Source organism: Struthio camelus, chromosome 15, assembly GCF_040807025.1.
Source record: "Struthio camelus isolate bStrCam1 chromosome 15, bStrCam1.hap1, whole genome shotgun sequence".
In the NCBI taxonomy this organism is placed as follows: domain Eukaryota; kingdom Metazoa; phylum Chordata; class Aves; order Struthioniformes; family Struthionidae; genus Struthio; species Struthio camelus.
In genome coordinates, this window is record NC_090956.1 from 1272542 (window position 1) to 1497409 (window position 224868).

At 53.9% G+C, this 224868-nt stretch overlaps 2 protein-coding genes across 4 annotated transcripts; both read right to left on the minus strand.

Annotated features, from left to right (window-relative positions):
* Nucleotides 1-37629: 37629 nt before the first annotated feature.
* Nucleotides 37630-65390, minus strand: CACNG3 (calcium voltage-gated channel auxiliary subunit gamma 3). Its single transcript, XM_068908749.1, has 4 exons — nt 65085-65390; nt 40880-40963; nt 39652-39792; nt 37630-38815 (listed from the first exon to the last, which is right to left on the minus strand). The coding sequence occupies exons 1-4, from the start codon at nt 65293-65295 to the stop codon at nt 38304-38306; spliced, it is 948 nt and encodes a 315-aa protein (XP_068764850.1). The 5' UTR covers nt 65296-65390; the 3' UTR covers nt 37630-38303.
* A 5838-nt stretch (nt 65391-71228) lies between these two features.
* PRKCB (protein kinase C beta) lies at nt 71229-220438 on the minus strand. Of its 3 annotated transcripts, none has more exons than XM_068908158.1 (17): nt 220225-220438; nt 219164-219195; nt 161907-161989; nt 142535-142646; nt 141227-141355; nt 125054-125210; nt 124563-124697; nt 122171-122267; nt 115023-115169; nt 108550-108723; nt 104197-104288; nt 103355-103417; nt 100512-100650; nt 96082-96162; nt 95668-95775; nt 89804-89944; nt 71229-75490 (listed from the first exon to the last, which is right to left on the minus strand). In XM_068908158.1, exons 1-17 carry the CDS (start codon nt 220392-220394, stop codon nt 75338-75340), a joined length of 2013 nt encoding a protein of 670 aa, XP_068764259.1. In that variant the 5' UTR covers nt 220395-220438; the 3' UTR covers nt 71229-75337. The 3 variants fall into 3 exon arrangements, with proteins under 3 accessions (XP_068764259.1, XP_068764258.1, XP_068764260.1); XM_068908157.1 differs by lacking the exon at nt 71229-75490 and adding an exon at nt 77597-79016 and having other exon boundaries at nt 220225-220437; XM_068908159.1 differs by lacking the exons at nt 71229-75490; nt 219164-219195; nt 220225-220438 and adding exons at nt 77597-79016; nt 202620-202644.
* Nucleotides 220439-224868: the final 4430 nt, after the last annotated feature.

The following is a 224868-nucleotide window of genomic DNA, read 5'->3' on the forward strand; positions in this document are numbered from 1 at the left end:
CATAATACGGGGCGCCCCCTAGGACTGGGGGGGGGGTCGGCGAGCGCCGCGCCCGCCGCCATCTCGCGTCTTCCGTGTCACCCTCGGCGGCCCGCCGCCATCCCGCGTCCCCAGTGTCACACCCTGACCGGCCTGCTGCCATCCCACGTCCCCAGTGTCAGCTCTCGACCAGCCTGCCGCTGCCCCGTGTCCCCAGTGTCACACCCTGACCGGCCTGCTGCCATCCCATGTCCCCAATGTCACACCCTGACTGGCCTGTCACCATCCTGCGTCCCCAATCTCACCCTCCGCAGGCCTGCTGTTGCCCCATGTCATCAGTGTCACCCCCCCGCCCAGGCCTGCTTCCATCTCATGTCCCTGGTGTCACCCCTTGGCAGGTCTATCACCACCCTGTGTCCCCAATGTCACCAGTTCCAGGCCTGCCAACACCTGGTGTCCCTCCTGTCACTAGCTCCAGGCCTGCCACCACCCAGTGTGCCTAACACCACCCCCCCCGTCACTACCCGGTGTGCCTCCTGTCACCCCCGCCGGGCCACTCACTGCTAGGTGTCCCCTCGTCACCCGCCCCTGGCTGAGGCCTGCCCTGCAGCTCTGCATCCCGCAACTGACGGGGACGCGGTCGGGGACGAGGCAGGTGCTGGGCTGGAGCCACCCGTGTCCCCAAGGGCTGTGCCCCGTTAGCTCGGGCAGGCACAGGCAGTCTGCAGGTGTCTTCGCCTTTTTTCCAAGGCAGGGTGACAACCCTGGCTCTAGCTCGGTCACGAACACAGCTCCGAGGGGGTGGCATTCCCCATTTCCCTCTGGCACCAGCTGCCCGGGGCTCCCAGACTACTTTCCACCAGGAAGCCCCAGCTGGCACCATGGGCAGAGCCCTTTGGAGAGGTGGGAGGTGTGGAGCTCCAGGATGGAGTGGCCTGACGGATGGAGCAGAGCTCCAGGACGGAGCAGGCTGGTTGATGGAGCAGAGCTCCAGGATGGAGTGGGCTGGTTGGTGGAGCAGAGCTCCAGGATGGAGCAGGCTGGCAGATAGAGCAGAGCTCCAGGATGGAGCAGGCTGGCAGATGGAGCAGGCTCTGGCCCTGCTGCCAGGCCAGGTGCCACCAGCACCGTGACTCCAGCTGTGGATTCACAGGTACTTCCAGCCAGTCCTGGTTTGACCAAACAGAAGGAGCCGGGTGGCACCAGCTCCTGCAGCACCTGGTGCCCTCCCAGCTCTCCAGGCATGGCAGCCTGCCCGAAACGAGGTAGATTTTGTAGTATTAGTGCTCAGCTGACCTCAGGGCCATGCCAGCGCCAGCCTCGCAGGTCAGCACGGCTGGACAGGAGACAACCCCACCTGGCACAGCGCAAGGTTCAAGTGCCTTTAGCTGCTCATGATCCTCCGATTTCCTCGGTAGGAAAACCAAAAACAATTTGTTTGCTCTAATTACAAGTCGGGGAGCTGAATAGGTGGCAGCGGTAGAAAACAGTTCAGAATCCCAGTGAGACGTTATTCGGAAATCTCATGACTCAGGCTTTTCCTAATATCTATACTGAATCCCCACAGACTTGAAACAGATGAGATTTGAGCAACAATTCCTACCCATTTCTATCGCTACTGCCTAAATGTTTCGGCTATTTTCTACATCAGTAAGCAAATGAAATAGTAGGTTATTAGATTTCCATTTCTGCTTAGAAGGGGCCACACCAAAGCAATAGTGTGCCAAGCAATAGTGACCAACGAATCTAATTACCGACTGTTAATGACCAGACCTGAAAAGTAATCCCTTACACAACCCAAGTCCCCTTCCTACAGATGTAACAAGATCTCTGAGATAGGAGAAGGTCTCAGTTATGCAGAGCAGATCTTGGAGTATGTTAGCACTCATGAAGTGGATACAAATGACTAAAGCTAGAGGAAAATAATATTATTTTATCTCTGCATCTCTGAATGTCTGTGAAAACATAAATGAATGAATTTCCAAAATAATCACTCTACTGACAGGAAACCAATCATCATCCAGTTATCATAGACATGTCTGACAGAATGACTGATAAAACAAATGAAAGCACATTTCAGATAGACTGGATATGTTCTCTTTTTTTCAAAGGAATGGATCATCAAAAGTGATGTTGGACTGGATTAAGAAATGAGAAAGAAAACAGTTAGAACAGGGAACAGAACTTGAAGAACAGGAATAAGGAAATTAAATGCGGTTGGTAACCAGGGAAAATAAAGTATTCAAGAGGACATAAAAATCATTTTCATATTTTAGTTTTCATTATGGAAGCAATGGCTGCAACTTGAAATATCTGCTAATGTTTCATTATGCAGATTATTGCTTTTTAGTAAGGGAGCTATTTGTTATTTCCACAGATGTATAATGCATATTTTAAATTCTTTTCAGGCATGTAAAAATGAAATAATTTATACTACGCAATTTCTATATGAATGTTCATTTTTCCTTTACCAGTTATTTGCCCACTAATATTCTGCAGAAAATTAAATTATGCAATTAATATTAGTCACATTCTTGTAGATGTCATATTTTTATTAGTCATGATTAAAAAACTTCAGCTGTTCAAAGTTATGTACTGGTTGCATGTTCAATCCATTTATCAGTCAACAGTTTCAAATTTACCAAGTAGAATCTTTTGCTTACATATTTAAAAGAAACCTTTTGAATATCAGCTGATGCAACACTATTGCAAACAAATCAATCTGAGGACGAGTACTTTTTTTAAGTAACAACAGTGAAGACTAATGGGCTTGGAGGAAAAAATCTTTTTCTCATTTAAGATATTAGGCTAGAAAACTTCTCATATCTGAACCCTAAAAGTACCATTTAGGGTTTTCATGCACTCTAGGGGAAAAAGGTTCTGCCTGTGCCTGGGGATCATAAGGTATATAAGGTCTGCCGGCTACATGGGTCCTATATAAAACAATTTATGTCTATTAGAGAGGGGCGAGTAGTCTGTCTTTATTTTAGTTTTCAATAACTCACTTTCTAGAGAATGTCGGCATATCCAGATTAATATTTTTCAAGTTAGCTTCCACCTAAGTACCAGATCTGCCTGCTACGCATCACCTGCTGTACGAATCTGTTGTGAATCCAGCACATGCACAGTCATATCGCTGTCGAATCAGGCAGCACACGTGACGCTGTTTCTGCTGGCCTGCGGCTTTTGGCCAGCTGCCGGGAGGCAGACGACACCCGATCCAGATAAGGTCTGCTGGGGCAAACGTTCCTCTTCCATAAACTTCAGAACAAATGGGAATCAGCAGTTTGCGCCAGGTCAGCACATTGCATCATGCAGTCCCAGCTCTTTTGATCTGGTGTTAGATGTCCTAAAATGAATGCGATGTCTCCTGAAACCCAGCCTTGGGGCTGCCCACACCACCAGAGATAGTGTCTGAGGTATGGTTTTCAGGGGAGCCAGTTTAGGTTCTGAAAGTCATTCAAATACCAGAGCAGCAGTAGGGCTTGCTGTTCTCTGTACACCTGTGGCACCAAGACTATTTTTGTAGCTTGAAGTTACTTCTCTAACCTTTAACCCTTTTGGTTTCTGATGCATTCAGCTGTGAATTGTCCTCTAGGTTCTACAAAGCAACCTAAATGTAAATTATCCAGGTTTTGTTGTCACTATTCTGTCTCATACAGATTAGTTAAAAAAAGAGGAATAAAGAGAAAGTGTTTGGTTTGGAATATCATTTCAGTGTTTTACCATCACAGATTTAGGAGCTGCATAGGAAACACCATCTCATTTCCCACTTTTTATTGACTTAGGAACAACTTATTTGTGTACATTGCTGCTAAGCTGTAGCAAGCATCTTCTCCTGAGTGTAGCTGTCCACGCTGCTTTAATTATGAAACAGCACACAAAGCATGGTACACTTGGAGTGACTGCTATCAGAGACAGGACTGCTCCTGCTTGTCTGGAAAGTACCTATAGCACAACTGTACTGTAAAAAAAAAACAAACCCAAACCAGAAAGGACAAACAGTATTACTAATAATTTTAGAGTTGCTATAGCAAGTGTGTTGGAAAAGGGCTTGCACATAAACAGGACAGCATTATGGAAAGGTATAGGTTTGCATTTCCTTCTCCAGTTTGCTTTGCTGGGAACAGAAACCTTTTTTTTTAACCTTAGCTGTGAGTTCAATGCAGGAGAAGAAGAAGTTGTGTTGCCGTGAGCGCTTGGGTTTGCCGTGATCTGGGAGCCCAAAGCACCAGTGGGAGAGCCTGCAGCCCTTTTGGCCCGTTTGGCTGGAATATCCACATAGCTCCATGGGTGACGTCACAGCTCTACTGCATGGTGTCATCAGCGCAGCTTCCGAGCAAGCATGGCTACTCTGAACAGGGCGTTGGTTAAGGTTAAGCCTTAATTAATAACAACAATGTAATTAATGCACTAAAAAAAAAAAAGAAACCCAGATTCTTATCTGCTCCTGCTCTCTTCCATCCAACTCCTCTGTGCTCCATACGCATACCAAGATACACCAAATGACCACATCACAGCAACCTCTTACTACCAGTGACTTATTACATTTTGAGCATCGTGATCAAAAGTGGGAGCCCAAAGGGTGGTAAATGAAGCCACCTGCTCAGACAAGAGGAGTCTCAAGCAAATGTCCCTGCACTTTTGCGTTGCTGACTCAAGTGAGAAAGCAGGTCTCAGAACCAGCATGCTAACACCTGGGCACACTCAGTAAGCACTTTGGGGATGGCAACATGTCACGTTCATGAAGTCCCTGTCTTAATCGTTATATCTACAAACCATTTATGTTTACTGCCATAAACCAATGTACTTCCCAAGTGCGGCATGTCCCTGGTTGCCTGACCACTGCCTCCTTTTACTCACATGTTCACAAACTTTGAAACAAGGAGAAAAATGTCCTCATTTAGTAAAATCTTCTGCATACTGCAAGAAAGCCCAGAGCAGTGGATTAACTGAACTTTTAGAGAAAAAATATCTAACTTTGATTTAAACAGCAAGCACAACCTAAGACAAATTATTCCAGTGGTTATTCTCCCTCATTAACTAGAAAAAAACAGGCACCTTATTTCTACTTTAAATTTGCCAGGCTTCATCTTCCAGCCCTTGGCTGTTTGATCTTTGCCAGACCCTATTCCCAGGTTTCTTGTTTTATTTTGCTGCTTAGTGTCCATAATCAACTCATTCCTCATTTAGAGACATCTTCCAAGCCTTTGGTCTAAAGTCTTTTTTCTACTTATTTGATCAGCCTTGTGGCTTTTCTCTGAACCTTCTCTGTGTTCACTTTGAGAAAGTGAAGCAGCAGTACTGGATCCAGTCTTCCAGCAGCAGCTGCTCCAGAGTGAAACACAAAGGCAATATAAGGCATACTGATGGAGGAGGAAGGAATGATGAAAAGGTTTCTACTGCGGCCTTCATTACCTCCCTAATTGACAGTGTTAGACATGATCTTGACCATTTTCCTCCAGCTCCAAGTCCGATCCCTTGTGCATGATGAGGAATCTTCAAAGTCTCCAAAAGGTTTTGATGCTATTCCCTTCTGACACCAAAGCCAGGGCTAGAATATGCCATTGCAGGCTTCTGTGAGGAGCTCTTCCCCTGAACTATGGCTGCAGCTGCTCTTTGCTGGTCCCAGTTCCGAGTGGTACCTGTGGGATTTGATTTCTGTACAATTCTATTGATTGTCCCTCTCACCACAAGCTTAAAACTGTGATCACTCTGGATCTAAGCCAGCATTGTGCAGCCAGGATATTCCTCAGGCAGCAGGAATCCCCAGCCGCCTGCGTAGCACACCTTCCTGGCTGCAAAGCACAAAAGCAGACAAGAGTTGGATCTTTCTGGTTTTGCATAGGATTTTTTAAAATAACTTTTGGAAGGGAGAAGCGGGGTGGGGGGTTGTCAAATATAAAGACAAAGGACCATTAACACTTTGTCAAGGTCTGCCAATGCAAACAGGAGGAGAGATTATGTGTTTGCAAAGGGAGGGAAGACCCCCCTCCCTCTGGGCGCCGCAGAGCCCTGAGCCCTTCGTTCCACTCGGGCACCTCTCGGGGTTGGAAAGGAGGCTGGGCTTCCCCAGGGGCATGTTTTAATCCCCAAGATATTTTCCAGGAGGAGTCACTGAAGCTTTAGAGTTTCCAGCGTCATGATTCGCACCGCTTCCCGGAGGGAAGGCCTTTGCAAGGGCATACAGCAGGAGGGGAGTCCCGAATGCCAGTGCAGCATGAAGGAGGGGTGCCCGGCTTACGAGAGCGCGCCGAGGCCACGCACTCCTCCAGGTTTCTTTCCTTAGACAACAGCGTCAGCTGAGAAAGAAATCCAGATTTCTCCTTCTTCTCTCTGCTGCTGTAAATAGAAGGAACTTTATCAGAAGCAGACCAAAGCTAATCAATCAGGACACATCCTCTTGTTTTTAATAAATATCCTGTTCCATTGTTCTGAGTGATGTTTTGGACACTGCCTGGTGAACGCACGTGAAATGCTCTGGAGTGACAGCCCAGCTGGGGAGCTGTGAATCCTCCAGTTATTCTCAGAACAATACAGAATAATTGTGGGATGAAGAAGCAGGATTTCTCAGTTTTTGCCCTGCCAACTTCCCTAATTAAATCACTGGCCTTTCTGTTGGGACAGCTAAGGAGGAGCCTGGCTACGGCATTTGTACCCATCCCTGGGAACTGGAGAAAGACCGCAAACTCATTTTACCCCCAAAGTCACAGTATGCCATGGCTGCCCAGTGGATTGCCTGGCTTGGCCATTACCTGCTCGTCCGAGTTGAGACCAGTTACCCAGAAGTGAAAGCTGGTGCTGCTAAAGCTCCTAGGAGCCTTCTTAACTACTAGTATCTGCCTGCCCTGCCATAAACCGTCTAGTTACTTTTTCATGGAGAAATCCACCGTAGTTCCAGGATAATCCTTTACGGATTAGGATCCATCTGACTTGTTGATGATGGTCAGGGCTGTGCCATCAGCCGGCCATCTATCATCGGCACGATAGCTCTTTATAGAGCCCCGCACTTGATCCTGGTGCGGGGGTGATGCATCAGCCTCGTAGATCATCGTACCACCAGTGCTCTGCTGATGTATGGCTTCGAGGCTGGCGCTGCCTGGGACAAATGGGCCCAGGGGACCAAGTAAGGTATTATTTATTATTTTAAATGCTAACACCTAGTATGAGTATCTGTGAAGAACCGTTCTGCAGTTTATGAAGTGAAAGGAAGAAGAAACAATTAACAGGCAAAGGAGAAGGACCTAGAGATCCTAAGACATTGAATAGCAGTTTGATTTCACAGAACCAGCTGTGGCCGTTCTGTCAATGCCACATTTATTTCCCCAGAGTAATGAGGGATTTAGCTCCCCCCGCGGATTTGGTGCTGTTCTCACCGTGGCACAGAACACCAAAAACACTCAGAGGTTTTGGGGTCACTTGTCGCAACAGATGTGCAATGTAGCCCATGAACAAAAAGCTCGGTGACTGCTAAGATCTGGCATCCCAGGCAGCAGGGAAGAAATTTGGGGTGGGTTTCATCCTGCCGCTGCGCAGAGGTACTCGGGGCAGATGCTCGTTCCTGCCCCGCTCGCTGGCCGCGCTGCTGCTGCAGGCGGTCGCTGCCTCTGTCCTGGCTCGGGAGCCCGGTGGGACAGAAACCAGCGTCCTGATGGGCGAACGCCACCGGAAAACACGCAGCAGAGCGTCACTACGGGCCAGGCATCTTCCTGACCGACCTGTTTTAGGGAGTGAGGCATGTTCGCGCTTTTCATCTGTAAATTGCTTCTCAAACATTAATTAAGCCTTGCAGCGTGCCAGACCGGAGGAGAGTCTGCCACTCGGGAAGCGCGGAGAGGTCAGGGCTCAGGTTGCGCCGGCAGCCGGCTTCGGGGGGCTCCCCGGCTCCCTCAGCCTGTAACGCGGGGCTCCCTGTTCGCCGGGCCCGGCTGCCTGGAAGCCAGGAGGTTTTAGGTCTCATCCAAGGAGCGTTTCACTGTGCCCCGGGCAGCGGGGCCGGGGGCCGAGCCAGCCGCGACGAACTCGGCCTGCCCGCCGCTGCCACCCGCCACGCGGCGCCGGAGCCTGGGGAACGGCCAGGCCCTCGCGCCTCCTCCTTGGCCGGGTGCAGCCACGTCGCCCGGGCCAGGCTGTCCCAGAACAAACCTCTTGCGACGGAGCCAGCGCCCCTCTCCTTACGGCCGCGGGGGGTGCGGGGACAGGCAGGGGACGGCAGGGCCCTGCGAGGGCGCCGTTGGCTCGCCAGCGCGGAGAGGCTTTGCCTCCCGTCCCCGCCGGACGCGCGGGGCACCGAGGGCGCGTTTGCAGGCCTGCGCGGCTCTGCCAGCCGAAACGAAGCCCGTATTTTTGTATTTTTGTCTCGGCGGTGCTCACAGCTGAAGGACTGGGTGAGCCCGCCGCCTGGTCTCCGTCTCCCGCCGGTGACAGATTGCCATCTAGGGGCTTGGAGACGTCTGTGTCCCACGGAAAACGAAGCCCCGGGGCCGGCGGAAAGGGACGTGGGGCCGTTAACGGCTGGCGGCCGCAGCGGCGCGGCTCTCGAGGCGACTGCTCCCGCTCCCGCTCCCTTCGGGACACCCTCCCCATCCCGGGCGTGCCGCTCCCAAAGCAGCGCCTTGGATTTGCTTGCTGCAACGGTTTTTTTGTTCACCTTGGTCGATGTCCTGCCCTGCCTGAAGGGGCCGGCGGGCTCTCCCGCGCTGCGTGAAGAGGTCTGGGCGCGGGGCCAGACCCAGGCTCCCCGGCGGCGCTGTCTGGCGGCGGGACCACCCTCGTGGGCTCGGGATCTGCCCGCAGGAGCGGGAGCCCGGGGCCTCTGCCGCCGTCGCGGGGTCCGGCCTCGCGCAGACCCCTCGAATGGCCCCTGTGGGACCCAGGGCTCATCCCGCCAGCAGGATGCGTTCAGGATAGCGCTGGGTAAAGCGCTTGCCTTTCTTTAATGAAAAGCACATTATTTTATCATGTTCTAAGTTAATAACAACGTCAGACCATTTAGTTGTGGCAGACGAGGGCAGACGTGTTACATCTCTTTGCAGAAAAGTCAACCAAACACCACAGAGTTCAGAGGTGCAAGAGGCAAAGAGCCGCTCAGCGGTGCAAACGCAAGACCGAGCTGGAGCGCAGCCCCGGCGCGGCGCGAGCGGCACCCGCCGGGCAGCCCACGCTCAGGAGCAGCTGGGCATCGCCCAGCCCGGCCTGCCCCGCTGAGCGGTCGCCTCTTCCTAGTTCTGGTCCTAAGATCTTGGCATCGTAATGAACTCACGTTTCACAAATCACTTCTGCACATCAGCACTACCAGGCGCCAACCCCAATGCCAAGGTGCTTGAACCCCAAATACCAAGAATTCAGGGAGGAAGCTGCTGCGCTCTGCCGGCTGAGTTACCCTTGCACCACCAGGAGGGAAGGCATATTTTTCAAGAGAAAAAAAGTCGTAGAATTAAATTGTAACACAACCCAAAACTGACCAGTGGTGGAAACCTGACCACAACAGAGTCACCCCTTCGGGGAGAACATCTCTGGGTGTGCAAGTGCCCTAGAAAATTGGGAAAATCTTTCAGAGCAAGTCTGGAAGCACTGGCACAGCTCTCCTGTTTTGTTTCCTAAGTAGTTTTTTGAAGTCTTTTCCCAATTTGCAGTCTTACTGCAAATGATGTTTGCTAGGTCCCTTAGCCTCAAGGGTCTCAGAATTGAGGGAAACTGCAGAAGTTCTGCTGAAACACCAAAAACAAATTCAGAAACCTGTTTTTATGTTGTAGGAAACAAATAAACAAGTAAAAAAGCAAAAACTCAGCCCGTAATTACCATAATTACCTGTAGCCTGCAGGTCGGGGAAGCCGGTCACTTCTGGCTCCACCTATGCTCTCAGACACACCACAAACGCTCCGTCCCCATTTACATGGGCAATCAGGTTTTCTTGACCCAATTCTTAGTGGAGCTCAGTCCCACTGAAACGGAGAGAAACGGCTGGTGCTCGACCCCTCCATGCGCTTGACACTGTCTCGGTCGCGTTGGCCAGGGCAGCGCCGCTCCCCTGCGCTCTGCCTGCTCCACAACGAGCCCTGGGAACCCACAGGAACACTGCGGCCACCTGGCCGGCGCGTTCACGGGAACAGGAACGCGGACGAGCCCTAGATGTGAACCATTCTGCATAGAAGTAAAACCGAGGGCCTCTTTGGTGCAGAGGTTAGCAATTTTCCTTCTGGACCCCTCATTATGAATTTACATGGATTTCTGCATTTATTACCCTTCATACTAAAGAGAAGAAAACTGATGCTATCCGTTAGTCAGAACAAAGATCAAAGCTCCTTCCTCAGCAGGACTGGCCTACGTCAGAAAACGCATCAGGAGACCTACAGCAGAACAAGCAATTCCTCCCCGCATGAACACTACTTTTTGTATAAAAATCAGGCCTTGTTCATCCAGTATGCCATAATAGCCATGTAAAGTATACTAATATAATGTTACTACTCTAACTCCTAGTAGACGCATAATCTGCATAAAATCGTTCCCAAGGATTGTCCTAGCTGAATTGTAGGGCAAGAACGCTATCAGCACATTTCTCCATAGCGAGCCTGTCCTTTGAACATTACTGCTTGTGCCTGAAAACATGCAAGACAAGCAGTCCGTTACTGTACGTGCTACACTGGAGCTCTCCCTCCCGGCAGCAGCTCTCTCCGTGGGCTGCAATTCCATATTTAAAATGAGATCTCCTCCACAGAGTTTTTTCTTTGATCATATCCCAAAAAGATGCCATGAGATGGGCCCCCATCTGGGTTTGCCTTTAGAGCACAGACCTCTTTGCTATCTGACCTTCAGATATAGAGCAGCCAGTAGAGGCCTCAATCTAAACATAATTATTTGTAGAAGAAAACAAGCAGCGTCAACATTTTTTCCCCGAGGCTGACAGGAAGCCCAGCAGGAATTCAGCTGTCCTGCTGGCTAGTTACACGCTGAATTGTGGGCATAAGGATGGCTCACGCTGCTGACCAGGACATCTTCTCTTCCCCGAGGGAATCCACGGGCTCCCAGAGGATGTCCTGGTCAGCCTGCCGTGCAGGCACTGACAGGGACGTTTCCTCTTCCCTGCAGGAACCCACGGGCTCCCGGAGGATGCCAGCTGGTCACCGCACAGGCACTGATGCTGCTCTGCACCACCTCCTGCTCTCATCGCTGCTCGCAGCCTGGAGAACGCCAAGGGTGACCTTGTGGCTTAATGAGTCTCAAGTCACTAATTGTTCTGCTCAGTGTCAGAAAAGACAACATTAACTCTCCGATACCAACCTGCGAGAGAGTTTGACCCATCTCGGGCATGTCAGCAGCACAGAACGGCTCCTGGGGCAGCTAACGGCCAACACGCATTCCCAGGGCTGTGGCCCAGGCCGGGGCAGCGAGATGACCTTCGCTTTGGGGCTGCCCCAGCTCCAGACAGCTTCAAGAGCAGGTGAACTTGCCCAGATCCTGCACAGGCCAGGCTTTGGCTTTCACTTTAGGGTTTTACCTATCTCCTCAGTGTGGGCTGCCAAGAGCCCCCGAGTTTCGCCCTGCAGCTGTGGGGATGACTCTGAATCCTCTATTGCAGTCTGATGCTCAAGGCTCGTAGGAAGCCAGGAATGGACAATGGCAAAGGTTTGTTCTTTCAGTATCATTCCCATGCACGCTGCCTTCCAAATTTGCTCCCAGTAAGGTGCTCCCCTGCCTCCCCAAGGGACCACCTCCACTTCAGTGTGAACCCAGCCCTCCTGCCCCGGGTTTCAGACTGCATTTGTATCCTGGGGGTGCTCTGAAGCTGCAGGCTGGATCAGTCCTGCTGTGCTGGGCATGGGCTCTCTTCGGAGAGCAGGATCAAAGGTGGTGAGCAGCACAGGGAGGATCAGAGAGAGTTTTGTAACATACAGATCAACACTATATGCAATCAGATCAATTAGCACAGCAGGAACTGCCCACTCACTGTCCCTCGGACAAATTTCTGGATGGTGCCGGGTGACGAGAGGGTGCTATCGGAGGGCCTGCGGAGGAGGGATGTGGATAGGCAGCCATGTGAGTACGTCTCAAGCAGCCATCCTTTGAAACTTTATGCATCCTGTTTTCCTCCTACCTCCTTTCTTTCACCAAGTCTGAAACTAAACCAGCTCTCCAGGCAGGGCCCATCCTGTTATGAGTAAAGCCATCACTACATCCTGGGTGGGAGAGCTGCACTGCGGTCTCAGGCAGCTCAGTAGCAATTGTGAGATAACACAAAAGATCCGTTAGCCCCTCGAGTGAGTGAACCTGCACTCATGAGCGGGGCATCTTGCCTCCAGCCTGCATGTACCATGTCATCTCTGAGCCCAGCTAAGAAGGGAGAGCGGAGGCACCAGAGGGAAGGATAGGAGCCATGCCTTCAACCACATGGCCCAGCAATGCCAGCTCTTGTGACGTTTGTGCCTGCGCTGTGGGCACATGGCTGCTCTTCCTTTCTCCTCCTCATTTAGGCTGGCATCACCTCTGGCCTGGGAGAAGGATTTTCACAACTGACCAAAACAAAGTTGGGAAAGTACCAACCAGGACCTGGAGGAGAACATGCCTGTCTGCCTCCTCCTCCAGCCATGCCCATCTGCTGGGAGCCAGCTGGCAAAGGGGAAGTAGTGCAGCACTAGCCAGAATGGGTTCATGCTGCTTGAACAGACAAATGTGTATGCTGAATGCTCCCCAGCAAAGTAACCAACAGCCAGCTGCTCACAGCACCATCAGTAGGCTTCAGAGTCACCATGGCACTAAGACAAACCAAGAGGCCCTACAGCTCATAGCGCTACTGTTTCCAACTGGTCCCAGAAATGGGACAGCTGGCACTGAGTGGAGCCACATCTGGAGAATTTCTACAGCAACCAGAAAGCAATGAAAAGGGAAAGTTTACGATTTTTTTTTCCCTTTCAGGGAAAAAAAAAAAAAAGAAAGAAACTGCAGGAAGTGGCAGAGGGCCCTGGGCCCCCACGCTGGGCACTTCCCCCCGGCAGCCGCAGCCCGGGCGGTGCGCAGCGGTGCGCAGCGGTGCGCAGCCCGGCGGCCGCGGGCGGTGCGGAGCGGTGCGGAGCCCGGCGCAGCGCAGCACGGCGCGGCGGGGCGCAGCGGGCGCCGCTTGCCGCTAGAGGTCATGTCAGCACCGGGATAGGAGGCCCCGGCTCCGCGCCCGCCGGGCTCCGCTCCGCGCCCGGCTCCGCGCCCGGCTCCGCGTGCAAGTTCGCTGCCGCGCGATTGGCAGCATTTCTGCTTGGTGAAGGTCCGCTTCCCTGAATCTTCTTGGAAGGCAGGGAGTATCGGGCCGGAGGCTAATGCGTCTGTAGTCACTTGTAGTTCATCCGAATTGCTGCTATAGCAGTTACTGCTTATAAAAACGCTGGTGCCTGTTTATGGGAAAAGGCGCTTGTGGTTGTTTCCATTAGGGAGGGCAGGAAACATCCTCTGCTTAACACATGGAGTCGCATTTAACAGTGAAATCAGTAAAGGGTTATGTGCAGCACAGCCTTGCACAGGCAGCCTTTTCCACCGGGTTAGGTGTGCACAGACAACTTTAAAATCCTGTTGGTACTGGGCATCCTTCTGCTTTGCTCTAGCATGACAGCACCATTGCACAGACAGCAGACACGGCTGTACCAGAGCCGACGTGGAGCTCAGCAAGGGCTGCGCCCCATTCCTGGGTGCCACTGCTCTCCTCCCGGGCCACTCCGCACAGCCAGGAGCCAAAGGAGGCCACTGCCAGCAGCGTTGTTTGTTGCCCAGACGGAGAGAATCCAAGAAACTCCCAAATGGGAGCATCAAAGTGTCTGTCCTAGTTGGTTCCTTATGAGCCCTTTCTGCTCCCAGGTCCTTGCCTCAAACCTTTCCCGTCTCCACTAATCTCTGCCCTCTGTGCAGCGTCCTAGCCGCATCCACCCCCACACATCAAAGCAACCCTCGCTTTCCTCCTAATTCTTTGCTTCATAATACACTTTAAATCAAAGTTAATTAGGGGATCAAAGGCCCCTTCTTTATATCCTCTGGAGCTCTCCTTTCCCAGCACCGACCAGGCCTTGTTGGCTATGCATGGCAGCTATCACAAGACACAGATGCCAAGTTCCAGGAGACGGAGTGCCAAAATGGAGCAATTCTCCTCTGCAAACGCCCTGTGCAGTTGCACTAATCACTCAGGAGACAGTGCTGAGTTTGTGAAATTGGCTGATGATGGGGCCTGTGTTGGTTGACTTTATCCCTCGGATACTGCCTTTGAGTCATCTTACTTCTGAGTCACCAGCACTTGTTAATCCCTTAGAGATAACGTCCTCATCCAGTTCTTTTTATGCAGGTACTTTTGCCTCTGTGCTTACACTTCAAAAACAGGAATAAATAGCTCCCCAAGACTGGCTCTTTGTCAGGGCACTCCAGGACGGGCTGTTGCAGGCCCTTGTCACGCCAGCATTTGCGTCACCTTGTAGAGCCAGCATTGGGCGGATGAGGGATCTCTGAGTACATTTGCTCAGTGGGCTCAACGGCTCCTGTCCACGCTGGAGGAACAGGACTGGCTTAGCACGAGGAACAACTCAACAGATAAACCGTTTCCAACCGCAACTGCTCATACTTGCTCTCACCTCCAAACGACATTGGTCTCCTCCCAGCACAGGTCTGCGCTGCCAAAAGTGGGGCTGGCTGTCTAAGGAGGCTCTTGAACAGCACTGACCCAGGAACGTCACCCTGTGATTACTACCCTACCGTCAGTAACAGCAATTGGAAACCAACCATTGTTTGTATCCTTGATTTTAAAGCCTTCTACACATTCTTTAGTAAATCGTTCCCAGATTAACTTCACCCCTTGTTAAAATGCATGCTTTATTTCTAGCTTGTCTCAGTTACACAACTTGTCATGCCATCCATTGCCAGAGGTTTCCATGCAGAGGTACTTGGAGACCACAACCAAGTTATCTTTTAACCTCCTCTTTGACAAGATACATAGATTGAGCCTCTTTACTCTCTCACTCTGTGGCAGACTCTCAGACCTTGAACAGCTCTTGTAGTTCCTTGCAGAACTCTCTCCAATTTCTTAACATCTTGCTGGAAGTGTGGACGCCAGCTCTGGATGCAGTATTTTAGTACAGGTCTCACTAATCCTTAGAGATTATATCCTCTCTATGGATATTATTTTGGTATTTCCCTGTTAGTACTCAGGAGTCACTTTAGCCACAGCATCACAGGCAGCTGATTACCTACCACAACTCCCAAGTCTCTTAGGATCACTGCTTTCCTAGACACGCTCCATCCGGGGAGGGCATAACCCAGCCTCTTCCCCGGATGCACGCTCCTGCTGGAGGCTGCGTGCTGACACCAGGAGCCCGACCTCCCGGCTGTCTGCATGCGCTCCTCGACCAGCCCACGTCACTCGCAGCTCTCCAGGCTGCGACGCTCTAGACAGCCCTGGTTGGCAGCTGGTTCCTCCCTGTCCGGCATGGCCCATGGAGCGCATGGCACAGCCCCAGCCCGGGCACCCTTGTCTCTCTGCTGTGCTGAACAGTTGCTGATAGCACAGCCCACAAGGCAGCTCCTGGCTCATGCTCAGTGCCACCAGCACAGGTAGTGCTGACCCCATGAAAAACTCACTCTTTGTTTCTCTTTTTTTTGTTCATGAAGTTATACATGAAGCATTTTGCCATCTCCAGAAGCATCCCCCTCAGTCTCATCCGAGACTCAGAAGATAAGACTATGTCTTCTAACGCACCAAGGAACATCAAGTGTTGAAGGCCATTGTATCCAATTCCAGCCTGTCCACGCTCCATGCACCGGGAATGGGCTCAGTGCCCCAGTGACACTGCTCCACAGGCCCTGAGCCTTTCCAGAGAGGCTGGAGCAGGCGGATCCTCCATCACTGGGGCAGCCCCACAAGAGGCTCCCTAGAGCTCAGCTCACTTGCATTGATCTCACCAATTTTAAATGGTTAGCCTGCTCCTAACTCATCCCCCTCTCTAATCCAGGGTGTCGGAAGCTGCATTTGTATTCAGAGTTTAAGAGCTACTGGGCAATTAAATTGAATTCTAATTATTGTATATCACATATTAGCAATTTCTACCATGCTAATATTAATTGCTAACAAGCCGATAAGACATATCAGCCAGTCATGATGGAGCATGCATTTGCTTGCTTGGAAGAGACGTGGAAGAGGAGTGTCGGTCAGATGCACAAACTGCTGCAGGTGTGGATATCCTCCAGCTGGAAGACGTTGCCTGGCCTGTGAGCACAGGTGTTTTATGCAAGTCCTCAACCTTCGTAGGCTGGAATTCAAAGCAGGATGAAATCAGCAGTTCTCAGGCACTAGTTTTATTTCTCAAGAAATAGGAACATCCCCAAGTTCGTATCGTATACAGCTATACATTGGTTACAGTGAATATATGCATGGGCTCTCCTCCCTGACTCATGTTTATCTCATCGCATTTAGGGAGAGTTTAACCAAAGAAGCCAAGGACTGGCTGGCTCCCGACATGCAGCTCCCTGCACCCTGTTAGGAGCAGCTCTCCCAGGCTGGCCCGGAGGTGTCCAGCACGCTCCCACGCCGCGACCGGAGGCAGCGGGGCGCCCAGGAGGGAGGGCGCTGAGCTCTTGTCCCAGCACTGTCCCGTCTGTCACCTTCGAGGCAGCCCCTTCAGCAGCCCTCACCTCTCTTAGCCCGGTCCCACGGTTAAAGGCAGCGCTGGCGGCTCAGGTGGGAGGCGGATGCCCAGCTCCGGGCGTGCGTTTGAACCGATGGCCCGTCCTCGGCCAGGACCTGCTCCGAGCTTGCCGCAGAGGCTCCGACAAGCTGCCCAAAGCTCCCTGCAGAAAGTCATCGCCGTAAGAGCCAACAGGCGGGCGCAGCCGGGAGAAGCCGGAGCCCGTATCACCAGGGAAGATCCAGCAGATTGGAGGCAAGGCAGCTGCAGAAGCCTCTGCGGATAACAGCACCGCTTTGGAGAGTTACTCAGCGACAGAAGGAGCCCAAACAGCTGCGAAATTAACCCAAACGGAAGTCCTGAAAGGGCCGGTGGGAACAGAAAGCTGTCAGAAATGCAAAGAAACGCTTCCCGGAGCCGAGGGCATCGCTGCCGCTGCAGAGCAAACCGGCCCGGCTTGAGTTTGTGCCTAGCGGGGGCGGCGGCTGTGGAAAAGCCTGTCCCCCGCTGCCGCGGCGGGAGCGCTGGGGCGCGGGTGCCGGAGGCCGCGCGGCGGGGGCCAGCCCCCGGGCAGGGCCGGGACACAACCCCGGCGCTGGGCTGAAGAGGGCCCCGGGGGCCCGGCGCCCTCCTGCAGCCTTCCCTGCCCGCGGGGGAGGCTGCGGACCCCCCGCAGGCTTCGGGCCGGCGGCAGTGGCCCCCGCGCTCCTCTGGGATTATAAGAATTGAATATCAGTTTCCTTTCAATGAGGTAATTTTGTCCCAGGGGTTATTTATCTGTCTATTGAAAAAAGCCCCTGTGTGAGTCAGACAGTCTGTACTACAAATGCAGTGATAAATTGCATTTGGACATATGCTAAATGACATTTACCAATAAATTTATGCAGATTTCTCCTGTAATCCTTCTCCTCCTTCAAAAGTAGTAATGCTTCCTCCGATGCAAATGCACTGCCAGAGCCTTGCCACATCAAACAGGAGCCGGGCTGGATTGTGGAGAATCTGAACGATAATCTTCGTCGTGCTCATGAATAACAACTTCGTGTGGATGATTGTTCAGCGATGCACTGGAAGAGTCTGACAACTCGCGCCCGGGCTTCCTTGGAGGCAGGGCTGCCGCAGCGCCCGGGTCCCCCCGCTCCGCCGAGCCTTGCAGCCCGATTTCACGCTCATTTCCCGTCTTGGTTCGTGCGTTAGTCGTCTAGCGTAAGATTTAATGGGTTCCGCTAACGAGCGCGGGGAGGGAGTCGAGCAGATTGTTCCACTTCACCGACAGTACTTCGGAATCAGCCTGGTCCTAGCGTGACCCCTCAGCGCAGCCGGCCTCGGCTCGCTGGGACCGGGTGCTGGATGCGGCACGGGGGTTCCGACTGGAAGGGCGCCACGCTGGCCCAAAGCGCAGCCCTAACGCACGTACACGTTTGTCCAAAACTTCTCATTTCTTCTGAAGGCCCTACAAAAATTTGCAGGCTGCTCCTTCTTCAGCTTCTCCTCCAGTCGCGCGTTCGGTGGCGGCGTCGGAGGGAAACGCTCACGCTCGCCGGTCCGGCAGGATGCCTGGGCCCAGTTTCACTTCCGCCGGAGCAGCACAGTCCTGCCAACACATGCAAAAGCCTCCGACGAGCCTGGGCCGACTCCGAGCACTTCAGCACCCCTCCGGAAAGAGCACTTCTGCTAGGGACACGGTTTTGCAGCGCTGCGCAGCGCTCCCAGGAGAGCCGGAGCTTGGAGACGCTCGTGGCCAAAGGCCGGCCGAGGCAGCAGCTCCTGAGCGGGCACCTTTCCCCCGGGGACCAGCGCCGCGGCGGTCGCAGCCCCCCGGAGCTGCCGTTTGCTGCGCCAGAAACCCGCTCGCGGGGCAGGTAGGGGCGCAGGCGTGATCCACGCTGTCTGGCAGGGCGAAGCCCGGAGCTGGCGTCCGAGCGCCGCCGCGGGGAGCAGCGATCCGCAAGGCCGGGGCTTTCCCAGGAAGGGAAGAGCCGCGGGGCCCTAGAGCTGCCGGCCGTCTGGAGCCCGGGCGGACCCCGAAAGCCACGGGCTGCTGCTGGGTGGCAGGCTGGCAGAGCAAAGCCCTTCACCGCTTTGGCTTTCACGCTTTTCATTGGTGAGGTTTATATTTTTAATCATTTTTAAAGATGATTACGTTTTAAGCAGCAATGATCTAAGCTAATGAGCAGCCTTTGCAGCTCGGCAGGAAAAGTCATGTCATTGGAGTTTCTTTTTTTTATCTTTCAGTCCAAAACATAGACGTTAGGGAAATAAATGATTTCTTTTCACAGTGGCTTGATATAATTTTCTCCGTGCTGGGTTGTACGAGATGATGCAGCTCATTAAAATAATGATCAGACCTAGGAGTAGGATGCAGGCGGTGAACAGCAGCTGCAGCAAGTCCCGTATTTGCCATGAATATTTTACAGAAAGGCTTTGGGTCTCTCTTGGTGCTCGGTAGTTCTGCTATCGAGGCAGTGCTGTCCTTGCGGAGCGGACTTTGCGCGGGCGCGGAGGGAAATGCCCCCGGGGCGCGCGCCGGAGCGGCCGGCCGGCACCCGGCTCCCGGGGGACGCCAGCCCGCTCGGCTCCCGCGCTGCACGCGCGCATCATCTCGCCTGCCTGGCCAGCGGTGCGATAGCCCCCAAAAGCGAGCAGTCGGTGCCTGGACCGGGTTGGAGGAGGCTTCGCGGGACGGCGACGACCCCTGCGCCTGACGGGCCGGCTGCGGGGGGCAGCCCCACCGCCAAGTCCTCTCCCGCGGCCCCGGCGGCAGCTCCCTGCCCCCCTGCAGGATGTGCGGTCCCCCCGCGGTTTTGGGGGAGGAAGATGACGCCTGTACCCCGAGCTCGGCTGTGCCGCCAAGGCTGCGTTTCCCCGTGAGCTTCAGCCCCCTCCAGGCGAGCAAGACGCGGAGCCAGCGACGAGCCAGGGAGCCCAACGCCGCCGACCGCCGAGCTCGCGGCTGTAAGAAACCTAAACGGCGCGAGAGAGAAACGCAGATTTGTTCCGGAAAGCCAAAGCGGCTCAGAGCAGGGCTGGCGGCGGGGAGCAGCGGGTGCCGCGCGCGCCTGGCCGGCCCCGGCGACGGGACGGGGAGCCCGGACCTCGAGCCTGTTCCCAGCCCCGTCACGCAGCCCCCATCAGTCCCCTCCCCGCCGCGGGTCCGTCGTCAGCACGCTTTCTGCTGAGGGCTTTAAGGGCCGACTTGCAAAAAGCTCGAGAGAAGAGCCAAGCGCTGGCTGCCATCGACCCGGGGAGCGCCGTGCACGGGGCGAAGGGGCTCGACCCGGGCCCCAGCCCACTACCCGCCGCTGCTGGGGATGCAGCGCCGCCGGCGCCGCTGCCGCCCGCACCCCGCCGGAGCGCCCCGCTCGCGGGGACCCCCGTGGGCGGCGCGGTGACGGCACGGAGCAGACGCACCAGCTGCCAGGCAGGACAGGCAGAAAGCGTCAGCTGCTCTCTCTCTTCAAGGCTGCTTAAAATTTTTTTTGGGGGGGGGGGGAGGGTTGATGCCTTCTACCTATCCAAGCTGAGCTCAGGGAAACACGGCAGCTCTTCAAGCCTCCCTTCTCCATTCATTTTCACAGCTGACTGCTCCTGCTGCTGCCAAGTCTCTCGCCGGGACGCGGGGCTGCTCCCTTAGAGATGCAGCAGCCCTCTCGAGCACAGCTCTTCCTCAGGCTGCACCGTCACGGGAGCGCTGAGCATTTATGGCTTTTATTGCATTTGTGGCCAGGGACCCACAGCAGGACGGAGACGCTGCTCACCCAGCGCTCTGCTGGTGTTTTGGAAAGCTCCGTGTTCCAGGCAGTGTCCGCATAACAGTGTTAGCTGTAAGTTAAGAGCGAATTGCTGGAGGAGGTTTATCGGATTTGTTAGAACTGACACATTTCTCAAGGACAGACCAACGAGACCTCTCACCAGGTCCAGGACGGTGCTCACGGCAGACCCTCCTTCACCTGTGCTGCAGCAATACCCACCGCCCAGGATGTGAGAAAAGCAGGTTCAGATCCTTGCCTGAGGCTGAGCTGCGTCGCCCAGGGAGCTTTCTCGTTGTATGACTGGGATCTGGGCCGTACTGACAGCTCCAGAAGCTCTTGGTTTTGTGTCAATGAAAAATGAAAACTTCTTTGAATCATGACTGAATCATTTAGACGGGCTGGAGACGCTGTTTTCTCAGCAGCTCCGGGCTGCACCTCCTGCAAGTGCTCTGCAGGACCCTGCGTGCACGGGCTGCAGGTCTGCAAGTGCTCGCGGCTGGCCCGGCTGCCTGCCCGCCCCACCGCTGCCTTCGCCCCGGCACTCATTCTGCGTGAGGCCAGCAGGGCGCAGCTTCCGCGCTGAGCCCACATCCCCTGGGGCTGGGAAACCGCTGCTGGAGGAAGCAGCAACAACTGTTTTGGGTGGAACCGGCACTTTGTTTCTGCAGAAACCAAAAGCTGAGGGTCTAGCAGGGCTTCTCTAGCAGCCAGGCAGGGTCACGCATTGCCTGTGCATCGCTTTCGCTCTCCACGGGACCAAACATGATCTCAGAACTGATGGACAAAAGCGGATGAAGAGGAGCAAGCAGTCACTGCGGTGAAGTCTGACATCAGGCAGTGGGTGACTTGGCTCTCCGAGAGTGGAAAAACAGCAGCAAACGGCTGATCTGTAATGCTGATGAGGGGAACCAGGACTCTCGTATTTCTTTGGTCTTCTCATCTTGTATCCCGGGGAAACTGTTCTCTGTGGGAGAGTTCAGGGAATAACAAGCAAGCAACATGCTGGACAGAGATTTGCTAATACCCTGTAAAAAAACTCTAACAGAGCGATTAGAATAAAAACACTGGAAATGTGCAGGCTGTAAAAGAGCAGTTAGAGGAATCCTACTTCAGGCAATAAACATTGATTGCCAGCCATAAAGATGCAGTTCATTATTACCCACAAAAGTTTGGGAGCCAATATCTGTTGCCAAAATGGCTTAAGCAGCACCACAGCGCGGGTGCTCCCAGGCGCCCGGGGCTGGGCAGCGGACCAGAGCCATGCCGGCACGCCAGGCACACGGCGAGCCTGCCGGCACCTTCCCAGCGGCACGGCTCCTCCGGGCCGGGAGCTGGGGAACGGAGGTGCTGAGCGTGGCAGGCGTGAGGAGCCCCCTCGTACATCCAACCACAGATCCCAGCTAGCTTCAGACCTGCTGCAATCTCTAATGCTATTGCCTGAACATGCACCAAATTTGCCAGCAACCTGCCTTCCAGCCCCCAAAACTGCCAGTCACATGTGGTTGAGGCATCCTCGAAGGCTCAGCCAAGTGCCTGGGATGCAGGAGGAGCTGGAGCTGGTGAGCTTTGAGGACAATTTAGCACGGAGCCATCTCATCCCCCTGGAGGAACTGCTGCTCCCTCAGAAGTGGCACAGAGGGCACTCAAGGGACTGATGTGACTACTGGTGATTAATGGCTTAGAAAAAGGCTTTTGGAAGTTCTTGGCACCATTTATAGTCAAGGAAAAGCAGATAAGCAAACCTGCTGTGCCCTGAAATTTGTGCAACAAACATACCAGGTGGAAAATTCTCCAAACTCCAAAAACCAAACTTTCCCTTGGGGAAAGGCTGGAAACATCTTTCATGCTACGGAGCTTGGTGCCTTTTCAAGGGCAGGAGGAAATTCCAGTCTTTTTCCCCCAAGTCACTGGCATTTTGGAAAGCTGATGGGTGACCTGTTCCCAAAGCATCAAGCCCTTACTCTGCCTGATGGAGATACCAGGCTGAACGGGCAGTGCCGCGGTCCCGTCGGCAAGGCGCGCGTTCCCGGGGCCTCACGGGCTGCGAGCGCCAGCACAAACCGGGCACATAGGGACTGCCGAGCCCCCGGGAACCGTGCAACGGCATCGCTCCTCCTGGGAGTTATTTGCAGCTTCTTGACCTCTGCCAGTGGTGTCTCAACACACGAAGACAAATTGCTCTGGTTGCAGAGGTTGTAACCACAATCAATACAGCCTCCCCATGCAGGAGGTTTTAATTGTTTTGAACCTGAGCATTTCAGCCAAATCCCTGAGTGCGTTTTCTGTGTGTGCCCTGGAAAGCAGCTGTCACGCACCTCGGATGCCTGCGCTACGCCTTCTCGGATTAAGCTGTGCCTTGAGTCAGAGGAAACGCAGATCTGCAGGTTGGGTGCAGAGCAGATCCGCAGCCGGCGCTGCGCAGAATGCCCAATTATCATCCGCCAGCAAGCGAGCCCGGGGAAACTCTGCCGCTTCTGACAAGCAGGTTTTCTCATCAGACAGCACAACAGTGAATCTTCCCAAATTTGCCCTTTCTCACTGAATAAACACGCTAAGTACACCCAGCCTGGGAAATCAATCTCTCGCTTCACAAGCAAGCGAGGGTAGGATTTGCAAACCGCGCTACCCCCCGTCCTGTTGCGAGCTCTGGCTCACGGCCACCCACGCCGGGACGGGCTCCCAGGGGCCGCCGGCGCTGGCGCCCACAACCCGCGGGACGGGGACCTCGCCCCGCCGCCGTCCTCGCTCGCTTAATGAAAAGAGGCAGCAGCAGAAGAGACTTCCCAAGCTTATTTTCTAGATAACTGCCACTGCGCAGCCTCTAACGGAGGAGATTAGGGAAAGGCAGCGAGAGGGAGAGGACCACGTAGCTTGCCATGGTAGGGTGGAGAATGCAGTTTGTTAAATCTTAGGCCATATTTCTGAAGGAAGGAGGTTAGCCCTCCACGCGCAGAGTGGTTCAAGCGTGACTGTGAAACCGGTGCCTGCGGCAGCGAACGCCACGGGCACCGCGGCTGGACAGCGGAGGAAGGATGCAACGGCTGTGGCCGTGCTTAACGGCAGTTCTTTCTTGCCTTCTCTTTCCTTTTTTAGGCTAAGAAAAACTTCTTGAAAGCCCCCTTTCCGTTTCCAGCAATACGGGACTCAGATCTGGCTTGCTGTTCAAAGTCGGCTCACCATTTGTAAGAGCGGTGGGACTGCTGATCTTCTTGCTGTCCAGGAAGATCACGCTTCCCGTGTATTTCATCGCGTCTGTTAGGATGTTTAACCATCTCTGAAGGAGATCCTGGATCTCCAGGAAACCTGCATTTAGGGCTTGTGGCTTGTTTTTTGGGCTGAGAGATACTCAAAGACCTCACAGCAGCAAGACAAAGAGCTCCTGCAGGGTTTCAATGATCTGAGAGGTTAAAAGGCTCTTGAACCCGTAGGTGAAAGCATCAGGGAGGCACTCAGAGTGATTTATAGCTTCTCCACCAGCTTACAAACAGCTTGCTTCCTTTTTTCTAGTTTTCATTTATTTTTCTAGTTACTATGAAATAAATATGAAGATAATTTAAAATTCAGATTTTCAGATTCAGAGGCTGCATGCTTGCAGCAGGCTGCCTTCCTGGCCCAGGGCAAGCCACAAAGCGTTTGCAGGTTTTAATGGCTCGTGCTTTTACAACGCCCAGCTCTCCAAATCAGGGGATATTTTCATGTTATCTGCTCCCTAAGGTAAGTTTCTACCTGCTGGCACAGGAGGAAAAGTACTGCAGTGTATTTGCAGGAGAGCATAGCTCGCACGAATCAAAGCAGTGCTTGAGGCACTTTGGCCAATCTCACCTCTCCTTGGACTTCAGCCAAGCCCCGCGTCCCCCGCCACGGGAGCTAGGAAGGAGTGCTGCACCCGATCAGGTCAGACAAGGAGATCTCCCACTGCAAATTTTCTGCTACTTACATGGAAAATGGTATCTCGCATCCCGAGAGCTCACAAGGACGTCGGTGGGGCGAATCGGCCACTCCGGCAGGGAGCCCTGCTGCTCCGAGCTGAGCAGGGCGGGTGTCTAGAGGGCGTGGAGGCACCTGCGGAGGCTTCTCCAGACCCACAGATGAAGGCCTGAGAGGCAGCAGGGCCGAGCCTGGGTGCACCTCGGGCTCACGGCGATGGATGATTTCTTCCTTCCCAAGCAGCCCTGGAGCCCAGGTCCGGAGCGCGGTGCAGCGGGACGGGCACAGCTGCCGTGCCGCGTCCCCTGCAGAGCAGGGCTGTCCTGTGTCCCCAGGACGCTGTGACGGGGCTGCACCCAAGAGCAGCTCAGCACCCACCGCCTGGTGACTGCCGGGCCCCCGACAGCCTGCAGAGCACAGGGAAAGCCATCGCGAGCATCTATCCAATGACAGTTTTACCCATGCAGCTGCTTTTTTTCAAAAAAGGAAGTTTTTAAAGATGCAATCCTGGCCTTTGTATTAACATTTTAATTACAAGTTTCTGGGACTTTTTTCTAAGATAAACACATTTTAATTGCAAATTGCTTCTGCTGTCTTTAACCATCCCCTAGTACTGTGAGCAGCTGTTGTTTTTAACATTTAATGAAATTGTGTTTAGGATGGGCTCCGATACTGCCTGCCAGAGCTCCGGGAAGCGAAGCTCCCTCGGACGCAGCGGAGAGTCGGGTCGCCGGCGACCCGGGCAGAGCAGCAGAGCCGCCTGCAGACGCCCTGCCTGAACCCAGGTGACGGTCCAGGACGCCGTGCCGGGCGCTTTCCCCGTGCCCCAGGCTTGCCCGGCTCTGTGCCGCAGGGATGCACGGCTCCTGCGCATCTCCAGGCAGCAGCTCGCAGCCGCCCGTGCCCCGGGGCGGAGGAAAGACGAGTCCCCAGGGCACAGGGCCCGCTTTCCGGTCGGGTTTCTGGCAGGCTCAGCTCCTTCTAGGCAATATCTCCACGGCAATAAAGCAGCCATGAGCAGCTCTGCGGGTGCTTCTGGTTCGTCCCTCGGGGCAGCCCACAGGTGCAGCGATGTGGGCAGTGCTCAGCGCGCTGCACACTCGCGGGCTGCCGCCGCAGACCAGGTCGCCCAGGGGCAGCTGCCCCAGGGGCACAAGGGCTGGGGACGACCCGGGGCAGCGGGAAGGTGATGTCTCCGCACTGCTGCCTGGGCTTGCAAACGTCCGACTGCAACATAGGGTAATTCCCCGCCCGCGTGTTGCTGACGAGGGGTAAGGGTAAGTAAGGGCAGATAAGTAAGGCTGGGCAGCAAGAGGAAATCACTGACCTGCTTTAGGCTCCAGGCTTCACAAGAGAAAAAGCTCCACGTTAAAATAATTTTTTTTTTTTTTTAAAGAAAAGAGAGCCTGCAGTTTTAAGTATTTGCTACTTACTTCACGGCTATAGAACATTTGTTAGCCTTTTCAATTATTTTTGCCAGTTTGCTGCTAGGTTAACTGGCTTGAAATTCACTGTGAAGATATATAACGTATTTAAAGACTCTCTGAAAAGCTCGCCCCTGCTCCCCGGGGCGCTGGGGAGAGTGCGCTATCCGCTCGCCCGGGCCTGCGAGAGCAGCGTTCGCTGCGCTTCCTCTTTCTCCCTTACTTTATGGGCTCGAACAGCAACGATTTACCTGCTGCCGGCTCCTCACTTTTCGGTTTCCCGCGAGGCTGAACAAGCGAAAGGGGCAGCGGGTGCGAGGGTGGAGCGCCCGCCGGCTCCGGCTGCACCGGGGGCAGACGCTCCCCCCAGGGAGCCCCCTCGCCCCGAGAGCTGCCCGCGCGCACTCGCTTTTCAGGCTGGTAATCAAAGCCGGCAGGCCGGTGCCCGCCGCTGGTGCAGAGCGTGGCCCCAGGAAGCCCCTCGGGCCGGTTTTCTCGTGCTCAGCGCTGTCCGCCCGCGCCGCCGGCCCTCGCCCGCCTGGGAAGGTGGCGGTGGCTGGCAGCTGCCGGGTCCCCGGCCCCTGGTGGAGATGCTGACCTCGCTACCTGTGCGCACGGGGGAGTTCACTGGGAGGAAGCGGGAGAGCTGTCGTTCTCAGCCGCAAAAAAACTCAGTTCCTTAAAAATAAAATTTAAGGAAAACTGATGAAACATACCATTACCAAAGCATGCATGGGATCTGGGGTTGGACAGCCGAGAAGCCAGACGGGGGAAGCTTTGCTGGCCTGCAAGGAGGCAGTTTGAGCACAGGTTTGGGAAATAAGAGCACACAAGTCTTCACCATGGCCCTGCACTGGCTCCCTGAGCATCCCCCGAACCCAGGGGCTCCCCAAGTCCCAGGCACACACCAGCCTCCCGGGGAGGTGGTGAGGCACAGGTAAGGCTTTAAAGTAGCATTGGAGTATTTACTATTGTTTTCAACTGGGGAAAATGGATAAGCCTAAATATAGGGCTCAGATGATATTTATTGTATGCCTACTAAGAACACAGGGATTGCTAAAAGTCACTGGGACAAAGCTAATGATTAAAGGATAATAACCACTTGCATGTTTGTAAATTATGTCCTTGATATGGAAGTAGAGTATTTTTAGGTTGGAGCTTGGTGCTCCACACTCCGGTGCAGGAACAGCTACAGTTTCCGTGAAAGCAGGATCCTGCGATAATTACCCCCTTGCCAAAGCACAAGAGAGGGCTGGAGACAGGATCCGTCCTAGGCAACCACCCACAGGGCGGCAGCAGCTCTGCCATCGCACTGGGCACCTTGCTTCACAGCAGCAAGGACACCTCTGGAGCCAGGTGTCCTGAGCACCTGCCAGCTCTTCTGGGCCACCAAGTGCCTGCAACCAGCATTAAATGCATAGAAGTCCACAACTTTCACTTTACCAAGGGTTTGCCCTCCTGATTGTGGAGGACTTAGCATTTTGCAGGTGTGAATGACTGAAGCCTCCTACCAGCCCCAAAGGGAAGATCCTTCAGCAAACCTCATAGGTCTCTTGTTTGCCCCCCAGATGGGGTAACATGTTTGAAGCTAACATTCACAGAGTGCTGTCAGCTGTTTCATGTGACACAGCCCAAGGCTGAAGCCAAAAAGCCCTTAAGTGCTCTGTACTTGGAGCATGTCCCTAAGTGGCTGAAATTTTGGGGAGTGACTTCTCCAGTCCAATGCCAGCTGAAGCACCCAGCTGAGCAGAGGCCGATCTGCAAGCAGCAGACACCGGAGACAAGGTTTCCTCCCGCCCAGGGGGCCTTGAGCCACAACAGGGCAGAGTGGGCTTTGGCTCAGACACAGCATCCTTAGCCAGATCCCCACAGCTTGCTCCGATTGCTTTTTTGGGAATCCGGGTTCTTTCTCTGGCTTATTTGCCTTTAAATCCAAAACTGCCAAACTCTTCAGGCTCTCGGATTTGGTTTAGGAAACTTCCCGAGTACTTGCAACTGCTTTGGTATGAAAGGGGTGGCAGCAGTCTGTCTTCTTCTTTGCACCCCCCCCCCCTTCCTTTGAAACCCAAACTTCCTGGAGTCTGAAATGGACAATCAGGCCGCAGCAGCAGCTGCAGCCCGAGAACTTCAGCTCTTGGCAGCAGCATCAGAACTACAAAACTATTTCTTTGAGGCAAATTATGCATTCATCTAGCTCATTTGAAACAAAATATGATTTGCAATTTAACTTTCCATAATGAGCTCCTGCTATTATACGGTTTCTATAATGGCTGGTTTCATTGGAACAGATTGTTGGTGCACATGGTTTACAAAACATTTTCAATGCAAGCCCCGTTTTTTCTTATTTTAAATAGCAACAGCTGCTAAGCATGATAATTATTGTATTTCATCAAAATAAACTTACCAAGTTGCTTCTTAATGCTACTCATTGCAGTTTCCAATGGACCTATGTGTTATTAAAGAAAATGGAAACTTTGGTTTTCTAAAGAGAGATCTGAAAAACAAAAACAGAAGTGAACTGTGTGTGACAGTTCAGGACTGACAGGCATAACATTGTCTGCTCTAATCCCAGGCTCCCATTCTCCCCCAGCCGCGGACGGGCTCCTGGCAGGCACTCAGCACCCTGCTCCATTCTCCAGGAACAGCAGGGCTCGTCCCTTCCGCTACACCGGAAACCCCAAAACAGTTTGCTCTCCTTTGTGTTTTCCAGCACCGTTAGCATCACTGCTCTGACGAGTCCTGCTTGACCCATGCTGGGATCCTGCCTTGGCACTGAGCCCTGCTGCCTTCCACAGCCCCCACCAAGGAAATGACTGCTCCTTCATCTTCCCCCTCTACTTTCTCAAAAAAGAGTTTTACCTGCTTTGTACATGCCATCCCTCACATTATCCCCTTGCAGAGGCAGAATTCCCATCCTTCCCCTCAAACCCCACCTCACCCCGGGCCAGGCAGCAGTGCTGTGTCAGGTCCTGTCCCAGCAAGGCACAGTGGTGCCACCTTGCACTTGGCCACTGGCTTGGTAGCACCAACTCCTGGCCACCACCCATGGCACAAACAGCTCAAGGGAACTGCTGGGGCAGGGGGGGGTGAAATTAAACCCTGCAGTTTTGTCTATTCTTAGCCCAGGATCCTGGCATGAAGAGGGATCTAGCTGCATGTGCATAGGTAACAAACCCAGTTCTCAGCTAACTCTGCCACTTCACTTAGTCCCATGGAGCAGCCACTGGCACCTTCCCCACAACAGCGGCCTGCACTAGCCCAGGCGTCTGCCACCCTGCTCAGGGCGGCCTGCGATGTGCTGCTCATCCCTTCGGGCAACTCACTCCAGGCTCATGCTGGGACTGCTTGCAGACGTGTCTGGTGCAGCCCAGCCAGACAGCCAAGCCAGTGCCCTGGGCTTGTCCTGCCCAAACTGTTCCCAGGTGACCTGGCCACAAGCCCATCCATGCACATGCTCCTGGGCCTGGGGAACGAGGTGCTCCTGCAGCAGCTCTCAACTGCTCTGGAGGCAACAGGAGCAGCTTTGTCACCAATGGAGAACTGAAGCTTCCCTTTGCTCCTCCTCTTCCAAATTGCTTCTGGTCTCCCTGGAGCACTACTGCCCTCCCCCTTGCTTCAGTTTGCTATCACAGGACAGAGATCCAGCAACTCAGCTCCCCACATGTAGACTGGTTCCTTGAACTCAGTGGAACACAAGGTCAATGCAATTATGAGATATCTGGGAGTCACCACCTCTGAGCACCACACTGCCCTCAACCCTGCCTGCATGAGGCCTCCGGGGGAATATGTAGAAGTGATGGAGTCATTTGCTGCGCCTGGTCACTGTTAGTGGAAGCAATGCATTTTGCACAACTAGAGAGTTAAGAGAAAAGAAGCCAGGAAAAAGCCACATGTGAATGGATGCCCTGTCCGCTCTGGAGCATGGCTAGCTCTGCCAGCAAGCAGAGACACTATCTCACACTGCCCCTCACTTGGCATGAGGAGTTTTCTCACTACAGGCTGGTTTTGCAGATGTGACGAGACACATCTACAAAAGGAGTAAGCTCAAGGGGTGCTGAAGGCCCCGGCATCTCCCAACAGGGCATATGAGATGTCTCCAAGGGGAAATTTGGAACGGCACACCTCCCTGTGTCCATCCTGCCTCTGCTAGGTCTTGCTGCAAGAAAAAATGACTGGCCAGAAGACAGATTTCTTCTGCTGAGCAAGAGCCTTCAGAAGACAAATTCTCCTCTTTTCTTTTCCTGCTCAGACCATGTTTATCAGGCAACATGCTTCAGCCCCAAACTGTCCCTGTGTGGTCCCTCCACTCACTGCCACGCATCTGCTTGGAGCAGCGACGGCTGCGTTCACGACCGCCTCGAGCGCTGCCTTCGTGACGCAGGCGCCGGAGCAATGCTGGGTTAAAGCGCTCCCGGAGTCATAGCTCTTCTTAAAGACGATATGGCTCTCAAATAGTTTTGCAGCAAGGAAGACACGAACATGCACACCCAGAACTCGGCACGTCGGTCTCCAAGGGCTAGGAAACACCGGGGTAACGGCAGGCCGCGTCTTTTGGGTCTGGCTCTTTTCTCACACAACTGTTGTCCCTGCCTGAGCTGCTAATGCCACAGGAGACAGCCAGTGCCGTGACAACGCTGGGAATACTAATGAGGCTGGAAGCAGCAAGAGTAACTAAGGAAACCAGAGGAGGGAGAGAAAGTTACTTAAGAGAGCAAAACATGCTGTAAATGGTCAAAAGCAGAGCAAAAAGGTACAGCTGGCTGGCCGTAGGGAAGAGGGACATGTGAGCGAGGACAGAGACTTTCACTCACTTCAGCTACTGGTAAATTTGATCCTTCATTAACTTAGATCCAAACTTTGCAAATCAGATAATCCGCGTGATGCGTAATGCTAACACTTGCCCTTCCTTGCACCCACACCCGTCTGCGATCGTCAGGCCGATGCCGCGGGCTAACACCGAGTCCGGCAGAAGGGGGCTACAGAGCTGACAAAGAAAGTCCAAAAATCTGTAATGGCAGAAGTGAAGGGAAGAGTCCAGGAGGCTCCTCAGGAGAAGGTGGTCTGCACAGTCCAGCATTACTCAGTGCAAGGGCTGCCCTGCACTGGGCAGGCTCAGAGCTGGCCAAGGCTGCGAGTTATTCCAGGTGAGCTCCTTTTGCTCAGCAGAAGGAACAGTTCATCAAGAAAGAGGGAAGACTGCCTGATTAAAGAAAACAAAACCCCAGAAGCCAGCTGCGTCTGTGCAAGGTGGCAGCTCAGACATGGGCACATACCAGCGATCACCAATTCCGTTCGGGACTCGTCATCGAGGGAGGACAACAGCAGCAGCTCTTGGGCACATTCACTGCTCTGCTGCATCACCCATTCCGGCTCTCAGCCAACACCACCAGGTCAGGCAGGTCCTGGGGCACCAACAGACACGAGCTCCTGGCCCTCAGAGCTGCCCTCTCCCCACATCCTTGTCCCTTTTCACTGTTTTTTTGGAAACCCATGGGGGTTTGGGGCAGTAACACTGACACCCTGCCACCCATGAGGGGCTGGCTCTTATTTAGGGCTGTTTCTTGAAAGAGTGAAACACCACTGGAGCCCCTTTCACCATTGGGTGCCCACTCAAGGCCGTGGCGCACCGAGCAGCAAGAGCTCCTGCAGGTCGCTGCGGCTGAGGACTCTCAGGTCTATAAGCCCATTAGCTCCCCTTCAACAAGCCCCCCAGGTCCACAGCAAGCACAGGAGCCAGCTAGGACAAGCAGTGCTAATTAACTAATTGCACTTACCTGCACAGTTGCTCCCTGGGGCTCTTCTGCAGGTGCTGGTGGGAAGTGCTGCACCAGGGTCCCCAGGCTGCCACATGGCACTGGGAAACACGACCCAGAACATCTATGAGCCCAGCACAACCCTGGCAAGAAACACCAGGGCGAAGGATCTCTGCTCACATGAGCTCACTTGGGGCAGGGAGGTTTTTTCTCTAGGGACTAAAGGGAGGTTAGCAACAGAGGGACAAGTTTTTCAGCAAATAAGACCTTACTTTGCAAGCAGGTGAAAGTTTTTGCTAATAATTTTCTGGGGAACTTTCAAGAGCAAGGTTTAGCAGCTGTGGTCAGCCAGAGATTTACAGGTCTGCAGGTGCTTGCAACAGCTGCAACGACACCCCAGATGAAAAGCTGCCCTTTAAAACATCCCAGTGTTTGGATTTAGATGACATACAGCAGTGGCACCGCAGAAGCCATTACTGTCCATCAAGTAAATAATAAACATGCTTTATAAATTGCTATGACTTACCTAGGCTTTCATGAGCTATTTCAAACAGTAAAAACCAACAAATCAAAGCCAGAAAAAAAACAAAGGACAGTGTCAAGAAAAGAATACCCTGGAGAGCTGGCCGCTTTGAAGGCGTACTGACACCCTGCAGGGGAGTTTTCCTTTACAGAAAGCCACAGGGAGGTTTGTGTGTTTATCCTGATGCAGCTGCAGATTTGGGCTTGGAAAAAGGGTCAGGAGAACAACTGTTTGCTGTGGACCAACTCTGCAGACATCTTCCCTTCCTGTTTCCTTGTGTTTGTCCCAACAAACAAGGTTTTCTTGGGTTTTCTGTCTATTACAACATGAACACAGCAATTAAAAAACAAATTCCTCCAAGATGGAAATGAGCATGCAAGCCCACAACATTCAGCAAATCTCACCGATGATGGAAAAGCCTTCTTCAGTCCCTCCCGGGATCACTGGGAGCAAGGGAGCTGAGGCTCATCCTGGTGGGGCGCTGCAGACCTGCGGGCATCGCAGATGGACCCACGACCCTGGGGCTGCCACCGTGTGCCCACACGCTCCTCACCCACTATGCAGATTGCTAGTTTATACATGATGAGATGGAAGTAACCCATGGCAACAGCCACTATTATATCTGACATTGAAATAATAGGCTCCGACCTTAGCAGACGCATTTGCTTTAGTACCATAACTGGATAGATGGTCTTTATTTTTTCAGTCCAGCAGGATCACTCCAAGGGCAATGACTACATTATTTCAAGCCTTTTTGCTCAGGTGCAATGAGCATGCAAGCTGTGATCTTTTTGCACTATTTACAATGATCAAATGATGATCTAAAACTGCACAGAGGCACCATAGGATAAATATAGCACTTTTCCTGAGCACTGCAGCACCCTTAAATCAGGCTGCTACGAAGCAGCCATGGCATTGGGTTTGTTCGCGCACTGAGGACTGGTGAGGCCCGGGAGCAGGGCAGGGGGCATCCGGAGGCAGCACGCTCCTCGGAGCTGCCCCGCGTCGCCTGGAGCTGGAGGAGCCGGCACAGGCGCCCAGTCCTGGCTGGTCCTGGCTTTCCGGGCCGGCTCCATGCAGCAAGGCTGACAGCACAAACAGCCCTGGACAACAGGCCTCAAGCCACTCGGTCATCATGGGCTATCAGACTGTGCACCAAGAAAGCAACATGATAGGGCGCTTGCTGATTCAATTCCTTGAATTTGAACAAATCTTTTTAATCTTCCTCCCCAAAGGATGGAAAGGTCAGGAAATAGGCCGAATGCACACTTTCAGGTATTGAAATTAAACCTGTTAAGAAATCCATATTGATTCACACTTCTGAGAAATATTGAAGCCTCTGGATTTAGCCGGAGTATTGATTTTCTCCTTCAGACAGGAGACATTGGCACAGAGGAAAGACATTACACATGGCAGTAAACACCTTAAATCACCGCCCGCCCAGGCTGCCTCCGCAGATGGATTGCTCCACTCCTCGGCCAGGGCCGCGGGCTGGTCTCGGCCACCGCGAAACGAGGGCGCGGAGGCAGGTCTGCAGCATCAGCCAGCTGCCACTCCGGTGGCGAGCGCCACGGTCCCGGCTGTTCATCGCCGATCACGCGGTTCCCTCCATGTGCAATCGCCTCTCTGCAGGTTTTCAGTGCCACGCTGCTACATGAGGACTGCCTCATGCAACATTTCCCAAAATGCTCCTCTTCTGCCCATTAATCTGCCACTTCAGAGCCACCTCCAGGCTTTGCGGCCGCCTCCTGCCCGGGCTGGACGACCCCATCGTTGCCCCCAGAGGCAAGAGCTGGACGCTCCCAGGCGATGTTCGTCCTGCCCCCTAACACTGGGAGCTGTTTTGCTTTCAACAGATGATTTACAGACTCACACGTCTGGATAATTTTGTTAAGTAACTCCTTAAATGGATGCTGTGCATTTAATACAGCATTAAAAGGCTCTGCTATAGCAGCTCCAGGAGTTTTCTTCCAGGCCATCTGACTTGGCGCCAGAGCTGCTTTGCTGTGAGCAGCATCAGAGTGAGTCAGCTGAGTTACCGAGACAAATAGCATAGGTTAAAACAAAAGGACAATTACATTAAAAACAGCAATCACCGGAGTTATGCTACCTCAAAAACAAACAAGCTTTGGGCCATAAGTTTAGCCTCAACTAAAAGCAAGTGAAATTTTTGGTGTCAGACCGTGATCCTGCAATGTGCTTGCCTTCAGCCACAGGAGCGACGGGCCACGAGCAGCACGAACCTCCTGGGCAGCTCCTGGGCTTTTTCAGCTGCTCAGTGATAACTTAATTTAAAAATAAAATAAGTAAAAAACCAATCCTCTCTCAGAAACAAAGTAAAAGCTTTACCCAGCCAATCCTGTGGCTCACTGGTGCCCAAGAAATGCAATAGCAATGAGAATTGCCCTGAATGAGGCTTTCGCGACATGTTTCTCTCCTGCGTCAGCCTGGACCGTGTGCAGCAGCATCCCACTTTGTGACTCTTGCTCCTATTTGCTACTACAGTAGCAATAAACATCTGACAGTAGTATTGATAACAGCTGAAATTGGTGTTACTATAATTAACAATCACCATGATGCAGGAGTTAACTTATTTGCAGCCAGTCAGGTGTTTTCCTGGCTCTTGACACAGGAGCACATTGCTCCCAGCTCTGCCCCAACACACATCCAGCAAAATGGGAGGGGAGCCGCAGACTCTGCCAGGACCTGCGCCAAGCCTGGGCAAACCCACCACCGAGGGAGGGACCTCCCAAAGGGCAAGTGTTGGGGACTTGTTTTTACTTAAAAGAAGAAAGTAGCCTATACTTCTTCCCCCCCCCTCTGTTAAAGCAGAATGAGGGTACTTAACTGAAGTGTTGAGTGACTCAGCCAGAGCCTGCTTTCTGGGGATGTAATGCAGAAGAAAAACAATCCAAAAAAAACATTTTTCCTTTGCATCACAAGCAGCAAAGTGCAAGCTCACATGTGAGTGCATATGAAATTCAACATTCAGCAGTGTTTGTCCCTGTTTTGCAGCCAGGCAGGACAGCGTTGCAGCAGCCTGGCACAAGAGCAGCTGGGACAGGAATCCCACCAGCTAACAGAAGGCCATAATGGGGTCAGCAGCCTCTGTGGCTGACGAGGCTCAAGCAGGGTGAATATTAAAGAAAGGTTTCAGCACGACTTTCAGCCCACAGAGCATCAAGGTTTCCATGATCAGAGTCTCTAATGAGGTACTTAAAAGAGGTCCTCCAAGCACATTGATCCCGTTAGTAAGCCGATCAGACTTTACGGATACTGTAGGTTGGATAACTTTGTTAGAATATCTGAGGAACAGAACAGGATTTGCTGGTGGGAGCCGCAGCTTAATGTGGGCTTTGGCTTCCCAAGAGCTTCCCCCACAGCTGTAGTGGGGCCAAGCCCCTCGTTTTGGGGTGCTGCAGGTCCCTTCCTGCAGGGAATCCCCTACCCCCAGGGACATGGGACACCAGCCCTGCTCAACAAGAAAGCCAGTTTTGGGCACAGCTCTCAGGAGCTGACCTCCGTAGCTCAAGCCACAGGCAGATCCCCATGGTGGCCGCAAAGGGAGGGTTGGTGGCCCCACAGGGACCAGATGCTCTGTGCTGGACCTCCCTTGCAGAGCTGCTGCATTTCCACCTGGCAAGGATTTAATTCCCACTCTCCACCACAGGCAGTCAGAGCTCTGGCAAACACCGAGGTACATTAATGCATTGATAAACTAAACCCTGTGTTTGCTCAGAGGCTGCCTGAGCAGCTGCTCAAGGCACGATGCTGGGCGATGGGAGCTGAGGGAAGGCCCCATCCCAGGACTCCCAGCTACACACCAGGTAAATTAGATGCTGCTGCTTTTCTGTTGCACACAGCCAGTCTCCTCACTGCTCTGTTTTTAAATATTTCCCCAAGATCAGAATGCTACCCTTCAGCAACTGTTTTTAATATGTGCAATCAGCAACTACTGCAATTAAGAGGCCCAATTAGCATCTGAATAGGTCTTCTTGCACAGAAAACCTCTGCAAGAGTAGCAAATAAACCTTAATGAAGATGAAGGATCTATACACAGTCTAAAGCCACTTGTAATCACACTCTGCCATGGTGGCAACTTCTCATTCTTGGACCAAACAGCTCTCAGAGGGATTTTGCTGCTCGCTGTGACAGCAGCGAGCCACCAGCCAGCACAGGCTCAGCACCACCTCCCACCGGGACCCCTCTCCGGGGGGCCAGGCCAGCAGCACAAGGGCCAGCACAGCTAAAGAAGCGCAAAAAATGAAAATCTTACTTGGAGGCTGAGCTGCCGCCACAGCATCCAGTGCAGAGCAGCCCGTGGGTCAGGTGCAACCCAGCCCTCACTCCCAGCAGGGACCAGGAAGCACCCCACCAGCACCAACTTCAGGGAGGAGCCCCAGGGCAAGGCTATTTAAACAAATGCAAAGCAGGCACCAGATGTTTCCTTTTAGCAGGGAGCATGAGTAACCGAGAGAGCTCTTCTGGCCCCAAATTACCTGCAGTTGCCCAATGAACGCCCCCCACCCCCAGCCCCCGGGCCTCAGTGGGAATCCATCAGTTTTGTCAGAAGGTTAAATAAGATTTCAATTAAGTGACATGTCAAATTGCAAGACCAGCTGCTTAGAAACCGCCTCCATTAGGCGAGCTCTGCTCCAGCGAGACAAGGCGGCTCAACGTTTAAAGCCAAATCTCCGGCTGCACACATATGCCTTGACATTTAAAGACTAAACTCCTTTTTGTCAGCCCATGTCTTCCTCTGGCTGTCACACTGCGCAGGCAGCTGGCACGTCCCTTCAAAACAGCTCAGAGGAGACAGTCTCCAGCACTGACATCTAAGCACACAAATGCACCAGATAAAGCGGAGCCAGGAAAGTTGCTCCCCACCGATTTTGCGACGGGCTCCGAACTCGGCGCTTCTTCCAAAGAGGAGCCCCGCAGGGGCTGCCTTGGGACACCCCAGCTTCACGTTTGCACATGCACATGTTTGCACCATGGCTCCTTTTTGGAAGAGAGAACCGCCCCCCCCCCCCCCCCCCCCCCCCCAGGAAATATTAGCTAGTGCCACCCAGGGCATTGCAGGGCTGAGCCTGCATGGCCCCCGCCACCCCTCCGGCCGCCCCGTGCCAGGCCAGCGAGCACCGGCCAACACTTCGCACCCCCGAGCAGCCGGCGCTGCAGGACCTCGCGCGTCTCCCCCTCCGGAATGAGCATTTCCCTAACGGACGTCCATAGTTCTCCGGACACGGTGCTGCCTATTCAGCCAAGCAGCTTGCTTGCCAAACTGGACTTTTTTATTGTTGTTTTTCTCATTAATCTCCCAGTCATGTTTCGTTATAGCATTGTACACAGAGACTCTAGCCAGAGGCCCAGCCACAAACCCAGCTTCTCCTGAAGTCACACCAGGTCGAACGTTGCCTCCTTAATTGTGCCCAGGCAGTAATTTGTGACTGTGTGTGTATTAATTTTAGGGAATTATTTCATTTTCTTGCAACATTAGAGGTTAATTAAATACTGGCTAATCGCTACCAGCCATTGCAGGAATTCTGCTCCTGAGTCCTTCATGGTCTGAGTGCACGAAAAGAAAGAAAAAAAGAAGGAAAGAAAGAAAGAAAGGAGCCCTTTCAGAAACACAGAAAATTGCAAAGGGATGTTTCTTCCAACCCAACATGACAAAATTGAATTCCAAGCTATTTAATGCATGCACGAAATGCCAGAAAGAAACCCAGCCCCGGCTCTCCATCCGTTACAACAAGGGAAAAGCTTTAGTAACACGAGCACTCATTACGTTAGCCAATTCAGTGCTTCCTACTCCGGACTTCTAGGCAATTTCGCATAAATGTAACTACCGGATTAAGGATTCTCACAGATAGGGCTATCGCCAGCATTTCCATTGGGACATACAGCTAAGGTAACACTGCGAGTATTATCAACATTAATGATGGTGGCTCTGGGAAGCCACTGTCCCAGGTGGTGTTGGAAACCCCCCGTCCGTCTTCAGGGGCACCACGGCCAGGGAGTCCCAGCACAGCCGCGAGCATTCCCCACCGGAGGAGAAGGAGAAGGAGAAAGAGCGGGAATCACAGTTCACCCACGGACACAGTGGCCTGGCCTGGCGAGCGGTGTTTCGGGAGTGAAAAACCAGCCGCTCTGGGGTAGGGGCTCAGGGAGCCATCTGGGTTTGTCCTTAAAAATGGGGTTTCACTGGTTACACCGTCACGAGGATCATGTCATGCAGCCTGACAAAACACCTCTGTACAGGAGCCCGGCCCGGCGCCGCGGGGCTGCACGGGAGGCCCGGCTCAGACCGGCGTGGTTCGTCTGTTGGCCGGGTTGTTGTGCAAAGACTCCTTGAACTCTTTGGGGATGGAGTTATGGACCTGTAAAAAACTGTGGTCCCGCTCCGAGTTGAGCAGCGAGCCCATGGTGATCTTGGAGGGATCCCTGGAGAGGGTGAACATGGAGATGTCGGTGGAAGGGATGGTGTTGAACCCTTTGCTCACGGGCGACATGTCCCGGGACCGGGGCTCGGTGGAGCGGGAGCTGGACCGCCGGCGGAAGCGATACCTGTAGGTGGGGAGGCGCGTGAAGGCCGACTTCTTCAGCAGCTCCGCGTGGGACTTGGCGCGGATCTGACGGTGCTTCTCGATATACATGTGCACGGCGATGACCCCCACCATCTCGGCAATGATGAAGGACAGCGCACCAAAGTAGAAGGACCAGCCGTAGGAGTAGCTCTTCTTGGAGTCGCTTTGCCCTGGGTCCCCAGCGTTTGCCGAGATGTAGACGATGATCCCAATGATGTTGCTGAGACCTGGGAGGAGGGCGAGAGACGGAGAGGTGCTCACTCTGCCGCGGCCGCAGCGCTCCGATCCCACCCGTCGCGGCTGCCCCGCACAACCCTTTGGCGAGCTCAGCCGAGGGCCGGGGACCGGGACGGGTGCCGGTGGCGGATGCAGTTGGCCGCCGTTGGCCAGGGCTGCCCACCGTCCACCCATATTGAAGGGGCAGGAGGAGCAATCACTGTTTTGTTTAGAAAAAGGCCAATCCGAGAGAGTTTTGCTTTGCAGCGCTGCTGCAGGAACGGCACAGGGAGCCCGGATGGTGCCGCGCGCCGGGGCCGACCCCGGCACCAGGGAGCGGAGGGGTTCGTCCAACGCCACCCTCGGCTCGCTGGGGCTGAGGGGAGGCTGGGACGGAGGACAGCTCCTTCTCTCTCAATTTCTGGCGGAGCCCGGAGGCGTTATTCGGGAGCTGGGCAATTTTTGCACCGCCAGCAGCGCCGGGAGGCAGTGTGGCGGCTAAGGAGGGGCTGACGTATTCTCGTATCTACTTAATGAATCGATTATGTTCTTTCTGTTGTTTTCTCATCTGCATCAGCAGCTCCCACCAGCCGAAGGAAGGAGAGCAATTTGTCTCTTTGTGGGGAGAAGAAAAACACAAAATGACCAGCTCCTTGAGACAAAGACATCGCCATGCAATCATCGGCGGCAGCGTCGGGGAGAGCGTGCCGACAAGGGAGCAAGGCAGGAGGAAGCGGCCTTCCAGAAGCGTCCTGGTCGGGCTGCGGCAGCCCCTCTGCAGAGGACCGCAGGACCTCGCGCAGCCCCGGCTGCCCCGTGCCCATCCCGCGCGCCGAGCAGCACCCACCTGCGGACACGAAGAAGATGCCGGCGCTGAGGATGACGTTGTGCTTGCTCTTGTAAAACTCGCTGGCCGCCACGCAGAGGCCCCCGAAGAACAGCAAGCCCACGCTGAGGATGGGGAAGATGCTGGAGGCTCTCACGGCACCTGGGGGAAGGAGCAGGGCAGCGTCGTGGCGGCTCCCGCGCGGCCGCCGGCTCCCTGCCCGAGCCGGGTCCCTGCGGCACCAGAGCCCACGCGGGGACGAGCCCAGCTCTCAATTTTTTCTTTCTTTTTCCTAGCCGGTTTCAAGGAATTTTTTTTTTCCAGTTTTGTCACACAGTTAGGAGAAGTAGCAATTTACCTTTTCATTAAAAAAAGCACCACCTTCCTTTCTTGATTATTCCCGTAACTCTAGCTTCCAGGGATTTAAGAAAAAACACCAGAGCTCATGATGGTGGCAACAAAACCATGCAAGGTACAGTGCTGCAAGCCCTGACACCCCGTAACACCCCCCCCCAAACTACTGGCTAGCTGTCAGAAGCCAAGAATTTACCAACACATTTGAAGGGTTTTTATTTTTTTCTTTTTAAATGTGCTTTCCGACATAGGTCGGAAGTGTTATCAAAGCAAACAGAGAGCCCGAGGCGCAGCGCGCACGGGCACGGCGGTCCCGGCGCTCCCCCCGTCTCCGCCGGGACCTGCTCCCACCGGGCGCCCCTGCGCGCTGCCCAAGCAAGGCTCCCTTCTCCAGTCGGCCTCTCGGAAGTTCACGCTTCCAAAATGACCGCAAAGAGCAACGGATTCAGCAAATCACTACGTGCTGCTAAAGCAAAGGCACTGAAAATACATTGTGCCTTGGTTTGGGCTCTCATCCCTCTATCGGGGCCTTTATTAAAAGCACAGGAATACAGAGCAGCCCCATTACAATGCCATTCTGGGGGCTTTAAAATAGACTTTTTATTTTAAATGTGGGAAGGGGGCGGGAGAAGAACTCAAAAGCTAATCCACTAACATTGCAAACCGCTTCCAGGAGAGCCGTTGCCCCCTGGGAGGGGTGAGCAGAAGCGATGGCTCCGCGCAAAGCGGAGAGCTCAGCGCAAAGGCGGGCGCGGGAGCAGCTCCGTCGCGCGGAGGGGCTGCCGCCGGCAGCGCGGCCCCCGGGGCCACCGGCCGGCTGCCGAGGCGCACGCGCCCGCCGGCGCGGCCGGCAGCGCCCGTTTGGGACGCCCGCGGAGCGGCAGGGCGGACTTACGGAGCAGATACTCGGCCGTGTCCTGCTCGTAGTCCGCATCCTCGGGGAAGTGGTCGATTTTCTTGCACACGCCGCGGAAGGCTCCTGGGGAGACACAAGCGGGGAAACGTTCGCCCGTCCTCCATCCTCGCGGGGCGTCCTCACCCGGCGGCAGCCCCCAACTGCCGATCGGGTTGCCGGCTCCCCCCGAAACCGCCCCGCGGCCCCGGGCTGCCGCCGTGGGGCTGCCGCGCAGCCGGCCGCCGCGGGGGCTGCTCTCCCGCCCGGCCGCGAGTGCCAGAGCCCGAGCAGCCTGACGCGCCACGCGGGACGAGCCGCTGCCCCGGCGCTCGCCGTTGGCCCCCCTTCCCCTCTCCCGGCCCAGCCGCTGCCCCCGTGGGGACACGTGCCCCGCGGGGCTTGCGTGGTCCGCAAGTCAGTGCAGCTGTGAATACATGCTGCGGGCCCTGCAGGTCCAAGGCTGCTCATCTGAAAGATGCCTTATGAAGAGGCACTGGGCAAAACGCTGCCAGGCTGCAGCCCTGCAGCTGCAGATCCCACCCAGGGCTGCTGGGATTATCCGCCTCGCCCTGGCGTCCGCTCGGGGAAGACAACACAGGCGCAGGGATCGGAGCCGCCGTCGGAGCGGGACGCACCTGCCCGGGGCACCGCGGCGGCACTGAGAGAGCAGCATCCGTTTCGTGCACTTCAGTGTCTTTGCTGTAGCCTTGTAACTGTATAAAAGAGCAACTTTGATTTACTGCTGACCGACAAATGCACTTTACAAACTGCCGCACAGATAAGGATCCTCAGCATGTTTGCTGAAATAACATCTGGGCCACAGCTTAACTTCCAAGCTGCAATTTCTTGGAGGCACAGATAAGTTCATTTAAATTATTACAAGAAGTTTCTAGCCTACTTACCATTTCCTGCCACTTCTCAGCCCTTCACGTCAGCGACAGGCAGCTGGCGCAGACGCCAGGCTGAGTTACCGAGAAGACCTGCCCTTGCCTGCTGTCTATCCTGCTTTCCTGCATCCCCCTGCACACACACACACGCGTGCACACACGCAGACACACACACACACACACACACACACACACACACACACACTGGGGACCAGCATCCAGGGTCGCAGCTGAGCCTCTGCCCGTTGCTTGGTGCTGGTGGGAACGCCGTGGTGCCCATGGCACCGGCTCTCCACGGACCAGCCCCAGAGCATGCTGAGCGTGTCCTCCTGCAGGAGGGTCCCCAGGGACCAACCCTAGAGCAGGCTGAGCACGTCCTCCTGCAGCGCTGGGTCCCCACAGACCAGCCCTGGAGTGTGCTGAGCATGTCCTCCCACAGCGCTGAGTCTCCACGGACCAGCCCCAGAGCATGCTGAGCGTGTCCTCCTGCAGGAGGGTCCCCCGGGACCAGCCCCAGAGCAGGCTGAGCACGTCCTCCCGCAGCGCTGGGTCCCCACGGACCAGCCCCAGAGCATGCTGAGCGTGTCCTCCTGCAGGAGGGTCCCCACGGACCAGCCACAGAGTGCGCTGAGCGCGTCCTCCCGCAGCGCTGAGTCCCCACGGACCAGCCCCAGAGCATGCTGAGCACGTCCTCCTGCAGGAGGGTCCCCACGGACCAGCCACAGAGTGCGCTGAGTGTGTCCTCCCACAGCGCTGGGTCTCCACGGACCAGCCCCAGAGCATGCTGAGCATCCTCCCGCAGGAGGGTCCTGGACCAGCCCTGCAGTGGGCTGAGCATCCTCCCGCAGGAGGGTCCCGGACCAGCCCTGCAGTGGGCTGAGCATCCTCCCGCAGGAGGGTCCCGGACCAGCCCTGCAGTGGGCTGAGCATCCTCCCGCAGGAGGGTCCCGGACCAGCCCTGCAGTGGGCTGAGCATCCTCCCGCAGGAGGGTTCCGGACCAGCCCTGCAGTGGGCTGAGCATCCTCCCGCAGGAGGGTCCCGGACCAGCCCTGCAGTGGGCTGAGCATCCTCCCGCAGGAGGGTCCCAGACCAGCCCTGCAGTGGGCTCAGCATCCTCCCGCAGGAGGGTCCCGGACCAGCCCTGCAGTGGGCTGAGCATCCTCCCGCAGGAGGGTCCCGGACCAGCCCTGCAGTGGGCTGAGCACGTCCTCCCCAGGGCCAGTCTCAGGGTGGGGGCAACTGCCAGCCCTGCCGGGGGACCAGGGCCACCGGTTGGGAACCCTGCAGGAGACAGATGCTCTGGGAGCTGATGGCCTCCTACTTAGCATTTGGGGGAAAAAGACTCTGTTTTTGTGTTGTTTTTTTTTTCTCCTTCCTCTGAAGCAGAACTAAAGCATCTCTCATTTAAACGCCTGCCTGTTTGCTTTGGCTTTCTCTTCGCTGTGCTCTAGGGCTCAGCTCTCTCCTGTGCCAAAGTGGTGCAACTGTGCCATGAAAGGAAAAAGCCAAGGATAAGTCAGGCACGGCCAGGTGATGTATTGGAGCTCTGTTACACACTGCAAGATGTGAATGCGAGAAGCGAGTGGGGACAGCACAGACACGTCTGCAGCGGGGAGATCCTCAAAGTCTGAACGTGCTTATGGGACAGCCTGGAGAAGGGACGGGCTGTGGAGCATCTCTGGTCTCTGCTCTTTTTACTCATCCATCCACCAGCCTCATCAGTCTGGTCCATGTGCTACTGATGTACAGCCAGAAAGAAATTAAAGGCATTAAAAAAAAAAAAATCCTGGCTATGCCCAGTGGTGCTTATGGATTTGTTTTGATGGATGCAGCCTTTCTTCACCTCCTGCGGCTGCTGAGATCCTGCTCGCCATGGCAGCCCTCCAAGACACTCAGCGCTGCTCTCAATATTTGCTCGGGACAGTTCAGAGCTCGGTTCATGAAACGGTGCTGGAAGGGAGCAGCGGTCCTCAAGGGGCCAGAGCAGCAGCAGCCGCCTCTGTCTGTGTGATTCCCTTGGCCGTTTGCTCCAAAGCATGCAGCAAACCTTGGTGCAAGAACACGCCTGATGATGCCCGAATATGCCCCTGCGGTGTTGACAGTTGTCATCCTTGATATTACAAACGGGGAAACTGAAGCAGAGAGCGCGACTCGCCCAACGCGACGGGGAAGGGCTAGATGCAGCATCTCCTGCGGCCTTTTCCTTTCAGCTTAAGGCTCTTGCAAGCTGCTGCCGTTGTTAATGCAGCATCTGGCCCAGGGTGGGTGGTGGCGGCGGTGGCGGTGCGGGAGCCGCGCGGGCGCCCTTCCTCCCCGTCCGCCCGTGCCTGCGCCGCGACAGCGGCTCCTCTGCCTGCAGCAGCCCGGGCGCCTCGCTCGCGGCAGCCGGCCGGGCGGGCTGGGGGTTGCAGCAGCAAAGGCACAGACCCGTCCCAAGCACAGAAATAAACCTCTGCGTGAAATTCACTGCTTTTACTGGGGGGCTCTTCCGAACTGATCCTCCTATCCTCATGCCTCCTCCCCGAGCCGGCACCTGCCGCAGCACCGCTGCCCTGCTCCGCGCAGCCCGTCTCCCTCCTGGCTGCCCGTTCGCCGGGGCTCCGGTGGCAGCAGCCGCCGCCGCCGCCGCGGGCGAGAGCCCGCCGGGCTGCAGAGCGCGCCACGCCGGCGCCCAGCCAGGAGCTGCAGGCTCTCCGCTTTGCTCAGCCTGCCTGCCCTGCTCCCAGCGCCGCTCACTCGGCGCGGGGACGGGCTGCCAAAGCAAGCGCCCTTCCCCGTGCGGGGGACGAGCCTCCGCTCGCCTTCGCCCCTGCAGAGCCGGCCGCAAACGCCCGCCCTCGGCCCCGCCGCCGGGGAACGGCAGCCCGGTCGGCACAGACCGCGGCGGCCCTGGCGGCTGCTCGGCCGGTGCAGGGGGCGCGGGGCAGACGGGACGGACGGATGGACGGAAGGATGGATGGATGGAGGGACAGACAGATGGGATGGACAGATGGAGGGACGGATGGAGGGATGGATGAACGGACAGAGGGACAGATGGAGGGATGGATGGACAGATGAATGGACGGATGGAGGGATGGATGGAGGGACAGAGGGATGGATGGATGGAGGGATGGACAGACGAATAGATGGACAGAGGGATGGATGGAGGGATGGAGGGATGGATGGAGGGCTGGACGAACAGAGGGACAGATGGAGGGAAGGATGGATGGAGGGATGGAGGGATGGAGGGATGGAGAGATGGATGGAGGGACAGACGGAGGGACAGAGGGACAGATGGAGGGACGGACAGATGGAGGGGTGGATGGACGGAGGGATGGAAGGAGGGATGAAGGGATGGAGAGAGACGGACGGACGGACGGGGAGAGCCCCGCCGGCGCGCGGACCCTGCCCACACTGCCCCAGCTCCACCGCACCTCCTTCACCCTCCGACATGTATCGAGGGCTTTTTTGCACCGTTCTGTTCGTCAGCCGATGACAGCTGCCATGGCAACCGCTCAGTCACCTGACGCACAAACGCTGCCGACCGCCGACCAGGAGATCGCGGCCGGGGCCGGAGCAGCCGCAGGGCGCCCGGGACAGCGTGGGGACGGTACGGCTGCAGCCCGCGCGGCCGGCTCCCGCCTCGGCACCGAGAGCTCCCGCCGGGCAGGAGCCGGGGGTCTCGGCTCATCCCAGCGACCCCCCTGGGCGCGCACCGCTCCCGCCCGGGCTGGACCCCTTCGCCGGCCGGGAGGGCTGGTGCAGGCAGAGCCCGGCCGCCCCGGGGCTGCAGCTGGGGAATTTTCCCTCCCCGTTGGGGCGAATCCCCGTCAGCCGACGGCCCCCCGAGCCGGCTTTGCCCCCCGCGCCCGGCGCAGCTCCCGGCGCTCCGGGCAGGCTCTCCCGGCCGCCGCGGCTCTCGGAGCTCCTGCAGCCCATGGGGCAGGCGCCAGCCACCAGCCCAGCCCAAAGCTGTACGCAACCCGCGGGAGGAACCGGTAAATCCAGCGTGGAAGGGGCCGGGCAGGACGGGCTGTCGCCCAGCACGGGTCCCACCCAGGTGACGACGGCGCCGGTGCTCAGGGCACCGCTCTGCACCCTGCACCGCGCTGCTCGCCGCGGGACGTGCAGCTGGCCTTGGGGCTGCACCCCGGCAGCTCGGCCCGGGGCAGCTCCCCGACCCGCCAGCAGCCCGGCCTCCCCCCGGCCTCCCCTGCCGCCGGGGCCGCAGAAACACCTCTTCTCAGCCTCCACGCAACGTCCTGGGAAGCCAGCAGAGAAGTCCTCAAAAAGTCCTGCACTGGCTTCTTCCTCCTCCTCCTCCTCCTCCCTCCCGCCCCGCGCCGGGGAGCGTCCTGTCTCGGCAGGGCTGCGTGGCTGCTGCTGGAGTTTCTTTGCGTGCCCGGGTTCGTCCCTGCTCTGCACGGCTCAGAGGACGCCCAGGCCATCGGGCGATTTTGCCTCAGGCCTCTTCTCCCCCGAGACCCGTCCTCCAGCGAGGGCTGCCGGCGCGGGCGACCGACGTACCCTTCCAGCGCCGGCGACTGCGGGAACAAGGCTAAGAACATTCTTCCCACAACTCGAAAGCCAGAAGACTAAAAAGCTCTAGTTATCGTTTAAAACCTCATTACTCTTCAGGCAGCGGCAGTTTTCAGGGACTTTTCTGCTTGTTACTGTTCACGGTGTGCAAACTAAGACGCGGGTTTGGGAAGACGAGCCAACACTGTTGGCTCAACAACAAAATCGCTGTCACCGCTGATATCGGTTCGTTCAGCCCAGACAGATGAAAAGTCTCATTGCAAGGTCAAATTTTAAACATCAGTTCTCTGTGTTTCCTGTTAAATTTGGGCAAGTTATCTTGCAAACTGTGATTTACAGTAATTGCCATCCTAAAGATTCCTTGTCATGCCAAATCCCTGTGAAGGAAGTGCTGTGGCTCTTATGCTTTAAATTCTCTGAAAATTAATTCCAGTTAGAGAACTGTAAAGGTTAAAGCTTAGCCGGAAGGTGCTGGGGATACGAGCCCATGGCAGATCCTCAGCGATGCTCGGGCGCCGAGCTCCCTTGAGAGAACAGGAGCAAGATGTCTAAATATCTCCAAGGAATGAAAACTTCAGGGCTCATCTTTTTTTACCCTCCACCCACCTCCCAGATGCTTGCAGAGATGGAAAGAAATTCATCTTCACTCCCTTCCCTCTCCAAGCTGCACGCTCTGCGAGGGATCCTCGGGCTCTTTGCACAAGGTCCCTGCAGTGAGCCCGCAGAGCAGGGGGTTTGCACGGGGACCGCACAGCCGGCGGGGCGGGTGGCACTGGGACTGCGCAGCCAGGGGGTGGCACCGGGATTGCACAGCTGAGGAGGGGGGAGACTGCACCAGGACCACAGAGCCGGGGGTTTGCACCAGGACTGCACAGCCGGGGGCTTTGCATAGGACTGCACAGCTGGGGGGGGGGGGTTGCACCAGGGCCGCACAGCCGAGGAGTGAGGGGTTGCACCAGGGCCGCACAGCCGGGGAGTGGGGCGTTTGCACCAGGGCCGCACAGCCGGGGAGTGGGGTGTTTGCACCAGGGCCGCACAGCCGGGGAGTGGGGCATTTGAACCAGGGCCGCACAGCCGGGGAGTGGGGTGTTTGCACCAGGGCCGCACAGCCGAGGAGTGAGGGGTTGCACCAGGGCTGCACAGCTGAGGAGTGGGGCGTTTGCACCAGGGCCGCACAGCCGAGGAGTGGGGTGTTTGCACCAGGGCCGCACAGCCGGGGAGTGGGGTGTTTGCACCAGGGCCGCACAGCCGGGGAGTGGGGTGTTTGCACCAGGGCCGCACAGCCGAGGAGTGGGGTGTTTGCACCAGGGCCGCACAGCCGGGGGCTTTGCAGCGCGTTATCAGGAGCCGGGTCGGGGGACGGCAGGGGGACACGGAGCTGCTCTCGCCCGGCCGCGACGCGCGGTTCCCTGCCCGCTCTCCAAACGCAGCAGCGGTGCTCTCATTGCTCCAACACGGGGCCCAAACCCTTTGCCGTTCGCCTTACAGCGACGCCATAAAAAAACCCTGCGGCTCCCGATTTCAGCAGCGAAGGCGGCAAGCGTAGGGCCAGTGTTCTCTCCCTGGGGACAATCTGCCCGGCGCGGCAGGGCTCTGCCGTACCCCAGGCGGCTCCCTGGCCTGCGAGGGGGCTGCGAGGGGCTGCGCCGGCAGGAGCCGCGTGGCCGCCTGTCCTGGCCTCCGCACGGCACCGGCGGCGTTTGCTCTCCGAGCCGGGTCACCCGCGCAGACAGGCGCTCGCCGAAGGGTTTGGGCTGGTTTTCTATTTTTTTTCCCCTCCTGTTGTAAAATAACAGTGGAAAAACCCCAAGTCGCGTCAAAGGCGCGCCGCGGCCGCGAGCGGTCGGCCCTGCCGCCCGGCTGCCCAGGGCAGGGCGAGCGGGTTTCAACACCTGTAACGAACGCGCCAGGACTCAGCGCTCCCCGTCGTGCGCACCCCTGGGCGGCAGCCCAGCAGGGTTTCGGGGGGGGGGAGCGAGCCCCAGCGAGCCCCAGCGAGCCCCGCGGCGGCAGGCTGCGGCCCCCCCGGCCTCCCCTTTGCTGGCGGCGGCATCAAACAGGTCTCGCTCCGTCACCGCCTCATCTGCAAAATTCAGCCATCGGCAGAGGGTCTTCCGGAGGTGGCAGCGGGCATTTGTGCGCGGGGAGGCAACAGCCCCCGCGGCGCCCCGGGCTCCTCGTCTCACACCAGCGGCCGGGGGCCGCCGGGCGCACTAGGAGCGCCGCCAGGTTTAGCCCGCAAGGTGCCAGCACTCAGCATGTGTCACAGCAACTTTCCTCCCTCAGCATTTCTAAAAGAAAGAAAGAAAAAAAATCTACATTTTGACAGTGAATCATCATCTCCCATTCTGGAATCTGTGGGATTATTACGACCTACACAAGGTAGTTTAGAAAAGCAAAACAATTCTGAATAATAGAGAAGAAGGGGGAAAAAAAAAGTTTAAAAATGATGGGTAATTTCCAGCACACTTTTTTCAGGGTTCAGCCTTGATTTTTCTCATTTCAGAAGCAATCAGGCACTGCACAGGAGCTGCATTTCACCATGTGCCCCCTGCTCCCCCCGGGTTTCCTTCCCCCCCGACCGAGCTTTCCGGGCCGGAGGAGTCTGTCGGGGAAGGGGCCGGGCGCTGGGGCCCGCGGGGGCCGGGGCCGGCAGCAGCTCCGCGAGCCCTCGGACGCGCCCCGGCACGGCAGAGCTCCTCGGCACGTCTAAGGAAGCCGCTCCGCGGTTCGTCTTTAAGAGTGAATAAACATTGATTTTTATTTTAAAATGTAATTGGCATTCGGCTGACAGCAAAGCGAGCGCTGGAGCAGCCGGAGTCGGTGCAAATAAGCCATGTGCTAGAAATTAATGAGCTCCGCTGATTGAGTTTATCCTTTTAAATTAACACAATTCTAGCAATTAAAAAAAAAAAAACACCCACCCCACAACCCTTCTCGCTGGTTGCCTGCTCAGAGAACATCGCCGGTAAGGGACGGGGCAGAAGCGGGGGCTGAGCTCGGCGGCGGTGGGGGCTCGGGCCGGCCGGCGCGGGAGCGGGAGCGGGTCCCCGCCGCCGCGCCCGAGGGACCATCGGTGACCTTCCCGGCCAGGGTTCCCCCAGAGCTCCTCAGAGTCCTGCCGCGGAGGGGTCTGGGGCCGGCCGGCCGGCCGGGGCGGGGGGCGCGGGAAGGAGCCCCGCCGTTTTCCCGCAGAACCCCCCGCGCTGCCCGGCGCTCCCGCTCCGCCGCAGCCTCCGATACGCTCGGGAACACAGAGCTTATTGCCGGGTTTTATGTCTTCAGAAAGTTGCTCTTCCTAATCGTTTTTGGCCTGCCTTATAACGGCTTCTCATTTAACTTGTCAGAATTCATGCGCCTTCCTCTTTTTTCTGATTTGGACACAACTTCCACACACTGAACGATGTCTCTCTCTCTCCTCTGCGCTCCTCTTTCGCTACGGCGGCTCTTCAGTCTTCCTCATTGCTGCTACGTCTCGAAACTCCTCCATCAGGTTTGCAGCCGAGGAGCCCGGCACGTCCCCGGGCCCCTCGGGGCCCCCCGCGCTGCCCGGCCCGAAACCGGGAGCCGCCCCTCCTGCCGGGCTCCGGAGCCGCGCCGCCGGACAGCAGTCGCCTTTCGGGGTGCCAACGAGCGCCCCGCTACGAGCGGGCATAACGGACAACGGGAGCGAGGCTCGCTCACTTTTCGGGGCGAATTCGACCCACTTGGCACTTCCCCGCCGAGCGGCGCGCGGACGGGAGCACTGAAAGGCGACGGGAGAACCTGCTCAGGAGGGATCCGGTGGGAGAGAGACGGGACAAAGGCAGGAAAACCGCACGGCTGGCGGCACCGAAGGTGGTCCCGGGCACCGCAGCCCGGAGGCTGCTTACAACGAGCGGGAGAGAAAGCTGCATCACGACGGGAAGCTGGAGGTTTCACGTTGCCTGTATTAAAATGTCCTCTGAATTTCTAAAAACCTAGAAATGACAATTTCACGGCTCTGAAGCGTGGATCTAACACAGGGGAGTCCTATTTTAGACTCGGTGTCGACACTTAAGGGGGAATTGAGCACAAAATTAAAAACTAGCGGCTGCTGAAGTCCAAGCAATCACGACTTGATTACACTTCTGACGGGCAAACAGTAAAGCCCAAAGCGCTAACATATATTCTCGCTGCTTTAAAAGGTCAGTTCACAGAGCAGAAAATAATTATAAGCCAAATCATTTAGAAGAATGGATTTAAGCATAAAAGCAAGACTGTGAATAGCGAATGATTTAAGACAGTTTTACTAGAGGCCCCAAAATTCATAACTGAGGCAGGAGGTTGCACCAGTTTAAAAGCTGCCTGGCTAATAAGTAAACAGCTGTAAAGATAAAAACATATCCGACAGAAAGAAGAAAGGAGATAGTCGTAACTCTGAATATAAATCAGCAGCTCGGAATTGTAGAGCACCGACAAAGGGAGCAAACAAACAGCAGCAAAACCATCAAAACATCGGCCCCGAAGCGCCAGGAAGGGCACCACCACCACGGAGCCATGTTACAGCCTGTTACTAGATGCAAATGGCAGAAGTGTTAGTGGCAAGACAGAGAAAGGCTAAATAACCGTTATTACAAGCGAGACACCACCTCTGCAGCACGTTCACCTCCCAGAGCTGAAGGAGAGCTGCTAAAAGAGTCGAGTCAGCAATTAACGCCGATGTTTAATGCAGCACTGGAAGTACCGAGGAACCGTCCGGAAGGAAACGTTTTGCCTGGGAAAAGCAGCCGGCCTGGGTCAGGCGCCGCCGTGGGCCCAGCACGGCCCCCAAGCCGAGGAGGGAGCCCAGGGACCCGCGTCTGCCGGGGGCAGAGACCCCGCTCCCCCCCGACACCTCTTCCTGGGGCTTCAATTTCTCCTGGGGACGGTCAGAGCGTTGCTGTAACATTCCCGAGAGCGCTCCCAGGTGCGTGATGGGCGGCGGATGACATTTGGAGTAGGAAACGGGAATAGGGCGTATTGATTTGGAAGCAGCCGCGTGCCGGGGCTCGCGCCTGGCCCCCGCCCCAGCGTCTGGAGCAAGGACCTGGACGAGAACAGGCGATAATCAGCGATTAAATTAACCGAAAGGCTGCAGTGGAGTGAGCGACCACGGCGGGCACAGGCCACGGAGAGAGAGGGTCGCCGCCGACCGAATTTGTTTCAGGAGAAGCAAACGGCGAGCTGGGGGTGCTGGCGCCGGCGGGGGTCCGTCCGGACGAGCAGGAGCGGGGCACCAACCGCCGCCTCCACCAACGGCCGGGTCGTGCCCCACTTCCAGGGGAAGACACGTGCCTAACGCGTTTCGAGGAGCTATCCTCCGTGTTCGAGGAGGACTTCACCAAAGCGGCGATGTTTCAAGAGGGGCGGAGGACGGGAGGATGTGCCGTAACGCCCGAGGCTGGAGAGCGCTCGCTCCACGTCTCTCCATCCAGCAGGAGGAGGAGCAGCAAAATTCACAGACCGGGTGTTGAAGCTGGGCAAAGGCAAACCTGGCTGAGGGACAACTGTTAATATCGGGAGAAACTGCTCAGTTTTTCCAAGAGCGCAGCCAGGTGAGGGGAGTCCTTGGGCAGGAGGGTCCTTCCCAGGAGCGCTCACAAAGAGGAGCTCGGCTGGAAAAACAACCAAGGCACCAAGGGTACTTTGGGATGGACCCGTTGAAGGTGCGGGTCTAGCGCGCACTGGAGCGTGGGTACGTTACGGTACAGTTTCGAAGCCCTCGTCACACTTTCTCCCCTGCTAAGACCAACATTTCACGCCTCACGTTAACGAATAGCCGGTTCCTGAGCGCGTTGCTTCACGGACTGCTGCTGTTTCACGCGCGGGAACCAGAGCTCGTCTCCGGGCTGGGACGCGGGGCGCCGGGGCCGCCGCGGGCTCTTCTGCTAACCCGGGCGCGCGGGGAAGCGAGCCCCTCCGGGCCCTCTTTGAGCAGCCTGATCTCAGGCACACGGTACAGATGCTGAATTACATTTACGAGGGCTGCAAAAAGTAAATCATTTTTCAAAGAAGCCACGCGGCGCAGAATATCAAGGCTAAAAATATGTAAATCGCCATGGAAAGCACGCTGTCAGAGCTTGAGCAAGACTAGAAAGTTGCCAAAAGGCAATTTAGAATTTCAGAGCTTACCGCACGAGGCATTAAAAAGGTCACTATTTCTGAAATGAGGAGCTTTACAAATAAACACATTTGCTCAAGACTCGGTGAGTCATGCGGGAGCGGGGCTCGGAGCGCTTCCAGCGTAATGCTCTTGACAGGCCATGAGCAGGGCGATCTTTTCATGTTTACAGTTCATCGATAGTTTTTACAGCCACACAGTCAATCTTTAAACCACATTTAGTCTGGGAGGAGGCTTGGCAGGTTGTTTTCCTTGCAAAAATGATATTAAATTTCTTTTTTCTTCCTCTCTTATATACCGCTCATTTGAAGGTAAGCATTTTAACTTCAAATGCTGGACTGCCACTCATACACCTGCCCTTTTTTTTTTTTTTTTTTTAAACTTCTTGTCACATCTCCCTAACGATATAAATATTTGAAATTTTCAGCTGATGTACTAAAAGAGACTCTATCCTTCAAAGCCGATTTATTTCAGGGAACTCAGTGGGCAGTGTGCGAGCGCGTGCCGCTACGGGAGCGGGGGATGCCCGTAAGCCGCAGCTGCAGGCTCCGCGTTTCTCCTTTCCCGACAAGCCGGGCTGGTACCAGGCTCCCCCCTTTCGCGGGCAGCCTAGCGCCGGTCAGGAGCCAGCGCGGCTGCCCAGGCACCGAGTGAACATCCCGGCATCCAACGGATTTGGATCACTCCCTGCTAGAAAGCAGAGCCACCGCCTCCTCACCATCTGCATGGGGGAAAGAGCCCTGCAAAGCTTGTTCCAACAATCCCAGATGGGGGGGGGGGGCTATATTTGCAGGAGTATCACTGTAGTTTCACTCTTCCTTTTTGGGGGAGAACAATAAGAAGAAAGGGATGAGCATACAGAGAGAGCGTTAATAGAGGATTTTTGCACTTCTAATGAATGACACCAACCCTGCCTTCACCTCCGAAGAAAAGAGACACCTACAAGGAGACACCTACCCATGCACTGGTAAATTTTCCAGAAATTCAGAGTACTTTCCATCAAGCACTGCTTGTTCCACCCCACCACATTGTAGAGGACCTTTCGATAGGAAACGCCCCTGTAAGCTGGCACAGCCGCAGCGTGCTTGGGCCTGGGGAGCAGTAATAAGGCTAGCTGCAGGGGTATGGCATGTTCTGCCCATGACCTTGGGATTTTATGGCACTGAGAGGCACCGGCGCACTGCAACTGCCATTCCAGAGCTCCCACACACCCTCGAAACGCCCCGGTGCCTGCCACCCCCGAGGACGGGACTCTCATCTGTTTAAGCTTCTTACTTCGCTTGCGCACCCGGCACCTGCCATCCAGGGCCCCGGCAGGCGCCTCGCTTAGCCACGCTCCAGGCAAGGAACAGGATAACGCTCCCAACTCTAAATCTCTGTTTCCACAGACTCACAGAGCGTTTGAGGTTGGAAGGGACCTCTGGAGATCATCTAGTCCAACCCCGCTGCTGCAGCAGGGTCACCTGCAGCAGGTTGCCCATGACTGTATCCAGGCGGCTTTGGAACATCTCCAAGGATGGGGACTCCAAACAGGTCAGACGCAGGCAGGCGCCCCGCTGCAGGGCCAGCGAGCGTCTGAGGGCTTGGGGTCCCCTGGAGCCCGCCCACAGGGCTACCCTGGCTGTGAACCAGCTCGTAACCCCCCGGGCTTCTCCAGCCTGACTCAAAGCAGGAAACGTTTTGCTAGAAAAACTCTGTGGCTTCGAAACAATTCCCACTCCCACTCAGCTCTTCCCTTTCAGAAGGCAGCAACTGAATATAGATTTGAAGGAGGGAGAGAAGAGAAATGTAAAAGACCCTGAGATTGATGGGCAAGCAGATAACTTCATATTTCATGCCAATGCTTTCCAATTCATTCCTATTTGGCCATTAAATTATGCATCACAGCCCATCCTGCTGCTGTGGAGGCCGGTGGGAAGGTTGCCATCAGCGCCGAGGCCAGCAGGACCGTACCCACCACAGCTGCCACCGCGTCTGCCCCCTCGGCCGAGGCCGGGGGACGGCGGATGCGAAGGGGCATTACGCCGCGCAGAGGCGCATGATCTCCCGCAGCACGCCAGCAGCCTGCACCGCCGCGCCGGAGCTGCCGCGCGTTATTCTGCGCCCGCGGCTCAGTGCACGGCCCTCCCCGCACCTACAAGAGGTTTTCAGGATAAGCAAGTTCGGTCACTCATCTAAAAAGCCTATGCCCTGGCAGCGCTGGGCTGGCCAGGGAGCGGCCACCGCCGCGCCGCTGCCGAGCTTTGCGGTACCGGGCACCTGCACTGAAGCACCTGGTGAGCGATACTAGCTGGGACGTACCAAATACACGGGACACACAGGCACGGTTTAAAAGGACAGAGAGGTCCGTTTGCTTGCACCCGGACCCCGTCGCGAGCGGGACGTTTGCTCCCGGCGGCGCAGCGCCAGCCCTGCGCGAGGCTGCGCCGGGCAGAGCGGCTGCTGCTGCGGGGAGGGCGGCTCGCGCGCGGCGACGCTCGCCCGGCTGTCTCGCACGTCAGCCGCAAACCAGCTAGGACAAACACAAAAGCCGTATGGCACGTAGCGATCCGCATGCACTGAAACGGAAGCTGCTGCTCGCCGCTCGGGAGCGCGAGCCCTCCCTCCCGATCCTGCTGGCTGCGGCCGGAGGGCAGCCGCAGGCCACGTGCTTAGCACAGCACGCGTGGGAATTGGAGCAAGTTTGGGTAATATGCAGAGCAGATATTATTTAACGCTGATAAGATGGTGAGCAAGCACAGCGCGTGCCCCGAGGCGTCCCTGCCGACCTCACGCCCCGGCTGGGCGACACGCTTGGAGGAGCTGCTTCCCAGGCTCTTCCCAGCTCCCCGATCTCACGCCACTAAGCTGCAGCTTTGCTACTCACTAGTAAGGGAATAATCGCTTTTGTCCCTCTTTAACGTTTCGTGTCGGAGGGGAGGCCGATGGCTTATGTCTACAAAACGCTGCCACCCTTGGCTCAAGCGTGCTGAGGAGCGAAGAGGAGCCCTGCGCCGGCGGCGGGGACGGAGGCAGGCGCCCGTGGGCCGCGGGACTGCTGCAGCCGCCGCGGGCGCGGGGGCGAGAGGCGCGTGGCAGCCGGGAAGGGAGCGCTCCGAAGCGAAGCTGGTGGCACATCTGGTCCGCGGCGATAAGGGGCACTTGGCTGAGCAAGGCGGTTCGGCAAATGGAGGATTTGGCACGGACGCCGCGCAGCCTGGTGGAAGTCACTGGCTAGACTGACCGCCCAGGCAGCGCTGGAGCTGCTGAAGGCTCAGGGCAGCAGGGGGAAAGGCGACACGAAAACGCAGCTTGCCTCCCGAAGCGGCAGCAACCTCCCCGGGCGCCCAAAGGCGCCTTGCCCTGGGTCTGGCCGACGTCTCGGGGAGGGAGGGGAGGGCGGCAGCCGACGTCGCAGCCTCCTGCCGCGAAAACGCTGGCGAGTTGCGCTGAAATCCAGCTGCGCGTTGGCCAGCCGACGCCAAGGGGCTTCCCAGGCGTTTCCGAGGGCGGGGAGAGCGGCCCAGACCCTCCGGGCAACCGAACTCGTCCCAGGCGCGGAGGAGGGCGCCGGAGGCAGCGCGGCTCGCGCGCGCCCGACCCGGCCCGGCCCCCCGGCCCGCGAGCCCTGCCCAGCACCCGGCCGCCTGGCGCCAGCGCCGCCCGTCTCACCCACCGACCCCCCGCTCCCGCCACCGTACGCCAGCCCTGATTTTTAGGAGTTAAAATGAGGCGTGCTTAAAAAAGAGGGGTAGTTGCTCGTCAGCAGCCTCTTTGGGGGTTGCGATTGCAGGCACGAGCTGAGAGCGACGGTACAATTGTGGGACGGTTACCGAATCACCAAAGCAGCTGAAAACGCGAGCACCAACGTCGCCCTCACCCGCCGCCTCTTGTTACCGCTTTGGCCGGGGAGCGCGGCGGGGGCGCGCGGCTGCCCTCCGCGCCCCGGGACGCTGCCTCGCCTCGTCCCCTCCGCGTTGCTCTCGTTGCGTAGGAGCCATTGCAAACAGCAGGCAGCCGAGGGCCGCTCCACGGCCGCGCGGGCTCGGGGCCGGCGCCGCTCCTGCGCGGTAAAACAGCGGGATCCCCAGCGCCCTGCGAAACCCAGCACCGGTGCAAACGCCTGTCCTTTGCAGCCCAGCGGCACCAGGTTTGTAACTGGAGACCGTGGGGGCAGGAGATAAGAAACAGGCAACATTCGAGGAGATTGTCATGCAGTATTACCCGTGCAGCAGCCAAAACCGTTTTGCCTGCCTTTCCCAATGATGGCTATGGAGAAGCCCTGGTGCTTTAAGGGCTGTCAAATGCAGTCACTCGCCCTGCGCACAGAGGGATCTTGCAAGGGTTGGAGCGTGTCGCTGCCCAGCGCCCTTCCAGTAAGGCCACCCCAGCCCAGCACCCCTTGGAAAGGGGGCCGCGCGCCGCGCAGCGGCCGAACGCGCCGGAGCAAGGGGAAGAGTTCAGCCCGAGGAACCGACCGCACGTTTTTAATGATACGTTAAGAGCCCTGCTGTTCCCCAGCCCCGGCTCTGAAACGTCTCCGTGCCGCGGCGCAGCGCTGTCAGCGCGCGCGAGCCGGGCGAGGAGCCTCCAGTCGTCAGCCGGCGCCGCCGCTCTTTATCGCAGCGGGCATCTTCTTAATCAGAGCAGCATCTCGCGACGCCGGCGGTTAGGTGCCCCCAGAGCAAGCCGTGGCTCGTTACGGACCGAGCTGCAGGACGGCACAAACGAACGGCAAAAGGGCTGCATCCCACGTGGGCGTTCGACCCCGGGGAAAAGCGACAGGTAACCTCTCGTGAGAAGCGCCACGCTCAAGGCAAAGTGACGAGCCCTTAGGAAGGGAATTGCAGACCAGCGTCCTAACACCAAGCATTAAACCAAACCGCAGCCCGATACCAACTTCAAGGAATTATCTCACAAAAAATCCTTAAAAATATTCTAGTGAGGTGGGTAAGTCCTAGTGTAATCCCAGCCCTTCGCCACCACCAGTAAGGGAGCAAGCAGGGGGCAGAGAGCAGGACCGGGGCTCAGCCTCCGCTGGGCGCAGGGCGTGTGGGAGCTGTCCCCGGGTGCAGGGGGTGTGAGAGCCCTCCCCGGGTGCAGGGGGTGTGGGAGCCCTCCCCGGGTGCAGGAGCTGTCCCCGGGTGCAGGGGGCATGGAGGCCGTCCCTGGGTGCAGGGGGTGTGGGAGCCCTCCCCGGGTGCAGGAGCTGTCCCCGGGTGCAGGGGGCGCGGGAGCCATCCCTGGGTGCAGGAGCCGTCCCTGGGTGCAGGGGGCGCGGGAGCCGCCCCCGGGCGCAGGGGGTGCAGCACCAGGATTCGCCTGCGTTCCCCGGCTGCCGGCCGGCTCCCTGCGGGGCGGCTCGGTGGGCACCTTCTCCCCAGCTGTCTCAGGCCAACTCGCCCTCAGCACCGTTCAGCACCGTGGTGCATCAATAATGACCGACGCCGGGCGCCTGCATCCCGCCGGTGCTGGCCCATGAGTCAGCCAGGAGACGCTGGTCTGCAAGGTGAGCCGGGGATTTAACCCTTCCTGCCCAGTGCGGCCCCCTCCATTGATAGGTTAGCTTATTTATATAATTTTTAAAAGAAAAGTTCATTTTCCTGAGAAAGGAGGCTAACGTCTCTTTATGAAGTGCACATCATAGTCATTAAAAATCCATGTGAAAAGTAATCACTGAGAGGCAAGAAGCACTTAGCACGTTTAACAGCGTGGCTGCTTCACCTGGTCTCACCCCAAACAGCACGGGCAATTGCACAGCGTCACACACCCCTGCACCCGGGCCGTCACACCGGCCCCTTTTTGCAATAAAGTTAATAAGGGGTTTAAGCGTCAAAAGCGACCGGCAGCTCTGTGCGCTGGCAGCGGTGGCAGCCCCAGTGCAGAGCGAGGTTTGACCCGAAGCCGAGCCCTTCTCCGCGGGGCCCCAGGCAGGGGCGCGCCGTGATGGCCGCAGCGGGCGCCAGCCCGCGTGCCGCGCTGCTGCTTTAGCATCCAGCGAGATGTCCGGGGCAGCGCCCGTCTGGCACCCCCGCTGCGCAGGAGCACGCTGTGTTTGCACCCACAATATTCAGCCCATCTCTTCCAGCCCTGCCGGCCCAGCCCCGCCGCTGCGAGGCGCCGGAGGTGCCGGAGAGCCCGCGGGGCCCCGGCAGGCTGCGCCGGGGCGAGGGATGGGTCTGTGCCCCACGGGCTGACGCTGGCCGTGCCGCGTCCTTACCAGGAGCTGCATATGAGACAAACACTAAGGCAGCCGCCAGGCCCCATTGCCACTATAAGCAGCAAAAAACCACGGGCAGAGTGAAGTGAAGTGATTGACCGAAGGCCACGTTGCTCCCAGCGGTGGAGCCAAGCGGCTCTTCCCAGCGGCTCCCGCGCTAGCATCATCCCGCTGACCCTGTCCCAGCCCGCGCGAAGCCACCGCGCTGCCTCCCCCAGGACAGCGCCCAGCCCTGCCGAGGAGGGGAGGACCCGGCGGCAGTCAACGGGGCATCCCCCCTCCAACCTGGCGCTGCCTTCCTCGGCTGCCAGCCCAAAGGCTGGATTTGCCAGCTTTCATTTGCCACCCCCTAATTATTTACAGCCGCAATGGAAATAGTGACCTTGCTTGGGGGAAAAAAAAAAAAAACCCACATGAGTCTCATTCAGATTCAGACTTCCACCTCTATTCAGCAGCAGCAGCTCTGGAGCTGGCAGGCTCTGCAGCACGAAACGCCTGCTTCGGCGCGCCGCTCCCAGCACACCCGTCTTCCCCACCTCGCGCCGCCTGGGAACCAGCTCCCCGCACCGCCCCGCACGAGGGGCCTTCGGCGAGGTGAACGCCGCAGCGTCCCACGAGGGCAACCGCTGCACCTCCTGCCCAAACGCCGCTTTCTCGAAGCGGAGCCCGCGGCAGCAGCTAACGCACGGCCCCGCTCCGGCTCCCGCCGCGGCGAGCGCGAGAGCCACGCGCGCAGCGCCTGCACGCGCGGGGCCGGCTGGCCGGCAGCACGGGCCCCGGCTCTGTCCAGAATGATTTTTTATGGCTCCCGGCATCTGGCCACGTGCCACAGGAACGTGGGTCTGGAGCAGACCAAAGGTCCAGCCAGCCTGATTTCAATCTCCATTAGAGGACAGTAATTAATGCTTATTCAATATATCCTCCACCAAGCGGAGGTTTAGGGATTTTGTAAGACAGAGGTTATGCTTAAGGCATCATATGTAATATCCAGCACAGACCCATTTTTCCACAAGTTTGTTCAATCCTTTGTTTGAACCCATCGATACCTCTGACTTCCCCAAAGCGTGGTGCGCTGACTTGCACACTTCAGTGCTGTCTTGTATGAAAAGTCCTTTTTGGGGAGAGGAAGGGAAGGGCTGTTAAACCTGCAGCATGGTAATTTCCTCATGCACGCTTAAGTGACTAAGTGTTCCCTCTGCACCGTCACCCACCATCACAATCTCAGATGCTTCCTTTGTCTAATTTCTATCACACAATTCAATCGGATGCCTCTAGTTCTGCCGTTATGAGGGACGGTGAACAGTCACTCCCAGTCCTCCTCCCTGGCCCTCCCGTGCCATTGCCCTAGCCCCTCTCCATCACCCCCGCCCACGTGGGTGCTTCACGACCCGCGTTGTCCCTCTCCATCCCCATAACCACACAGTTAGTCCCTCTCCGTCCCCATAACCCACGTAGTCCCCCTCCGTACAACAGCAGCTCCTGGCCAGGTCCCTGTGGCTCGCTCTTATGCCGATTGCAGAGCCAGATCCGGGGCGCTGGGTGAGGGTGAAGTTGCCAAGCGGGGGGTGAGTGAGAGTCTATTACGGAGACAGAGGAACAGGGTGAGCAGCTGCTTAAATGCCTACTGGTAATGAGGAGAGAGGAAAAGCGCTCTATCATGGGTGATTGCAATCTCAGGGACGTTTGCTTGGCGCTCTAAAAAATTAAAGATAATAACTTTCTAACAGAAACAATATTGCTGTCACCTTGGGGGAATTCTCTGTGCGGCCTCGTTCGGAGGAGCCGAAACCGGAGCGGGGAGCTGAGGGTGCCCGGGGCAGCTGCTCTCCGCCCAGCTGAACGCGCTCAACCCAAACCAGCTCCGCTCAGTGGAGCCAAAGCGACCGCGGGCAAAACCCACCAGGGAAAGAAACGCCAACGCAGAAACGTGAACGTTACTCAGGAGCCACAGAAGAAGGCGCTGCAGATCGCCCAAGCTTCTGATAGGCCTGCCGAAGAGGGGAACTGAAAACAGCAGTTAAAACACACAAAAAAGGACTTTTGATAGTGGAAACCAGCAGCTAGGAAATGCACACAGCCAGTAAGAGAGGCTAACGGGGTCAGTGAAAATAAACCTGCAACTAGGAGGGTTAAGCAAAACGTTTGTTAGTCATGCTAGGAGAAGGGAGCTTCAGCACTGATGCAAACTCACTACCAGGTTATAACAGTACAACTGTCAGTCGTGAAGCACAAGTGACACAATTATTTATTCATCAGATACTTCTTTTCTGCACTCAGAAACAAATAGGCTCATGTATTCCACCAGGAATTAGGGAGGATGCTAAACAGCTATATTAAATGCAAACATGACATTGGTAGGACTAGAGAACTTCCTCCCAAGAGCATTAAGAGAACATGCTAAGAAGTTTTCTGAAGATCTAAAATGGATCTTTAACAAATCGTGGAATTATGGTGACTTTCTAGAAGACCAGAAGACCTAATGTTTAAAAGTCTAATGTTTAATTTGACCATGGGTAGTGGTAGAAGCTGGTTCACTTGGAGTCGACTCTGGGTTAGAGCACGTGGGCAGCACCAGCGAGGAAGCAGCGGATGTGATAAACGACAAACACCTTCATGGAAAATAGATCTATCAAACTTTAGAAATTTTTCTTGATAAGATTATAAATTTGGTTGAAAAGGGAAATCGATAACATAATGCATTTAAAGTTCCATAAGTTGCTTGATTTAGCTCTACCGAAAAGGTAGAAGAACAGAATTATCCTGAATCGACGTAGCTTTATTAAAGGGACCAGCAGGCAGTCTGCAGAAGCGGTAAATTGTCATCTGATGGGATATTTCTAGGTGGGCTTACCTGGAACTGGAATAGTGTTGGGCTAAGAACAATGTGTTCATCCGGACTATGAAAGGAAACCCGAAATCATTGTGGGTAAAAGGCGCAAACAGCAGAGGAAAGGCTGCATGGAATATTAACCAACGACGGAGGTGGGTCGGCTACGCAGAAGAATCGGGGCAGCTCGGGAACGGGGGCTCATGTAGCAACAGCCACTTTAATACAGCCAAGTCCTAGTTCTGCACGTAGGAACCAGGAGAGCAAGTCAGGCTGTCAGCGCAGGAGATGCTATCCCGAAGCTCAGCAGCGCCGAAAGGCCGGGGGGTCACGGCAGATGAGCACGCGAGCGCGCTCCTGCGAGAGGCTGCAGCTCGGAGGGCTGAAACGGTCCGCAGATGTACGAACAGCTAACAACGGGCAGAAAGAAGGAAAAACAGCTTGTCTGGCTAAGTGAGACTTAAGTATTGGAGATTATTTTTTATGTCCAAAAAAAGTTTGAGGAGGTTGATAACTTACAAGGCAAGGAAGTTCTTGCAGATAGCGAGCTACCGTTAACGGACGGAAACGGCGGAGCAGGAGCCCGTGAGACTTGACAAAACAAACGCGCCAGCAAAGTTCAGCAGAGAAAAAGCAAACGCTTAGAAAACGCCCCGCTTCTGCTCCCACGGGCACGCGGGACTAGGCGGGCCCGGCCCGGACCCGAGCGGGACACCAGCGCTGAGCATCGGCGCCGGGTGCCTCCTCCCGGGGCCGCCGCGCGCAGCCGCAGGCGGACGAGCGCCCAGCCGAGGCTCCCGGGGCGCCGGGGCAGCGCTCTGCTCCGCCCGAAGCGGCACCGCGCTTCGTTCCTAGCAGCTCTGCGGAGGGAAGCGAGGGGGGAAAGAAAAAGCACCACATCAGCTTAAAAATACGGTCCTTGAGACAACGGCCTTGGCCAACTCCTCCTTCGAGCTCTGCTGTTTTGCACCCGCCGTGGCAGCGGTCCCGGGTTACACCATGCGGCAGGGCGGCGAGGAGGCTTCCTGCGTTCAACGATGCTGAATTTAATTAAGTTTGATGAAAATCAAATTTTTTGTTTACTTGCCCGAGAACAACACAAGCCTAAACAGCTATTCCTCAACTTCAGCTTCCTCCCTCAAAAGTCCAGCGTCTTTCGCTACTTTCTTTACTAATAATGAAGTCAAAGAGGAAACCAATGTATAATAAATAACCACAGGGGATACACACCAGCAAACCGCGTGTGTCAAGTTTGAGCGAGAAGCACAATAAGATATCTTAATAAGTATTCTCATGTTGTAAAAGTGATAATTAAAATTCAAGCACTGCAATCTAAAACAAAGGCTATCTTAGCGCAGCAGTCTGCGAGCGCCTGCCTAGACTCTCGATATCGAGTCAACCGCTAATTTGTGTTTTCCAGCGTGGGCGTCGCTACCTAGGTCTGTTGCCGCTTCATTCAAGATTTATCTGCTTTTGCCTATGGGCTTTTTATGGTCACGTGCCAGAAGTCGCTCCCACGCAGATCCCGCGCGTGCACGACTGACATGTATTTAGGGAGCATCTGCGACACGCTATGCACCGCACGCTCACTGTGGTCATTTCCATAATCCGCCACGAACACGCAGATGATAGCTCGCCACCAAATTCCTCCGTCATAACATACGTTAAAACCCTGTTAACAACAGCAAGTTCGAGGCCTAGGCGCTTCCCGGTAACCAGAGAGCATCCCTTCGTGGTAAAAGCGTACCCTGCACGGCAGCAGCCCTGCCCCTGCGGCCTCACCGCGCGCACCGCTAGGAGAAGATGACCAAGTGCCACGTGCCCGTTTTTCAGGGCAGGCGCAAGGGAGGCACAGACAGTCTGGCCATGCAAAGGCCCTGCCAACCGCAGTCAGGCAGCGCACGAGGAGCTGCAGCGCGCCGGACGGGACCCCCCTCCCGGCCCCGCAGACCCCCTCGGGCCAGGGCTGCGTCAACGCCCCGGCCGGGAGCGCGCGGCCGCCAGCGACGGGAACCGAAGCCACGCGTGGCTCGGTGGCGCTCAGCTCTTCTCCCTGGCGTGGGGAGATGGACCGGGACTTAGCGCCAGGTTTTGCGGTGGCACCATTAAGCCCTTTCCCGAGTGCGTTATGGCCAGGAGCCACTGGGGCCTCGCTGGCTCCCTCCAAAGCAGTGATTTATCACAGAGAGGGAAACATAAAGCATTTGCTTTAAAAAAAAAAAAAAAAAGCCAGCAAAAAATAAGAATTTTGGAAATTGCTCATGCCTCCTGTGATCCCATCTTTCGCAGCCCTGGCTGCTGCGTTCTCTGCTCCCTCAGCCCAAGAGGAGAGACAGATTACCACCAATTATTGATTATAGAATCAGAGCATGATCCAAAACCTTCCTGAATAATAAGGAAGCTCCTGCTGAATTCGCTGAGTTTAGGATTGAGCACCAGGAAAAGACAGGATATTTCTGCATCCGTGGCCGTGACGCATGGAGAACTTTGGGATGCGGAGGGAGAGGCACCTCAGCCTCTCCCGGCTCGCCTGCCCGCGCCACTACACGAGTCATCTCCTAACGAAGGTGCCTGCCAGGGACAAAGGAGCCCGACGCTGCCAGGGCCCCGCGGGACGAGACGCAGGTTCCCACCAGTGTACAGTGGTGAGGAAACCAACTGCTGCAGCTTGTTGCAAAAGTTACAGCCCAGCACGATGCCATCGGCCATCTTCTACTGCACAGGTACCAGCACAGACTCAGGCCAAGCTCGCGTTCAAGAACAGCCTGTTGTTCCTAGAATAAATCTGAACCGGTAACTCCGGGTGGAAATCGCCCGCAGCGCGGAGGTCTGCACGGCTGCAGGACGAGGGCAGCGATCGCGCCCGCCAGCCTTTGCAGCCCGCTGGACTAGCAGCGCAGGCTGCTGCACGGCGGCGGAGCGCGGGGCGAAGCCGCCAGAGCCGCGGCGCTGGGGCGGCAGGAGCCCGGTGCCGGCGGCCGCGCAGCCTGAGCGGGCTGGCCACGCGTGGGGCGCAGCCTCCAGGGTCGGAGGCCGGCAGCGGTGGGGCAGCGGCAGGACAACTCGCCCCGCTCTGCTGTCAGGAGGGGGACGACTGGCACCGGTTTCTTGCAGGCAGTGGTGGGGATCGGCTTTAGAAACGCTGGGTCCTGTGGGTTTAGCGGCTCCCCGTAAGAGGGACGCGGCGCCTGCAGAGAGCTCGCGGGGAGCGGCGCGAGGGGATTTGCCAGTGGTCGATGCCTATTCACATTAAAATAATCTCTGGGGCCTGGAGCGGGACCTGTGGCCCTCTCCAGCTGGAAGCACCTCGTCCCTCCGCTAACGGGCACGTACGCGGAGCGGCGCGGAGCCCGCCCGGCGCAGCCAGCGCCCGGACCCCGCGACCGGGGGAGCCCCGGCTGGGCGCTGCCCGCTCCCGCCCAGCGCGAGCACCCCCAGCGCCCCAGCACCCCTAGGACCCCCAGCGCCCCCAGCACTCCCGCATTTCGCACGGGGGAGCCCCCGGGAAAGTTTCGCCCCCGCCTCCCCGCAGCTCCCGCCTGGGTCCCCGGCGGGGCGCCGGGCTGCCGCGGCCGGGGGCTGCCGGGACCCCGCCGGCGCCCCCAAACTTTGCGGGGCCGCTCGCGGGCGCGGGGCCGGCGGCGGTAGCTACCTTCCAGACAGCACGTCCTCCAGAGCCCCGAGTGGGTCATCACCTCCTCGTTCTTGCGGCTGGTGTCGTTGTCGCTCGTGGACTTAGTCCTGCACACGCCGCGCGAGTAGAGCCAGTAGTCCGTGCCCACGGCGATGGTCATCAAGCTGAAGGCTGCGAAGGCTCCCACCGTGGTGATGAGCATCTGGACGCCTCTGTCACACATCCTCATGCTGCTTCATCCTACCGCGGCGGCTCGCAGGGGAAGGGCCGGCGCCGCCGCCCGCCGCCGCGCTCCGCGCTCGGCGCATCATGCCCCCGCGGCCCGCGGCGCGCCGGGCCCCCGCGGCGGCGGCGGCGGCGGCAGCAGCGGCAGCGGCGGCAGCAGCGGCGGCGGCGGCGAGGCGCGGGGCCGCGCAGCCCCCGGGCGCCCGGCCAGCATGGCCCGCGGGGCGCGGAGCGGCTCCGCCGAGCGGCGGCGGCGGGCAGCGCGGCGCGCGTCTCCGCGCGGCCCCCGCGCCGCCCGGCCAAGGCATCGGCGGGGGGGCGGCGGCGGCGGCGGCGGGGGCGGCGGCGGGGGCGGGGGGGGGCGGGCCGGGCCGGGCTGCCGAGCGGCGCCCGCAGGCGGTGGGGGCGGTGGGGGGGGCTGAGCCGCTCCCGGCGGGGGCGGGACCCGCGGTGGGGGGGCCGGCACCGCGCACCCCGCTGGGGAGGGGGTCGGGGGAACCGGGGACCGCCGGGGGGCACCGTGCCAAGGAGGGGGTGGGGGGGAACCGGGCACCCACGGGGGGGGCCCGGCACCGGGCACCGCACCGGGAAGGGGGTCGGAGGGAACCGGGGACCGACGGGGGGGCCGGGCACCGGGCACCGCGCTGGGGAACTGGCGGAGGGGGGCCGGGGGGGGCCGGGCACCGCGCACCGCGCTGGGGCACCGCGCCGGGGAGGGGGTCGGGGGGACCCGAGGAGCTGGCGGAGGGGGGACGGAGGGGGCCCCCGAGATGCCGAGACCGGGCCGGGGGCTGCGGTGACGGGTCGGAGGAGCCCCGCGGAGCCGGGACCTGGCCGGGCTAGCGGAGCCCCCGCCGGCGGGGCAGCCCCGGCCGCAGCCCGGCTCGGCTGCGCACCCGGCCTGGCCCTGAGCCCCCTGGCTGGTATCGGGGTCGCGGGGGGCTCGCAGGGGCCCAGCCCTGCACCCGCACAGCCCGGGGCTGCGGCAGCACCATGCTGGGCACGTCCAGCGCACACACACACACATGCACGCACATGCACACAGCCTGCATGCACACATGTGCACATGGACTGCATGCACACGCACACAGCCTGCACACGCACACGCAGCCTGCACACGCGCACACAGCCTGCACACACGCGCACACAGCCTGCACGTGCACACGTGCACACAGCCTGCACACACACACGCGCACACAGCCTGCACACACACACGTGCACACAGCCTGCACACACGTGCACACAGCCTGCACACACGCACGCGCACACAGCCTGCACACACAGCCTGCACACGCACACGTGCACACAGCCTGCACACACGCGCACACAGCCTGCGCACACGCGCACACAGCCTGCACACACACACGCGCACACAGCCTGCACACACAGCCTGCGCACACGCGCACACAGCCTGCACACACACACGCGCACACAGCCTGCACACACACACGCGCACACAGCCTGCACACACAGCCTGCACACGCACACGTGCACACAGCCTGCACACACGCGCACACAGCCTGCGCACACGCGCACACAGCCTGCACACACACACGCGCACACAGCCTGCACACACAGCCTGCGCACACGCGCACACAGCCTGCACACACACACGCGCACACAGCCTGCGCACACGCGCACACAGCCTGCACACACACACGCGCACACAGCCTGCACACACAGCCTGCGCACACGCGCACACAGCCTGCACACACGCGCACACAGCCTGCACCCACAGCCTGCGCACACCCTGCGTACGCACTGCCCGCACACACGGCTTGCCCGGAGGAGCGGTTTTATCGCCTGCGCCAGTGCGGTTACAGACCCAAAGCGAAGGAGCCTGCCGGTACCCAGAGGCTGGCTCTCGGAGCATCTGCCATGTCGTACGCCTTAATTATTTGACACTAGTTAAAACTCTCGCTCTGCCTCTCTGCTATCTCATCGCTCGCAAACATTTTTGCTGCCAGTTGGATGGGCTTATGACTCATGCGACCTTTCAAATAAGCCCTATAGCATATCCACCTCTTAGACTAATAGCTTTTCAGGGGTTACGTGCAAGATAGGAAGGCAGATGATTTACCTGATAGCGTGTACTTCCACACTGATCGTCTGTATGCACATACATGTAAATACTAGTTATTTATTCCCAAGATGCACAAAAAGAAAATTATTCAGGTTACCAAAATCAGGCACTGCGCAGTCAAAAAGCGTGAAGATGAAGTAGCCTTCGCAACCTTAAATCACTTTCTTCATGCATATTCATCAGGCATCATTTTAATTGCAACAAGGCGCTCGTTTCTCGCCCAGCGCCCTGCCGCACGCCGTGCCCAGGCCGGACCCACTGCGCAGCTGCTCAGCGCTCTCTTTTAGCCTCCCACTCGGTTAAGGGCCCGCGGCCTTGCTTACGGTCGCGGTTCAGACCCTGGCACGAGGCAGACGCGGGCTCGCTCCCGAGTGCAGCATCTTCTCGTGCTCGTCCAGCATTTCCGCCCGGATTGCTGAAGTCCTGGGTGAGCTGAGGGGCGACCGACAGGTCCCCTCGTGCAGATGGGGCAGAGACACACTCTGATTGAGGTCAAAAGCGTTCGGTAATTTGGAGACCCTATCTGAGAGACACAGTTTTATTTTTTTTATATATATATATATGTGTGCATGTGTGTGTGTATATATGCACGCGCACACACACACACACACACAGAGATATATATATGTACACATATATACACACACCACGCAGCTGGCTGGGGGCAAGATGCGGGGAAGGACGCAGGTGCCGGGGCGGCCGCCGATCCGGGACGCCGCACGCTCCCTTCCTGCCGTCGGCCCCCTCCCGCCGCCGGCAGCCTGGGCAGAGCCCGGCGGGGAGCTGCGCCCCCCCGGCCCCGGCGGAGGGTGCCAGGCCAGCTCGCCCCCCGGCAGGGGCTGCGCGCGCATCGCGGCTGGGGGGTTTTGCAGCCTGAAGTGTGTTATTTTAGCACGGAGCGTGTAGGTGTGCGCGCGGTGCACGTGCGCCGTTTCCTAGGCTTTCAACAAGGAAACGGATCAAAGCTGTCAACCAAGCTCAACCGGAATCACAGTCCGGGCTTGGGCTTGGGCTCGTGCCGGCCCGGGCGGCCCTGGCTCCGCTCGCCCTTGCTACCGCCGCTCTGGCCGCCCCCGCGCGCCGGGGCCGCCGGCCAGCACCCTTCCCAGCCGGGCGAAGGAGAAACAGCGGGCGCAGCCCCCGCTGCCCGGACGTCGCAGGCCGGGCGGGAGAAGCTGTCCTCGCAGGCCAAAACGTCCTAAGCCAAGATCTGCTAGGCTTTGCCCTTCCAAATCCGGCGATGAAGGCTCTGTCGCATTCAGCTCGGCGAGGCGGCGCGGGGTACGTCGTCCGAAGTAATCCCGGCGTCAGCAGGGAGCTGGAGCCCGCTTTGCTGCCGGCACTGGGAGAGGCTGCGAGAGCAGCAGGGCAGAGGTGGCCGGCGGCTGCCGGGCGCGAGGCTCCCGCGCCGCCGGCCCCGTTCCTGGAAAGAGGGCGACGAGTCCGTCCCCCCCCTAGGAGGGGACTGACGTGCGAACACGGGTCGAAACCGGCGCTCGCAGCGCACCCGCCGGCGGCGAGGCTCCTGGCCCGGCTGCTGCTCGGCGGAGGCCGAGGGAGCCCCTTCCCCAGCCCCTTCCCTTGCCGCGGAGCCGGGGCGCGCGGCGGCGGCGCGACGGTGCCGCAGCAGGAATAAAAGACCGCAGAGGGGCCGAAGAGCGCGTTCGTGCCCCCGGGAAGGGTTTGCTGCTGCCCCAGCGCACCGCACTTCAATCGATTTGATTTAAGTTCTTGGAAGGAGAAGGGGAAAGCGAATAACGAGGTGAACGGGATGGTAGGGCAGGTGAAAGAGATGGAAGATGGCCCCAGGGAGACGGTCGGGAAGGTCAGAGGCGGGGGCCGAGCTGCTTCTGGTCACTCGTGCAGCCGCTGGGGAGGCCGTGTTCGTCCGAGGGCCGGGGCGGCGCGGGAGGGGGCCGCCCCCCGCCCCGGGCGCCCCGTCCCCTCGCCGCCGGGCCGGCTTTGCCCCGGCACCTTGCAGGCGCTCGCATTTTGGCTGCCCCTGCTGCGCCGCGTCAGCCGCCGCCGCCGCCAGCGGGTTTTTCCAGCTACTCCAAACAGAGACGCTAACTTCAGAATTAATTAACTTCACTATCAGAAGCTGAGTCATTTGTCACAATGGTTTTGTCATTAGCGCCCGTAATTAAGGGAAGCGTCACAAAACCAAACGTTTCCTTTGCAGGAGCCTGAATAACCGGCGATCGGGAGCGGCCGCCGCGAGCAGCTGCACCGGCTTTCCCGCGCTCGCTCCGCCGCGGCCGGCTCCCTCGCTGAACCCGCCTTCGCCCCGGCACGGGTGCCCGCCGGCGTCGGCCCGGGCGCCCGCCGCCCTTCGTCCTCCGGCGGCCCGGGAGAGGCCCCGGCCCGGCGCCCGGCACGCTCCGCCGCCCCGTGAGCGCCTGGCTGCTCCCCTCGCCGGGCGAGGGCGGACGCGGGGCCGCCTCGCCCCCGGGCTGGAGGAAGGCCGCAGCAGCCACGGCAGCGCTCGCGGCACGTGCCGCCGGGGCGGGGGGCAGCGGCGAGCGGGGCCCCGGCTGCTCCGGCTCCGCGGGCCAAGGAGCTCGGCTGCGCCCCCCGGCAGCGGGGCTCCCGGCAGGAGGAACGGCCCCAGACGGGCAGGATCTCCTCCGGGGGCGGCCGCGGCGCCGCGCAGGAGCTCGCGGTGAGCTACGCCGCGGGTCTGGCCTCCACGAGGACGGAGGTTTCCTTGGTGGAGAAAAGCAGCTCTGACGCCTCCCCCCCGTGCAGCTATCCGCGCAAGGGCCGTGTCCTGGCCGGTTCAAAGCGCCCTGAGCTGAGCAGCTCTCGGCACGGCAGGAGTTTCACCCCGACCGGGAGCGAGCCTCCGATCGCCCTAATGGTCCTGCTCTTTCCTCCACCAGCATCACTCAAGAGCCCGTGCAAATAAATAAATAAATAAATAAAAATAAAAGCAGCAAATTAAGTTCAGCACCAGGAGACCTGCGTGTTCCTCCAAGCCTCTGCCGGGAGGCAGCCGGCGGGGCCCGCGCAGGGGAGGGGGCCGCTGCCCCGGGGCTCTGCGAGCCGTGCGCCACCCCGGGGACCCAGCCTGTCCCCAGCCCGGAGCTGGCTGGACGCGGTGCAGATCCCGTGCACGGCCTCGCTCCCACCTACTCCACCGTGGGGCTGGAGGGAAGCTCTGGAGCCGGGAGCCCTCCCGCAGCCGTGGCTGGGGGGGGCCTTGCCGGTCCCCAGGGCCGCCCGGAGACCAGCAGCCCTCGGGATGGGAGAGAAACCGCCGGCTCGCCTCCTCCCCTCTGTGGCTTTGCCGGGATTTCTGCCGGCTGAGCTGCTTCCAGTGCAATTCTCCGCACGCAGCCAGCAGGCTAAATGCCTGCGCAGGGTCCTCCACAGCACGCAACCTCCCATGCGCCAGCCAGCTTACCTCCGTGGTCCCAGCGAGCTGCGCGATGCCTAGGAACAAATGGTCGTGGAGTGGTTGAAAGAGCAGCTGCAATAGTGTTAATTAACTCATCTTAATGAGCAATTAATTGAAGATCTAAAACAACCAATACCTCCCCCCTCCCTGGTCTATACAGACCCTTAAGAGCAGCCGTGGCTGTGGCTGCCGGTTTCCCGTTCTGGACCTGCCTTCCAGCCCAGGCTCCGCTTGTCAATGTACCCCAGCTGTATGGATAGTGCATCTTTTCTGCAGAAAAGCTGCGACATTTCAGCATCTGCTGCTGTAATAGGACTCAGCAGGGTCCCCTCAGGGTGGCCGGGCAGGAGCCCGCAGCCAGAAACAGCTGCCAATTACCGGGGATGCCGTGGCACGTCCACGGGCTCTCCCCGCTCACGCCAGTCGCGCCGGCAAAGGAAGTCAAGCTCACAGGGTTTCTTTAAAATTATATATTTTATTTTCTCGTACATGCAGCAAATAGAATAAAGAGTATATGCCCATCTAAAAGGAGGTCTTTATGAGAATCCTTTGACAAACACACAGCAGGTAGTCTAGGATGTAGAAAAGTCATCAAATACTTGCAGGTGAAATCAAATTCACAAACACAAACTGATCAACAATAAACAGTTTCATTTTTTTTTTAACTTGGTTTTTAATTGCCAGTTTGAACGTGATCAGAAATAAACAGCTTGGATGACACTTCCATGCATGGAGCAAGATGCTTGTTGCGCCCTTGGCTCTTGCAGGCTCAGTGACACACCTGCTGCTGCAAAGCAGAGAAGCCGCAGCACTTGTCTGAGTTGGTCCACGCTCCAGATGTGAGCCCAGCCTCTGAACAGCTATAGCCTTGCCCGCTGCGCTAAAGATCGCCCTAGTTCTCCATTCGCATCCCAGTTCCTGGGACCAACGATCATCAGAGCATATCTGCTGCCCTCTCTGCTCTTCCCATCTTTGAGGCCACCCGTATGGGCTCGCCACCATGCAAACTGGCGTTCAGTTATTGGAGAGCTTAAATGGATAAGTGACTACTGCGACGGCTCTCCTGGCAAGAGAAGGAAGCTGCTCAGGTGTCCAGCCGGGGGAAGACGACAGCAGCGGCAGCAGGTCGCCCTTGCCACGTGCGGAGGGCGTCCCACCCCACCGGGGGCGCGTCCGCGTGGCGCGGGGGGAGCACCCCGCTCGGGCCACGCTGCCCCCCCGGCCCAGGCTCCAACCACGTAACGCCCGCGGTGGCACTGGTCGTAGCCCAACCAGCGAGCGCACCGCAGCAGCGCCCCAGCCCATCAGGCTTTCCAAAAAACCCCCCTACCCGCGCCTGTCTGCGGTCCCAGCAGCACGCCTGGGGGACGGCGAGACCCGCGAGCCGGCCCTAGCCCAGCTCCTGGCCTGAGGCACGTCCCTTCTCCCGGCCCTTCGGTCCCCGTTGGCCCCGCGGCCGCGCTGCAGCGCCCGCCGGGCTGCGCCGCAAAGCCAAACTTCCCCCCTCCACCCTCTCGGAGCCGTTCTTTCTCGAGACCAAAGCCAACCTCTCTGCAACGGGCGCTTTTCTGAGCACAAACTATTGTGCAGCAGGCCAAGAGGGAGGGAGTGGGCTGCACCGGCCGGGCTGGGGAGGGGAAGGCTGCACCGCCGCTGCGCCCGCGCCGTCGGCCCCCGCGCCGCGTCCGAGCGCCTCCCCGGACCCGTCCGCAGCAACACGCAGCACCCGGGCAAACAGCCGCTCTCCTCCTCCCTTTTCTTCGGCAAAATTTCCGAGGGCCGCCGGGGTGCCCCCGCGAGCCCCGGGGCGACCTCTCCTCCCTGCGCGGCCGCGGGCTGAGCCGGCTCCTCTGCCTGCCGAGCACCCGGGCGCTGTCGCCTCGTCCTGACCTGCCCCGCTGCTCGCGCGAAGGTTTCCTTTCACCGGGCTTCATCCAGCACCAGACAGCCAGGCTCTGGCCGTCTTCCGAAAGCACTGCTTCTCCCACCTCATAGGAAAGTTTACATCATCCAATTAGGGTAAAGAGAGCGCCAACCATTGCCACCTTGTCCCTCCCGGGAAGAGTTCGTACCCGGCTCAGCGGCCGGGCATGTTCCATTTTATGTCCCTCCACGGGGGAAATAGGTTATCTGGAAGTAAACCTTGAAACAGGTGTTTTGCAAGCAGCCGTAGGGGCACCGTCAGAAACGCAGCAGCTCGAGGCAGGGGCCTGCACGAGGCAATGGCCCCTAAACCTACCCGGGCTTGCGATCTAGCCTTTGCTAAGCTCTCCCAGGAGCATGGATCTTAATCCTGCAGCTATCAAAGATGTGCATACATGTCACTCATGTCATGTTGACACCCGCTCTCACGGGCAAAGTTAAACAGACCTCTGTTTGCAGGACGGGCGTCCCAGGAGCTTCCTACGAGAGATGCTGCCTGGGTTGCTCAGCGTTTGAGCAAATCCCACTTCATGCACAAGTGTCACTCCAAGATATACACAGAAGTCCCAAACACAACAAGACACAACTCCCTCTGCGGCAGTCCCCGTGTAGTACATCACAGCCGCGGCTCCATGGTGCCCTTCTCGACAGAAGATACGTTACAATACTCCAGTATTAGACAGACCGTGGGAGCGTACTCAGATCTGAAGATACGGAAATTAAAAACATTCACCATTTAAGTAATACTAATTCTGCAGCAACAGATTTGAAAGTTACAGTCACATACATGCTCTGAACATCAACTGTGGTCTGCAGAAGATGGTGAGACGTCTCCTGAAACGTATGCGGGAGTTACAAGCACTCTTATCCAAAATTAAGTCAAACTCAAGTTTCCTCTGGTCTTAGTCTGATGTGAAGTTTCCCGCAACCCCCCCTTATCAATCTGGCACAATTTGCAGTTTTTCTGTGTTTTGTTTTGTCTCCTCGAGCCCAGGCGAGTACCTGAGACCGCGGACACAGCCCACGCGCTCCAACACGCACCAGGCGCTGCCTGCCTTGGAGGCAAGGACGGGCCAAGAGCGCCCGGGCTGCCCGCACCTCTGGGTGGCACGAACCCAGCGGGTGTCACGTTAGCTGCTGGCTTCTAGCAGCCTTTTGTCCTTAATGAATCATTAAAAGAAAAAAAAAAGAATTTCAAAAGGTAGAGTTCGATGTTTATAAAAGTTCTACAAACCAGGATTTCGTCTATAGGATTCGGTATGATTCATAAAATTCCACCCCCATTTTTCCCTATACTCATGAAGCAATGTGTATTTACATTACAATTGGTACTGTTTCAAAAAATATATGCATGCTTTTTTTTTTTTTTTTTTTTTTTTTGCAAACCAACCAAACTCACGCGGAGCGAGAGAGCAATAGCAGCCGCGGCTGCACAGAGGCCGGCGCTCGGCTGCAGCCAACAGGAAGGGTGCACCCGCGCGCACCGCTCAGCAGCCCCGGCGCCCGCCCGCCCTCTCGCCTTCGCTCGGCCGTTACCGCCCGGCTGCTACACGCGCAGCCAAACCGCTCGCTAAAAACATCAGCTGGAATATTCCTGATTCTGCACTTCTGAAACGATGCAGAAGGTCCTGGATTATGGAGTAATATCCCCAGGAATTTGGACTAAAATCAGGTAAATCAAGATGTCTGTAAAATTCATGATTTTGAGCCTTCAAGATAATAGCAGAGGGTGTAAAGTATAAAAGTTTCCTTTAGAAATAGCCCTCAGTACAGCCCTTTTGTAGCGGGCATATTTTCGGTTGCTAAACTGTAAACCGAGACTATAAAGGTGTTTTGTTTTGGTAGAACATTAATATCCTTTACAGAGCTGTTAAATTTTGACAGTGTCTGTGAAAAACAGGAGAAAGATTTATGAGCGTGCTGACATAGTATATCAAAACTGCAAACTGTTCCAGATGTTAAAAAAAAAAATTCCCACCTTTCACTTAGAAAAAGATTTGCTCTGATTTACAAGAACTGGAAATGAAAGTCATTTTGTAGTCTTAATGCCTGAGTAATAGGAGAAAATGTACTGAAATGCACACGTTTACAGTAGGCTAAAGAGGAAGACAGCTTCAGTGAGCCAATCTGACTGTATATACAATGCATTTAAAAATATGTCTATAAGCAGACTTTTCCACACTGATCAAACGTATCCATGTCTTGAACAAAAGGCTCTTCTAAGACAAGTTCACAGTCATTGCAAGCTTCAGCACAACTGCTTAAAATATCAACCATGCTTAGCATTCAAGGGAAACAACTTGTGAATAACTAAGTTCACTGGAATCTCAGCATCTGATTTCAAAAATTACAAAGACTGTAGCAATTTGGTGTATTTCTGTTTAAAAATTCTATTAGTCACCACCAGCGAGAGCTCCTAGAAGTACCACTGACTGCTAACCCAAGCCCCCGACATCCCCAGCTAGAGAGACCAAGCTAGCAAGTGACACATACATATGGAGGCCTCCTAAAACAAGCGGTCGCCACGGTTTCGATGAGGATATGTATGTATGCACTGCTAATCCCGGAAGACGAGTGTTGGTATTTACAGGGCGATCGGACGTTGCTGACTGCAGGCGGCGGGCAGCGCCCGCCCCGGCTCTAGACATTAATGACAAATTCGGGGTTAGTATAGGAGAATCCAGCAAACTCGTTCTGGTCCAGGTTCATGATGAAGAGTTTGTCGGTGGGCGTGAGCTCCACGGGCTGCCGGGTGAACTCTTTGTCGAAGTTGGAAGTGTCTCGTTTGTCCTTCTGTTAAACGGAAAGCACAGAGTTAAACGCAGCAAACGGGGAGCGCGCACGAGCGGGCCCGGGCGCCGCGCTCTCCCCAGGCGCCGCGCGCGTCCTCTCTGCCTTCGCCTCTAACCGCACCGGCTGCGCTCCAGCCAAACGCTCCCCTGCGGCCCTGTACGGCAAGAGCAACCCAGCACCACGTGCGAGAACAGGGGGACGTTTGTCTGACTCCCCTTAAACACACAGCCACAGAAGTGAAGGGACGTGACGAGAGTACGGGACGCCACGGAGGGACGCGGCGCGCCCGGCCGCTGCGAGAGAGCAACGAGGGGACAGCTCCCGCCATGCACGACCAGCGCTGCGCACACAGATTTGCGATACACACTAAGAAAAGAGCCTGGAGGAAGCAACATGCCTCAAAACGGAAGTAAACATTCAGTACAATTTCAAAATTTGCACAAAATAATCATCTGTAAAAGCTCCTTTTGCTTTGCCTGATTATTTTTCAACTACGCTATGATATGGTATTGCTCGACACAGTGTTTTATCGATTTGACGTGAGATGAGGATGTGATTTGCTCCAGGGTTGCATATATAAAACATACAACGCTTCAAAACCCCAAACTCGAGTGAAGAGCCCACGTATGCAACCTTTTATAAGCTTGATTTCATAAAAAGACCAACTTAGCAGCTACATCCAAGGCTGACAACCTGCCGCTCTTGGCGCTGCCGACCCCGCCAGTGAGAAAAGCCAGGCGGCTCCTGTACCGCGGGCTGCCGCAGCCCTCCTCTGCCCGTGGCTGCAGGGCTTTGCAGCGCCGGGGCTGCACCGGGGCGCCTGCAGGCACCGCACCAGCACCCAGCACCCAGCACCCGTCATCAGCCAAGAAAGCCCGGGGAGGGAAGACCTGCGCCTGCGGAGCGGCAAGGCTGCCCGCGAGCAGCAGGGCAGCCCGACGGCGGGGGACCGGCAGCGTGTTATGTGATGCTTGAAGCAAGACGGACTGCCAGCACCCAGTCTTCAGCGCGGCTGCTCCTCAGCGCGGCGCGTCCTACCGCGGCTGCCGCATCCCAGCGCTACGCCGTCCCCGCGCCGCGGCGCTTCTGCCCGCGGCACCGCGGCAGGACGCCCGGGCGTCCCCGGCCGGCAGCACCATGTCACGACGGCGCCTCCGCCACCGTCCTCCGGGAGACGCCGCTCTCCGCAGGAAGGGTCCCGGCGAGACGGGAAAGAGCCGAGGGCGGCGCAGAGGAGACGAGGTGGGGAGGAGGGCGACGATGGAGCCCGAAGAGCAGAGAGGGAGCTGGAGAAAGGAGCCAGGACGCGGCCGTGCCGTGGAGCGAGGTCCCGTCCCGTCCCGTCCCGGTGGCACCTCCGGGCTCGGCCCGCTGCGCCTCCGCCGCGGGACGAGCGGAGCAGTCGGGGCACCGGCGTGAGATGGACTTCGGCGAAAGACAGCGTCGGTCCAAGCGCGAGGGAGAGCGCAGGAGGCGGCGCGTGCACCGGCCCCGGGCCCCCTCCTGCCCCCGGAGGGAAGCCGAACTGCTCCCCGGTCCCAGGCGGCCACGTCAACCCGCACCAGGGTCCAGGGCCGGAGCGGGGGGGATGCCGCCGCCGCCGCCGCGCCGGGCCCGTCCGCCGCTCCCGCCTCTCCTGCGACGCCGTTTAGCTGAAGCGGCCAAGGGCCGGCTGCTCGCTGGAGAGCGGCCGGCTCACGGCCGGCACGCCGCTCGCCGCCTCCCAGAGGTGGTCGCGACCGCAGCTTCCAGCGCGTCCCGCCAACGTCTCCGCGCAAGACGTCCAAATCCTTCTCCAAATCCTTCTTCCTGCAAGCGAGGACAGAGATGCCGGATCCCTTTCCCCGGCCGGGAGGGCGAGCGGGGCGGCGGCGAGGACACGCGACCTCAGCCGCGGCTTCCTGCTGGGAAGACGCCTCCGGCGCCTTGCGCGCTGCTTTGGGGACAGTCGGGGGGACGGAGGGTCCGGCGGGCCGCTGTGCCGGGACGCGGTTGGAGGCGACGTCCGCAGCAGCGTCCAGCCCTCGGCGCGCTGCAGCCCCGGCCCTCGGCGCTCCTGGCGTCTCGCAGCCCGCAGAAATGCATCGTCCACAAATAAACGCGGGGTTTCTTTGACAATGATTTCTTACTTTTTATTTCATGATCGGTATTGGGGAAAAAATTGGCACGTTACAACTGAAAGCAGATTGATACAAAGTGACAGCCCACGAACACTGCAGAACAGTAGAAAAGGAAGCCATCCGATTGTTACGGTTCCAAGAGATCTGCAGCCTTCCGGGAACCTTTTCTTGGATGCCAGAAACAGAACTTAGGCAACTTAAATACCTAGCGGCAATTCTTTTTTAAGTAGGAATACCAGTTAAAACAGATTTCTTTACAAGCTTCATATCAGAAATCACAATACTGTCCAATGTTAAATAGCATCTCATTTGTGTTAATATCATTTTTGACACATTTAAAGCGCAAGTAACAAACTCAATTGCTTTGGCATTTGAAAAAAAGAAAAAGTTTTGATATGAAAAACAATCTTGTGTGATATTTACTAGGGTGACCATGGATTTGAAAGCATTTACCACAGTTCTTTCAAATTTCCTGTTTATAACTGGATATGTTTCTCTTGATAAAAAACGCTACTTAGAAACTGCACAATCAGGAGAAATCTATGTAAACAGCAGACCTGGCTTCCTTAATAATTTATTACTGCTCTGAAAGACCCAGCAAAGAAAAACTGCACCTGACCAAATACGAGCAAGTACAAGTCTCACGGAGGCATGAGGTTCTGTAGTGGGTTTAAACAAACGGTACGTTAGGACTGCACAAGAAGCAAGACTCTCTGTCGCACGTCTCCTGATAAACCGCTTGGTTGCATGAGGAGCCTACAGGCTTAGCTAGAGGCACCTGCACCGCAGGATGCACATCTACGTTATAGGGAAAAGTTTAATAAAAATCACTTGCTTGCCACTAAAGCTGAGAAGGCTACAGATGAAATGTGCATGATTATACTAAAAGACTAGAAAAAGGGAAGAGCAGGAACCAAAGCACACGGTTAAGAGATTTCTCCTAATTGTCACGGCCTGGACCTGAGTGCAGCCAGACGCTCACTCCATTCAACCTCTGTTAGCCAATAAATTGTTTTCATTTGCTACAAGTAAAATTTGATAAAAACATATTTGTGGTACTTACTGCATATCACCTACCATTCAGCATGCCCCAAATTACGTGAAGACACTTCTGGCTTTGAAATATGGTCACTCTAGTATTATTACTAAAGAAAAACCATGAATGCAACTTTTGCAATGGAAAATGTCACCACAACAGCAGTTGGGACTGGATGATAAAGATGCAGGAATGAGATCTACACAGCTACTTAGCTCTTGGCTTCAGGTTTAAAAAACTCAGAGTTAACAAAGGAAAATCCTTCGAATTCTGACTGGTCAATGTTCCTGATGACTTCCTGGTCGGGAGGTGTTAAGACGGGTGGATGGCGAGTGAAAAACCGGTCGAAGTTTTCAGCATTGCGTCCACACTATGAGAGGGGAAAAAAAGAACGTATGGTGGGTGGAGAAACAAAGCAAACGGATGCGGTCTGCAGCAATCCCCTCCCATTCACACCTTGCAAAGCAGATTATTACAATGCAGCAAATGACAGAAAAGAAAAAGGTGCAAAACACTTATGAATTTTGTTAATTGTAAGGCGATGTTTTCTCATGGAATAGCCAGAGACTGACAAAAACCCTCTGGCTGCAGCATGGCAAGTAATTGCAGGAGAGGAATGAGATGGGAGGGCAATTACTTGCTGTCGTTTCCCTGTCTACATGCGATACTGTACCTTGGCTCAGGCTGCACCATGCACAGAGCAGTTCCTCCTTTGACAGACACCTAGGGTTTCACCCATATACACATCTGTTCTTCGTCACCCTTCCTTACCCAGGAACTGGAAGTTTTGGCCATGCCTGGACTGCTCAGACGATTCTCCTTGCTCCTGTTCAAGGAGAGGGCCGCTCGCCCTCGGCAGAGCTCCTCCTGGAAATCACAGCTGGCTGAATGCTTAATGCAGGCCACGTGGTTGTGCTACTGGAAAATTCCCGGTCTGCTCCGTCCCTTTCCAACACGCTTGTTAGACCCCGATGGTCCGCTCGGGCACCCAGCACTGCTTGGACAAGGCAGCCTGGCAGCAGGACCGACTGCTGGCTCCGTGCAGCGGAGGAGGATCGGATCTACCCGAGCACGTGCCCTGTGGCTTCCCAACACCCACGCGGCGGCACGTCTCACCTCCGAAACGCGCTTTTCTCTCTTGCCCCTGAAGACAGCTAATAATCCCTGCCGCAGGTGGGGAAGAGCCCGAGAGGACCAGAGCGCTCCTCCTCCAGCCAGCAAAGGTAGACGAGAGACCCCCAAAGGGTCCTGGCCACCGGCGACCACCGCGCTGGCTGGCGTGACGCCAGGGAGGAGGAAAACATGGGGCCTGAGCACCATCTGCGAGAGCCAGACCTCACCTGGAGCCAGCCCGCATCGCTCCTCGGCCGCGGGAGCGAGTGGCCGGGGCCGCCGCTGAGGACGGGGCTGGCTGTTCGCAGCCTCTGCAGCGAAAGGGAGAGGCAGGAGCAGGGAGACGTGCCAAACGCTTTATTTAATTTTCTTTGCAATCAAAACAAAGGGTCCTACAGCTACAGGTGCTGCAAGTGATTATTTAATATAACAGCAGTAACTAATACCAGGTGGATACTGGGTTACTGCAGCAGTATGTGGGAATTCCTACTGGTCCATTAGGAAATGACACAGTTACAAATTGTGCTCAATTACTACCTATCACATGCATGTCACATCCTGCATGAACCGCAGTTAATGGTTTTGTTTTAACGGTTGGTGAACTCTCTCTCTTATCGGAGCTGCCACACAAACAATGCTCTCCTGGCTCTACTTCCTGAGCAGAGCTGCACAAGCCAGCACCTCTCAATCCCTCATTTCTCTTTTCTCCTTCCATTTCCCCATGGAGAACACATGCTTCAAGTGCTGCGACAATTTTTCCTGGTATTTAACTTTCCTTTGCTGAGGAAACAGATTTACATTTTTAATAAACATCAGAATATAATAAAATATTAAAGACAAATACATGTACACGTCAACATTCCCCAGTTCCTTGCTCTGCCAGAGAGGAGGTTTCAGGGAAGCCAACGCAAACACCCGTCAGCCCTCCAATGTCGTGTTCTTTTGGCAGCTCTTATTATGTTCTTATAGCAACCAAGTGAGACACTTATTATCCTCAAATCTCTGAAAAGTTCAACGGATAATGTTTGAGCTGATTTTAACTCTAGCTAAAGCAATGCTGGAAGCCTGCCTGTCCAGCCTGGGAGCCCACCTTCCCCATCACTGCGCCTCGCTCATGGTTTGTAAGTCCATGTCTTGAGCCAACAGCCCATTTCCAGTCTGGATTTGTCAGGCTTCTGCTCACGAATGTGGAGTGGCCTTCCACATCATGGCCCTCCAGGAACAACTTTTTGGAAATCCCTGATTTAAAGCACAGAGCCCAAAATGAAAGAGGATCTCTCCCAAGAGGGTAACAGTCCCTGCACCAGAAGACTTGCAGCCCAGAACAAAAACCCGAAACAAAACCCCAGTCAGGAAATGGATAAGCAAGACACAGGTAAAACGCCCAGACCGGTAGACATGTGGCTTCTTGGCTGCTCTCTTTAAACAGCCCAAGTTCTTCTGCCTTACCGATCCCTGACTGCTCTTTGGACCCCAGCCCAAGGCAATTCCCCACCTCTTTCCTACTGAATACTTTGCTCCTGGGAGCAATGGGTGGATGCAAACTGCCTGGGATATGTCCATGCCCTGGGCAGGTGGATTCTTGACACGACATTCAGAAGTGAAAAAACATTGGCCTCTCGGTTATTTCCCCTCTCAGCTAGTCCAGCTGTACCCCTGTCCCCAGCGTGCAGCTGATGCCTGATCCCAGCCTGCCGTCTCCGCTGCACTGGGAGCAGTGTGGAAAGCGCACCCGAGCTGCACGCCTGGGACAGAGGTGCCGGTGCAGCGAAAGCCCTGAGGGTCTAGTCTGGAGAAGCATTTAAGGGGATTGCTTCGATAACACAATTTATTTCCAGAAGGTTCAAATACTGAAAGATAACCCCCTCTCTAATGCAGCAAGATAGCTAGAAAGTTTGTAGATGTCCAGAAACTAAGGCAATGAAATCGCAAGGTTATCTCCTGATGAGCTGACAATTCCCTAAATGAAGAATTTGAACAAAATCTATCACAGCTTCAGTTTCTTTAGGAAGAGCTGGTCACTACTCCAGACCATGCAGCCAAGTACAGCTTTAGATTCTTGCAAAAGGAAGGCTTAGATGTAGGACATGTTAGCATCAGCCTGAAAGCCATCATATTAGCGTCAAAATAGAAAATAAATTCACAGAAATGAAGTCGCCAGTTCCACGAAGCCTGGAAGCTAAAACCATGAAACAGAGACATGGGCTTTTCTAGGCCATGCTGTCACTAGTCTTCCCTCTTAGCAGTGAAATAAAATAAAACTATCAGCAAGACAACTGAGAAAGTCTGCAATGCTTAAGGTTATCGGTGCAGTAATGCACAACATAGCAGAGTTTACCTGCTAATAAGCAGCAGCTCACCTGCAGATTCTATCAACTCCCAATATACAGTTAAAGATTTACAAGGCTTTGAAAATATAGCTGTCATTGCCCATTAGCTTCATGAGAACTTGGTGAAGAGACGCAAGGCAGTTCACATGTGAAATGTCTGACAGCACCAGCCTTGTTTTTGCTACAAAGAAATGAGCTGTCTTAAAAAAAATATATCAAAAGACCCAAAACCCATCATAAAGATTTAAAAACTAATCCTTGTGAAGTGCTTCCAGTTATTGGGATAAAAGGTACAAATGCATTTTTAATATGTATATTGGCAAGGAATAATTCTCACCATAGCGTTAGAAAGTTAGACTATTTGGATGGAAATTTTTTCAGGTTGCTTCTGTCTATAGTATTTGATGTCCAGCTAGGGGAAGAGTTGGTTTACTCCTACAGACTTTCTTTTCCCATGTATAAGAACGCTGCCCAGTCAATAAACCAAAATAGCATACCCTCTTTCAGAGCTTTCACATGGACCAAATAAATACTATAAGAGCTGGAAATTGGCTCTGGGTTTATGGAAGCCACATGCAACCCCAAACACAAAGTTTCAAGGCTGTTACCATGCATCTGCGCTGCCTTGTTAAGGCAACAATAGCTGAAATGACCTTGGAGAGATGCTGCACCACGCATTTTATACCTGTGCTCTGCCTCCAGAGTCCAAGTTCTTTGTGGAACCAAATTCAACCTCTATCCACTGTGCAGATGAGCCACGAGGATGGCTCCAGCCGCCCCTCGAGGCTGGGGGGCAGCTCGCAGCAAGGCGGTGCTGCCGGGGCAGGCCCGTGACAGCCCTTGGGGCACCACCTCTTGACCTGGTCCCAACCAACACTGCAGCCAATTAACTTGGCAATTGGAAACTCAGCAATTATTTTTTTCCAGGGGCCAAGGACCAACACTGCCGGCATTTCAGAAGCAAGGTCCAGCCTGCGTTCATGGCAAGAGAGAGGAAGGAGGACTCACACTGCTCCAGCCTGCAAATGGTTGCTATCTGCAGGAGCACCATCTTTTACAGTTTCTAAAATTAAGCTCCTCTTTAAAGGAAGGGAGACATCCTGTACGAATTTTTACATTTATCTAAAGCCATGTTGTGAAAAATCCGCCTCATTTTAGTACTATATTAATGTACAGGCATCACTCCATCCTGAACGGTGAAAGGGGGAGGGTGGGAATTTATCTTACATAAATCCCCAACGTGTCCTGTCTAATATTTATAGCCGGCACAGAACGGCTTTTTTGCAGCTGCAGAAATAAAACTGTCAGCTTAGAAGATAGCCTTTTTATTTTATCAGTTTCTAGCTTGATTTCAAATAGAGACAAAAGGCATAATAAAATATTTTCCATTGATCTCCGAGATGCAATCAAAGATCATAAAAAGCCGAGGATGGCTCTTTTCGTGCGGAGACAGAGTCTTCTCTATTCTCAAAGACGAGGAGAAGCGGTGGGTTGAACATGCCCTCGTTTCCTCCGTTTTTGGCCTAGGCAGCTGCTACAGCCACAAGCCCTTTGGGCTCGCAGGGCGATCTCCCAAGCGTGCACATGGAGCTGGCGCGTAACTCCCTTTTTGCGGGTCATGTCCCCAGCTCTTTTTCTCTTTAGCTCACTCTAATCAGGGAAGACCCTCAGCTGGGCTGAACTGTGCAAACTCGACTGATTTCACAATTTCGCCAGCTGCTGCCCTGCCCAGCGAGACGCAGCGCGCAAGGAGGGCGCCGCAAGCAGGAGGAGGGTGAGCGGCATCGGCTGACCCGCGAGCGCCCGCTGGGAGCTGCCACCCAAGCGAGAGCTATTCTGAAAGAGATTTAGAAAAGGGCCTTTAGTACTAATTCACCTCACTCTTCTGTCTACACTTCTGTGCAAATAATATATACTACAGCTACAAGCAAGTAGGCAAGCACTGGCTGGAATTGCCAAATGTCACAGCTGTTCCCTGGTTTTTCTCCCTTTCAGAGCGCTCGGGAGCCTTCTGCAGTGAGGTAGGACAGTGCGGCCGCTTCCCGGCCCACTGCGCTCTGCAGATGGAGGAGCTACCTGGTGCACAGGGACGTGCGGCGAGCAGAGGCTTAATGAGCACGGCAGCCTCTCGCCCTCCTCGGCCCGACCTTCTCGCGCTCCCACTGCGCCCCTCGGGAAGCCTCTTTGTGCAGAATAAGAGGCTGGGGAAAATAAAGCAATACCCAGGACTGCGGGTTGAGGTTGTCCATGCGGCATTTGGGAATGACGCAAGCGGCAGGAGAGGTGAAAGCCGTGCCCTGCCGGAGGAACCAGGCTCCCTGCACGTCTCCCGGTCTCACGTGCGAGAGGGAGGTCCAGGGCTGACAAGCCCGTCCGGGAGCTGGGCACTTCTGACGGCGCCTCTCCAGCCTCCAGAGGGGCTCTGCGCTGGGCTGAAAGGGGAGTGCAAGGAGAAGGGTTCGTAACGTCCCCAGCAATTAAAAAGACAATGCAAATCTCAGCTCCGCAGACCAACGGCTGCAATGAATTCAGTGACCAATGCCCCATTAAGGCTGGGAGCTTCTAAAGTGAGTACGGGATTAAAGTATGTAATCCTCTGTCTGGAGCAAAAAGATAAAAGCTAATATTTAAAATACAGTTTAATTGTAAAAACTGACTTGGGGTCAGATTTCCAAAGGTGCTCATGCAGAAAGGAGCTGCGGGATGTTTCAGAGGGAGATAGGCATCTCGTGGGAAATTGTAATGTTCCTTGTGCTGCTGCTGCTTTGCATTAAAAATCTGGCTCTTTGCCACTTGAGGAAGGATTATGGCTCTTAAATATTTCTGGAAATAGAAGACTCATGTTTAGGGAAATCTGGCTCACTGCCTGACAGTGGGAGCACACTAGGGGTCTTTTTGCTTGGGTGGGGAGGAAGGGGGAACGATGGCACGCTGCTAGGTCGTAAGCGTCTGGTTAACGATCACAGACCCCAATTCAGCATGCTTGAGCACATGTTAATCCTCGTTTTATGCAAGGCTAGAAGCAGTTACTGAAACGTTTCTTGGTGTAGGATCCTTGCTTTCATGCCTCTCATACCAACAAAAACAAGTTTCTTCCCAATATACTGGCTACCAGAGGAAATCTTGACTCGACTTTCAGGAGGGATGTTTAACCTTAACACATTCAGCGCCCTGGGATTTCCACCGCGCTCAGCTACTGAACCTAATGGACTGCAGCAGAGACACCTTCCTCGCGCGCAGCCCCACCGCAGGCTGGCACGCTCCCGCCCGCCGCCGGCCCCCGCCAGTCCCTGAAATCTTCTCGCATTAGGAGGTCGCTGACACAAACACCTGAGCTCATCTCAAAGACTGAAACTAAAGCTACAAAAATGCACGTGCAAGAGAACCAGAATTCTTCCGAAACCCGCTCTATAAATGGCGTTCCACTACCAATTAATTCAAAGGAATTACAGGAAACTCTAATTTATGCAATTAAAAATTATTAGATTAAAAGCAATTTTTAAACCACTGTCCTGTTGTGAGCAATCCTGAGCTCTGCATGTGAATTCAATGCTTTCAAAATGCGGAGACTTTTCCAATCACTAGTCTTTATGTAAAGTAAAGGAGTAATTAGATACCAAAACCAATAATTATCTCAACGAGAGACAGAGAACATATGCAAGTGTAAATACACTTCCCAGGGTAAATGCAGATCCATGCACGGGATTGTCATGCACATAAGAAACCTAGGAGCAGCCAAGCACAGCCCCGTGTCAAAACCGCTGAGTTTCTGCACACCAAAGACAACCCAGAGCTCAATCTGTCTTGTTACCATCTCTGTGATAAAGGTTAATCAAATATGTGCCATGACCCAACACACAAGATCATGGGAATTTATTTTCAGCTCAGTCTATGTAACACTCAAGTCAGGCAGAGGGCTGAACAGTCCGTTTTGCCATTGGTTTAAAACTAAGGAGTTTTCTGAGAAGCGATGCAAAGCCCTTGCTGCCAGCTAGATACTGGGAAGGCAAAGAAAGCCTTCACTTGCATCCAGGCTCACTATCTGCAGATTCGTTACAAAATTAAGAGAACGAGGCAAAAAAGTTGTGGGTGCCGCACAGGAGAGAACTAGCAAAGCTGGTTGTGCAGGGAGCTGCGCGCAGAGAGGGACCGTCGCGCCGGGGAGAGGCAGCGCCCGCCCAGGAGCGCCCAGCGCAGAGCCGCGGAGCCGGGCGCTCCCCACTTCCACGCTCTGGTTTCCAGGACCAGCCTGGCCACAAGAGTCTTATGTGCAACAGAAGATGTTATGGTACTTGAACAATGAGCAAATATTAATTTATGATACTTTCTGATATGCAAAACTTGATGACGTGGTGCCTAAGATGATTTGAACTGATCTCTGCTAACCTCTAATTTGCGTTCAGCTGGCTGAACTGTTCAGGCACTGCGAAGCGCTCGAGGAGAGGAAGGTTTTGTGCATCTTGTGAACAGATACCGAGCCCACAACATTTGCAAACTATTCCATATTCTAAAATCTTAACTTACAAACAGCTCCTCACAGCCTCATCTTTATAGCAGCCAGTTTAAAAAGGAAAGATTTCAGCTGCAGTAAAGAGCTATGCTGGCACGTTTCACTGCACACAAGAGAGAAAAGGGAGCAGGCGCCAGAGCCCCTGCATGACCGGCTGGAGGTGAGAAACGGCCAGCAAAGCCCTTCCTCGTGACCCATCTCAAAGACATTTTAAAGTTGCACAAACCCAGATTTTCATTTCTGTGCTGCTCTGATCTGCTCTCACAGATGGCATGAAAGGAGCAGTATTTTTCAGCACAGAGGCAGAGCTGCTGAAATATCAGCTATCAGCAGGTACCTGAGTTGTCTTAATCCTACCTAAATCCTACATCAACTGCACCTACCTTTCTGTTAATCTTCCTGTCCTATCAAACGTTAAAATTTTTCCCAACACCAGCTGTTAGGTGAAAAGCAACAGATAATAGCTTACCATCCTCTGTTCCAAGGTCGGTGATCAAAAGGATTTTTAAAGAAATAAGACATTTAAAGCAGGACAAAATTTGCATATTTTAAACATGAAAACAGTAAGAAAGTGTTTTGACAGAATTCAACTTTTTAACTGTAAAAACAAACAAACAAACAACAAATAACACTACGTTTTAGCACATGGCAAACAGTATATCTGCATATCTGGCTCAGGAAGGAAACGGCAGACAGCAGAGGAGAGAGTTAGCAGGAGTTTCATTAGGAAATGAACCCAGAGGTGAGGAAAAAACCCAGTAGTTAGAGGTTCCAGGAGAAATGGACTCTCACCAAATAAGAAAAAGACTCGGACGTGGCGGTGCTGTGCTTGCTGCTGACTTCCAGCCGTAGCCTGGAGCAGCACGGCCGGTCGCACAGTCTGCCCAGCACCTTCCCCGCGGGCAGCAGCCTTCTCGCCCGGGCTAGCGCTCACGGACTCACCTCTCCTCTCATTTCTGAGCATCTTTTCTACAACAGCTGGATCCCATCTGAAGCAATCAAATCATGATGCGTACAAACAGCCTCTAAAGACTTTTGCACTGTTTTACTTTAATATTAAAGTTAATGCCTTCCCAGTAACACCTTGCCTCCGTGGCCTGTGACTTGACGATCCCATCCCTGCTCAGGGCGAGTAAAGCAGGCAGCAGTTCAGACCTCCACGGTAACCATCACGAACTGCCTACCAGCTCCCTGGACCTCAGCGTCTCTGACACAGGCAGGGAGACGGGACTTTTTCCTCTTTGCTCATACAGAGCGCAGCCCAAGATCACAGGACACAGCAGCAACTCCTGGGCCGTGGGGGCACAAGCGCAAGGCTCTGAGCACAGCAGCCCCTTAGCTTCCTGCCAAGGCATCGCTGTGCCGGAGTGAAGCTTGTAAAAATATTTATCTGCAATTTTAGAATCGTGAAATTAAAATATGGGGTGAAAAACCAGAGTGCTCCTGGTGTCCCTAAACAGTGGGATAACTCAAGAGGCAGCTCTGTCAGACCTGGGCAGAGGACCGGACCTCCCACGGCTGGTCGCGGGCGGCAGCCGCTCGCTCATCCACACCGCACGGCGAGAGGGAGGAGGAGGAGGAGGCTGCCGCGGCTCCCGCGAGGCCCAGCTAACGGGCGGTTTGTTCACGTGTGATCAGCCAAGCAAGGAGCTGCAGAAGGGACAAGGCTGCTGGAGCACAGTGGCGTTCAGAGGAGAGCTAAGAGAGTCAAACACAACACGAAATGGGCTCCCACTGTATCTTTTCTCTGCAAGCAGAGTTCTTCCAAGCACTGAAGGGGATCCCTTCAAAAGAACACGTTCACTGGAAAAGCAGGGGAAAAGCAGATGTGTCCAAGGTTTATAGGCAGTGGGGCCGGGAAAAACTCAGTTAAATACATGCAACCTCTCTGATCTTTGAGTTATGATCCAGAACGATGGATTAAGAGAGCAAGCAGTGTGTCCCCACCTTGATCACCGGGGACAAATATTATCAGCCATGTGAATCGGATTGAACTTTGGATTCATGATTCCCTGTAAAGCATCAGTGCCCAAGCTGGGGCACAACAGCTAACGGGTGCGGGAGATGGATGAGCTCATGCCTTACTGACCTAGACCGCTGCGGAGGGGCTCGGACACGGCTCTGGCCGTCAGTCCCAGCAGTGGCAAAGAGAGATGGAGAAAACCAGGGAGATGTTTCCCCGTCTCTGAGCCTCCGTGGTCACGGCTGCCTGTGCATCCTCCTTGGGAAGGGCCGGGAGCCTGCAGGCAGGGAAACGCAGCCTGGCTGCTCGCTGAGGGCTGTGCCAGGGAGCCGGCGCACTGCGATGTGCAGGCCAGTGTCCTGACACTCCTTCACCACACCCGCGCTGGGCAGTGAAACCCACTTTGTGGTCCAGGCCGTGCCCATCCCATGCACTGCTCAAGGAATCGCACACAGATGCCACCGCAAAGGCGCTGGACCAGCGAGTAGTCAAGCACTGCTGGTTTTTTTGAGGAACAACTTTCAGACTATTCATCCCCCCACTCAATCTCACTGCTGGCAGCTAGCCTCCCCTTCACAGCCATGTGCTCCATGTTCCCTGCACTCCCCAGCACATACAGCATCTCCCTCACCGGTAAAACCCATTTTAAAGAAATGCAGATGTAAGGCAGAAAACCCTTGTTCTCCTTATTGCAGAGCTCCTCTCCATTTTCGCACTCACACACATCAGGCTCCAGCCTTCCACGAGTTTGCCTTGGAGAGAAACTGTTGAGTGAAATATAGCTTTATTACCAATTCAAACAGACTAGGTTGCTGAGCTAGATGTTAAAATACAGCTTTGATAAACAAAGACCTGTTCAGCTTAAGAAGGAGGGGAGGAAAAAATCCAGAAAGACTGACCCATGGTATAACAAATTGACAGGTATCATAATGCAATTGCATCTTTGATCTAAACACGTGGTGTTTCTACTCCTGCAAGTCTGAGGAGAAGACAAAGTGCCCAAGAGGCAGTATGAGATATTCTTCCATGATTGTTGTTTGACATGTGCCAGATTTATGGACAAGCAATCTCCTAAATAGATCAAATAAATGAGACATCCCCACTGCGGGAACGAAGAGTAGCATCTGCCCATATGCTGGTGTGCGTGTGCACCCACGACCGTGAGTGGGAGCAAATGTGCAAGAGAGAACAGGTGGGTGGGAGAGCGAGGGAGGGGAAACACTTAATACAAGCAAACTTACAGCCTTGGGCTTGAAGGGAGGTTGAATCTCTTTGCGCTCGAGCTTATCCCAGTCGATATACCGGAAGAACGCGTGCTCCTTGATGTCCCGCTCTCCTTCTGGGCCACATCCCAGCCGCTTGGCAGGGTGCTTGGTCATGAGCTTGGGGAGAGAAAAAGAAGAAACAGGGATTCACAAAGTGCCAAGCTCCTTCGCAAACCGCCTGGGAAAGGGGGCAGCAGAAGCCCAAGTCCCCATGATGCAGGGCAGGCTGCACGCAGGCGAGCCCGGCCCTTGGGAAGCCCTACGTCAGGGCCGGGAAATGCAAGCGGCTCCCCTTGCCTCTGCATGCTCGAAGCAGAGGACAGAGCGAGGAGCAGGGGCAGCTCTGGATACAGGGAAAGCTGGCAATTACTTGGGACAACAGACTGCAGAAGGTCACAAACAGCCCGGGCCCTACTCCACGAGCACGGGCTGGGATGGAAACCCTCTTCCCTCCGGCAATGCAATCGGTTCACCGAGAAATAACGTTAGTGCGGTGGTAGAGCTGCCGGCGCTGCTGCAGTCTCAGCAGCTGGCTGTAACGGGGGAGCGGGATGCAAGTAAAGCTGCTTAGTGGACAGGAAAACCGGGCTTGGTAGCAAACTTCTCGGCAGCTGCAGAAGTAATTTAAAGGCCATTGCCCGTTTAAGACGAACAATGTACCCTCAGCAGCTTTCCCAGGAGCAGAAGCCCCGCTTCCCTGGAACGGCCACGGCACAGGCAGGAGATGTTTTTCTAATGAAAGAATCAATTTGGAGAAAAAAGGAGCAAACAGTCCATTAATATTGTTTATCACCTAAACTCCTCCTCTTCCCTGACTCTCTAAGGAAAGTGAACTTGACCACGGGGAGCGCGGGGAGCTGAACAAACATTAATATCCTGGTGCATTGTGTGTGTGGTATTAGAGGAGATGAGAGAGAGATTCCAGAGCTCTGTAAAACGTGGCCAAGCGAGGAGGAGGAGGCGAGCCGCGCACCTGCAACAAAAGCACCGCTTCATTAAAAGCAGAGCAGCTGCACCGGCGGCGGAGCGGCGCAGAGGCGGCCGGTGCGCGGGACGGCCCGGCGCTCCCGCTGCCCGGGTGGCGGGCTCCCGCGGGACGCGGGGCTCCCGGCTCGACCCCCTCAGCCCTTCTGCTGAACCTGCTCCCAGCCCATAAAATAAAAAAAAAAAAAAAGAGGTTTTATAAGCAAGTATTTTCCGACAAGGATAAGCACGTAGGTCCGAGCAGCCAGGCAGCAGAGCCTGCGGTGCCCCGGGGCTGCTGGCAAGGGGCGCCAGGCACGCGGCCACGCGCAGGCGGCGCGGCACCGCCGGGCTTTGCAAGCCGGGCAAGCGATTTCCCAGGTGCCCGGCCCTGCATCTCCGCTCTCCGGCCCGGGCACGCGGTTCGGGCGGAGGCACCGAGGCCTTGCAGGGGGCCCCAGGCGCAGCCGGCCAGGAGGGTCCGTCCGTCCACCCGCCGCCGCGCCAGGCATCCCGCCGCTCCGCGCGGATAATAAAACGGGGCCTGTGACTCAGTAAGGCTGCTCCGAAGCAAGGCTCTGCCGGCAGCGTGGGAACCCGAAACGTTCCAGCCAGCTCATTCAGCAGTTGGGCTCTCTTTGCAAAGAGTTCGGTTTGCATTCGGCAAACACGAAAAGAAATCTTTTCCTGGGTCGCCTTCAAGTGCTGAGCTCGAGCACGCTCACACAGACCTGCCGCGTTTATCCTAGCAAACCCCGCGCGGGGCAGAGGGGAGGCAGCTCTGCGCCTGCAGAGACTCTTCTGCTTTACAGACACTCCATGCACCCGCACCAGTAAATACAGTCTACGTTAATTCACCAATTAGCTTTTCCTCGCCAGAATCTCGTTGCTTACCTGCTGCTTTGCGCTGGCAGTTGTTTTACACCATTCCCCCCCCTTAAATGTAAGTGTTGTTGTTAAACCCACAATTTCCACAGCTTAGCACAGATGCACACCAAATTCAGAACAGCTCAGCCCGATTAATGAATCGTAAAAGATTTTCTACTTCATGTACCTGTCTGTAAAGCTGCACAGAGCTGTACTACAATGACGTATTCAGTATTTTCAATACATGCATCCAGAAATTAAATTTTCTTGTTTTCCTATTGTGCTTTTATTCATGTTAGCACGGATGCACCATCTGTTATTGATATGTAGGACCCCATAAACATGCAGACTGATTCTCCCGGCTTACACAGGATAATCATTTAGCATTGTTTGTATTAAACGGGAACAGGTTGATTTAATCCCCATACTAATGCAGCAAAAACCCTTCATGTTCCTGTACATGAAGGAGGATGCTTTAGACCAAATCGCCTTTAATGGTGCGTTTGATGTTTGTGGCTTGGATGCAGAGAAGTCTAAGCCTGGACTCGACCGCTCTGCAGAAGCGCAGCTGCAACTCCCGCCTCCCAAAGGCGAGCGGACGGTGGGTGCTGACGGGCTTCGTTCAACAGCGGTGCTCTCCGCACAGAGAGGCGAAGCCAATGCAAACCATCCCTGTCCACGTCGGGCGACAGGAGCCCGCGACCTTGGGGCAACGCAGCGGCTGCGCGGCCCTGGGCGAGCACCCGCTGCCGCGAGGCCCCCGCTCGGGGCACGGCTGCTCCTGCTACCGCCGCGCAGCAGCTAGGCTCCTTTCCGCCTTAGCGCTCGCTATCTGTTTTTTACCCAGCAAGACGACCTTGAAAGTCCTTCTTCTCTTCAGGAGGGGGATGAGAGGCAGCGAGGGGCTGCCCCCGTGCGCCCCGGCGCATCGCATCCCCCGTCCCCACCCCTGCAACCGCCCGGCGCGTCAGCTGGAGTTAAATCCAGCCACCCCCCCTCTAAATCATCCAACGAGAACGCACGTGATAAGAGATCCAAAAATACTCTCAGCTCTCGCGCTGCCCTTCTGCACGCCCAGCCTCCCCAGCAGCGCGCCAGCTCCGTTCGCCGCCCGCGAGGCGCAGGCTGCGGGGGCACGGGCGCACCCCTAACTCCGGCACGGCCGAAGCAACGCGCTGGGCAGGTACCGTCTTCTCTTCCCAGGCAGCACCACCGGTGGGAACACCGCTCAAAGCGCCGGTAACTTCACCGCAGAAAACATGCCATTTCATGCCTTTGCTATCAGGCAGAGATTAAAGGGGGAGCTTGTGGTCGCAGGCAATCTGTTCACCTGGAAAGAGCCGCTCTGCTCAGGCACAGGCACAGCCCTCCATATGGGGCAGAAAATGGCTGATTATCTGTGCCAGTGCTCCTGGGCCTGCACAAGCCTCTCCAAAAATGTGAAGTCGGAGCCTATGTGATTTTAGAGCTGGCTTCTGATAACGGCCCTGGAGCTCAGGGCCGTTAGGACCAGGGCCGCCAAGGTAAGGTACCTGCACCACCAAAACGGCAGCGCGGCCTCAGGCTTCAGAGACGACCTAGGCTGACAGCAGGGCAGGAAAACGCCAGCTCCGATCTGCCGGCTGGCGCGGACGGAGACCGAGCCCCACGTTCGGGCTAAGCCTCCGCGTCGCTTCCCAGCCAGCTCTCTGGTGAACGCCTTCCGCCTGGCGCGGGCCGCGACGAGGCCTTCGGGACCGGACGCTTCCCGGCTCCGAGCTGCCACATCCAACCACCCGACGCGACGAGCGGCACCAGCCCGCTGCCACGGAGCCGTGCAGAACACAATCCCTCTTCGACCGTTCTGCGAGAGCGTGCCCGTAAAGTGCCAAGCCCGTCACGTTTCAGTGCAGAGCCTTCTCCCCGGCCGGGTACTTCGCTGTCTTCCAGGGGAAAAGGTAAATACTCTGTTTCCAGCTTACTGAAGGTTCTTAAACATTACACATATTTTTCAGAACGCTCTTTTTGGTGTAGCGGTTTGGGGGTGGAAAAGAACATCACGTGTTTTTGTACTCTTCCCTGAAACAGAAATTGTACATATGGAACCACCATTTGGCTGCAAAAAATAAAAGAATTTACCAAGGAACCAAGCCTGCCACGCATGGCTAAACTTCTCCCCATGCAGCCTCACGTTTGCCAGAAGTGAGAAAAGCCATTACAGCTACATCCAGCAGACGTTTCAATCATGGTCTGTTCTTGTCTATTTACAACATTCAGATTTTGACTGATGCAACACAAAACAAAGCAGACAGCTAGATTTATCACTGCTCCAACCTCTGCTCGCTCGCCAGCATCATTCCCCAGGGCACTGCGGGCACAGCAATATCTAATTGTACAAAGCATCTTCCCCTCTTCATGTACGGCCAGAAAAATAGCAGACTTTCCCCTTATGCCCCAATCCAAACAACAAGGAGGAGGAGACAAGGAGAGAAAGTTTGTGGAGACTCCCCTCCAATTACTAGTGTGGTTTCTAAATTAACGTGTGGATTTTACTACATTTTACTGAAATTGACTGCCAAGTGACCTGGAAAACATTATTTCCCTCTGACCCGTTTCAAGCGTGGAACACTTTCAGCAGCTTTTCCCCATCAGAGAAGCAAACACTTCCATTTGTAACACAAACTACGAATCCTGCTGAAACTGGAAAGGGACTTTGAAAGGCTTCAGCGGCAACACTAAATGCAGATGTGTCATTTGTAGATAGAAGCACTATTTTGAGATATAGAACGTTCAGATATTTTAAATATTAATTATTAGAAGTAAACATTTAAAAAAAATTCTTACACAAGCACATAATTATAGAAATGTTTGGATTAAACTTATACACTGGCTGGCTGAAAAACGGCTCATGTTCCAAGAAATAACCATACGCATGACATCAGGATCTAGCCAGCCTTTACTCATCACAACCGAAAGTCAAACTGCTTTCAAGTCATACCCGGGCTCAGTCCATGGAGAGCTCAGGACCCTGGGCAATACAGAGCTTCACTGCAAATTAAGAGATCTGATAACAAAAATATTATCCTGACCCAACAGAGACGCACACCAGCACTGAACTTCAGGCAGCCCAAAAGGGTGACTCATCATACCTAAGCGTAAATCTCTGCAGGATGAGGGCTTTGTATCTGAACTTAAGAAAATTATTTAGAAAACACATTGAGGTGTCTTGTCTCCCAGCATCATTTTTCTTTTGCTGCACAAACCTCCCCTGCTGCCACCTGGCAGGGCAGGAGAGTCTCGGGCAGGGGCCCTCTATTCCCGCACCACATCCAGCGCTCCGATTTCCCCTGACCTTCGCTGAACACGGGCAGACCAACCCTCAAATCCCATCTGGATTTCTGCACGGTGGACTACTGAAATCCCTTCTCCATCTGCCAGGTCCTGCCTGTAGATGTTGATGTACCTGCCACTTATCCAGCAGAACAGATGGATCCTGTTCCTAAATGTCTTTTTTAGCCATTTAGAGGACATGAGATCCATTGAATAAACTGATTAAAAACTGGATGATGCTTTATCTCTACTTCCCTTGCCACAAGGCTCCATGAGTCCCACCAGGCTGGGCCCTGGCTCAGCAGCAGCCACAGAGCGGCTGGAGCCTCAGGACCAAAGGCAGAGGTGCTACCAGTGAAAGTACGGGATGAACAACTGATTTGTCCTCAAAGCAACATGCTTACTTAGTAGCAGCATGATGGCACAAAAAGGATCTAGGTGTTATTTTAAATTATGTTTAGCACATATACATGAAATAGCGCAAGTTCTGCTTGTAGGAGCAGAGAGCACAAATGCTGGAACGTAACAGATTTTGGCCAGAATTCCCTCGCTCTAGGAGCCTGCGGTCCAGGCAAGAGCAACGAGAGGAAGGAGAGGTTTGGATCCCCCTCGCACGGGCAGGTGCGTTCAGCACGGCACCCAAGGGTCAAACCATCGCAATCAGTTCTTACTCCTCCCAGAAAACAAAGGTGAGCCCTTACCCCTTTGCAGATTGCCACTGCCTCCTTGGACATGGACTTGGGATAGGCTACGTTGTGCTCCATAATGGACTGGAAGAGCTCATCCTCATCTTCGCCCTCAAAGGGAGCCTAGAGCAAAGAAAACGAGGTTCAGTGGCATTTCTGTCTTCGATCTTTCATTTGTTTCTCTGATCTTCAGCTGGAAAATCAGCCCCCTGCTGCCCTTCTCGCTGCTCTGGGCGTGCGGTGACTCATGGCTCCCAGCCTTGCACGCTGCCGAGCTGCCAGTCCCCGTGGCTGTAATCCAGGACTTGATCTCCAACGCGGAGTGGATGGCACCCCACAGTTTGCCAGCGACAAAACAAATTACACGTCAGCATCTGCTCGCAATGGAATTTAACACAATCCCATAGGAATCAATTAAAATTCAATTACCTGGCCGGCTAACATTTCATAGAGCAGGACTCCAAATGCCCACCAATCCACCGACTTCCCATAGGGCTGATAAGCAATTATCTGAAAGCAACACAGAAACAGCAGGATTACACTTCCATTTTTAACCTGTTGGCACAATGCAAACTAATTTCAAGCTGTAGTCCAGGTCAAAAGGACAAGGTTATTGACTGAGGCTTGAGTCTCTGAAACGGCGTGAAATTGCAGATATAAACAAAACACATGATAGGCAAAGGGTACAGTAACTAAAAAATAACCAGCCCTCAAACACACACTACATACTAGACAAAAATCAGAATATTCACTGTGAATTTGGACCGACTCATTCCGATTCAGACCAAGCTTTAGCGTACTTGCTCCTCTCTTTCAGACGCATCGCAGCAAAGCGCGTTGCTTCAGCCGGGAAAGGAGCAGAAGCTGTTCTTGGTTACACTGATGTCAGTCTTGATTTTTTTCCTCTGACTTCAGTGCAGCTGCTTTGAAATAACAACGCAGCACTTGGCCCTCTGTGCACAGCCAGCGGCCCTTTAAAACAGGCTTCCAGCACATGGGGAGTCAAAACCCTCTGCGTTTCAGCCTGCCACTTCGCTTTCTGTTATTTATTACAGAACGTCCCTCACACAACAACCCAGTACAGCCCGGCAGCATCATCTTTACCCTAACCGTGGGATTGTTTCGGAGTTCAAATGATGTAACTTCAGTATTTCCTTCAATTTCTAATATCAAAATTTAGCAGCCAGCTTTGTTCACCAGCTCCGCAGAGCTCCTGACTTCGCCGTCGTGCATCAGCGGTTTGGGGGTATCTACGGGCGACCCCAGCCAAGGGGTCTCTGGCAGGCGGAAACGGTCTTGTGAACGCAGCCGAGCGCTCCGGAGCGCCCCACCGCAACGCCGGCTGCAAACGAATGGCAACTGCCCGGCGCAGACAGAAGGAAATCTTGGACATGCCGGGACTGAACCCGAAACCCCGAACCGATCGGTGTCCTTGGAAGGGCTAACGAGCAAATCCTGCCGCTCTGCAAGGACAGCGCTCCGCTGCTGCTGCTGGCGGCGTGCTCACGCTCACCTCCAGCCTCGCGGAGGAGAAAGCCTTCGCGCCGGCAGCGAGGTCTCTGAGGAGCAGGGGAAGGTGGGGACTGCCTCCGCGGCCCGACGCCACGGGGCCAGCCGGCTCTGCACAGCAAGCAGCCCCTAGGGCTGCTTGTCCAGGCACAGCTGGAGGTTTGCCCATTTCTAGCCTCTTCCTTCTCCTCCAGGACGAGGAGGTCTCTCCGTTCTCCAGCACATCCAGACTGCGGCAGGAAGCTGGAGACACGACTAGATGGGTGCAGGGACACGTTTAACCCACGAGAGCCCAGAGAGGATATAAAAGGAGTTTGGCTCCTGCAGAGACATTTCTGCTCCTTCAAGCTCTGGTATATTTGCTTGGTTGTTGCTGATGGGCGTCATTTCAGCGTTCAGGGTTTGACAGGCCTTCGGCTTTGCCATCTGTTACTTAATGCAAAACAATTACACAATTTATTCATCCTAATTACAGAATTCTATTCTGCAAAGATTCATATATTCAAGTACAAATGCAAATCATATGCTAATCACAGGAGAATGCATGCAGAGCAATCCAGCCCCAGAGGTTTGCCCCCACCATTCCCACCTCTCTACCTCTGCTCATGAACAAGCTCCAAGCCCACAGCTCAGTGTATATAGGCAGATACCTGCAGCCTAAAAGAGCCCTTGCATGTATCTTCCCCCACCACCCTTACAAAAGGCAGGGCATGTTTGCAGATGACTCCTGCAGCCTTATATAGTGCAGCACTGCAGCCACAAAATGTAAGAGGCAATCATCTCTGTCAGCTGGAAAACATGGGAAGGGCCAATTTCCCTTGGAGGATGGTGTGACAGGAAGCTCTCAATTGAATAATATTCAAATGAGCCTCTTCCCTAATTAAGGAGAACAGCTCAGAACAGACTACTTTGGTCTAATGCACCAGCAGCTTTCTGCAGACCCTCTGCAGTGCCCAACGCAACCTGAGCAGGAGGCATTTCAAGACGTAAATCACAGCTGTTGTCATCCCACCTAAGAAGAGAGGAGGTTAATGCTACAAAAGCAAAGCACTGGGGCAAGATTAGAGACCAAGACTGACGCCAATCTTCTTTTTTTCTGTGGAGTCCTCATCCAGCCACATACTTAAATATGGGTTAACCTACTCCTGACTCCCTTAACAGTGTGCTGCATTCAAGCCGTGTGGGCCTGATCCTTCCCACTGCAGTGTTCATGCACTTCTGAGATCAGACGCTGCATTTCAGCTCTGATATTCCTCAATCGCGTTCATCTGAAGTTCCTTCCACTTGTTTTTAGATGATTTGTGAGTGCCCTGGGAAATTTAGGTGTGACCTACTCACAACCATAAAGGCCTTTAAAAGAAAATAGTACTTAGAAGAAATCCTTTTAGAAAACCAGTCTCTGTAAATTGAACTCACCAACTGCATGCCAGGGAAGGTCAAAAAACAACAACTAAAGAACACTTTTACTTCAGAGGAAATTATACCAGCAATGGTCATTTACACTCGATACCTGTCACCTTGGCATGCAGAGGGCTGTGTCTTAGAACAGAAAAAGCTCTAAAAATGGGTCAAGCAAATCACAGGACATTTTTACCCTGCAGATATGTTGGCTAGTGAACATCTCATCTTCCTAAAGGGAGGAAGCGTGGTCCAGTAGAAAGGCCCCGGACTAGAACTAGAAAATACAGACCCAGGGGCTGACGCTGGCTTTGCCACCAAATGAGAGACCAGGCAAGAATTTTATACACCATTTCCCTATTTATGAAGTAGGGGATGTGTTATTTACTCCTTGGAAACCTACTTGTAGCAGGCTTTAATATTATTCCTGGATACAGTAGTGATTTGCATCCTAATTTCACATTTCCTACTTTTCTTTTGGGAAAAAAAAAGGGCAAGCAGAAGAAAACAAGTGTTTAAATGATAACGCTCAGCCAAATACCAAGAGAACTGGTCATTTGTCCTGCTTTGAAGGAGCATTAATCACACATAGCAACACAGCTACATACCAATAGGACACCAATATTAATCCTGGTAGAATGTGGATATATAATACACACTTGAACTAGTAATTAAAAATTATCTGGCTGCAGCAAAAAACAATGTGGTTCAGCATACATGTGCATCTAACTATGTCCTAGCAAAGGGAATCTCTTTCTCTAAAATATTTAAGTGGATAAATATTAAAAAATTAATCTCATCATTGAAAATTCAGAAGAATGAGAAGATTTTAGAGGGATATTTTTATTTGAAGGAAATAGGCATTTGGGAATAATTGTCTACCTGAATTTTATAAATCCAACATTAAAATGCACCAATATAACACTTTATGCAACTGTTATATGTGACTCCATCACATAAGTAATAACTAAATGCAAAATAATTTTTGAGCGATCTGAAGCTACAGATTGGCAGCCATTTTTCATTAGACATGCAGCCATTTCCTACAAGTAGCAAGTTGGTGAGAGCTAAAGATTTCCACTTCACGCAGAAATATTATCCACCGATAACTCAATCTGCAGCGCTCCTTCTTCCCCAGCCCTCCCCAGCCCCAAGCATCCGCAGGAGAAGGATGCCTGCCCAGGGACAGGAGCGTCCTCCTCCGCGGCGAACGCTGCCATCCCAGGTGGGAATTAAAGTCAGGGTTTGGGTGCAAGAGACGAAGGACAGGCAATGGGCAAGCACATCTCTTATCATGTGCGTCTCGCTCTTCCCACCAGCTGGAAGCGCCTGTCACAAGCTGTGAGCTGAGAGGGGCCCCAAACCAGCACCGAGCTCCGGGATTCAGCTGTTCCCGGGGCGAGAAAGCACGAGGGAAAGTCTCAGCTGGGCTTGGGAGCACCAAGAACCAGAGCGGCACACGGAGGCCAGCAGGACCGACGCGAGAACACCCAAGCAGGGAGAACACCCTGCAGGTACGCCACACCAAAAGACCACCCAGGGGGATCTTCTGTACTTCGAGGCTCAAGCAGGGCACGTGGCCAAGTGAAGAGGCAGACCCAGCTCAGGCTGCTTCCTTAAAGGCAGCTGTAGGTAGCGCCTTTGGGTGGAGGGACTGTGCTAAGGGCATAAACTTTCCAGCAGAAAGTTGCCCAAAGCAAAGTCGTCCCATGGAAGAGAGCCTCAGACGAGCTGCTGAAACGCAGCCCCTCATGCGTTTTGTGTCTTGCCCCAGGAGCTGTGCCACATTGCCCACGGCTGCACAACCCCCCTGGCAGCCGTTGCACATTCTCTACCTTGCACAGAAGCAGAACATGTTTTGTGGAGTAGCTTCTCCTGCCAGATATTTTTATCCTTAACAGCCTTGAAAGCACATTGGCTTGAAACATCTACTGCCCCTCCGGTTCTCCTACCTCAGGCGCAATGTAGTCCGGGGTGCCACAGAAGGTCTTGGTGGTCACCCCATCCCAGATGTTCTCCTTGCACATGCCGAAGTCTGCGATCTTTATGTGCCCTTCGCTATCCAGCATCACATTGTCCAGCTTCAGGTCTCTGCAAAGTGAAAGTAAAACAATTATACAGTAGACCACACACGAAACCATGTAGTAAAGAAACAAGTTCCTGGAATCCCAGTGCTCTGCTTTGAGGGAGTTGTGCCTTCTTCTCGCACACAGACTCTTGGTAGAAGAATGTTTGGGGAAACGAGTAAAAATAAGTCAGGGATTTGCCAGGACAAACTGTTTGTTTTACTTTTAACCCACAGGAACACCATGCTGGAAAAATCACTTCTAAGTGTGTGACAGAGACTACAGCAGGCTGTTGGATTTAATAGATCGTTTTTTACATCTATGAAAATCAAAGTGTATTTTGAGCTCACCAGCAATTAAGAAGTAAGTACCGACTCAGTAAAAATCCCCATACCATCTCTATTACTCTCCCCAAGAAAACACAAATCAACTGTGTTTCAATCTCTGGCCTCGTCCGCCGAGGATTTGGGTTAGTTGTACCTAATCCCTCGAGAGCTTTGCTCCTTAGCACAAGCTGCAGAGATGCTTTCCGCTGTCAAGATCCCGATCCGATTCCCAGCATTGACCCGTTGCACCCCAAGGGACAGTCCTGCCGCAAACGCTCGCGCTTTCAGGTGCCGAGCAGTTACGCGATCGGTGCCGTTTCTGACTTATTTATGTCCTATGAAGTAAAGCGTTACTACGTGGTCTCCACCGCACTACTAGAGCACGTCGGCACCGTTCTCCTTGCCCAAGGGCTGCATTACAGCTACAAGGCAGGTGACAGAGTGGCACATCTGTGACGGCACACACCGCGACCGGCCAGTCTACCCGCGCGGCCAGCCGGGTTTCCGGAGCCGTGCCCGCAGCTGCACGTCTCCTCAGGTGCAGAGCCTACGCCAAGCACGCAGCCCACGCTGACGCCTGAGCTCTGCCTTAGCCCTCTTCGCGGAGACTGCCAGATCCTCACCTGAAATGACTCATTAGAAACAGCACCGTGCAGCAGAGCCGTGGGGTGGCGCGGCGTGCTCCGGCCCCCGCAATCCTGCCCCTTGCTGTAACGCGCCGGTAGGGCAGACGTGCCCCTGTGCTTTGCTAAAGAGTTCTTCTTCCTCAAGGGTCCCCCACAAAGCCCCCCTTTTTTAACATGTCCTCTTCGATCTCTGATTCAGCTGTCCTAACGCAAGTTGCCATGCTCCGTTATAACACCGGCTATACTGCCGCCTCGGAAAGGAAGTCACTGGGCTGAAAAGCGACCACCGAGCAAACACAAACAAGCTTTTCACTCCTCCTGGATTTCCCTCCATTGATACTATTCCAGCAGTAAAGCTAAATTCCCCTCCCCTCTTTCACTGCCCCCTCTGTGGTCAACTGGTCTCTGCCATGAACACTCAAGCATCTATCAGGCATTTCATCGTCTTTTAACTCAGGGCACAGCTTCTGCACACAAACCGCTCTATATCTTCTTTAACTGTGAATGAATGCATCAGTAGGAGGTCTTGACACAACAGCTCTGGACTACAAAGCCTGAACTGACCGCAGAGGGCACAGTTCTGCTTTGAGGAAGACAAAGACGCTGCCGTGATCTAGGACAGCTGCAATAAAGTTTGGGGAGCACTGAAAAACGTGGACAGAGGATAAAGGACTGGGATTAAAACTACAGCAGAATGTTTTCAATATTATAGTGTTTCACATGCACCATATATTTAACTACTCGTGCAGCCAAGAATGTTTGACGTGCAAAGTTATGCTTTAAACACTTCTTCTGCTTGGCATACTCTAACTTTGTTCAGTAGAGTACAATAAAAGGAGTAGCATAATTTACAACTTCTTGCTGTTTTTTAAGATAATTTTTTCTAATTATAGTGTCAGTGCTTAGAACCCTGATGGGCCAAAGACAGATGAACGTGAATCTGTATTCAGATTTGGAGGAAGAAAGGGGCACTTGGGGCTGGCAGACCTAGAATCTCTCTCTGCAGCAGCTGATGGCAGAAAACATCCCTCACGTCAGGTTTGCTCCACTTCTTTCATCTTCAGAACAGTTTTCAGCAACTCGAAACTTCACTAGCGCAGCTGCCATTTCTTTTGGCAAAGCAGTTAATGGTATCTGACACTGATTAGGATGCTCTGCTCTACCTTGGGCTTTGAAGATATTCTAGAGCAGGAAAGAGCAATGGTATACCAGTTTCAGTGCTTAACCAGTAGCCTCACTGCGTGGTCCTGCACTCATCAGCAGTCTAAGTGTGGATGCTATAAATCATATTGTGAATGGAAAAAAGTTTAAGCATCTGAACTGGAAGTGCCAGATTTGCACTACAAATCTCAGAATAAACCATTCATAAGCACTTACCTTAACGCTAATGATAATAAAACAATGCCCACAGTAAAATACACAGCTCAGAATCAGTCTGTAATGCCAATGGTCATTTGTGTTGCAAGGAAAGAGATGCACAAGAAGAATCACAGCTACTTTTATGAGCTTTCTTTCCAGTAAAACTGGGGCAAAGACAAACACCATCCCAGAAACCCAGTGACACGACGCTAAGAGGCCTCCAGCTCCGTTTTGGGTAGGCGCACTCAACGGACAGCAATGGAAGATCGCTCCCGCGGCCGGCCGTGCTGAACGCTGCATCTCGGAGCCGGCAGCAGGGCTCTGGGAACCCCAAAGAGCCGTCACCGTCGTTCCAACGGGCCCAGGGTACTCCTGGAGCGCTCTGGGGGAGAAGGGAAAGAACAACGTGCTCACCTACCGATAAATGATGCCTTTGCTCTGCAGGAAGAAGAGGCCAATGGCTATTTCTGCCGCATAGAATCTGAAAGGAAAGATTCAAAAACAGGAGTGGTCATTAAAGCAGATGAATCAAAATGAAAACCTTTCAGATCCAATTGCACTAAATGCAACACACGGGGCTTACATGACCAAAGGATAAAGACAGCCACAACACAAAAATACCGGACAAGTATCACACAAGAATGACACAGCTCACCCTCCGCTACGTATCGGGGAGGAACGCGATGGGGCTGCTGCGGGCGAGGAGGGGGCTGTCACTTCTCGTTACACAGATTCTCATTAAGAGAGAGCTGGGCTCTGTGGCTGTTCATTACTGTGGGCTGCCAACGCGGCTTGAAAAGCTATCTGTCATCTCGGAGCGGCCAAGGAGATAACGTGCACTGCCACTGTCTCCTTTAAGGAATATTCTGGGTCTCGGCGGGCCGTGCCGGAGCTCCGGCGGGGCCGGCGCGCCAAGCGCTCGTTCAAACCTACCCAGGCTTTGCCTGCCGCTTATGTTTCTTAATTAAGCATATGGTGGCTTTCCTGAGCGCGCTCCCCGCCGTCCAGATTACGCGGAGCAGGAGCCAAAAGCCACCAATTAGCACGCTGGTTGGCAGCCTCAGCAGAGGAGCCCAAGGCTGGCTGTGCCTCCGCGCCGGGGCCGAGCAGCGCCTCCGCTTGGTGCTCCCGCCAGGGACAGGGACAGCGGCCGCTCTGCCGACGAGCGCGCCGCAGCACACAGCCGCCGGACCCCGAGATGCGACCCCGGTACGTCCCACGCCTCCCCCCAGGGTGCCCAGCTAGGGCTGCTGAACTTACACGGCATGCGGCTCTTTGAACCTCCCAACCTGCTGGATCTGGTACATTAAGTCCCCGCCGTTCACGTATTCCATCACAAAATACAAGCGATCCTAAAGGAAAAAGCAAACAGTTAGCAGCCCGCGTTATAAGAGCAGGGAATCTGCTGAGGTCAGAAATAAGGGCCAAGGTGACTGACAGCTCCAGGCTGTATTTTTATGGCAGCATAACCACCATCATTGCCCTCCCTAAGGGGCGCAGGTGGAGCTTGTGCTCACAGAGCACTTGCGAGACAGACGTAGCAACTTCTTTCCAACGCTCTCGAGCGCTGCACTTAAACCTCACGCACCTTTGCGGACAGAGCAAGCGGGGAAATTGCTACAAGAGAAGATATTTTACTTCCCATTGACAAATTTGCTAGCGGTCTTCACTGAACCCCTTTTACAGGGTGTTTGATGCGACAAGCTCTGGCCACTATGTCCCCAGGCATCGCACAGCTTGTGATTAAGAGATGCACAAAAGACATTAAAGCAGTTCCTATGGGGACCAGCCTCCACGCGCAGGCAGTGACCAGCGCATTTTGGCCGAGCACCAAGAAGGAGGCGAGGCGGTTACAGCTCACAAATCACGTCCCGTCACTGCGGGCTCTGCCCCGGACACGCGCGGCTGCGGAGCCCCTCTCTGTGCGGGCACAGTGCGCTGCCCTCCTCGCTCCTCCCAGCCTCGTCCCACGGTGCGCTTGAAGGGTTAATGCATGGCTAATTAATTAATTATTAGCGCCCAGCAGGTCAATCAGCGGCTCTGAATCAATTAAAACGCTTGCTAGCGGATGTGATCACAATCACCCACAAACACACATTGACTATGCCTCTAACGTGTGATACCCACTTCATGTTCATTAACTGAGACCCCCAGATGAAAGCACCCCTCATCTTCCACGCTGTGGCCGCCACGTAGATATAGACCTGAGAAATTCTCAAGTCACCTTCGCAAACGATGTGTTTTTCTCCGCAATGCACGGTCCCCATGGAAAGCCCAGCCTGTGTAGGGGGACGGGCTCGGGGTCGCACCACGGACCGCTCCGGGAGCAGAAGCGACCGCTGCGTGCTGGCGAGGGCGTGCAAACCCCTCCGAAGGGCGCACACGACGGCTCCAGCATTCGCTGCTGACACCAGTCTTGCTGGATGTCAGCCCAGTCCTCCAAAAGCTTCTAGAAATTTGGCACGGGTGGGCCATCACCAACCCGGAGGAGAGCAGCAAGGCAAGAGCTGAAGCCCGCGTGTTCCCACAGCTCAGGACTGCAGATTAACGGAGCAAAAGCAGCTGCCACGTCTGCAACAGCAGGGATGAAGCATGGGCTCTAAGGCCTGGGATGCTCCTGGCAGAGAGCTGGGCAGGAGGCAATGCCACACCAAGGACACCCGCACCTGGGGATCCCACGCTCTTGAAACGCCACTCTCCTCTGACACAGCTCTTTTTTTAAAATGGGAAATGGCTGCGAACAAAACACGCAAGGCTACCAAAACTGCCAACCCAAGCAAGCGCACAGAACGTTTATGGGGGAGAGAAAAAAATGATTGGTTTGGACCATCTGAGCACATGCAGAAGTGGGACACAGCCTGCCATCCGAACGGATCTTCCCTGGCAGCAGACATCTGTGCACCGACATGTGCATGTCGATTAGGGATGGGAACGGGCAAGTCCAACGTAACATCTGGCCTGAGTCACCTTACTTAAAACAAGCAAGTGTTTACAACCTTCAAAAAAACCAATCCCCCAGGCCTTAACGTACGGCACCCTGAGAAATCGATGGGCGGCACAGCTTGGCTCAGCCCAACCGCGGCTCCTTACAGCCACGCCACGAGAGAACGGCAAAAAACCTAGAGGAACGGGAGTGCTTCATGTCCATAGTATTGCAGAATAATTCCTAATATTTCACATTCTTTGCTTCATTTCCTCCTTAAATAGACCTTGCCTTGCTTTTAGGGCGCTATGGACAACGAGCCCAGGAGAGACGCAGACGTGAGCATCGCCGTAACAGCAGCGAGGGAAGAGCACGGGGTCAATCAGCTCCCGCGTTCAGGGCGCTGCACAGCCTCGGCGAAGCGCAGGGCACCCAGACGCCACGGCAGCCTCAAGGATAACTAAATACAATACCTAAGGGGCAATCGGGCAATGTAAAACATGTGGCACTGATGGGATAGAAAAGGGATTTCGGCTTATCAGAGGACTGGGAATTTTTGCACCTGCCCCTCTGTCTTCGAGGGCCTCTTTGCCAACCCTCGCAGTTTCGAGGTGGCAACCGTTCGCTTCAGTAGGAAAGCGTGGAGCAGGCAGAAGTCACCTTCAGCAGCCACTGTCGCCCTCGTCATCTTGTGACAGTAACTGGAAAGCAAAACAATATTGTGCTCGTTTGCAGCTGTCTCCTAAATATATCGATCAACTTTAAGGAGGAAGAATATTAAAAAGATGGTCTCTTCACACAGCCAGCTGAGCTCTAAAAGCAGGATCTGAGCTTTCCTCATTTGGGTGGAAAAGAGAATGCTTGTGCTTCAGAAAATAAAAAATCATGAATACAGCAGCCAGATGGCTGGCCGGCCTACAGGCTGGAACGGGGAGATGCGTACGGAAAGCTGCCCTGGCGCCAGTCTCCGGAGGAAAAGGACTGAGGCTGGAGCATCTGCACTTGCTGAGCAACGGCAAGATACAGATATTTAACCACCACCTACAGACACTTGCACGGAACCAATAAAATACACATGCCCTTTCCTTCCTGGCCAAGACGGACCTCCTGGGGCTTCTTCCAATGCCTCCTCCTTCTAATTAATTGCTCGTTTAGTCCATCTCCTGCCTGATTCCACATCGGCGGTAAGAGGCAGACAGGACAACAGCCAAGTTCCCCATCGAGCTGCTATTTATCACGGCGCAGCATCGCTGGAGCTGTCGTGCCCTTCGCCGCTGAGCCCAGCAGGAGTGGAAGTCGGCCGGGAAGGCCGGGCCGGCCTGGACAATGCCGGATGCCCCTGGCTCCCGGTGGGTCCGCTCGGCTCAGCCGCGCGGCGAGAGCCCCGGCTCCTTGGCTGGCCACCACCAGACCCTGGCAGCTCTCCTCCTTCAGGCCCCCACCGTGGCCCTCCCATCTTCACTCACCCTTCAAAACGCAAGACTTAAGGTTTTTCTCTCTCGCACCAGCCAACTGAACTAACAGCCCAGGCTGAGAAGTGCGCTCTGGACTGCGCTCCCAGAAAGCAAAAAGTGCTTTGTGCCAGCATTCGATAATACACCCTGCTATACATTTTGATTACATTACAAATATGATTACTATTAAGCTTCTATAGGCCTGCCAGGAATAAGCCTGCGCTGACTCACTTCAGATGCCCCAGAGATGCTGTGTGAAATAGCTGCTCCTGCCACATTTTGATTACTGTGCTGCAAAGCTGGTCCACGCGCTTTAAATACACTGAATGTCCTTGGTAAATGAAATTGCTGGGATAATATTAAAATGTAATCCTCCTGGATGGCATTGTCATCTTTCTAAGGAACTATACCGATTACCTCTCCCTGCGCCTGCTGACAAGTACCTGGACATTTTCATTTACATGTGGCTCAACGGCTGGCCAGAGATTGCTTTAAAGATCCCCCTGCCCCACTCCCCATCCCTCCCTATTTCTGGTTTGTACAAACTGAATAGCATGCCCATTTCAAACTGAATTTCCGGCATTTTGTATAAGGTTTCGCTGTCTACTCAGATTTTTGATCACAAGAATGAATCCTGAGAAGTTCAGTACTTTGCTATTGAATTCTAACTCAAATCACAGGCTGCGGGCTGTCTAAAGGCTAGCTAACGCAATTAAAAGTTGCCCAATGAAAAACTCTCGGGTGCAGATATTCTCCGTTAGAGCCCCCAGTGTAGCATGCATACACAAACATTTTGTTTACAGATGCATTTTTGCAAGGAAATTGTACAATTTATGAGGTTGCCAAGGGGAAAAACATATGGCCGTTTTCACAAATATAGTGATGCATGTCCGGAAAAGAAACATGAATAAAAGTTAAGGCTTGTTTTTGAGAAGCTGAAAATATGCGTCCACGGCAGATTTCTCTACGGATGCCCCTACACAGCTCCGAAACGCTCTGCAGTCGCCCAGGAAGGCATTGGTCCTCGGTAACCTGTGAAGCTGGGTCTCCAGAAGGGAGTTTCTGCCCCCACACCCCCCCTCCAAGCCAGGAGATTGGAATTTGTGTCCGAGTGCGCCCTGCCCAGGGTTCAAGGCTCAGCAGGGCTCCCCAAGGCCCCTCCGCTTGGCCTGGGATACAGCAACCGGCGTTCGCGAGGCCTCGCAGAAGGCAGGCTGCAGAGGCGCCAGCACTCACCATCGTTTGAAAGCAGGAGTGAAGCTGCGTCAGGAACGGAGGCTTCCCCGAGAGGGCCAGAACTCGCTTTTCGACCATCGTGCACTCCACGTCGTCGTCCTGGATAACGACGTCCTTCTTCAAGATCTTAACGGCGTAGAGCTCATCCGTGCCCTTCCTCTCCGCGAGCATGACCTGGACAGGAGAGAGGACGCACACAGGATGCAGGGAAGCGCAGATCTGCTGCTCTGCTAGCTTGCCTAGAGTTCAAAATAAACGGCTGGTTTATTTTTCTGTGGCTGCCATTATAACCTTGAAAAGTGACCCAGGTGCCAGACAATGCAGAAAGCTCCCACAGTGCTATTTCCAAAAGTACCTAGGGCCTTATTACCCAGACAAATCTGGTCCAAGGTGCTTTGCTCCCCTTAGTCACAGATCGCGTTTCACCTCCGAGCAAGCGCTGCCGATTCGGCAGCTCTCCGAGCGCAAGCAGAATCAGGGGGAAGGCTTCAAGAGTTTGAACAGAGCCTCCATCAAATCATGAGGTGGTAAAAACTTAAAAGCAGAAGAGAATTAGTACATGGCCAAAAGTAAGCCAAAACCAGGGAGATTTTCTCTGCCTGCCTCCCCAAGACGCGGCAATCAAAGCCCAGCCGTTCCCCGGCCCTTCTCGCAGCCAGTGCCTTCTCTGATCCAGAGGAAACCATTCAGCCTAGTACTTTAAACCAGTTTCACCTATTTGCAGATTTATTTACTACGGTAAATGGGATGCATTACTTCTGCTGGGGCAATTTTCTCTCATTAATCGTATCAACCTCAGGGAGGATTTCCAAAAACATCCCACCGCACTCCATTACTGCAACGGCTCCCCGTGCCGGGGGACTGCCGACAAAGGAACCACGCGTTACGTCCCATTTTCTCTTCTCTCACCGTGTTAGATTCAAGCGCTCAGTGGAAAGGGATTGCTTTACATCTAAAAGAGTCTGCTGAAATCCTCTGGTCACATCGGGAACGAGAGTTAGGATGTTTTGAAAGTAAATTATGGGAAATCAACATCAACAGGGTGCAACCGAAATCCATTTCGAACCATAGCAGATTTGCTCACAGGTCCCAGGGACCGCTTTGGAAACGCAAAGGGAAACGAAGCGGCTCAGGCAGGGGCAGAGCCCACGCCGCTGGAGAAGACCCGGAGACGCGGGGCGAAGGCCGGCAGCCACCCGGCGCCGCGGGCTCCTTCCAGGCCCCTTCGGCTCCGAGCGCCTCGGGCAGCGGGCGGCCGGGCGCCCTCCCCGACGCCGGCCAGGGGGGCTCGGGCGCAGCTCGGCGCTGCCAGACCGAGGTCGTTGGTGCCCACCCACTTGTTGGAATAAAAATAGTAGTAGAATTTGAAAGAGCGCTTTTCTAAAGCATGCGGCTCTTTGGCTCATTTGCTCTGCTTGGCTCCAGCTCGGCGAAAGGCTGGCTGTCCTTGACACGCCGCTTGTTGGGATGAGCCGCGAAAGGCAGCCGGGTGTCTGAGCGCCAAGCGCCTCGGAAAAGCCACTGACATCTACGTTTTCATCAGCGGGGCACCGGCTTGCGGTGAGCGCACGCAGTCCTTATCAGCCTGAGCTACTGCTCACAGCTGCCGGCAGCCTCCGCGGAGACGGGCAGCGTTAAGCAGCAGACTGGCAGCGCGTCAGGCACTTCAATAGCTGATTTATTTACTGGCTGGTGTTTAACGAACGCTGAGATCCTGGAGCGCAGGACACAAGCACCAGAGCAGCTCAACGTGCTGCTGCGACGCAGGCCAGCAAGGGACGGGTCCAGGAGCGAGAATGGATTTGTATTTAATTCTGCCCCTGCTATCAGCTTGCTACGGGGTCTTGCAACGGCCCTTTGCGTTGAACCAACTCACGGGGCTTGCCGAGCGCTCGCAGGCATCCCCGACGCAAGGAAGCCCCGCGGACAGGGCGAGCACCGCGGAAGCACGGAGCTACAGCCGCTGTACCTCCAGTTTGCATCTCTGCCCTCTCTTGCAATTGTGAACAGTTTCAGTTCATTGCCTCCATTTATCTTCACCTTTTCCATGCGAGGTGAGATTTGCAAGTCACCCTGCATAAGTGCTAAAAAAATGGGCCTGATTTTTAAGTGATAAAAACAGATGGGCTTTGGCATCTCAAAGCTGCTGGAGAAGAGAAGTGACCACTCCAGGAACACAGCTTGAGAGAAGATGAAGAATGTTATCTGGAAGCAAATGGATTACACGCAGTATCGTTAGCGCGCAGAAGTATCTTGCTATTCATAGCCCCTTCTGAGAAAAAACACATAAATCAGGGAGTCTCTAAACCTAATATTTGCTAATGCCATAAACGGACTGCTCCGTGGGGAAGAATGGCAGGAGGAGTCCATTTAGGGAGCAGAGACACTGCAGCTTATAAGAGAGGTTGGAGAGCGTTTTGGTGCTCTTTAGGATTTTTTGCTTAAAGACTCGGGGAGAGACTGTGTTGTTATTGGTAACAGAGCGTGCGCAGGGACAAACACACCAGGAAATTTCCCTGGAGATACAAAAAGATCAAACTTAGACAAAAGCAGTTGCTGGAGAACGGGGTTCAGCAATAGTAAATACTGTCGTAGGGGAGCTGAGCTCTGCTTAGTCAATCAGAGCCTATCCTGCATGGGAGAAAATCCCGAACAGACACGGACAGCGCTGGGACGTCAGTGCACGACGCCCATCCGATCGGGGCACACCAGGCTCTCGGCCTCTGCCGCGCAGCGAGAGGCAGGAGCTTGCCGGCATGCAAAATTAAAAGCAAAAAACCGCTCGAGGGCTGTCTCGGACTGCACGCGGTTCCTGCGGTAGCTTTCCAATGACACAGCAATCCTGAACGACCGCGGAGCCAACCCGCTCGACGTACAGAAACGCACAACGCAAAAGGGTGCCTTTGCAGCTGCCTGAGGATCAGCTGTGCTGCATCCGCAGAGAAGAGGGGTTCAGTGGCCGAGCGCAAGCGAGCGCGCGTGTCTGGGTGAATGCAGGAGAGATGCTGCAAACCACTGGTTACCATATTGCTCTTTCACATCTGGGCTGGCAATGCAAGCAGCCTCCGCAGCGTAAATCCAGATTAATTCCATTCCGGATGTTGCAATCGCTATGAATTCACACGTGCAGAACGGGTTGCAGGCTCTGCTCCGTGGCCCATCAAGAAAGCACCTTCTGCACCCTGAATGACAGGCATCGAGTCTGCACAAGCATTAGCAGAATTTGGCCTGTTTTCTGAGCAGGAGACAAGCGCGTGAGGCTTGTGCAACCATCCCAAAGTCCATCTTCCTCCGGTCCTGCCAAGACTAGCTTAGCGGTCAGGCGCCAGCTCGCAGCGCGGCAGCCCCGTTTGCGCAGCGTGCAAACGAGCCCGCTCCGAGCGGCGCGCTCTGGGTTGCCCGCTCCCGGCGCCCGAGCGGGCTGGCGGCATTGCAGTTCCTATGGCGACTGCAGCACGGATGCAGCGGACGTTTCGGGAGGAGGACAGCGCCGAGGAGCAGGTGTCAGCGCTGCTAGCGATACCGTGAGTAAAAAAAGAGAAAGATTGGGACCCGTTGCCCTGTAAAGATTAAAAGGAATGAATTCAGCCAGCGCGGTCTGATAGCCGCCCGCGCAAAGCTGCGCAGGACACAGGCGTCGCTGGGAGAGAGCGAGGGCGCGAGCGCAGCCCGCCGTAGCAAGGGCCCGGGGCTAGAGCAGAGCGCGAGCGTGCAGCCCCGGCCCCGGCCCCGGCTCTGCCCGCCGCCCCGCGCCAGCCCGTCTGCCACGTTTCACACCCAGGACAGCACGGCATTTCACAGCCTGAAGATTTTCACGGGACAAGCAAATCGTCTCCCATTGCACTCTCATCCACAACTGCGGAGGCAAAAGAATCAGCCCTGCTCAGAAAAACACCACAAAACCCCCAGAAAAGACTGACAGCTTGATAGCATGACAGATTGATTAGCTGCAAAAATATGAGCAAGCCACATAATTCAACTTTTCTCTACTTATGTTACAGCAAAAGCAAACCCAAGGTGGGCTGTGCCAAGTGCCGCGTTCATCAGCCAGGAACATCTCCCTTCCCCTTGCCAAAACTCGGGGGGGGACCGCCATCCTGCGCAGCTGGCAGGGTCTCGCAGGCGATCCCGCGCCGGCCGTGCGCGGCCGGACGCCCTGCCCCGAGCTCGGGAAGCGGGCGACGCCAGCGCGCAGGCCACGCCGCAGCAGGCTCCCAGCCCTCCACCGCGACGCTTGGCTCGGTGGTGACTCCCATCTGCCAGCTCGCTCTCTGGAAAACAGACCGCACCTTTTCTTTTCTTTTTTTTTTTTTTTGGTGCACAAAAAGCTGATATTTAACTTGATTTATTCCTGTAATGTAGCGTAGTCGTTTGGGAGCGTTCCCACATAATAAGGAGATACTCTGAGGCCGAGCGCAGAGGGACCGAGCTCAGCGAGGCCAACGCGAAGGTGCTCCCGACCCCCGGCAGCCCTAGCGCAGGACTGCGGAAAACGCAAGCGGTAAATCTGAGCTACTCACGCCGAAGGGTTAACTGGCCTCTCTCTGAGACAAGGATGCACTAGAGCAGCTCTGGTTGTCCTCGAAGAGCTCTCCCTGGCTCTCGCAGGAGGAGGAGGAGGAGGAGGAGGCGTGCAGCACGCTGCCAAGCACGGCAGCAGCAGGACGGATTCACGCCGCGAACGGCTGCGGCGGGGGCCGTTCCCGGAGCCCGGGGGCTCCCCGCGGGCAGGCACGCCGCCGCGAGCCCAGGCCGGCTCCCCTGCGGACCCCGGCGAGCTCGCGGCACGGCACGGATTTGCAGGGCTCGCCTTGGCCCCTCGGAGACACCCGGCGCCTTCGAGCGGAAAACCCGCCGCTCGCGGCGTCCTCTCCAGCCAGCGGGCTGAGCCGGGAGCGGTGGCGGCGGCGGGGGCCCCTCCGCGGGCAGCGAGGCGCCCGGCGCGGGGCGACGCTCCCCGGCACGCCGCGGGCACGCACCGGGCGTCTCGCCGGGTGAACCGGCGGCGCTGCTTTAATCAGCCCCAATTAGCATATTTATGACACGCCGCTCCGCCGAACGGCTTCTGCCACCCGCTCCCTTACATAAGCCGTGATGCCGACTGAAGGGCTCGTTAACGTTGCCCAAATTAAAAGAAAGAAGGGGGGGGGGCGTGGAAAAAACCAACCCCACAACTGCACGGTTTGCAGATGCCGAGCAGGAGACCAAAAGGGTTTAACTGGCAGCGGGGAGAGCGAGGGCCGGGTTTGGGCGCCGAGCCCAGCCTGGGGCACGGGCCGGCTACGCGACCCCGGGCCGCCGCCGCCGCTAACCGAGCTGCTGCCGGTCGCGCTACGTCCGCTGCCTGCGGAAGGGCGGCCGGCAGGCAGGAGAGGAGGGCGCGACGCTGCCGTTGAACGCCAGCCACGGGCTTCCCGCGCCAGCCGGCGGCAAAGGCGCGAAACGCAGGAAAACGGCAGCTCTCCCCAGCAGCGCTGCCTTGAGAGACAACAGGCGATGGGCGCTCTGAGCGCTGGGCAACCTGAGAAATTCCTGGTCCTTCTTCTAAAGAGCTTTCGTTGGATCTTGGAGCTGTCCGTGAGCATCTCCAGAAAGGGAGTCCACACCGCTTGAGAGAGGCTGGGACCTCCCAAAGGTCAAACGCCGGTGACAAAACTGGGAACTGGTTCTTACCTCCTCCCCCTCTGAATAAAGGAGGAAAAATGCGGGGTAGGAGGGAAATGGGTGCCAGCCAGGAAAGCCACGCTCACCCTTGCTGTTCAGACAAGGCGATGGGAAAACATTGCTTCCTCTGCGTTTCCCTATTGCTCCCGCTGTCCCGCCCCAGAGATCGGCCTGAAGGCACAGTAATATTCTCTGCAATTAAGGCGGTTTGCTAATCAGCGCAATGTCAAGCCATCTGTCACAGCAGCAAACACCGTGCTGATCTACAACAGAGGATGCACACCTTCCTGCCCAGCCTAGACTTTGAAGTTAGAGCAGCAACCTGGGAATTGGAATTTCTAATGAGAATTGTGACAAAGTTGGCAAAACCCCAAGAAAAATGAAGGCTCCAAGTCACAGAATTACGAGAAGAACAAAATTCTGTTGCCACTCATGACTGGCCTGGAAAGTTAATTAAAATGTTCATGTATATTTGCAATTATTAAAAAAAGAAAAATGGCTGAATAGAAAACAAGGCTTTATAGACACAGTACAAACTCTGCTTCCTGAAAGAGAGTATCTGATTTTTGAGGTGCTCTAATCAGACATTTGAAGTCTTCGTTCCTGTGCATAGCAGTAATATACATCCTAAAGGTAGCCAACCAAGTGGAAGCCCATTACCATTACACCAGGGCTCTCCAGGCAGAGCAACGCAGCTTATGTCTCCAGTCTCCGGGGCTGGAGTAGCTGCCACACAGTTTCAGCTCAAAAATATTACAAATACATGTGTTCTAAGTAATGGCTGTGCAAATAAATATGTCCTACCACACCTTTCCAAAGCTTCCTTTTCCCAGCACCATCAGGAAATTGAAATCTGAGAGCTTCATCCGATCTCTGCTTCCATTGTTATCGAATTTGGAAATAGCATTTGTCGTCTTCTCGTCGGCAGCCTTGGATCCTGGACCAATCTTGGCTCTCTGCAAAGATGGAGATGGGAGAGGGAGATTACTGAATACAGTTTGGAGAAAGGTCATGATAAAGAGAGTGAGTGCTCCTGAAATCCCATGCTAATCAGCTTATTTCCTAGGTCAAATGCTACGTTGGGCTCCAGAGGCCTTTTCCATACACATGATAGAGACAGAGCCACGAATCACGCTTGGGTAACATAACAAACATAACGCGTTGTGCTGTTCAGCTTAGTCTCCATTAATTTCCTGAAGAGACACCAGGAACCACCTCGCTCATCATCCCCCGCTGGGAAGCTCCAGGTTTGCCGCCTCATCGTTGCAGGCTCCAGTATATGGGGTGGGCTCCCCACCGAGACCTGGGGAACCTTCCTCAGGGGAGCTGGGCACCGAATGGGACAAGTGATGGATACCGGCTCCTCACGTGCCCCAGTCCTCTGCTCTATCTCATTTTAAACGCTTGTCCATAGGGTTTCTCCCTGGGGAAGACCCTCAGCTGCAGGAAAGGGTCTCTAAACCAAAACTGAGATGTGGATAATATTAACCCTCCTGGAGCGTTTGCAAGCAGCAAGTCCGGACAATGTCCTCACAAGCTGCCATCAATGGGAACAGCGTGCCATCTCCACGGAGCATTAGACATTTTAAACCTTATGCTCCACCTCCGACAATGGAGGTGATGCTAACCCACAACTTGTCCCACGTCACCCAAAGTAAAAAACAGAAAAAACACACAGGCTTAAATGAGTTCTTTCTTCACCAATCTGACTCATGTTTTGGTCTCTCGCCTCATGAGAAAAGGATAGGAGACGACAAATATTAATGCAAATATTAAGGTAAAATAAGGGAATTTTTAACAAGCTTCAACACTGTTACTATCTGATATCAAAGAGAATTCTGCTCCTGTGCCAGCTCAGGCTGAACACAGGAAGCTACAAATTCATTTTCAAAAAAAACAGAATAGAAAGCTCTTCTCCCGCATCCCCAAGCAATCACACGAGCTGGCTCAATCACAATTGCTTATTAAGGAGCCTCACAAAACCCCCCCATTTTTAAACACAAAATCTCATCAGTTGCTGGGAACCTTCTCATTGGTCCAGGGGCTATCTAATTTGCTGAACCACAATTTGTAAACGCTATCTCACAATTTATTCGGTTTTAATTTTTAGAAATATGCCACAGCGTAGAGCTTGCACTGAGCTCAGTCTAGCATGAAATTCCATTAACCCGATTCCAGCAGTTCAATTTGACTGCTGCTCACAGCTCCTCCAGATAGGAGCCTTACAAGTAATCTCCAAGCCGCTGCTGCTGCTAATTGGTTATTGCAAGGCTCGCCTTGCTGTAAAATTCTCCATTCAAGGTCACCTGCAACACCTACAAACACATGAAAAACTCCTGCACTGAAAACTAAAGGAGTGGTTTCAAGGATTTGCAAACATCATAATTGCTAATGCAGCTCTGAAAAAGTGCCCCGGGGAAGAGGCTGAAATCATTCAACAGCCTGATACCTGCTACTGCTGCAAACAGCAACAGTCACAGGACACTTGCATTCAGAGGAAATGTTCCTACATTTAAAAGGAAATACAGTCATCTTCCCAAAAGGGTAGAGGCTTTTTCCTAATCTCAAACTTTAAACTTTAGCAATGTTCCAAAACCAAGGTAATATCTAGCCAGAGCATTTTATTTCAGCTCAGCTCAGCTGAAACAGCAGAGTCCCTGCGGGTTTCTCCCGTTCCCCCCATCACGAACAGCTCTGCCCGACTCCTGCTAGCTCGTCAAGGGTGAAACAACACCTGCATGGTGCTTTTAAGAGCAGCAATTTCTAAAATCATACCCAAGTGAAAACTAATAATATTTCCACTCGTAACAGTACAAAGTCTGGGAGACTTGACTCTTTATCCTTAGCCATTGTTGAAGGAGAAGCCTTTAATGGTGTGCCTGTGGCACCAAATGAAAGCTGCTCCCTGCATTTGGCCTGAGCGGGATTCAGACGCGTGCAGCTCAACAAGAGCAGCCTCTGCGTCACCGAGAAGCCAGCCTTGCGCTGTGCAACTTCACCTACAGCAATCCCGACACTATCGCGTTTCAAAGCTCTGTTTGAAAGATGTGTATGCTTATCCGCACACAAAACAGTCGTATTGTGTGAAAGCTTTCCTAAATACTCTATCACAGTTAAAAAACAATCTTGTCAGATCAAATTTGACGCTAAATTAACCTCTGTGAAAACAAGCTTTAACAAATTTCAAGGGCAATCATTATGTTTCCATTAAATTACACTCAAAAGCACACCTCTGCATTTCAGACAAGCACATTTTCTCGTGCACGTTTGCAGTCTAAACATTGCAGCATTGGGGTCGGTCAAGGGAATTTGAAGGAAACACTGGCCAAACCAGGATGAGACTTTCATTCCTGATCAAAACGGTAAAGAACAACATGAAGAGGGGAAAAAGGTAAAGGATTTTCATTTGCTTCATTTAAACAAACTTGCAAATTTTAGCCATGGCATTATCAGCAGTGTAGGCAGGGAGTTTCTTACGCACAGGCTTGCATCCAGGCATCTAAGGGTGAAAGTGGCTTCAGGTCTCTTTTTGTTGCCTACAGCCGTTCTTGAAGCCTGTATTTTAATAGGTGTCGCTTCAATCATATTTGGTGTTGCGCTTGACCTTAATTTGCAACATCACAATACTTTCACAGGAGATGAGATGAGGATGTAAACATAATATTACTTTTCTGAAAAAACAGGCTAAGTATGTAGCTAGGTCAGAAAGGGGAAATGTCTTTTCAGCATCCAAAATAACAGTCAGGGACCTGTAAGACCGCCCACCAAGTGGAGTAACTCGCTTTTGCTATTACATGTCTATAATGTCTATTTCTAAGTGAGTACAGAAGTCCTTTAACCTATTTTTAATACGGTCTTAACGCTCGCAAAATCTTGAGACCTTTCTAAGTTTTACGACTGAAGCATGCCAAATATTGCTCACAAAAAAATAAAAAAGTACTTGACCTTCGTTATCCAACTCCATTTGTCATACTTAATTTACTACATCTGAATTTATGCAATAGCAGCTGATGTTCACATCTATCAAGCTGTCCCAGCAAGCGGCTGATAAAGGCTGAGCAGAATTGGCAGCGTCTGTGCTGCAAGACCTCACGCTGTGCTTTTGTCTCCGCGCTCTCTCTTGCTAAGCCCAGGACGTCCCCGCTGCAGATAGCAGGCTGCAGGAGTGCACAACCGGGACCGCAGCCCGAAACGACGCTGCAGGCTGCCAGAAAGGGGGACCTCCTCCAGCGAGCGAGCAGGGGCAGCTCTGCGAGCGCCTGGCGTGCCTTCGGCACCATCCCGGGCTGGCACCTCAGCTCTCTTACCTTGCTGCTTTTGCAATGCTTTCCTAAGCCCACTCAAAGTATGAACCTGTCACACACACCTCAACGTCGGGCTGTTGCTTTGGGCTGCCGGAACAGGCCGGATGAAGCAGCGCTAACACAGATGGGCTGCAGGATGCTTTCTCGCCCTCCCCACCGGCGAGGCAATGCCAGCACCCTGCTGCTGCAGGAAACCAGGCTCCAGCACCTCCCTCCGACCTCCCAGGGGGGCCAGCAGAAGCCACTACCAAACTGCTGACTTAGAAGGATTTCTCTCTTTATAATATTGACTCGCTCACAACTGAGGATGCGATTAAGGAAAGATGCGGTAAGGTGAGGATACAGTCAGAGTCTCGAAGAGTGAAATGATACTTCTGGACAATGTATTTTCTGATCTGTAGTCAACTCATCTGTGACTTCAAACATGCACGTGATTTTAACACCACTGAAACATCAAGAAATGCAAGAAAAGCAGGGCAGGTAGCTAATTCTTTATAAAACTGACAAAGTATTACACGTGCATATGGTTATATCAACTGTCACATTAGAACTGTCTTCTTTTCTTGCATGTCCAGGGAAGTTAGATATAAGTGAGATTAAAAAAAAGAAAGGTCATTTGGAAAAAGGAGCTCTGCGGTCCCACGCTACCGTTATGGACTTCAGACTGACTTCCGTAAAGCCAACTGTTTTATTCCCTATATGGATCATTTCATATATGTCTCTAGATGTAATGCATTCATTCTCAGGGCTCTGGGAAGATTTTAACTATACTGAAAAATGGTAAAGAGCTATTAATTCAGTAATGTCTGGATCAATCATTCTGGCAAGAGCTTCCATGGCTTATTGAGTAGTAAATAGAGATTTCTCCTTGAAGCCTCCTTGAAGGGAGAGTTGGACTCACACTTCACCGAAATCCATAAAAGACGAGCACTGAAATCTCACCGGCTTCAGCTCACTTCCGTCGAGATCCTCGGTGCCGCTAGTGCTGAGCCCCGACACCCTCTGATGCTGGCAGCAGCTAAGCTGGGCCAGCTCCTCCGGGAGCCCCAGGTGTGATGAGGCTCTGCACAGACTTTCTTGCTCCTTGAGATCCCATATCCACATTCACTCACAAAAGCCCATCACTTTTACGTCCTTTGCTTTTCACAGGCACCAGCAGTGCTTTCCCCAAGCGCCTATCGGAGCCGGAGCTGGCAGCACGCAGGCTCCAGCAGCCCGAAGCCCTCGTCTTCTGCTCTCCCTGCATAGCTTGGGCACTACCCGAAACGCCGTTGATTTGCACATAAAAACCAGGAACACGTGATTGCGCCTGATATGCCAGAGCAGCTTTTTGGCTGGAAGAGTGAGAAACACTAAGAGGACAGAGCCCACCCCAGAGACCCTGCTCGGCGTGGGCAGCCTCCCTCCCGCCTCCCCGCGCAGCGCGTCCGAGCTCGCCCCGCAAACGCGTTGACCCGACGCTGTGCCTTTTCGCTGCAGCGTGACGGGCTCAGCTCAGACGAGGCACTGTCACCCGTCCGACCTTCGCTGTCCCTTGGCCTTACCAATCAGCCTCAAGTTCAATTAACATCGAGTCCAACTCTTTGCTCATCAGATTGCACCCGTATCCCAGCTAAGAGAGCAGTGCTACGTGCTGAGGTACGGAGGTATTACCTATATTATTGAAAACTAAATCACTGGCTGGTGCACGTCGCCTTGGTGTTCCAGGCTGAAACCTCGCAGAGTCCCATCAGCGCTTCCGCCGGGGAACACGTCGGTGCAAAGCGCCTGTCAAGGATCACTTCTGAGACGTGCCAATGCACGGAACCAACCATCATCCTCCTACTAACCAAACGAAGTCTCAGCACGCAAGGCAGCGTACAGGCGCTGCCGCGACACGACCTAAAACAGGTGAAGAGGGTTTCCTTCCGAGATTAGTTTCAAATCCAATTATATCAATATCTCATTTTATCTTAGTTAATGAATATTAACTTATAGTAAGCAGCAGGACAGAAAAAACAGACGGACAAATCCTATTACGTTGCACCTCAAAAGGAGGGTAGAGCTGCTGTTTCACAAGCATTTCCAGCATGCTGCCATCAGGAACAGGTACTCCAGGCCATGCCAGGACAGCCAGGATCTCTGTCCCTCCTTAATCAGAATACAGTGTTGGAGGCACATTAACTGAGGTATTTTCTCATCTAGCTCTGCCACGTTAATTTTGGCAAACAAATTGTGAATTATATAATCCCTAACAGCAAGAGAGATTTCATCTGAAACAACACGAATGAAAGGCCGATGTTTCTTCCACTGCTTTTGTCTCAATAAGAAGAAACGACCGCCTAAAAACGATGGGCTTCCAGACTGAAGGCAGCATGCTAGCACAGACCTGGGATCACACACACCCTTAGCAGTGCGCAAAGCACACAGCCAACATTACACAAAACTGTGCATTGTGCATTACTCTCTATTGTATTTTCAGCCTGACGTAACCACCAAAGAATTATTTTCCTATCTCTCTTCTCTTCACCCACCGCAAATGCCTGCTCCCAAACTGGGAGAGACATATGCACAGAGAGGTCACTGTGTTTTCAAATTAAAGTATCCTAGGAGGGCGAGATGGATGGTTCATTTAATGCGCCACAATTAGAAGAACCCTGCCAATCCCAGAAGAAAATTGTACGCGAATGATTCATACCCTACACTTCCAGCTCCTGGTTTATCTGAATCCTTTTCCCTTAAATTGGTGTTCTGAAAACTTTTGCAGAAATGAGCCCGTTTGGCTCCGGTGTCGCCGCTCACCCTCATTCCCTGGACCGCTGCACGGTCCTCACTGGACACCGGCACTCGCCTGTGTCCCCGGGGCTGCAGGAGCCGAGCGGCTGCAGCAATCCGAAGGTGCTACCTGGCCTAAACCCCCGCGGTCTATTGCTTCTCCTCCGCCCGGGAAGAACCGGCCTCCTGCAGCTTCGGGGCTGACTGCCAGCGCCTGGTATCTCCCAACTCACGCCAACAGATCAAGAAACACGGACTTGACTTACGAAAGAATTTGCTGCAAGTCCTCCAGGTTCCTGCGCTGCGTGAAACAACACGTGCAGAAACCTGCACGGCAGCATCACGGCTGCAGCGACTCCCTGTCTTTCCAAAGACTGAACACGCGTCCACAGCCCAGCTCAGCAGAAACCTAAAACCCTACCTCAGCCATCCGGCAAACGGACAGAAAAGCCCAACCGCTGTCCCTCTGCAACACGAAGGGGCCGCAGGCAAAGGGGCGAGCCCAAGGGCAGCGCCAGGAAGCCGCGCGAGCATCGCCAGCCTGCCGCTCCCGAGCGGGTCCTTCCTTTAGCATTTAACGTGGCCAAACCATTGCTGGAAAGCTTCAAATCTTCGGAGCGATTTCTTTTTTGCTAAATTTACCTGCGCGGCTTACCTTGTGGAAACGCGAGGCGCACCTCGCGCCCGGGAGGCGGCAAGGGCTGGCCGAGGGCGCGCGGGCCGCCTCAGCGGCGGGTGCCCGCGGGACGAGGGAGCAGCGCCGGGCCGGGCCCTGCTCCGCGTCCCCCCGCGCGGCCGGGGCGCAGAACCGGCCGGCGAAGCCCGCGGCTGAGGGCAGAGCCCACCGTGGGCCGGCAGCAAGGAGAAAGCGCTGAGGTTCCCAAGAAAAACGAATTCACCTCAAACTTCTGCCGCAGCTCCTCGTTCCCTTCTTCTCCCTCGGGCGGCACCGGGACGTTGAAATACTCTCCTTCCTCCTGGCTCAGCAGCTTAAACCTGGAGGGACACAGCGAGAACGTCACGTCAGCACGGCAGGGATCACAGCAGGCTGGGCCGCACCGGCGCCCCGCTCTCCGGCCGAACGGACCCCAAACCCCGCCGCTCCTCACGCTTCCGCCCCCGCTCCCGGGCGGAGGGCTGCTCCTGGCGTCCCTCGCTGGACACCCGAAACCACCGGCGCCTCTTCCGCGGCCCGAGCCTGACCCAAACCCCCCCCGCGAAACAGGTCTCCCCGGCGCCCGCCCCGAGCCCGCTCTCGCCGGCAGGAAGCTCCGTCCTGCCTCGCTGCCGGCCGCTGGCCGAGCGCCGACCGTCCCGAGACTCTCACGGGAAAAGGGGGGAAGGAAAAAGAAAAGTTTAACCGGCAACTATCAGAAATCACAGGATCGTCACTCAGACCTGAGGCTTCTCCCAGAGCCGCAGGCGAAGCCTGGGCTCCGTCCGCCAGCCAGCTCCGGCAGCCCCCAGGGCACGGCCACCAGCCACGCGGCGGCTGGGCCGGGCCGGGCCGGGCTCTTCCTCGCAGCCCCCGCTCTCCATCCACTGCGCTTCTTTAGGCACGAGGCGCACAGCAGCGCTGCTTCTAGGGTTTCTTCCAGCTAAACACTGCGACAGGGAAAATTGCTTAGACCTCCGCTTACGTAATTTTTAAAAGGCTGGGAAAACTATCGTGCTTTGCGCTGCACCAAAACGGGCAACGCGCCAATCCCAGCGGCGCGCACGCCCCGCTGCAGGTGACTGCAAATTTAGCAGGAACTGACAATTCTCTTTTTTTTTTTTTTTTCTTCCTGGAAAGGAAACTATGTCTCAGTCGAGGTCCGTTTCAGGACGAGGGAGGCTTGCGGACCTGAATACCGTTCTGTTCTCAGCTTTGCACAAATCCACCGCACGATTTCGGATGCGCGACTCCCGTACCGGCCCTGACTTTCCCCGCGCATTGGGGCTGCTACGACTTCCGCTCTGCATCAGCCAGGAAACCCTACGGGCGCTTGCAAGGAGTCCACAAGCCCCGGAGAAAAGCTGCTAAGTTTTGCCGCTGTTCGATGAGAAGAAACACTGCAAGGCGCGACGGGACGGCCGCAGCCGGCAGCCCGCTGCCGCGTCGAACAGCTCCGCTGCCCCAGCGCAGGCACGGCGCGGGACCCGCGTCCCAGCGCAGGACCCTCCTGAACAGGAGAAGGCAAAAAAAACAGTAACAGGTGATTTTTCTTCCTGGGCTAGCGCATCATCAGGCAGCCATCACGCGCCACGCGGTCGGTGCGCCACGCTGTTCTCTTTGCTAATTCTTCCCTTCCTAAGTTCTCTCCGATTTAAATGAGAAGCACAGAGCTACCGCAGTGGAAAAGATGGAGAATCCAGGGTGCTTTCTGGCCTCACATAATGCAAATTGATACCATATGGTTTTTGGCTTCCAAAGGACTTATAAAACCTTTTTTGAATAACTACACTTCACATGGAAAGCATGGAAAGGTAACGTAGCTCTCAGGCATCAGTGACTAGGGGGGAAAAAAAGGAAATAAAAAAGGAACGTATCCTGCTGGGGAAGATAAAATGGAAATGCGCGGACCCATTCAGCGTGAGTCGCACAGACCCACTGCGTTCACCTTTCGCAGGATAACAAGCGACAGTAATTACGTGCTTTGGACAGCATTTCTCCTGTTACTGAAAAGCATCCCTTGTCACCAATTTTGCTAGTCCATCTGCTACTGAAGCATCTTCCCCAGACTGAATTCATGTTCTTCCCTCCTTTTTCCTGACCAGCGAACCACCTCGCTCCCCGTACACTCAGGCCTAGGAAGACACGTGGCCTTGCAGGACACGAATCCCACCGGGACTGCTCTGGACAACGCTCTTGCTCCTCTGCAAGCCGGCAGAGTCTCCTTGCGAAGCCTACGCGCTGGGACCCCGAGGGAGCCCCGGCCCCCGTGGTTTTGAACAACACGCTCAGAAGCCCCGATTTCCAAAAAATCCCAGAAGCTGCAAGTGGTACAACTTGGTAAAAAGAGGCACAAAGACACAGAGGAGGTAGCACAAACCCTGTTCGTGCCGGGCCCTCAAACACCGTCCGGCCTTGTCCGCCCGTCATCTACAGCCTGAGCACAGCACCAGCCTTTTCCTCTGGCCTGAGAGGTGGAGTCATATGCTGCACGGGAACCAAAGCAACCGATATCCCTTGAAGGAAGGGTCATCAGCACGAGAATGACGGGCTGCCAAATCTCCGTCCATCAGGACCAAAAAGGCCAGCACCGCTTTGCCCATAGCTCCGCGTTTTTACAAGACCCGGATTCTTACCATCCGTCGACTCCTGCCTTCTGCAGCTCAGAAATCCCAAAGGACAAGGAGCCCATGAAATCATTCCTGCTGGTCAGATCCCAGTCCCAAATCTCCACGGACAACCGTCTATCTTTGTCTGCCTCCTTCAGTTGGCTGGAACAGAGGAAAGAAAAAGGGATGTTTCTATTTTGGAAGCTATCACGCGTTCAACAAGAACGCGGACACGAAATGAAGGGATGGTCTTCAAAGACAACGCAGCTCTTTCGCGCTCAGTTTCCCGTTCCAACCGGACAACGTGGCGTTCCTTCCCAGAAACGCTCAGCTCTGACCAAAGTACAGAGCAGAAGTTGGAGCACTTCTGAGTCACATTTACAGAACTGAAAAGAATTATTTCTCAGGTGATTCAGCTTAATCTCACTGAATAATTAAATCAGAGCAAATACAACCACGCTAACTCTTGGGGGTGAGAGAAATTAGTTTACAGGTTTAAACATTTTCCTTGTACTTACAATTTAAATGTCTCGTTCCACTCAGGATTCAGGGAGCACTTTATAGTTTTGGTCTTCTGTTTGCTTTCGTTTTTGGGGTCAGGGATTAGTTTAAGTTTCACGTAGGGATCTGACAAGCCATTAGGATCCATAGGAACTAGGTTTTTAGCATCTCTTACTGGGGACAAAAAGAAAAAAAGGATTAAATTCAATATTCAAACTATAAAAATACACATAAGCCTAGACAACTTCCCTATATTGCCAGTGATATGAGTGTGAAAACAGTGATTAAAAACAAAATGAAAACTGAATATACGCAGACATGGACGTTATACAAGAAACGACATACTGCTATTAACGCGAAGCAAATACGGTCCTAATGGACGATGCAGGCTGGAGGATCAACTCAGAAGACTGTTTTCATTTACTGATAGGATGATTTGTTCTCTGCTTGCTTGGCTCTTTAGTAGCTTAAAGTTGCAGTGGTTTAAAGCTGCCTTTTCTCTTACATCTCTGTAAACAAAACAGTGTTGATTTGTGCCTCTCCTTTGGGAGAGGCGGGAGCAAGAGGTGACGCGTGGCCGTGGTTTGGCTGGGGACTGCTGTGGTTTTAGCTTTCCAGTTCCTCTAAGAGCTTCAATTTTTCCTTGTGTCCTTCCTGAGAGCCTGGCCAGGACTCCCACGGGCTTCCCGTAGGTTTAATCCAAAAGGCAGGGTCCTCATCTTCTCAGGCGCTTCAGGAAACTTGACTGGGCCCCTCTCTGCCTCTTAGGCGTCAAATCAGCCTTGTGACTTTGGGCCTTCCCGTCTCTGAAAAGTTGTTTTCCAGAGGCAGCAGCTGGCGCGAACCTTAATGCAAAGGGCAGGACCACGAACAGGAACGTGGTTCGCTCGGAGCAGCCTCTCCGGGAACTGAACGTAGCAGGGGACGAGCGAGAAGCCGAAGCTGGAGGTTCAGGACGCGCGTCGTCCCCGAGGCGAGGACAGGCGCCGGGGATCGCGCCGCCCACCGACCTGCACCGGCGAAGGGAACAGCAAAGCAAGGGCCGCAAAGGGGGCCGGCCCCCGAGGCAGCGCTGCGGCGGCAGGGTCCGCGCGGGCCCCGCTGCGCCCGGGCAGGTACCGCACCAGGGCGGACAAGGCGAGCGGCTCGTACGGCTGGTCGCTTAAACGCTTGAAGGCAAATAAAAAAAGCAGCTGCACGGCGCGGACGTGGGGGGGGACTTCACAGCGGGAAGGGAACGAGCAGCCACAACGCAGGCGCGGCGAAAGCCGCCGGCTTCGAAAACGTTTCTTTGCAAACGGCGCTTCTCTCCAGGAAGGGCAGGCCTGGGACGCGCGCGAGGAGCATCGTTTGCGACGCGGGAACTCAGCGTCTCCGCAGCCCGGCTGCTGTAAGGTGCCGCGTCCAAGGGAGACGCTGTTTGCTTGCTCGTGGCGCTGACCATGGAGCAAAGATCCTTCCAGAGGCCTCCAAAGAGGTTCAATCATGGGACAACGGGCAGAAGAGGGGGAGGACGAACCTGCAGGCTACCTAGAGCGCCTGTAACTGGACTGCAGCTTTGACAAAGAAAACGCCGTCAGGACGATCCGAATCTTGTCCCCCAGATTAAGTCAAAGCGGGTCTGTCTTCTGGGAGAAGGGTCTTATCTTCCCTTCAGCCTGCGCAGAGATAACAAGGACGAGCAGCCCGACGGGGTAAAGGCAGCGACTCTCCTGCCCAGGCTGCAGCCAGCAGACGCTTTTTTGGGAGGTATTTGGAAAGTGACCTCTCGGGGCCCCCGGAGGGGAGCCGGCAGGCAGCCCGCGCCCCTTGGCCCGCGGTCCAGGCGTTACGGGGTCGGGCGACGGGAACTCGGAGCGCGGCCTGCACCCACCCCGGTCGCGTCGCCGGCGGGTACTGCCCGGGGCAGAGCGCGCCCCGTTCCTCGTCCGGAGGGGGCTGGCTCCGGCACGCTGAAAGATACTTCCAGAGAGCCGGCAAAAGCAAAAATAACTGCTCACTTCCCAAGCCATCAGTGAAGAGCTTCTGCTGCAAGGTTGGGAGCCAGACAGTTTTAAAAAAGGGGATTAATGCTTCAAAATCTGCAATCTACTGCTGTCCTCCTGAAGCCTGGCCCGACCTCCAGCTCCGCAGAACAAAACTTGTAGCCAAAAAGCAAATCTGCATTTATAAACCAGGTCATTTATCAAGCGTGACACCCTTTGACAGGAGCGCGCAAGACAGAGAGAGGCCGGCGTGCCGGGGTCCGCGGGGAGGGTGCTGAGAGGGGGCTTCCTGCCAAACCAGGGGACCCCGGAGCATCCTAAGAGCGTTTCTGAGACGGCGTCCGAGGAGGAGGCTTCATCCTTCCCGTACGGGAAGGGGACCAAGTCTCAGAAACCTTTTTTTATTCCCAGCAAACAACAGGTAACTCCAGGGGAAAGTTAAAGACCAGACCTGGGTGGTTTTCTAATTTCTCAGGTTATCGCCAGCTTGTTACTCAAACTACCCCTCGGCCGACCCCAGAAACGCAGGACTCCGCAGCAGCGCCAGGGCTGGCAGAGCACCCGAGCACAACGTGGGCAACGTCCCCCGGCCACCACCGCCACCACCGCTGCCACCACCACCACCACCGCCACCACCGCCGCCGCCACCACCACCGCTGCCGCCACGACCGCCACGTCCGCCACAACCGCCACCACCACCGCCACCACCGCCGCCACCGCCACCACCGCCACCGCCACCGCCACCACCACCGCCGCCACCGCCACCGCCGCCACCACCACCGCCACCGCCGCCGCCACCACCGCCACCACCACCGCCGCCACCACCACCGCCACCGCCACCACCGCCGCCACCGCCGCCACCGCCGCCACCGCCACCATCGCCGCCACCACCACCGCCACCGCCACTGCACGGCACGGATGCGCCCCAGCCTTTCCCGAGAGCGGCCTGAGCGGCAGCACCTCTTTCCGTTTACAGCCGCTCGCTGTGACACCAGCGGCATGACTTTATTTCTATAACGTTCAGACAATCACGTTCACATGCCATGTAATAAATTAATACAATTTTTTTAAAATTTTGGACCTAAGTACTGACTCTGCGCTTTGGAGGATAGGCAGTAGTTACTCTGTGACTTAATTTGGACTCTCAGTCAAAATTGTCTGTAGAAAGCTTTGTGCCATCCAAGGGGAAAGGCTTGCAATCTGCTGTGCGAAATCTCTAAGTAATGAGTTTAATTTCCAAGGACCCTGCAAAGGCTCCGCACTGATACAGCTGGGACGCCTTCCTCTCCGCCACCCTTTATCAGAGGAGAAGAATACATATTTTCTCATCACCGTTACAGGCTTTTATCTGTGCCTTTTTGATAGGAGGAAAAAAAAAGCCTATCTTTATAACCACATTTTTGAGTTATAACATACAAAAGCGTATTCGGGAAAAATCCCACCATAGGTCCTGAAAAGCCATTCCCTGACTGCAAGGAGGCTGCAAAGGAAGCAGTCTTTGCCGTGTTGGTAAACAAACAGCAGGAACTGCTTTTGCTGTTTGCAAACAAGGAGAGTGCCTTGTATTTGGAGCCCAGCGCTCCGGTACCCTGGCCCGCGCTGCTGCACACAGCCGAGCATCCCCTCCAGCTTCCCTTAGCCCGGGATCTTTTACGTAATTCAGTTTTTAATTCCTTGGCTAGTTTTTCGGGAACTGGCTCGCTGTACTCAATTCAGCCTTCCCGCCCGCCCGACTTCCAGCCTCCGCTCTCCTCTGCGTCTCTCCCGACTCTCTTGCTTTCATCGGAGAGCGCCGCGGCGCACCGCGCGTTACGCGCTGCTTTGGGGGAAGAGCCCCGCGTGGAAGCGAGGTTCCCTGCCGGCCGCCCCCCGGCCGCTCGGGTACGGGGCATGAGCTCCGCGCAGCGCAGGGCGCTTCTCGGGTGCACGGACGCTGCCAGCTGGGCACGCGCAATGATGCTCCAAAACGCTCGGCTGAATCGCGGCATCTTAACGCGCTCCCCCCGCGCCCAACTCTGCTGTGCTTTCACTACCTTTTGTTCCCTTCCTTCCTTTAAAAGGATCGTGAAAACGCATCTCTCGCTGACCTTGCGTATCTCCAGCGCAGGGAGATGTCAGAGCCCAGGGAGGTTTCTCCGCGGCGTTAAACGCCGTCTGTGCTGTGCGTGACCACTCGTACCCAGGGGTGTCACGCTTACCATGGGGTTTTGGGCACCGAAACTCCCACTGAGCTGGTGAAGACGAGGCCCCCTCGCTACCGCTGCGCCCGTGGCTACGCCGAAGCATCCAGCGTAACCATCCATCGTTACTGCCCTGCACCTCGGGGAAAGGTGCAGAGAGTAAATCCCAGGCTGGTCACCGTCAGCCTCAATCTACCTCGAGGGGCAGCAGAAATCCCGAGGGACTCCTCGGCCTGCCCCGGGACACGCGCTGGCGACGCCGGAGCCAACAGCACCAGGAACGCCGTGGCGGGAGCGACACGTTCCCTCGCAGGATTCACAGCCCGGTGACATCCCGCCGAGAGGGGAAGCACAGTTATGTCACACTGAATCAAACAAACGCTCCGGCTTTGCTCCGTTTCTCACCACCCGGAGGGCCAGGATAGCGTACCCCTCAGACAAATGAATAAGCCTTCGTAATTTATCAGGCCATTGTTCAATTCTTTACAGAACGGGAGAAATAATTCCTGACCCTCACAGTCAATCAGTTTATGCCTTGAAGCATGAGATTTGATTACTTCATGTTATTATCTCAGCATGCAGACCTAGACATTTCATTAATGGCAATAAAACTATCTATTCATTTAAAATAACAAAATGCTTCTGCTTTGACCTTAAGTAACTTTCTGATTTTTCAAGCAGAAATCAACAATCAAGTGAAACAAAATAAAAGCCTTAAAAAGTGTAGTAGTGGTATCTCACGTGTCGGAGGAAATGTGCTTTTCCCAATAGTTTATGGCGTTTCTTTGACTGTTAAATTTGATATAAAATATTTTTACATCTCATGTTATGACAGTTTTGTGCATCATTAAGAAGAAGCAATATCACTATTAATAGCTATGAGTAAGAATATTACGATCGCATTTAAAGTAGCTGTTCTTAAATCACCTTGGGTACCAACCAGCGGCCAACACATTCGGTGCCCGCTGAGAAAAAGCTGCCTCGGTTCGGGGCTACGATTCAGGACGATGCATCAGCGGGTCTGAAACTCGCTCGGGTTTGGATGCGATGTGAACGCATCACCGCACGCGGCGCGGGGCAGAGGCTGAACCACGGCCGATGCCACGTGAACCCCGCTGCAGCTCTCCTGGGCTCCTTAACTAAACACAAGGAAACTGCGGCCAAAACGAAAGGCTCCCGCAAGGGCAGGATACAAGGCAAAGCAAAGGGCTCAGGCAGCTCCGGCACCCCCTGCCCTTTCGGATCTTCTCCTCTTCCTCCCGTTGCTGGCGAGGACCCTGCACGAAGAGCAGCAAGACGCGCAGAGACAACGCAGGCGGGGTACAGGGTTTCTCCACCTCCGCTGCCGGAGGGGGCACGCAGAAACAGGGGGCACAAGGAGGCACGGCGTCCTCCGCGCTTTCGGAGCCGCCGAGCGCGCGGCGGCGGCGGGAGCTGGGAGAAGCGCAGGGACCAGGAGCAGAACGCGTGGGACGAGCCGGAGCGGGCAGGGAGGGGGCCCAAGCGCGCATACGGGTGGTCCTCGGCGCAGAAACACCTCCCGACCGCGCCAGGGCCGAGGCGGGACGGGCACGGGCACGGGCACAGCAGCATCGCAGAACGAGCAGCCCCCCGCGTCCACCTCGGCACGCTACGGGGGGCCTTTGTGCCATCCAAGGGGAAAGGCTTGCAATCTGCTGTGCGAAATCTCTAAGTAATGAGTTTAATTTCCAAGGACCCTGCAAAGGCACCGCAGAAGAACAAGCCTGGTTTTACCCCGATTCCTTCCCCTTTTCTCCCTCTTCGGTCTCTGGCTGTGCTCGCAGAACGTGCCACCTCCACCCCAGCGACCCGGCTAAACCTCAGGAGACGAAGCCAAGCTCCGTAGCCTGGTGCCCGGCTTGGCTTGGCCGGGGCTTTCGACGCGCGCCGGGGTTTGAGCCCGGGCAGGCATCGCAGGGGAGGGCAAGCCCGGGCTGGGCCGCCGCTCCGCTGCCACGGGAATGGGACGTCGCCCGCTCCGCCCGCTCGGGCCAGGGCAGGGAGAGCTGCTTGAACGACATCTGAATAATTTATTCCACAAAACTTGCAATAGTCTTCGCATAAATTATTCAGATAACATCTTTTAATTACTCAACCAGCCGTAACAGCAGAAACAGTCTTGGGAAGAGAAACTCACTTTAGACACTTGCATCTCCAGGAGCAAAACACGGGAAGAAATATTGCAATATCCAAAGCGGGAGGCCACAAAGCCTTTTCAGGCAGCTGCTTCTGACCACGGAAGTCATGGCCAGGAGCTCGCCGCTGCTGGGAGAGCTGGGCAAGGCCCTTCCTCCGGCCCCGGTAAGAGGGGCATCCACGAGAAGTGGGCCAGGCTGCTCGGAAACGGCCAAGCGCGGGGTGACGGGCTGGACTGGGAACAGCGCAGCGCTCGGGGACACGCAGAGTCAACCCAGCGATGGGGAGGGCTTTGGTGGTTCCCCACCAGGACAGCCAGCCTGCAGCAGCGATGGGGAGGGCTTTGGTGGTTCTCCACCAGGACAGCCAGCCTGCAGCAGCGATGGGGAGGGCTTTGGTGGTTCTCCACCAGGACAGCCAGCCTGCAGCAGCGATGGGGAGGGCTTTGGTGGTTCCCCACCAGGACAGCCAGCCTGCAGCAGCGATGGGGAGGGCTTTGGTGGTTCCCCACCAGGACAGCCAGCCTGCAGCAGCGATGGGGAGGGCTTTGGTGGTTCCCCACCAGGACAGCCAGCCTGCAGCAGCGATGGGGAGGGCTTTGGTGGTTCCCCACCAGGACAGCCAGCCTGCAGCAGCGATGGGGAGGGCTTTGGTGGTTCCCCACCAGGACAGCCAGCCTGCAGCAGCGATGGGGAGGGCTTTGGTGGTTCTCCACCAGGACAGCCAGCCTGCAGCAGCGATGGGGAGGGCTTTGGTGGTTCCCCACCAGGACAGCCAGCCTGCAGCAGCGATGGGGAGGGCTTTGGTGGTTCTCCACCAGGACAGCCAGCCTGGAGCCCGGCTCACAGCAAGCCCCAGCGCCACGCGGCACGGCCCTGCTGGCCCCTGCTGCCACCAGAGCGGTGCCAGGCACAAGGGGTTGTTTTCTCTCTCCTGGACCCAGGATGCCGTTTTATCTGCAGTAAAACTAACCCCGCACCGAAGCGATGGGCGCTGGTGCCCCTCCGCTGCTTCGCACCATCGAGGGCGGCTCCAAAGGGACATCGCTTCCTCGGCTCCCCGGGGCGCGGGAGAGCTCGGACACCGCGGCGCCCCGGAGGAAGGGGCAGCGGCTGGCCGTCTGTCCGGGGTCACGCGGCTGCTTGCGGTTGGCACCCAGCTTTCCACGGGAAGGCACAATTAATATGCTAGAGGAATTAAGGCCAGAAAGTTCTTTGCTAAACATGCAATACCACATGGGGGTTCGCTTTTTTGTTAAAAGAAAAAAAAAAGCCAACAACAAAACCCACTCCTACCCAGCTCTTAAAGACAACTTACACCGACTGTCAATCCTTCACCTTCGCACGGGAGCAAGCAGGGCCGTCACAGCACGTTTGGTGCAGACGAACCTGCTTCCCACCGCACAGCGCACGCAAAAGGCTCCCGAAAGCCCTGCTGGCGGCAAGGGAAGGTCAGAGCTCGGCAGCCCCATCCCAGACCCATCACATCTCCGCGGCCGCAGCCAGCAACACGCGGTGAAATGCATCTGGCTCCCCCGATTTCACACCTCCTCTCGGGCAGGAGTCTGGAGAGGGGGCAGACTCCCACGCTGGCCGCAGCTCTGCGTCCGCCTCCTCCAGCAGCACCCGCCATCCCCGTCTCGGAGCAGCTCCCGCCCAGCGAGCACCCGGCGCGCGGATTAACACCCTCGTGCATTAAAACATTTAATTAATACTCTGCAGAAGAATATATTTGCACATGCTTATATAACAGAAAAGGCACAGGACTCATTATAGCTGCATCTTCCTGGGCTGGTGATTATTAATTAATGCACTTCCAGCTCGTTTATCTAATCACAGCATAATTGGTTTCAGTTTCGGTCAATGTTTTACTTCATCAGGCCGGTAGAGAGCGGGGCTCTGGTCCCAGCAGCCCAGGCCAGCTCTGCAGGCGCAGCGAGGGGTACCAGCTCGGAGCGCGGGGCTGGCGCTGACCCAGCTGCGGGGGGAACGCGGCTCAGCTCGGACGGGGGGACCTTCCCAGAGGTCTACTGACACGGAACAGATTTCCGCGACAAAGCTCCATGCAACTTCTTATCTCGCTGTCTCCGAAAAGTGCGAGCTGAGAAGCAGCAGCTCCAAGCCTCGTCCAGGACTTAACTTCATGTTCCCTCACTCCTCCTTCCCCAGACTCAAATATTCATGTCTCTTAATACGACAGACTCAAAATAATCTGTGCTGGGAAGCGTTTCTATTATGGAAGCAAAAATGTGCAACGCCTTGATGACATTTTAATTTGCTACAATTTCCCACTTTATTCAGCAGTCTTTTCCCTCTAATAAGATACTTGATCAAAGCCCAGAACAGAACGCAGACTGTGAATATACGTTTGCTCGTGTCCAACATTAGCCAAATTATGCCCTGTCACACTCCATCGCTCCTGCCTTCCACAGGAGGCAACGCGCATAAATGCGTCCACCACATCCTCTCTGCTCAGCAGCTGCTCCACGCCGCCGCGTCTCCGGCGGAGCTCGCCGACGGGCTGGCGCGGCGCCCCAGGCGCTGCCGTTAGCGCTGCCTTTGCAAGTCTCTCCTCTCTCGTCTTGTTTTCTTCAGAACAAAGCGCGTGTTCGTACCGACTCCAGGGGCCCTTCTCGCTACCCTACTGCCCTCGCAGCTAGCGAGGCCGGACCCGCGGGCCAGAGGGAACAACGCTGACCCGCTCCAGGGAATCCATCCTCTCGCCATATTTAAGGAAAACAAAGGGTTGTAACAAGCCCTGAGAACAGGGAATAACGACGACAAGTATCTGTAGCCTTGCTGGCGCAAAGGGCCAGGTTCACTAAGGGACTGGGGTAAAGAGTGCCCAAGTCGCTTCAGCATCTTTAAGTAACATTCAAAGGGAACTAAGAGCTTAGTTTGCTTTGGCAACTTTGCAGGTCTTATAAAACGCTTCTAGGTTCGGAAACACTTTGTTTACCAGACCCAAAGAATCACTTTTATTCCATCAAGCAGTTCAAGCTAGATCAATCCAACCCACACTACCTACTTAGCATGACGAAGCCGTAAGCGCGAGTTTGATGTGGTTTATATGGTGGGTGAGAGAAACGGATCTCATTTTGCCATTAAAGGAGAAGCAAACTGAGCGGAGCCGTTCGCAGCCTAGAGCGCAGCTGAGCAATTGCTCCTCAGCCCGCTGACTTTCCCGTCACCTCCCGACGCTCTCGAGCTGCTTAGCACCACGGATTTAACTTTTCCGGGCTCCCAAAACTTCAGCTGGAAAATTCCACACAACTTGCAACTGTCTTGCTCAAAACGAAAGTGATTTCAACTGACGTATTATCAAAATACTGGTATTGACGCAAGGAAGAGCTAGAAAGATTTATGTGCTGCAACTCTCCCGGGGTCGCTTTCCACGGAGCTGCGGAGACGGAGGGTGGGAGGGCTCCGGGCAGCGGCTCTGCAGGGCGCTGGGGACCAGCTACTGATGCTGATCTGGCGCAGCAGGGACTGCTGCAAGAGGCTTTATCATAATTTAAAATTATGCATTTAGCAGGCAGAGCTGCTAACACAATTTGCCGTTTCTAGCCAGTTGCTTGTGGTTTAACATACCTGCAAGACGACACGTTTTTCAGTCCCATGCATCCATTCCCTAGGTCTGGTCTTTGCAAAGCTACTGAGAAGTACTTTAAACTCCAACCAGTCTAACTGCACAGAAATGCTGGACATTCAAACACGTTTCTACTTCTGCTCAAATCCAACTTGTCTAATTAGGCGTTGAGCCAAAGCCTGCCGCCTACCACGACTATGTAGGACGCCTCGCACAACCACGAGCCACCGGCCAAACCAGCCGCACAAAGCAGGGGCAAACCTACGCCGGGAGAGGAACCGCGGCCAGCACAGGGCGATACTCGAGGTGGCAGGACACGGCGGGTGGCGTGACGGTGCCCGTTGCACCCGCACTCGCAGCCTCCCAAGTGCTGCTGTGCAAGTGCTTCGCTGCATGAGACGCAGATCGTCCTGTGCCCCAACTAACGAGGCCCTCAGAAACCTCCCGCGCCGTGCAAACGGCCGTCGGCTCACGCAGCTCCGAGGCCCGCGGAGCCGGCGCCCTGGGCGCCTCGCAGCGCTACCGGCTCTTCTCGGAGCGGGGATCGGCCGCGGAGGACGCTGCTGTTTCCCCAAACCAGGCAGAGGGGACGTAAGCCGAGCCTGAGGCAGAGCCCGCCTGGGGCATCCCGCGCGGGTTTTGCAGACGCCTCTCCCGTCCTACTGCTTTAAGTCCCATCCTAGTTCTTGGCAGCGAGGAATGGGTTCAAACACTGAAAGTTCAGGTTCTTCTTGAATTATTACTATAATTTTTACACCCGTAGCGTGCGGCGGGCCGCGCTGTAGGCTGGACCTCACCACGCCGGGGCTGCAAAGCAGCGGGACGGGGACGCAGCCCGGGCTCGAAGGGAACGCCGTACGGTCCGCGGCCGCCTTGGTCTCTGTAAGACACCCACCCCGGCGCCACGTCTCACTGCGTTCTGCCCTGAAAACTGCACCTCGAGGCAGCGCGCTTCCCAGCGTAAGCTTGTGCTAAGCTTAGAAATATCTCCTTTCGCTGATTTTCATTTTGTGAGCTCAAGTTTGGGAGCAGCAGCCAGTGTCATAGCTGCTGCCTCGAAGCAGGGAGCAAGGGACACTCCTGAGCCGGGGCAAATCAAGGCCAGCCTTAAAGAGGGGGCTCCAGTAGATGCAATTTTTCAGGTCACCGGTTAAACGAACGGGTCATTTTAAGTCAAACACCGCATTCTGTTCAACCAAAAAGCTGTGTTCTCCATCGGCAGGAAAAGGTTATCGGCACAAAGAAAAAGATCCAAAGAACAGGGAGCAGAAAAGACAAACATGCTACCTAAAAGCATTTTGCAAACGCATGCCCAGCCCTTCCAGCTGATGGAAAAAAAATAAAAGCATTTTGTGCAGGAACAAGCTCCCGGCTGGCCGGGCCGGCGGTGCCGGACGCAGCCCACGACGGGGCCGGCGTTTTGGGGAAGAGCTGCGCTCCCTGCCGCGGCGGGACGGGCTGGCCGCGGGAGAACGACGCCTGCAGCGCGCCAAAACCCTGGCAAGCGCTCGGCAGCGGTAGCGGGGCTGAACGGCGGGGGCGGCTTCGGTTTCCTCGCTTCGACGAAGCGCTGGTTCGGCAGAGGCTGCTCCCCGGAGGGGAGCTCACCGCCCGTCCTGGGACTTGGCCCTGACGTCCTGGGAAACGCGCGCAGGGCTGGGAGAGCCCCGGCGCGGCCGGGGGGCCGGCAGGGTGTGCCGCAGGGAGCTCCGCTCCTCGCGCCGTCCCCGGCGCTGGGGGGGCTCCCGGGCACGGGAGAGGGCTGCCGGGAAGGGGGAACCCTGTTCGGAAACCGGACAAGGTCCATCTTTAAATGGGCTGCTTCTCCCACTGCTCAGACCTGGGCAGAGGGGGGACCCGGACTGCCCGGCTCTGCAGAAACCCTGCTCATCCCGCGCTCTGGCAGCGCTGTCCTTCATTCCCGCCGGCCGTCTCCGTCCCCAAGGGATTACCGCCCGCTGGCGGCCAGGCAGGGCTGCCGGGATCTTCCCCTGCGACCCTGGCACGAGCCACCGCCACCGCGCCGCCACCTCCGTCCGCTTCGCGGGCTGCTCCCCAGCGCAGGGACGGTGCCGTCCGAGCTGCTCCCCAGCAGCGCAGCCAGGATCAAACCTTCGGAGCCGGCTCACGGGGACGTGCTGACATCTAGCGTCCGGCTTCCCGCGCGGCCCCCCGGCGCCGCGGCCCCCCAGCGCCGGCTCCTGGCTGGGGCCACGCGCCCCGAGGTGCAGCAGCGCCCAAAGGCCGCTTTCCAGCGGCCGTTCGCTGAGAACGGGCGTTTCCAGCCAGCTCAGCTCGCGGTTTCGCTCCAGCTGCTCCCACGGCGGGTGGCGTGGGACGAGGGAACCGGTGGCTTTTTCGACGCACCCAGCTGGCGGCACAGACCCTCGTCGCCAGCCCAACGCCCGGCCCTGGCCGTGCCTGCACAGCGGCTGCCTCCAGGCGCAGGCGTCCTGGAGCCGGGTTTGCCCCCCGGCCGCGGGCGCAGGGCTGCACAGAACCAAAACCCTTGCGGCCGGCTTTTTGCACGGACCTCAAACAGGGCGTTTCGGGGCGCAGGGGCACCTCAGAGCAAAGGGCAGCACAAGAACCCCGCGTGGGCTTTCAGCGGAGGTGAGACGGGCTCTGCTCCTCGCTGAGAGTTACTGCTGGCTGCCCCGGCCGTCCCAGACCGCCCCTCCGCCCTGCTTTGCGCGACCTCCAAAACGAGCCCTGGCCGTAACTAAACGGCCAGTTGTCCCGGATCTGGCCTCTGCCAGCCAAAAGCATGACAATAGGAGCCCAGGAGTGACTTGGAGGCTGTGCCTTCGCGCAGCAAACTGCGGCTGGGGGAACGGGAAGCTCGGCCGAGCTGCTGGGGACGAGCCGGGGCGCGCGCCCACCCCGCGCTCTGCGCGGCCAACGGCTCCCTTCGCCGCCAAACGCCGGGCGGCCGAGTTGGCTCCGGGCCTGAGCGGGCGTTCCTGCCTCCCCTCCAAACGGCGAGACGGGACGAGCCCCCCCGGCTGCCTGCAGGGCGGGGGGACGCTCAGGGCTCGCAACCTCAGCGGCAAGCCTCTCCTCTCTGCAAACGCTCCCACTCCTTCGTTAGCTATGCAGCAGAGCTGGAGAGCACAGTACTTTTCCCTGCCTTTCTGCAAGAGCCAACAGATGACATGTTTTCACCAACACCTCCATACAGGGCCAGAAATAAAACAGCCTTTCAAACCCAGCTGAAGGAAGAAGGGAAAATCCAGCTGCACCGAAAGAGGCTAAGGGAGTTTCTGCCCCTGCCTTGGCAGCGAGGCCAGGAGCGCGCCGGCGGCGAGCGGCCTCCTGCGCCGCACGGCCGCCGGGACGGGGGACGACGCCGGCCCTGCCTCCTCCCCTGCAGGAAAGGTACCTGGAAAGCAGCGCTCGCGTCAAAGAAAACGCTGGGCGTTTCACTGGAGTTCTCCCTTAGGGAAAACAACACGTGCTCTTCTCAAATCGTCACTGATACCTTCAATAACCTGATACTCTTCCTGAGGACGTTTCTGACGGAGCTGTGGGCCGGAAGGGATGCTGCGCCTCCGTAACCTGACCTTGCGCGCGGCACGGTCAGATCGCACCCGCCAGCGATTTTGGGCTGCCTCTTTCTGGACCACAGAAAAAACTTCCTTAGGCATAGCTCAAAAACCTGGCTTTTCTTTCTGCCAGCAGTCCCCGTTCCAGCACGCACCCACTGCATGTCGTTGCGCCTGCGCTGGCTGGACTGCCAACCCCCTGCCCTCAGTGCTTTCTGGACTAGGACTAGGGCTTCTCTTAGATAAACAGGTGGGATTCAGTGCGTCTTGCCCTAAAACACATTTCTCCTAACCTCGCATCGTTCCTGCCGCCATCCTGTAACCTCTTTCCAATTAATACCTACTGCCTACCTTCCGCACACATCCTCGCACACGCAACGCTCCCCACCAGCTCTTCGGAGGACGCAAACCCTGCGTTACGCAGCGGTGCGGGCACAAAGCCCGCGCTTCTCTGCGCTCACGCAGCACGCTCAAAACACGCCCAAACGTCCTCTCCTGCAAGGCTGGGGTCACTTGTGTCACTGCCGGACTGTTCTCACCATGTCCAAAGTGCACGGCCGCTGCCGGGAGCTAAGGAAGGACGCTCTGCTCTCTCCCCCCTAATCCCGGACAGACCAGCTCGGGCCACACACCACGGGCAAGCAGAGAAGGAGCAGGTGGGGTTGGTTTGGGAGGGCTAAAGCCCTCTCCTCTGGGATCACACCCTTTATAGCTGTCCTTCCAGATGCCCTCTGTCAACCCTGCGCTCCCAGAGCGAGAGCGATTCAGACCAGAGCAGTGAGATCTCGACAGCCTGACACCCAAACACCCCCCGCCTGGGAAATACAACACCCACTACGGGGTCAACGAGCAGGCAGGACGGCTAACCTCGGCCAGTTAAAGACAACCCCATGGACGCGGTGGGGTATCTGCATCTCCTGCTGTTAAGCTGAGCCACCACGCAGGACCCTGGAGACTTGACTTCTCCAGAAAGCGTCTGCACAAGCTGGCAGGGCTACGCTGAAGGATTCAGCCCCCGCTATCGAAGTCATTAGCCTGATACACACACAGAGGCTCACTCAGGAGGAAGGCTGACCTTTTAAGCGTGGGCAAGTAGGTGGTATTTTAGGCCCCTCAGTCCTGACTCATCCTGTGAATAAACTTTTACAGCCCCCCTACAGAGATGGTAACCACCCCGAGCTGCCTGGTTACCCCGAAGAGCTTCACGAGCAGAAACGGCAGCCGCAGCCAGAAATCTCCTTCCCCAGCTCATTGGGCTCAGTCTTTGTGAGAAAAACCCCATCTGTTTGGCAAGTTGCATCCCTTCCCGCTGGAGACCGATCCCTTCCCCTTCGCATGCTCTGCTGCTCATCTGCATGATGAGACAGCTGTCACCAGCCCTGACCCAAGAAGTCCACGCTTTGATCTGATCTCTCCACACAGAGGACACAAGTGGCTTTGCAAGAACACAGCTCATGTTTTAAGAGATGCTTATGGGTCCGCAGGGAAGTGACTTTCCTGGGAACCCAAAATTTGGGCTGCAAAAGCCTTTTGAGAAGGTATAAACCCTTCTCCTGCCACAAAGTGAGAATGGACAAGTTCTCAAGGTAAGAGAAGAGGAAACGGGGATCTGGGACACAGGGTTTTTCCCCAAAGACGGCATTCAGGATACTGGGACGTTTATGGCTTATTGGGAGCCTCTGCTGACCAAGGTGTCTAATTATCAGACTGTAAGCCCTCCTCTTTCATCTTCACCAAAACTGCCTGTGCTTGCACATTTCTTGCAGGCAGGCACCACGAGAGGGCATTGGCACTCCACGTTTCGCCTGGCAATGCCCAAGCACGCAGAGATTTAGCCTGTTCGAGATCCAAACGTGATCTTGACTGCCCCCAGCATGCGCATCAGTAAAAGCCAGGCAGCAGCCACCCAACACAGCTCGCAGCGCTCTGCACATCACTGCCACGGACGTGTTTGGGAGCCTATGTGCTGTGGGAGCTACGCGCTAGGGCCCTGAGGAATAATGAGCAAATCCAGTGAGTGATGATTATCCTCAGTCCACTAGTGTGGAGGGCTGAGACCCCCCTGATCCCATTCTGTAAATACCTATCACAGTGACAGCCTCTGCCCCAAACAGTCTCAGCCCTAAGCACTACATGGGATGATGGCAGGCACCTCCGATGATGGGGAAGGCCTTGGACTTCCCGTTTCATTAAATCAGTGGAAGAAGGTTGCAAAGCTAAAGCAGTCAGATAAAAGGACTGTCCTAAGTTCAGACCAAGACCTGTTTGGGTCCATCTACAATTCAAGGAGTACAAAGATCAACAGGAAACAAACGTTCGCTACTACACGGACAGCGCAAAACAAACAATATTCTTTTTCACATAGCATAGTTAAACTGAAAAGCTTTCCACCTTCCCTTCCGGGGATGCTGCAGATACTGCAATTTTACATGATTCAAAAAGCAATTAGAAAAATCTGTGATTGAAAAAAAAATCTAACAAAGACTACTTCATACAGATATCACCGCGGCTCTAGAAACTCCTGAGCCGCTGACCGCCAGAGACAAGAAGCGTGGGCTGGAGAAGGCTCAGAGCATCGTCCTTCTGCCTCTCCAGGCACCGCTCCTGACCACAGCCAGGCACCAGGCGCCGGACGAGTCGGGCCTCCGGGGTGACCCAGCTCTGCTCTTCCTATGGGCACGCACAGGAACGAGAAGATCCTTTGTGTAGTGTTTGTATTTCAGTCACACACCTACCTACAACGGTTAGAACATCTTTTTCAATGTCAGCCCTGATGAATATCCGGCCCCGACGCTCGGTGTGGTCCGTTCCACATAAACTCGGGACGTTCATCACACAGCGCTTGTGCACGTTCATCATACAGGCTGCAGAGGTGGAAAAAAAAAGAAAGATTCACTCAGCACCTTCTATCGTCTCCATCATAGCGCACATGGATGTTCAGAGCGGATGAGAAGGAAGAATTTTGCCTCCTTTTAACCGAGCACGTTTGCGGGGGATTCTGGGGCACAGACATTGAGCGAATGGACCTTCAAACCCAGCTGGAAGCCTGGAGCTCCAGCAGAGCCTTGCACAGACACAGGGACCCACCGCTACCAGCGTTTCGGTGCAGGATCTTGCCTGAAGAGATGACAGGGCCTTTACCCCTTGCTCTAATTCCTCTGAAGTTTAATGACAGATCAGACTTCTCTTCCGTAACGCCCACGGTGCAACGCTAGGAATTCAGCGGGACTCACCAGGGCCTAAGAAGGGGCACTAACCCTCCCCCACCATGTTTTTACCTTTACATATATTTTAAATAAATTCATTTCTTCTTGCTAACATTTTAAAGGTGATAATGAATACACTGTTCCCATAACAGTCAGCAGGCTTCTATATTTATGAGAAAGCCAGCACATGGCAGGCGTCAGCGAACGCTGTTCCCTGCAGATGGCGTAAGCATGTAAGCAGACGCTGTATATTCACAGTCAGTTTAAACAGAAATGCACTAGATTAATTTGGAAAATAACTGATCTCTCTCTATCCCCTCCTCTTCCTCCATCCACCCCTGTTTAGCAACTCCCCCCACTACCCGTGCGCCGGAGGTCAGGCTTCTGCAGACAGAAGTGCTTTCTAGAAAGGCTGCGACAGTTGCAGAAGACGGCAGGCGCCGGCCCGGCCGCAGGGTGTCAGTCGGAGCCGGCGCTGCGGGTGAAGCTGTGCAGGGGGACGCAGGCAGGACCCCGATTGCTCCCCGTCCCTGTCCCAGCCTGATGTCCACCTCTGCCCTGGAGGGTCACTCGGGGCCTCCCAACCAGAGCAGGGACGTGCCTGCTCGGCCCGGTCCCTGGGGCGCTAGGGAGCCTCACAGCGTGGGGTGGACCAACGGCCGGCCAGCAGCCAAACAGGAGGAGCTTTCACCACAGCCCAGGTGGGCTGGGAGCCTCTGCCCCGGCTCTCCACGGGCCGGAGCCACCCGCCAGGCTCTCGCTCCAGCGAGCGTGCCAAGCCGCCAGGCACTCACTGCTTCCTTCTCTGCAACAACGGCCACCAATTACAACACTTACTGTCACATTTCATCCCCTGGTGGATGAGCCCGTACAGTAACGACCCGCAGTGGTCACAGAAGGTGGGACTGGAATACGTGTGGATTTTGAATTTGTGTTTGCTCCGGGGATCCTAAGAGGAAAATAAAAGATAAAGATTACCAACTTGCATCAAATATTGGCAGGGAACCAACATCCTTTGCATTTCGCATGCCAGCTGGCTTTGGAGGTACAGTTAATGGACTTCAGTTAACTGCCACCGACTGCTGTGGACCTTATCCAAGTCACCAAGACCCAGCTTTATTACTTTATGTGTTGCTATAACAATAAGAGAGGAACGCATTGGTTTGTTTGGGGATTTATTGTTTTCAACTCGGTCTTAGCATAGAAAACACCAGGTAAAATTGGTATGTAGAAAACCAACATAAGGTCTGGACACTACTCAAGTTCCACATCAATCTGGTGGGGTAAGACAGGAAAAAAACATCCATGGTTTCCATACCCAATAAACATCTTTGTGCTCTGACGCCAACCACTCTGCAGCCTGCTCCTAGGGAATCAAGCTGCTTAAGGTATACTTCTAATGTTTTGAGCTTTCTTAAAACAGAATTTTTCTGCATTTTTCTGCAGACTTTATTGCAACCACAGTTGCATGCATGCCGTATGCTGGGAGAACCCGGTTTCTTCTGGACACCATCTGCAGTTGCGTACAGACAGCATTGCAAACAGAGCTCTTAACTTCTAACAAGAATCTACAGAAATTAAAGCCAAAGCAGTTCAAATGAGAAACATGACAGCTTCTCAGAAGGGAGGCAGAGTAACTAATGGAACAACCTACCGAGGCAGACCAAGGATTTGGTATTTCTTAATAAATTCTAGGCAAGACAAAACAATTCTGATCAAGCTTCGGTTGCTCAGCTCAATGCAGGGTAACTGCAAGACGCCACTAGGTTTGTATTACGCTGAACAATGTAAGGACTCCTTCTGGACTCAAGATAGCAAAGGAAGCGCCCGTTTGAGTTACTGTGGTTACTGAAGGAAGCTGCGGCAGCGAGCGCAGAGCCCTAGCAGCAGCGTGCTGCTTACTGCCCTGCCCCGCGATCGGAGAAACCTGCTGGGAGGGGGGGGCCAGGAACCGAGCCGAGCAGAGCAAGGGGTGCTGCACGCTGCTGTCGGGTGAGCGGTCGTGCTTCAGCGCGGAGGGAGAGCCCAAAGCAAGGAGCTTTTGGACAGGAGGGTGCAGCCCTGCATCCCCAGCGTGAGGCAGCCCGCCCACGCCTTGGGCACGCTCGCAGGCGGCACACACCAGCAGGTTTCTGCCTGGGAGGCTCTGTCTGATCACAGCCCTGCCAGGGGCCCTGGGGAGCACCGAATGGGACTGCCCAAACACTGCCATCTCAACGGAGGAGAGGCATGCCCTGGCTGCTGCAGCAGACCGTGCTCCCGCACCCAGGCAAGGCGAGGAGGCCGGGGGATGCACCCTGGAGGCTCAGTACTCCCAGCTGATCGGGAGAGAGCAGAGGGACGCAAACGATCATGAGACACGGGCAGAAACCTAAAGGCCAGGCCTGATGCAGGAGGGAACATGTTGCAGCATCTCCTATGCAACGGCGGCCTGGCGGCTTGGCTGGCAGGTGGCTTTACAACCCATGAGTGGTTCCAGAGATGCAGTCTTGGGCTGAGCAATGGATGCACCTGGGTCCAACCCTCTGGGACCAGGTACTTGGATATAGCTACAAAGAGCAATCTCAAAAGTCCAACAGACCTCGCTGGCTAACGTTCCTCAGAAATCCCAAATCTAGTTCTGTGTCAGACCTCACTGGTAGCAACAACTGCATCCTAGTTGTGCCACATCAATAGAAGAAGGACCAGAAAAGGCAAAGAGGGACAGTTTTCCCACCGAGGAGCACGGTGAAACCTCTCTGGGGAGCTCCCGAGTGGAGTTGGGCCATTGTTAGCTGATGGACACCTCGAGGCTCTGCAGGCAGCACCTCCCATCAAACACACTGCCTTTCTCTGCGCTGTTGTCTGCAGCCCCACGCAAAGCTCGAGGCCAGCACTTCACCACCAGGAGCTGGGGCACCCCTCCACGTGCAAAACCCCGGAGCTTGCCGTCATGGGCCCGGTCAGCCCAGGCTCTTGCATTGGCTGGACTTCCAGGTGCCCCGTTACTGCCCGCCCCCAGCCAGCCCTGCGGTCAGGCACCCCCTGGCCCAGCTACTCTCAACGCAAGGTGAGGGACAGGAGGGGGTGGTCACAGCTTTCCACACAGCACGTCCAGAGACGCCTTCTCTACTTCACTGCACCCTCCACGCCTCCTGATCCTCCACTGACCAATCTGCTGCGCTTGTTGGGAATAATTTCTCTGGCTGCCTCCAGGGAAGATAGATGGATGCAGCTGCCAAGTCCCAACCCAAATATCATCTGGGAATAGGTTTCTGATAGGATCAGAAGGTTTTCTGACCTTCCCTCTTACTCCCAGGGACTCCTCACTCAAACCAGAACCTGAAGCATGCTCTAGCACCTGATCTTGCACTATCACTTCTCACACCTTGGCAAAGCTCAGCAGCAATTGATTTGTTTCCGTTTTCCGGTGGGCAACCCTGTCTCCCTTCTCCTTCCTCCAGTCCCACTGCTCTTCTGTCATTGTAGCAAGAAGAAAAATCAGTGACGCTTGTTCCAGAGGTCAACAAAAACAGGAAAGAGGTGTAACATCGGGGTTAGTTTCAACAGCACCCTAAATATTCACTCATTTTGAGCCTTGGCTACCAGTGGTGGCCTCCCAAGCTCCAAATGCTCAGCTGGCTTTCAGTCCAATTCCCCTCAGCCTAGAGCACACCAGACATGCAGTGCGCGGCCATGATTTTGAAACCTCATGTGAAACCATGGTCCTGAATTGGAGCTTGCTCATGGGAGCTATTGAGGACTCTGAAGAACATCAAACCAATTATGTTCACACATGACAATATATTTAGGACTCGAGGTTCAGGTCCCGGCTCCTGAAAGTTTCATCTGCCCTCTTGTGCAGTCCTTGTTGCTCTGCAAAGCACTCACCTGAGCAGACCAGGAAGCCGGGAGAGCAAGCATCACACTGGCAAACCACCAGCCACAATATTCAAAGGGTGGGATTTCTCATGCTGGCATCCATTTCTGACAAGCACTCATGTCCCTGCTCAGACAGGACACATTCTTTTACAGTGTTTTTAAATATCAGGATTTCCTCACCCCATGCCACTTACTGGGGCTTTGTGCTTTGCTCCTGGCTTGGCAGTTGAGAGCAGCACGTCCACACTGCTGCTGCAGCACCAGCCTCCCACCTCGGCCTGTGCTGCCCTGAGGGGTCCTCAGCTTTCAAAGCAGCAATGACTGGTTGCCCCAAGCCTGGCACAGCCTGCTGACCTCCCCCTTTACCTCCTCCTTGCTCTGCTGTAAGGAGGCACCTCAAAGATGAGGAGCTCTTGGCAAGCCCTGCTTTTAACTTGAGTGCAGTTCAAGTTCCAAAATCTCTCTCCTGAGACTCTGGAAGCAGGACTGAAGCAAGGGCTGATGCCAATGCCAAGTATCAGCTGGCTTAGCTTCATCTTGGGTTAATTGTTTAAAGGTTAGGGATGAGGCATAGCTCCTGGCTCAGTCATTTGAGCTGACTAGCTTTTTAATGGCCTGGAAAGGTGCCCAGGCATTAGGAAAGACACCTTTTCAAGGCACTGTAAGCTAAATAAATAAAGAGTGGAATTAGAACATAGCCAGGCTTAGCTGCCTTCCCCTTAAATTATTTTTCCCACCATTACCGCATTAAAGCTTTCAGTTAATCACGTTAATATTCTATACGTTCTTTCACAACGCTCCATCTCGCAAGATGCTTCCTTCTAGTAGCGCATTTGTCAGCTGGATAATGAGAAGCCTGAGAGGATGAGGGTTAACAATTAACCTGTCTTCTGGAAACCTCAAGCTACCAAAAGGCAGTTCATTAAGTAATACTGTACTTTTGAAAGCCTTCTGCATTCCCCAGAGACGTGAGAGAGCAGAGAAAAGTTAAACGTGGATTTTAGGCTAAAAGAGGGAGGTGGAGGGAAACTTCCCCATTGCGAAAACTTCAGAACAAGAAAGCTGGAGGAGCTTGTCTCACCAGCACGCTCTTTGCACAAGGGCTTTACAGCCTGCCTCTTGCCCCAGCTCAGCCACGGCCAGCGCTTCCCGCAGAGCCAGCGGTGGGATGAGAGAGGGGCCGGCTACTGCACGAGCCACGGCCGGGAGCCGGTGCCACCAGGCAGACTGCAGAGGCCGCAGCCGGCCGTCCCGCGGGCAGAGCGCGGCCCAGCGGGAGTTACCAGCCGGATGCCGCACGGCACGCAAGGAGCTGGCGAGTGCCAATCTGCGGGCAGGTTAACACCGAGCACCGCTGATCAAAACACCAAAGGACACCACACTGACAAATCCATACACCTTGTAACGAGGCTTACCGGTTTAGCCAGACCCTTGCAGAGGAAATGCTGTAAGCCATCAAAAAGTCACCCTACTTGATTTTCTAATCTGAACTCTGTTTGCACAGCAGCTCAGGACCAGCTCCACAATCAGCTTTGGCCTGTACAACAAGGAGCCCTTTAATCAGCAGGAACCAGCTACACACACCTCCGTATCTCCTGGGGACCGACTCCGAGAGCCGACATGCATCAAGGCAAGGGGGCAGCGCTTATGAGTCCGGATGTCAAGATCAGCTAAAGAAAGTATGCAAACCCCCTCTGCTCCAAGTCCATCTGTCCTCGGCGCAGGGGTCGGCGCGCTCCTAGACAGCGCCGGTCCAGTTCCTCCCTGCTGGCATCCCGACGCAGGAAGCCGTGCAGACAGACTCAGCGCCGGAGCAAACGCTGGCAGAGGTCACGTTTCAGAAGACTTTCCAGGGAGACACTGCACAGGAAGCATTATATCAGCAAGACACAATTGCTAATTAAAGGGATGTCTGCACCCCCAGAGCACTCAAAGTCTCATTCACTCGTTCGCAGCACGTGCCAAGCCCGGGGACTGCTGCCAGCGCCCCTTTACTTAGGGAAGCCGGGTGGCCCGTCGAGCCGATGCTGCGTTACGTAACCCGGAGAAGCCGTGCCAGGCCGGTGTGCCCGGGTGGCTCTCCGATGCTCCGTGCCGGAACGAGGAGGCCGGGGAACACGTGCAGCAGCCTGGGCAGGCTGCTGCACCTCTAGCATAGGCTTAATCCTTTAAATGAGTCTAAAGCAATTAAAACTGACTTTGCTGGAAGCTATTCAGAGGAAGCAGCCCCTGCTCCCTCGCGCAGGGAACGCGGGGGGCCCCGGGACCCTGCGCCCCACGAGCGGCCGCTCCGGGGCACTGCAGGCCCCTGCGGCCACCGCGCCGGGCACCTCCCCAGCAAGGAGGGGTTCCCCACTCGGAGGCGGCATGACATGTCCCCACGGCAGTTCGGGCCTGGCCTGCTGCGGCGAGCCCCAGAGGGTCTGGTTTGGAGAGACCTGGCACCCCGAGGCAGCCGAGGGCTAGAGCATCCCAGAAGAGCCAAAACAGCGCCAGGGTGATGGAGGAGCCCAGGCTTGCTGAAGGTACGGATGTTTCTTTCAATACAAGGGAGCAGGAGAGAGCTGTTTCGTCTTGACTGCTGCTGTAGAAGATGCCAGAAACTCTGGAAATACAGGATTTCATTTCTGAACAAGGCTGAAGTCTTTGTACAAAGAGACTATTTTTGTACTGCAGAGACAGTTTGAGATGACTAGATCACTGCTTATGCAGATGCAGAGAGACGTAAAACAAGAATGGTTAAAAAGAAGTTTGCCAAGAAAAGAAAATCTGCTCGTTCTTCCATCCCACCAGAGCAGAATGGTCTCCTAAAGAACAGGACACAAAAAGCTTTCTTTGGAGCAGAATTGCAAACTGCCACTAAGAGCGTTTTACTGCACTGAGAGGCTCAGACTTGCATGAACAGGGGGGCTGCAGATCCGTCCCTGCGAGTGGAGGGACGCGTGTCCCTGCGAGTGGAGGGACGCGTGCATGTCCTGAGGATGCGGGCAGAAATGAGTGAGTCGAAGTGTTAGCCAGGGAACAAGAGGAGCAAGTGCTGTCTTTGAACTGGTCCCCTGCAAGTCCCTGCCAGCCAGAGGAGGCTGGCTTTTGCTTCTGAGCTCGACAGTGGGTTTCCTGGCCTGACACGGGCTATTGCAACGTTGCATCTCTGATTTGCAGAGCAAACCTTGCAGCTTTCCGTTAGACCCGCGCACGCTGCTTCTGCTCTTACCTCAGCTTGCCCCGGCCTCTCGCGGCGCGCAGGGCGGCACGCGCGCCCTCGGCAGCGCCCGTCCAGTCCCCGGCTCCAGGCTAACAGCAGCCCGAGCTTTCAGGCCAGCTCCCCAAGGAACGCAAGAAATGTGATTCAGAAGTGAGTAATCTACTCACGGCCTTCAAGGTGCTTTGCGCGCAGCCCAGCCGGACCCGTGCTTAGGCTAGGACTCAGCAATCACGGCCCCTTCTGCAGGCCGCATCAGCACGGCGCTGGCTGAACGCCCGTATCGATGCGATACCGCTTTCCCACGGACCTCGGAGAGACGCGCCGACACAGGAGCCTCTCTTTACCAATTCCTTGCAGCAGGGCAGCTGGCAGCATCGATCAGACCGACAATTTATCCACCGCTCCCAGCGGCCGATACCCGTTCGCCCTGTCGAGACGCTGTGCAGCAGTCGCCGGACAACAGCGGCGCGGGGCGAGCGGAGCGGCAGGGCGGCGCGCGGGCTGCCCGGCAGCTGGGGCGTCCTGCTCCGGCCGCTTCTCACGCAACGTCTGCGAGGGCAGCGACCCTGCGCCATACCCCGACCCGCAAACACCGCGCTGCGCGTGGCTTGCGCTTTTATTTACTTCTGCAGCACGTTCGGCTTTGCTCGGCTAAGAGAGGACGTGGCTCGAGAAACGCCTTTGCCTTGAGAAAGGAGAAGGTGAGAGGCGGAGCAGAGCGCCAGACCTTCCTAAATGAGGTGGTCTAGACGAGACAACGTTCCCAAAACACGTCCAGCTCGCTCGGGTTCATCTTTAAGAGAAGTCACCTATGAAGGGCACCGATGCTCCTCCAGCTTCCTTCTGCTGGCGAAGCAGCGCAGGCCGGCTGCGCTCCGCCGCGCCGCTGCCGCGCTCGTCCCCCGGCCCTCGGCGAGGCGGGCAGCCCCCGAGTACACCGAGGGCCGCAGCTAGTTTAATCCTTCGGACTCGCAAGCTTTGCTGGACTCTACAGAACAGCCGCAGAAGTTTGCGTCAAAATTATGCATCCGTACTCCCCCTATCCCGTTGCAGAGAAAGCCTTAAATTGTCTCCTTTGAAGAAGAACTAATACAGTTCATGTGAAGAGACTATTTTAAAAGCGAATTTCATAGCAATTTAAGCAACATAATAGCCGAGCGAACGCAGACAGTCAGCTGTCGTTATCTTGTACCTAATGAAATGCATCGAATGGACTTTAAAAAACACACTTGAATTTCCTCTCACGTTTCCTCCCGGGAAAACCCTCACGGTAGGCAGCCAGGCGGCTGCACGGCTCCCTCCACCTCCTCGGTGCTGGAGCGAGCCGAGCCGCAAGGGCACCGCCGCGCCAGGGCCCCCGCCGCGCGGCCCACAGACGTAGTTTGCTCTCGTTCGCGGCTCTTCAGGCCCGACGTTCACCAGCAAAACGCACCCGACCGTCCGCGTCAGCCTGCGAAACCAGCCGCGGGGCTCAGGCAGCTCTGCCGAGGGCGGCTTGCTCGCTCCACCGCGCCCGAGGCCGGCTGCTTGCCTGCCCTGAACCCCAAGCTTTTTATGCATTTTTGAGTGTAGGAGGACAGCCTGATCCTTCAACTTCTTCTTTTTTTTTTTTTTTAAGACAGACAGATTTACTCACTCTTCCCCTCTTAGTTACATTTCGCATTTCAAGGACATTTCCTGTTGCCCTAAAGCTTTTCCCTTAAGTAATTTTCCAGGTTAATAAAAAAAGCAATGCTATAACCCAATGTAAAGGTCACATCCTCACCGCGCAGCCATGGCTCCGGGCAGCCTCAGGTGCTGCTCGCGGCGGGAGACGGCACCGCTGCTGCCACGCGCCCCAGCCGCCGGCCATCGGCTCGGGAGGCTGCACGGCGCGCGTGGCCGCCTCTCGCCCAGGGTCGAGCGGAGTGGAGGAGACAGCCCAAGCAGCAAACCCTGCCCACCCACGCCACAACCACCCCCGGCTGGGAAAACCTTCAGCGAAGAGGACTTCCACGGGGCTGGAAAACGCCCTTGATGAGAAACAGCTCCAAGAACGAACGAAAAACAAGCAAGGAAGCTCAGGAACAATTAAACAAGAGTGACGTGGCTTCGTTTCAAAGATAAGAGTAATGAACAAACCGTATCTAACATTAAAGGATCGCACTGAAAGTTAAGACATCTCAGAGGAAAACCCAGGTCCTACTAAGGCAAGATGGCAAGGTTGGGGCCCCGTCACTGCGGCCCCTCTCTGTCCATGTTGTGACTCCTCGGAAACCTGCTTCACCGTGCCACGTTTTAGGAACGGTTTGCCGCCGCTGTGCCAATAAATGATACCAAAAATATCTTTCCGTTGTTTAGTGCAGGACAGCTGGCTAGAACCTCAAACACAAGCAAGGCCAACCGCGCGGTGCCGGCGGCCAAGCTCCAGCCGAGGCTTCGTCAGACGGGGAAGGGCGAGGGGTGCACGAGCGCGGCTAACAGCACACGGCAGCTACCGCGTTAGCGGGCCCAAGCCCCGCCGTTTGGACACCAGAACACGGCACTTCTCAGATACCAGACTTACAGCCACAGATAACACCTGCCCTTGACAGCTTTTCTTGACAGCTTCCAGCAAGCTAATATATTTTTCTTGATGAGAGATCTCATCTACCAGTCAGACAGCTACAAAAGGAGATAGATGACAGTTATTCTTTTCTTGCTTCTGCCAACACTGAATAAAATAATACACTTCACCTCTGCACAGCAGGAAAAAGAGGAACTCGGCATTTTCCCTGAACGGTGTTAGCATCTCAATATTGTCTCGAAGCGTTTATTGCATTTCACATGCCCTGAGAGTCTGAAGTCATTTCATTATTGTGCAAACTTTTTGTAAGAAACGGGTTCCCACAGGCGCCTTTGCGCACGCTCCGATACGTTGCAACCGCCTCCTCGACCCTGTAGGACACGGAGCGCAGAGACCTCCCGGGCCGCCCCGGCCGCGCGGCATGCTTGGCTTTCCGGCCTCCTCGCCGACGCCAGCCGGGCAGGCGCACGCAGCGCTACCCACCTTTTCACCTCCAGGCTCTTACGCTTTACACTCACCAACTTCTCATCCGGTCACAGGGCTCCTGAACTACTGGCTGGGTGCAGACCCAACCTAGCTCTCCAACCCGCTCATCTAATCGGAGAGGCAAGAGAGGATGTAAACTTAACAGAGCTAACGGGATACGCAGACATACAGATAGATAGATATGCCTATTACACACACTCACAGAGAGGGAGAAAGAGAGAAAGAGAGAGGACAGCTGTCCAATTATAGGGCTGAAGATATGTGCAAACCTGGCAGGTGATAAAGATTAGCTCCGGAGGAGCTAGGGAAGCCACCTTGCACCAGAAGGTGCTGGGAGGGAGCAGCACAGGTACATCTTCATCCCACAGGAGCGACCGGCTGTCTCTACTGGCACAGCACGCAGTAGGAGTTAGCATGGGCACTAGCACAAGAGGCAGATGGTACACGACGAGATCTGGAGAAGTTAATTAGCAAGACAAGAGCAAGCAGCAAGCGTCAGTAAGGCTCTGAAGACCTGCGTGTGCATCCCGGAGGTATGCGGCTGTTCTGAGAGATCGGGGCTCCTCGTCTCTATGCCAGGACCTAGGTAACAGGGTGTTCCACTGAGCCTGCAGGAAGGCCCTGGTTTGACTGGCATAGCTAGGGAAGGGGAAGCGAGCTGTGAACCAGACTTCCACCCACCGCACACCGAGATCCTGCTGATAACCCCCTGATGCTATAGTATATGAAGGCACTAGGGTCGCTTCTCACCCAAAGAGAGCCGGAAAAGCAGAAATTTGAAGGAGCTGCTAATTTTCAGAAAGTACAAATGGTGCATTTATTTGTTCTGCTTCTGAAATTGCACTGTGAACTGTTACATCCCCGTGCTTGCCCAAATGCTCTAGAGAATAAACCAAACTGCACTGCCACCTTTTATCTGTCTTGGAACATGCACTCTCGTCTACTATAGCTGCTTCACACGGCTGGGTTAGGACTCTGAGGACAGTAAGGCATTCGACCAAGCTGTCAAGACTTCTTTTGCCATAACTCCCATGCAGCACGAGCTGTAGGGTGTGCTAAAGGAGAGATATCCTCTTTGCATGCTGCTATGAGTGTCTAGTCTACAGGACTGGTGACGCCATGCAGAAAGGGACAGGTGTATTCAGGAGAATGAGCGTACTGACTCGATGCAAAGACAGCTTTTGACTCTGAAAATATTTGTATGATCCGTAGCTCTAGCACGTTCTCTATGAAATTTCTCTCTTGTTCTACAAGAGAATGACATCAACACAATATTTTCTTCAGTACACACACACAATTCTGGAGCTTTTCAAGAAAGGAGGCATTCAAGACAAAGAAAATGATTCTGCCTCCAGCAAGCAGAGAGTATGGAAATACCAAAGGTGGCACAGTGATAGCATTACCACCTTATAGTAAGCCCTTCTTGAAGCTGCAAATGCTAGAAAAATTAAATGCCAAGTGAAAATGAAGCTACACCAGCCTGTTACCTATCTAGAGCAACCTGGATATTTATTGATGCATCTTGATTAGCTGACCTTTAACAGGATAATGCAAAGAAGGTCATTTTAATGATTATTTTGTCTACAATTTAAATAATTATTAGCATTCTACTAATAGCTCCAACTATAATTAGGTTTGCCAACTGCATTACATTATACATGCCTGACTTCAGTTCCTGAAGACCTTGCCATATTTCAGAAAACTTCAGCTTGAATGGTCATGCTAACTCTGCCTCTTGCAAACAGGAGAGCTCAGGAGTGCCAGAGCTCATAATAAACATTAGAATAGTTTAATACTGGAAAATGGTCTGTTTTGGCTGGCCATGCTCTCCAGAACAGCTCAGTTTTGACTTTGGCGATGAAAGGGAGAGAACACGACTCAATAACCATAACTAGAATCAGAAGCATTTGTTTTTGCCCCAAAACATCTGCCCTGATATGCCTGGCTATCCCCCTCAAGAGTTGCAGAAGATAGCTACAAAATTGCTCCCAATTTCTCCTAACATCTGTTGCCTGCAGAACATTTATACCACCCTCTGAACTTTCTTTGTTAACCAAAGTCAGCGTGCTCCCAACTCTGTCCCGCTGAAGCTTTTTCAAGCCATGTCATGCCTCCTGACCTTGCTATTTAACACTGCTTCAGGCTGCACTGTAGTACAGGTATGGCTTGTTCCTGTAATCACCAGCACTTCAAAGCTCAACATAGCACGTTTGGACCAAACTAGAGATGTAAAAGGTAAAAATGCCATCGTCTTCAGCTAACCAGTCCTGTATAACAGACTGTCCTCAGCAAGTCTGTTGCCCCAAACGCAGACTGACTATAACGCCTTCAGCCATCAAAAAAAAAAAAAAATCCAGTGATGACTTAAAAGCAATCTACAATGAAGGCAGTGTCTCCAGTACCAGCGTTTACATTTAGAGCTTCATTCTCTGTTGTATGAGGCAGTTAATTTTTACTTTAAGACTTTATCATCTCTGTATAATTAGTCCTCCTCTCCTGGACAGAAGATTCATATTCGGTAGGCTTTTGCAAGGTTAAACATATATACACATTCTGCTCAAGAAGGTTCAAGCACAAGCAGATCAAACAGAAAACTGTTCCAAAGTAGGGCTATTTCATGATAGCAGAAAAAGACTTCGACGTTTCTCTGCTCTCCAGTTATTCTGTTATGCTCTGAAAAGTGTAAAATGTCAGCTTCCCCCCAAGGTTATATGCTGGATATGCACACAAGCTACTATTTCATAAAGCACTTAAGCATATACTTAGCTTTAAACAGACAACAGCTTCATTTAAGTCAGCAGAATCACACAGGTGCTTAAAATTAAGCATCTCTACACCATAAGCACTTTACAGGATGCAAAAAAGTTCTTCCTTGACTCTCAGGTACTAAAAGACACAGGGAGACATCAAAGGGCAAGGTTACATTTTTTTTTCTTTTAATATAATGCTTCTTGGTGTGCTCTGTCACTGGGAATACCTGAATACAGCCACTCTGGGGATGAAAACCAGCAGCCAGCTAGACCGAAAAGCTCCAGACCAGCCTGGGATACGGCTGGAATTGCAGCACCTTATCTGCAGCTGCAGCCAAAGCAGCCTGTCCCTGCTCCTGCTCTGCTCTGCCCCTTCAGGTGCCGAGGATGGGGCTGCCATCCCAGCAAAGGTCACACGGCCCGTCATAATGAAGAACATCATAAGGGTTAAACAAACGCAATAAATTCAACTCATTCTTTCTGCAAGATTTAATTGGATTTTAATACTTGTGAAGGAAAGACACTTGCTAGATTGCTGCACTTACTTACATAAAAAAGCATGAAAAAAAGCATAGCTAAAATTGTTACAACCTCAATCCTATCAGCATCTGACATAATTATAGGCCGCTCTGGATTCATGCCGTGGTTATTAGCAACAACGGAGCAGAGGAAAACTCAAGCTTTGCATCAGTTCAAAATGAAACCTACGTCCTCAGCTGATTCCTGAAGTAGACAGGGCATTGCTGTTTGCTGAAGCAGTTTTTCATCTCCTGATTCAAAGCTCCTTAAGGATCAGATTGCAGGAAGAAGCTTGATGCCCAGTGCAGAAGGCACAAAGTTTGCCCTGTGTGCATCCGCCAGCTATCCCAGCTCACAGTTGTCAAGGGGTAAAAAACAGAGAGAGTCTCCTAGAGGGTTTTGCCAAATGGCATATAATCCAGCTACAAAAGTTTTCTTCCCTGTTAAAATGCCAAGCATCTGCCTTCCTCTCTTCATTTTCAGAAATAACATTAAAAATTAACTAACACCAGCTGGGCAGCCTTTACCTGCCTGCCGAATGGGCAGCAGTGGCAATTCCTGCCCAGCCCCAGCCAGCGGTAACGACAGGCCACAGAGAGCTTGATCAAGGGCTTTTACTCCTGCCCTGGTATCAAGTGGTGCCTCTTCAAATGTGACAACTTAGTTTTAATTTAGGCCTTTCCTTTCTCAGCCAGAGGCTACCCATGGTTAAGCTACAATCTGCCGGACAGCCACGTGTGGGAGGAAACTGCCGGTGATCAGCTCCCACCTGCCTAGCCGGGGGGGCTGCACATTGGGAACGGGGGACCAGGTGCCGGATGGCTCCCCGCTTCTCCTCGCTCCGGTTTGGACAGGGTTGGTGGGGAGAAGGCAGTAAATCAGCCTTTGGCCAAAGCTCTGTGCAGAGTCAGGCGAAGCATCTCCCGGGTACCTGCAGCTCTCCCTGCCTGCTGTGAGCTGCTCTCCGAATGACGAGCAAGGACAAGAAAGCGGCGCCGGGGTGGGCAGGCAGCCCAACTCATGAGCAAAGCCCAGGAGGTGGCATTTGGAGCACAGCTTTCCCTGCTCTCCCCCTGCCAAACCTCATTTTCCTTGAACAAGGTTAAGAGGTTTCAGCATTTCAGGAGCCTTCATTCCAGCTCCCTCTGCTGTAATTGCATTCGCTGGCACCTTTCTGCTATTTCTGCACCACAACAGGAAGAGCCGTTTTCAGCTCTGCCACCTGCGAGCCACGCACGGTGCTCCGGGGCGCCCGCCGCAGCAGGAAGAGGCCAGCAAAACTGTGGGTGCAGCACGGTGCTCCCAGGAGGCCCCCAGCCGCTCGGTTTTGATTTGCGGTTGGGCAGGTCTACAACAAACGGCTCAAAACCCAGCACCCGGAGCCGGGCAGGTTTCAGCCTCTGTTCATAAGGAGGGCAGCACGTGGGTCCTCACCCGGACCCGCTGGAGCGCACGACAGCGCAACGCGGGCGCTTCCAGATCACTGCAAGCACACGCTGACACGGACAGCTCCCGTCCCACCCCGAGCCCCCCGCGCAACCCCTCGCCTGCGTAACGCCCTCCAGCCTCGGCGGCTCTGGGGACGCCCGCTCCCTCCTCGCCCAAAGCCACCCAACGCCCTCTCCAGCTCCAGCGTGCCTCCTCCCCAGCACCAGCCACGGGCAGGGGGGCTCTGCTCACGCAGCATCTTCTTCTTTAGTTAATGCATCAGCTAGAGCAACCTTATAGACAAAGTTTCATCTCTGCATGCACAAATAATGTATATTCTATATAAAAGAAATATAGTCATGTATGTATCTTGTAGTCTGAATTAGGTCCGCAGGCTGCTGGACTTGCAAGTGGGTCTTGCTGCCCCCGTTTTCTTTATGAGTTTTAGATGACAGAGAAAATAGAGGAGAGAAAGTGGCAGTGCTAGAGCTAAATCTACATGGCTAGAAGGAATTTCACAGCATGATGTTACTTAGCAGGAAAGGTCACGGAGAAGCCTCCGCCAAAGCCGGCTGCACAACGAGAGGGATTGCAGGCGCACACCCTGCTGCCCCGGGAGCGCACGGCAGACAGTAATTGGACTGATGGTGGCAGGGCGCTCTGCCGCTTTATCTACATGCCTAATTTTGGCCTTGTGCAGAGGGACCTGGACGCGTGCGCGCACAGGAGAGTTTGTTAGCTTGCCTGGGTGACCCAACTCAATTAGGAGGCACTTCCACGGGGGGGTGGGGGGAGCAAAATGTCACCTTCTATCGTTCTTGCTTCATTTCCCCCTGCTGTCTTCAGTTCTCCTTGCCTCATTACGTCAGCCTCTCGCTTTGGAGGAGCAACGCTAGAGAGAGAGGGAGGGAAACTACCCAGGAAAACCAAAGGCATGAAGTTGCATCACGGGAAACCACCTCCTCCCTCCCAGGCGACTTCACGCCCTTGAACGGCCCAGCCTGGACAAGCCCTGCAGTGACAGGGGCAGCGTGGTTAAGCTGCTTGTGTGCACACATGCACACACACACACAAATAGACTTTTCCACTGCTTCACTGCACAGATCTTGACCGTCTCTCTTTGGCACAAACCCAAAGGGTTCAGACCGCGAAGAGAAAGAGATGCTTATACCCCGGTCGAGCCCCATCCAGGCAGCAGAGCAACGGAGCCCTGCGAGCAGAGCAGAGAGGGCAGCAGCTCCCGCTCGTGCCTCCATTAGAAGACCTGGTTGTCCCCCGCGTGGCCCCCGCTGCAGACTAACAGTCCACAGACCCCACGGGCTTGCGTCCTACAGCCTGACTTTGGTGCTGCCCCCCCTCTCGAGGCCGTCTCCCCCTTGGCAGAGCACCTCCAGCCCTTGGCACGTAGCTGCCTTCAGAGAAACGGCCACTGACGCTGCAGCCGCTCCCTAGAGAGGTTGTCCGGGAGCCTGAGCTGGGAACGGCATCTGCGTTTTCCCAGCTTCCATCCCCGCCGCCTGATCCACGTATGGCCGGCCGGCCGGCCGCCTGGACCTCCCCGGAGGCAGCCTCCCCGTTCGGCGAGCGATTCGAGGCGATTTCCAACGTCCTGAGCTACTTCAGCTCAGTGCGTTCCAGTTAGCGTCACGAGACGTTAACCTCCGTTATCCTCCGTACACGAGGAATTGTTCGCAGGGAAAGAGGGAAAAGCTTGACGTGCCTCTTCTCTGACTTTGTCACTCAACTCGTCCCACTGTTTGGGCTCCTGAGTTCTTCCTCTTTTCTAGGAAAGGAGCGTGGGGAAGAAACGCTCCTACACTGGAATGCAAAGGTTTCTCTCGTTTATAAACAGACTATTGAAAAGTAAATTTTAAAGATCACAAAGGCAAGAAGGTGCTAAGTATCTAGAGCAGAAAGCCCGTCCCATGCTTTTGTCACCACTCAGGGACGTGGGGAACGTCCCTGCTTCTCCCCAACCCGGGAGCTGAGACAGATCCTCCATCCCACAAGCACCCAAGGGAGCGATGCTGCCACGCGCGGACCCGGCTCTCGCTTCCCTGCGCCCGGGTGCACGCCGGGGACGGGACTGCCTCGCCACGCAGCTCTGGGCGATCACGCCGGGCACTGCGGCCAGCTCAGCTCACGCGGCTGCCCGGGTGCAGAAACGTGCTCGAGGAGGTTCCCAACGCCTTTCAGTGAGGACACCGAGACCCTCGGGCAGGGTGAGGGGAGATGAGGAGGAGGAGAGGGAGCTTATTCACACCCATTATTTTAGGCACGTAACTTCAATGCTATTTAAAAAACAAGTAGTTCAGAGCCCAAACTGCAGAAAGAGCTGGTGCCTCCGAGGGGTGATTCAGAGCCCCCCGAGGTGGCACGCCTGCAGCAGCCTATCTTCATCCCCCCGCCTCCTCCTTCACGCTCTTCCCTGACTCAGGCTTTGCAGACACAGAGGAACCCCAGCAAACCAGAGACCTCCTGTGCAAAGGAAGAAGACCTCTCCCCCTGTTCATCACTGTCCATTTAATAGCAGTGGGCTGCAGGGAAATTGCACACTTATTTCAGAGCTGCCACAGCACGGACCGAGGCACCTGGGCCCAGGAACAAACCACCCACTGATCACTTCAAACACGATCAACATGTTAAACCAGCATCACGGTGGCTGATTCTGGCCTTTAGGTTCATGAAGCAGTGCTGCAGACCAACAGTCCACAGCATCAGAGAGCGTATTTTAGGATGCATTAGTCTCTCTTGGGTTGGCATCTCTATTGCATTTCCTTTTCCCCTCCAATAACTGATTTTTAAGGTTCAATAGCTACCAATTCACTCTAATTAGCAGAAATCCCTGTGGAGAAGAAAGCCTTTAGTGAGGAAAGTGATAGTCATAGGCAGAGTGCCCAGGGGGAAAAATAAAACAAAAAAAAAATAAAAAGAAAGGGAGAGAGAGAGGGAGAGGGAGAGGGAGAGGGAGAGGACAGTATATCTTGACTAACTGTCTGATGGGAAGTGGAAATAAAACTGGGCTTATCGAACTGTGCATAAGCCACACTGCAGTCCATGAGCCCACAGAGCACCTCAGCCCCAGAAGGAAAGCCAAAAAGTGGTATTTGGCAACGTGTTTCTGTATCAGGAGAGCCTGGCTAAAATCCACTAGAAGAGAAGTTATCGGGAATCAGCTCGCTACATGCACAGCTTCAGGACACTGCCCATTTCAAGGCACACTCACGACTCCCCTTTCCTGGGCAGGTTCAAGGCAGGGGTTTTCCAAGGCTGTTCCTGTAGCACATCCAGCAGCTGTACTCACAGTATTCATGGAGCTGTTAGCGTAAGCCAGCATGGACACTAACCCGTCTGCTTGAAAAAAGACACCTAGCAGGGCAGCTCTCGTGCCCCCAGTCTGTTGAAAACATGCAAAAGCTTCACCTGCCTCTTGCACACAGCCCTTCATCATCCCCTCATTAAAGCCAGCGCTGCGCCAAGCATCCTCTCTGGAAGCGAAGGAGCCTGTCAAGCAAGCGGTAGCACACTTGAGGGCACTGTGTTATGCAGCCTGAAGCTGGAGTGCTGAGGAGCAACAAATAAAAACGCTCCAAGAAATCACTGAAATTGAAGCGGGGACAAACCGGAAACTTGACTATGAGTCTTAAGAGGTGTTGGAACAAAAAAGCATTGCAGGACTGCGCAGGAGCCCCTCGCTGTCCCCAGGCTGCACTGGGTACGTGTCCAGGAGCCAGCTGCTCGGTTTCAGATGAGCGCTTGCCAAGTGTCCAAGGATAAGCTCTCAGCTCCTTTCTTTACCCCCATTTGGAAAAGCGGAAGCACAGTTGGACCTGTAAGACCTTACACAGCAGCAGCTAGAAAGCTGGTCTGAAAGAGCCTGGCACTTCATACAAATATTCATCCTGAATGAAGATGGATGAGCCACCTCTTGGAAAGAGCCCCATCGCATTTACCGGCACACCTGTGAGCAGTGGGTCAGGCTCTGCAAAGGAAGCAGCAATTTCCCTGAACAGCAACTCACATCGCCTGCACCAACGCAAGAAGGGGCAGGGGACGTGGGAGGACAGCAGGCAGCTCAGGGTCAAAACAGTGTTTCACACGGGTAGGACCCTTGGCTGAGTATAGGCAAGCTGGATGCCACGGGCTGTCTGATGCCTGGGTGCTACAAGACATTTCCAGCGAAAGCATCCTTGAGACCCCACAGATTTAGCAGGGTTTAGGAGAACCTCTTCCCAGCCAAGGGCTCAGGCTCGGCACTTCCCAGCTTCCCGGCCCCCAGCACGTGGCACTCGAAATGCACCACGCTGTTACCCTATGCTTATACCGGAAAGGTGCCAAAACCCCCTCGGGTCTGCTCTCTTTGACACCGTCACCGCCCTTCCCTGTGAGCCCCCTCCTCAGTCACCGAAAGCTACCATTAATCCAAGTCACGGCACACAACCTCCATTCGGGCAGGGCGACTGACAACATGTATTTAGCCTCCACCTTCGGTTGTGCGTTAGACTTCCTGCTCCCACTGCTTCTATTTTTAAGGGTGAGAGTTCTGGTGCGCAGTAGTTTCCCCAATTCAATCTCCTTTCTCCTAGCTGTTCCCTGAATTAGCCAGTTTCCACGGTAAAACACAAAACCTGCTAGACAGACCCGAAATGCCCTGGCAGAACCATGCAGAGAAGCTTAAGCGAGCTGCGCCTCGCTACTCCATCTCTGTCACTCGCCCCCAAAAGCGCTGCGAGTCACCAGAAAATTAAGTCCCTGTGAAAATGAGGATGAGGAATTAAAGTCAGCTGGCTTTCTTCCAGTTTCTTTTTTTTTTTTTTAAAGAATATCAGTAGGTACCTGTTATAATTCCTTCAGGTATTTCACTTGTGAAAAAAAGGAATTGATCAAGACAGATTCAAGTCTTGCCAGGGGAGAGAGGCAAGCCCAGGGCAAGCTGGCCAGAATCTTCTACTGGAGGATTAAAATAGCTCTTTAGCACTTAGTGCTTTTATATATGTTAATTAAGCCCAAATCCAAAAGGTCTGTTCACTTGGCAGACACCTTCCACACGAGCATAATTTTACCAATAGGGAAACTGAGGCTGTGACTCAAGGGACAAATGGGAGACGGGACACAGCTACGGCCTGTCAGCCCAGGACTGACACCAGCACAGTCTCTGCTTCACTAAGAGCAAGTTATTGGATGATTTGAAAGTACTTTAGGTGTCTCAAAATAGGAGAGCCCACATCGCTATGAACAGCAATGAATTAGAGGTGCATGTGAAATAACACAGAAGCGTTATCAGCCAAAACAGCTAGAGGAACGTCTTCTCTAAAGCGCTGCAAAGCAAAGAACGATCAACAGACAAGTGTTGCAAAAGGATTCACAAAACACCGTGTTGCATTTTCACTAGAGATTATGAGAGCAGCTACTTACATCAGAAGCAGGGCCTTTATCAGCACCGGGGCAGGAGAAAGTAACAAATTCATGGCACCGCTTGTGTACGACGAAGCAGCAAACTGCAAAGGGAAGACAGCAAAAGCGTCAGAGGTAGGTTGGGGGATCTGCACCACACCAAACCCGAACCTGAGGCTCTTTCACAGACACACGCTTTTATATGTGGAAGCATGCTGAAGCATTAATCTTTTGTTTCTTTATCAACATGATTAATTAGCATCTGATTAGGGCCACACTCCAAAATTGTGTTTTATGTTATAAACAATAAAACTGCTTTTAACTCCAATTTATCAGAAGAGGCAACTAGGACGCTAAGAAGGTTTCTTATAAAGCAAGCTGTGGCAGAACTTAAAATCTTATTGAATACGATCAACTGGACGGGACACGTCAGTAAAACGAAGCGGAAGCAACGTTGAACGAGTGTCAAGCGAGGGCTGGGAACCCACATTATTCCCCCCAGCTCCCTGTCGCTCACTGTAAACGCTCTGCTGTAATCCTCATGTATAAAAAAGGAAGTTATCCGGCATAAAGGGGTATCAGAGCTGAAAAGCACTTGTGTTCACAAAACGTATGATTGCGCTGATACAAACAAGGGCACAATTTTCCTCCCACAGCTCTGCTGCTCTTCAGCAAAGCCACAGCCGCGTTTCGCCGGGCCAGGAAGACGCCCACCTCTGCCCCTCCTCGCACACGGAGGCGGTGGGGTCGTCCTTCGGGTAATCCTAACGTGCCAAGACTGGCAAACCCGAGCATCCAGAGGGGAATCCCTACGCCTCACACCGGCAAACCCCTCCGGCGCGGAGCTGCCAGCGGCGCCTCTGCAGCCCGCGCAAAGGCTGGCTCTCAAAGGCCAGGCGGCTTTCCTAAAAAACGTCAAGCGAGCACCTCTCTCTCATAGCGTAAAGCGATTCAAAGAAATCGAACAAGATAAAACCACTGGAGTAGTGCAGAAATCAAAGTTGCACGAATATAGGATTTTTAAGGAACAAGGCAAGTGACGCTTGCCATTACATTCACAACCCCCTTACTGTGTCCTGCTACTTCCAGCTTCAAATTCATTTTCCTTTCCGCGCTTTTCATTATTAAAAATAAATAAGTAAATAAATAAAATTAAAAAGGAAAAAAATGAAAATCAAACATAGACTGTTTGAGAGCTGCCAAGGACCTTTTCCTCCTAGGGCCTCTCACTTGCTTTTGTGTGTCTACCAAATAAACGTTTTCTTGGAAACACTGTTCACCATTTCTGTCATTCGTATAGGGAGACAAGCATCTGGGAAGCAGGAAGGAAGAAATCAGAACTCTATTAGCAAAGATTTGCTCTGAAGCGCGTGTATAAATTTAATGTGCCTGCAAGCGGCATTCAAGCGCGGGCGCTGCCTGGAGGCTCCAGGCCGCTGCCGAAACCCAGACCGCAGCAAGGGAAGTTTCCATCGGAGCTGGCACAATTTTAGCTTTCTAAAGAAATAAGATTACTACTAGGCTGAAGAGTCCTTCCCAGCGCCGTTCCTCCCCCCAGACGAAAGAGGCTGCTGAATACGACCCGGTCTTTGAAGAGCAGGTAGAGGAGAGAGGCCGGTGGCTCCCCATGGCGCTCTGCAGGCTGCCAAAGCCCAGCTGCCCCCGTCGCTTCTCCAAGGAGCCCACGCGGCGAACGCGGGGCGCTCGCCCGGGCTCAGCTCCTCGTGCACCGGAGCTCCTCGGCTGGACCCAGCCCCGGCAGCCCCACCGCAGCGTCCCCGCGCCGTGGCCGGCGGCCTGGAGCCCCGCGCGGGCCGGGCCAGCCCGTTTTGGATCTCCAGCGAGGGCCCAGGAAGAAACAGGCCTCGAGGTGCTGCAGAAGATGCCAGAGGCAGGTGTTGAGAAGAGCGTGTAGCACAGACTGACTTTTTTTAATACATTGGCCTTCAAATAGGGATTGGCGCAGACCAGTCTGGCCGGGAAGATGTCACCAGCGCCTTACAACAGCTTTCCTTGCCACGCTCCTCGCCATCTCCTGACCACCCCTTCCTTTTCTCAACAGACCCAGCTAACAGGCTGTTGGCTGAGCTCGCCCTCGACGCTTCGGCGGAGGAAGCCCTTCCGGAGGACAGGCGGCGTCACCACCGCCCGCCGAGGCGCCCGGCCAGCCGCGGCTGCCCGGCCCGGCCCGGCCCGCCTGACGCCAGAGCCGCACGCAGCGGGAAACGTCCTGCAACGCCGTTATCCTCGCAAGGCAGCGGCCTCCCCGGGTGCCACTAACCGCACGCCACGGAGCGCCCAAGGCGCTGCGGGGCTCTAAGAGGGTTCGCCTCCACCCGCTGCACTGCCAGGCTAGAGGAGGCCTTCACCAAATTAGCCTTTTCTATGTACACTCACCGTTTCACTTCTCATACACGCCTCCCTTGCACAGGGAAAGAGCAGGCTGCCGGTCTGGCTTTGGTTTATGGAAAGTCAGAAATCTGACCTTTCTCTTTCTGTTCTAGCAGAAACCCGTGGTGCTTGGGTTTCAGAAGCGACACTCCTGGATCCTCCGCGTGCCAAGCAGACAGGACGGGGCCCTGTTATACCTGGCGCATGCACAGAGACGGGTCAGCCCCCAAAGAGTCTGGCTACGCAGGCAGGAGACGTAACACAGCGGGGAGAGCTGTGGGCTTCAAAGACGTTCGGTAAAAATATTCCACAAAATCTTAAGTTCTGCTGTGCATGAGAAGAGTCTACAGTAGCTTTTTATACTCCGTTTAATAGACATTTGATTTGTTAGGCAGAGGTTAGGTGAGGGGGGGAAACAAGGAGGGAATATTGACAAAGTAAGGGAAAGATGAAAACAGAGCGAAGTGATTGATGCTCAGAGACATCTGAGAGCAGGACAGAAACCAAAGTGCAGCACGCACATGTGTGCACATGCACAAACCCTGGACCAGCTCTTCACTCTTGCCTTTCTCTAAAGAAGCTATGAAAACAGAAATCACATTCATTTTATGTTTTCACTTGCACAAGCAGAAGACATGAAGCGCCCATTCTAATGGCAAGAGAGGCTAGAAAGCCAAGGTCCGTGAGGCTCGAAACCACCCAGGTTTTTATTACAACCTCTTCCCCATACCCTTTTTAAGGTTTCACTGGAGAGTTTAATTATTAAAGAAGGCATTAAATATACACACCCCGTTAACACCTCCTGCCCTTTGAGCAGGGACCTAACGAATACATTAGGAATGCAGCATTTTCTCTACAAGTGGAAAAAATAATTGCAGTGTCTTCACAACATTACATATTACAGTTAAATTAAGTCATTGCATATCCAAGTCATTGCAAGTCATCTTTGTGGCCACTGAATGTTTAGCAAGAGCAGCAGGTTCTTCAGCAATCAATATTAATATAGATTGTAATGAAAATCCATTTGAGGATGATGAAGCATGACCCTTGCCTATTTATCCAAAGTAAACAAGAAGTCTTCTGCTGATTGCAGTGCTGTGAGCTTTACATCCAACACTTAGAATGAAATTCTGCAAGCCTTGAAAAGAGCCATTCCAAACATTTACATGTATGTTTAGGTGAATACTCGATCTGTGCAAAACAACAGCCAATAGAATTATTCAGGTATAGGAGCTTACGCAAGTAATCCTGTCTTAATTCTTAAATGTGCATCCTTCCCAACAGAGGCAAGAAGATTTAATAGATCTTTCCTCCTGTGACTAATCCAATGCATTATACTGTAAAGAGATTGCTCAGTTTCCACTCTGCTGAGCAGGAGCCGAGGTCTGGCTTTCCACATAGATGTTCCACAAGTGCATTACCCAGACAGGCAACTAGACATCTCTATATATGCACGTGGCAAGACTGCTGGGATGCATGCTGCTGTGCCACTGTGTTAGTTTCATTACACTTAAGGATTTTAAGATTGTATCTCTGTCAGTTTAGAAACTACAGTACAAGCAGCAGCTTTCCCAGGTTGCTAATTAGACAGTTAATTTGTAAATCTTATTATAGGGATAATAAAGTTATCAAATCCCACCGAGGAGCTACAAACGTCCTGAGTCATTTATATACAACAAAAATAAAACATTAACCTTTATCATTTATTATTGCATAATGCAAGACTGTTTATTGGCTCTAAATTCTTCTTTAGTGCCATCCCTAGTGCAGCTATCTGGGGAGAAACCACTGTCGTGAGAGTGGAGGGAAAAAAAAAACAAACAGCCCTACAAAAGACAAGAGGCAGAGTCGTCAAGCTCAGTTACTCTCTGTAGGCTTATGAGACTTGCTGGAATGCAGATTTTTTAATAGCAGCCCCAATGCAGTTCCTTAGACCTGGGGAGGGGTGCACCAATGCTTCACAGCAAGATCAAGCATCTCCATCTCAAATATGAACAGTTAGACACTAGCATGAAGATAGAATCAAGAAAAGGAAGAACACTCTTTCTTGGCCATGGCTTGATCAGTTAAAATGGGAAGTCTGACATTCAACGTCATCTGCCATTTATGTTATCCTACTGCAAAAGCGTCAGAAGGGTCAGCCAGAGGCTCAGAAGTCCTGCACTCAGTCAGCCCCCTCCACAACCACCACACACTGGGTGCACATTTAGCCATGCAGGTTGGATCCATTTCAGCCATTCCTTGTGACCCTGACAAAGTTGCAGGAGAGAACTTCTCATTGAAGAAGCTTCAGCCCTAGCAAGCAGAAATCTGCTCCCACTCGTCTCAGGAGATGACTCAAGGAGCGCTATGGAAGCTGACTGCATCTTCATTACAGTTGCAAGCCTGGGGTTCAAAGTGCCTGGTGGCAGTGGTCCTCACTCCCCGAACAGCAACACCGATGTACTGCAGCAGTGGAAGGTCGACAAGAATGACAGTCCAGCTCCGTTCAAAACAAAAGGAAGGTCACAAAAACAGCAGCGTGACACCAAGGCAGTACTGCGTCCACCAGAAGCCTGCTGGAAAGGGATGAGACGTCTCACTCACCCAGAAAGGCCTAACGCTGCTCCCAGCAGAGTGCAGTGACACAAATGCACTGCCAGTTTGCAAGTAAGTTTTATAATTGGTTCAACCACTTCCCTGCAAGAAAGCTTTCCTGAAAGGTTGGTTTTCGGAGCTAAAACATCACAATAGCAACAGGGCACCAGAGTACTTTCAAGCCCCAGAAGCTAGCCTTATTTTGAAGGATGGAAAGAGCGAAACGCTGACTTGTTTTGTTTATAAAGATACTTAGAGGCTTCTTGGCCTAGATCACAACTCAAAAATCTCCAAGAAAGATGTAAAGCAGTTTCCCAAACTAATCACAAAACCCGTCAACTAGAAAAACTTGTCAAAATACATTCCGAGACTATAAACATTACAAAATATATGCATGTCCAGTTGCACCTCCAGTATCAGAAGGGACCTCCTGGGGAGGTAAAAACGAGGGCTGCTAGCACAGCTCGGCAGTAGGCAGAACATCCATCAGCTCTAGGATACTGATAGCCAACCAAACTGGGTCATTTGACCCAGGCAGACAGTCAGCTGTCAAATTAAAGCTTAATTCAACAGCGTGCAGTTGGAAGCAGTTGCACGTTCGTACGGTTTGCAACAATGCCACCAATTATTGCAGCAGATAGAAGGCCCATGGTAAGTCCTCAATAACAGCAGGTAGAACAAATCCATCATTTGATTGCAGTGGATGGAAGTATTGCCACAAGGAGCAGGAGAGAAGAAACCTAACTGTTGAGGACTTATCATCACAAACTCAAGCTAGGTGGCTAAGATGAGCTGCAAAGTGAATGCTAACCTTTGAGATGACTTCCATCCACCACTGTCTGCCTCTTTGTTTACAGTGTTTTTCAGGACAGACTGCCTCCGATGTAGTGGACAAGTCTCATCTCTATCTGGATCACAGCAGCTGTCCTTTCAGGTCAACAGGACAGAGCCAATAATGAAATCTTCAGTGAAGGTAAGAGAGGACAGACCCTGATGTTAAGCAAAGTGCAATTAGAGAAGCATGCAAACCGCCCGGTGAATGGTGAAAGCTAGCTTCTATAATCTGGAAGCAGCTCTAAGAGTAGACAGTCAGTCACATTTTAAGGTACAGCGACGACCTTCAATGTGTGGGAAAGCTGAAGCGAATGACAAGCTTCAAACACAGAGCCCTTGGAGAGCTGCGCAGCGCAGCGCAGCATAGGACGCATAGGATTATTAGCACAAGAACAGCTTAACATATATGGGCCCATGACAACGATTAACTTTAGTAAGATACCAAGCAGGTAGTCATTAATGAGGAATTTTCTTGCAGCTGTCATAGCCTGTTACTTCGGCACAGCTAGTCCTGCCTCACTGCTACCGGAGGGAACAGGAGAGTCCTCCTGGCTTCTTCAAGCACTTCCACTAAATGCAGGAAAAGAGTCAGGCTAGCGGGACAGGGTGAGATGTGGCAGCAAGACAGGGCCAGCATTTACGCCAGGCAGCGCAGGCTTTAGGGGAACAGACGGGGCGAGCAGCTGCCCGGGCAGCCGGCAGCCCGAGGCAGGGAGATGCGCGGGTGCACCGTGCTCTTTCGGGGCATGGTCCCCCCCTTCTCCTTTCCCCGGCATGTCCAGCAGCCCCTGCAGGCGAGGCCAGGCCCCCCTGCGCGAGGGGCTCCCCAGGGTCGCTGCCGTTCCTGCAGCCCCAGCCCGCAGCTCTGCCCTTCTGCCGAGCAGCCGCTGAGGCCGCTCCATCCGCGGGCTGCTGCCAGCACGCTCCTACCCAGCAGCACGAGGAAGACCAGAAGCAGCCCGGGCAACGGCTACCTTTACCCTGTCTAATGAGCGATGCAGGTAGTGCCGCCTTTGTCTCACCAGATTTGTTTATAGTGAAGAAAGCGTTTGCTTGCTCTCTGTTGCCTGCATATATACCTTCCTTCTCATTCAGAGTATTTTCTTCTGTTTACAAAATGTAAACAAATGAAAAAAAATTTCCCCACCATATGCAACATAGCTCACCTCACATGCTCTGTCTCCACTCAGATGCTTTTCCAAAAGCAGACAGTTGGGCAACTTGCCCAAAGACAGAACAATGCTGCAAGACTTGCTCTTTGAATACAAAATCCCTTCGATTCCAATTGCTTTTGCCCAGGAAAAGCCCTTTACCAAAGCACTAAGCTCCTTATATTGGCACACAGACTATTTGGGGAGCCAGCCTGGACACTTGCACAGGTGTTCCCAGGAATAAACAAGGCCAGAAAAGCCTCAAGGTTCGTGTTTTCTCTGCAAACACTTCCAAACACCTGAGGCTGCGAAGCCCATCCAGAACGGCAGCGCAGAATGAAGAGCAGCAAGTACCCAAGCTTTGGAGGGGAATCTCCAACCATGCTGTTACTGCCAGCAGAGACATTTGTCCAATGTTGTGGCTAGTCCTGCACAGAGCAGGTCTGGAGCTCAGGCAGCAAACGAGCTGGAGCACCATCTGTCAGTGCTTCTTCCAGGGCTACGGCACTGATGGAGCGGTGATCGCAGCGCAAGGGTCAGGGAGCTTCCCTCAATGGAAGACACTCTGCAAGGACCAGGAGGAATAGCTTTTCTAGCGTGCAGAAGGTATCAGTAGCAGAAAGGCCCTTTGGGATCTTCCACAGGAGAAACCCATTGGAGCCTGAGAGATACCTCCTTTCACTTTCTGGCTAGGAGCTTCCATTTCCAGGGGATATTTGGTACATTCTGGAGATCCCAGGCTTCCATCCTCATCCTAGTTTGTGATCTTGGAAGAGTTATTTTGCAGTCTGTTTCTCAGTCATACCTTGATCTTGCTCTGAATCAGCTCTTCAGGATGCTAGAAGCATGCTCTAGAGGGAAAACTGCCTTGCCCCATGCCCTAGGCACAAAGTCATGCTGCATCAATCTACTCTGCAGGCATTGGAGAGCGGAGAGGGCAGATCACTGCCCAGGGTGAGGAGCTGCAAGTTCTGAAGGAAAAAAGTAACGTTCTGCCACCTGAAGCGCCACCATCCCCACAGAGCCCAGAAAAGCATGGGGAGCCCCAAAGCTGTCTCCAAGCAGCAGCAACTCTGGCACAGGCCCTTGGCACCAGCCCATAGCTGAGGGCTTCCAAATGCCAGGGGAGAGCACAAACCTGCAACATACCTGGCAAGCAGAGCAAGGCTGGCTCTAGGTGATAAATCATTTCCTGACCCCTGTACGCTATCAGCTTGGAGCCTGCCACATGAGATTCGATTAGCCTCATCTCCCATACAAAATGTAGTTAGCCGGCAGGAAGGTATCCAGCCCTCCTCAAAAACTCAGACACCGTGACAAATGACTTCCTGCGAGAATGAACCCTGCCTAGCAACTGAAGGCTACAAAAAGCAGCACTGCCTTTTATGTGATCTCCATTTGTTGCTCTAATTTCATTGTATGAACTCCTTGTTCTGATGTTCTGAAGAAGGGGCCAATCAATTTTCCCTAAGTCTTTCATGAAATGAATAATTCAGGGGAGTCACCTCTAATTCTTCCCTCTGAGTATATCTTTTCCCAGAATATACAGTCCCATTTAAGAGAAGCCCTTTGTCATTCTCCATTGGGCAATGGAAAGTTTTGAAGGCATCACGAACAATAGCAGACATAGTATATTTAATAAGGCAAAGGATCATTTGTTATCACTGATGGAGAGCTAACAGAGATACAATAAAGATCAACCAAGATTCCTCTCAAAATCAAACCTAGTGAAGAGTTAAAACCTCCCCAGAGAGCTGACAGATCTATAATTCAGCAGATGGTTCTAATATCATGAAACTCCAAGATCACTTCAGACACATATCAGTGCATGGCTACAGTCCTGGGGAATTTTTCATTTGGATAATGTTTCCACTTTCTAAATAAGAAGAGATTCAGCAAATAGATTGGAACTCTGATTGTCAGAACTGGAGAAAAAATAACAAAACCGAAAAGATGATTTTTAAAGAAGCTTTACATTTATCCACCTACGCTGGGCAAACCTCTCAGGTCAGCTGCGTTAGCCCAGCTTTACCCTAGATGCACTGAAATGCACCACAGCCAACAGTAGCCCACAATTTTCCATTCCCACATTAAAAAATAAGATTTGCTACATCAAAGTCAGTGAAGCATGGTAATCATAAAATAAGGAGAGAGAAGGTTTCCAGGAGGGGAAGTCCTAGATTTCTGACAGCACTTTACAGCTTTTAATCATTTACAGCACATGAAGAAAAGCCGAGCTAAAATTTGTGCTATTTGGATTTAATCCCCAGCTTTGGCTAAAAGCATTCTGGAGTTCTTATAATGCAACAAATATCTTTAACTTCACATCAGACTTCAGTGGTTTGTCAGTTGTCAGCTCCAGAGACACAGGAAAAAAGAATGTGCTCTATGATTTTCAGACTTGAGTTGAACAGTTCTTTTCTACATAAATAAACCTGCCAAGAAATAACTCCAACGGGTTCGGGTGATTTTGCAGGGTAAAGGGTTAGTCAAGGCTGACGCACGTCAGGTTTGCGTTTGTTTACTCCTTACATTTGAGCATGAAACAGAAGATGCAACGTCAGATCGAACACCCTCCCGAGGAGCACGGCATGCAACGAGCCGTTCAGGGACGGCAACACCTCGCGCCTCGGTGGTACCACGGGAGCAAGACGAAAGGCCCCGCTTTCCCCAGCATGGCCTCATGTAATTCCCGGTTTTGAATCACCTCTCGGTGCCACAGTGAGATCTGTGTGAATTCCAGGGCAAGGATGCCCAGCTGGTGATTGCATCTGAGCATTTCATGTTTTAAGCAATTAGCTTTTAATTTCCAATTTATTTCTAATTATCTTTTTGTTTGGCAATAAATTCCATGCTTACGTTTTTATTTTTCTGACCCAACACTCAGGTCTGACCCAAGACTCTTGGCTTGCAAGAGGAGCGATACAAGTCATATCTTTCTGTCAATATGCTCCTACCTGTATCCTGGAAGGGCAGTAAATTCAGTACAAAAAAAAAAAAAATCTGGCCTTACTTTTTAAGTTCATGCCTGCCTTCACCATGGAAAAGCAATCTCAAGTCACAAAGGGCAACTCTTTTCCCTTCAAAAGAGATTAGGGTTTCTGCTCGTTGGCACCGTTTGGAGCGCAGCCCTGCCAAGGCAGCTTGCACAGCAGCAGCTCCGGAGCAACGAAGAGCGTAAAGGTTATTGTCGGCAACGGGGCTTACTGCTGAACGGGGGCAAACGCAGGAGAGAGGAGCTGTCCCTACTTTAGCAAAAGATGAGGAGGAGCTGCAGGAGCTAGGGAGTGGGTAAAGGCATTTCCGTACTGTTTTGTTGCTTACAGGAAAGGCAAGAGCTTTTTTTTCCTTTCTGAAAAGGGGGGGGAAAAAAAAGGAAAAGAAAAAGAAAAAGGACAGCAGGCCTGTCTTCTCTTCTGAGAAGTCTCACCAGCCTCATTTCCTTAGAAGACAGCGACTGCCTGAGCAGCTACAAAGATTTTGAATCCAAGAAAGTGATTTTTATTCAGTTAATTCTGCGCTAATAGCGCACAGAGAAGCCTTCATCGCTGCTTTGGAGAGGCTCTGCCTTTCACATCAGAGCTGGGAAGGCTGTCATTCAGTGCCAGGAAGACAAAACTGCATCTCCCGGTATTTCCGATGTAAAACGCAATTTTTTTTTTTTTTAAATCGACACAACCTTCCAGCCGTTATCAAAACAAGTGGCGCCCCGTCCATCCTGCTCCGCGACGGTTCTCAGCAGCAGCAGCTGCCGCCGGAGCGGGGGCCGAGCCACGCGGCCGCATCCTGCCCCGGCTCCTGATGCCAAGCCGGACGGGGAAGGGGAACGAGCCTGAGCGCAGCCACCTGCTCTACCTCCTCCGGCACCGAGACGTCCTTCCCTTAAGCTGCGGCTTGGCAGTGCTTTTGGTGCCGGTTTCCCCTTTTCCGCACGCCCTCGGCGCCCCGGGGGGGTTCCCCGTTGCCGCCCCGGGCGCCCGGAGCAGGGCTGGCCTTTCGGGCGAGGGTTCGGCGCCGGGATGGAAAGCCGGAAGAACAGGGATCCCCCCTCTAATGCAAATACCTGCTAAGAGAAAGGCAGGACTGAAGCACACGCTAATTCATTTCGGCTCCTCATCCGCTCGCGTACCCGGTAGCCGTTCTGGGCTTTCTGCCTTTATGCTGCCGCAAGATAACTCCCGGTTTTCTGAGACAACCGACCTCTCGCCCTTCTGCTTGCTTTCTGTTTGGGAGGGAGGGAAAAAAGAGGGGAAAAATTAGCTTTGGACGGAGGTTGTGTCCGGAAAGGCTGAGGCTCCTGACGGAGCAGCCCGTCTCCGAGAGGGACCTTGCTCCAGAGCCGGCGAGGCGGACCGGCACAGCGGCGCGCTCCGCAACGCGCGCTGCATTCAGGGACGCAAAGACGTTAATTTTACATTAGAGAGCTTCGGCCCAGCTCGGAGAAAAACGGCTCAGAATTTAAATGCTTCATCAGCATTTCTCACGTACCGAGCTGTAACAGAGATTCACTTTCAGGCTGAATAATTCAGGCCCGCGTAAGCTCCTGGCCGGCACCGCGCGCGAAGCGGCTGCCTCGCGACGCGTGCCGAGGTGACCCGGCGTTGCTCTGCCAGCCGCGCGGCCCACAAGCCACGATTCCCCCTGCCTGTTCGCAGCCAGCCGAGCATTTCAAGACCAACTACAAACCCAGAATTTGAGGCTACTGCGCTGGAGTGCTGCAGCCTGGAGGTGCAGCGCCTCCCGGCTGGAGCGAGCAGCTCACCGGCCCGCACGGCATCTGCAAGAAGGCACCAGGACTTGTCACGACCACCAAAAGCCACCCAGAGAAGCAGAGGGCTCACGGGGGCTCTGCAGAGCAGCCCTGGTGCCTGGCTGTGATACCTGGCTCTACCACCGCTTCTGATTCCTCCATGAATTACAAGAGCTTGAGCACCCCACCAAGAACATTTCCCATGGTACTGTTGGCCCTAGGATGGGGAGACAGAAACCTTCAGATAGGGAGGAGTTTTGCAGATGGGATCTAGGCTGTTCCTCTGCAGCCTCAAGCCGGGCATTTAGAAGGCTCCACTAAATGCTAGGGTCTCTTCTCCTCTCTCATCCTTCAGTTCACGGGCAATGGAGCCAAGTAAAGCCTTTCAGCTCATGCTGTCTTTGTGGCCGGTGCTTGGCTGCATTTCCACAGCATCTCCCGCTCAGGGCCCAGGGACGCAGGATCTGCTTAGTGTCTGAGATCAGCTGTGGTTACACCTGGCTTGAACGCAACAGCCGGACCCTTCACAGCCCCCAGAGGATGAGCCTCACTGCTCGCTACAGCCCTCGCTGTACCACCACTCCATCACAGCCGCCCTAGGGGAAAGCCAGCAGGACACCCCAGAGAGCTCTAGACACATTCATGCAAGAGCATAACCACCCCCACCTCTCACACATATGCACATATTCACTGTGCAGCTATCATTTAATCTCTGTCCTTTCCTTGTAAGGCAGTTATGACTTGTTGACTCTTTGAGCTCCTCCAGTATCTCATGACCTTTCTGAAGCCAACAGCTGGATGAACTCAACACTTCCCACAGTTACACCATTGCCCTAAGTGATGGCTACCCATCCTCAGACCTTGGGAGGGCATCAGGAGGGAGAGGATGGCGTAGGAGATGTGGGAGTTCAAAGCGTGCTCAGCCACCCACGGCCTTCCAAGGAACAGCACAAAGCCCCCCATCCTCGGTTCTCATCTGCCAGGCATGCAAGGTCCCATGACGATTGCAGCAGCACCCAACGCTCCCCCAGGGAATCGCACATGCTCTGCTTGAGCAGCTGATTTTTTCTGCATACTCCCGTTCCACCTGCCGCAAGCGCCTTCCTTTCCATACTGCATTCAGATTCATCCCAGAGGAAAACTTTCATTTCTGGTGTTGCTCCCCCCCGCCGCAACACACACACAAAGCAAAAAGCCCGTCACTCCGTTCAATGCAAGCAGTTCTTCTTGGTACTAATTTCTCCACACAATTAGAGCACTTAAGAAAGGACAGTTCTGTAGAACCGTAAAAGGAAGACCGACTGCTCCCTTTTCACCTGGAGGGCACAGAGACCCTATAGGAGACGTGGGGTCAGATCCCTCCTCCGCAGTGCCCGCGCTTTCCTCCTCGGGCAGCATTGGGCTGCCGGCCGCTCTGCGGGAAGCTGCACGTTGGCGGCCACCAAGGGAGCGCAGGAGAGCACGCTTCCAGCCTGGTGACTGGTGCGAATTGCTGCCCAGCGTCAGGCACCATACGCAGCAGCGCTCAGGTGCTAAAGCCAGGGAATACGAGTGACACTTTTAGCTTCTAGGGGTAACGCTTTGTCAACAAAATTAAGCAAGTCCAGTATCTGTGGTGTGAAACATGCACAACAAGCTACCCACAACATCTGGGCTACAGAGCAGGGGAAGAAGGCTACTCTGCGGTTCACTTCTAAAAGAGACATCTTTATTATTCACCCTTTTTTTTTAAAGGGTTAAATATTTTGAGCCCAGCCATGCACTGTATTAGAAGGATGTGAGTACATATGAACAAAACATTCAAAAAATAGTCTATAGCTTTTATGTGAAATACCAGTAATGAACTGACAACATATTCTGCATGACAATGAACGTATTGAAGTCAGGCGGGATGGGGAACGTCAATCATGCACGGCGATATAATAGGTGTGGGCGGGGAAGGGGCCGATGACAGCATTAGCACTCAGATTGGGGAAAGATCTTGGTTCTCCCACTGCAGGTGACACAAACGCCTGGAGCCCCACTCGGGCTGCACGGAAGGGGGCACTGCCCAGGCGGGCAGGGTGCCCCGCGGCACCGCTCGCCGGCTCTCCAGCCCCACCGCGCCACGGGCCCGCAGAGGAATTCAAGCCGTGATAACAAAGCTGCCAACATGCTTCCCTGTGATTTCTGTGCAGTTTTTACAGACACCTCTTTCCTCCTTACTCCCTTCTGTGCTCTCTGTGCCGGGTGCTGTTTCAAAGACCCACGCACAGAACCAAGGGGAACTAAACCAACAGCAAAGCTACCCACACAAGGGCCCTGACGGATGCCCTGAATGCACAAGAGGAAAATGTGCTATTCTCTAATCTTTAATTATAGCCAGGTGACATGTTGCAGCAACACTAACAGGTAATTTTTCAAGCTGGAATTTGTTTCTTTCAATGTTAACATCGCCTCTAACCTGTTTCTTAAAAGCTCAAATTACAAACCTCACGATATTCCATGCAGAGAAGCTCGTCACAGCCTCAGTCGACGGGAAAGACCATGCTCACTTCTGAACAGGGCTGCCTCAGGTCTCAGATCGCGGAGGCCGTTCTGGCAAGCCCACGTGAACTGGGGGACATGGACGTTTTAGCTACTCCAGTGGGGCCAGTTGCAGATGTTGGTGGAAAGAACCCAGGTGCTGAGGCTGAGCTGATGCGAGGCTGCGAGAGGTGCAGCACTGAGGGATGAACTCAATTATTACCTTAAACAGCACAGACAGCATCAAGGAAATTTCATCTGCAGCATGCTGCAGCCCTGCTCCGTGGCAGGTCTCTTTGCAAGGAGAAGGGACCTCGGTCCCCGTGGGCCTCCCTGCTGCACCCAGGCGCCGAGAGGCCAGCTCTGCCCACAAATACCACTGCTCCAAGATCAGACTCACTTTCCACCGGCTTTGCTCCACAGGAGGCACGACGGGATGCACAGCATGTCTGCCTCAAGAAACCCCCAGCTACACCTTCAGCATCCTCACCAGCAAGAGGTGAAAATTAAATATTCTCTGGTTGATAAGGGCTCTAGGGACCAGATTAACAGTCTTGGAAATTAGTTCTGGAGTCTTACAAAGACACTGCAAGACAATAGAAAGCTGTGGCGGTCCCTGGAGAACTAATGCACAGTCCTCCCCAAATCCTGACTTGACTGTGCTGGTTATACAACTCTCCCGCTTGCTCATTTCGTGGGCTCATTGTTGCGATGTGTTAAGTTACAGGTGGTCTCAATTAAAATCTAATAGATGGAAAGGAGGCTTGGAAAAAAAAAAAGAAAGAAAGAAAAAAGCACACATGACAAGAAAGAGAAGATCATTAAAAACTTGGCAGCCTACTTTAACTCTGGTGACCTGGTAATTTAATATTGTAATTGAAACTCAAGGTTGACCTCTTGAGATGAGATAGAAATATGGGAAGGTATCCCTGCAGGATCAATCCTGCCCAGAGGACAAGCCAAACATCAAGAAGAGGGCAGTTTCAGATGCATAAAAGTTTCAGATGCATAAACTACCAGCATCCCAATTATTGTATCGTATCTGCATCTCAGAGTCCCAGAAGATGGCTGCTAACTTGCTTTGAAGGCTCATTTCTTTTTGTAACAGCAAATTAATCCTCTTCAGGCAAGATAAAAACCCAGTCCCCAAAGCACTAATAATACAATTCAGTTAAAGCTGAATTTCGCCACTTATCTGCAAGGCAGAAAAGGGAATTTCACTCCCCTTTTCTTCCTCTTATGCCCCCTTAAATTTAGATATTTGCAATATTCTCCTATCTCCGAAACCAGAGACCTGGGTAAAGTAGCAATACTCAGATGACATTACCCCTTCAAATAAGCAAGGAGGCTTCAGAGACATCTGGCTGGTTACAGAAGTTCCAACATTTAACTGATTTGCTATCCACACGTCATCCAGCCATCGACCACCATGCGACCACGTACCACTAGCTTCCCCTCGCTTGTCCCATCCTACCTCTGTTTTCAGCTTTGCTTTAAGCCTGGTGCACACACGGCTTTCCCGAAGCTTTGACGATGCTCAGCACAACAAGCTTAACGTTAGGTACTTGGCCCCTCCTAGCCCTAAGGTTAATTTGGCGGTTATTTTAAAATCCCTGCATTTGACAGCAATATTTTGTCTCTCTGCCCTACCAGCATTTCAAAACACTCACCCCAGCAGTAGATTTGTCAGGCTTGTCTGACATAACCAGGGTAACCTTCAGTGATGCTTTCACAGATGTGATTTAAAATTAATGACAGTTTCTCAAAAGATGTCTTTCAAATGCGACAGACCTGGGATTAGCCTGTTACGAGTGACACTGTGTCAGACTAAGGAGAGGATCAAGACACTCCCCCAGCTACTGTAGGGAGATGTGAGCTGTTTTCTGCAAGTCCCTTTCATGAATCTTGGAAGGATCTGCAGAGGCAGCTGCTACCCAAAATCCCATGAAAGCAACGGCATCTGCATGGATCTGCTTCAGGATTAGTATGGTTTTATCTGCCTAGAAGAGCTGGTGGTGTGCAAGTGTCTGGATAGCAGAAGTCATGGGTGAGCAACCATACGGGTGGCTCCAGCTTGACAACAGGGACACACATCTCCCTAAAGCAAGCAGATTAAGGAGCTGTTTCAAGAAGTGGCAAACAGATTTGATTTGTCAAAATCATTTTCTTGTACACACACTGTACTTTACATGCATTCAGCGCTTCTCAGGATGATAAGATCAGGTGTCAGCCACATGCTTCCAATGAAGAAGTTTAAGTAGCTGACCCGTTACCATCCCTTTCTCATCTGTGTACCCATCACATTAACTGCACCAAGGCACCATGGTGCTCCAAGCAGACTGCACTGTCTCCCTGAACCTGGAGCACATTTGAAATGTACAGTTAGAAGTCAAAGTAGAGAGAATTGCATCATGCAATTGCATGAATTGCATCTCTGGTCAACAGGCTTCATAATCCTGATATTAAAATTCATTCTCCATGACATTGGGAATCCAGAGACTGAACTATTTGTTCCTGAAGACTGAAGTGAGAGGAATTCATGTTGAGCACATGTTGCAAGACAAAGTAGTCATTTCCTTTAGATATTCCATTTACAGTATGGAGCTAAGAAGATACATGAATGAGACGTTTCCCAAGCACTCTTGGCAAGAAGCGTCATTGCTTATTTCCTAGTTACCTTCCAGGAGCACTTCTAGTTACCTTCATGAGCGCTCAGGTTTACCCTCGAGTAACTTACAACGTGGGTAAAGGACTGGAGTTTTAAATCGGCCCTATTAACGTGAAGAATTTAAGGTCTTCAACCAAGACAACATCAAGTCTGGATCATGAGCACAGAGCTACTGTAGAGTAGAGTCTGCGATGTTTATATATTGCTAAGAAGGCAGCGTGGTATGTAATCTTGCTCCTTTTAGTCCCTTTGTACTTCTAAAAAACAGACTGTAAGTAAATCAGAATAATCCCAACTTGAGAAAATTATTACAGTAAAAATGTTCAAAACAACACAACAGTGCAGGTGTTTATTGTATTCCACCTCATTTAAGGAGCACGTTTTCCCTATATTAGTAGTGCATGCACCATTTAGCATCCAGCTCCTACACAAGTCCCCATGGTATGCAGCAACGTTTATTCCACGGGTCCGATTCATCTCACTGTTCATTTGTGTATCCTGTCAAACCAACAGATCTGCTGCCCCATATGTATTTCAGAAGGAAGTTATACCAGATTGGATCTGTCTATTTTACACTTGCACAGGGCTTAAAGTAACACAAAGTAACAGGGGTGTTCAAGATAATTTCAAGATACTTTTCAGTTTCTCTGTGGCATTTCTGTTCTGCAGACTTATGCAAGTGTGAGCCATGTTCTGCTCCTGCTCTGCAAGCCACCAGTACAGTGCTGAGCACCGCTGGTTTGTGCCTCCAGCTAGCAAGGGCCAGGCCACAGGGCAAGAGAGGAGGGGAGGATGACTGCTCTAAGCGTTGATTCTGAACATTTCCTTTTCCACTTCTACCTAAACCAACATGTGGGTCTCTCCACCAACTCATCCAGACTAACAAGCCTATCAGCCAGCATGTGTTGGAGCTTGTAAGCCCACGAAACAGCCACAGGATGTGCCAGATGGCAGGAGATGAAGGTCCACCTACTCCACCCCTGCTTGTGCGCGGTGGCAGGCCAGGACAGCTCTGCTTGCCTGGTCTCCAGCCCGGTTGCAGAGCGCCTGCCCATGGCACGACGACCTTCCCTCTCGGTTTGGCTGGCAGTGCCCACTCAGTGCCCTGGCACCGTCCAGGGCGAACCTGGAGGCCAAAGAGGGACACGCGTGATCCCTCCGCTCCACCCCTCCTCCCAAACCGGAGCGGAAAGCAGCATACTGGACTCTAACGTTATTTCAACCACTTCCTCTTGCAATGCCCCGGCAGAAAGCAGGTTCATCTTCAGCAGCTCTGGAGCACAGCAGGTGTTTCCTTCAGTTTTTAACTCGCCGGCCCCAGCAACGCCGGCCTTGCCCACCGGCGGAGCGCGGCCCCGAACCTCCGCCGGCGGCGGCCGGGAGGGATCCCAGGGCGGCCGGACCCCGAGCGTGGCCGCGCGCGCTGGTCTCCGCGCTGCCAAGCCTGCGGTGGCGTTATCGAAGCGGTGACTCCGGCGTTTCCCCGCGCGCCCCCGCGGCACCGGTACGCGCCCTGGGAGGACACCAGAGGGGCTGGACGGGGCTTATCAGCCACGGACAGGCTCGTCCGAAAGTTACATCAAGTCTATTTTAAAATAAGGGAAAAACAAAGTGTTCTTTGGTCCTTACAGTATCTCTGCTTTAAAAAGATTATTACTTCCCTTTGAGCAGAAGCGTCAAAGGTCCCAGCAAACTACAGGCACGGGCAGGACGGTCCCCGAAGACCCCTGCCCGCTTTGCCTCCCTCGGCCCCGCGCCGGCAGCTCCCAGGCACGCCGAGCCCAGCAGCGCTTGAGCCAGCGCGGGAACAGCCCTGCGGGAAGCCGCCTTTGCTCCGGCCGCCGCAGGCTCCCGGATCGTCTCCCGCCTGCAGACCTGAGCGTTCTCAGCGAACGCAGAAACCGTGTTTAATACCCTTTCAGGGAGCATTTCCTTAAATAGTTATCCCCCCCCCCCAGCAAGGCGGGGAGGAAACTGCATCACCCCAGATTAGTTAACGCACATAAGGGAGTGACTAGGATGTTATTTGTTTTCTAGGGGAAAGAAGGTATGGGACCTGCCACCTCTCCGCAGCACACCAGGGAGGAGGTCCGAGCAGGCGCGGCGGGGGGCCTAGGTGACGCGGACCTAGCCCACGCCGCGGGCGCGCCGGTGACCTACAATCTCGCCGAGAGCGGAGGCGTTTTTCTTTTCCAGAATCTGCTGGGGATTCGTTTATGGAACGAGTTGCTCTTATTTTTCCGATCTCGTTCAAGCCTACGGCTGTTCTCAGAGCTGCCTACCAGAGCCATAGGCTCGGGACGGCGATGCCTCCGCTGCAAGGGAAGGGCTCGCCCGCCCCGTTCGGCACGGCACCAGCGCGGGAGGCTTGTGCAAAACCCCACTCTGCTGATAGCCCTGTATCCCAAACTCTTCGCATCTCAGAGCGGGCAGGAAAGGACGCAACGGATACAGCCACCGCCGCTATCCGAAATAAGAGCCAGCACCCCCAGCGGACCTCCAGCCTTGCTGAAGCAGTAAGTCACAGAATTGTTTAGGTTGGAAGGGACCTCTGGAGATCATCTAGTCCAACCTCCCTGCTCAAGCAGGGTCACCTAGAGCACATTGCCCAGGATCACATCCAGACGGGTTTTGAATATCTCCAGCGAAGGAGACTCCACCACCTCTCTGAGCAACCTGTTCCAATGCTCTGTCACCCTCACAGTCAAGAAGTTTTTTCTCAGGTTCAGATGGACCTTCCTGTGGTTCAATTTCTGCCCATTGCCTCTTGTCCTGTTGCAGGACACCACGGAGAAGAGGCTGGCCCCATCCTCTTGACACTCCCCCTTCAGATACTTGTACACGTTGATGAGATCGCCTCTCAACCTTCTCTTCTCCAGGCTGAACAGGCCCAGCTCTTGCAGTCTTTCTTCATAGGAGAGGTGCTCCAGCCCTCTAATCATCTTGGTAGCCCTCCACTGGACTCTCTCCAGGAGTGCCATATCTCTCTTGTCCTGGGGAGCCCAGGACTGGACACAGTACTCCAGGGGAGGCCTCCCCAGGGCTGAGGAGAGGGGCAGGATCACCTCCCTCCACCTGCTGGCGACACTCTGCCTAATGTACCCCAGGAGACCATTGGCCTTCTTGGCCACCAGGGCACATTGCTGCCTCATGCTTCACTTGTTGTCCACCAGCACTCCCAGGTCCTTCTCTGCAGAGCTACTTTCCAGCAGGTCAGCCCCCAGCCTGTCCTGGTGCAGGGGGTTATTTCTCCCTAGGTGCAGGACCCTGCACTTGCCTTTGTTGAACTTCAAGAGGTCCCTCTGGTCGCGCACAACGGACACAGAAACTGGATGTTAACAACATCCCAGGGTAAGAGACGCCGTGGATGAGGCTGAGGCGCCCTGGCCAAGCCAGCCCCGGCAGGACCGCGGGACGGGACGCCCCAGCACGGGAAGTCAAAGGCCGGCTGCTCGTAGAGGCAGCGCGCCGTTCGGAAACGGCTGTCCGCACCAGGCGCGCTGCTAACCCCCTTTCCGAGGGCCGACCCTCCAGCGCCCGCCCCAAGCTGCCGCTTAACCGCGGCGAGGAAGGGGATCCACGCTGCATCAGCCGTCGCTCCTGAGGCCCTTCCAGCTAGACGGGCTTCCCGTCCTCAGCCAGCTCGCCACGTGAAAGGGGAACTCCTAGCAGAGGACTGGGCTGTCCCGACGCCACCGCACGCCCCTGCTTCGCCCCTAAGAACGGGAAACGAGACAAGCCGCGACCTTCCCCAAGTCGCAGCGTGCCCCCACCGCGTCTCCCGCCTTTTAAGGCGCGCTGCCGTGCTTCCTGCACTCCTGCTAGTCCAATTTCATACTGTTAATTGAAGGAACTCCCACACGTTTTGTACTCGGACAGCTGATTTCCTTGGAAAGTCTCACAGAGCGCTGCCGACGTTAAACCCTTTCCTCCCACCAGGAGGCAAGAGGAAAGCTGGTGAGGGGACCAGGCGAGGGGAAAAAAATCACTTGACGTGGAAAATTTCTGCTCAGGGAAGAGAGCCATTTATTAGAAATAGGATTTTTCACGCGAGAGCACTCAGGCGCGCCGCAGGTCCGGGACGCCTGAGCAGGCGCGGAGGGCGAGAGCCGGGACCCACCAGCACCGGCAACGCCGGGCGGGAGCACTGCGGGGAAGCCCTCGGGCTCCCCGTGCGAGCGAGCACCAAGGGCCCCCCTGCCCCGGGACGGGCCGGGGCCTCCCAGCATCACGCACACCCCCAGCAAAGCCTCAGCTTCCAGACAACCCAACTTCACTGCAGAGATTAAGAGTGCAAATGATTTGCCCGGTTCTGGAATAAACCAGACGGACAGAGCTGGACACAAAGCTGCAAGATCCCAGTTTTGCTCCAGCAACGGAGTCACATTCCCTATTGTCACATCTCCTAAAAGCGGTCTGTCTCCATCCGCACGCGCCCCAAGGCTGGGAGACTCACGCTGACGGCTGCAGGGAGCCCAGAGCGAGTGACTGCTGACGCCAGTAAGAGCGTCTGGACCACCTTTAGCCTGCTCTGTCTCATTTTAATTTTGCTAAATCCCCAACTTCTGGAAGGTCTCGTGGGTTTCCTGCTCCGGAGCCTGGCAACCCCGCTACAGAGGGGGGCCTCCCGATGCGAAATCCAGCCGCTTCCTCTGCGGAATAAAAAAGCCAGTTTGCGTGAAACAAGCATTACAGCACAGCAGCTCCGGCTCCCGCGCCGCGCTGGGTCGGCAGCGAGAACCCGCTTCACCGCTCCGGTCCTGCTGGGCCCCCGTTTTCTTTGGCATCTCTCCTGCCCGATGTTCAGGTGAGCTAGACCCAGGCAGGGCTGAAGGCAGCAGGAGCGGTGAGGGGCTCGGTGGGACAGGGTTAACGCAGCTCGGCGACCGGGGCCCCGGCAGCGGCGCCAGGGATTACCCGTGCTGGACCACGCAGCGCCTCCCGCCGCCGCCGGGGCCACGGCCGGCGCACAAGGCAGCGAGCTTAGCGCCTCGCCCGAGGGAGGCGGCTCTCCACGGCGTCGAGCGTTTTCCGGGGTTGGCCCTCTCCGTAGTAGTTAGCCACGGCCGGGATGTGAATGTTCACTTCTTAGGAGAAAGGCTTAGAAACAGCCCAGTCCTCCAGCGCTGACCCTCACCAGGCGAGCGCCGCCACGCTGCAACCCCCCCACGCCACAGCTACGTTGCTGCAGGAAAGGCTGCAGACTACGTGGAGGTTTTTGCTGTTTTTCTTCCCTTGAAAACAGGCCATTATCTCATGGCAGTTCGGAGCACTATATGTTATTACACAGCAGCGTTACTGCCTCTAAGACGTTCAAAGGGCTGCAGCTGGCAACATCTCTAGGGTACTTGGCATTCCTTTTGATGCTTTATGGGTAAGATATTAAAATAACATTTCCAACATGTAGATTTACGGTATCTATTTGCTCCTCTCCCTCCAGCCAAAGCCGCTGGGAACGGGATCGTTACTGATGCTGCGAGACGGGCGGCCCGCAGACACGGAGCCCGGTGGCAGGGGGCCGAGGCAGCTCCGTGCTGGGGGGTTTGCTCCCCTTTCCCAGTTTTTCCCGAGGGGAAGCCCAGGATTTTGCACTTGGGTAAAGTTCTCTCGCTCAGGGACCTGGCAGACACCGCGGCCACGGAAAGCTCTCTGAGCAGAGGTACCAGAGTACTCCACCAAGGTCAGGGGAGACAGTGGGAATCGGACATGACCTGCAGTATCATACTGAGGGAAGCATCTTAAAACACATTCGGGGAAGAGGGATGAAAGGAAATCAGACCTGCTTAGTATTTTGTAAGCAATTACTGTAGAAGTGAATTTTGCTTTAGCTCTTTCCAAGTGTCCAGTACGTTTGGCTTCTGGTTCATCTACAAAACTTCATTAGGCTATGAATTAGATTTACTCATCTTGGGCAATGGTCCTGCACAATTACATGCCACTGTGCTCAATTAAAACGTTATCTGGGCTGCCAGCTTTCAGAGGAGAAGAAAAGAGAAAGAGGGAAGAGTCATTTTATTTACATGGAGCTCTGCAAAGAGCTTTCTTGGCTCGCTTTCCACATCCATGTCCCTGCTGGCCAATACGACTTTATTAATGTTTATGGTATGGCCTACTTTTTAACGCAACTCTGTCCCAGTGAAAGAATCCATTTGCATTTTTAATGAAATTTGGACAAGCAATTTAGCCTGTCCCCCAGCACGCTGGTCTCTATAACCCTCGCTCGAAACGCATGTACTCCCACCACCTCTAAACAGATGGCCATGGCTTGTCTTCCAGAAGTCCAGAGGTGTTTCACAGGGCAGCCTCTCCCCCACCGAGGGACGCAATTTTATATAAAGTTTGTACTGCGGTAGCTGGCACGGGATCCCCCTCGTCCCCGGCACAATAAATGTAGGCTGTCACCAGCCAGCCCAAAGGCAGCTTTACATTCGGTTTGCTTTATTAAAATAAAGCAACAAAGAAAAAAGCCATATATAAGATCCTTAAGGGAGAAATGAAAAAAACCTTTAAGCTTGCCTGAAATTTCTTGCTGGCTGTTATGTGGTGCTTTATGTAAACGAAACAGGGCAAGTTTCAGAAACATGGTGTTTTGTTTTGTTTGTATATCCATGGCAAGTCTCCCCAATTCACACAGGCCTCTTCTCCTGATGTCCCTTTTGCTATGCAAGATAAGGGAGAGAAACTTCTCTGCTAAGCCATGAAAAGTTGTCTGCTCAGCTAAGGGGAGAATTAGCAGAAGCTTCTAGTAACTCATTTAAATTTGCAGTACCAAATCATGTAAGAAGCAGCAACTCCATCAGCCTGCGTGTCCGCCTTCGCCAGGCTTGATATGCGCACGTCTGCTTGCTTTGACATGCCATTCCTGCTGATTTCTCAACCGCACGCGTTCAGTGGACGCTTTCAAAGTGACTGCGCGCCGAGAGCCGCAGTGCAGTCCTCCTGTTCGAGTTCTAAGTAAAAATTTGATCTTCAGCTGAAGAAGAGATGATCACCCTTTAACAGTGACACATTTAAGGCCAGATAATCTCTCCAGAGCAGGAAAATGAGCTCCAACAGCTGGATCTTAAATTTCATCCCATCCTCCAGAGGAATTCACCTTAAGTCATCTGCATTTCATTACTCTCCTGACACGAGAGCACGGTGCAGCACCACAGCAACACGAGCCCCATCGGGGCCATCAGTGACAGCCTACAATGCTCCCCAGGCCCAAGGAAAACCACAGAAGCGTCCCCAAAACAACTGCTTTGGGTGCAGCTCCTTGTATATCCTCACAGGAGGAATAACGTTGCTGTGAGCTAGAAGGATCCAAAGCATTGTTGACGCTTTCAGACCAAGAAGGACACGCGTGCACATGCATAAAGCCCCCTCATTACAGTCAGGTATACGGCTGATCTGAGAGAGACAGATCTTTGGGATAAAAAAGGGTGATTAAGCAAGACGACAGGAACTGTTGCACGTTGCTCTGCAAGCTACTGGACGCTCCTCGCCGTGAAGGAGCAACTCTTCTACTGCGCTGCATTTGACGTTTCCCGCAAGCCACCAAAACGCTATTGCAAACAACTCGGTGTTCACTTGAAGGGTTCAGCGGGTGGGGGCGGGAGGGGAAGACTCTTTCCAAGCAGATCTCATTTTACAGCCCTCTCTTCTCATCATCTTCCCTTGCACCCTTGCCAAGCAGGCATGCCCATGCTCTGCTGAGGGATCCTCCGCCACCCTCCCGAGGCGCCCTGCCGACTGCGGCTCCCCCGGGCAGCAGCGCTCACAGCTGCTTGCTCCTGCCCTACCACGTCAGCTGTGAGCGCCGTTCAGATTGAGCCTCGTTTGAGATTGGCAGCTGCTTGGGGGCGGCTTTCCATTTCTGAATGCACTGCACCCGCTCCTCAGCGCATGATATAGTAATAAATATTTGGAAAGATTTGTTATTTTTATATAAACAGTAACAACACATTGCAGAGGCTCAGCTGAGGAGCCTGCTCCCTGCCACGAGGCTCTCCAGGAGCCTGCGAGGCTGCTCTGACCCCTGCCCGCCATCAGGGGCCACCCCCTGCCCCAACGCCAACCCGCCGGCCACTCTCAAGCACATGCCTCTGTGCTGCATCCCCGAGGGAGCTGCAAGGGATGACAGGTACGAGACTCATCCCAAGCTGTAGGAGCTCCTGAGTCTTTGCTACAAAACCCCCAGCTATAAAAAGTCTCTTCCAAGGTCTCCACTAAGTTTTGCCAGGGCATGGCGTGAGGACCTACCTCCATCCCCTCTCCCAGCTCCATTTTCCCAGCCCAGCCACGCTGAGGTAAGAAGGTACTTGCCATGGGAGCTTTCCAACATGGGAGATCTCCGCCTCATCCACAGCACGATACCATGCTTGCACTCCTTCCTGATGTCCCACATGCTCCCACCTCCCAGCACTGGGGATCCTGTCAGTTTTAAACTAGACACTCCAGCACATAGCTTTCCAAGCTAGAATAAATATGGTCCCTCAGTACAACACTGCATACCACACAGGCTATTTATCTTGGAATTTATGTAGACTGAAGCCACAGAAAAGGAAACAGGTTCAACGTAGGACACACTCACTTGCCAGCCACCCCCAGGGAAGTGTTTCTCTGCCCCTCAGACTCAGGGAGCATAAAACACACACCCACAAAAGGTGTTTTCCATAAAATTCATCTGTTTTAGACCCTACCAGGATTCTAATTAGCTTCAGATGCAGTTTCCAATAGAGCATATTTAGATGGCTAAAACCCCTTCTTTATTGCAAATTTTTCTGCATTACATCATCGCTCCTCCTCTAGCGGTTCTAGGGTCTTGCTCTTCTTTCATCATTACTGGGTGCTGCCGTTCCGCAGTGGCCCAAAATGACACTTCTCTGTCTCCATCAACCCTATTCCAACTTCAGTGCTGTTAATAATAATTCTAATTCTATTCCATTATGATATTATTTTGGACAGCAAAGGCTGAATCCAGTATATTCACATTACCAATGGAATTACTTCCCCTTTGCACCTCACAGTGCTCTGGGAGCATGCAGACAAGCAAGTGGGAACTAAGTGCTCCTCCTATGCAAAAAAAAAAAAAAACCCTCCTGCTTTTATCCTCCTGCTAGATATCTCCCTTCATGAACCACAGGGGAAGAGAAACAACAGGCTGTGGAGACAGGAGCAGCACATCTAAGCCTTCGTCTTTGCTAAGCAAGAAGAACTCTATTCCCACGCCCAGCAGCTCACTCCAGGCTCCTCACGTCAACCCACACGTGTGCCTTCCCAAGCCGGTGTGCTGTGGGAACCCACCATGGACAGGGCAGTGAACATGCAGGAGAAACGCTCTTGTGTTAACCTAGAGACCCATGCTGCAAGCTCCCCTCTGCGCTGCTGCAATCAGAACCAGACGTGTTGCAATAGGAAGGCTCCTCACAGCTAACAGAATAGCAAAGCGTTCATACGAGTACACAGCAACAAGACTCTGAAGCTACTTGACAAATATTTAATTACTCGTCAATCCCGCAGGAGGCTACAGCTTTAGAGAGCGACAGAGTTACCAGAAGACCCAGTAGTACCCAAAAGTAAAAAGGAACTAATTAAAACTGGTATTGCCTATCTCACACTGCATGCAGCCAGCCCCATCACTTAAGCCCTGAGGCCTTCCAGTAAACCCACTGAGGCCAATGTGCAAACAGAGTACTGCAAGCAGAGGGTGACTGCTAGTTCGCTTCCCAGAAAGAGGGCAGTGCTCCAACCCTCCATCCACCCAGAATCTTCCTCTCTGCCAAGGCTCACTGTGGCTGCAAACAGCTGAAATTCAATGCTGCCTGAGCTTTATCTCTTCTCTGAAGTCAGTATTTAGATGCCCACAGCCTCCCCGTTCACAGCCAGACCCCTTGCCTCCTACAACACCATCCCCCTTTCTTACTGTAGTCCCAATTTGGAGCCTAAGAACTGCACGGAAAATGTCAGTACGTAGGGGCTGTCATTTAGAAGCAGCTCTTTCCTACAAAGTTATAATTCAACAGAAATGCTTTCTGCTGCTTTTATTTTCAATGTTGCTGAATAAATTCCCAAATCAGACAGAGCAAGCGGCTAAGACCCTTCAACCAAAGCATGCCGCAGTGCAGGACTCTAGTCATCATCCCAACACACATGCATGATTTCCATCAGCAGCTAAACAAGTTACTACCACGAATAGAGGATTTTAGGAAGCCAGAGAGAGCAAGCAAACTCCCAAGAGCATAAAAAAGCTACTTCCCAGCACTGAAAATTAATTCCTGTTACAGTAATAGTCTTCTAAAGTCAGAATGCCCACTAAATGAAGTGGGCCAAATTGAAGAGGAGGCCAAATTATTTTCAGTTAGGCTGATGCAACTGAGGAACAATTTTTCTAAAGTTGCTTGCTTTGTAAGACCAGAATTTGGCTTACATGACATCCCATTACTCCTTGAACACACTGCTGACAGTCCCTCTAGGAGGAAATGAACATTCAGGATGATTTTTTTTTTTTTTTTTTTAAAAAAACCCCAAACCATAAAGGAATCCCTGGAGTTTTGATCCTCTTTTCCAGCTTCATTCATCCCTAGACCTAAAAATGAATCATTGCATTTTTTTGTGCCTTATACAGAAACAAGGCACTGTCCCAGATGCAACAATAACAAGAAACGCTACATACAGATTTCTCTACCTACCATATCCACCCACCTCTACCACTGCCAGATTTAAAATGCACCACTTGCTAGAACGCCTTGGCTGAAATTACGGTTTTTGAGTGAAATAATATTAAAGCAGTGCTTACTGAGTCAGGCTCCAGGAAGAGCAAACCACCATGAGCCTTTCCACCTGCATGATGCTCAGGTCACGGACATAAGAAAAGCCAGACTTGCACTTTTTTTCTTTTATTCAATCTAAAGCATGCCTAGCGCTGGGAGCAAAGTCAGCTCTGCAGCGCGTACAAGACACCTTCGTGCGCTGCAACAGCGACCATTCGGTGCCAGCGCTCCATCGCGGCAGCGGATCGAGGTGCACAAAGGCCCTCGGACGGCCAGCGCCAGCACGCTCGCTGCCACCCAGACACGGAGTGGGGCGTCATAGCCCCTCGCGCCCAAACCCGCGCAGCTGCGGTGAGCTCTCCCGCAGACCGCGGAGTTTGTCACAGCACAGCTCTCGAAACCACCACTTCTATACCTGCCACCCGGGCACGATACAAAGACAACGTTCCCAACCCTTCTGGTTTTAAAGAAAAACGTCCCAAATATCAATTGATGCAATACTGGAAGCCAAACCACTCTCTATGGCAACCTGAAAGGTCTACATTATCCATGCAGGTGGCAGAGAGCTGCCCTGAAGCACAAAGAGCTTGTAAACTTTGCTTTTGATAGCAGGTATTGGGGGGGGGAATCTCCTTCAACCCCTTGAGAGTTTAGGCAGCTCTTTCATTAATTTAGTGAAAAATATTCTTGAATTCCCTGCACAGTCTGAAAGACTATTATATTCACAACCGAAAATCCACCCGAGTGTCTCAACTAGTAGAGAGAGGGGAGGAGAAGAAAGAGAATTAAATCAGTATTCAAACCCAAGAAAACCTGTTTCCATAGCAACAGCAGAGTTTGTGGATGGCGCTCACATAGCATAGGTGCATAGGTATTTCACATACACATTTCTGCTAATATCTCGGCACCTGGAAGGTACGGCAAGCCTTGCGAAGGGGAGAGGCAGGGCCCTGAGAGGCCGATCGCGTCCACCAGAGATGGTGCGTACCGCATGCGCTCCTCAAGCGTGCACACAAGTGACAGCTAGTCTGGGAACGGGAACCCACGCCACGCCACCATGGCCTTGGCTAGGCCAAGGATTAACAGAGCTTTCCAAGAAAAAGCACACGGTCTGAGTCTTGCAAAGGTTCCAGGAATCCAGGTATAGAAATGAGCCAGTTTTTGAGAGTGTTGCTTTTGACAGCGTGGAAAAGCGGGGCCACTGCTATCTGCAAACAAGACAGAAAGTGTTTAAACCTTACTGAACTGATAATAGCTCTAGGGAAAAAAGCATTTAATTGGACTTACAAGAAGCAAAAGTTCTCAGGATATAAGTATTTTCTCTTGGGAATAACAAGCAATTCTCTCCAGTGAATTCCTGATTAGCCAGTAACACAACACTCAGATATCATCATTTCTACTGATATAAAGATAAAGATTCACGATAAATTTTCAGCAGAATCAGCCCAAAGTCAACTTTCAGGTCAAATTTGCTAGCTGAATACTGAGCAGAAAAAGCTCTTTTTAATTTAATCAAAAAGTAATCATGATAATGAAATTTAACTCCTGTTTCACCACTCCTGGCTCAATACTGAGAGTGACCCAATGCTACCACGGCGCAATACTGAGGAAGCACAAATGTGCTCTCATAATAATACTTGCTCTTTCAAAGCTTGACACACAGATAAGCTAATTCGTTCAATTTTTCCTCTCAGTCATAAGGAGTAGATCTGGTAAAACAAACAAAAAGCTCCTAGCAATGTTAAGACATAGAAGAGCTCGATCGTCCCCATATAAAGGCTGAGCAATATGGAGGTTTACAGCAGGATCCGTATGACACAGTTGAGTTATTCGCATCTGAGAAGACAGACTGCTGTACACACAATGAGGGCAGGAGCTTGCCGTAATTTTAGCACATACTGCTGAAATTCAGTCACGGGAATTCACCTTCACACGTATGCGGAGCAAAAACTACATCACCCACCAGCATAAAGCCCAATGGGCAAAGCACAGCAGCTGTTTAAGAGCCAAAGCAGCACTATCCCGGTCCAGATTCTAAAGAGTGGTGGTGCCAACAGCTCCCCGTTCCACTCTGGTCATGACCACATCCATCCTGGTCCCACAAGCACCAAGACTGATGTGCCAATGCCCTACTAGAGTCAGTGGAAGCTGGTGCCTGCACAGAAAGTATCAAACGTTATCGACTATCTGATCTCAAACAACTCAGTAGCATTATTTCCTGAAGCACCTGTGTTCTTCAGAGATATTTTCCACATAAGTGTGGACCAAGCTTACTGAATAAAACTCAAAGGTTGTATCATAAAAGTTTGACTTTCAGCATGCCTGCTTGCAAAGCTACAAGAACATTAGTTCTGCAGTGCTACCAGTGACAGGTGAAGTTGCAGCTGAGCTAAGACAACACATCCCTGGGGATATGGAACCTCACCATCCAGCTTTAACTACCAGAAATGCCACTGAAACTTTGCCTCAAGGAACAACTTCAATAGATTTGGGACTCCGGATTCATACCAACAAAAACAAGTGAGCTCCAATGAGCCCAGCATGTTAGACAGTAAAGATGCAATGGGTTTTAAGAGCTACAAGCAGATTAGTTGATGGTGATTTTGATAGTACTGACCCAGCTTCTGCATGCAACTACATCATGTTAATATTGACACAACCGTCATCTCCCTCCATAGAAATGTTCTCTCTGCAGGAGCACTTGTGAGTGGCAAGAGATGTGCCCATGGCAAACCCTTGCTCTGTCACACCAGTCTGAGACCTTACAAAGCCTCAGCACCAGTACAGTTCACCTTAGTTTACATGCTGCTACACAGCTCTCTTACAGGGCTGCCTCTAACCACTGCCCCAGTGAAATCAGGACTTTCATCTCCATGTCTAGCCTGCAGGACTACCGTGAAAGAGACTTCATGTAACCCCACACCAAGCAAAACCACCCACGCAAATCAAGAGAGCATTTCCTGCCCACCCCCTTCACACCTTCTATCAGAAGAACCTTCTGCAAATTGTATTACCAGTTTCTGGTAGCAAGTCTGGAACGAGGATTCTTTTAAGCATAGGAAATACTCGAAAGAGCAAGCAATAGTCAACGAAGCCATCTTCCTGCAGGCTGCAGCAGAAACCTCCCCTCGAGGACAGCATTTTGACCTTGCCTGCCTAAAAAGGGTTCATCACAAATTAGCGTTCAGCTGACACGGAGGCCCTAGAAAAGTAACTTCTCTAACCTAGTATTGAGTTATTTTATCTTCAGCACTGGAAATTTTGGCTGCTACATAAGATTTTTGTTTGAAAAATGCCTCACAGGAACACAGACAAACCTAGAGCAGCTGAGAAAAACAGGTACAAGTGAAGAAAAGCCAGCACAGATCAAAAATAGCTCAGCCACCAGGAGACAGCTCCAGTCTCTTCATGTGAGGAGGCTGGGATTAGGAGCATCAGTTCCTCAGCACTTAAGGACTGCATCTACAAAGTGTTTGCTCAGCACCAAAAGCAACAGAAAAAAATGACTGGGGCCTCTCAGTGAGCATGGTAGTGCCTAAGAGAGCTGAGAAGACCTGGCCACGAGGCGACAGCACGGCTGGAAGGCTGCGGTAAGGATGGAGAGGTAAGTTACCCTCTCTCAGGACTAGAGCCAGGTTATTCGAAATAAAGCAATCAGCCGCTCCCATCTCAACCCACACCACAAACCCCCTTGCTGCAGCAGAGGGGCCATGTTGGTCAGTCCAGACCCCTGCAATGGAGGGACCTGATGTCTGGGCCCGCGTACTGCTCTTACACAAACCCGTTATACGTACCGGTGGGATCAGACCCAGAGAACTTCTGCATCCCCATTCAGGAGGTTTTACTACACCCTTTCATCCAAGGGCAGATGGATAGCTCTCCCATGTGAAAGGAAAGATGGACTGAGTCAAAACAGAGAGACAAGGTGCATTTCTAATCGACTAATTACCGGGGGAGAGTCCCCAGAGCAGCTATCAGGGTACTGACAGAACGAGGCAGCATCCCCAGGGACACAGCTTAAGAAAGCTCTTCGTTAACTCGAGTACAGAAGTGGGAGAGCAATTAGAAGGAACAGCAACGAGCTTCTTCCTCTTCAAAGCCTTCCCACTCGTGAACACCTTCCATTGTGCCGCAGTGCCGGAGAGCCACTCCAAGCCGCAGTGAGCCCTCACCCACTCATCCCAGCACTCGCAGCCCCCGTTTTCTGCCTCCCACCCACCCAGCCACTGCTCGGGCTGCCCAAGCCGGAGTCGGCCTTGGGGAGACTTATCCCTTTGAAAGCTGTCTGAAGCGGCCTGCAAAGAGAGCCAATAAAGATGTCATAAGGTCGCAGAAGGACTGAAGATACAAGGGATGCCTGTTCTCGCTGATGGCCAGAGATGGGCTAGTGGAACGGTGCCGCAGCCAACAGAAAAGCAACCGAGCGAGCACCAGTGAAGGAGATTTCCAGTCCTGGCCATAAACAGAGGGGTCATCACTGAAAGCAATGTTTTATTTTTACCTGAGAAAGTATAGAGCAAAGAAGAAAAGACGTACAGCAGACTGATTAGAAAGCAGAAGAGATCTGCGCAGGGATACGTGTGGAGCTTCTCCAGGCTACTAAAGCCAAAGGTGGAGCTCACTCCTATGGTGCCAGCCATCGCTAGGCCCTTAGAGAGATGTACAGTTTTGACTTACAAATCTTAAACTGCTCTATCACAGAAAGCTTTATCACAACTGAATAAATCTAACACAAACTATCATTTCATTGCTGCAGCTGTCTTGATGCACCCAATTCTGAAACCAAAAGGAGGCTAAATCCCACAGCATCAACATGGAAAATATGTTCAGGAAACCAATAGTTCAGCCCTGAGTGGAGGGAGACAGCACAACTCAGGGCCAGAAACACACCATGCGGCAGCAACGAGGTGCCGAGCACAGCACAGAGGTGCTCTGCAAAGGGAAGAATCCTGACTGCTCTATGACTGCAAGCCTCAGGCAAAACCCCAAAGGCTGAGCATACGCCAGCCACTTCCCTGCTTACTGTAGGATCTGCAGGAACAAGACCAGAGAGGAGCTGGGTCCAGAGTATCTAGGCTCCACTTCACTCACTGACTGCAGCTGTCTGACACCCTGCCTGCGACCCCCAGCACAGGCACTAGTCCCAACCTGGGCAACTCGCCCTCAACGCAAGGGTGAGTAGGACACTGCAAAAGCAAGCACTGGTCACACCACAGCATCAGTACAAACAGCCTTGAGAAACTCTCAGAGACGGTACCATCCTGGTCTCAAGACCTACCTAGAGATCATCAGCCACAGACTGGCTAAATTTTAGCTTTAGACGCCAAGCTAAAGCTTTATCAGATGCCAAGTGAGACTACAGTTCAAACCAGTTAGTGAGAACATCCAAGCTTCAGAAACAACTTTGGGGAAGTGATACTACAGCTTATGCTTCAGGGCACAGGACGGGACTTCACAGAGCAGTGCCTGGCCCTGCTCTGTTACTGCAGCTTCCGTCTCTCCCACGAGCAGAGAGGACCCCCGGGCCCTAGATCTGAGGCAGCCTAGCACCACATACATTCAAACGCAAATTGGCATCCCAGGCACTGGTGTCACCAAGCCACAGACCTGCGTTTGTCTGCAATTCTGAGGAAATGGGGGAAAACAAAGAGCAAACTGAACACTTCAATTCTGTAACGGATCTACACTCAAGGCCTTTTCCCTACTCCTTTTGCAAGTCTGAGGAGCAGAAGTCCGCTGTCTTTGGGTCTGCTTCACTTTCAGTCTGGTCCTGCTTACCCTCTGCCCCAAGTGCAGCCAGATCTAGGCTTTCCCAAAACCGTTACTCTAAAATTAAACACAGATGCTACAGTGAGTAAACACTGCACCAAGCCTGTGCACTACCACCTCACCTCATTTTCATTTCTGTTCTTCTCCTTTGATATGAAGTCATGTGTTCAAATTATCAGAAAGCTGGAAGTGAGTCAGCTCAGTAACCACAGCCTAAGAATGTAACTAATTAAAACTATTCACTCAAACCAGCATGTTCCAAAATATTCAGAGCTCTAAACAAAACCAATTGCATCAGTGGGACACAGCAAATAACCTGAGGACATTGGCTCCTCTTTGCTGCAGTAGATTGTACTAAGAATCAGTATGCAAAACTGCCAGGGCTCAGGTATCAGGGGGCTGCATCCTTCAGCAGAGCCTGGGAGATGAATTTTGAAAGAAGTTTACTCCAGCGTTGAAGACCGCAGAAGTCACGCTTCAGTTGGGGGAACACCTGAAGTCATTACACGTACACAAAGGGGCAATGGGGAAACAGCAGGGTTTATACAAGGTTGAACAAACTGCTGGCTTCAGTGCTGCAAGTCAAGCCAGCACCACAAATGAACTGTAGTCCCATCCCAGTCTGTCCAAGAAGGGCAAGGAGGAGGTCAGCCAAACACCTTGCTACCTTTATCCTCCCTGCCCTGTTTTCAAGGGGCAGGAGTGTTACGTGCTCAACAAGACTGAGACTCAGGTTGCACAAGCAGACTACGGCAGCAGAGGGAACTGAGCCCACAGTGCTTCCCGAGACCCAAGCCAATTCCCTAACTAGAGGTCTGCTGCAGCTCCTGCCGACCAGGGAGGACCTAAGCGCTTCGCTCAGCGTCACTGAACAGCACCACTGTTGTGTATGGGAATGCTATGCAAATAAATGCTGGGGCACCCATTTGCAAAGCGAAACCCACAGGACAGGTCTCAAAGCCTATGAAGAGAAGAGTGCATTGTTTTAAACATTCCTGGGGAACTCCGCTTGCACGGCAGCCAGTAGGAACAAGGCTACCTTAGTCCTCCTCCCAGACACACAACCCCACAGAACATCACAGGACAACTGGAGAAAGCCCCTTCCCTACGCCTGCCAAAGTCCACACAGGTTAACCAGAATGGAAGCTGCTGTCAGAAGTCTAGTTACTCAAAACAGGACACCCAGTACACCAAATACACCTCTTGTGGCGCATGGGAGCAGGGAAAAACAACGGCTTTTTTAATCACTAGCTTCCATGAATAGAAAGCATTTAAAGACCTAACTACGGCAGTGAATGTTTCCTTTATGCAATGGAGATGAAGTATGAAGCACTGAATCCAGTAAGTGCAATGGAGATGAAACAGGTCAAGGATGAGAGCAGAGCTCGCCAGCAGCCGCAAGAGTTCTTCAGTGCAGTCTCCACAGGACAGAGATGCTATTTGAACTGGTCACTGCACATGAGAAGGAGTCAAGAAGAAGAGAGAACTGATTTACAAGAAGTACGAAGCATTTCTTTGGCATTGTTTAAGACACAGATGCTGAGTGCTTTGTCACACACATCTCCCTCCCAACCAAGGAAGTGAAAGCATAAAAGATGCAAGAACCCTATAAATAGATCTTTATTAAATAAATGCAAACATGCAACAAGACCTGGCTTTTTTAATAAACGTTGACAGAAAATAACTAACCATCCAGCTACAAGCGCTGCAAAAATAAGAGACAATTAAATAACACTTCTAAAAATAGACTAGCTGACCTGTTACCACTTCTGACCATCAACCCCAGCATTCCCTGCACAGAAGCTGCTAAAGTTGTGTCAAACCTCAAAACATTTGTCTTGCATCCAAAACATTGCCATTTCTGTAAGCGACCCACCGCTTCCTCAATCTAGATAAGTCAGAAATCTTCACAGAAGAAAAAAAAAATTGCTACATGTCAGAAACACAGATAGATAAGTATTGATTGCAGTAACAACAAAGGCTGTGGGAAGGTTGCAAAAGGGTGGCTGCAGCCAGCGGGGGCCTGCACAGCAGGAGGCATTGGCAACAGCCTCCCCCTTGAGAAGCCAGCAATCAGGAAGGGGCAGGTGGCACTCAACATGCAGCGGCTCACAAATTTAAGCTGTTCAAAAACGAGGAATTAGGAGCCTTTGAAGTTAGCCGGTTGTTGCTTTACATTGATTTATTTTTTTTTCCCCTCCAGCCAGGTAACACCAACACGTGCAAACAACATGCAGCCCCCAGGCAGGCCCTGCCTCTGGCCGCACAGCGCAGGCTTGCTCCCCGGGCGGCGTGAGGGGCTTTGCTGGGCACACCACGCAGCTCCTGCGGATCCTCCCTCACAGCTCCCACCCTCCCTTTGCCTATTTTGAGCTCATTCAAATGACTGCTGTGTTTCACATTCACATGAGTTGCACTGGTCTTGGATTTTTTTAGGATGCTGAGAAGTTAGACTTGCTTTATGAATCTACGCTATGAGTGCTGGTGGGTGCCTTAAGGTTTTGTAATTCCTGTGCTGCGTTACTGGAGCCAGAACGCTGCATACGCTCTTGTCTTTCAGCTTGCATAAAGACAAAGGTTAACTCCGTGCCTGAAGGAAAGCATATGCTCCCGACTTGTGAAGGACCCACTGAAGCGCTGCAGCAAGGCAGGTACGTGACTATACTGCATTAGAACAGACTGATGTGAACTAGCAGTCCACTACTGGGCAGAAGGGCACAGTAATCCCACAGAAGTGATCGACACCATATAGGGAAAGTTTTTATCTGGGCATAATGACACCACATGGGCTGAAACACAGATGAGCTTACTCCATGCCCAGGCTGGCCACCCTACAGAGTAGACTCCTGAGTCGGTTACATCCATGCAAATAAATTAAAAAAAACATTTTACACACATATGCATACACATATCACAGGCAAACACCTGAGCCTGTGGTTTGAGTCTTCACTTAAGCCTTTTGTCTGTTTCGAAGACTGCTCTACAAGGTTAAGGTATAAAAAGAGAAAATGAAAATTGAGGTTCTTAATATGACTCAGAGCATAACCACGTTGCAAGGTCCAAGCCTTCAGCCATCACAACCTAGAGCACAAATTTCCAGAGCTCCCACGTCACCTATCACAGTGGGAATGCGCTGATGGCATCAGAGGCGCGCAGCTGGACCACAGCTGAATTTTCAGTGTCTGGCCAAGGTCAGGTTGCTGTCGCACAAAGCACTGCTCAGCCCCACTTCAGCTAGTTTCACACTCCCGGTTCTTTGATATCACAGGGCTAAATATGAAGGCTCCAGCGTCTGGCGCTAGTACGCTCCAGACCGCACGGGACTGCAGGTCACTGGAAGGCAACAAGGCTTAACACCAGAAAGCCAAGCAAGGAACACGGAAAAGGGAAAAAGCCAGGTCATGGAGCACCTGGAAGGGCTGCAGTTAGTTGTACCTGGCGCTAAGAGCAAGGCCCTGCATCACACCCCGGAGCAGAGAGGAACATGAGCAACAAATGAACATTTTGCCGGTGCATCAAGTGGCCAACTGTCTTTCCCCCAGTAGCCCAAGAGCCGTAAGCAACAACATGCCACGTTCACACCTGTTGCTAGCTCTGAAGGCCCAGGCAAGTCCAAGTGCTGTTCATAGGGTCAGAGGGAAACTAGAGGGAGACAAAGCTTTTCCAGGCAAGCTAGGTAACAACTCGGTTTTGCTGATAGGCTTTTAAGCAAAGTGTAAGCAACTTATCCAAGGCTATTCTGGCAGAGATACTCACTGAATCCGAAGCTCTCTTCTAGTCCCGTTCTTTAACCTCTCTGCTAATAAGTTTCATTTCCCTACCAGCGAGGAAGAGTCATTTGCAGAAAGTTACACTATTATTTCCACGTTACTCCAATACAGCCCTACTTATGACACCTGGTGCCTGGGCCGGAGACTCTAAAACGCACTCAAGGAAAGGGCTGATGCCACTACGATTATCCTGCCAGGATTTGCCATGTGCTCCCCAGTTTGAAAGCGTCCCGCAAGACCTGTATGATAATTTCCAGTATCGCTACTAGATGAGGCCGCATAAAGGAGCCCCCAGACCAGCTATATGCCACAGCAGCTACGTCGGTACGTTCCCTGAGCGGACGGCATCGCCTTGTAACTGCTTTAAAGGCAGGACCTTTTATAAGTAATGACACTGACCAGAAAAAACAGAGAGAAAGCCGAGAATATTTCCCTCTCATAGGAGCTCTGCTTCCCCAGCGCAGCCCCCTATGCAAAATGTTATCAAAAAGAAGAATGAATCAACTTTCACTTCCTTTTGAGGTGAAAAGAGGGGGCCTAGCACCAAAGTTCAGTGAAAGGAGACAGGTTATCAAATCAGGCAGCACAGCAGGGAGACGCCGGGGAGCTGCCGGGACAGGCAGGGAGGCCAGAAAGGAACGGGCTGCGTCAGCCCTTGGGGACCCCCGTGCAAAGCGGCCCCGTGCCGTGCTGCTGAGGTCGTGCAACGAGGACGCGCAACAGGCGCAGCGGCGGCAGCCCGCGCCCCTGCTCGCAGGCGCTGCGTGCCGCGCGGGTTTACACCGCTGCCGCGGCGGCTCGGGACGACGCAGGTCAGCTAGCCAGGCCCCAGGGGACGGGAGCGCAGCAGGGCAAGGGGGGCACCCGGGCTCGCGCTCAGAGGAGACCCTGCTCCAACCAGCCCGTCCCGCCGGTTCTCGCCCCCAGCACACGCTTCGGGGCAGGGGCGTCTCCCTGCCGCCCCGCTGCCGGGGGAGCGGGCTGGAGCCTCGGGAGAGCGGGCAGATCAGGAGACAGCCTTAGCGCGGAACGAGCAGCATCCTGCATTTCTCCCTCAGCCCTTCCACGCAAAGCAGGGTAATTATCATGTCCTTTCTTCCCTCCTGCAAAGGCAGCTACGAGGCAATTGTGGGATGTTATCTGACAGCGCAGCTGAGACCTGGACCCCAGAAGGGCGGACGTGAAAGCTGCATCACGAGCTCTAGACGGCGCGCAGCACCCCGTAACAGCGGAGCGGCTGTAATCCTGCAGAGCCGCACACAGAGCCCAGAGCTTCCAGACAAGTTTGCTTAAACACAGCTTGCTCAATTTCATGCACTGGCTTTTAATAATCCAGCTCTGCTGTCTAAGCAGGCTCTTGTCATCTGCTGCAACTGTCCTTAAAAAGCAGCAGCCGGGCAGCAGGTCACCCCCTCCGGCCGGGCCCTCGGCAGCGCTCCCACGCGAGCGCCTGCCGCTCCCACCCACCCGGGCCGGAGATTAACAACTTCAACAACAAACAAAACAAAAGGCGTGATTTTCAGGCATCTCAAGCTGTCGCCTTCCACAGCTATTTAAACACGAGCGTGCGAGGGTGTCCCGTGCACAAGCGCCTCTCCCAGCAGCAGCGGCGGCAGCAGCACACGCGGCAGTGCAGATGTTCCCGCTGCAGGGTGCGAGCGGCTTCCGGCAGCTGTCGCTGCCGCCCGAAGGGCCCGCGGCGCCGTCGGCAGCGCCGAGCCACAAGCCTTCTCAGTTAAGCTGCTCGTTTCTGTGTAATAGCTTGGCAGCTCATATGCAGCAGGGCCCGGACACCAAACAGAACCTAAATAGGACAAGAGCTGCGTGTGTAATAACCCCACCAAACGGGAACAGCTGTCCTGATAGGCAGCACCCTCCAGAAGGCCACTGCAGAGCAATTAGGAGCCCAATGGTCTCCAGAGCGATGGAAACACGAGATACAACTCCTTTATTAGGCACTTACTAGAGGAAAGACTCATCAAAACCAATAGGCAATAAACAGAAATTTAAATATGAACATAGGGGGGGCTACTTACACACACCTCTATCTTAAAAAAAAACATACAATTATGCAGCCACTGCCCCAGCGTTTCCACCACGCAGGCACGCGCTTGTGAACTCTTCCACGTTTCAGGGTCATTCACTAGCCTGGAAATTTTGTGAAGAATCAGTGTTAAAAGAAACTGCTTGACCCTAGCCCTCCTGAGGGCTCAGTTTTGGCCTTGTTAATAATGGATGGGTAATAATAGCCCCTCCAAAAAATCAAGGGATGTTCTAGTAATTAGAAGTTCACAGTCTTGAAAGTGACAGTCTCAAAGCACATCCCTGTGGAATAAAGATATACACACTTCAGGTCTGGCTAGAGACAATCAGCATTTTTCAATTGCTAACTGTCATTCCTAAAGCCAAAAGCTTTAGCACCCCATACAACTCAGCAGTGAGCTGACAGCTATTATTTTAGGAGTCTCCATATGGACCCACTGCAGCATCTTGCAGCTCTAATTTAGGGCACAGGATGGCTTGGCGTGGATGGTTACGTTTCCATGCCACAGGTCCATTAAACAATGGAGCACTTTCTAGCCAGCTTTGCAGCAGCACAGCGTTGCAAGAGCTCTGAACTCTGCGCGTCCCGCTTATTAAACACAAGTGGTTGCAGAAGAAAACAAAAACACTGTCTAAGAACATAGGCCTCAAAAGCATAGTCCAGGGGTTAGTTTCTGTAGAGAGAGGGGAAAAACGTACTCGCCTTTGTGCTGCTGAGGGGTGTTGGCTTGACCGTACTGGGAGCCACCCTTCAGCGACCACACCGGGACAATGGGTGCTCTTACAGGAGGAAAGGGTGCTTCTCGCTCCAAAGATGAGGCTTGCGCAGTCACAGGCGTCTCCCATCCCGAGCACAAGACATGCAAGAGAAAGGGCACTGCCACCACACAACACCGCCTGTTTTCAAACAAAACCCACTGTTCGGTGGAAGCAACGCCCTGTAACTTTCCGCGCACCTCGTCCTCCTGCCTCAGCCACACACGTGCTCCCCTGGTGCTGCCGAGGCACGTCCGCCGCGGCGAGAGACGCCACCGAGCAGACTGGCACCTTTGAGTACGTAGTATCCTGAGAGCCTGGAGAGCCATTCTGCCATACGTGTGTTCACGTGCAACGCAGAGATGCGGTATGTGGACACAACCACAGCTCTGAAAGCAGCAGATACCTCTCAGCTGGGAGTGCCCCTGGACAGGCGCACTTCAGACATCCTACAACAAGCAAGTAGGTCAGTAAGGGACAAGCATCACTGCCATTTGGTTTTGAGAAGGAATTCTCCTCCAAAGAGAGCAGTGGCTACTCAGGCAACCAAACACCTCCAAGGAAGCAGAGGATCCCTCAGCAGCAGCACTGTCAAATCCAGCCAGACATCTGAGCAGACAAGTGGTACAACATCGCTGTCTTCAGACAGCAGTGCTGAGCACCAAGCAGTTCAGTCTTGCCCTCCACTGAACACGCTAGCCTGAGGAGAAGAGAGGCACAGGCAGAGCCAGGCAGGACCAGTCACATCAGGACCTCTGTCACTCACCCGTCTGCATGATTCACACATCAGGCATTTCTCTGTCTGCACCCAGGCTTGCTCTGCTTCTGCAGACGTCCACCTGGCCCAGCAGGAAGGCTGCCTCCAGATGCAAGGTTGTGAGACTGTGCCTGTAAGCAGGAGGTGCTGAGATGCTATAAGGACCATGTTCTGATTCTGCTGCCAACCAACCAGTTAGCGCGTTTGCTGGCTCTGTGGAGGCCACAGGTGGAAAGGAGCACAGCTCTCCATTCCCTTCTCCCCCATTGATTTCTTCACTAACCAGCCAACAGCACCATTTCCAAGTGTTCCAGTGCTTGGGTGAGGAGGGTAAAACAACCTCCTGCCTCACAACCCTTTGCTTCCCCCTTCAGAAGTTACCAGATCAGCCACATTATTTTGAACCATCTCTACATGCTGACATACCACTGGTTACTCACATGATTTTCCTCTTGCTTTTTAAAGAAGTATTCTTGTTTCACTCTGACATGGTGGAAGAAAAATTACACCCAATCAGCCTGCGATAAGGGAGGAACTTGCTGCAGAACCGTACAGTCTGAAGCACACAGCAACCAAGGCACCAGATTCAGGAATAAGATAAGTCTGTATACCCCAGAGCTAGGAAGAGGCCCCAGTTGCTGCCAGACATAGCCTATTTGCAGGGTTACACCAGTGTACAGGGACTGAGTGGAGGGAGGTGTTACCCATCCAGTCTGGAAAAGGAACACTCCTTTCAAATTCCTGTGGTCTGGAACCTGGAAAAGGTCCAGAAAGGGGCAAGAAAAAGGATCAAAGATATGAAATTGCATATGGGGAACTACTGAGTGCGTAAAACCCTTCAACCTGAAGGAGGGACAACTTGGGGAGACCAAGATAAAGCCTACAAAAGCATGCCTGGCATGAAGGGGGCAGTGAGACTGACAGTTTCCCGTCTCTTCCAACGCAAGAGCTAGAGGCCATCAAACGAAGCTATTGACAGCAAGGCCCAAAAGCAAACAAAAGCTGGCCATTGCTCAGGCTATGGGAGACCCAGAGAACTCCTTGTTCATGCACGTTACCTGTGCAGACTTCGGGTCAGGTAGGTAGCACAGTCAAGCCATGAGTAGCATCAAGACACCAAAACTCAAGCTATGTTGTATAAAGTTCATTTTACTGACTCTAAAGTGAAGTATCTGAAAGGCAATTCATAAGTAACTATTGAATTCAGTATTCCTTTACAAGACTTGCAGCCTTATAATTTCTGCAATTAGAAAGGGAGTTCTTCTGCAGTGATCTAAAATAGAAGTTTTTGTCATAAATTACTAGCTTTCACTCCCTTCATACCTGAGCTTAAACTGAAACTTAAATGGAAATTTACAGGAGAACTAGAAAGTGAGTCAGTCTGCCCTTCACAACAGTTCATTTATTCCCATCCCCTTGGACTCGGTTAATAGTAACACCAGAGAAAATAAGTTTCTTCAAAATTTCCAAAACCCAGAACCGGGGGAGTTAATTCTGAAAAGAAACTTGTCTGTATCTTTGACCCATCCGCAACACCTGCAGGAAGAATCGCCGGCCAGAGCCGCTTTGCTCTGATTTCTGTTCCTGTTCAGTCAGCCACCCCAAGAGGCAGGGATGTCCTCCAGCTCTGTCCTACGCTGTTCAAGACACTTTCCCATCTAATGTCAAGGAGGTATAGTCAGCACACTGTGTCACACGGCTATTACCCCGTTTTTCCTACCCACACAAGGCAATGAGTCCTGTACTAGCTTGGGGAAATGGTTAAGACAGATCTAAAATATAAACATCTTGCCTAGCAATTTTGTTACTCGGGCCAAACTGTAGCCTTGCTGAAGGTAAACTTTGTCTTTTAAAGTTTGCCACACTGTGAGGCAAAAACGGCTGGGATTTAACTTGTGTTTGGGACAGGAACTGCAATCACTTGCAGCTAAGCTTTAGCAGATATTCAAAGGGGGAAAAAAATCATTCAGTAACACAGATTAGAAAGATCCTTTCAAAAAGTTTCCCAAGCAAGCTGAAGAGCTCGTCAGGAGAAAAACCAGCCTCGGGTTCCCAAAAGCCCATCTGAGCAGAGAGTCCCCAGGAGAGCCTGCAACCCCCCTGCTGAGTCCTGCCGAGGAGCGGGCAACACCTCGCTGCAGGGGCAGCCGGTTCTGTCCTACAACCATCTGCTCTCACGTAAACCCCTGGTGATAAAGCAATGGCCTTCAAATACTGAACGTGTGGAGAGTGAGCTGGCGGTCCTCATCTGTTGGGTAATACAGATGCAGGAAGTCCGGAGCAACATCCAGTCCACAGTTACGGAGGCTCTCCCTCTTTTTGTGCTGGCTATGCTCAGCATTGGCTTGTGCAAGTTGACAACAGAAGCAGAAACAAAAGTTTGGAGAATGTGTTTCAAAGTGACTTATTTTCAAGCAGCAGCAGAATGGAGATTGAGAAAACATGCTGCAAAGCCTCCCATGCAGATACATGTCTCCCGAGTATTCAGGTCAATAGAGGGACTGCTGTTAGATACAAAAAAAAAAAAAAAATCCTTTTAGGTATCTAATAAGGGAAAATTTAATTCTGCTGCAATGTTAAGAAAAGCAAGCCATTTTTCATACAGTATTTGATGACAGTTCTTGTCCCCAACTGGCAGACAAGTATTCTCTTCCCTTACAGCAGAGTTAGGGCAGCAAAACATAAAAGAACTCAAATTCTAAACTATTTTGCATTAAAACAGATATTCATACAGTTCAGGGAAGGAAGAAATTTGAACTGTATAGTTCGAAGTTACTTTAGAAAGAGTAAATGTCTACAAGGATTGAGTACTCAACACAAATGCAAATCACCATAATGGTTTCCCAAGCAAATGAGCTATTGTTACATCTTTTCCAGTCCAGCAGCATCTTACGCTGAAGATCTAATAGCAGCCCTACTGAGCAGCAGCTAATTAAAGCCCTCCCTCCTGCCAAAACCCCAGATTCAGAGTCTCTAAATGACCCACTAAGTGAGACTTTTTCTACTTTTTCTACCTCAAAAGCCCTAGGAGACACTAGGTCACCAAAGATGTGCTTTTACCACTGCACACAGCTGTACATTTGCCCATACTCTACCCAGTGATGGTGTCTAGGTGGCCAGGTTAGAGAGGAAACCTGGACTGGTACCTCCCGCTGCTGCCCTTAGCTATGTGACACAAAAGCGCAGGTTCAAAGACATCTCTCAAACCAGTATCGCACCATCTTCAGCTTTCCCCAAACGCCCAGCAGAGGCTGTGGACAGCGCAGACACCTCTCCCAGGTGCAGAGCTTCTGCCTGCTCCCTGCCCAGCCCACCCATCTGCATAGACTTCGCCGCAGGTCTGAGACTCTTCTGCAGGCCTGCTCCCCCGCTCCCTACATGGGGCGGCCCTGGAATCGGTGCCAGCCCATGGGCACCCCCAGCACATCCTGCCCGGGCGCTGCCGGCACGCATGCCCTGGCTCCCTTAGGGTCCCCTCCACCCCTCCTCCACAGAGGAGCAGGGTGCCAGCTCACTCACCCACCCTGAGAAGGGTGACCAACTCCCCATCCTTGTGCATCGCCTCCAGGCCATGCACAAAGCGGAGCCACATGGTCAGGGAGCCCCTTCCTTCCTCAAAGGACAGGGGAAGCCAACCGCAGAGCCACTTCCTGCCAGGCTCTCCGTTTCTGCTTTCCTCTCTCCAGCTGTCCTTACAGCTGCACCCATCAGGGTCGGCCCTCGAGGCACACGCTCCCCAGGCTGACGCGCATCCTTCAGCCTGCCCTACTGCACGGGGGCAAGGAGCAGCTCCGGGGGCCTGGAAGGACTCAGGAGATGAGGCACAGCCTCAGCAAACTCCGCGGTGAGATGCCCAGAAGCAAGAACTTCACTTCTTTCAGCACGAGCGCTCTCCTCCCACTAAGCAGTCACTGTGGAGGACGTCAGGGCTGCAGTGCAGGACGCCGGCTTGCTCCCTTTGACTCAGGGTCACGTCCCCAGGCTGCATTTTATCTCAAGGAGATAACACGATGGTAGAAGGCTTCTGGGACAAAGAAGCGCCAGTCTCCGAGGCGGAGAGCTCGCAGGAGGAGCTGCCAGGCCGCAGAGGTGCGGACCCTCATGTCTGCGGCAGGGAAACCGCCCAGAAGCATACCCTGAAAGTCAGCTCCGCTGCCATGAGCATCGCTGTTTTACTCACAAGAATAACTCACTACTGTTGGAGAACTGCAAGCCTCATTTCCACAAGACTTTGGCCCTGAGGCCAAGACAAACAAATAAAACAAATTTGGAAGTTAATGGACTGAGCTATTAGAGGCGGCACTTCGGCGCGTGACCACACAAACATGAATTAGTTCTATTTTACACCAATTCCTAGAGCAGAAACAGAAAAACAGCAGAATCTTCTGTGGCCCGCAGTGGGGAAAAATCGGGGGGGGGAAGCGGTCTGCTCTGGTCCTTTACTGCCCTCACACAGAGCTGTCCCTCTCACCAGCCCTACGATTCTCAGTACAGCTCTCCGCTCTCAATTACAGCTATTGCATGAGACCACTTAGCTCTATCAGTCCAGAGAGAGCCAGTTATTCCATCAAACTCTTCAGAAACTAATTGAACATGGAGTAGTTGACAATCTTTCCCTTAAAAGCTGTTTTCGTGAAGAAGCCCTTGCAAAGGTTGAAGCAGGCAAGGATAAAATTAAGCTTGTAACAAAGTTAATCTCAATAATGACGACATAGCAAAGGTTGTTCCACAGTAAAAACGGCTTCTCGAGCTCGACACCAGTCTATAAATAACAGTTTGGAGGATTATTTCAAGCTGTGCATAAATCTTCCATCACTATGGGAAAGGGGACAACGTACTGACTTAGCCTGAAGGCACCAGAGCGATAGCAACCGCCGGAGACACCGCGGCTCAAGCACCGAACCCACCGAGCCCCGCAGAGACCACGCCGCCCCTCCTGAGAGCTCGCTGGCGCGACTGCAGCTTCGCTTTCTGCTGCGCGGTGGGGAAGACCCAGCGCCCTCAGGAGAGGCCGGGGAAGCAGGTTGTGCCATTTCTATTGCTTTGTTCATCTTTCTCTTCTTGGCTAGGTTAATGGCAAGTTACGGAGTATTTCTAAATCTTTTTCCCCAAACTAAGTTAAAGCAAAAGTATCTAGTGTAAAAAAACAATAAGAATTAAAAAACCACTCTGCCTCTTCGGGGTAGGCACAATATTAACAACCTGGACAAGCACCATCATTTTGCTTACAAGGCAAGTGTAACGGTCCCTGCCAAGTAAAACACCAGGATGTAATGAACTCTGAATCAGCCTCTCTCCAAACCATTGCACTCATGAAGGCAACAGATCTTGAGACATGGTAAATAATGACTTTGCACTGCGTCAGGAGCTAATCCACTCAGTGATGCAAATTAAATTCGTGGGCCACTTCCCCCTCACTCCAGCTTCTTACTGATATTACAAAACAATGCTAGTACCGACTCCCCTGACTTCATAGCTTTGTCACCGAACAAAGTTACATTGAGCCATTCACAAAAGCCAGGAAGACTTTCACTTCTCTTCACAGCCTCTCTTTTTCATCATTCTTCTATAATTGGAAATCATGAAAATGCATTTGTTCATGTGCATTAAATGTGCTTGCTGTTCAGTCCATCAGAATAAAGGTGTTTAGCTGTTCCCTCCAAAGGTGAAGCTATTGCTGTGACATCATTTCACGTGGCAGCAGAGGCCGACAAGGAATCGACCAGCATGATCAGGTAAAACGCACCAGCGCCAGGGATTAGGAGCAAGAGGAGCGTTTGAAGGCTGTGATCCCGGCACGGGAATCTTTATTAGCCTCCCTGTCGCTGGCCACCTATTGAATTCAGGCAGACCACGTCAGAAGGCAAGAGACAGGGCTACGGAAAACCAAGGTTTTTAAATATGATGCTCAACTAATAGCAAACAGATATAGCTGTGCCAAGCAACTAGCTGTTTCCGTTACTCTTTAGGGAACGCACATACTTAAACTCGCCCTGTGCTCTCGGTACACGTCTCCGCTGAGCCTGGCTGCACGGGTAACTACGAGCCCTGCTCCAGCCCAATCGCTCCCACGACTTACCTGCAGAGCCCCCAGTTTCCCCCCATTTCCCTATCCACCCCAGCACCCCAAAATTCACCTCTTCTGTATCCTGCTTGGAGCTAGTACTATTTTCTTGCTTAGAAGATGGTTGAGAACTCACCACTTCCACCCAAAGAGGAAAGTTCACAAGCAGTCAGACTCCCTGGAAAAGCACAGACTGAGCCGGACACACAAGAGCCAACGTAACCGGACGCATGCTGCAACGCACCTCGGGGTAACAAGCCCAGTAACTTGCACGCACGATAGCCTATGGCTGCTGGGTCTTCTGGCAGCGCTGCCTGTGCAGTTCGCATCGGCAATAAGTATATTCTGTTTGTAGTATTTAAGCAAGATGCATAAATCTGGCACAAAAGCAAGATTTAAAAACAGAAGCAAGTCATTTAAAATGGAGATGTAGCTCAAATGCGTTAGATACTCAACATTTGATGCAGGAAGTGCCACTTCAGCCGCAGCAGGAAGGATTTAGCCACGGTGGCACGTGCGAGCACAGAAATTAAATTCCAAAAACAGGAGGTTAATAAGGTTACAGGTGTTCACCCGAGAGCACTTGTTAGAGCTGCGTTTTCTACACGATGGGAAAAGCAGGACAGCTATAAACAGCTGGGGAAGTCAGCCCAAATCCCTCAAAAGCAAACAGTTCGAGCAGAGCCACGATTATGCCTCAGGTCAACTATGAGCCACAAAGAATTGGCCAGACAACATACGCGGTTTCTGACCACACACGCTACGCGCATCAGCTTGCGAGTAACCCCCTCTCAGCTAACGCGTGCCAGCGGATACGCTGTGCAGGCAACTGAAGCACGCAGGGGCAGCAGCAAGGGAAAGAATCCCGTATTTCTTCAGAGCGTTTATCAACACATAACAGGAGAGTAACTATTGTTACACCCAAGCCTGCCCAGCTTTGGAAAGTTACCAAAAAAAGAGGCACTTTGTACACAAGACTAGAAAGTAACTGGCTTCCATAACTCAAGGAAGAGTAACCTCTTCTCTGGAAGAGGACGATGAGCCCTCTTCCACTTCGTGCTGAGTGCTAAACTGCAGATGACGCGGCTGCAGGGGAACTGTCCTGAAGTGATTTATGCATTGCAGATCAGCATGCAGCCAACAGACAATACCCATCGCTGCCAGGAGATCCAGAGCTGAACAACACTGGCAGCGTGCAGCCTAATCTGCACAGTGGAGCTGCAAGAATACATCTGCCATGGTTTCACAAAATGCATTTCCTTTTAAAGGGAAATGGGATCCGTTGCTGGAAGCAATGGCGCAAGTTGAGTTACTGTAGGAAGTGTGACCCCCATAAGGATTGGTCTTGCCTCCTCCCATATCTACTAAGAGTTAAATAATCCTCAAGAGGAAAAGAAGGACTATTGCTTTCAAGTTATCGGTTTATTTAATTATACCGAATTCAGGTGGCCTGCTCGTAAGGAGAACGTTTTTGTTTATTTTATTTTCCCCAAAGGAGGCTGGTCTGACAGCAGGACTAATAAACCACTCGCAGCCTATACTGAGGTAATCAGAAAAGAGAGGATGGAGTTCCAACAAGAGTCACAGCCCATGGAGATCCTCCTCTCCTCAAGGCATGCCCCACGTCAGCCCCCTGCAGCTGAAACACACACAGGGCTGTGCCCCTCTCCAGTGCCGGGCATCCCGCTGACTCCTGCTGCTCCCCCGAGAAAGCAAAGGGTTTTTGCTCATTCTCCCCTTCTCCCGACACGCACTGTGGGCTACAAACTTGCAGGAATGCTTTTTACGGGACAGAAGCTGTTCTAGGAGGCAACGGCCTCTGAGCATCACATCGTGCATGGCACTGACCACCACCAGGACCCAAGCCAAGCGCGTGACCTCAAAACAGGAGAGCGCTCCTTGGCTGGAGTCACCTCTTCACTTCAGCTATGTCAGTCAAGTCCTGAGCACTTGCACAATGAGCAAGCATTCAGGCTCTTCAGCACAGGAAAGTCAGTTTTGATTCAACTCCCCCATTTAGCTCTCGACAGTCACTGCTGGAAACTGCAGCAGTAGCTTGCTGCAGTCTAAGCTGTTTGCTGCCCATCAGGGCTCAGCTCTTTGGGATGAGACACGATGGAGTGGGCTGACTAAACCCCCTGGGGAGAGGCCCCACGGCTACTTCTCTGCGTGGTGCCTGAGGAGCCCTTACCGCTCCGGTAAACGCAGCCAAGCACTTGACTGCTTGTGCCCTTGCACAGCATCGAGCGCGCCGGCGAGCAGCGCACAGCTCACTGGCCGGGAACACTGCCTTCCCGGGAAGAGCTACTTGTGGGAATTGCTTTTGTTTAACGCAAAGAATTTGGCTGCTGCAGAGCACCACACAACTGAAGCTTTCTTCCTCTCCCTCCAACCCCTCCCATGGCTTTCGTGGAAAACTGACTCCTCGCTGACAGCTATTCCAGCCTGGCAGGACAGGGCCAGCCGGAGTCAAGTCACCCCCCACCCCCACTTTCTTTCCTGGGTATATAGACAATAGTCCCAGTGTTCGGGAAACACTCCCCAACATTAGCTCCGATGGGACTGAACAGCTTTGGGGAGAATTTCATCTTCATTCATTGGGTCCTTGTTCGGAGGACAACATTTACTGAATCCATTTTACATCTTTGTCAGTAATCTAGCCCCTCTCCCCCCGCCCACCCCCCATCTGCTTTGCCCCAGGGGCTCCTAGCCAAGCTACAGCAATCCCCAACACCCACCAACCCCGGCTGGGTAGATCATGGGATGGGGGAAGCGGTCTCGAGCTGGCACGCTCTTTCCTGCCTCCCCTGAGGCAAACCACTCCCATGGCTTGGAGGTAGGGAAGCAGCAGCCCACAGACATTCCCTCCCCGAGGCGACGGTGAAACCTAAGGGATAATCCTCACTCCTTACTGCACGTGTGCCTAGACACCCTAGCCCCATCTCTCCATTGGGGTACAACATTTGAGCGCAATACTCGAATTCTGAACAGTCACGGCAAGGTTCCCACTCTGAGGGATACAATAGCTTTGGCTCCAGCAAGAGTTTCTGCTAACACTCAAGGCACAGGATTATGCTGACACGCAGGACGAACAAGTAATCTGCCTCACTTTGTTTATTACAGCGTCGCCTGCAGAACGCAGAGGGTCTGTGGAGCGCTCCGTGCTCTCCTCCCTCTTCCCTTTGCCCAGCTATCAGAGATGAGGGGCACACCAGTCGTAGGCGATGCAAAGGATACTGGTGACTGCAATGCACAGGACAACTTGAGAACGCAGTGGAAGGAGTCCTGCTGTTGTGGTTGTTTCTGTTGCCTTTGTTAGGAGCAAGCCCTGTGCAAATCTGCCTTATATTTGCGACTCTTGAACAAAACGAGGAACACACTGCCCGAAAGACCTACAGTTACGCCTCTCCTACAGAGAGCTTGTTACTCACCTTTTCTAAATGGCTCTAATTTATGGACTTTCAGAATAATGATTCATGAAGCAGGCCTGGAGGAATTATTCGCGCAGCACTTCAAACACCCTCCACTGTTGTTTTGCGTTGTCCTTCATGCTGGAGCCTTATCACACGCATAGGAAGGCTACCAGCCCACGGCCAGGCTCTGGCAGGTCCAGAGCTCTGTTTATGTTCATGTGCAGCACTAATCCTCTGCACAGCTGGCTTTTGCAGGAAAAATCCACCCAAACATTTCTCTTGGGCAAAATCCCATCCCACCCACCGTCATATCCCTTCTCATTACCACGCACATTCGAATCAGAACAGGAGACAGCACTTTAACATTTCCCTTCTGATTTTACACTTTTTAATTACGTGCTCCAAGTAGTTCTGCCCTGAACTACATTAGGGGCACAGTTAGAAGTTAATTTCTTAGTCACAGTGATCATACGACTTATTTACTGACAAATCCAAAGGAGGACTGGATAACATTGATGAACGTTTCAAGCATTTGTACAGATTTTTGCCTTTTCAAATGCACTCAGAGGAGTGACGAGCTATGCTGGTCAGTTGGGGGAAGGACAGCAACACACCAGACAGGCTACTGGAACTCCTCTAGCCGGAGTTTCTAGGTAAACTGCAGTAAGTTAACAGAATTCAGGCCAGATTTTAAGAGATTCAAACCCATCTCCTGTTTTGCACTAGAAATCTGCACGGCCTTGTTCTGTCTTGCAGCCCCAGCACCTTCCACCAGAGCTGAGAAAGGCAAGTGTGCAGCCACAAATCAGACTGCAAAGACAAGGGCCAAGGTAGGCATGACCAGATCTGCTGCGCTGGAAGTCAGATGCCTGTGGTCACAGCAGCACGGAGCCTACGGTATATTGGCACAGCCTCACTGCCTCCAGCATCCATGCTAACTAGTTTAAAACATGATCCGAAGGCTTGTCCCTCACAGCAGCGCAGATGCACCCACTCATCAGGCACCCAGGACTGCTAGGTGCAAAACTGCAAGGAGAATACAAGTGTGGCCTGCCCTATGTTCTAGCATGTGTTTGGAAGAGCGGTCTTTCCAGGACTGGCCACAGCAGTGGTCAACATGAGCCCCGGAGCAAGGATCCAACTACTGCCCCTGTGCAGCCAGCCGTGTGCTCACGGCCACCACCCAGGTGCCAGGCCCCCTTTGCGCAGGGTCCTGAGCCACACCGCTGGAGAAGGAAGGATACAAACCTGTTGCTCACGTAAGGATGCCCTGCACATCCTTCCAGGAGCCCTGGGTGCAATAAGCATTTGCAGGACTGCGTGCAACTTCAGTCAAACATCCCTACTCTCAATTAGCATGCATCCAGAAAAGCCTGTATCATTTGCTCAAAGGTCTCCTTAGGGACAGCCCAGGCATTAAATTTCACTGGAAGGCTCGATAACTTGAGAATAATAATCACAGAGGCTCAGCTACTGGGGTGGTTTAGACTCTGCAAGGGAGCCACGAACGACAGACACCAGCGAGACTCGCCGGACGCCCACCTGCTGCCCCCACGGCGCAGGAGCCCCGCGAGGGGCCAGCCCGGAGACTCACCTTTCCCAGCTTCCTATTTCTGACACCGGCCAGCAACACACACCAGCGGAAGGAAGCAGACCACTCAGTTATCACAGTCTAAGATCATTTTCGCATGGCAGCTATCACAGGAGATAAGAAAAATCTACCAAGCTAATTGCAAAGGGGGAGGGGAAAGAAAAACCACTTCCACCAAGAAACCTAAGTGGACTGTTCTGCACTGTAAGGAGATACTAACAGGGTTTAACATATCAAGTGATCCGTGCTAAACCCAATAGCCACAGACCCTACGCAGCGAAAGGCTGCTGCAATTTCAGATTTCCTTCCAAAGCATACCTCCTTCCTCAATTGCTTGTCTGAATTCCTAGCATTAGAGCAGGAAAGAGCAGCATTAGGGCAACCATCTCAGGCTACAGGCTTTAAAACTGATCTCTGAAGGAGACAACCGTTTGGCCAAAACAAAGGGGCACATCTTCCCATTTTCCCTGTCAGCTCTTTTTATTCATAATTCTGCAGAACCACAGGCCATCTGCTGCAGCGAGCAGGGGACCAGACCGACTTCCCCTTTCTATTTCTACCTGCTCCCCTGCACTACCACTGGCAGCCAAAGAATCAGGTTCCTCATGCCCAGAGACTTCACTGTGAGAATACTGAGGATTGTATTACCACTGCAAGGCACACAAAAATTCTCCAAAATTATGTTTCCAATTTCTGCAGCATTATATAATTAGCATCATTTGTGTTGCAAAAGTAATTGCAGTAACATTTTTAATTAGTCTATTTGAACACTAACATTTCTCCAGTGTGCATAATATGTTGACACTAAATTACTGGGTTTGAGGCAACTCTGAATGATTGGAGTTTGTTTTGCTTTTGTTTCTCACTTGCTTAATACAGTCAATAAAGACGCACATTGAAAGCCTGCATGGAGTTAATGGCGACAAACAAAACAACCTAGCATCAGTACGAGCTGCAACTTAAGAGACCAGAACTGCTATGGGTTTCACTTCCGTCTGGAGGGCAGCGAAGAGGTGGGGGAAGGAAGGGTGGGTTTTGAAGGCAGATAGTGAGAGAGAAATACTTGCTTAAAAGGTAAGTCCTGCCTGACGTTCTCTAGCTGCTTAGTTTTTTTTTTTCCCCCTACATAAAACATTGAAATGAAAACACAAAACAATTGAGTAGGCTGGATTTGGAGGGGAGGAAGAAAACCTGGAAGAGGGAAGTATATTTTTGTATGAAGTTTAGAAAAGAGAAGTGTTTGAAGAGTATCCTTGCTTACCCAGTCATAACTAGGGATAAGAGGCAAACATTTTTCCCAGAAAAGTTACTGCACAAGATCTAAGCATCTGTTATTAAATGGCGTTTTTCTCTCCCCCTCTCTCTCTCAAGGAATCAAGATTCTTCTTTCCAAGATCTTTTCTAATTACTCTGTACACGTGAAAGCAGTAACAGATGCAAGTTATTTTTTGCTCATCAGTGAGAATCATGTTACATGGCTCTTCACCTCTAGGTGAGCATTTCTTCCCTCTCTGCTCTTCCCAAATTCTTAAAATGAAAATGCAGCCCAGCAGCTGCAATGGTGATTCCAGGTTAAGTAAATTTGGTTCTCAGAGCATGCACCCTCATCACAAAACCTGTAACGCAACCAATACCCTGATCGGCGGTATCAGCAAGGAGACCAACCGCTGTACAGACAATAGGAGAAAGATACCCCAAGGATGGCACGTAGGGAGTATTAGAAGAAAAGAGAGAAAGCTGTCAGCTCCCAGAATCTGCACATGCTGAGAATAAGACATAAGAACGTCATTCTCTCGGGCTTTTGAACTAGTTCGTTTTCCTTTATCATTCTTAAAGCTCTACTTAGGAGAATTGAGACAGCAAAGCCATCAGCCACAATTTAAAGGCCACATATCATTCTTTCATGACAGTCTGCTGATAACAAGATGCTTCTCTCCCTCCTCACATTTTCCCTGGTAATGGCATCAGGCAGATGGACCTCAAAATCCAGGAAGGAAGAAGGGCAGACGAGAGATACCCCTTTCTCTTTGTTATATGGGAGGTCACACCACAGCTTGCATACCTTTCAGTTATGATAGATCATTAGAACATAGCCAGAAAACCCCATCTGCAACTCCGGCTGACATGCGGCCAGGGCATGTCGAGCTTCCTCCCAAAACGGGTTCACGTTTCTGGCAGCTCCAGGCACACCCACAGCACTCCAGTGAGATCCGCATCGTCTAACGCTGCTGCGCCTGACAGCGTATTGACATTATATTGTTCAGCAAGAATCTGCCCTGATCCTCAGGACAGCACGCACACAGACCTCCTGCCGCCCAGCGAGGAAATGCTTTCTCCCTTTAAGAAAGGCACTAGCCCAATAAGTTTTAAGATTTATACAAGGAAAAGAAGATTACCAAGCAGTTGAGTGGCATTTGTGGGATCCATTAGTATTTCAGGCTACAAAGAGTCAGTTCCTGCAAGCTTCCTACCAAAAGTCAAAAGTAATGAGCTAATTAACAATCTAATTATTGCAAATGTCCTAGAAAGAAATCAGGGCGTAAGTGAAAACCTACTTAAGCAAACATGGCAATAGGAAAAGCTCAGAAATGAGACAGGCATACGCTTTAGCTGCATTTCCAGGCATCTAAACAACAGAAATAAAATAGTTGGGGAAGTTGCTGAATTGAATCTGTATTCAATAAAGGCAGAGTTAAAAACTACAATCAACTGTAAATTGCTTGCAATAAACTTCTAGGAAAGAGAACTCCTATAGTCCTGAGGTTTTTTCGTAGATAGACTTATCAAATGCAATAACAGTCACAGAATAACATGTAGGGCACAACTCAAACAGCCTAACATTTGATGCCAGCGTAGCCTCATGAAATAGGATTCTTATACAGCATGACCAACTGGTGCAAAGGATCCCAGTTTAATAACTTGATCAAGTTTGAGAGAAGGCGTAATGCCATGCACGGTGCCAGGCCTGGCACTCCTAGTTCTTTCTCCTGCCATAAAAGAAATGACATCCCTCCTGGAGCTTTCCTTGGGTAGCTGTGATTTCAAAGCAGATGGCACACACTAGCAAGTTATAGCTCATGCTTGACTTTCTAACCTGGAAACGTTCTACACAGAGACACCGTGTGCCTTCCATCATGGGATACCAACTGCAAGATGCTTCCGCGCTAATGAAGATCTCACCCACAGTTTAAGTTACAGCAATCTCACTGTTAAGAGTGCTTTACACCCAGAGATCTCAAAACCTCACAGAAGGGGACATATGTAAAAACCCACAGAAGGTCACTGATTTAGAAAGGTATTCAAGGTAAAACCAGTCTGCTCTACATACTGCAGCCTGCAAAATTTCAGGATGCTATTGTAATACAGAGTAAAGTGTTTTTCATGTTTGTAATACCAGAATAAGTTGGAAAGTGGTTTCTTTAAGGCAGAAATGTATATTATAGACTAGTCATACACCTTTGGAAACGTCACTGAGCACAGCATACTAACAGCAATCCTACTGGCGTTCCTTCAGCCTCTTAAAGGCTCCTACTTCAAGAAACGGCAGGATAGGATTGCTTTGTTTAATATGGGGAGGGGGGAGGTCTCTACCTTTGGAGGGCAATTGCCATGCATTAGCAAGTCTGAGACTATCCTTATGAGCCCCATTTACTGACCTCATATGGAAGACCGATTTAATATTAAAAACATTTAAAGTTAAACCTTGAAGCAAGTGCACAATTACAGGTTTGGACAATAGTTCTTAATGGCTTGAAGAAAAACTTTAAAAGGCTCAAATTATCTGATATTGAACACTATCGGTAAAACTGAGCAAAGCACTAGAAATTATACAGAAAGAGAGACCTCGCTCCACCAGCAGATGCTCCCAGATAGCCCTTTGCAGCACACTTCAAATTTCAGGGATGTTATATTTGTATAAACATGCCTGGCATGACGCTGAATGCGCCATAAGGAAATTCAAGAAACAAATGGCTGTACAAGAGGAAGACCTGCAACAAGAGACCTAAGCTACACAAAGCTCTCTTGAGTAACTGGATTAAACTGCCCATGTACAAAACTTCAGCACCTGCAGCAGGTACCAGGGACAACCATAACCTTGAACAACACCACTAAGACATGTTTTAGCTTTCACATCTGCTTTTTCTCTCTTTACCATCAGCCAAGGCCTTTAGCTGGAGGTTTGAGACAGGTGGTAGCGATTTGCTTCTGGTATTTTAAGGTATATTGTTAAGGCAGGTGGTAAGCGTTAGGGGTGAGTAGCAGCATGATTCAGAGATGATTTGATTGGACTGGATTTTACTGCCTGTAAGAGCATCTGCAGGGATGCTCCTGAGAGCGCCCAAGACAAGAATCGGTCCATCGCGACGTCTCAGCAGCGCCGCTGCGTCTCGGCCGCGGGAGCAACCCTCGAGCTGGCGCCTGCCCCAGATTCCAGGCGCAACGCGGGCAGGGTTAGCACCTGGAGACTTGGATCCTCTGCGACACCTCACAGCTCGAGTTTTGATTCTGTGCCACGCTATAATCCAATGGGGCTTGTTTTCTGGTTCAGATACAAGTGAAGTCTGCCAAGACTCACTGTTCTTCTGATACTACAGTTATACAGGGGTTTTATTCTCATGCAAAATGCCTCATCTTGGGATTCGGCTACCCGCCAAAATGCAACTTTGCCCCAAATATTCTTAAGAGCAAAATTTCAGTGCCAGCAACTACAGGTGTCAGCCCTGACTGAATCTCAAGCCCAGACTTTAGGCTTACACAGGTGAGGCCTCCTCGTAGCTAGGATTAGCTATGCTGTCTGCAGCAGATGCAACCTACAGGGATAGGCTAGCCGAAAAAGTACTAAGCACCCAGATAAAGTCAGGTTAGCTCATCTTACTTTCACGAGGGCACATCATAAATCCCTAAAAAGCCCTTCCACAATAAAAACAAAGAATGCTGGCTGCAGAAGCTATTGCAACATATTTCGTTACAAAGCCTCGCTTTTCCCCAGCAACGCGACCAAGCCATTCAAGTTCTCCCAGACTGCGCACCAAGCCAACGTGTACCGTTTGCCATTAGAGCACATGTTTTCATATTAAGTACATCTAAAACAATAAACTTCCCTTTGCCTTTTTTGGGGTACTCATTTCAAGTCTTTGGCACTCATCTTTGGTGACAAAACCTGACCAGCAATCGGCTTAAGAGCACTGACCAGTCGCTTGGCTGGTTACAAAAATGACTAAGCTGCTTCCCTGGTTTGGGCAGGGCGATTCCCGTGCGGATGCCGACGGGATTCCTCTCCCTCGGCCGCAGCAGCGATGCTCCCGGCGGCGCCTGCCAGGCTGGGCTGGAAGCGTACGGAGACCGCGGGGGGTGCGGGGTTCGGGGCCTCGGGAGGTGGGGGCCAGGCTCTGCCCCCCACCCCGGCAGCACCAGGAGAGGGGCCGGAAGGGTGGCGATCCCGACCCGGCGGGGGGCAGCGCAGCCCCCCACGGCGTGCACTCACCTTGACACTGGAAGCCCTGCTTCCCGAAGCCCCTGCAGAGAGAGAGGCACGGCGTGAGCGTCCCCGTCCCTGTCCCCGCCACCGGACCCTGCCCAGCATCGTCCTGCCGCTGCCCAGGACAGGGTGCCTGGGGATGGCTGGGGCGGGGGGTCCTGTGCCGGGGCAGGCGGGGGGAACAGGGGCAGGCTGGGGGGAGGAAGAGGGGGGTCAGGAGATGCTGGGGGATCCCACAGGGCTGGGGGGGCCTATGCTGAGGAAGGCAAGGAAGAGGGGGGCCAGGAGATGCTGAGGAGGGGTCCCACAGGGCTGGGGGGGCTGTGCCAGGACAGGCTGGGTGGGGGGAAGGGAGCGGTCAGAGGATGCTGGGGGGTCCTGCTGGGCTGGGAGAGGGGCTGTGCCAGGGGAGAAGAGGAAGAGGAGGGCCAGGGGATGCTGGGGGGGGGTCCCATAAGGGCTAGGAGAGGGGCTGTGCCAGGAGAGGGGAGGAAGAGGGGGACCAGGGGATGCTGGGGGGGGGGGGAGGGTCACACAGGGCTGGGGGGGCTGTGCCAGGACAGGCTGGGTAGGGGGAAGGGAGCAGTCAGAGGATGCTGGGGGGTCGTGCAGGGCTGGGAGGGGGGGCTGTGCCAGGGAAGAGGAGGAAGAGGGGGGTCAGGGGATGCTGGGGGGGGGGTCCCATAAGGGCTGGGAGGGGAGCTGTGCCAGGGCAGGCTTGGTAGGAGGAAGGGGGGGGTCAGAGGATGCAGGGGGGGTACTGTGCCAGGGCAGGCTGGCCAGAGGGGAGGTCGGGGATGTGAGGGGGTCCCGTGGGGCTGGAGAGGGCTGTGCCAATACAGGCTGGCCAGAGGGGGAGATCAGGGCATGCAGGGGGGTCCCGCAGGGCTGGGGGGGGGGCTGTGCCGGGGCAGGCTAGCCAGAAGGGGGTCAGAGGATGCTGGGGGGGGGGCCCGCGGGACCGGGTCGGGGGGGAGGCGGTGTGTACCGAGGGCGACTGAAGAAGCCCCCGCGGGGGGGTGGGGGGGGGGGTGCCCGGGGGACCGCGGGGCCGGGGCGGCGCTCACCAGATGAAGTCGGTGCAGTGGCTGCAGAAGGTGGGCTGCTTGAAGAAGCGCGCCGTGAACTTGTGGTTCTTCACCTCGTGCACGTTCTTCTGCCGCAGGGCGCCCTTGCGGGCGAAGCGCACCGGGCCCTCCTCGCCCTCGGGGCCCGGCGCCGCCGGTGGCTCGGCCATGCTGCGCGCGGGCTCCCGAGCGCCGCCTCCGCCCGGTCCGGCCCGGCCCGGCCCGGCCCGGTTCGCTCCGCTCCGCTCCGCCCGCTGCAGCTGGCGCCGGTCTCGGGCTGCGCTCGGCACCTCTGGCTGCAGCTGGCAGCAGGCACCGACCCACACCCGCCGCGCCCCGCCCCCTCATCTACATAACGGCTCGGCCACGCCCCTTCATCTGCATAGGAGGCCCCGCCCCCTTTCCCCGCTCCTCTATGTGGCAGGCCCCGCCCCCTCCCTGCCGCGGCAGCGCGGGCCCCGCCCCCCACTCGCGCGGCTCGGTCCAAGCCCTGCCCACTCCCCCCCGCCGCAGGGGCGCGCCTTCGCCCCGCCCCGCTGCTTTGCATGCTCATTTGCATAGCGCCGCGGAGGGCGGGGTGGGGGGAGGGAGCTCACTGGCTCAGCCCCTCCCCGGCGCCGGGGGGCGGGGCCTGGAGAGGCTCCACCCACGCACCTCATTTGCATACATCACCTGCATCCCTCCTGGTCCCTAGGGGTGGGATGTCAGGGCTCAGCCCCCCTCCCCACCGGGGCGGGGCGGGGGGGGGGGCACGGCAGGGCCCCGGGCGGGCAGAAATACTAATAAATAACGGGGGAAACTCTGCCTTGAGGCCGGTCAGGGGCGGCACGCGCGCGGAGCCGGCCGCAACCCCACGCTGTGGATGGTCCGAGGCGCCCAAGCGAGGCGTGGGGGCCGGCGGGCCGCGCTCGCTGCCCGGGCAGCCCCCCCAGGCCTGCACAGCGCCAGCCTGCTCACCCGGGCTTTTTTTCCTAGGAAAAAGAAAAAATCTTACGGTTTAAAGCATGGCCTTCCTTGGGCTGCCGCGCCGCAAGCAGCGCGGCTGCGCAGCAGGGAAGGCTTCGGGAGCTGCCACGAGCAGCAAGGATGTCTAAGCCCTCGCCCGCGGCGGCTTCCTTGGGCTCTGCGGCCCCGGGAGCGCTGCCCGCCGCGGCCGCCAGCGCTCTAGCTGTGAAACGCCCCACGCCCTCTCCGGCATCGCCCGCCCCGCAGGCCTACCGGAAAGCGAGGCCCCACGTGGTTGTTATGCGGTTGCTTTAAAAAGGCTCCTTCCACTAATAACACGTAGCCGCCCCGTCCTGCTGATGCCGTCTTTCCCTAAGCAGCCAGGCTCCTTACTAACAGCCAGCGCCATGTGATTTTCATGCTAAGGCGGAGAAATAAATCGCAGGCATCCCGCCTCACGCTGTGATTTTGTCGCCGGGAAAACGGCGGGGAAGGTGCCCGGGGAGGCCCGCGGGCGAGCGCGCGGCCCGGCCGCGGGGAGGCGGCTGCTTCGTCCCGCGTCGCGCCGCGGGCTGCCTTCCGCTTGGGGTGCCGGGCCCTATCCACTTGCGGGTTGCACATAGAAATCTTCGCAACAGAAATAACTCTTTATGCATGCAAAGCAATGGGAGTAATAATGAAAATAATAACAGGTCATTTTTGATTCCTTTCCTGTGTACGGCTGCAAAAGAAAGCGGCACATTATCCGAAGTGCACGCCGCATTTCGCGTGTAGCCATGCTAGGCTGAAGTCTTCTCAATTTAATGGTAAACCGTGTGGTTTGCTTATTCCCTTTTTTGTTCTTTTAATGCACGTACCCATTTCCAAACCCAGCCCGCATAGCTGCTGCGTATGAAACAAAGCTGCAGCAGAAACCGCTGAGAAGATGTTTTTAATTTCCCCAAATAAGTATTGATAATCAGGTTAGTATTCATGTGCGCGCTTTCTTCACTCCGCTGGGTCAGGAAGTACAAAAGCCAGGTACAGCGGTTTGGTTTTTCTTTTTTTCCCTTATTTTATTGTTTTCATTATTTAACACACTTTGAATCATGTCACAGTGAAGGCAGGGTTTTTCTAGACCAAGTGCATGTTCATGGGAGTTGGGTATGCAGAGCCCCTCGGCGGGTTGAAAGGTCAGGCTGAGCCCCCAGGCGCTCCTCCCTCCGCGGCCACGGCGGTACCCGTTGCGGCAGTGAAGTCCCCGCCAGGGGGGACGGGGGACGGAGCAGGGACGGGGCAGAAACCCCCGCAGCCCCTGCCCCTGCGCGCAGCCTCCGCCGCGGCAGCAGCCCGGCAGCCCGGAGCAAAAAGCGAATGTTGCATCAACCCAGCGTTTTGGCTGGCCAATGCACACCTGGTTTTAGCTCTAGGAAATGAAATAATATATATTTTTTTAAAAAAAAAAAGCAACCATCAGCACGTAGCTAACAGCAGCAGGACTCCGAGGGGGCCAGCGTCACCCCCCGCTCAAGGCTGGAGGGGGCTTCCCTTCCCGGCTGCGACTACCCAGAGCTGCCGGCCAATGCGGAGCTGGAGCTGGAGCTGGAGCTGGTGCTGCAGATGGAGCTGAAGATGGAGCTGGAGCTGGAGCTGGAGCTGGAGTGGAGCTGGAGTGGAGCTGAAAATGGAGCTGGAGGCTGGAGCTGGAGCTGGAGCTGCAGATGGAGCTGAAGATGGAGCTGGAGCTGGAGCTGGTGCTGCAGATGGAGCTGAAGATGGAGCTGGAGCTGGAGCTGGTGCTGCAGATGGAGCTGAAGATGGAGCTGGAGCTGGAGCTGGAGCTGGTGCTGCAGATGGAGCTGAAGATGGAGCTGGAGCTGGAGCTGGAGCTGGTGCTGCAGATGGAGCTGAAGATGGAGCTGGAGCTGAAAATGGAGCTGGAGGCTGGAGCTGGAGCTGGAGGCTGGAGCTGGAGCTGGAGCTGGAGCTGAAGATGGAGTTGGAGCTGGAGCTGGAGATGGGGATGGAGCTGCAGCTGGAGATGGAGATGGAGACTAGAGCTGGAGATGGAGCTGAAGATGGAGCTGGAGATGAAGCTGGAGATGGAGGCTGGAGCCGAAGATGGAGCCGGAGCTGCAGCTGGAGATGGAAATGGAGATGGAGATGGAGATGGAGATGGAGCTGCAGCTGGAGATGGAAATGGAGATGGAGATGGAGATGGAGATGCAGCTGGAGCTGCAGATGGAGATGGAGATGGAGATGGAGATGGAGATGGAGATGGAGATGGAGATGGAGGTGCAGCTGGAGCTGGAGGTGCAGCTGAGGCTGCAGCACCAGCCCCGCTCACTCGGCCCCGCTCAGCCCTGCTCAGCCCGCGCCTGCCCAGGGCCAGAGCCGCCCGCAGCGGAGCCAGCGCGAGCGGCGCCCGCGGACACGGCGTGCCCATCCCAAGGGACTCGTCCTCCCGCCCGGCACCGGACATCTGCACCCAGACACGCCGTGTCGGAAGAGACGCTGGGCTCAGGGAGCCCGATAACGGGAGACGAGCGGCCCCGGCGCCTCCGCGGGCGAAGCGGGCGGCGGGCGGGCCAGCGACGGGCTGCGAGGGCCGGAGCCCCGGCGGGAGCAGCCGCCGCTGGTAGCTGCCGCAGCCTAGGGCCGCGCGTTTCGTTTGCTCTTTTCTTCTTGTCCCCGTTGCAAACCCGCATCCCGCCGCGCGGACGGGCTCCCGAGAGGCGGGCGAGGAAGAGGGAGGCGAGGAAGGCCGGCGGCAGCGAGGAGGAGCCGGAGCAGCCTCGCGGCTCCGAGCGCGGCCGGGGCAGCGCGGGAGCGTTGCTGCTCCTCGGGCCCGGCGATGCTTCTCCCCTCAGCGGCGAGGGCGAAACTCGCCGCGCGTGAGCGACCGGCGGCCGAGAGCCCGAGAGGCTGGGCCGTGCGCCGCCCCGCGCCCCTCTGCCCGGCTTTGCGGGGAGAACAGATCAGCTGCGTTTCCGGCGCCCGGGCACGGCCCTCATCGCACCCTCCCGCTGCGCAGGCCAAGTTGGCTCGCGAGGACTAAGCCCAGCTCTGGAAGCAGGAGGAGAGCAGCGCTCAGCCCCGATACCGGCCACCCTCGGGTGCCGCAAGGCGCCCGCGGTCCTCCCCGCGCTTTCTAGGCAGCGTCTGCAGCGCATGCGCCCCGGCTCGGGTGCAAAGGCCAGGGCAAAGCCCGGCTGCCGTTCCCTGGGGAGCCGCCTCTCTCTTCGGCCCTGCTGCCCTCTCCGGCTCTCGGAGAGACGCGGCCGGGCACGCGCGAGAGCCTCCGGCGCTTCGCGGGCGCAGGGGGCGGCGGGGCGGGAGCGCAGCGGGCAGAAGTGATGGAAGAAGTCTTGGAGAACAGAGAGCAACCTACACACGGAGGAGCGGCCAGAAGCATTTGAAAATATTTCACCCCAAAAACCTGCAAGAAAATCCCCAACAAATTTTTGCCGCTTTAGTGATTTAGCAACCAAAAGGCGTTCTAACCGCAAAACGCTGGTGCGAGGGGCTCCCAGCAAAGCACTCGTTCTGGCCCGAAGCTTCGCGGGTGTCCTTAGCCGGCGGAGCCCGCCGCGGGGGCACTCGGCCGCCCGGGGAAGGGGCTGTGCCGCGGCGGGCGGCCGCCCCGCGCCGATGGGCACGGCCGGAGGGGGCCGGGCCGCCGGGTCCTGCCCCGCATCCGCGCGCCACCCGGCCCGGCCC

Coding starts and splice junctions, on each gene's coding strand:
- CACNG3 (XM_068908749.1), bottom strand. CDS start 65,295: ATGAGGATGTGTGACAGAGGCGTCCAGATGCTCATCACCACGGTGGGA. Junction 40,964..65,084: donor GAGGACGTGCTGTCTGGAAG/GTAGCTACCGCC, acceptor GTGTCTCCCCAG/GAGCCTTCCGCGGCGTGTGC. Junction 39,793..40,879: donor CACGGCCGAGTATCTGCTCC/GTAAGTCCGCCC, acceptor TCCTTCCCCCAG/GTGCCGTGAGAGCCTCCAGC.
- PRKCB (XM_068908157.1), bottom strand. CDS start 220,394: ATGGCCGAGCCACCGGCGGCGCCGGGCCCCGAGGGCGAGGAGGGCCCG. Junction 125,211..141,226: donor AGATGTTCTAACCGTTGTAG/GTAGGTGTGTGA, acceptor TTTTGTCCCCAG/TAAGAGATGCTAAAAACCTA. Junction 122,268..124,562: donor AAGGCAGGAGTCGACGGATG/GTAAGAATCCGG, acceptor GTGTCCCTCCAG/GTTTAAGCTGCTGAGCCAGG.